Source organism: Neofelis nebulosa, chromosome X (genome assembly GCF_028018385.1).
Source record: "Neofelis nebulosa isolate mNeoNeb1 chromosome X, mNeoNeb1.pri, whole genome shotgun sequence".
Classification (NCBI taxonomy): domain Eukaryota; kingdom Metazoa; phylum Chordata; class Mammalia; order Carnivora; family Felidae; genus Neofelis; species Neofelis nebulosa.
Genome location: NC_080800.1, coordinates 126596572 through 126873299, shown reverse-complemented (window position 1 = coordinate 126873299; position 276728 = coordinate 126596572). Strand labels below are relative to the sequence as shown.

The following is a 276728-nucleotide window of genomic DNA, read 5'->3' as shown; positions in this document are numbered from 1 at the left end:
ATCGGAAAAGTGTCACAAAAAAGACAGACATATGCAGTCCTTGATCCCCATCCCAGCCCTGCTGGATGCCCATCTGGGGAGCCCTGTTTCCCAGTGGTCACTCATGACCTTGCCCACTGGCTTCCCCAGAAAAGAACTCCCAGGGAAGGTGAGGCCAGACCCCGGCCCAGAAACTCTGTCTGGCTTCTCTCCAATGATGTGGTTGCCCTCTCCTTATTTATCACTCAGCTTTTATATTCATCAACCTTCTCGTGCCTTTCTACCAAGTGAGCCTTCCCTGTCACCCTGTCCAGACTTGCAACCCTCCCTCCGTGCATCCTTCTAGGCCCGAGCTAGCAGAGTGAAGAAGTCTGATGAAGCTACTAGTTCCTTCTTGACACTGACAACAAAGGCATTAGGGACGCAAGTGTGTTTGGGGAATGTATCTGTTAGGGCACCTGACATTTGAGCGCTGACTGTGGTCCAGGCACTTTTCTGGTCCCAGAGAGAGCAGAGGACAAGGCGCAGCCCTGTCCTCATGGCGTTCACTTTTCGGTGCAGGGGACGAAAGCTAACACGCGTCCAGACTCTATAACACTGGGGGGGGATAGGTTCCCGGAAGGGAAGGAGAGCCAAGGCATAGTGCGGGCCAGCACTGCCGCTATTTTACGCAGGACGCGTAGTTTGCTACGTAGACAACTAGTGTCACAGATTATAGTGTTAGCCAGTAGGGGCGCCTGGGTGGCCCCGTTGGTTAGGTGACCGACTTCGGCTCAGGTCATGATCTTGCAGTTTGTGAGTCCGAGCCCGCGTTGGGCTCTGTGCTGAAAGCTCAGGGCCTGGAGCCTGTTTCGGATTCTGTGTCTCCCCTTCTCTCCGCCCCCTCCGCTGCCCACAGTCTGTGTCTCTCAATAGTAAATAAACGTTAAAAAAAATTTATAGTGTTAGCCAGCTATATTGGAAAGATTTTTAAATTTTCTGTGTATTATGATGTTTTGACATCCGAAAACAGACAGACAAAAAAACCCCTTTCTGGCCGGGGAGAGACTGCCCTTCCCATGGCCGGCCAGTTCTTCAGCTCGAGCCAGGAGCGTGTCTGTGGTATGCAAACTAGCTGATCCGGGTCAGGTCAGCCTCTAGCTGGCCCCTACAGCACAGCAGGCTCTGTTCCTCTGCCTTAATCATCCCAGGGTCGGGTGTCGGGCAACTAGAGACACCCCCCATAGCCCAGGGCCTACTGAGACTATTCAAATCAGTCAATTCTAGACTCTTAGGCCTGTCCCGCCTTGCCGTCCTCGCGGAAGCCCCGGTAAAGTCTCTGGCCTAAACCGTCCCCTCACTCCTGTCGTCTGCCTCCTGACCACCTGACTCGTCATCCCATAAAAGAATACAAAATGCTAACTTACGTCCTTCTCTTTGTTTTGCCCCAAGAATAGGACTGTCCTACTTCCGCCCATTTCTTTAGGGACTTCCAGTAAATTGTGCAAGCTCTGCTTCAGTGAAATCCTACTCTGTCCGTAAGCATTCATTACAGTGGCTTCTTGATGGCAACGTGCTCCCTTTATTGACATACATGGAGACTGTGTGGGTGCCACTGAATATTCTCTGAATTCCCCTCTGTCAGACGCTAATGTTGCTGTTTCCATTGATTCAAAAAGAGGCAGCTGAGAGCAGACCGGTCTCTGAGGAGTTCAGCCGGTGCACGGGCTGTTCAAATGAGCCGGGACATTTGTCCGTGAAGACCGAGAACCGCGAGACACAGAGCCGCGAGGGTACAGAAATGAGAAGTCAGAGAACAGAAGCAAGCATGGAGGGAGGAGAGGTGAGAGAAAGATTCCCCGATGCCCTGAGCTCTCGACAAAAGTTGCCCTTGTCAGTAGATATCGTTCAATGTTGATCAGTCGCGTAGTAAAGGTTTGACTGGATTATTTAAAGGCATAAATAAAACCACTAGAAAATCTGAAAGCAATACCGTAAACACAAAGTTCGCCAGAGAAGCAGGCAGAGAAGGAGGAGGGAAAAGTGTACTTACTTCCTAGACTTTCATTTATTTATTTATTGAGAGAGAGAGAGAGAGAGAGAGAGAGAGAGAAAGCGTGTGTGTGCGGGGGTGGGTGTAGAGAGAGAGGGAGACAGAATCCCAAGCAGGCTCCATGCTGTCAGTGTAAGTCCGATGCGGGGCTCGAACCCATGAGCCATGAGATCGTGACCTGAGCTGAAACCAAGAGTTGGTTGCCTAACCGGCTGAGCCACCCAGGCGCCCCCACTTCCTAGGCTTTTAAAGTTCACCCATGGGCCTGTTTGTCCTGAGATCCGCTGCTCACCTCTCCCTCACCCTGTGGGGAGGGACCTTGCTGCCGGCCCTTCCCAGGCTTGGGGCTTAGCCGGTTTCTGGCAGGGATTGATCATGGAAGGCATGAGCAAGACTAGAGAGGAGGAGGAAGGGGACGGTCTTCCTCTTTGTCTCAGGGGCGGCAGCTGCAGCTCTCACCAGGAGCCCTCCTTGATTCCACCCTAGGAATGGCAGTGACCTCCTACCCAGGTGGATCTCTAAGCTGCCTGCACATTAACCTCCCAGTAGTCCTAGGTGACCCTTTCCTGGCATTCAATGCCCTCACTTGAAGTGGTTTCTGTTTTCCTGGGAGGACCTTAATGCCTAAAATAGCCAGTTTGAGACCACAATAAGGAAAAGCCCATGCTGGGCATCTTGGCAGAGGGTAGGGAGAGACGAACCACTGACCGCATACTAAGCCAGAAAGGGTCCTGAAGACATTTCAAAAAACAGAAAAGAATATGAACACATTGTTGGAATAGAATGTTAGCAACTAAAATGGAAAACAAAACAGAAGCCTACCTTTAGAATTTAAAGCTCCCTTTAAGGGGTGCCTGAGTGGCTCAGTTGAGCGTCTGACTTCGGCTCAGGTCATGATCTCACGGTTCATGGGTTTGAGCCCCGCGTTGGGCTCTGTGCTGACAGCTCAGAGCCTGGAACCTGCTTCCGATTCTGTGCCCCTCCCCCACCCACGCTTTCTCTATGTCTCTCAAAGAATGAATAAACATTAAAAAAAATTTTTTTAACTCCCTTAAAAAAAAATCTTTCGTTAAAAAAAGTCAAAGAAAACTTGCCAAATGCCTAGAAAACAGGAATGATGAGAACAGAAAGTACTGAGCTGGTACACAGAGAAACCAGAGAACTGATAATCTCAAAACTGGTTCTTTGAGAACCCAAAAACAAGACAAAAAGATAAAACAGTAGCCAACCTACATAAGGGGTAAAAAAAAAAATACAAAAGAAAACAAAATTAGGGGAGCCTGGGTGGCTCAGTCGGTTAAGCCTCCACCTCTGGATTTCGGCTCAGGTCATGATCTCAAGGGTTCGAGAGTTTGGGCCCCACGTCGGGCTCTGTGCTGATAGCTCTGAGCCTGGAGCCCGGAGCCTGCTTCGGATTCTGTGTCTCCCTCTCTCTCTGCCCTCCCCCGCTCGTGCTGTCTGTCTGTCTGTCTCTCTCTCTCTCTCTCTCTCTCTCAAAAATGAATAAATATTAACATTTTTTTAATTAAAAAAAAAGAAAACAAAATTAAAAGCCCAAACTGGGAAATAACAGATACCGAGGAAGTCTCTAATCCCTCCAAGACCTCACAGAAGGGCCATAAGCCCCCCAGGGTCACAAACAACTTGTGATGTAGGCAACAGAACCCTTAACCACAGGGGAACCCTTAACCACAGAGAAAGTTCTCCTAAAGACATCCTTGACGCCTCAGTGAGCTATCGCCACTGCTTCAGAAGTCACCTCCGGACCCAACCCAGCCCAGGAGGAGCAGAGGGGCTGTGGCTTCCCAGAAGGCCCCAGAGGACTTCCCGGAACTTACCACGGGCCGGAGCCAGCTCAGTGGCCACCACAGTTTCCCACAGCAGGGTTTCTTCCCAAGGCACACAAGAGCGGAAGCCAGAATCTAAGCAGGGCTCTACAAACAGGGGGAAAGGGGCATTTGTCCCGAGGGTGTCTGGGTCTCTTCAGGGCAGCTCTCAGTCCCACTGATCACTTGCCTCTTTCAGTAGCAGAGCTGTGCTGTCTCATCAACGCGTTGAGTCACCGTTTCTGTGGCCCATCTTGCAGAGTTACTCCAATGAGCCCTAGAATCGTATCGTCACGTTCCATGACACTCAGGGAAACAATGGGCATCACTTCTCGGACCCCTTCAGAGCCCAATGTTTCTGTTCCCCTTCCCTCCACTCTCTTACTTCTCGGAGATTATCTTTTCACCTGTATCGGGATGACACGTAAATGTTAGCTCCGACAGCGCAAAGGTAAAGCGAAGCTGCTGTCGAGTGGTCAAAGATACATTTCTATTGAAAGTTAACAGCACAGGAGGTTCGAGTGTATTATTTATACTTACAAACAACTAAAGAGAGCAGTATGACTATCAAATCTGATGCGGCAGGGGTTCCCCAAGGCCTCTCTCAGGAGCACACGGGCCTGCTGAGTCAACCCTTCACGCTACACATAAGGAGAAGGGGGCCGTGTCCCATCCTGCCACACAAGCCTGTCGTTCTGCGTTTTGTGCATAGGCTGACTCTACCAGGTGAAAACCAAAGACACAAATGCATGTTATGATGTTTATGTAAATATATATATTTTAATTTAATTTTTTATTTTTTAAAATGTACATCCCAATTAGCATCTAGTGCAACAATGATTTCAGGAGTAGGTTCCTTAGTGCCCCTTCCCCATTTAGCCCATCCCCCCTCCCACACCCCCTCCAGTAACCCTCAGTTTGTTCTCCGTATTTGTGAGTCTCTTCTGTGTTGTCCCCCTCCCTGTTTTTATATGATTTTTGTTTCCCTTCCCTCATGTTCATCTGTTTTGTCTCTTAAAGTCCTCCTATGAGTGAAGTCATATGATACTTGTCTTTCTCTGACTGACTAATTTCACTTAGCATAATAGCCTCCAGTTCCATCCACATAGTTGCAAATGGCAAGATTTCATTCTTTTTGATGGCCGAGTCGTACCCCATTGTCTATATAGACCATATCTTCTTTCTCCATCCATCCATCGAGGGACATTTGGGCTTTTTCCATACTTGGGCTATTGCTGATAGTGATGCATAAACATGGGGGTGCCTGTATCCCTTCGAAACAGCACACCCATATCCCGTGGATAAATGCCTAGTGCCATTGCTGGGTCATAGGGTAGTTCTATTTTTAATTTTTTGAGGAACCTCCATACTGTTTTCCAGAGTGGCTGCACCAGCTGGCATTCCCAGAAATATATTTTGATGCCAGCTGAAGAAGAGACATGCTAGGATTCCATTTCCCTTGTATAAGTCAAATTTGGTGAGCCCTGGGCCATCAGGAAAGACTTGTTTCAGCATCGAGTTATTTGTCTCTTCTTACGCACCATCGGTTGGTAAACTTATAATATGTTTTACTTTCTTTCCTATTTTGATTGTAAATTCCTCATAAGTTCTTTTTTATCCTGTTTCTAGGGCTGTGTCTAGTTGTTTTTCCTTATTTTCTTGTACTAATTACCATCGTCACATTCAATTTTCTTCCAACTCCCAATCGCAACAGCTAATACGTTGAGTTCACATACACACGCTCTTTTTTCAATTCTTGGAGTCCTCTCTCCCAGGGCCTGCCATTCTCCTAGTCCAATCCATGCTGATTGCCAATCAGGCCTTCTGCCCAGTTGGCATCTCCAGTATTTCCTATCACTGTGGTCCTGGATTAGATCCACTGTTTTGTGGATCCCACATTTTCCTTTTTCTTGGCTTCCACCCTTGTGTTGCTGGAGAACATCCTCAAGTAGATTCCTAAGAAAGTATATTTGGGAGGTGAGTTTTCTTAGCCTTCCGTATCTAAAAATATTTTAATTCCATTGTCACACTTGATGGATATTTTGGCTGGAATTTTAAATTATAAATCATTTTCTCTTGGAATTTTGAAAGCATCACCCTATTACCTATTATCTTTTTAAAATGTGTTGCCCTATTGTCTTTTATCATCCAGTGTTGTAATGAAGTCTGATGTGACTTATTCTGATTCCTGTTCTTTTTTTTCTCAGTTTTATCTTACAAGAACTCTTGTTAGTGGCCTGCTGGACTTCCTAGATCATTCTTTGAAGTCCTTATGTTTCCTCTCATATTTTTTTCATCTGTGTTGTTTTGTTCTATTTCCTGGGAGATTTCTTCAGTTTTGCCTTTTGATATTTCTACTGGAACTTGAACTTCAATAATCACATTTAATTTCCAATAATTCTTTCTTGTTCTCCACTCCTTTAAAAAAATTTTTTTTAACGTTTATTCATTTTTGAGAGACAAAGAGAGGCAGAGTGCAAGCGGGGGTGGGGCAGAGAGAAAGGGAGACATAGAACCCGAAGCAGGCTCCGGACTCTGAGTTGTCAACACAGAGCCCGGTGTGGGGCTCAAACCCATGAGCTGTGAGATCATGACCTGAGCCAAAGTCGGACGCTTAACCGACTGAGCTATCCAGGCACCCTTTGTTTTCTGCTCCTTTCACATACTATTCTATTCTTGTTTTGTGGATACAATAGTTTCTTTCAGTTCTCTGAATATGCTAATTAAATTTAAATTTTTCCATATGTTCCCTGCATTTTCTGGGGTTCCTCTGAGCTCATTTTTCCCTACAGATTATACTTGATTTAAAAAAATAATAATTTTATTTATTTTTGAAGAGAGAGAGAGAGAGCGCACAGGGGAGGAGCAGAGATTCCGAAGTGGGCTCCACACTGACAGTCCCCGATGTGGGCCTCGAACTCACAAACTGCGAGATCACGACCTGAGCTGAAGTTGGATGCTCAGCCGACTGGGCCACCCAGGTGCCCTTATACTTGGTTATTTTTAATGTTGAAGACCTTAAAATTTCTGATGATCCTTCATGGTTGATTTAAATTTAATAAAGAAGGGCTGGGTAGCTATTTTGGATTTAATCTGCTTTAGGGCAAATAGGTGTGTTTTTCCTGCTACGACTCTTCTGTGTAGGACGGGGAGCCAAAGAAGCGTGTTCACATTCTGCAAATGCTAGAATGAGGAGAAAATTGCCCAGGAGTTGCCAACATCCATGCTGGCAGCCCTGGCTCTCTACAGACATTTCATTCAAACTCTTTAGAGAACTGTCGGGTATTTTTCCTGCGGGCCTCCGCCTGCTGTCAGCCCGGCTATCCCGTAGAGAGGAGGAGGGGACGTTCCCACTCTCTGGTCCCATTGATTTTGATTTTGCCCTTGTACCACAGGCCCGCCGATTCAGAGCCTACTCTCTGGTCTTACATCGGGCGAACTCGGTCCCACGTCTTCTGTAGCTCCCTTATCACATATGCTAGGCTCGATTTTTTCCCGCCTATTTCTTTCAACTAATTCCTACCTGCTTTCCCAAAAACTTGAAATCTGCCCATTGGGGAGAACCTCCCGTCTTCGCCACACTCTCTTCACTTTGATGGGTTTATTTCTTTCTGTACCTCAATACTGTTCTTATAGCGAGTTTCTTTGGGTCAAGAAGGAAAAACTGCGTGTGGGCACGCACGAGAGTGACCATGATGTATCGAAGTCTATTCATTTCTGGCCTATTTTCCTATTTTCTAGTACAGGTAGTTAAGGTTATTAACTTCTTCTAGATGACCATTTTGGCCACACGGCTTAGGTTTTAATACGTGGAACTGTCACAGTTGGTCGTTTCTGAAGAACTTATCATTTTGGTTTCTGTTTCCCCTTTAACCAGAGAGCTATTTTGAAGTCTGTCTTAACACTTCCAAGCAGAGAGTGGTTTTTCATTTCGTTTTGTTTTGTTTTACTTTTGCCCATTCTTTTGTTTCTAAGTTTTCATTTTATTCTATTGTTGCCAGAGACTGGACTGCACGCTTTCTATAGTTTGAAATTGACTGAGACTTTTGGTTTGAGGAGTCTAATTCATAAGTAACTTTGAGAAATGTCCCATAGTACTTGAAACAAATTTATGTTTTCATTTTTTTGTGGTATCATCTGAGATGCTAGCTCTAAACCTCTGGACCGTCTGTTTTTACCCTTCTTATTTTCCAGTGTCATTTTGCATTTCCTTTTTAAAAAATATATACAGGGGCACCTGGGTGGCGCAGTCGGTTAAGCGTCCGACTTCAGCCAGGTCACGATCTCGCGGTCCGTGAGTTCGAGCCCCGCGTCAGGCTCTGGGCTGATGGCTCGGAGCCTGGAGCCTGTTTCCGATTCTGTGTCTCCCTCTCTCTCTGCCCCTCCCCCGTTCATGCTCTGTCTCTCTCTGTCCCAAAAATAAATAAAAAACGTTGAAAAAAAATACAATCTTATCAGTTCAAGGGATTTTTAGACAGATTGAGTAGAAGTTGGTGCTCTGTCTGTTTTATCGATAAAATCCTTCTGGTTGCTGTTTTTCTGTCAACTGCTATTCATACTGTGTTTTCCTAGTTTTTATCTTGTACAGTCTGAATTTTGAGGGCACCCATTTAAAAAATAGTCTAACCCAATGTTTTAAATGACACATTTTTAGTTCTACCAGTGAATATTTTATTTTTTTTAAGTTTGTTTATTTATTTTGAGAGAGAGAGAGAGAGAGAGAGAGAGCACGCAAGCACACACACACACGTGAGAGATGGGAAGGGGCAGAGAGAGAGGGGGAGAGAATCCCAAGCAGGCTCCGCATTGCCAGCGCAGAGCCCGACACAGGGCTGGAACCCACAAACTGTGAGATCGCGACCTGAGCTGAAATCAGGAGTCGGGCGTGTAGCCAACTGAGCCACCCAGGCGCCACCCCCCCACAAGTGTATACTGAAAACTCTAGTATATTTTTCTACTTTTCAATGGTAAAAGTGCATTTGGATTATTTAAGCCTCATTTATTGAAACTAAGGTATTTAGCAAGACCCTCTTCATTGGTTTTCTCTTTAAAAAATGTCTTGACTTCTAGTCTTGTACACTTACTCTTCCCAATCTTGAGTGAACTTGCTCCAGTCCACAAAAACTCCTTGATTTTGACTTGGGGAAAAAATTTCCAGATTAATTCCTGAAGAATTGACACCTTCTGGCGGCGGCAGCTCCAAAGCAGAGTTCGCGCTGTGGCGGCTGGAGTCAAAGCAGGACAGGCGTTTAGAGAGTTTCTTCCCCTCTTTGACCGGCTTTTGGTTGAAAGGAGTGCAGCCAAAACTATTACTAAAGGAGGCATTGTGCTTCCAGAAAAATCTCAAGGAAAAGTCTTGCAAGCAACGGTCGTTGGCTAGGGCTCTGAAGGAAAGGGCGGAGAGATTCAAGCGGTTGGTATGAAAGTTGGAGATCAAGTTCTCCCAGAATGTGAAGGCACCCAAGTGGTTCTTATTTAGAGATGGAGACAGTCTTGGCAAGAATGGAGACTGAAATACGTAATTATCGAAATGGCATCAAGTGAAGCTGCCCATTCCAGTGAATTTGTGAAATCTTTCATCAGGTAGATAATTTTCATGGCTCTCTTTTATAATAAACTAATGACATCCGGTGTCTCTCAAATTAGGTTTAGGGTACTGTTATAAACATCACCAGATAAAAATGCATAAATGAATGGTTCAACAAAATTGACATCTTTATTATGTCGACCTCCTTCTAGGAGTATGATAGTTTCTTTCTTTTTGTTTTTTTTCAGGTCTTCTTTTATGTTTTTCGGTAAAGTGTTATAGCTTTTAAATATAGGTTTTTGAGAAAACATGAATAGACACTTCTCTAAAGAAGACATCCGGATGACCAACAGGCACATGAAAAGATGTTCAACGTCGCTCCTTATCAGGGAAATACAAATCAAAACCACACTCAGATACCACCTCACGCCAGTCAGAGTGGCCAAAATGAACAAATCAGGAGAGTATAGATGCTGGAGAGGATGTGGAGAGACGGGAACCCTCTTGCACTGTTGGTGGGAATGCAAATTGGTGCAGCCGCTCTGGAAAGCAGTGTGGAGGTTCCTCAGAAAATTAAAAATAGACCTGCCCTATGACCCAGCAATAGCACTGCTAGGAATTTACCCAAGGGATACAGGAGTACTGATGCATAGGGGCACTTGTACCCCAATGTTTATAGCAGCACTCTCAACAATAGCCAAATTATGGAAAGAGCCTAAATGTCCATCAACTGATGAATGGATAAAGAAATTGTGGTTTATACACACAATGGAATACTATGTGGCAATGAGAAAGAACGAAATATGGCCTTTTGTAGCAAGGTGGATGAAACTGGAGAGTGTGATGCTAAGTGAAATAAGCCATACAGAGAAAGACAGATACCATATGGTCTCACTCTTATGTGGATCCTGAGAAACTTTACAGAAACCCATGGTGGGGGGAAGGAAAAAAAAAAGAGGTTAGAGGGGGAGAGAGCCAAAGCATAAGAGACTCTTAAAAACTGAGAACAAACTGAGGGTTGATGGGGGGTGGGAGGGAGGGGAGGGTGGGTGATGGGGATTGAGGAGGGCACCTTTTGGGATGAGCACTGGGTGTTGTATGGAAACCAATTTGACAATAAATTTCATATATTGAAAAAAAATAAATAAATATAGGTTTTTGGCATTTCTTAAGTTCATTCCCAGCTGTTTTATAATTTTTGTAGCCAGAGTGAGTTGAATCTTTAATTACATTTTCCAGCTTTTCCAAAATATTTGTTTTGAGTGAGTGAGAGAGAGAGAGAGAGAGCATGAGTGGGGGGGGGGGGGGGGAGAGAGGGAGAGAGAGAGAATTCCAAGCAGGCTCCGCACTGTCAGAGCAGAGCCTGATGTGGAGCTCGACCTCACGAACCTTGAGGTCATGACATGAGCCAAAATCAAGAGTCGGATACTTAACCAACTGAGCCCCCTGGGCACCCCACATTTTCCAGATTTTTATTACTTGCTGAGGTCTTTCTCTACGAGGTCTAATGGCTCTTTCTCCTCACAGTGAAACACAAAGGATGGGGTTTAAAAGAGAATCAGAGGAGGATACATGTGTTTTATTTTACATGAATGATGTTGCACCATAGCTCCTGTTCTGTTTCTTGCTTTTTTCCCACTTAACACCATTAAATATGATGTTTACGCTAAGTTTTTTAATAGATACCTTTGATCAGATTGAGGAAGCTGCCTTCTATTCAGAGCTGTCTAGGTTGTTGTTGTTTTTCTCGTAAGTAGTCATATTTTACACTTGTACTGAACACTTTTCCTGTATCTATTGAAATAATCATATAATTTGTTCCCCTTAAATCTCTTAAGGTTGATTTTCTAATTTTAAACCATCCTTGCATTCTTAGGATAAATCTCAACTTGGTTATATCATTATATTCCACTGGATTCTGTTTATTTGGCTAGAATTTTTACATGTACTTACACATCCTGTGGCACACTTTCATTGGCTCGTTATAGTAGTTATATTAGTCTCATAAAATAAGTTTCGAGGTTTTTTTCCTTAGTGTATGGTTGGAATTACCCATTCATTAACAATTTGGTAGAATTCATCTGTAAAGCTCTCTGAGCTCATTGTTTTTCTTTTTCTTTTTTTTTGGCAGGGGGTAGATTTTTACAATATGGTATATAGTCAATTTCTTTGTGGTTATAGAGGGTCTATCCAGGTGTTATGTTTCTAGAGTCAGTTTTGGTAATCTGTGCTTTTCCAGGAATTTATTCATTTTGTTTATGCTTTCCAATTTTCCGACATACAGTTGTTCATAATATCCTTTTAAAAATGTATGTTTTATCTATTATCTGTTGTATAAGCTGTTGTATTTGTGGTTACGTCTCTTTTTCATTTCTAATATAATTTGACTTTTCTCTCTTTATACCTAGACTGTTAAAGGGTTGGCTCTTTCCCCCAGCTTTTCAAAGAATCAGCTTCTGGTGTTCTCAATCCTATCATTTCTTTCTGTTTCATGGATTTCTACTCATCCTTATTTTTCTTCCTTCTATTTTCTCCAGGTTTACTCTGTTTCTTTGATAGCTTCTTGAGTTGGATGCTGAACTTGTTATTAACCCAAACGCCTACTCAACATCTCCCCTTGCACATCTAATGGGCGCTCCAAGCTTAACACGGCCAAAACAGGACTCTTGGTCTATACCTCCAAAAATGTGTTTTTCCTACAGTTTTTCCCATCATAGTGAAAGGCACCGGTTCATTCAGTTGCTCAGTGAAAAATTCAGGAATCATCCCTGTTTCCTCTCTTTCTCTATACTCCATATCCAATCTTTTCTGCCCAATTTTAAATATATAGCTTGACTCTCACAACTTTGCAGAACCTCCCCTGCCACCACCCTAGTTACTGCCACGATCACCTGTCCTAGACTGTTGTCAGGGCATCCTGACTGGGCTTTTCCTCCTAGTTTTGTCCCTCCATGGAAGTTCTCCGCACCGCACGTACAACATAGATCTGATGATGTTAACACTCACTTCAAAATCCTCCCAAGGCTTCTCATCTCAGAAGATCCCAGTTCCCATGGTGGCTCTAGCTGCCTCTTCAACTGTGCACCCTACCATTCTCTAGCCACATAAGCTTTCTCCCCAATATTCCAGGCATAGTATCTCCGCAGGGCCTTTCAACTTGCCAAATAGATATCTCTCCTCAGATATCCATATGAGGGAATAAAATGAGGGCAAAAGCCTACAGATATCTAGATAGCTCCTCCTTCACCCTTGTTTTATCTGTCTCAAAGCCCTTATCATTATGTAACATTATATTATATGTACTTATTTATTGTATTATATGTTTAGTATAAATCTTTGCCACAAGAATGTTAGTTTACAGTCTTGTTCAGTACCGTGAGTCCAGAACCTGGCATATAGCAGGTATCTAATAAATGAAGTGGGGGCAGGGGGAAGAAGCAGAACTAGAAGATTCCTTGTTAAGCACAGAACTAGTACAAGGAGCATTGGATTGATTGGATGATGGCTGGAATCCGAGTAAGGTTGCCTTGAGAAATAGTCCTGTCCTGAACACCCCATTAGATAAAACTTTTCTCATAGTCTTAAATATTTTTTTCTGACACAGAATTGCTGGATCTTAGCTCCCAAATCAGCTCCTCTAGGAAGTCTTCCCTCTCCCCTCCTGGCAGAGCTAAGTGCTGCTTCCTTTGTGCTCCCAATGCCCCTTCGCCACACCTCCAGCAAACCATCTGATAAAATGACAGGTCTCGGTGCAGTCCTGGCATGCACCGTCTCCTCCGACCAGAGTTTCAGGAAGGCCAGGGCTGTGATTTGTTATTTATTCCTTGATCCTATGAGAGGCAGGCTCAGATGAAAGAATGCAATGGGTAGGCCCCTGAAACGAAGGTCCCTCGAAGGTCCCTCGTCTGGAACAACGTCAGGCTCCAGGGCAGGCAACTTTGCTGCTTCTACTGAAGGTGACGATATTGAGAAAATGCGGGTGCGGTGAAACTCTTATGGCAGCGCAGTTTGTGCGTTTGTGTACAGAGGGTCAACGGCCCGGAAGGGCCACGCAAAAAGACGTGCGAAGCCTAGGCCTTTACTTGCCCCAGCATCCGCAAGGGCCTATTAATCCTTAATATTCAAATTCCTCCCACTAAACCTGCCCCTCCGCGCCCAAGCCGCCTCTTTTCCCCAAATGACGGTCGATGGCAACCAATCGGGAGCTTGACACGGTTTCCACCCCCTTTTCCCTGGCCGGAATGGACACAAACCCCAACCAATTGGTAGCGTCGTCGCCGAGGCCCCGCCCCACCCTGGCCGCCGCACCCAATGGCGGGCGGGCTCGCGGCGGCGCCGGGGGCGGGGCGCGGGCGCGCAGGTGCAGCAGCGCGCAGGCCGGCCGGGAGGGCGGGGCGCGACGTCGGCCGTGCGGGGTCCCGGCGTCGGCGGCGCGCGCGCTCCCTCCTCTCAGAGAGAGGGCTGTGGTAAAAGCCGTCCGGAAAATGGCCGCCGCCGCCGCTGCCGCGCCGAGCGGAGGAGGAGGAGGAGGCGAGGAGGAGAGACTGTGAGTGGGACCGCCGTGGCCGCGGGCGGGGACCCTTGCCGGGGGGCGGAGGGTAGGGGCGGGACGTGGCGCGGGAGGGGCCCGCGGGGTCGGGCGACACGGCTGGCGGATGGCGTCCCTCCTCTCTACCCTCCCCCTCCCGCCGCCACCGGTGACGGCTCCCCCCTCGGCCCGTCACCCGCACTCGCGGTGACCGTCCTCGGCGCGGTCTCCCAGGGCAGCCTTCGCTTGGCGCCCCCCTCCCTCCCGCCTCCGGCGCGCATCCCGGCCCCCGGGCCCGCGGGCGCCCCTGTCGCCGGGGTTTTGCCTGTCGGGGCTGCGCGCGCGTCGTGCCCTTCTCGGGGCTTCGGGCCCGCGGCGTCGTCGCGCGCCCGCCGCCCCGGCCTCTCCCTGGATCGCGCTCTCCCCTCTCCCTCCCTCGCGCGCCCCCTCTGCCGTTACTCGGCCCCCCCACCGGCGCGCGTGCGCAGTCCGCCTCCCGTCGGGAGAGTGCGCCACAAGGGCTCCTGCGCTCTCACCCCCATCTCCAGGCTTTGCCTCCCCCTCCTTCTCGCCCATTCCATGACTTTCTGCCCCCACTGCGAGCGAGTCGGTCCACCATCTCCTTTTCTTTCTAGCAGGAGCAAGTAGGTGGGAATTATTGCCCACCCACCAAAGGGACTAGACATTGTGTTCCTGGTCCCACAACTCATCATAAAGAGGCGGTTATAGTTCCCATCAGGAGCCGTAGGTAGGGGACTGCGTGTCAGGGAGCACCAGAGGCTCTTCGGTGGGAGTGCGCCCCCAGGGTCTTTGGGGGGTTCCGTGGCCTCAGAATATGAGCGCCCTCCCATCCTCCCCGCCCCCCTTCGCCGGAGATCTTCCAGTTACATAAGTGGAGTGGGACATAGTATGTAACCGGCTCCTATGGTCCTGGAGCGCGCCCTGCTCAAGATCATCATTACGATGGGGGCAAGTTCATCGCATCGCTGTGGTTCCTGTCAATTGCCCCTGAAAGTTTATTTCCTTTTTAGTTTGGTTATAACTGAATCACCCAGACTGAAACTCAGGTGACTTTTACGTGGTGTGGCATTGTTTCTGTGGGTTTTGCCCTTAAGACTTAATGTCATCGTAAAGAGTCTAAAAAAAATTGCTTTCACCGAGAAGACCGTTGATGACCTTGCTAAGTGGACCCGAGCCTGGGAAAGCTTGCTCTGGAATACCTACCTCTGTGGTGGTCGCCTGTGTCGTGAGTGTGTTCGTTGTGGATTGGTCACAGCAGAAATGGGCTCCACCACAAAAGTGATATTCCTGACTCATGGTCAGGCAGATGTGTGCTTTTGGTTTTTTTTCCAGGAACAGGAATGGACTCTGCAGAGCCATTCACACGTTGTGTCTCTGTTGTGTGGGATCAGTACCCCAAATTGTGAGATGGTAGGCTCGAATTCAGGGGGGTGGTTGGTGATGGTGGAAGCAAATCTAGCAGCGCGTGATGCCGAGTGGCTTAGACTTTGGAAGACTCTCACAAGTTTCAGGTGTTTTGTTATACTAGAAAAATGAAGCTTATTGGTGCCATGGTAGTAAAATTCACTGTTGTTAACAGGCAGTTATTGCGGAGAAATTTGGGGTTCGTGGCCAGAATTTTCATTTGGATCTCAGCGATTTCAGTTAACAAGATTAAGCTGACCTCTTGGGTATTTTGAAATATGCTAGATCCTTATGAAAACAAAAACGGTGTCTGGGTTTTTTTTTAGGTCTTTTAGGAATTTCCACCAAGGATTTAGGGAATAGGCTTATTTATGGGTTTTTTTAGAACTTCTATTTCAAACTCCAGTCGAGAAGCCTAGGAAACACTTACTTTTATTTTCTTACCCGGACACAGAAGAACCGTAAGGGGCACAGCCAATCTAGTAGAGTACAGTCGGTTAAATAAGTTGCCACAGACACCGATTTGTGGCATGTCAGCTTCATGGCTGAACACTGAGGGACATTCCTATCCACAGACACACAAAGATTCCAAGGTTTGTGCATCTGAGCCTCTGATGTGACAGGATGAGGACTCTGCTTTGTTTTGCATCATTGGCAATGCGCTTGCCTCCTCGGGTGCCCCTCCAGTTAGCTGTCTGTCATACCCCCAGCCTTCTAAACAGCACAGGCTGCTTCCAGAGTATAGTTTCTTCGAAAAGTGCCTGGTGGCATCTGAACTCTGTATTCCGACAGCTTGACTCTATGGCTTTTTTGCTATTAGGGGCCTATCACACCGTCCTATTTCTTGTTACAAATGTGCCTGGGATGCTTGAAACCTAGAGTAGCAAGTCTTTATTTCACCTGATAGAGCATGATGTGCTCAAACCCTACTCCCCCTTTTGTGCTGTTTCCCTATTGGGAGGGTTAGAATACAATTTTGCATTCTATATGCAATCTCCAGTTAGAGTCATTGTTTCTTCTTTGCTCTGTTTCTATGTAGCCAAATGTAGATGGTGGGGAGGCACCCTGTGGAGTTTGGCTAGATAAGTCCAATATGATGTCACCCCTACCCGAATACTGCTTCTCCCATGTGGACATAGAATGAGAAGAGCAGAGGTAAAATTGTTAGTTCCTTACTCCAGTCCCGTTTCCACTGCTGATGTATCTGCCTGGGACTATTTGCATGATAAATGTGTGTCCTGGAACCTGTAATCTTTTCAAAAGGCAAATATCAGTGGACGTCTTTTAATTGGTTAGGAGCAGTGTGTCCTAGGCCACTTGAGTTATCTATGAGAATACCTACCTCTGTGGTGGTCACCAGGAGAGAATCACAGAAAATGTTTCACGTTTGTAGTAACTACAGTTGACTTTTGAATGATGCAGGGATTAGGGGCCCTGACCCGCACCCCCAATGCAGGTGACAATCCACATATAACTTTTGACTCCCCCCAAATTTAACTACTAATAGCCTACTGTTGACCGGAAGTCTCACCATTAACATAAACAGTTGATTAATGTATTTTGTATGTTATGGGTGTTATATGCTGTATTCTTACGATATAGATAGTAAAGAAGACGTTATTAAGAGAATCATGGGGAGGAGAGAATACATTTACAGGACTGTACTGAAAAAAAATCTGCATATAAGTGGACCCGCATAGTTCAAACCTGTGTTATTCAGGGATCAACTGTAGTGTCTGTAGTGCTTTAAGTGCACAGGATTGGATGGGTGGGGGAAACACAGTCCTAGACTGGTGGTGAGTTCCAGGGAGCACAGCAGGACACCTGCTTGTTTTCACCACCCTCTGCTTTGGTGACGTGCATGCAGACACAACCTGTTTTCTTCCGTAGAGCATTATTGCTGTTCCAACAGAAGGACCTTGTCCTCAATTTTTCTATACCAGCCTTCTCCAGTCAAATTGCCATTGTCACCACTGTGCCTTACCTTGTTTCCAACAGGACAGATGTAAATGGTTTCTTCTTCCTTGGGCTCACTTACACAAAAGTTACGCTCTTATGCCTTTATCTGTTCTCTTCTGCCTTTCTCTTGCAAGGACCTTTTTCCTTTTGAAATCTTGATTCGCATGCCGTTACTAAGTACTTGGCTCTACCATTTTTGATGGTAGGTAATGGTGTTCGGGGGAACTGAATGGGAATTTGGCAGCAGGCAGGGTATCCCCACTCCCATAGCAAAAGAGGGGTGGTCATTCTCATGAACAAAGCCTTGGCCTTTATAATTTCTTCAAGGCACACTTATGTTGGGTCTGCTGGCATATGAAGGTGTCCTCACCGTGGCTGTTTTGCAGTTACTCCAGATGTCTGAACTCTCAGGAGCAAGCCTTAGGAAGGGTTCACTTGTCTTCCTTGCCTAGGAGCTGGGAGCATCATATATAGAGACCTACAAATTACTGCTTTATTGGGTGTTTGTCTACCTGCTTTCATTTGCTGGCTCTTTTTTTCCATGAAATCGTGAGTTAATCAAAGATCTTAAAAATTTCAGAGCTGGAAGGCACCTTAGTCCAGCTCCCTCAGTTTACAAGTAAAAAACAGATTGTGGCTGTGAGAAGTTGTGGCTTTGCCAGGACCTCCCAGCCAGGGTACCAGTTTGATTTTTATGATATAGCTGAGTAGTACTGTTACCTTGACTTCTGGATTTCAAAGCATTCTATGACTTATCTAAGGGAATTGTAAGGCCTCACTGCATCTCAACAGATAATTCTAAGTGGTATCCTGGTAGTTATAGACCAGTGGTAAAGACTTAGTTGGTGTTGCCCTTCCTCTGGGTTTAATTACATGAGTAATTGCTTGTGTGAATAGTCTCGAAGTCGTGTGCTCTAGGCTTTTTTAGTCTAAAGATAAAAGTGCTGCTCTTGGGCCAGTAAGGGTACCAGAGATTAGCTAATGTGGGGCGGTTTAGGTTTTAACAAGGAAATGATGGTTATATTGATGAAAAAAATGTAATGACAAAAGTCTTTTGAACATGTTCAAAAGCAAAACAGAAACTATCGAATTAATAACTTAGTTTGTTGAACATCACGATTTACTGATCTGAGAGGCTTAACAGTGATCGCTCTGAAGCACACGTGCGTATTTTGGAGGAGGGCTTTGGATCTCCCAGGGTGCTTGGTTTCTGTTGGTGCTGCTTTCTCTCTCTCTCTCTCTCTCTCTCTCTCTCTTTCTCTCTCTCTCTCTCTCTCTCTCTCTCTCGGGGTTAAAGCTCCTTTAAGCGATGTTACAGCAGCTCATTTCAAATTCAGCTGCTTGAAGAAAAAAAAAAGGGACACTTTGCCTCTGGATTTTGCATGTTCTTTTTGGGATGACATTTTGATGTTGCATGTTCTGTTGAACATGTGTTCTCTCCCTGAGTATTTCTGCATGACATAGCGCAAGAAATACTTACCAGGGATCATCACTAATGGTCTGCTGTATAAAAGTGTCGAAATGTCCCTCAGAGGTGACAAGGCTTGTGATAGTGTTGATTTTAACACACAAGAATCTTTATTTTAGTAATGTGTGTTATGTTCTAGTAATCGGTTTATCCTTTGTTTCTAGTAGGTAAGCTGGGAAATAGTATAGTACTTTGTCTATATGTTTATCTTCAGAATGTCCCAAATAGCCCTGGGAAAAAGGTCGTGCAGCACAATGGGGGCTTTCAACTTACGATTTTCTTTGTTTTAGGCTCCATAAAAATACAGACTCACCAGTTCCTGCTTTGATGTGACATGTGACTCCCCAGAATACATCTTGCTTCTGTAGACCAGCTCCAACAGGATTCCATGGTAGCTGGAATGTTAGGGCTCAGGTAAGTAACCTTCCTTTTTTTTTTTTTAGTATATGTCCTGGTTTGGCCATCTGTTTTTAAAAAAAAAAAAAAAAAGGAAAAAAAAAACAAGATGTACTACTCTTGGACAGTATAAAAGTACCCCAAAGACTAAAGATATAACTGTGCCAAACTGTGCCATATAATAAAAAAAAGTCACTTCCCTGAGCCCTGAAAGGTCAGTTTGGGTAGGGTTACTTGGTAGCCACAGCGTGATCTGGGGGCGGGCGTCAGATTAGAGCCGGAACTGGTGATCTGCAACTTCAGTTCACCTTGAAGCAGGTCAGCTGAGCTGAGAGCCCTTTGACTGAGCTCTTCACCTGCCACTGCTGCTGTCGCCTAGCGGTCTTCAGCATGGTGCTTTGTGTGCTTTGGTCTTGGGTAAATGACTTCCTGGTCAGTGTTAGTGCTCAGTGGGAAAACATGTTCAGTTATGGGGACTGGTGAGTGGTCCCCTAGAAGGACGGCCTCCTGAAAGCTGTCCCAGAGCAGCAGAGCCCGTGGCTAATAAGGTGTGCACGGGAACTGAAGAGAGCACCCAGACACGGGTCTGGCTCTTGAGACTCTAGAGCAGAATGAATGTCTTTTGAAAAGCTGAGGATCTAAGCCAGACAAGGTCTGACACTCAGGTGCTCTCTCAGCCACACTTTGGGCTACGTTGGTACCATCGTGTGGACTTTAATTTTGTAAAAATTAGTGGTTCCTTAATTTCTCAACTGTCAGGCTCATTATCTCCAGCTTTTTTAAAATCAGTGGTCACTCCCCGTTTGATGTTTTGACACCTGGATTTGAAACATTCCATGTGGTAAGGCAGAACATACTAATTGAATTTTTCCGTTCTTTTCCTTAAGAAAAAATGTGAGTTTACACATATGCTGCCATTATGATTCCAGCTGAGACCCCCCCCAGTAGCACTTTGTTGTGTCTCTCTGGTAGTTTCGGACGCCTCAGTCTAAAGCTTTATGGACATCCGTGACACAGCCTGTTTGGGGACTATGTAAAGGGCTGGGATTTGGGTGGAGGAGAATAGAAGGTGTGAAGGAGTGAAGAGCCTGGCACTGCCTGCAAGTCCCAAATTTGGTTCCACTTCTGATCCTGTGACTCAGATTGTCATTTCTCCTTGATTGCTGCGGGGTGTACTCTGGGCCCTGCTGACAGGACGTTCTTTGTGCACCACGTATTTATGCTGGTGGGAGTTGTGTGGCTGGCGCTTTGTGCATTGTCTCAGAAATTGCGTGGACTAAATGTCATATGGGCAGTGAATGGGTTTCTTCTGGTAGATGTTAGGCCCGGGGGATGGTTTATGTTTTTAATAGTCTTTTTCTCAGATTATGAATGGATTTTATAAAACAGGCAGTGGTCACTCTATCTAGTTCCTTCTAAGAAATGTAAAAAATATCTCTTAGTACTTATGAGTGGGAAAGACACAGCCACTTAAGCTGCAAGAAACTTTGAAAGGAATTCTCCAAGGATAGAACCTGTGTTTAGTAGATAAGTGTTTGATATCTTGTTATTTTCCCTCTTTTCCTTTTTTAAGAAATTATAAAAATAATGCATGCTTTTATGGAAAACAAACCATTTTAAAGCCTACTGTGTAAAAAGATGAAAGCTCCCTGTTAGTCTCTGTGCTCATTACCCAGAGTAACCACTATGTAGATCCTTCTGAGTCTTCTCAGGCTCTACAAATATGCACTCTTGTGTTTTTAACAAAATGAGGATAATATCATACATATTCCGCATCTATCCAAATCCATGTGATACGTTTCTTTCTGCCTCACTTCTGTTAAGTAGCAGTGTGATCTGGTGCTGACTTACTGTCCTGCATTGTCCTCCTGTTGGTTTTCCCACTGGTTTGCTATTAAACATACTACTGGATTGAACTTCCTTGTGTGCCACTCTTTGAAGAACGGCTACCTAGGCTTGGAATTGCTGATGAGTGCCACCACATTGCCTTCCAAAATGGCTGTCTCAGTTCTCCTGACAGTCTGAGAAAGTACTGCTTCCTATACCCTCCCTGAATTGGATGCCCATCTTTTAAATTTGTGCTTCTTGGGTTATTACTGAGGCTGAACCTCAGTAATCATCAGCCATTTGTATTTGGTTTTTGTGAATTGCCTATTCGTGTTCTGCGTTTATTCTTCCATCAGGATGTTTCTTTTTACGTTGATTTGTAAGAACTTGTATTAAGGATAGTCTTTGTCGTCGTGCAGATGTTTTCCTACTTTGTCATATATCTTTTGATTCTCTGCTTGTCATGTTGCCGTATCCAATTTCTGTTATGATTTCTTCTTTTGATTTTGTACTTAGAACGTCCTTTCCCACTTAAAGAACGTGTGAATATTCGTCTATATATTTTTTCTTCCTAAAAAAACGTGATGTACTGTATTGATATATACAAAAGAATCTTCTAGGTAAGTTGTCCTTTGTTTTTCGTATGGTTATAAAAATGCCTGGTTTTGTATTGAACATCGGGTAAGGATGGGATCGAGAGCCCACTTAGCCAGTCGTGTCATAGCCGCATGGGGATTCAGTCAGTCATCTGGTCTTCACCTTTATCATATGTCGACTTCAAGTAAACAAACGTCTCTTACTTTTCTCTTTCTGAAGTTTTTCTTTGTGAGACTTGATGGCAAGCCTGTCAGCAGATAATCATTTATTCATTCACCCAACAAATATTCCAGGCAGGGGCAGTGTTGGGCCCTGCAAGTGCTGCCTTCTCCTTGACTTGGGGCAGGGCTCTAGAGGCTGCAGTGCCAGTGGCCGCAGCGCTCATTCCAGAAGACTCAAGAAAATAGTGGATCTTCACAAAGTAGGTTTTGGATCAACGAGGAGGAATCCAGAGGGTGTGTGCATGTGTGTGTGTTTAAAATTCTGACACAGAAGTTAGAGCTTAGGGTAGACTGAAACATAAGCATAGTTTGTTTTCTGTCTCATGTAATTGCGGGCTGATTTTTGTCTTGAATTATGATGAGTGCTTTTTGCTGTTGAAACAGTTCTATATTCGGCTATCTCGGTTGTGATGGAATAAAAGTTGTGTACTGATAAAAATGGTAATTTTCTTCTATGATTTTGAAGCATTTCTGTAATAGCTGATAAAAATAAAGTCAGGCTTTTGGTGAATATATTCTTAGGGGGAAAAGTGTAATTTTTTGCAGCTTGCATCATTTAAATCTAATAAATAACCTTAAAACTGAAGTGGAATCCTGGTTTGGAATGAGAAGTATTTTTTTACTTAGAGAAGGGATATGAACAACTTATGATTAAGGAAAAAGCTTCTTGTATGAGGCTGCTTTTTTCATGAATTTTAAAAATAAGTATATGATACAGAATGAGAAAGGTTGTATAAAAGGTTATATGGTTAAAGAGCTCCTTGCCACCCTGTCCCCAGATATCCATTTCTCTCCCTGGAGGCAGCCATCGTTACCAGTTGTTTTTTTGTTAATCTCTGTGTGTATGCATGTATGTATGTGTGTGTGTGTGTGTGTGTGTGTGTGTGTGTGTGCAGTTTTTAAATTCTGGTAAAATATACGTAACAGAAGATTTACCATTTTAGCCATTTTTAAGTGGACACTTCTGTGACACGGAGTACGTTCTTGTGCAGCCATCCCCATTATGCATCTCCAGGACCCTTTTCATCTTGCAAAACCAAAACCATCTCCATTAAACTGTAACTCCCTATTCCCCCTTCCCCAGCCCCTGGCAGCTACCCTTCTCCTTTTTGTTTCTATGAGATTGATTATTCTAGGTACCTCATATTATATTATATTTTATAATCACGTTTATATATTTTGTGGGCATATGCACACAAACAAGGGTGTGTATGTGTGTGTTTACACAAACAGTGAAATGCCATGCACATTTCCAAAATTTGCTCTTTTTAGTGAATGTATCTTGGAGATTGTTTGCTATCAGTTTCTATAGAGCTGTATCATTCTTTTTAAGGGTTGCTTTACTAGTATAGAAGAAATTCCTAGAGATGGGGCTTGCTGGGTCAAGGGGTATGTGCATTTTAAACTTGGAGAGATATTGCCAAGTCAAGGGTGACCTTTTAATTGCATAGTTTTAAAGAAAAGACTACATATGAGGAGATGAGCACACGAATTTATGTCTGCAGTGCTATTTGTAGAGACTAGAGAGCTGTTAATTAGGCTAGGAAGAAATAATTTTTAGCAGTTAGCACTAGAAAGCAAAACTTCGGAAGCTTCCATTTCATCAGATGTGACCTCATGTGAGCAGAGCCTGTGAGGCAAGACCCTTTACTTGACAAGGGAAACTTCAGCCAGTTCTCATTTGTGAATATTGAAGAAAATGGAGCATTTTTATTTTGCTACTAAGTTGCAGTGGCTCCTTGGGACTCAGAGTTACAGGGTCTCCTGAAGCTGCTGGACCTTCTGTCTCATTTGTATTGTAATATGCATAAGGAATATACTGGAAGTATTCAGGACCAGAGTGCTGTTGCGTCATTCTCTTTGATACTTTATAGAGCAATACTTCATTAATTTACCCTATACCAATCAAGTGTCTATTCTGTCATTTACTGTACTAGACGGTACAGACTTCCACTATCCTCAGTGATCCTCTGATCTAAAAGAAGATACAGATCGGCAAACAGACGTTATTTACAAGGGGGCAAATGCTACGATGGAGGAGTACTGACCACTGAGGGAACACATCAACGTTAGAGAGGTCCCACCTAGACTTGAAAGTGAGATTGGGGAGGAGACTTCTTTGAAAAGTGACCTCCACGACCTGAACCATAAGCCAACATTAGCTAGTCCAGGAGAAGGTGGAACATAGGAGTGGGGGAGAGACCAGCATGCACAGAGGCTCAGACAAGAGAGAACTGTTGGGCTGGGCCTGAGGAGTTTGGAGAATGGAGATGAGACAGGTGCGGCAAGCCAGGCCTAAGGGCTGGGAGCAGTTTGCAGAGTGTGCTGGTAGGAAATCAGACACACCACACCAGCTGTGCTAAGCAGGCTCTGCTTTCCTTCTAAGTCACACCCCATTCTGAGATGTTCCCACGCCCCAGAAGGCAGTGTAAGGAGCTCTGGCCATCCATCCTGTCCCCTTGCCATCCCCATGGCTCTGGAGGCCATCTGCCCTGAGCTGGCTTGCCACCCACCCATCAGGGCCCCGGGGCTCTCCCTCCAGGTCTCTTTATGGAACCTTCCTTCCCTCCACTTCTGCCCCAGGAGACCCATGAGGAGAGGGCTTCCCATTCTCCAGCACACCTCCTCCTGTGATACTCCATGCCGAGAGGAGGGCGGGAGCTTGTGTGGCGTGACCGTCCACTCTGGTGCCAAACTCACTGCTTAGTTCTTCTGATTTTTATTTATTATTACTTTTTACCAAGACTTTCATGGTGAAGAAAGCAGTGCATAATCAAGCTCACTCTGTCTTGTCAAGGGCCAGGTCCACCCTGATGAGCCACCACGGATGGCACTGCTGCGATTCCCACAAGCCTGGGCTCAGGAGGTTGGATCAGAGCCCTCTTTACCTCTTCTCTGTGTGGCTACTCCTTGGCCCTCCCTTAGGCCATCCTGACCCTCCCGTCTTTGAGGTCTTGCCTTCCTGCAGTCCTCCTGGCCCTCTTCCTCCCCAGCCTCTGCACTCTGCTCAAGCATTAGCTACTCCGGTGCTTTCCACTTGGACCTCAGAAACGTTAGCAGTTTGCCCTGTTCACATCAGCCTCCTTTATGGAGCTCCATGTGACGGCTCCCGTGAAGTCCCGGGCACGGTTACACAGGCCTGAGGTGGCCTGTCCTCTGCAGGTGATGGGGATGCTCTCCATGCAGGCTTTATGCTGCGTTACACGTGAGAATGTATAACGTTCAAAACTGTTTTTACAGGCTTGCGGGAGGGTGTCCTACTGGATGTAACATTCTGCAACTCGCTCTTTTCACTCGGTACTTGGCTTTTGAGTTTGGTCCGTGTTGCTCTGTACAGACCTTCATTCAACATGTCTCCTTGTGCTGTAGAAACATCTTTACAACAGAAGCCCCACCAGAGCCCAGAGGGAGAATGGAATTTAGAGAAATGGGGATTGACATCTGGTTTATGTTTACATCCTTTGGTCCTATTAACCAAGAAGATATTTTTATTTCTTTGTTTGTGAAAGCTTTCCACACAAAAAAAGGCATCCATTTTCTAGATTTATTAATAGGGCAGTCCGAAGGTTTTATTTTTAGATTTGAAAGAAAGCAAAGCAGGCTTCTGAGATACGCACGTTTCCCTTTGTTCCCATCTTTGCAGCATTCCACACTGCTGCTAAAACACAGACGTGAGCACTTTAAAGCATGAGCTGACCTCTACATATGGATTCTTCTTAAATATTAAAGTATTTTGATTTCTTTGGGGCCTCTAGTGGTACTCAAGTTTTGATAGTACTTTGATAAGTTATATTTTAATTTTGTCTATACATATTCAATAATACAGTTTTAAAGTATAAATTTGTGTGTTTCTGGTTTTTGTGTTTTTGTAAACAGCAGAAGGTATCGGTCCATATTAGTGCTAATTTGCTCTAATATTTTCAGCTGTTTTTGGAATTGTACTTGGCAAAAAAACACAAACGTCTGCAGTTGTGACAGTTTGTCTTTTTGTTCCACTTAACTCCAGAATAAATAATTCTAGTGATTTTTTTTCTAGGCTGGTAAGAACATAGGAATGATTAAAGTCGTCATAATACTTAAGGAGTTAGGGAAAGTTGAAAAGTCTTTAAGTGGTCACCCTATAAAAAATGTTAATGTAGCTTGTATGCAGCTGTCTAAAATTGCTTAGCCATTCTTCTAAGTTGTTTAAGACAAAAATGTAGTATTTATTAAGCTCTTTATTTTTTAATTCCACAAGTAATTTTATCATTGTGGAAAACGCATATGGAAATGACTGTGGAAATTCCACCACGCGGAGAAAACTGCCGTTACTATTTGGTCTGTATGTTCTTAGACCAACAGTTCTGACTCATGGTTGAAAATGCACGGGTTCCGTAACCTTGGATGGGAAAAATACTTCATCTTGATTTTCACTAACCTCTCACTGAAAATTCAGTTTTCCTTCAATGACAAACGTAGGCCACAGACCATGGTAGTGTTAGGAGTACCTGTGACTTTGTCACCAGTAGAGGTGAAAGATGCTTTCGTACCACATTACAGTTACAGATATTTTGGAAACATCATTTGTCCTTATCATACTTCAAACTTAGGGTAGTTATTAGACCTAGGTGTTTAATGGCTTCCCAAAGAAGCACATAATACTCCAGCACCATCTCGATGTGCATAATTCATCAGTTTCTATGCATTTAATTTTATGCATTTCAAAACATTCTTCTGAGAAGGGTTGTGGAGAGCCAGAAGGGCCCGCGGCAGAAGAAGGTTAAGAACACCCAGTGTGTATGTTACGCCGTGCGACTGCGGACATCGGAACTGCCAGCCCTTGAGTAGTCAGTATGTGGGGAAAAGAGTAAAGAAAGCCCTAGAGCACAAGTGCCAGGAAGGGAGATAAAATGGCATTTAAAGCTTACTTCAAACTATTCTGTCAAATATTTTTATGAACCCATTTAGTGTTTTTGCAAAATCCATGCAAAGTGTAATGCAACTAAAACTGTTTAAGAATGCTTAATACCACATAAATTTCTTGATAAATAATAGTCTTAAAGTTACCTTTGCTGTTGGCATTTTAAACATTCTTCTTGGGGCCCCTGCGTGGCTCAGTCGGTTAAGCGTCTGACTTCGGCACTCAGGTCACGATCTCACGGTTTGTGAGTTCAAGCCCCACATCAGGCTCTGTGCTGATAGCTCAGAGCCTGGGGCCTGCTTCGGATTCTGTGTCTCCCTCTCTCTCTGCCCCTCCCCCACTTGCACTGTCTCTCCCTCAAAAATAACCATTAAAAATTAAAATTCTTCTAGAGTCTTCCTTATGCACCCTGTGCATACGTACATACTGTTTTAAATAAATGGGATGATATTATAAATGTACTGTTGTAACTTGCCTTTTTTCCTCAGTGATGGGTTGTAGATATCTGTGTCAGTAAAAGTAGATTGATAACACCACCTTTCTCTAAGATGAAAATAACTTGTATTTACTAATTATAAAAATAATATCTGTTCAATGGAAATTTTTTTTAGAAAATAAAGAGGAAAAGTAAGAATTGCCCATAAATCTGGCATCTACAGATAACATCTGGGTAATGTCTTCACACCGTCATTTTTGATGATCACATGACATTTCATTGATGACTATGCCTCGATTTAATTTGGGGCATATCCATTGTTTATGTGTTTCCATTGCTTTGCTGGGTTCAGCTGTGTGCTGATGATTCCACTCTGTGCGTGCATATCTAGCCTCCCTCTTGAACCCCACATTGGATGGCCTCTTCAGTATTTCCACTTGAGTTCCTCAGACATTTCAAACTTAACAAGTCCCAAATAGTTCCCTTGCTTTTTTTTCTCCCCTCAAATCTGCTTTTTCTCCTGTCTTTTCTAATTTTTTTTGATGTTTATTTTTGAGAGAGAGAGACAGAGCATGAGCAGGGGAGGGGCAGAGAGAGAGAAGGAGACCCAGAATCCGGAGCAGGCTCCAAGGCTCTGAGCTGTCAGCACGGAGCCCGACTTGGGGCTCAAACCCATGGACCATGAGATCATGACCTGACCCGAAGTCGGACACTTAACCCACGGAGCCACTCAGGCACCCCTCCTCCTGTCTTTTCTATCCCAGTAAATAGCATCAGTATCCATCCAGTTACCAATGCAGAATTCCAGGAGTTGTCCTTTGCCTTCTGTTCTTTCCCTTACCAGCGACTCATGTGGGGATCCGTGTTCAAAATGGACCTCACAGCCAGCCGCGTCTCACCACCTCTAATGCTAAGGCCTCAGTCCAAGCCCCAAGTCACCTCTGAATGGATGCAGCAGGACTTTGGGTGACATCGAACAGCTTCCTCGCTGACACTCATGAAACACCACACATTTCATAGGACTATTTGTTATACTGACACTCAATTCTGAGTGACAGGACTGTTCCATATTTAGTAACTTTTTCATCTGGCTGATACAGTTCAGTTTAAATACTGAATTCCTTGCTGCTCCATGCTGAAGGATCTGCAGTTCATCAGGCTGTCCTCCAGCCATTCATCCCACGATGGAGTTAGGTGTCTCCAGTACCTCAGGCGCTGTAGTAGGCAGGTGGAGACAGCTTGGTACCTTTCCTTGTGGAACTTAAGTTTGGCGAGAGAAACAGACTTAAATAATTCACAAGTAATTATGTAATTACAGCAGGTGAAGTGCTCTGAAGGCCAAGTTGCGGTGGTGGGGGGAGGGGTGGTTACTCACCATGCTCATGAGTAATGGGGGAACAGTGAAGCCTTGGGAGGGATAAGGAAACCTGTGCTAAGCAGGCAGTGCTGAAGCCAAGACTTGAAGGGTGAACAGAAGTGGGCAGGACACAGAGTGGAGGAGGGCTTTCCCAACTGGAAAGGGCATGTGTGAAGGCCGAGGGCCTGGCAGGAGCTTAGCCCTCTAAGGCACTTACAAAGCCCTGTGTGGCTGGAGCAGAGTTGGGGCGGGGCAGGTGGCGGTGATGCAGGCAGAGAGAGGTTGACAGGCTAGGTGCAGGATTTTTTATGTTAATCTCAGAGCAATAGAAAACTACTGAAGAGTTAGGTTATTTGGCGTTTGAGTTTTTATCAAAATATTACGGCCACTCAATAACAATATAACTCCTCAAAAGAGGTTATGGTGAAAACAACAGCCTACCCCTTCCCCTTCCTGTTCCACAACCCAGATAGGACAGCTTTTAACTGTTTCTACTTTCAGTTTCTTTGATGGTTACCTTCAAAATTAAATCATCTGCTTATCCATCTCTCTTGGTTTACCAGCTTTGCAGAATTAACTCCCTGAAATGGAAGAGGATGGCTTAGCTTCCATCACCTCCCATGTTGAGACTCAAACTCACATTTTCTCTCTGACTCCGGACGGTGCTTCCTCTTCTGTCAGCTTGCGGCCGTGCGGCACTTCCCCTCTGTTAAGATGAGGATACTAGTGACCCTGCTCTTCCCCCCCACCTTGACCTAAAAGCTATACTTGACCTGGGCACCTGGCTGGCTCAGTCGGTGGAGCATGCAACTCTCAATCTCGGGGTTGTGAGTTTGAGCCCCATATTGGTGTAGAGATTATGTAAAAATAAAATATTTAAAAAAATAAAAAATAAAAGCTATACTTGATCATATTCATTCTTACAATTACTAACATTTGTGCTCTGCCCTCCAACTACATCCACATGGCCGTAGGTTAATTCTAAAGTTGAACGAACACCTGTCAACATCCTTGACACCATTACACGTACGTAAATATTGTTACCCTGAGGCCAAGTCACAAGTGCTAGGATTACATTCCCTTCTTTATAGGTCTGGAGTCACAGTCGCTAGACCACTCAAAGGAGAATGACCAAGCAAGGTAAAATGGATTCTCCTTTCTTACACTCCCATCACCTGCTTACAATCTTTGCCAGAATTTAACGTGCTTCATGTTTGGACCTTGGCTTTCTTGTACAGATCTTTGTTTTTCCCACTGTTTCTGATGGCCATTTGCTCTTCCTTAATAGTATTTCCTGGTTTTGTAAAATCTTTCCAGCCGTGCTGTTTCTTTCCTGTAGTTCTGCATCGTCCTCTCTCCTGCCCCCTCCCGGAGGGGGACAGAGAGCTCTCTGCCCCCCTCCTGCAATCTGGATTACTTGCTCTCTGAGGTGGTACACAGCTGCCACCCGGGTCTTCCCTTCGCTGAGCTCTTGGGTTGGAGCCACTGTTTCTCAGAAGCCATGTCTTTTACATGGTTTATTCCTCATTTCCTGGATACTGGGATAGGGTGTGTGGGTAGTAAACTGTAATGGACACGGTTGTTCCTCACCACATCCATTCCCTCTTTCCCCGTTCCTAACAGGGCCTTGGTGTCATCTACCTTTCTACCTTGCTGCCGCCACCAGCAGGGATCCTTAAGACATTCCACACATTGCATTCCCTTGGCAACTGATACTGTGTTTTAATTTTTTTAGAGAGAGAGTGAGTGTGAGCGGGGGAGGGGGCGGAAGGAGGGAGGGAGAGAGAGAGAATCAAGCAGGCCCCGTGCTCAGTGTGGAGCCCAGCACGAGGCCCAATGCAGGGCTCGATCCCACGATCCCTAGAATCATGATTCAAGCCAAAACCAAGAATCGGACACTCAACCAAGTGGGCCACCTGCGTGCCCCTGGCAACTGTTACTGATCCAGGTTAGACCTATGTTCTCAGTCCACTCAGAATGAAGGGAAGGGCTTTGATGGCATGTTCAGGGTAAACCGACCCTCACTGGGTATAAATAAGGAAGATGCTGTTGGCGGCTTTGGTGTAACCTCAGACTGAGGCATCAAGCCTGAGGACAGCACTTCCTCATCAAGGTTCGGGGGGCAGATGGACAGGAGGAGCCTGGGGCCTGCCCCTGCTCTGGGCTTCCAGTTGTAGGAGAGAATACATTTTCTTACTGTGTAAGCCAGTTTGAGTTGGCTTTTCTGTTACTTGCAGCCAAAAGCATTGTAACAGACAAGTCTTCCGAGTCACTGCATGTCTGAAATGCCCTTCTTCTGCTCTTCTCCTCAATTGACTGAGCATAGAATTCCAAGTTGAAAATCATTTTCCCTCCTAATTTTGAAGGCATTGCTTCCATTGTCTTCTAGCATTCAAAGTCACCAATGGAAGAAACACCTGATGTCAGTCTGATTGGGGTTCTTTTGTAGGTGTCTTTCTTTTCTTTTCTTCCTTGGAAAATTTTTAGCATTTTTTTTCTTTTTCTTTAGTGTCTTGGAATTTCATGAGAATGTGTCTGGAGTTGTGTCTTTTTCATTCATTGTGCTGGGGTCATTCAGTCAGAATACTTTTGTCTATTGTCAACTCTTTTCTAAAAAATGTTTCATTTTTCCATTTTCTCTTTTTTATGGAGATTCCTCTTAGCTTAATTTTGGACTTCTTATATTGGTCCTCTGTCTCAATCTTCTCTCATATTTTCCTTTTGTTTTCTTTCACTCTGAATTTTGGAATGTCTCCTAGACTCTATTTCCATCCCTTCTGTTAAATTCTTTATTTCAGCCAAATCTTTTTTTCTACTTACTGTGAAGCCTGTGTGCCTACTGCCTAGATTCAACAATTGTTAACATTTTGACATATTTGCTTGGTCTGTTTAGATGTGTGCATTTTTAGGGGCACCTGGGTGGCTCAGTCGGGTAAGTGTCTGACTCTTGATTTCAGCTCAGGTCATGATCTCACGGTTCGTGGGATCGAGCCCTGTGTTGGGCTCTGCGCTGGCAGTGCGGAGCCTGCTTGGGATTCTCTCTCTCTGCCCCTCACCTGCTCATGTGTAGGTGTGCTCTCATAATAAATTAACTTAAAAAAAATGTGCATTGTTATATCTTTATGCTGACCATATGAAAGGAATTCACAGACATCATGACATTTCCTCCCTAAGTACTTCAGCATACATCTCCTAAAATTAAGGACATTCTCCAATACAACACAATGCCCTGAGCATACCTAAAAACATAAACAGTTCTCTAATGTTATCATCAGACAGCCATTCTAAATTCTGATTTCTCCCAAATGTCTCTTACAGCTGTTTGGGAAGAGGGGAGCTAGAGAGCAATTAAGATTTATTCGTTATATTTGAGTATGTTTCCTTTTTCTCTTTTTTTTTTTTTTTATTTATTTTTGGGACAGAGAGAGACAGAGCATGAACGGGGGAGGGGCAGAGAGAGAGGGAGACACAGAATCGGAAACAGGCTCCAGGCTCCGAGCTGTCAGCACAGAGCCCGACGCGGGGCTTGAACTCACAGAGGGTGAGATCGTGACCTGAGCCGAAGTCGGCTGCTTAACTGACTGAGCCACCCAGGTGCCCCTCCTTTTTCTCTTTTGACAAGAACAGCCTCCCCACCTCCAGTCCACCTGTGACATTAGCTTTATGAAGCAACTAGCCCACTTGCTTTACAGAAGACCCACATTCTAGATGTGTCTCTTTTCCTGTTTATCTTTTATATTAATTGTAAATGAGACGTTAGATTTTAGGGTTTACTTAGGCAAACATTTTGGGCAAGAGTATTTTGTATTAGTATCAAATCAGGAGGCACGTTCTGGTTAGTTCTCTTGTGGCTCCTGATGCTGTGTTTTACCACTTGGTTGAAGAAGCAGATGACTACCAGATCTCTCCATTGCAGATGTACAGTTTTCGCTGTAATTGATAAGTAATATGTGGTATGCTTTGGCACCATACAAAGATCCTGTTGCCCAGCAGTTCACCTAATGACTTAGCATTCATCGATGATCCTTGCCTCAATCGATTACTTCATTGGCAGTTACAAAATGATGGATTTTCTACTTGTTTTTTTTTTTTTTTTTTTTTTAATTTTTGGGACAGAGAGAGACAGAGCATGAACGGGGGAGGGGCAGAGAGAGAGGTAGACACAGAATCGGAAACAGGCTCCAGGCTCCGAGCCATCAGCCCAGAGCCCGACGCGGGGCTCGAACTCACGGACCGCGAGATCGTGACCTGGCTGAAGTCGGACGCTTAACCGACTGCGCCACCCAGGCGCCCCTGGATTTTCTACTTCTGTCCTCTCTTCTATATGTAGTATTGGCATTCTTCTGTAAAGAACTTTCCCTTATCAAGTAAGGAGGAACTATATTTCCTCCTAAAAAGATAGCATAAGCGCTAAATCTTTGCCTTTAATTACTAAATTAATTACTAAATTCCAGAGCAAGGAGTTGGTGTAATAGTCACCTCCAGGTGGTGGCAAACCCTTTGCTGTTGTGTTTTCTCTTCTCTTTTATATCAATATGGACTCATGGATTTTTATTTATTGAATGTTTTGCAATTCAGCTACAGTCACTATCTTTTTAATAAAATTATTCCAAATTTGATCAGTGGGAGTCCCTTCATACTGGCACCTGTGTCCTCTTGGCATACTCTCATTAATTAGTCTTTGAGTGATTCTTTGCTTTCTGGCACAAAACATTCCATGTGTGCTTTTCCTGACCCAGAACTGGTTCCAAGAGCTCTGATTCCTTTTAGTGGAAAATGGTATTTAGGAGCCAAGCTTTGGGTGCTAGATGTGCTCATTCTTACTGGGGTGACATTCTGTCTAGGTTCTCTCAATGGACAAAGCTAAAAACGCTGAAAAGATAATTTTTAGACTCATGAATACATAATGATGTCTTTGGTGGAAATTTAACATTTGAGGGTTTGTCTTTAACTTTTATTTTATCCTTATATATCAACTGAAAATATTGATTCCTAATTAACCTACTTATTTGCTTTATCTAGTAATATATAAAGTAGTTACAAAATTACAATACCAATATTACTACTAACCTGCAGTCTCAAGGGCTGAAGAATCACAGGACAGAGTTCACAGCAACCACACCATCTGAAAACCAAGAGCAGAAACCCCGGAAAGTAGATAGCCACAAGCAGGGGGCCCAAATTCTTCATATAACTCTGCTAAATTCCAGCGAAGGCAAAAGAAATGAACAGAGATTTCAGATGCTGCCCACCATAGGGAACACAGTTTGGAGTTTGAATTCTACTGAGTTGACTTCCTGTTAAATCCGTACTCTTTATTGCAATATAGCCGAATCCAAAGTCTGACAGTGTATCATTCACAATGTCTAGACGTTTGAAAAAATAGGAAAATGTGACCCTTACTCAGGAGCAGGGGTAAGCAGATTATTTTCTGTACATAGTAACTATTTTAGTCTTTGCCAGCCGTATAGTCTCTGTTACAGCTACACAACTCTGCTGTTGTAGTGTGAAAGCAGCCATAGACAGTATATAAATGAATAGGCCTGACTACATTCCAATAAAATTGTGTTTCCAGAGATAGTCAGCGAGTCATATTGGGCCTGCAGGTCATAGTTTGCCCACCCCTGTTCAAGAGAGAGGCAATCAAGGGCACCTGGGTGGCTCAGTCGGTTAAACGTCGACTTCGGTTCAGGTCATGATCTCGTGGTTTGCGAGTTCGAGCCCTGCGTCTGGCTCTGTGCTGACAGCTCAGAGCCTGGAGCCTGCTTCAGATTCTGTGTCTCCCCTGTCTCTGCCCTTCCCATGCTCATGCTCTGTCTCTCAATAATAAATAAACTTTTAAAAAGTTAAAAAAAAAAAAAGAAAGAAAGGCAATCAATGGCAACCTACCCCAAGACGACCCAAATGTTGGAATTAACAGGATTTTATTTTATTTATTTTTGAGAGAGTGAGTGCATGCGATGTGGGGAAGGACAGAGAGAGAGGGAGAGAGAGAATCCCAAGCAGGCTCCTCACTGTCAGTGCAGAGCCTGATGCAAGGCTCTATCTCAACGACCCTTGAGATCAAGATCTGAGCCAAAACCAAGAATTGGATGCTTAACCAGCTGAGCACCCCCCGCCCAGGTACCCCTAGCAGAGAAGGATCTTAAAGCAACTGTTGTAAACTGTGCTCAAGAATGTAAAAGAAAATACACTTGTAATGAAAGGACAAATCAGTAATCTTAAATCCACTCATATCAATAATTACAGTAAATGAAAAGTGGATTAGACATTTTAGTTAAATGGCAGAAACTGTAGGCTGGATTAAAAAGCAAGGCCCAACTTTTGTTGTCTATAAGAGAAGCAGTTTTTTAAAGTTTATTTATTTTGAGAGAGAGCGTGTGTGCACGTGCACATGGGGCGGGGGGGGGGGGAGAGAAAGAGAATGAATATTCTAAGCAGGCTCTGAGCTGTCAGCACAGAGCCCAATGAGGGGCTTGATCCCATGAACCATGAGATCATGCCCTGAGCCAAAATCAAGAGTTGAACACTTAACTGACTGAGTCACCCAGGCATCCCTGTAAGAGAAGCAGTTTTAATGCTAGACACAACTAGATTAAAATAAAAGGATGGAAAAAGGTATACTGTGCAAACAAACAGTAAGCGTAGGAAAACTGGAGTAGCAATACTAATATCAAAAAAAGAGACTTTAAAACAAAGGATATTACCAGAGATAAAGAGACACACACTTCATAATGAGCAAAGGGTCGGCTCATCAGGAATACATTACCAGTCATGAATGTGTATGTGCCTAAATATAAAGCTGCAAAATACATGAAGAAAAATTGGCAAAATTAAAGAGAAAAAGACAAATTTCATAATCATACTTGGCAATTTTAATACTCTTCTTTCAATAATTGTTAGAACTAGACAAAAGAATTAGGATACAGATCTGAACATTACCAGCCTCATTGCCCTAATCGATATTTATAGAGTAACACACTCAACAACTGCAGAACACACAGTCTTTTCAAAAGTACATAATATAGTTCAACAGTGTAACATATACTGGACGATGAACAAGTCTCAAGACATTTCAGAAGTTTGAAATCCTATAGATTATGTTCTTTGATCAGAACAGGATTAAAATATCATAACAATAAGATCTAGAAGAAAAACCCCTACTATTTAAAAATTAATACATTTCTGAATAGAAATAGAAGTCAAAAGAAAAATTAGGAAAAATTTCAAGCAGTAACAAATTATAATGAAAATAAAACATGTTGGGCGCCTGGGTGGCGCAGTCGGTTAAGCGTCCGACTTCAGCCAGGTCACGATCTCGCGGTCCGTGAGTTCGAGCCCCGCGTCAGGCTCTGGGCTGATGGCTCGGAGCCTGGAGCCTGTTTCCGATTCTGTGTCTCCCTCTCTCTCTGCCCCTCCCCCGTTCATGCTCTGTCTCTCTCTGTCCCAAAAATAAAAAATAAAAAATGTTGAAAAAAAAATTAAAAAAAAAAAAAAAAAAGAAAATAAAACATGTTAAGATTTATAGGATTCAGCTAAATGAGTACTTAGAGGGAAATTTATATGAGGTATGAACAGCCAAATTAGAGGTAATTAACAAAGCCAAAAGTTGGTTCTTTGAATATATCAACAGATAATCTGCTGGCCAGACTAATCAAGAAAAAAAGAGAAGTATGTAGGTTACCTACATCAGGCAGAAAAGGGATATTACTGAAGCCTCTTCAGACATTAAAAGGATTATAAGGGAATGTTATAAACAACTAAAGTTGGCAAATTGGATGAAATGGATAAATTCCTTGAAAAACAGGACATATCAAAACTGATATAATATGAAATAGAAAGTATTTAGTAGTCCTTCCTCTAGTGAAAATATTTAATTCATTATCAGGGCACCTGGCTGGCTCAGTCAGTAGAGCATGTGACTCTTGATCTTGGGGTCGTGAGTTCAAGCCCTACATTGGGCGTGGAGCCTACTTAAAAAAACAAAAAAAAAAATTTAATTCATTATTAAAACATTTTCCCAAAAAGAATATTCTAGGCCTAGATGGTTTGGTTTCACTGGTCAATTTTATCAAACATTTAAGAAATAGCACCAATCTTTTTTTTTTTTTTTTTTTTTTTTAATTTTTTTTTTCAACGTTTTTTATTTATTTTTGGGACAGAGAGAGAGACAGAGCATGAACGGGGGAGGGGCAGAGAGAGAGGGAGACACAGAATCGGAACCAGGCTCCAGGCTCCGAGCCGTCAGCCCAGAGCCCGACGCGGGGCTCGAACTCACGGACCGCGAGATCGTGACCTGGCTGAAGTCGGACGCTCAACCGACTGCGCCACCCAGGCGCCCCAAGAAATAGCACCAATCTTAACATAAACATTAGCTTTTAGAAGAGAGAGGAGGAAGAAGAAACACTCCAGCATAACCCTGATACCAAATCTTATGAAGACATTACATGACAAGAAAATTCAGACCAATACCCGTCATGAACATAATGTAAAAATCTTAATAAAATATTAGCAAATCAAATCCATCAGTATATAAAAAGATAATGTGTCACAACCAGGTGAGGTTTATCCCAGGAACACAAATATGATTTAACATTCAAAACCAGTCTATGATTCACCATATTAAGAGAAAAAAGGAGAGGGATGCCTGGCTGACTCAGTCTGAAAAGCATATGACTCTTGATCTTAGGATTGTGAGTTCAAGCCCAGTGTTGGGTATAGAGATTACTTAAATAAATAAAAACTTTTTGAAAAAGAGAATAAAGGAGAAAAATATGGTTATCTCAGTAAACATAGAAAAAATATTGACAAAATTCAGTGCCCATTCATAATAGAAACTCACCAGATTAGAAGGGAACTTCCTCATTTGATACAATGCATTTATGAAAGCTACAGATAAACTATTTAATGATAAAATATTGAACATGTTACCCCTAAAATCAGGAAAAAGGCAAAGATCTCCATCCTTAATACTTATGTTCAATATTGTACTAGAGGTTTAGGCCAGTATAATAAGGCAAGAAAAAGATAAAAAGCATGAATGTTGGGGCGCCTGGATGGCGCAGTCGGTTAAGTGTCCGACTTCAGCCAGGTCACGATCTTGCGGTCCGTGAGTTCGAGCCCCGCGTCGGGCTCTGGGCTGATGGCTCGGAGCCTGGAGCCTGTTTCCGATTCTGTGTCTCCCTCTCTCTCTGCCCCTCCCCCGTTCATGCTCTGTCTCTCTCTGTCCCAAAAATAATAAATAAAAAACGTTGAAAAAAAAAATATTAAAAAAAAAAAAAAAAGCATGAATGTTAACAGGAAATAAAACTGTTTCTTTTTTGGAGGTAATGTAGAAAATTTGAGTCTATAAAAGAAAGAAAGAAAAACCTTTACTAAAATTAAAAAGTGAATTCAACAAGGTCTCAGGACACAAGGTCAATTATACAAAAATTAATTGGAAAGTGAAATTTATAATGCAGTACCTCTAAGAATAATTTAATGAAAAATGTACATGGTCTATACACTGAAACTGAAAAACTTGCTGAGAGAAATTAATGGCCTAAATAAATAGAAAGATATACTGTGTTCACAGATTGAAAGACTGATCGATCTTTGCAGTGTTAGTTCCCCCATATTGATCTGTAGATTAAACATAATTCCAGTCGGGGCGCCTGGGTGGCGTAGTCAGTTAAGCGTCCGACTTTGGCTCAGATCATGATCACACGGTTCATGGCATCGAGCCCTGCGTCAGGCTCTGTGCTGACAGCTCAGAGCCTGGAGCCTGCTTCAGATTCCGTGTCGCCCTCTCTCTGCCCCTCCCCCACTCGTGCTTGGTCTCTTTCTGTTTCTCAAAAATAAATAAAAACATTAAAGGTTTAAAAAATATAATTCTGATCATAACTAAAGGCTTTTTTTGGTAGAAATTGACAAGTCAATTCTAAAATGTATATGGAAATGCAAAGTACCTAGAATTTTCAGAGCAATCTTGAAAGAGAACAAAATTGGAACATTTACAGTACCTGATTTTGACTTACTATAAACCTACAATAATCAAGACTGCTTGGTACTTGCATAGGATAAACACGTAGTTCAGTGGAATAGAATAGAAAGCCCAGAATTGACCAAAGTTCTATGATTATTTCATTTTAACAGAGGCACCAGAGCAGTTCGATGGGAGAAAGGAAAGCCTTTTCACCAGATGGTTCTGAATGATAGCAAATGACATTTATACCAGACAAAAATGAACCTTGACCCTATCCATATTAGTTTCCCGGAACTGCTGTAACAAAATACTACAAACTGGGTGGCTTACAACCCAAGGTGTCAGCAGAGCCATGCTCCCTCTGAAACCTGTAGAGAAATCTTTCCTTGCCTCTTCCTAGCTTCTGGTGGTTTGCTGGCAATCTTGGATGTTCCTTGACCTGCAGCTGGATAACTGCAGTGTCTGTCTTTCTCATCACATGGTGTTTTCCTCATAATATGTGTCTTTGCATAGCTGTCTTCTAATAAGGACACCAGTTATAGTGGATTAGGGGTCCACCCTATTCCAGGATGACCTCGTCTTAAGTGATTGCATCTGCAAGGACCTTATTTCCAAATAAGGTCACATTCTTAGGTACTAGGAAACTTTAACATTAAAATTTAAAACTTTTGTTCTTCAGAGGATACCATTAAGAAAATGAAAAGACAGATCACTGAGAAAATAGTTGAGACAAGTCAGAGAGAAAATAGAAAGTCATATATTTGACAAAGGACTTCTATCTAGAATATGTAAACTACAGTTAAATAATAAAAAGGGGCAAGGTTTTAATAGATACCTCGCAAAGGAAGGCATCTGAATGATGACCACGAGAAAGTGCTTAACAGTACCCATCGGAGAAATGCAAATTATAACCACAATGAAACACTCCTACACACCCCCAGAATAGCCAAAATTGAAAATTGACAATACCAAATGTTGAAGGGGATATTGAGTATGACTGAATGAGAAGTGGGGCCAGGGAACTTTCTGTGGCCATAGTGATGTTTTCTATCTTAATAGAGATTTGGCTTCTACAGATAGATGTACTTGACAGAACTCATTAAATGATTTTGTCACTTTACTGGATGTAAGTTTTACTAAAAAAATGAAAATGAGTTTTCAACTCTAGTTAATGATACACATGCTAAAGTGTTTGGGTGTACTGGTGTGAGAACTTTGAAATGCATCAAAAATAAGATGGATTGATGGATAAATGGCTGATGTCAACAGCAGCAGAATCGAGGTGATGAGTATGTGGGTATTTGTGCAGTTTGTTCAATTTTTCTGTATGTTTGAATATTTTCTTTATAATATGTTGGGGAGAAGTCACTTGGAATAGTTCTTTTCTGTGTGGTTATGTTATTTGATATATAGCTAGGTTTATTTGTTTTCAGTGTTGGTTGCGCTTTTCTCTGTTTTTGGAATATGTCAAGTATTTAATGGTTCAGAAGTCAAGTCTAATTTATTATGGGGATTGCTACTTTACTGAATGAACCTTGTTTAGTTATGATTGTAGAATAACAAAAAGTTAACGGTTGTAATAGTGATTCTTTACGTTAAGGGTTTATATGCACACATTTTATATACATGTAAGCAACATTAAAATGCAAGTTGATGTCTGTTGAATCTAGTACAATAGACTTTAATTTTTTTAAAGCCCCGCCTATGTAAGAAATATACACTCGTAAGTCATATTTCCATTTTATTCCCTTGATCCCCTTTTAATTAAAAATTTTTTTAATGTTTATTTATTTTTGAGACACACACACACACACACACACACACACAATCACACAATCTAAAGCCAGCTTCAGGCTCTGAGCTGTCAGCACAGAGCCCAACGCAGGGCTCAAACCCGAGAACCATGAGATCATGACCTGAGCCAAAGTCAGGACGCTTAACCAACTGATCCACCCAGGAGCCCCTAGGTGATCATTTTATTAGTTCTTTGCTCATCCTACTAATGTTTCCTTTTACGAAGATAAGCTATAGACACGTATTCTTATTTCTTCTTCTTTCTTACACAGAAAGTTAGCACAATGGATATACTGTTTCACATTTTGTTTTCAGTTTGTTTTCATTTGATCTGTCCTGGAGATCAATCCGTATCAGTGTAAATTCCCTCCTTTTTTATGACAGTGTGGTGTTTTCCCTTCCTCATTCTTATGTCCCTGCTGCATGGACTCCGTTGTATAGATGAACTATGCTTTAGTCGAGCAGCTCCCTGTGGATGGACATTTGGAGTCTTTTGAGCCTTTTCCTATTGTAAACAATGCCACACTGTTGTTTTGTATTTGTAGCTAATCCGTTTTTAATCTCTGAACTCTTTTATCGTCTGTTTCTTTGTTGTTTGTGGACACTTCTGCTCTGGTTTTAGGGCTATGTTGTCTTCTAGAATTTCTCCCAGAATATTATATTTCCTCTAGGGACAGAATTGGTCTCTCTTCCATGTCGCTGGATCTCTTCCCCTGGCCCTGGAAAGCTATTCAGGTTGGGGACAAGAGGCCTGGGTAGCTGGCATGCTGCCTCTGCTCTGGTGGAGTCCCCCACTTCCTGTGGGGTCTCTCCCCCAAAGAGGATTTGGAGTAGGAGTTCTATGGAGGGCAGGTAGGGCAGGTTAACCAGCAGTTGGCTTTGCAGGGTAAGCAGATAGGAGTCACCCTCATGCCATGGACTCTCAGAGGCCAGATAGAGGCGGGCTTCACCCGGGCTGCTGCCTGCCATACCAGGAGCCTTGCCGGGAGGAAGGGAAGGTTCAAGCCACAGATTTAGAAAAGACCCTTGGTTTCTTGCCCACGGGAGAAAGGGACACCTTGCTACTCAAAGTGTGCTCCACTGACCGGCCCCAGTATCATTAGCCTCACTGGGAGCTTTCTGGAAGTGCCCTGCCCTAACCTTCTGGATCACAGTCTGATGCTCAACAAGCCCCCTAAGTGGTTCATGTGTATGAGAGTTTGAGGGGCTGCTTGTCCCTGGTCTCCTCTGCTCTGAGAGCCTCTTTGGGCTTCTGACTGGCACCTGGGCTCCCATCTTCTTTGTAGTACATTCTGTTCTGTTCCATTAGTCAATACATTCCTCCTACTTCCAGCATTGAGAAATTTGTGAACCATATCTGTTCAGAAGTCGCCTCCTGCTATCCTCTCTGTTGGAGGTTTTTTCTCTTCATACATCTATACTTTGTTTCTTCAAGGTTTGAAGGGCTAGGTAACAAGTGCATGTATATAGTTGCTTATCCTCTAGGAGCGAAGGATTTTTAAGCAGGGACCTAGCTGTAATATGGTGAACTTCATCAGAGGCGATGGAGACAGAAGCCAGGTTGGAGTGAGTGGGAGGTGAGGCAGTAGAGAGCAGGTATAGACAACTCTTCCTTTTTTTTTTTTTTTTTAATATTTTTATTTATTTTTGAGACAGAGCACGAGCAGGGGAGGGGCAGAGAGAGAGAGGGAGACACAGAATCCGAAGCAGGCTCCAGGCTCTGAGCTGTCAGCACAGAGCCCGATGCGGGGCTCGAACTCACAGACCGTGAGATCATGACCTGAGCTGAAGTTGGACGCTCAACCGACTGAGCCACCCAGGCGCCCCGATATAGACAACTCTTCTTGAGAAGTTGGGCTATGATGAGGACCATAGAAATGGGAGTGGGGTTGAGGGTGATGGGGTTGCAGAGGGTCTTTTTCAGGTGGATGGCTATGAGAGCTTGTTTGCATGAAGAGGAGGAGACAGAGCCCTGGAAGAGCAGAGTCCTTGCACGGAGAGCGGCCATTGGAGGGTGGGCTTTGGGTGGGAACTTACTCTTTGGTAAGAGTGAGGAGAGTATGGGGCGCCTGGGTGGCTCAGTCGGTTAAGTATCTGACTTTGGCTCAGGTCATGATTTCACAGTTTGTGAGTTCGAGCCCCACGTCGGGTTCTGTGCTGACAGCTCAGAGCCTGGAGCCTGCTTTGGATTCTGTGTCTTTCTACCCCTCCCGTGCTCATCCTCTCTCTCTCTCTCTCTCTCTCTCAAAAATAAATAAACATTAAAAAATTAAAGAAAAATGAAAGTGCTGGGACACCTGGCTGGCTCAGTTGGTAGAGCATGTGACTCTTGATCTCAGGGTCATGAGTTTAAGCCCCACAGTGGGTGTAATGCCTCCTTTTAAAAAAAAAAAAAAAAAAAGTGGAAGTGCTTACAATTGTGCTCTTCAAAATGACTTTTTTTTTAAAGTTTCTTTTGAGAGAGAGGAAGAGAGAAAGACTGTGTGTGTGCACGGAGAAGGGGTAGAGAGAGAGGGAAAGAGAGAATCCCAAGCGGGCTCCGCGGTGACATGGGGCTCAATCTCAAACCGTGAGATCATGAGCTGAGCCGAAATCAGGAGTCTGACGCTTAACCTAGGCACCCCTATATGACCTTTTAAAGATGCACGTGCTCTGAAGGATAGCCACACCTTTTTCTTCTTTCTCAAAGTCACACAGCTTTTCCAGTAGCCACTGGTGCCAAAAAATGTAGCCCTAATCATTTCCATCATCTGCAAAAAGAGATCCTTCTATGTGTCCAGCTGACTGCCTCTGTACCCAGCTCCCATAAGCCTTTGTCTTTGCAAGCACTCAGACACCAGTGAAGGCTCCATCTGCTCTCTGGCCCAGGCTTCCCTCGAATCCTCGCTCCTTTCCTTCCCAGTGTGAACGGCATGGGCAGTTGTCTTAATTCTCTGGCATACCACCTCCACAGGCTCACCACTTTCATGCTTTGTTGTAGTCTGTCGTCGAAGCCTGAACCCTGGTGAAATGTAGTCATCGCTTGCCCCACACCTGTTCTGCCACGCAGCTGAATAGAACCCCCTGCCTTCTCCGGCCAGCGTACCGCAGATCCCCAGTCTCTCTCCCTGCCTCTCCCACCCACCCTCATCAGCTGTCTCACCATCTCGAAGCTGATACCTCATTTCCTAGTTCCTGGAGAGCAGGGAAGTGATCCAGAGAGAACATCAGCAGGCCCTGAGGCTCCTCGCCAGCACCTACCCCCACCCCATGCCCTCCTCTCCTGGGCCCTTGCTCCTGCTCCGGGCCATCTCTGCCGCCCTCTCCTGTGCCAGAGATTCTTTCCCCGATGCCGCATCCTTCCCAGCCCCCTTGAAGCTTACTGCTACCTCTCTAACTTGGACCAGAGTGGCCCTTGACCCGGCCATCCTTCCAGGTTTGCTTCCTTTTTACCAGCGGGACTCCACTTTTTCTCTCTACATACTCTCTTGAGCTCTCTCTAGTCGGCCCTTTCCTGACACGAATGATGGCCTTTGTGTTGTTAAATCCAGGAGCCAGTTATTACTTCTCTTTCCTGATGCCCAGTTATCCACATGACTCGGTCCCTTCCCTCCCTTGACGCTTTGCACCAATGTGTGTCTTCCCAGTGGGGCCTACTCTGACCACCCTGGTTTTTTCCCAAACCACAGCTTTGGTCCCTTTCTAACAGAATAGGTGACCGACCGTATTTGTCTGTCATCCCTGCTGGGGCAGAACTCTGCAGGGCAAGATTGCCCACTGTGTTCATTAGTAGTCCTCAAGAGGTCCTTGGTGAGTGTGTGCTGGCTCTTCCCTGCACCCCACGTGATACTGGAGGGCCTCAGGCTCATACTTCTCCACCTTCATTCCTGAGCTGATCCTGTCCACCCTTGGGGTTCTCTATCCATTTGCAAACTTCTGGCTACCAAATTTATATCTCCAGGCTGACCAGATCCCCTGAGCTCCAAACCCATGCTCCCAGTGCCACCTTAATATCTGTTCGTCTTCTAACAGGTTTCTCTGTCTGTCCCTGTTCAAGCCTGGGCTTCGACACCCCCCCCCCCCACGGATGCGTTCTCTTTCCCTGTTCTTTCCCTTCCCAATATACAGCAACTCCCATCTTCTTGTTCCTTAGGCCAGAAACCTGGTGCTAGTTACCCACAGTGCTTTCACATTAGGTCCCCTTCGTTCACAGGCCCTGTTCGTTCTCCCTGACGAGTTCTCCCCATCTTTGCCGGTCCCATCCTGGTTCAGGCTCCCAGCCTTCCTGCTTGCCACCCGCATCTCTGTTCAGTCCTGCAACGTGCAGGCCAGAGTGTGGCCCTCTCCTGTTCAGTACCCTGCCCTGGGCTCCCCTCTCAGAATTAGAGCCAAAGTTCTTACAGTGTGATCACCTCTCCTGTCAGTCATCCACTGTGGCCTTCCTAACCTCCCTGCCTGGACCCTCGGGTTATACCTCTGCCCTTCCCTGTCTTGGAGACAATCTTCCCCCAGGTATCACATGGGTCCCTTTTTGGTCTCCTTCAAGTCTGCTCAAGTGTCGCCTTCCCAGCGTGGCCCTCCCTGAAAGTTGAAGCCTGCCTCTACCCCACCAGTTTTCCCTGCCTAGCCTAGCGCTTGTCACCATCTTCTGTATGCTCTTTTACCCATTGGTTTTATTTGTGTTCGGTCTCTCCCACTAGCATCTAAGCCCCAGGAGGGCAGGAATTTTTTTTTTTTTTTACCTCTTTCCTTGCTGTATCTCCAGTGCCTAGAATGGTGCATACTTCTTGCATGGGTGGATGAATGGATGAATTCTGTAGTGGGACCTTGCCCTAAGATTTTGTCTTCTGCTGAGAGGGACAGAATAGAATGCAGACTGCTCTACTGTTGACTCATTAGCTTCTCTGTGGCCAAGAGGAACGATTTTGTTTATGGGTTAATCAAACCTGCAGTCGAGTCAGAAGGTACACATAAAGGGCAGATATGTGGAGTGATTAGTTTGAGTTACTTTTGGGGGGTTTGCAGTTATCTGAAAACATGGAACAAATTGATGAAAAGTCTACAAAACACCCACACAGTTCCCCCACTTTTTAAACATACATCTTCGAGGAGTGTATAATTTAATAGCATGGTTTTCCAATGCAGCTTTGCAAAAGAGGAGAAATGAAGTTTAAAGGCTGTCAGGTATCTTTGCAACCCGTGGCTTCGTATTTGTGTAACAACATTTGTGTTTTCCCAACAGATGTGCTGCTTAAAGTACCCATGAGAATGGCCTTTATGGTTTTCTGCCTGACCAGATGGAACTCAGGAACTGATTCCTGAGAAGAGGCTGACACCCCCCACCCCAGCTCCCAGGCCTCAGGAGCCTGACCGCTCCCCTCCTTGGGCCCTTAGTGACCCCTACAGACATCCGGTGCAGCCCACATAGCTAAAAGGGACAGTGGTTTTCTGGCACATTGCTCTTTCCCTAGTGGCCTTTCCCTTATGAGCTTCCAGAGCAGAGACCCCATGGGACTCCTCGGGACCCTCCCCTGTGTAGTACAGTGCCTGGCATGAGTAGCTGGCGGGGTCACTTGGAGTCTCCCAGGAGCGGTAAGGGGCAGAGTTTCCGGCTCACCACGCGGCGTCCAGGCACATGTGTGTGTGTGTGTGCCTGCTACCTGGATCTGATGTCCAGGCTCCCTCAGCAGGCTTGGGTTGCTCCTTTTCCTGCTCAGTGGCTACAGTTTGGGAGAGCAGAATGATCTGGCTAATTGAACTTTCGGAGTCTCGTTTTCTTTCCCTTCTGGACAGGTTCTGACACCCATTACTGTGAAGGCAAGGAAAGGAATCTGGTGTTGTAGGTGGTAGTGTGTTTTGTCATTAACTGTTTTACTTTTAGGTTTTTTACATTTTTTGCAATGAAACAGGTTTTTTTGAATAAATAATACTGAGAGCTTATCACATAGAAGACATATGTGTGGTCCTCGGTACATTCTGAATTATCTGGGTTTGTTTTTGTCCCTCGAATTCACTTATAAACAAATCAAAGGCTGCATTTTTAGCCAACAGAAATAGGAAGAATCTCAGAATTTGTCAGTTTTCGGTAGCTTGAATTAATAGTGATTGTGTTAATTTCAGTGAAAAAGCCATGTAATGAGTAAACCTCACATATAGCTTATTTTGAACATGTTGTCATGGGTTTTGTAAGCACCTTGATACCTTTTTTGGTGTTAAATTCCCCTTTTTGTGGATCTTGGGTAGACCTTAGCTTCTACTCAAGAAAGGGATTGTCTTCTCTCCTATGCCCTGCAGTCTGGAGGCAGGTTGCCCAGGGCCCCTGCAGTGGCTCCATAAGTATCTGGGATCCCTCAGTCTCTTTCCTCCATCGCCCTAACCAAGTGACTTCTGTCCTCAGGGCTGCCCGTGCTCACAGCGGGGCAGCTGCGGTTCTAGCCGTTGCGCCGCCCCCCTCTCCGAGCGGGAAGGAAGAGGCATAGAGGAAGGGCGGAAGAGCAGCTGCTGGCTCACCCTCCGGGCCCGCTCAGTAACTTCCGTCTCTAGCTCCACATCTCTCATTTTGCACTGAGGGACAGGCGGTGCCTAGAACAGCAGTCGTTTCTTTCTCACTCACAGGCCCAGGTCAGCTGCCAGCTAGGGTTCAGATCCGTTCCCGGGCCTGTCGTTCCAGGACCCGGGAGGGAGAAACAACTGCCGGGGACAGTCTCTTCTTAAGCAGATGTCATCCCCAAAAGGAAGGAGGAGGGACACAGAAGCCATTTAAAGTCTCTTCCTCCTCAGGCTCATCAGTGGAAGCCAGACCTGTGAGCAAGTGCAGGGCCAGTGCAGGGAGGTATGCTCCGCCCACAGTTCACGGGGCAAGAGCAGGCATGAAGAATAGGACGGGCAGTGCACTCTGCCACTGTCTCGTGGGCCAGTGTGTCATCCCAGCTCTGCTGGGAAGCTGGAAAATGTCTTTTCCGAGCACAGGGTCCTGTGAGGATGGCTGACGGCGAACCTGGGTGTGGACGGGTGGCTGGCAGCGCCTGCTACAGGGGACTGATGTTCCCTCTCCTTGCTCCCTGGAAGCTAGGGGATGGTCGTGAGACGTAGGCTTGGCCAAACCCATACTGTCCTCAGGCACCTCGACTCTTGAGGGACAGTGAGAGAGAAGTCATGGTGGTGGCACATGCATCAGGAAGCCAGCAGTAGGGGCTGATCCAGTGACGAGGTGATGATGGTGGTGGTGCCCAGGGTTGGGTGTCCACCCGGATGACCCCGGTGGTATAACTGTGGCTGTGTTTTCAGTTGAGCAGTTGCTTTTCTGGGCTTGGTTCTCTAGTCTTTTCTCCATTTCCAGATCTGCCGAAGAATTCCTTTGTGATTGAAGTTAACTAGCGTCAGTTTCTGTTGCTTGCAGCACGGGACCTTGATGTAATACATGGGGTCTAGGGAAGGTAAAAACATGCTACTTTCACAATTTTATCTTAAGTATAGTAGACAAGCATAGGTTCTTGAGCCATGTCACCTTAGGATTAAATCCCAGTTCTCACCTACTACCTGTCAGGTCACTTCTCCCTCCTTGAGCCTGTGTTGCCCTTGACAACATTGCTTTGCTGTGTTGCCGAGCATTCAGTGAGATGGTCAAGTGATGATTGTGAGAGTATTGGGGAAACCGTCCTGGTCTGAGCTGTTTGGTTGACTATATATTGTCTGGGTAATGGCCTGGTAACTTAAGAGTACTGACAGCAGGTCAGAGGGCCCTTCTGGAAAGCAGGTGAGGAAGGATAGGAAGCACCACTGGTGCCCGCTTTGAATGACCCTGGCCTCCTTCAGAGCACAGTGCTTGACAAACAGAGGCTATTTGGTGAATGAATGCACGCATGTCTGTATGTTTGGGTGCAATTTTATGGGATTTGGGTGAGTCTGAAGTGTCGGAATAGTTCAGTTGCAGATCACCACCATCCAGTGAATCATTCTAGGCTTAATGCTTCCAGCTGGACACTGGGAACAATGATCTTGGGCTATTCCACAGTTGCTTGTTGTGAGTGCACTTGGGGAGAATTTTAAATTTCCTTTCCAGTCTAGACTTGAATGCAGCAGCTCTTACTGCAAACTTATAACTAGTCAACCGCTAACAAACAAACAGCATGAACAGGAAATTTATAAAAGAAGAGGCACAGGGGGCTTCTGGGTGGCTCAGCGGACTAAGCGTCTTGAGTCCTGATTTCAGCTCAGGTCGTGATCTCACAGGTCGTGGGTTCGAGCCACGCGTCGGGCTTTGCACTGACGGTGCGGAGCCTGCTTGGGACTCTCTCTCTCTCCCTCTCTCTCATGCTCTCTGTCTCTCTCAAAATAAATAAACTTAAAAAAAGAAGTACAGCTTTCCAGTGAAGATAGCAAAAGAATTCTACCTCAATGATAATCAGAGACACAAGTGAAAACAAAGATCCCATTTTTACCTACCAAATTTGTAAAGGTGAGAAGGAGTGAGAACACCTAGTGCCAGCTAATACTGGGGGTTTGCTCCTGCCACACAGCTCACTCCCCATCAGCCTGCACATCCAGCCAGACAAGGCCTTTCCTTGTCTACAGGCGTGTTTGGATCCACTGTTGAGTGGGTGACCTATTCACATTGTTCATAACTCACGAAGTGCACACTCTAGGGTGACCCTTGGTCTGTGAGTGTTCCTGCTGCCACCCTGGCCCCTCTGCAGGGAACAGCCGCTTCCAGGATCTAATAGAGTTCCTGTGAGGTGTTCTGTGCACGTACACACAATTTGAAACCTAATTTTATTTTCCCTGCACCTGCTTGGGTCAGTGTGGCTAAGGTATATTTTTGTCCATTTTTTCTGTTGCTAAGTTTACTAGCATGAAGTTGTGCCTAACTTTTATAAACTTCTGTAGCATCTGTATTTATGTCCCCTTTTTTGTTCTAGTATTGTTTACTTGTTCCTCCTCTGTTTTCCTTGTCTTGTGGAATTTTGTTGGTTTTATTACTTTTTCAAAGAGCAAACTTGGGGCATTTTTGTCCTGTATTGCTGTGTGTGTCTACAGTTCATTACATTCTGCTTTTATCTCTGTATATCTTCTACCTTCTTGGAGTACATTCTCTGGTTTTCTTTTTCTTGCTTCTCAAATTATAGACTTAACCCATTGATTTCCTTCTTTCCAAATATAAACACATAAAGCTGACCTGCAAACTATTTCACATGTATGCATCAAGTTTTGATGTGTACGATCATCACTTAAAGTCAGCTGAAAGGGTTTTGTAATTCCCTTTATGATCCTTTATTTGACTCCCCCAAATTATTTTTAAAAAATTTTAGGGGTGCCTGGGTGGCTCAGTCGCTTCGGCTCTGGTCATGATCTTGCAGTCAGTGAGTTCAAGCCCCACGTCGGGCTCTGTGCTGACACCTCGGAGCCTGGAGCCTGCTTCGGATTCTGTGTCTCCCTCTCTGTCCGTCCCCTGCTCGTGTGCACGTGTGCGCACGCACTCTCCCTGCCTCTCTCAAAAATAAACAGACGTTAAAATTTTTAAATAAAAAAAATTTTTAACGTGCATTTATTTGAGAGAGCGAGCGAGCACACACAAGCAGGGGAGGGGCAGAGAGAGGAAGGGACAGAGAATCCCAAGCAGTTTCCATACTGTCAGCGCAGAGCCAGATGCAGCAGCTCGGTCTCATGAACCTGTGAGATCATGACCTGAGCTGAAATCAAGAGTTGGACGCCTAAGTAACTGAGCCACCCAGGTGCCCCCGGAAAAACTATTTAGAAATGTGGGGGGTTTTTCTTTTTTTCATTTCCAAGCATGTGGTTTTATGGATTGTTTTCTAGTTGCCGTTGTAAAAAACCAAGTTTCTAGCTAAACTGCACCATGGTCTGAGAACATTGTCTGTGGTATCTGCCCTTGCAGTTTGCTGACAAGTACGTGGCTGCCTGAGCGGAATGTCGGGCTCTCAGGTGGGAGTGCGGGGGCCCCTGTGAGCTCACCTCCCCAGTCTCATTCACTGGGTTTATGAAAGTATCCTCTCTTCTTACTGTCATTTTGTCTGCTTGATTTGCCCACTGCTGGGGGACGTGTCTCAGTCTTCTGTGCTGGCAGACACATCAGTGTTTTCATAGGCTTTGTTGATTTGGGCTCTGTTACTTATTTTGAGGGAAATGGTTCTGTCTTCTGGGTGAATTGAACCCTTTGACATTATCAAGTGACTGTCTTTATAATTAAGAGTGCTTCTGGCTTGAATGTGACTTCATCTGGTGGTAGTAGCACTGCATCACCTGTGTTTTCCGTCAGCACTACCACTTTTCATTTTCTTCACTTCTGTGTCTTTGTGGGTTAGATGTAGCACTTAAAGAAATTTTTTTTTAATCTTTATTTACTTTTGAGAGAGAGAGAGTGTGAGCAGGGGAGGAGCAGGGAGAGAGGGAGACACAGAATCCAAAGCAGGCTCCAGGCCCTGAGCTGTCAGCGCAGAGCCCGACGTGGGGCTCGAACTCCCGAGCCGTGAGATCATGACCTGAGCCGAAGTCGGACGCCCAACCGACTGAGCCACCCAGGTGCCCCAGATGTAGTTCTTGAAAGATGGCAGATGGCTGGATTTTTATAAATCTGTTTCATTAGTTAACATCTATTTAATTAGTAATGTAGTTTTGTTTATGCCATTTTGTACATTCCGATTTTTCCACATTTTCTGTTCTTTATTTTTTTCTTTCTTGCCTTCTCTTGGACTGAGGCTTTTTTTTTTATTGTGGTAAGATACATATAATCTTTACCATCTTAACCATTTTTTTAAAATATTAATTTATTTGGAGGAGAGCGCAAGTGGGGGTGGGGGGCAGAGAGAGGGGGAGAGAGGACCCGAAGCGGGCTCTGCACTGACAGGCTGACAGCAGTAAACCCAATGCGAGGCTCGAACTCACAAACCGCGAGATCATGACCTGAGCCGAAGTCAGCTCAACCGACTGAGCCGCCCAGGCTCTCCCTGTCTTAATCATTTTTAAGCGTACAATTCAGTGACATTAAATACATTCGCATTGTTGTACTACCATCTCTCAGATTGAGTTTTAATTGGTGTCACACAGTGTACATAGTGCCATACACTGTCTTTTCATTTTTCATTTAACAGTAGAAAATATCTCCATTGTTATGGACTAAAGTGTTTGTCCCCTCCCCCTAGGATTCATATGTTCCCTCCCTAACTCCTAATGTGATAGTATTTGAAGACGGGTGGCCTTACGGGGGTAATTAGGGTTAGAAGAGGACGTGAGGGCTGGGCCCCATGATGGAATTAATAGCTCACTCCTGCCCTTCTACCATATGAATACGCAGCAAGGGCTGTAGCTCCTTATTTTGTCCCCAGAGCTAAGACTTTTCATTAGGAGTTTGGTTTTTGCATTCCCAGATTTATAAACCTAAACCTAAAGGTGGCACATGAAACACTAGAACCCTGGGGCGCCTGGGTGGCGCAGTCGGTTAAGCGTCCGACTTCAGCCAGGTCACGATCTCGCGGTCCGTGAGTTCGAGCCCCGCGTCAGGCTCTGGGCTGATGGCTCGGAGCCTGGAGCCTGTTTCCGATTCTGTGTCTCCCTCTCTCTCTGCCCCTCCCCCGTTCATGCTCTGTCTCTCTCTGTCCCAAAAATAAATAAAAAAAAAAAAAAGAAACACTAGAACCCAAAACTGAGCTCAGCTAAACTCAAGTGCCCCAGAATTTTTGTCCACCAAGTAAGAGTTTCATGGATGACCACACAGTGGTTTCCTCAGTACACTTCAATTTGATAGTTGGTCCTGGGAGCGCAGAGAAATCAAGGTCAGAGCATGTCTGGAAAACGATCATAGGTTGAAGAAGGTACTTCTAATGAGTGAGTAGCTCTGTGAGCTCCAGGAAGCTCTGATCTTCCAGTCGGGGGTCCCATGGCCCCTAGAGATGGTGTCACACATGTCAAGTTAGCTGGGAAGGCCCTTTTCCACCCAAATGCTGCCCCTTCCCTGGCCCCGCTTCAGGAGCCTCCCACTGCCCACTGGGCAGTCCACAGGTAAGTCTCTGGGTTTCAGCTGACATCCCATTAGGTGGCGACAGAGGGCACTTAAAAAGAAGTTGGAAGGAAATAAAACTTGTTTTGCTTCATGTGAGAAAAGGCACGTGGGGTTATGTGCACATTAGTCAGATTTTACCACCCAAGGCATTTGAAGTTTTTTCGCTCTTTTTTCTCCCTCCTTTTCTCCTCAACCCACTACCTGCCCTACCACCTCCCCCAAAGTAAAGTGGATAGATCTGAAGACCAGACAGCCAAACCCCATATCCTCTGGTCTCTGTCACAGTTGATAGCAGCAGCAGGCATGCAAACTGGGACCCGGCCCCACCCTTCGCTGTCCACATCCGGGGAGCCAGCCCACCCTTGCCTGTTCCTTTATTTCTGCCACCTCTGTCTTCTACATCCCGTCCTCCACCAACCTGGTGCAAGCCCTCGTCTCCCAGGACTCCTGCAGTAACTTGCCAACTCTCCTCCACGACGTCCCCAGAGTCAGCTCTCACTCCCCTGCTTTAAACCCAAGAACAGCACCACTGTCTTCAAATGGCATTGGGGCTCCTGACACGACCCCTGCCTCTTTCTGTCCTCTTTTGTTGCTGTTCTTTTTCTCATACATGTACCCCTCAGCTGCCTGCCCTCATACTCCTGGCTATGTCCATGGTTCCCTTGCCACATTTACCCCTCTTGCTTATTTTTTAAAGCTTATTTGTTTATTTAGAGACAGAGAGAGCAGGGGAGGGGCAGAGGGAGAATCCCAAGCAGGCACCACACTGTCAGCACAGAGCCCGACGCGGGCTCGATCTCACGGACTGTGAGATCATGACCTGAGCCAAAATCAAGAGTCTGACGCTCGACCCATTGAGCCACCCAGGCGCCCCGCCCACTTACTCTTGAAGACTCAGTTCAGGTATCTCTTCCTGAAGAGAGCCCTTACTAAGCCCCCAGGCCTTATTTGGGTTATAGCCTTCTCTTGCAGTCCTGGCTCCCTGCCAGTACCTCATGCCGAGAGAACAGACTGTTGACTGCACATTGGGGTCACGTGGGTCACACAGCCCATAGACCCCAGGGAGAAGGAGAAGCTGTGTCCTCTGTATTCAGGACCCATGCTCATAAAAAGCACACTGTGACACTCATGCCACTCTGCTTTGCAAGCTCACACACTCCCTGTCGGAGGCTTGTTCACTGCCCCAGACGGTCCCCCTCTGCCGAGGATTTGGTGCCAGGCCCACAGTCTTTGTTCCTGTGTCCCAGTCCTTTCCATTCCAGAGGTGACTTAAGTGTGCATATAAGATGGCCCTTAACCTCCTCTGTTGCAGTGACTTCTGCCACCCACTGCCATCATCACAGCCTGGACTTTGTCATCACTGGAAACTGCTCTACCCACAGAGCTCTAATAGCTCCACTGGTGACACAGACTTCCTGTGCTCCTAGCTCACTGATTCCACTCTCCCCGGGACCCTGTCAGTTTCCTCTCTCGTGACTCATGCCCATCGCCATACAAACATGTTGTAGAATCTCCCGTCTTCACTGTGCACTCCCTCCTCAGCTCCCACGCAGTTTTCTGTTAGCCCTTTGGCCAAGCTCTTCAAGACTTGACTCCTCGCCTTCCCCCTCCTCACTTGCCACTCTGCTCAGCCCAGTCCGTGGAAGTTTTCCTTCCCCCACAGTCCACGGAGCAGTCTTGTTAGCCCCCTGTGGATGTCCCCCCATGGGAGTCCATGTTGCCACGGCCAGTGGCGAGTCTTCCTCTTGACGTGGTTGTCCCCTCTTGGAAACCCTTCCTTCCTTGTGTGTCTCTTTGGAGACCCCACCCTTTCTGGTGCAGCATCACTGGCTTAGTTTTATTTTTTAGACACCTCATTTCACATCTGAGCCCCCTTCTTTGTTTGGGGGAACTCTCCCTCCACCTTATGAATTTGATGGGAGGCCAGGTGACCTGACTGTAGTCACTAAAATGCCAGATGCTTTCCTTTTTAGTTTCCCTTTCAGCCAGGGCAGCAGTCGGCAGACTATATCCCAAGGTCAAATCTGGCCCACTGCCTGGTTTTATAAATAAAGTTTTATTGCATCCCAGCCCCACCCTTCCTTAATGCATTGTCTGTAGCTGCTCTCCCAGTATACCAGGCAAGTTGAGTGTTGGTGACAGAGATCATGTGGTCTACGAAACAGAAAGTATTTACTGTCTGGTTCTTTACAGAGAGAATGGCCTGAGCTATGCACAAGCGTATGGGTGTGTGCCCCGTATGCTGGTCAGACCCGTCCTCAGCGGGGATCAGGGCCAGGAGAGGAGCCTTTGCTCAGCGTCTGGGCTGCAGAAAGGACAAGTTCCTGGGCCACGCGTTGGCCGTGGTACCAGTGGTCAGCGCTGCCCCCTGCAGGGTGGCAGAGGCAGCGCTAGCTGCCCTGCACCTGCCTGACAGCAGTGAGATTTGGAATGTTGTTCCTGGCCAGCTAGACTCAAACCTCTGCCTCCAGCCTTCTAAGGATAGTCTGGCCACCAAGGAGCCTTTTCTCTTTAATTTTTGTTATTGTGGTAAAATACACATAACAAAACTTACCATTTGAATCATCTTTAAGCGTACAGTTGTGTGGTATTAAGTACATTCTTGTCATGGAAATGTCACCACCTTCTATCTTCCAGTAGCCTATTGATCAAGTCCTTGTCTGCATGAGTCAGCCAGAGTTGGTCTCTGTCTCTTGCCACCAATAATCTGGGCAGATACACCTAACCGTGCTTCCTCCGCCTTGGTTCTCTTCCTCTACTTCCTTTGCTGACTCCTCATCACAACTACAGATAGTGGGGAGAGGGTTGTCCACATTTGGCGTCCAAGGTGCCCCAACCTGCCTCTTCAGACCTCTGTGCTGAGCACCCCCAGATGTTTGTCTCTAGCCCAGACCTCTCCCGCAAACTGCGGACTCACGTGTCCAGCTGCCCTTTAGATCTTTAGAAGGTGAAATGCCTCAGTGTTGAAAACATCAAATTTGGAGGTCAGAACCCTTGATCTGTGCTCCCCCTGCCCCCAGCGCACACACGCCCTCTACTGCCAGTGCCTACACCCTGCATTGGCCCCTTTGCAGCGCAGAGGTCACTGCAGGGAGTGCGGTCCGCAGGCGGCCTCCAACTCCTTCGGGCTCTGCTGGGCTCCAGCTGCAGAATCCTCCTTGCCGAGGTCATGTCGCCGCTTTCAGGGCAGCACTGAGGTGACTGAGGTGGGGTTACGACGTCCCACCCCGCCATCTCTATCCAAGGTGCTCAGGCACTTTGTTGGGCCTGTGGTACACTTCAGCTTCTTCCTCTTCTCAGGTCCACTTCCTGCCCCCTTTTTTCACAGATGTCCATCCCTAGTAAACATTTACTACCCCAACTGTGAGCTCACCATGTAACATCTTGTGTCTCACTGTCCCTTCACCCCTCTTAACACTCTCTATCTTCCACATCGTTAGAATGATTTTTTAAAACTTTATTCGGTCATGTCACTCCTCTGGGGGCCTCTTATCTCTCAGAATGAAATCCAGGATCCATTGCCTGGAAGCAAAGCCAGCTTCCTGGGCATGTAGCCTCTACAATGTCTGGGGCCTAGAAGAACCAGGCTTGGTTTATTTATATATTTTATTTATTAAAAAAAATTTAACGTTTATTTATTTTTGAGAGACAGAGCACGAGCAGGACAGGGAGACACAGAATCCGAAGCAGGCTCCAGGCCCCGAGCTGTCAGCACAGAGCCCGACGTGGAGCTCAAACCCACAAACTGTGAGATCATGACCTGAGCCGAACTCAGACGTTCAGCCGACTGAGCCACCCAGGTGCCCCTAACCAGGCTTGGTTTAATGTCTTACTGTAGCCATCTCAAAATTCTCCATTTTTTAATTTTTTTTAACGTTTGTTTATTTTTAAGAGAGAGAAAGTTTGAACAGGGGAGGGACTGAGGGAGAGGGAGACCCAGAATCCAAAGCAGGCTCCAGGCTCCGAGCTGTCAGTGCAGGGCCCAACACTGGCCTCGAACTCACGGACAGCGAGATCATGAGCTGAGCCAAAGTCGGACGCTCAACTGAGTGAGCCACCCAGGCGCCCCCTCGTCCATTTTTGAACAAGAGGTCCTGAGTTTTCATTTTGCACTAGGCCCTACAAATTACATGGGCCAGCCTGCCTCATTTTTAGTTCATTTTCTCCTCCTTGTTCACTTGGCTCCAGCCCATTGCTCTTGCTTTTCCTAGAACATGCCAGATTGTTCCTAGGTCGGGGCCTTGGCTCTTTCTGCTCCTTATATCTGGGCCCCACTTTATATGACCCACTCCCTCATCCCTCACTTCCTTCAGGTCTGGGTTCAGACTCCTCTCAGAGAGGCCTCCCCCAGGGATCAGGCCCCTGCCCATCTCCCTGACCTCACCTCTGACCTCTGCTCGGTGTGTGTTGCACACGCATGGACACAGCACAGATGACCGTGCTAGGATTTGAGCTCATTGCAGGCTGGCCCCCAAGCCTGTGCTCCCACCACTGCACTGAGCTGCCTTGGGACCATATAGATGGTTAGAGCTCCTGGTCTGCTGATGTCTGCCCCTTGGAAGTCGCTTGCTTTTTCTTTTTCCCTCAGGATACCAGAAGCATTCTTTCTTTGTTTCTTTTTTAATGTTTATTTAATTTGTTTTTTAAATTTACATGTAAGTTAGTTAGCATAGAGTGCAACAATGATTTCAGGAGTAGATTCCTTAATGCCCCTTACCCATTTAGCCCCCCTCCCCACAGCCCCTCAGGCAACCCTCTGTTTATTCTCCATATTTAAGAGTCTCTTATGTTTTGTCCCCCTCCCTGCTTTTATATTATTTTTGCTTCCCTTCCCTTATGTTCATCTGTTTTGTGCCTTAAAGTCCTCCTATGAGTGAAGTCATATGATATTTGTCTTTCTCCGACTGACTCATTTCACTTAGCGTAATACCCTCCAGTTCCATCCATGTAGTTGCGAATAGCAAAGCAAGATTTCGTTCTTTTTTGATGGCCAAGTAATACTCCATTGTGTATATATACCACATCTTCTTTATCCATTCACCCATAGATGGACATTTGGGCTAAGCATTCTTTCTTTTATCCTTGAAGTGGAGGAGGTCGAGCAGAGTGTGTCTCACTGAAGTGTTCCTTATCACGTTTTCCTAGGAACACATTGTGTTCTTTCAAGATGCAAATGTAGCTCATCTTTGTTTCAGGTCTGTTCTCTTACATTTTTGGTAGCTTCTTCTGTTCCATTTTTTGGGTTCCCTACTATAGGGACACAAATTATCCTTATGTTGGATTGTCTTTGTCTCTCTTCCAGTGCTGTTAGCTTTGCTCTAATTGCTTTAGCTCTTGTTTTTTCCATCTGCATTCACTGTTTGGCTGATTTGATTTTCAGCTATATATGTTCTGTTTCTGGCTGTTTGTGAATGTATTTATTAGCTCTGAAATGGTGTGTTTTATTTTATTTTTTTTTTTTTAAATTTTTTTTTTTTCAACGTTTTTTTTTTTTTTTTTTTTTATTTTTGGGACAGAGAGAGACAGAGCATGAACGGGGGAGGGGCAGAGAGAGAGGGAGACACAGAATCAGAAACAGGCTCCAGGCTCCGAGCCATCAGCCCAGAGCCTGACGCGGGGCTCGAACTCACGGACCGCGAGATCCTGACCTGGCTGAAGTCGGACGCTTAACCGACTGCGCCACCCAGGCGCCCCTGAAATGGTGTGTTTTAGTGTGAAGTTTGTCTAGGTTGCGAATTTGTCCCTTTCATCTTACTGTGTTTTATCATCTCATCTTTGCCTTCTTATTGAGAACATGTTCTTACAAAGTTGTGAGGAATTCCCTTCTCTTCCTTGCAGTGTGTTCTCTTCTTGGTGGGAGACTTGGCCTTTCCTGAGCCATCTCCCTCCCTATTCCTTTTTTTCCCCCCTCTTTTGGCCATAATATGTTTGCAGAGTTACCATGCTATTTTCAGGTATTCTGTTTGCTTTGGTACAGTGGGGGAGTTCCTGGCTTTTTCTTCCTGGTCTCTTGGCATCCTTTCTCACCGCTTTCTCTTCTGGGCTCTCATGGGCCCAATATTGTGTGGTCAGCAAGAAGTTGCACACTGGGAGAGCCGCGCCCTGGGGTAGTCGTTAGCAGTATTCTGGATTCTTCTCTCTTTCCTAAGAATTGTGTTAAATGTCTTATAGCAGGGCACCTGGGTGGCTCAGTCGATTAAGCATACAACTCTTAGTTTCAGCTCAGGTCATGATCTCACAGTTGTGAGATTGAGCCCTGTGTTGGGCTCTGTGCTGACAGTGTGGAGCCTGCTTGGGATTTTCTCTCTGCCTCTCTCTGCCCCCTTTCCCCCCACCTCGCCCGTGCAGATGCACTCTCTGTCTCTGTTTCTCAAAATAGATAAATTTTTAAAAAATGTCTTATACCAAGGTTCATTCCAACTGCTTGAGGGACATCTATACCGTTCCTGTAGGGATGCACGAAGGGTGCACCCTAGGCTCTGGGCAGTTCCCTGGGTCTGTGTTCTACTCCGGAGCAGTCGGGCCCCCACCCACCCACTTTGCTGAGTACCTCCCAGCAGGAGGTTCTGTAGTCCCTGGGTCTAAAAGGAAAAATGACAGACTTCCACCCAGTTGCTTCTCTCCAGCTTATTGGCTGAGGTCTCTGGGTATTTTTGGCTCCCCAGCATGGCTTCTGGGGGTGGGGCAGGAACTCCACTAGGCTGCTGAGCAGGTTTTATGTCCCTTTCCTTTGTTTGACAGAGTCTTCCCCTCACACGTCTTCCCACCTTTGTTTGTTTCTAGGTTTTATTAGAGATTGGGAGGGAGCAAGTCCGTGGGAGGTTGTAACCAGCCATTTGAAGCTAATTCTCTAACCCATGTGGAATTGATCCTATTGTGTGGTATGTGATGCAATGGAAGTGGTCATAGGAAGCAAGTCACAGCCCCGTCCCCCATACTTGCTCTGGCAGTTCACACGTGCTCATTCCAGGTAAATGCCAGGCTCTGAGAAGGGAGTTCCAGTGGGCTCTGGGCTGCAAGAACAGTATTCAATCTTCCCATTGTATTTTCTCCCTGGTTAGTGTTTTGACACAGGGAAGTGACTGAATGTGCTGATTTTTTTTTCTTGTCACCAGGTGTGTTACTTTTTTAGCCAGTCCCCAGAGTTATCTATGGGGTGGAGGTTTTAGTCCCTGCTGCTTGCCCACTGCTTCCCCATGACTTTGAACCCCTGTCATCCAAAGCCAGGGTCAGTGTAGGGCGGGGGTGCAGGCTGCTGCTGGGGAGGTTGCTGGGACAGGTGGAACCTCCATCCGTACCTGTGTGTCTCTTTCTGGGTGTTCCAGCAGTGCAGGCTCCCTGGGGCACTGCGGCCCTTCTCTGCTCTCCCCCTTCTCAGCAGTTCCCCAGGGAAACCCCCCAGCCTATTAACTGGCCTTTCCGTGGAGGGCACTAGTGGTATTCCAGGCCCTTCCATTTGCCACCAGCAAACTGCCCTCGGGCCAGCCTGGCTCCGAGGTCCTGTCGTTGTGCCCTTGAAGATTTCCTAGGGCTGTTGGGGAGTCCTGTGTGCAGACCTCGCTGACGGGTCCCTCCTGCACTCTCGTATCTGAGCAGGGTAGAGCGGTGCGACCAGTACGGGACTCACACGGAGCCTGATGGCGCCGTATCTACAGCAGTCTCTCGGAGTACCTCAGCCGTCGCTGGCACCCTTATTTGCCAGCACCGATAGAGATTTCCCTTCTTTTTTCTATTTTGTTGGCCGTTTCAGCGGGCTCAGACGTCATCACTGGGAAAAAGAAGCTTGTCGGGCGTGCAGATAGGAGGTGACCTACACTATAGGGGGAGACACAGTAAGGAAAACAAAGTGAGCTGGCTCTTCTGCAGAGTTCTCTCATCTGTTACTGGAGATCTCCTTTCTGCCCCTTTTTTCCCCCAAACACATATTGTTTCCATTGAAAATTTATTTTGGCAGATATTCTGTTCTTCAACAAAAGCAGCCAACGTTCTGATAAAAGTCTGTAAAACTTAAAGTATACCAAGGTAAGAAGAAAACAGCACCAACAGAAAAGTGGGGGAAGAGGTAGCTGTGGGAATGTACTGCCAGGGACCAAAAAGGCAAATATGTGAGTGCACGTGGAAACTGGCTGCTGGGATGTTGAAGACTGGATATTTGTCGGGGCACCTGCGTGGCTCAGGCGGTTGAGCATCAGACTTCGGCTCGGGTCCTGATCTCGCGGTTCGTGGGTTCAAGCCCCGCGTCGGTCTCTGTGCTGACGGCTCGGAGCCTGGAGCCCGCTTGGGATTCTGTGTCTCCCTCTCTCTCTCTGCCCCTCCCCTGCTCCCGCTCTGTCAGTCTCTCTCTCAAAAATAAATAAATGGTAAAAAAAAAAAAATGTTTTTTAAAAGACTGGATATTTGTCATGAGGACACTGGAGGCCCAGGGTCCGGGCACTCGCGCAGAGGATCTCCATGAGCACCCTGAGGCATGTAGGAGCAAAGGCACCGGGGAACGTGATGGAAGAGAAGTTGCTGGCTGTGGAAGGTGGAGAATGGAGAGCAAGGTCAAACAACATGGGCTTTCCAGGGGAAGAGACGAAATAGCAGAAACATCAGGAATGAGGATTGGGTTCTTGGTTTCCTCCCGTTCTCCTCTCCTCTGGCCAGCTCCCCGCACAGTTGCCTTCATGGAGACAGCCGCGGGTGAAGCCACCCTGCTTGGGTTGCCGTCGTGATCCACAACCTCACCAGCTCTACCATCTTGGACCCTCCCCTCCTCCCGCTGCCAGCAGCCTCACATCCTCGGGTCACAGTGTTGCCATCTCATCCATATTCTGGAGTTCTTCCCCTCCCTTCCGGGGTCTCCCCTTTCACAACACTCCTCACAACTGCCGATTTCAGTACTGTCTGCTTTAGAAGATGGTCAGCACCAGCAGAAAGAGAAGTGGGTGCTGGTAGAAAGCTTGTCTCTTTGCTGTAGCGCCCCCGGCCCTGGCACAGCTCATCTGCCGTACCTCGAAGGTGCTTGAAGGATGTCAGCTACTGGATGAGTGAGTCGGGGAGATGAAACGTTCCTTCGCGCCACTCCCAGCGGCCTCGCTGTGATCACTTCTGTTTAAAGTTTGCCCCTACCCGCTAAGCACTCCAGAGTGGAAGCAGTTTCTGCTGCCCTCTGTTACTCCTGTCTAGTTCCAGACCATTTTCATCAACTCCAAAGGAAACCCTGTGGACAGCAGCCCGGCAGTTCCTCAGAAGGTTAAACATAGAATTCGCATAGGACCCAGTATTTCCACTCTAGGTACAGACCCGAGAGAATTGAAAACACACACCCATGCAGAAACTCGTACACAGATGTGATAGCATCTAAAAGGGGGAAACAACCCGGGTGTTCATCAGCGGACGTACGGGATAAAAAAGTGTGGTGTCCTCATACAATGGAACGTTGGCCGTAAAAGGGGATTAAGTTCTGATACACACTACAGCATGAATGAACCTAGAAAACATGCTGAGTGGAAGGAGGCAGTCACAAAAGGCCATATATCGTATGATTCCATGTATATGAAATGTCCAGAACAGGTAAAATCCATAGAGACAGAAAGATTAGTAGTTGCCGAGTGCCGGAAGTAGGGGGGCCTGGGGGAATGACTGCTTAATGGGTGTGGGGTTTCCCCGAGGGGTGATGAGATGTTCCGGACTAGATAGTGGTGATGGTTGCACAACGCTGTGAATGTACTAAGTGCCGCTAATGGTAAATTTTATGTGTGTTTTACCACAGTAAAAAAAAAAAAAAAAAAAAAAGATGGATCAAACACCCTCAATATTTAGCCAACAACCTTCAACTCGGCTAAATGCCTAGTCATTGAACTTTTTTTTCTTTTTTTGTCATTAAGCTTCTTGAACTAAATTCTTTCCAGCTGTCATGGTTACCATGTTCTGGGCTTCAGAGATGGCATTCAGGTCAGCTTGGTCCAGTCTACTGGCATGTATCACCCTTGGTTCCACGCTGGCCTCTTTTCCTCAGACAGACGGCATGGCCACTTGCCTGGGCTCCTCCTGCGGCCAGCCAGCCAGGGTTGCTTGGAGACAGCTGCGGGCTCTGAGTCCACTGGGGCATCATAAAACCTACCTTTATGATTTAGGGCAATAGACAAAGTCAGCTGTCATTTTAGCGGGATGTTACAAAAATCGGGATCTAATTCACGTACCGTGAAATTTACCCTTTAACGTGTACAGTTCATCGGCATTTAGTACGTTCACGGTGTTGTGCGGCCATCACCTCTGCCTGGTCCCAGAACATTTTTATCAACCCCTAAAGAACTCTGTACTCGAGAAGTCCCTCCCTGTTTCCCACTATTCCCAGCCCCTGGTAATGACTGATTTACTTTCTGTCTCTGTGGATTTGCCTGTTCTAAACATTTCCTATGCATGGAATCGTATAGTATTTGTCTTTTCATGGCTGGCTTATTTCACTCAGCACAGGGTCCCCAAGGTTCATCCATGTTGTAGCCTGGGTCAGAATGTCCTTCTTTTTTAAGGCCAAACAACATTCCAGTGTATGGTTAGACCACATTTTGCTGGTCCACTCGTCCGTCAGCAGACACAGGCGTTGCTTCTACCTTTTGGCTGCTGTGAATCGTGCTGCTGTGAATACAGGTGTATAAATATCTCTTCGGGTCTCTGTTTTCAGTTCTCTTGGGTCTACACCTAGAGCGGACTTGCTGGGTCATGTGGGAACTCCATGTTGGACCTTTTCAGGAGCTGCCGCCTGCCTGTTCTCCACAGCAGCAGTGTTGGTGGGGCCCTGCTCGTCTTTGCCCACGTGTGACGGCCTCGTGCTGTGAAGAGGAGAGCTAGTGTGTGGCACCAGGGGCCATCACTTGGGGAAGATTCTCCCTTTGACTGTCAAGAGCTGTATTTTATTTAGTTTTTGAAAACATAGGCAGTTTCTCTTGCATCTTCTGAAAACTGGGGTATTAAAAAAATACACTGAATTCAGAGCCACTGAACTTCAGGTTCTACGGCTATAGCCTTTGAGCGGAACCCCATTTGCTCTTTTGCTCCCCAGACACCACTGAGACTCTCTTCCAGTGCCAGTTTGATTTCTCTCAGATCTCTAAAGGGGCTGAAGCTGGCATCTCAGAGTGCTGCTGCCTTTATTGATTCATGCAGAGAAGCCGCCTCGATTCTGAGATTCTGCGGCTCAGACCGAGGGTAGGAAGGATTGGAAGCACCGAGTGAATGACGCTGCAGGGTGGAAGCAGCCCCTGCCAGAAGGCCATTTCTGTCTCCTCTGCTCCCTGGCCTTTCGCCTGAGGAAGTAGCCACCACCTTGCCCTCATGGGTCGCGGCCCCACTGTGATACTTGGGCTCCTTCTGCAACTCAGGGGAATGGGTGACTAGAAATGAAAGGTGCTGAGAAATGCTATATCCTGACATTGGCCCCATGCGAACATGACTGAGATTGGACCGGGATATTGCTGTGCCTCTGGAAGGTTCCCTGGAGCTCACTTTGGAGGGAGCTGGATGCCAATTCAGGTGAAAAACACCTTTCAGCCGCTGCTTTCACCTGGCTTTGTAGCCTTTTTCTTTTGTAATCCGAAAGCCTTGGGGACTGAATAGTCCCTCCTCAGTCTCAGTTGTTGGGCCAGCCGCACCTGCCAACCATTGGTTGCCTGCACCCCTGTAATGTACAGGAGTCTGGGGCCAAACTAGTGCCGGGTGCAGCTTCCCAGAGCGGTCTTCTGCAGGGTTACTGTAGGTTCCTTCCGTTATCAAAGTACAGGCAGTGCTCTCCCATCAAACCCCTTGGGATACAGTGATTTGGCTCGAAAACAAGATTCCTGCAACTCTGATTTTCCTTCACCAGATCAAAGAAAAGATTGGATCTAATGTTTGCGTTCTAGCAGCACAATTACTAGATGATGTTTTATTACTCAAGAGCTTTTCATGCTTTGTAGATACTTAAGGTTAGTGAAGGCCTTTCTGTTCCAATGTGATATGTGCATTTCTGGAAAAAAAAATCCCGTGTTCTACAAATGACACAATAAAAAGAGTTGTTATGGGGAAAAATGGGTGGGGTACACCACGCCAAACCTATGTGATTTGGTAACCAGGGCTAGCTAACGACACCAGAGATGATTCTGGCTAAAATTTTCATTGAAACACAGAACACCAGGGCACACTGAGGTCCCCGCTGGCATTTGTGCCCAGCATTGCCGTCAGCCGACCGTTTTCGCCGTGACCCCCAGATTTGTGCTTCTTTGCACATGAGACACAGATTCTACCGCACAGTTCTTTTGACATTTAAAGTCGGGTCCTAGGCAGGGCTGCCTTCAGCAAGGATTTTTTTTTTTAAAACACCGGAAAATATCTTGACACCTTCCCTTCATTCACGCTCACAGCTTCACCATATAGAGCATAACACTGTGGAAAACATCGTGGGCCTTTGAGCCACTAAACAAAGGCACTTCCACAGGGATTCCAGCTGTCCCTCTTAATGTATTCGTGTAATGTGAAGGTGTTCCCTTTAATTGTTAGAAAGCTTGCCCGAAACTGCTTCAGAATATTGCTGTCAACCAGCACAGCTTCGGTGACATGGATGTCTTCCACACACCCCTTTTCAGCCGTGCTGCCATGTCAGTACCACGCGTTTCCCTGAGTCACGGCCACTGCGTCACACTCCTAAGAGCATCCGGTGCATTTTGGCCCTCAGGAGTTTGGCTCCGTGCTAACATGGGACCATCTTCATGTTCCCCGCATGCCCCATTACTACCCATTTAGTGCCTTCAAACCAGGGGCTGGTACCGGATCGCTTGTTGCCTCGTGCTGTCCTCTTTAATTGGGAGCAGCTCCCGAACTTTTTCTTCCAGGCTGCAGATGGTTTTGAAGGGTCCAGTTCCACAGTTGGGTGGAATGCCCCCCTCTCTTTGGACTCTTCCAGTTGTTTCCTTATGACCTTAGTTACCTCTTCTTGCAGGATGGGACAGTGTTGATGGTCCTCCTGCATGGCACTTCTGCCATGGTCAGTGGTGCTCAGTTTGATCACCTGTTAAGGGGGGCGCCTGCCAGATTTCTCCGTACAACAGGATCCCCTACCTTCCTTCCCTTACTCTTTAAACCGTGTATTCCTTGCTTTTTCACCAGCTTGCAAGTGCAGGTAAAACTTTTTAAAGTGTCTTCTCCAGTGTCTTCTGGAAGACGTTCGGTTTAGCATTTTACGTAGTTTGCACAGGAGGAGCGTCTACAGACCTGATGCTGATCCTTGGAAGCCTAGAGCCCATCCTCCCAGTGTAGCCATCCTCCATACTGCTGCCCCCGTGACCCCACCCTCCCTGTCACCATAGACTGTCACTGCCTGTGCTCCCAGGCCCTCACTGTGACCGCCCCAGCCTCATCCCCTGCCAGCCCCAACCCGCCAGCGCTCGGCAGGCTACAGTAGCACCCAAACTCATCATTTATTCGCTTACTCAGAGCGTGCCTGCTTGGGTGTTAAGCTAGCCCGTGCTCGTCAAAGCTGTTAGTCAAAGGAATACAGCCATCAAAAGAAGCATAGGTAGTAGAGCATCTGGGTTGTGATGGCCACTTGGCACTCCTGTGCCTGGCCCTGTGCATCGAGTGGAGAGATGACGGTTAAGAAGGCACACGCCGTCTAGGGGGCATTGACCTACATAGTGGTGTATTCTAAGTACACTGGGGTGCGTAGGGCGTTCTTGCTCATGGGATTGGGGGGTGGGGCAGGAGCAGGGAAGGCTTCTCAGAAGTGCCATCTTAACTGAACCCAGAAGAAGAGAGAGGGGCCAGTCCAGAGACATTGCTTACACAGGATAGGCGTCGTTAGTCGCTCCTCCTCCTAGGGATGGGGCTGTTGATATCGCTGGCCTGTCCTGAGCCCTTCTTGCCAGCCGGTGGAGCTCCATCAGCCCCAAAACCCAGCTCAGGCCTTCCTCCTCCGGGGAATCCCCATCTCTGGGCTTCCCCTGTGCCTGGAGCAGGGAAGGCTGCCACTGTTTTTTTGTTACTTCGTTGTCCCCCTGACTAAACTGAGGGCTCTTGAAGACCAAAGAATGATGTTAATTCTGCTCTGACGTCCCAGCCCCTGGCAGAGTCCGGCTCAAGGCAAGGGTGGTTGATGAACACATCAACTCAACTGTGACCTCAGATGAGTTGTCTTGTGTGGTTGGACTTCCTTTGCATCTGTAACACTGAAGAGTTGGGTGGGTGGCTTTTCTGAGGGCACTCTCAACTCCAGAATATATGAACTTGGGAACTAGGTGCTCACTCCGTTCTCATCTCAAGATTGTGTGTGTGCATGCATATATAAGTGGTCTGACTCAAGGGATGATAAAGAGGGCTGTTTGGTGTCTGAAAAAGTATGTGTTTCAGCAAACTCCATAAACCCCTGGTGGGGAGGCCTTAGGGAGTTGGGGCACCCTAGGATTGAGCAGGTGGATTACCTGTTTTGCATTTTTACCTCCAGTCCACGCCCAGTGGAATGGCCTCCAGGCTTCTTTGTGGGCTTTTGTCATTTGTTTTTGTAGAGAAGTAGCTGTCAAAGTAGCCAACACCTGTGTGCACCTGAGTGCACAGAATTGAAAATCACCATATTGTCATAGCTGCCTCACAGAATTTTAACTTAAAAGGACTAAAATATGGGCACCTGGGTGGCTCATTCGATTAAGTGTCCGAGTTCGGCTCAGGTCATGATCTCACGGTTTGTGAGTTCGAGCCCTGCTTCGGGTTCTCTGCTGCCAGCACTGATCCTGCTTCAGATCCTGTGTCTCCCTCACTCTCTGCCCCTCCCCTGCTTGCAGGCGCACACGCACTCGCTCTCTCACTCACTCTCTCAAAAATAAACATTTTTTAAAAATAAAAGAACCAAGGGGCACCTGGGTGGCGCAGTCGGTTAAGCGTCCGACTTCAGCCAGGTCACGATCTCGCGGTCCGTGAGTTCGAGCCCCGCGTCAGGCTCTGGGCTGATGGCTCGGAGCCTGGAGCCTGTTTCCGATTCTGTGTCTCCCTCTCTCTCTGCCCCTCCCCCGTTCATGCTCTGTCTCTCTCTGTCCCAAAAATAAATAAAAAACGTTGAAAAAAAAATTAAAAAAAAAAAAAAAATAACCAAAATATCACAGAGTTAAAGGCCCTTTTATTCCTCATCTTTGGTGCTATTAGAAGTTCGTTTATGGGGCACCTCGTGGCTCAGTCAGTTAAGCGTCCAACTCTTGATCTCAACTCAGGTCTTGATCTCAGGGTCATGAGTTCAAGCCCTGCATTGGTGTCCACGCTGGGCGTGAAACCTACTTTAAAAAAAAAAGTTTGTTTATTATGCACTTAGATAGGGTTTAAAGGTAAATTTTATGTTATAACTGTTTTATCACAATAAAAAGCTTTTTTAAAAAACCCGAACAGTTCACTTGGGCCCAAGTCAGAGTCTGGGCACAGCTGGGTCTCCCTTCTGTGACTAGTATCAAAGAGCTATGTTCTCCTCTCCTTGAACCTCTGTCAAGGTGGCTATAACCAGCCCCTGTTCCTGGCCCAGGATTTCCTGTCCTCAGTCAGTGGCACCACCATCCTCCTAGGCATTGGCCATGGTCCTCAGTTCATCCCCTCCCCTCACCCACACCAGCCTGCCTATCAGCTCTGTCGCTCCACCCCTCATCACGTCCCAGACCGTCCGCTGTCCGCACCCTGGGCCACAAGGAGACCACTGCAAGAGCAGGCTTCTCAGGGCGCCTGGGGGGCTCAGTTGGTTGAGCGGCCAACTTCGGCTCAGGTCATGATCACGTAGTTCATGGGTTCGAGCACCATGTTGGGCTCTGCTGACAGCTCAGAGCCTAGAATGTGCTTCGGATTCTGCATCTCCCTCTCTCTGCCCCTCCCCTGCTCGCGCTCTGTCTCTCAAAAATAAATAAACATTTAAAAAGACAGGCTTCTCACAGGTCCTCCCTGCTTTCCTCTCTGGCCTCCCCACAGTCTGCTCTGATCCAAAAGTAGAGTGATCCTTTGAAGATAAGAGCCCTTGTCTCACCCCCCACCCAAGGCGCCCCAGTAGCAACCTGACAAAGTCCTCCACATCTCTCTTGAGGCCTCTCTGCTGCCCAGAACCTTCTGGCACATAACCATATGGCTTGCCCCCTTGCCTCCTGTAGGCTTTTCTCTCTTTTGTGCCTCATTGTGTTCCAGTCAGTGTGTCCTTTTGGATACTCCCCTTGACACAGTGTCATCTAGTGCAAGGAGCCCTTCCAGCCAGCCCCTGTGTCCTTTGACTTTCCCTTTCTCCTTCTAAGCACTCCCCTGCCTTTCCATCCCCACAGGCCACCTCAGAACCACAACCACCCACTTCTTCCAGGGGCTGGCCTGGTTCCCTCCATGGACACGGGGTGCATTCCCTGCCCCTGACGTGTCATACTGGGTCTTAGATATATCCCACCAAGGATGTGCAGAGCACCGTGGTCAGAGATATTGAAATAAATCTTTTCTCTGCGGTATGTTGTCAGTTTGATACACAGTTCAATTCATTTGTTTGTGTTTGTATTCAATATAGTATGGTTTTGTCACCTCTTATCTTCATTTTCATTTTGGTTATGATGTAAGCTCGTACGTGATTCCAAGACACCTTGTGCCTGTACCTTCCCTCATTCGCACCCACCCAGGACTAGGAAGCGCTTCTTACCTCGTTGATCACGCAAAAGGCGAAAGGCGAAAGGCGGCCTATGATCCATTGATCTGTAGGCGATCTGCAGGGGCTCCACCCTCTCCAGCTGCATGGCTCTCCACGCTGTGGCCATGATGTTGCCCATTCCTCACATCCTTGCTGGCAGCTGTCTTGAGTTGTCTGCAGTATCGGGCCACGAAAAATAATGCCGTTACAAATAACCTCCTACACCTATTGTGTTTTGCATTTCTGGGAGTGTCTCTTGAGGATAGAGTTCTAGAAGGGATTGCCATTGATGGCATCGGCACCCTTGATTGTATCTAAGAGGAGTTCCTGGGACGTGTGGTTTGTACTTGACCTTACAGTGGTTAAACTATTTGGGGAATATAAGTGAGCATTTTGAAGAAGCCAGACCTTTCCCACGGGTGCAGTGTTGTTCTCTGACTCCAGGACTGTCCAGCTTCCAGGGAGCAGCCCTGGCCTTCAGCAGCGCCCCTGTAGACTGTGTGAAAGTGACTGTTCCAGTCCATCCACCACTCTGATGCTGACAAGCTCCCTTTCTCCCCTCTGTGATGGTGGGTTGCAGGCCACGCCCAGCTTCCCAGGATCCTTCTTCATTTCCTACTGGGAAGCTAAGACTGTGAAAATGGAAAACTAAGCTCTGTGCTGTAACAGGCTAGGGACCCTCACTTTTCAGCAAGAAAAAGTCTCCTATGGGCCTTGGACTGAATCAGGGTGACCGTGAGAGCCAGGCTCAGAGCCCTGAACTGCTAGAGGAGGACCCAGGATGCGGAGAATCCCAGGGGTGAGCCTGTCTCCCTACCCCTGACTTGAGCTGTTCAAAAAAGGCATGTCCTAATGGTGCCAAGTCCTGATACTAACGTGCCTTTGGCAACTTACCCACATCATTTGAATCGGGTTTGCATTGCACACCACAGTGCCTTCATTGGAGTCTCCCCAGTGTGAACAAGGGGGAAGTTGCTTGGGGCAGACCGGCCGTGAGGCAGTGACCAATGCTGACACAAGCCATATGGGACCGGACAGCTCTAGGGCTAAGATACTGAGGACAGGAATAGTCTGATTCTTTTCTAGAATGAATTGCTGAGAGACCAGCAGACAGCCGATCCCGAGCCCACAATTCCTCCCAAGCTTCCCCGGCCCCGGGTCATGTTCCAGCCCTCTAAGCCCTGCCTGAGAACATCGTGGCCAGGCTCTGATTCCAGGGCCCAGGGCCTCATGGTGATCATTTCTGACATACCCAAGGAAGGGACCCTACCAGGTGGATCCGAAGTATGGGGAAGGAGCTCTGCCAGTTGAGGAGGAGCGGGGAGGGTGCTCCTCTGTGCCTTGGTCTTTGCCCCTCCGTTCCGGTGGTCGTTGGGTGGTCATTGGTCGAGGCCGAGGCGGTCCTGTGTTAGAAGGGAATGTCAACCGTTTCCGATTGCCCGAGTTGGCCAGTCTTTATATAGTGCCTCTGGGATGTTGGTACCTATTGTCGAGATGAGGAAACTGAAGTATGGGATGTTGAGGTCACTTGCTCAGGTCCATGTTTAGAAATTGCCAAGTCAGGATTTGAGCTCAGCTTGGCTGGCTCCAAACCTGCGTGTTCTTACCACAGCACTGTGCTGTGTGCCACCTCCCCGGGGGGTAGCGCTAGGCTGTGTCACCATCAGCGAGTCGTCCTGTGCCCCACAACTGCTTTTGGTCAAGCACGCATGGGAGAAAATCTAAAATACAGAGGCCATAGTAACACCCAAGCCAGGCCTTCATGAAGAGTAGCCCTGCCCACGTTTTGGGTGGGCAGCTCCCTCTCCGGCAGCCAAGGGCCTCTTGTTAGCCAGGAAGCCCAGAGGCCCCTGGGCACGGCTTGTAAATTGGCCTCTTCCAAGGCAGTGTACTAAGAAGCCACATGGTGTTGCTATCCGGAAGAATGCCACCTGTACAAGCTGTTTACTGTCCTGCATGCTAGGGGTGGGCTTGGGGCAGAAGGCCTCACAGTGGTCACAGCAGGGGGGCAAAGCCCAAAGCCCCCAAAGACCTCCTGAAGGGAAAAGGCGTCAAGATCCGATGAGCTTCGGCTGGCGGGGGTGGGGGGCGGCCCTGTCTCTCAGAGCCCCGCCCACGCCGGCGTGCTCCAGGCCTGCCGATGCTGACGTTTTCTACAGACTGCTGTTGTGTTCCCTGTGATGCTTACATACTTATTTAATACTTCAGGGAAGAAAAGTCAGAAGACCAGGATCTCCAGGGCCTCAAGGACAAACCTCTGAAGTTCAAAAAGGTGAAGAAGGATAAGAAAGAAGACAAAGAGGGCAAGCATGAGCCCCTGCAGCCACCCGCCCACCACTCTGCTGAACCAGCAGAGGCAGGCAAAGCGGAGACCTCAGAAGGGTCAGGCACAGCCCCAGCCGTCCCGGAAGCTTCTGCCTCCCCTAAACAGCGGCGCTCCATCATTCGTGACCGGGGACCCATGTATGACGATCCCACTCTGCCTGAAGGCTGGACCCGAAAGCTGAAGCAAAGGAAATCTGGCCGCTCCGCTGGGAAGTATGATGTGTATTTGATCAAGTAAGTAAGGGCAACTCGTGTCGTCTGCAGAGCAGGGAAGGCTGGGTAGGCAGGAGGTGGGGGGCAGGTGCTAAGAAACTAATGGGGATCCCTTAAGAGCGGCAGCTCTTCGTTGCTTGTCCATCAGGAAAATGTGTGTGCATCAACCTATCTTGGGTCCGGTGGGGGACTTCCTTAATGAATACCACTTGCGGGCCCAACCAGGTAGGTTTGGAATGACCGTGTGCAGAGATCACTGCCCTGAGTGAGACATGCACAGGGTAGCAGGGCTTGACTTTACCCCACCAGCCCTTGGGTCTTGTCTGAAGACGGCATGGCAGTAGGGCCTGCCCAGGGCCACAGCGAGGGTTGGAGTTGACGGGGCTTGGTCCACTCTGTGGATCACATTGGGAAAGGTGAGCTCTCTGACAGGGCCTCCGGGGAGAGACACAAGTGAGCACCTTGTGCCTTTCCAGCTGTCCTTTGTGCATTTGTCCAGCTTCGGGCTGGTCGTTGGGCATTTTCTATTGAAACAGAGTAACTTCCAAGCCAGAGCTTCAGAGGAAGACTGAATGAGTAGTGCATTTCAGTTCTGGCCCTTAGACGATCCAGAAAAGGTTAACAGACTTTGAAGGACATTTGCAGACAACCTCGTTTGATTCCAACAACTCTGAGAAGGGTGAGCAAAGCATTATCCTATTGACAGATGAGGAAACTGATCCCAGAGAGGCTAAGCGGCATGTCCAGGTTCAGACAGAGGAGTGCTCTACTTACTGACTGGACCCAGGCACCAGCCAGCAGGGTAGGCCCCAGCCTGGTGGCTCAAGAGGGTCCCTAGGCCTGTCCCCTTTGGGGGGCGGCCAGAGGAGGTGCCTTGGTGGCAGACGGATCCTCAGGGGCATCCAGGCAAGAGCCAGAGAGCAGCCAGCACTGAGCTGTTCCGTCATTGGAGCACGCCCTAAAGGGGCCCGCCACCACCCAGCGCGACCTGACTGTGGCCGCGCCCCTCTGTTTTAGCTCGTTTGGCTCTTCTCTAATGTGACTGGCCTCTCGCTCAATAGCACCATCAGGCAGGTCGTAGCTGCAGAGCATCCTGTCGGAGAGTTCACCACATTCTGCTCTGCCCCATATCTGACATTCCTGTGGAAGCTTCTGATCGTTCTTTGTGTCTCTCCATTTGTTCCCACAGTCCCCAGGGAAAAGCCTTTCGCTCTAAAGTGGAGTTGATTGCGTACTTCGAAAAGGTAGGCGACACCTCCCTGGACCCTAATGATTTTGACTTCACGGTAACTGGGAGAGGGAGCCCCTCCCGGCGAGAGCAGAAACCACCTAAGAAGCCCAAATCTCCCAAAGCTCCAGGAACTGGCAGAGGTCGGGGACGCCCCAAAGGGAGCGGCACTGCGAGACCCAAGGCAGCAGCATCAGAGGGTGTGCAGGTGAAAAGGGTCCTGGAGAAAAGTCCCGGGAAGCTGCTGGTCAAGATGCCTTTTCAAGCTTCGCCGGGGAGCAAGGCCGAAGGGGGTGGGGCCACCACGTCAGCCCAGGTCATGGTTATCAAACGCCCCGGCAGGAAGCGAAAAGCCGAGGCCGACCCCCAGGCCATCCCCAAGAAGCGGGGCCGAAAGCCAGGTAGTGTGGTGGCAGCCGCCGCCGCGGAGGCCAAAAAGAAAGCAGTGAAGGAGTCTTCTATCCGGTCCGTGCAGGAGACCGTGCTCCCCATCAAGAAGCGCAAGACCCGGGAGACCGTCAGCATCGAGGTGAAGGAGGTGGTGAAGCCCCTGCTGGTGTCCACCCTCGGTGAGAAGAGCGGAAAGGGACTGAAGACCTGCAAAAGCCCCGGGCGGAAAAGCAAGGAGAGCAGCCCCAAGGGGCGCGGCGGCAGCGCCTCCTCGCCCCCCAAGAAGGAGCACCACCACCACCACCACCACTCGGAGCCCCCAAAGGCGCCTGCGCCGCTGCTTCCGCCCCCGCCCCCGCCCCCGCCCGAGCCCCAGAGCTCCGAGGACCCCACCAGCCCCCCTGAGCCCCAGGACTTGAGCAGCGGCGTCTGCAAAGAGGAGAAGATGCCGAGAGGAGGCTCGCTGGAGAGCGACGGCTGCCCCAAGGAGCCAGCTAAGACTCAGCCCGCGGTCGCGACCGCTGCCACGGCCGCAGAAAAGTACAAACACCGAGGGGAGGGAGAGCGCAAAGACATTGTCTCGTCCTCCATGCCGAGGCCAAACAGAGAGGAGCCTGTGGACAGCCGGACGCCCGTGACCGAGAGAGTTAGCTGACTTTACACAGAGCGGATTGCAAAGCAAACCAACAAGAATAAAGGCAGCTGTTGTCTCTTCTCCTTATGGGTAGGGCTCTGACAAAGCTTCCCGATTAACTGAAATAAAAAATATTTTTTTTTCTTTCAGTAAACTTAGAGTTTCGTGGCTTCAGGGTGGGAGTAGTTGGAGCATTGGGATGTTTTTCTTACCGACAAGCACAGTCAGGTTGAAGACCTAACCAGGGCCAGAAGTAGCTTTGCACTTTTCTAAACTAGGCTCCTTCAACAAGGCTTGCTGCAGATACTACTGACCAGACAAGCTGTTGACCAGGCTTCTTAGGGTGTGCCTGCACCTCCCCTCCCACCCGGACCTCCCCCCTGTGTGGTCATTAGGGACAGAGAGTGCTTGAGAGGACACGCCCGTTTTTCGGTGCCGGTGCCGTTGGTGCCCCAGTCTGCCCTCTCCTCTCCCCCTCCCCTGCCCCACCCCTATACCCCAGTTCCCCACCCACATTGGGACAAGGAGGTGTGAGGCAGGAGAGACAGTTGGATTCTTTAGAGAAAAAGACAGAGATGGCCAGTGGCTACAGCCTGTGTGATCTCACCCATGGTGGCACAAATCTGGCCCCACGCCAGCCCCAATCCAAAACCAACTAGGACATTTCACAGAACAGGGAAGTAAGCACCTGTTCGCTCCAGTTCCGGCATGGCTAGGAGGGAGTCAGTCCTTGAGCTGCTGGGTGTAGATTGGCCTGAGCCGCAGGAGAGAGGACGGCCGGGGGGGCCGTCCTCCAGTGGGTGGCGCTAGACAGAGGCCGTGGAAGCCGCAGGACAGGGCGCGGGCAGGCTGGCCCCGGCTCCTCCGGGCCGGGTGGCAGAGAGCAGTGGGGCCGATGGAATTCCTAGTCGCTCAGAGCAGTCTGTGACTGGTAGACAGAGGCCTAGTGGACAGGTTGGGGGGCCAGGGGAAAGGAGGGGAAAATGTTCTTCCAAAACTTTCCAATTCTACTCCTTTAGGGACAGCTTAGAACTATTTGCACTATTGAGTCTTCATGTTCCCACTTCAAAACAAACATGCTCTGAGAGCAAACTGGCTTGAACTGGTGACACTTTGTCCCTCAAGCCACCAGACGTGACGGTGTTTAGAACTACCTGGATCTGTATATACCTGCGCTTGTTTTAAAGTGGGCTCAGCACATAGGGTTCCCACGAAGCTCCGAAACTCTAAGTGTTTGCTGCAATTTTATAAGGACTTCCTGATTGGTTTCTTTTCTGTCCTTCCATTTCTGCCTTCTCTCATTCACCCTTTCATTTCTTCCCTCCTTGTTCATCCCTTCTGCGCCAGGTACCCACAGTCTCCAACTTTACCTGAGTTGATGCTGGTCAGCTCAGTCCCCCAGATCTCACCCTGCCCTTGGCCTTCCCACTGCCAGCCCCAGCCCCAGCCGCACCCTGTTCTGAGCCCTGAGGAAGCCCTGGGCTCTGCCGAGTCCACCTGGCCCTAGCACCTTGTCTTCTCTGAAGGGCAAGAGAGCAGCACGATCTTGCTCTCATAGGGAGCTCCCTTCCCTGGTCAGACCCTGCATTCTGGGCCTTCTGAACCTTCTACTTGAGAGAAACAGGCAGGAGAAGTTGGGCGGATTTGGATTTGGGAGCTGAGGGTAGCACAGAGACCCCCTTGGCCTGCCGGAGTCATTGAGTAACCCAGCCCTGACCTTGGCCTCCTCCAGGCCCGGCTAGCACAGTGCAGTGCAACAAGGCAGCAGGTGGGAAGGAATGTAGGTGCCCCAGATCTGGGCTGGGACCAGCGCCTAGCCCCCTGGCCCCTCCGCTCCTCCTCTGAGTTAACCACGAGTTCTCTTCTGATGGAAAATGTGTGGCTTTTGCTTGCCGGAGACTGGGTGGGGCCAGCCCATCCCAGGTTTCCACCTCTGTGCCAGGGCTGTGGTGTGGGGGCTTAGAGGCTTGGCTTTGCTGTGGGTGTTCCTTGATCAGTCTCCATTTAGGACCCCATCCCCTCATTCTCTGTTCAGGAAGTCCTTATCTAGCTGCATATCTTCATCATATTGGTATATCCTTTTCTGTGTTTACAGAGATGTCTCTTATATCTAAATCTGTCCAACTGAGAAGTACCTTATCAAAGTAGCAAATGAGACAGCAGTCTTATGCTTCCAGAAACACCCACAAGCACGTCCCATGCGAGCTGCTGCCATGAACTGTCAAGTGCGTGTTGTCTCGTGTATTTCAGTTATTGTCCCCTGGCTTCCTTACTGCGGTGTAACCATGAAGGAGTGAAACATCCTAAAAACCATCTAGCACTTCCTTGCCAGTCCTTAGTGATCAGGAACCATAGTTGACAGTTCCAATCAGTAGCTTAAGAAAAAATCGCGTTTGTCTCTTCCGGAATGGTTAGAAGCAAGGGAGTTTGCCCCCATTCTGTTTGCAGAATCATAGTTGGCCTTCGTAGTGTTTCTGTACCCATTCCCCTATGCTGCAAAAGCAAGTCCCACAACCAGACCCGCTCTGCTGTCGACCCTCTGGGCTTCACTTCTGACTCCTCCACAGGAAGGGAAGGAGGGGGTGGTTGGAGGAGGAGGCGAGTCCTTCAGGACCCCTCTTCCTTCAAGGACAAAAGGCTCCCGACCCCGAAGTAGCCTCGCACTCCTGGCACCCACAAAGGATGCCTATCAACGCGAGTACAGCGTCCGGCCAGTTTGTCGTGGAGACGCCGTCCGTTCTGGTCGGTTGGGTTTTTATGCATTACACTTAGTCCAGTGGAATGTGACTCCTGGAACCAGTGTCAAGACAAGAGCTGGCCTCCCCATCAGCTCAGTACCATCTGGTCCTGGGAAGACGAGCGTGGGGCCCACCATGCCCCCCCACCGGTTTCACCCAGGACCGTTCAGGGGCTGCCTGGGCGTTGGTGGTTGAGGGCACAGCATTTCAAGTGTCATTTTCCTTCTACCCAGCCTGACCTGCAGCCCCTCACTCCCCGGCTGCTTCTCCTTACAGTTCCAAAGCCGCAGGCAGCACCTGGGGCTCTGTAGGGTTTTCTCTCCTTCTCCCCTTTCCTCCACATTCCCTCTTCTGCACCTAATAAAGGCACCACGAGTAAGTCACCATTAAGCAGGTCGCCGTGGTGGTTTGTTGCCCTGGCAGGCAGGGGCCCTGCAGCTCCCGAGGTTGGAGGGAGAGCCAGGCCATGGGATTCTCACCAGCTGTGTCCAGCCCAGTTTGGGGGTGTGACCTCAATTTTGTGTGTACTCGGCCACCCCGAAGATTGGGGGCATCTTTTAGGGACTGTGTGAAGAGTACAGAAATTAACCAACAGCTTTTAGATACCTGTCTGTGGGGCTAGGTCACAGAGTCCCTTTCAGTCACCCCAGCCCTCGTTCTAGTTGTTAGTTACTACCTCCTCTCCCAACAGAATGCCATAGGCCCTCGAGCTCCTCCCACAATGCCTAGCCCAGCTCTGCCCTGCCCACTGGTGGGCCTGCCCTAACCAGTGGAATTGCTGGCCTTGACACTGTAGTGAAGCAGGGCACTGAGCCACAGCCAGGCTCTAAGACAGCTCCCTTCTGCCGCTGCTGTATTCCCACATCAGAAGGCACAGGAGACACCTAGAAATGCCCCATTCCCCAAGTCCGTCAGTGCCAAACTACCCAAGGACCCCAGCCCCTCAACTTCCTGGAGGGTACAAGCCGTGGTGGTGGCCCGGGGACCCTGGCCACAGCCGGCACCTGGCTTCTACTCCTGAGACCCCGTGCAGGTGTGGGCAATAGTCCGTTCAAGGGCACCGTTCCTGGCTCGAGGCCACCAGTGGTGGCACTAGGACCCGGAGGAGCCCCAACTTGTCACCTGCTCCTCTGCCCAGCTTTTTACTGCTGTGACAGGGGTGTGAAAGAGGGTACTAGTCCGAAACAAACTGCCATGTTTAGAGGGAAAAGGGTTTCTCTAGCTGACAGGACCTCTGCATTTAAGTAACTTTTAATAAAGCAGCCGAAGCGCAGGAAGGAGCAAAAGGTATGAACTGAATTCACCAGGTGGGGCCGACTGGATCTTGCAGGGCCCAGGTAGAGCCCGGCAGCCAAACTCCGTATCCCCTTTCCAGAGCATTCCCACCCGGCTCTCAGGGCTGATGGAGCCAGGGAAGGTCACAGGTGCCGGTTCTTGGAGAAGCCTTTTGCGCACCCTTTCCTAGCCAGTGTCACCCCGAATCGTTTCCTGATCGGAGTTTCACACACAGATTCTAGGACTGATGGGCCAGACCTCAGGAAGCGAGCTATGTCTAGAGCCCTGCGGGCCTTTGCCTAGCCAGTTCCCGGAGTCCTGGCTCGTGGGGGTGGGGGTGGGGGCAAGCATGGCAGCGTCACCCCGCCTGTGGTAGAAGCCCTGCTCCTGTGCCCCTGCGGCCCCACCATGTCACGTTCCTGATCTTACTCTGTTCTCTGTAAGGGCCCCCCCTTTGCTCTCTTCATCAGTAAACTCGTCCACTCTGGAGGGGTTTGTTGAGTCTCCATTTTTGCGTCTTTCTCTTTCAGCTACTGTTACTGATCTTTAGAAAAGGCATAGTCTAATTGTTATCAATCGCTAGGATACTGCCTCCCCCAGGGTCTGAAGTTACATATTAAATGGTTAAAAAAAAAAAAAAAAAAAAAAAAGTGAATACTGAAACCTGTTCTTGACAATTCAGAAGGAAAACCTAGAAAACATTTGGCAGAAAACCACATTTCAATGTTGCTGAATGAATAAGACCAAGCTTTTGCAGAAATGCTGATCTAAAACAACTTGGAGCTTGGCCTGACATGTGGTGAGTGCTGCAGGAAAAGGAGAATCCAGCCTGAAGCTGCTGGGTCTGAGGCTCGGGGCCATCCTGTCCTGTGGGGCCGCCCGCCTGGTCCCAGACCTGTAGGAGCCCAGCGCTTGGTGTGGGAAGCAGAGTTTCACCAGTGACTCCAGAGGCCTGCAACGTTCTCACCACCGAGCACCACCTGTTCTTTGCTCCTTTCTCATCTCGACAGGGCCCTCCCCAAGTGCTGGTTTTTCAGTAAAAAGGGAGTTCTAGGGTCCTAGGGCCCAGGCAACTAGGAAGGTAAGGGTGAGGTATCCCTTTCAGCCTTGGCCTGTGCCCTGAGGACATTCCCCCGCTCTGCTCTCCCTGGGGCCCAGGGCCTAGGTGAAGCGGTGCTCCCTTCTGCGCTCGGAGGGGAAGACAGTGGCCTGAGCACCCACTGTGGTGCGTGTCCCCCTCGCCCCTCACCAGCGAGAGCCCCTGGGCCGGAGGGACGGCAGGCGTAAGAACAGGTGCCGGGTGGAACCGAGACCCTCCGGAAGGGAAGTCCGGCCTTGGAGTTTGAGAGCATCCGGGAAACCTGCAAATTGCCTTTGCTCCCCAGCCCCCTTCCGGCTCCCCTTTTCTCAGGTCCTCAGCAGCAAGAGACAATGAGATGAAAAGGCCAAGAGGTTTGGCTCCTGCCCACTGGTAGTCCCTCTCCCTCAGTGTTTGTGTGTCCAGTGACAGAGCTGTTCCTCCTGGTGACCCTGATTATATCCAGTACCTTATAGACTATACGCATAGGCCTGCTTGGTCTCTATCCTGGGCTTTTGTTTTGCTTTTTAGCTTCGCTTTTAGTTTTTCTGTCCCTTTTATTTAAAATGCACCAACTAGACACACAGAGCAGTTGAATTTTTATATATATATCTGTATATTGCACAATTATAAACTCATTTTGCTTGTGGCTCCACACACACACAAAAAGACCTGTTAAAATTATACCTGTTGCTTAATTACAATATTTCTGATAACCATAGCATAGGACAAGGGAAAATAAAAAACAAAAAAAACAAAAAAAAACAAAAAAAAAAACAAAAAACTACAAATCTGTCTGCTGGTCACTTTTTCTGTCCAAGCAGATCCGTGGTCTTTCCTCGCTTCTTTTAAGGGCTTCCCTGTGCCAAGCTAAGGAGGCTCCAGGCAGCGTCCGGGTTTTGCACTGTTTCTCCCATGCTCGTGAGAGAAGTCCCAGGATGCTGGTGCGAGTCAGTTCACCTCAGCGGGTGGGCGCGAGAGCGCTTCCTTGCCCTGGCAAAGTCTGGAATGTAGCTGGCACCACCTGGCTCCCTTTGCTGTCTGGGTGGGGCAGCTGGAGTCCACGGGGAGGGGGTGGCCTGACCCCCCGCCCCCACCCCTCCCGGTGACGCAGTCAGAGTGATGGCGTCTGGAGGGCCGGCTCAACAGGCCTCCCCACCAGTAGGGCTTCCGCTTTGCCGAGACTGGAGGGGAGCTGGGGGGCCTGTCACCTCTCTGAATGTGTGAGCTGCACCAGGTAGAGCACCAGGGACCCCAGAACCACATATGAGAGTCCACCGGGTCCCCTCTAGGAGGTGGCAAAGACTCCAGAAACATCCCTTTCTCTTCTCCCCCGTCCTACGAGTAACCGCATTTGCTTTTGTAATTCTTAACGAGCAATATCCGCTAGAGTTTAGCCGTAACACTTCTTTTTGATTGTTTTTTTTAAGTAAGTAAAAAACACCAAAAAAAAACAAAAACAAAAACAAAAAAACAAAACCCAGAAACTTGTTCTTCCAAAGCAGAGAGCATTATAATCACCAGGGCCAAAAGCTTCCCTCCCTGCATCAGTACTTCTTCTGAGGCCTGAACCAAAAGAGAAACGCTCATAAGCCCTTTGGGTGGCCAGGCTAGCCGTGGGCCCCTCGGAGGCCCCGGGCCGGGGCAGCCTGTGGGCCCAGCGTGGGGCCGGCTCCAGCCTGCGGTCAGTATTAGCGGTGGGTCACAGCGTCCTTCCCACCCAGCCTGGGGTGGGGGCAGACGAGGCGAGGGGGCCGTTGCCGCCGGTGTTTGCCGCTAACAGGTGGGTGTCCACATGTGTCCACTGAAAGCACGTGCTTTCCGACTGAAATCAGCGCCCGAGTTAGCCTCACGCGGTGACCTCTCGCCCGCCTGGACGGAGCAGGGCCCACCCAGTCGAGTGTTTCTGGGGAGCTGGACGGTGGAGTGCAAAAGGCTTGCAGAACTTGAAGCCTGCTCCTTCCCTTGCTACCAAGGCCTCCTTTTCCGTTTGATTTGTCACTGCTTCAATCAATAACGGCCGCTCCAGAGTCAGTAGTTGATGAATATATGACCAAATATCACCAGGACTGTTACTCAATGTGTGCCGAGCCCTTTCCTCGCGCTGGGCTCCCGTGTACCCGGACACTGTAACGTGTGCTGTGTTTGCTCTCCTCCCCTCCTCCTTCACCCTCCCATTGTTCTGGGGTTTTTCCGTTTGGGTTTGGTTTGGTTTTTCTTTCTCCTTTTGTGTTCCAAACATGAGGTTCTCTCTACTGGTCCTCTTAACTGTGGTGTTGAGGCTTATATTTGTGTAATTTTTGGTGGGTGAAAGGAAATTTGCTAAGTAAATCTCTTCTGTGTTTGAACTGAAGTCTGTATTGTAACCATGTTTAAAGTAATTGTTCCAGAGACAAATGCTTCTAGACACCTTTTCTTTACAAACAAAAGGATTTGGAGGGAGGGGATGGTGACCAAGATGAGGGGGGCTGTCCTTTTTCCCCAGGAGGGGAGTTCCGAAGAGATGATCCCTGCCGAGATCAGCCAGAAGCCACCCAAGGAAGTTAAGCCTAAACCAACGGACCAAATAGCTGATGTGTTGCCATTTTCAAAGAGCAAAACCAGGTTTCATTCCACCCAGTGGATTCTATTGCCTTTTTTCCCCCTGAGATTATTAGCATCATCATTACTTTCAAGGACAGACAAGGTTGGTGTCCCTTTGAAGGGAGACAGGAGGGGTGTGGGCAGAGCCGACCTCGCATCAGCGGGAGGAGGATAGGGCCATCCCGAGCAGCACAGCTCAGACGAAAGGTGGTCACCTCCCTGGGGACCTCCACTGTGGCCACAGAGTCAAGTGTGTGTTCGCAGGGCAGATGGCCACTCTCCACCCGATGCAGCTCTTCCTGGATGGGCCAGGTGATGGGCATTACCATTCGGGACACCTCCATCACATCCCACCCTGTCCCAAAGTCCACAACACTTCATGTGACCTGTAGATTCTTCACCATCCGGGGTGATCTGATGATGGGGGAGGGGTGCACTCTCTTTGCTGTCATCTGATCCCCAGCAAAATTTGGGCATGACAAATTCGTGCTTCCCTTTCCTTGGCAAAACCAGATCCTTCTGAAAAAAGCCGTTACCCACACCATTGTTCTGGGCTCATGGAACAGGGACAGATGTGTGCTCCCTTAGCACCCAGCCCCCCCCCCGCCAAAGGCGAGGACAATGCTGACTGTCAAGACTATTTGCACATGGGAAGAACCAAGCAGGGTGGCTGCCCCCTCCTGATTCGCAGTGACACGGGTCGCCCTAGACAGAGGAGCTCCAGCAGGAAACCCGGCCGAGGGTGGGAGAGAGGTGTGTGCGGGCCGGGGAGCAGCCCAGGACAGACTTGGTTAGAGATGTCTCCAAAAGCCCTCCATCACATTCACCTTTGGTTTTTGTGTTTTGGGACAATTACTTTAGAAAATAAGTAGGTTGTTTTAAAAACAAAAAATATTGATTGCTTTTTTGTAGTGTTCAAAAAAAGGTTCTTTGTGTATAGCCAAATGACTGAAAGCACTGATATATTTAAAAACAAAAGGCAATTTATTAAGGAAATTTGTACCATTTCAGTAAACCTGTCTGAATGTACCTGTATACGTTTCAAAAACACCCCCCCCCACTGAATCCCTGTAACCTATTTATTATATAAAGAGTTTGCCTTATAAATTTACATAAAAATGTCCGTTTGTGTCTTTTGTTGTAAAATCAAGTGATTTTTTCATGAGGTTCTTTTACTATTTGAAAAGATGGGCAGCACGCAGTTTTATTTTATTTTTGTAAGTTTTTTAATACGTGTGAAAGCAAAGAATACTCAGCATGCCTTTCTAAGTGACGCGTTTGCACCTTTTGTTGGGAAGTACTGTATCCTGTGCTGTTAGCATTCTCGATAAATCTCTCTGTGAAAGTGACTCAAGGTCTGGGCTTTCATTATCAGACAGCTCACAGGACAGCATGGTGGTGTCTCCTGATTCCATCTGGCTGCCCCCGAACACGACAGCCAGCCACTGTCAGGACGGCCTTGGGAGGAAAGAGTAGTCTCCTCCATACACCACCTCCCCCTGGCTTCCGAGGCTACGCCTTCCAGGCACACTGCTCCTGCGTGTGATGGGGAGCCCTGGGGTGGCAGGCCGGGAAGGGCCCGGCGCGGCGGCGGCCCGCCGTGCCCCAGGTCCAGAGGCCAGCGGGCCGCAGGCCTTCTGCACAGAAGCACAACTATCCCCGCTCCTGGGGGCCGTGGCGGGGGCGCCTACTCTGTCCAGGTGCTTTGGGAAACACCCAGCCATCCCCCCCCCCCCCCCCCCCCCCCCCCGCTGCGGCTCCTCCTGTGCCTGCCGCCCAGGACCCTCCTGAGGCCTCTGCTGACCTGGCCCCCTGCCCACAGGGGGCGCTGTCATCACCGTGGGTGTGCAGACCTTTTGCAAAGCCCGCATTCAGGAGCTGCGCGCCCTGCCGCAGCAGTTCTCAGCAGGCTGTTGCCGGGCTGGAGGGAACGACGGCTCAGAGCCCGGCTTCGCATGCAAATGTGGACACAGCTGCTAAAAGGTGCACTCCAATATCCTGGCTTTGAATGTTAAAACAAAGGGTTGAAATGCGACCTGTGTATACTGAGCATTTCTCGCGTGCCGGGCCTGTCCTGGGAGCCGCTGTCCAGCAGTGAGCAAGGAGGAGCGCGTTGCTCTTCCCTTAGAGCTCCGTGTGTGCGTGCAGGAGGCTTTCCCGCACCAGAGTCGGTTGTCTTTGTAAAGGCTGTCCCATGAGAAGCCACTGGGGCTCAGGGTGGGGCTGGCAATGGCTGTGGCTTCTGGGAAGAGCCTCCCATTGGAGGCCCATGTCGGGAGAACGGCCTGGAGGGGAGCCCACTACCGGTCGGGACTGGGGGCGGGGGGGGGGGGGGTCAGGGAAGGACACCTGTTGCCTTGCAAGCACGCATCCAACTGGAGAAACAAAAGAGGAAGGCACCGCTGCTGCTTGCTGGGGTCTTCCCCCATCTAGTGGGGGAGGCAAACAAGTGCAGAGGCTCCAAAACGACGCCCCAGGGGCAGCAGGCAGCTCTGCCCAGAGGGAGCTAGGGGCCGAAGGTCCCCCAGGTAGGAGGGAGCAGTGAGAGCAATGGGCCTGTGGGGAAGAAGCGGACTCCCGAGATGTTCAGGGAAATGAGCGGAGGATAGTGGCTGCTGGAATGGAGGAGCGCCAGAGAACCCAAAGAAGTCCATGGCTGCAGAGCACTGTGGGAAGGGGCAAGAGACACTAACGTGGTGAAGACCTCAAGGAGGCTGGGAGCCGAGCTTGGTGCCGGGGAGAGGCTGGAGTCTGCGGTCCTCGCAGGGGGGAACTCCAAGTGAGCCAGAAGCATGGCCACCAGAGGGAGGAGGGACGGCGGAAGCTAAAGACCTGTTTTTAAGAGGCGTAAACACGTTTTATGGGCTAGTGGGAAGAGGCCAGCAAAGAAGGAAGACTTGCAAACACCGCAAAGAGCTAACAGTTGCTGGAGCAGGTTCCTCAAGGAGCGGAAAAGATAGGATGCAGGGCAGAGGAGGTGGGCAACAATGCCCTGAGCTGGGTAGCCTGCCCTGCAAGCTTCCAGACGCTTCTCCCTGCGCCCGGCCTTCCGGCCAGCTGCCGGGACTCGACGGGGGTCCTCTGTGTGGCCCGTATCTGACCTCGCCCTGCCTGGATCTCTGACGACTCTGCACTGCCTCCCACATGAAGCCAGAAGTTCCTGCGGGGACCTCCCGGTGACTCTCCCAAGGCCCGGCTGTAGCCCGGTCTGGCGTGTCCCGGGCCGTGCCTCGCCCTTTGTCCCACGGCTCGGAACCGCGCTCCTCCATCCCTCGGGGCCCCATTCAGGCGGCCCCTCCTCCGGGAAGCCCGCCTGGCCGCCTCACAGGGCGAAGGGGCGCGGCCTCCGCGGGGAGACACCACGCGCGGCGCCCCCGTCTGGCCGAGGGTCGCGGCGGCGGCGGCGGGCAAGATGGCGGCGGGCCCGGACCCCGCCCCTTCCGCCCCGCCGGGCGCCGCACGAGGCCGGCTTAAAGGGGAAGTGAGTCAGTGTCCGCGGACCCGGCCGGCCAAGGCCCGCGCCCGCCGCGGCCCCGAGAGGCCCCAGGAGGCCCTGGCGCGGCGGCGGCGGCGGCGGCGGCGGCGGCGGCCATGGCCGGTGGGCCGGGCCCGGGGGACCCCGCGGCCCCCGGCGCCCAGCACTTCTTGTACGAGGTGCCGCCCTGGGTCATGTGCCGCTTCTACAAAGTGATGGACGCCCTGGAGCCCGCCGACTGGTGCCAGTTCGGTGGGTGGCGGCGGGCTGGGAGAGGCTGGGGCGGGAGGCGCGCGGGCCCCGAGCGCCCGGGCCTGACGCCTCCCGCCCCGCAGCCGCCCTGATCGTGCGCGACCAGACCGAGCTGCGGCTGTGCGAGCGCTCCGGGCAGCGCACGGCCAGTGTCCTGTGGCCCTGGATCAACCGCAACGCCCGCGTGGCCGACCTCGTGCGCATCCTCACGCACCTGCAGCTGCTCCGCGCGCGGGATATCATCACGGCCTGTGAGCGAGCGGCCCCGGGGACCCCGGGATCCCGGGCTGACCCAGGACCTCCCACGGGACTTCTCCCTCCTCCCCCTACCCCGCCTGGGCCTAACCGCCCTTTCCTTCCCTGGCATCCCAGGGCACCCTCCCGCCCCCCTTCTGCCCCCCGGCACCAGCACCCCGAGGCCCAGCAGTCCCCCTGCACCCTCTGAGGCCGAGGCCCCCCGCCCCCGGAAGTTGCAGACGTCAGCCTCCACACTCCCCTCCCCAGGTAAGAGGGGCCCGGTGTGGGGCTTGGTGGTCTTTTGGAAAGGTCCGTCTTGACCATGGCCACTGCCGTAGACCATGCCGCTGGTCTCTCCCTGCCTCTCACTGGTGTCTTTATGAAGTTTTTCCAGGCTCCCAAACCCATTCTGGGGCTGAGCTGGGTCCTGTCCCAAGCCCTGCTGCCCTCCAGCCACCACCACCATATCCAGACCCTTCCTCTACCAAGGTAGGTGGGGCCTGACGGCAGAGAAAGAGTCAAGACGAGGAGCAAAAAAGGTAGCCTTTGGTACACTTGTGAACCCCAGCCAGCCAGGAGGGCCGGCCAGGAGGCAGCTGGGGTAGCAAGAGCTTGTGAGTTTCAGGCGCAGGGGAGGGTTTGGGGCACAGAGGAAGACAGAGGACTTCACCTGATCCGGGGTATCTTCCCACAGCCTAACCCGGAGAGCCCAGTGTCCCTCCTGCAGGGGGCCCACCCCTCTCCATTCTGCTGGCCCCTCACTGAGATTTCCCAAGCCACCCACAACTTCTCAGAGGAGCTGAAGATCGGGGAGGGCGGCTTCGGGTGTGTGTACCGGGCTGTGATGAGGAACACGCTGTATGCTGTGAAGAGGCTGAAGGAGGTGGGTGTAGCACCCCCGCAAAGGCCCTGGCCGGTCGTCAGCAGACCCTCGCTTCTCTGGGCCTTCCCCGGGACACGCTGCCCCGTGTACCTCCTTCAGCCCTCTGATTCCCCGGTTCAAGGTCCCCAGCCCCTCGGTTGTTCTGGGCCCGGGACAGGTGACAGTGAGAGTGGCCGTCAAGCCTTGGCCGCAAGGGCTTCACGCTGCCTCCCGCCCTCGTTTTCCTTGGGGGCTGCAGGGGGCAGACCTGGAGTGGACCACAGTGAGGCAGAGCTTCCTGACCGAAGTGGAGCAGCTGTCTCGGTGAGCCTGGGGTTTCCCTCCCGGGTGGTGGCAGAGGGAGAGCCGCGTCGGGGCCCCATCGGCCTCCAGGACCGCGGATCGCGGTGCCTGGCTCCCTCGAGCCCCCGGGGACTGCCCACCCCCACGACGGCCAGCTGGAGAGCGTGGTGGAGGCTGGAGGCCAGAGCACTCAGGTCCCACTTTTGAAGCAGGTTCCGTCACCCAAACATCGTGGACTTTGCCGGTTACTGCGCCGAGAGTGGCTTCTACTGCCTCGTCTATGGCTTCCTGCCCAGTGGCTCCCTGGAAGACCGCCTCCACTTCCAGGTAGGCCTACTTGGCCACGCACACTTCTCCGGCCCCACAGCGCTGTTGGCACCTGGGCGCTCAGGCTCCGTGAGTGGGTCCCACCAGCAGGCAGGTTCGGGTCCAGGGTTCTGTCCGAGGTGGGTTGCCATATTCCCTGGCACCCTTTCCCGGGGCCTCCCTCTGGCTGCTCCCGCGCGCTGGGAAGCCTGGGTCATGATGCCTCTAAACAGGGGGTTACTGGGGCACCTGGGTGCCTCAGGTTAAGCGTCTGACTCTTGATTTCAGCTCAGGTCACGACCTCACGGTTCGTGGGTTTGAGCCCCGGAGGCGGGCTCTGCACTGACAACATGGAACCTGCTTGGGCTTCTCTCCCCATCTCTCTGCCCCTCCTGTGCTCCTGCTCTCTAAGTGAATAAATAAATAAAGATAAAGAAATAAATAGTTAAGAATCAATCAATGAATCAAGCCAAATCAAATCAAAGGAGGGTTATTGACTCAGTGGCCGGAGTCAAGCTTCTCCCTTTTGTAAGCAGAGTAGCTGAGGGGTCTTGTCAGCATTGCCCCTGGAGAAAGGGGGCGGCGGACCACACCATCTGGACCCACGACTGAGCCCCCTCTCGTGACGTGCCCACAAGATCCAGGGGCTCACGGCGCTCAGGGACTTCAGCTCTGGAGATCAGCACGCTGTGCTGGGGGAGGTGGAGAAAATGCCTCCCTCCCCCGACATCCCGCTCACTCCAGGAGGAAGAGTGCACCCCAGCCATCCTCCCCTCCTTGGAAGAGCTTAGCCTTGACCTTCTTGTGAAGTAGCTCATGGACCTTTGGCTCGTGGTTTTCCAGAAGGGGAGACTGTGGCCCAGGCAGTGAAGTGACTTGTCTAGACCCCGCAGTGACAGGTGGAGGGAGGCTTGGGGTCCAGGAACGGGGGCCCTTCCAGCCTCTTCTGCGCCCCTCTGCTTCCTCTGCCAGGCCTGCCCCCCTCTCTCCTGGCCTCAGCGACTAAACATCCTCCTGGGCACGGCGCGGGCGATTCAGTTTCTACATCAGGACAGCCCCAGCCTCATCCACGGAGACATCAAGAGGTGAGGAGGGGACACGGCCAGGCCCCTGCGGCCTCTGACGGCTGTCAGAGCGGAGTCTGCCGCAAGGGAATGATGCTCCCCAACCTTCTGCCGGCAGGGAGCAGTGGCGCTCGCTCTCCGAGTCCCAAGGAGCCCTGCTCTGGGTGTCCCCCATGAGAATAGGCCTGTCCTCTCCTGCCTGAGGCTGAGGTGAGGGACGGGCTGCAGCCCCGAGGCCCGGGCCATCGGAGCTGAGGGCCCCGGGTCACGGAGAGCCGGGTGCGGGACAGGTGTGGAAGCAGAGGCCGAGGACGGGCCCCACCGAGGAGCAGGGGCTGGCCCGCGTGAGGGAGCCCCCGGGCAGCGGGACCACCGGCCGCCGCCAGCTACTTTCCGTGGGCGAGGCGCGAGCTGGCAGCCCGGAGTCCTCTTCCGTCGGCGCCAGGCAGGTGTTGGGGTGCGGAGCAGGCCGGGGCCGAGCTGACGCCGCCGCTTCCCTCCCCCAGCTCCAACGTCCTTCTGGATGACAGACTGATGCCCAAACTGGGAGACTTTGGCCTGGCGCGTCTCAGCCGCTTCGCAGCGGCCAGTCCCGGCCAGAGCAGCACTGTGGCCCGGACGCGGACCGTGCGTGGCACTCTGGCCTACCTGCCCGAGGAGTACGTCAAGACGGGGCGGCTGGCCGTGGACACCGACACCTTCAGCTTCGGCGTGGTGAGCCGCAGGCCCCTCTGCCACTTTGGGGAGGCGATGGGGGGACGGGAGGCCGGGGCCCAGCGAAGGCACCGGGGCCTGGAGAGCTCCCCGTGGGGCCAGAGGCCGACCTGGCAGGAAGCCAACGGAGCTTCGGCTCTGGGGCCCCTCCCTCCCTGACACGGGCCCTCGCCTCCGCCCTGCACCTCACTCCCCGTGTGTGCTCCCGCCGGAGCTCCGGTCCCATAACGCGCGGCTCCGTCCTTGCCGGCAGCCGGTCCCCATCTGCGCGTCTGAGGGCCAAGCCCCTGTCCGCCCGGATCTGTGCCTCAGCAGCCTCTTTGGGCCGGTCCACCCCACGAGCCCCCCCACCCCCGCGTGTGGCCCTCCCTGCCATCCCAGAAGCCACCGCCACACTCTCCGTCCCTCCCTCTCCAGGTAGTGCTGGAGACCCTGGCTGGCCAGAGGGCCGTGAGGACGCATGGCACCAAGACCAAGTATCTGGTGAGCCTCCTGAGGTGGGGCAGCGAGGGAGGCAGAGGAGAGAGAGAGACAGGCGAGGAGACAGCAGGGAGAGAGGCAGAGAGGGAGGCAGGGAAGCGCTACTCCTGGTAACCAACAGGTGCAGCCCTGGAGGGTGGAATGATCTGGAATGCAGTGCCCCACAGAAGCCAGCCTCTGCTACTGCTGACTCATCGTTGAAAGCAGGCAGGGCTCCAAACAGCTTCCCTTGACCTTGCCGAGGAAAAACCTGTCTGTCTTCTGCAGATGCTATGGCCTCTCTAGCCCCTACCCGGGCTGTGGGCGGGGAAGGGGGTGGCCCAACAGGACAGTCCCAGAGCTCGGGGCCAAGAAGCTGTGGTGGGAAACAGAACCCAGGGCCCCAGGGGAGGCGGTGGTGGGATATCAGGCCAGCTGCTTTCCGTTCGTCTCACCGTGGACTGAGACCTGGCTTCTAGTCCCACCCAGCATGACGGTCTTGGAGCAAATCCCTGCTCGTCACTGGGCCCGTTTCCCCACCTGCAAAGAGACTTTGTTGTTTGTCTGCTTGAGAGAGACAGAGACCGTGCAAGTAGGGGAGGGGCAGAGAAAGGGTGAGAGGGGATCCCAAGCAGTCTCCGCGCCGCCAGCGCAGAGCCCGACGCAGGGCTCGAACCCCCCAAACCGCGCGATCATGACCGGAGCCAAAACCGAGTCGGACGCTTACCCGCCCGAGCCCCCCAGGCGCCCCTCCCCTGAGAACAGACTTAATCCCCGCGCCGTGCTCAGACACTTCCTGGGCCGTTCCATCAGTGTTGGTTCTGTACGTTTGACAACTGGTGTACCTCCTGCTGCCCCTGTTCCCGCCTCGGGGTTGCTTCTGTCTGTTCCCAAGTTTCACCGGGCCTGGGCCGGAACCGGGGAGCCGGACGGGAGCCATGCTTCCCTCGCCGGCCTCATCCATGAGCACGTCCCTCTGTCCTCCAGACTCAGCCAGCTCCCTGCTGCCTGCCCCAGGGCCTTTCTATGAGCCCTTCCTTCTGAAAGACCCCCCACCCCCACCCCAGGTGCTTCCTCCTGGTCCTTCCCGTGTCAGAACTCAAGATGATCTCCAGTCCTATTTGCGCCCCTGGGCACCTTTCTCTGGGCCACTCCCCTCCCTTCTTGGCTCTGACCTCTGGCGAGTTCGTGCCTTCGGATCCTAGGTCGAGTGCTGCTTGCTCAGGCCCTCGTCAGAGGCCCCACGGGCCTGTCCTTTGAAGTGTCCCATTGCTTTATGGGCTTGTTGGTATCTCTCCCACACCAGGAAGTCAGTTCTATGAAGGTGGACCCAGAGCGCTCCGTTTGTCACTGTGTCCCTAGGGTGTGTCCCGGCAGTGCTGGGCACACAGTGGGTGCTTAATAAGTCTGAACAAAGACCACAGGAGTCCGTGATGAGAGCCTGGGGAATGGGACTGAAGGCACGACCTCCCCCGCAGTGGCCATACTCACAGTATCTGTCCCACAGAAAGACCTGGTTGAAGAAGAGGCTGAGGAGGCCGGGGTAGCCCTGAAAAGCACCCAGACCACACTCCAAGCAGGTCTGGCCGCAGACGCCTGGGCTGCCCCAATTGCCGCCCAGATCTGTAAGAAGCATCTGGACCCCCGGCCCGGGCCGTGCCCCCCCGAGCTGGGCCTGGCGCTGGGCCAGCTGGCTTGCTGCTGTCTGCACCGGCGGGCCAAAAGGAGACCCCCCATGACCCAGGTAGCCCTGCACAGCGGCGTAGGGTGGGAAGCACTTGGGACTCTGCTGCCCGTGGGGGACAGCAGCGTGTCGGGAGCCCTGTGTTCCCGGTGCTGCTTCGCAGGGAGCCGGACGTGGCAGCTGCCGGACCTCTTTCTAGAGCCAGGGTCTTCACACGTGTTTCACTTGCCCTTCAATTCCACTTGGGGTGTCCGGAGCCCCACCAAACCCCACCTGCCAGACACAAGCAAAGGGTTTTGCCGCGCCCCCTTCTGGGTACACTGCGCCACTGCATCTGCCTTTCCCTGGCCCCTCCCTGCCCCTCCCCTCTTTCCCTCTGCCCATTTGAGGGCAGGGGGGCAGTGAGGTTTGCTTTCTGGAAGAGAGGGAAAAGCCATTCTTGGTCCTTTATCTTAGGGGCCATGACTTCTCGGCATTCCTTGCGACAGGGACAAAAGGGCAAAGGACAGATGCAGGGCGTGCCGGCTCACTGGTCCCCGCAGCCCCCCAGGAAGCCCGAGCCCCAGGACAGACCACGGGTGGCCCGGAGCAGGGCCCTCTTATGTGAGGGCCGTGACCGGTCCGCGTGGCCAGTCCTGGCCTGCCTGCGGAGAGCCACAGAGACCCCACCCAGGCCACCCCCTGAGAGGGTCTCTCTGTCCTCACAGGTGTATGAGAGCCTGGAGAGGCTGCAGGCGGCCGTGGCGGGGCCAGCACTGGAGCCCGAGGCTGCTGGCCACGGCCCCCCTTCCCCCCAGGAGAACTCCTACATCTCCACGGCCGGCAGCGCCCCGAGCGCTGCAGGCTCGCTGCGGCCCCTGGCGGTTCCCCCAGGAGCCCCAGCCCCGGCTCCAGACTGGCTCCAGAAGGGCCCCAACCAGCCCGTGGAGAGTGACGAGAGCGTGTCCGGCCTGTCTGCTGCCCTGCATTCCTGGCACCTGAGCCCGAGCTGCCCCCCAGGCCTGGCCTTGCCCGGCAGCCCCGGGCAAGGCGCCGCCGTGTGGGCCCCGGCACCCCTCGGGAAGGCCGGCGGTACCGAAGGGGGTGCCACCCAAGCGTCGAGCTGGGGGAGCGGCCCAGGGCCCCGGCTGACAGCTATGGAAGGTAGCTGGGGACCAGTGCCCAAAAGAGAGACCAGGGGCCTCCTTTGCTGACAGTCCCCATACGCCCCACCCCCAGCCCTTTGGCAGGAGAGAACTGGGGGCCTGCTCTTAATCACCCTGTGTCCTTAGCGAGCTCCAGACCCTGACCTCCAGGTGGGTGAGAAGAGGCCAGGAACTCACTCCCTGAAAGCTGGGAACAAGGAGGGCTTTCTGCAGGACGGGGTTCCTGGCCTGGCCAGGAGCTGGGGCAACGGCACGGCCCCTTCCAGGCCCTCCCGTCAGAGACGGCACCGAGGACATGTGTCCCGAGGGGCAGGGAACTAAGCTGGGGCTGGCCAGGAGCGTCCCTGACGAGTTCCCGGGGACGGCGGCCCCTGCAGCTCAGAGGATACTCTCTCCACCCCAGGACCGCTCTTGGGTAGCTCTCTGTCATCACAGCCACCACAGATCGTCATCAACCCCGCCCGGCAGAAGATGGTGCAAAAGCTGGCCTTGTATGAGGACGGGGTCCTGGACAGCCTACAGCTGCTGTCGTCCAGCTCACTCCCAGGTATTCCTGGGCCCGGCCCCCGTGGGGCCAGGGGCTAGAGCACGGGTGCGCCCTGTGGCCGGCCGGCCTCCAGGGCCGCTCGGGCTCGCCTCCTCGCGCAGGCCCCAGACAGCAGAGCGTTTGTTCCGATCGGCATGGACGCGGCGCCTGCTCCCGAGGGGGGTGGGGGGGTGGGGGCAGCTCCGAGGCAGGCCACCCCTTGCGGCGATGGCTGGAGACAGGCCTGCCCCCCACACCTCCCTCTGGAAGTTGCGTATTCGGGGCAAGGCCTCGTCCCAGCTCCCTCACCTTCTCTGCTGAGAAGCCCAGAAGCCGAGACGGGAGCACAGCCCGGCCCTCGAGCCGGGCCTTCTGGCAGCCGGAGCGCCTCCCGCACTTGCTGACTGCCGTTTCCTCCTTCTGCAGGCTTAGGCGTGGAGCGCCAAAGCAGGCAGGGGCCGGAAGAGAGCGACGAATTTCAGAGTTGATGTGTTCACCTGGCGGATTCCCCAAACCTGGAAGTCAAAGTTCTCATAGTTGGAAGTTCTCGTGGCTCTCGAATCCTCAGCAGCCCGTGGGCGGTGGGGGGTGGGGGTCTCCTCCTTGCAGGGGACAGCAGAAGGTGGCCCCAGCTGCTCCAGGCGCGCGGGCACAGGCTGGGCTCAGAGCCGGCTGCTAGCCGTCGACAGGCAGGACACCGCAAAGGCCTGCCTTTGTTCCGGCGTTTGGGGGACGGGCGAGCTGTTCTCATCGGAGGGGTGCAGGGGTGTGGGAGGAATGCGTGTCTGAAGGCTGCCGGCCTCGCAGGCCAGGGGAAAGATGTGAGTGTGGCTGCCGGGTGGAGCAGGGAGCCGGCTCCCCGAAGAACTGGGCAGGGTGGCCCTTAGCCCTTCCCTTGGGACTCAGCTGAAGCCCTGGGGGAAAGGGGCCACCGTGTAGGACAGAGCCAATGAGGCTGCGCCGCTCCCCCCACCCCCCCCACCCCGCCCCGGGCTCTTGTGATTCGGTAAAGTGAGGTGTGGCCGTCCTATGGTTCAGTTCACTAGCTAGAACGAGAGTTCGGAGCCACCCCAGAGAGCCCAGAGGTGTCCCCTCACCGGGCTGGTGTCTGCAGGCTTCACCGGGGACCTGGGAGCCAGCCTAGCGTGATTGCCTGGCACTCTGGCCCACCCCCGGGGGCGCCTCCCGACGGGTGTCGCGCCAGCCCCGGCTCCGGAGGCCACAGGCTCAGCCTCGGGCCCGGGCGCTGATCGTGACAGAGGGGCCACGAACCCAAGGCTGGGCTAAGCCCAAGCCTTGTGTTACCCGGCCAGTGAGGAGCCCCAGGAAGGGGGGGCGTTGGAAGCGAGGCAGAGAGGGAGGAAGAAAACGGGACTCACGTTGTGAAAAGCAAATCAGGTTTCATGTAACTGAGTGTCTTCAAAAGTAGCACAGGCTCACAGTGATTTTGTGTCTGCGGTCACGAATCACACTACGTGCCCCACGAAGCTAGGCGTTGGTGAAGTCCAAGCCCTCCTGGAGGAATAAAAGCTTACGTTTCCATCTCTGCCTGTGCTCGTGCAGTTTTTTTGCCTTGAAAGCCTCGAGTTCTTCCAATGCTTTTTGTCTCGGGGTTCATAACTATTCAACCCAAAACGTTGGACGCGCTCCCCTGCCCCCGAAAATCGTCTGGAGCCTCTGGTTTCTGCTCCCATGCATTTGATGGGTTTTGATGCTACGGTCATTGGTATCGTCCTTTCATTTTTAATTGATCATTGAGAGTTTCTGGAAATGCAGTTGGGTTTTTAAAAATGGCTTTGCATCTTGAGCCTCGCTCAGGCTCACTTATTGGCTCTAGTAGGTCTTTTAATGTATTTACTTATTTTGGTGCCAAAGCCAAGGAATGAACCAACCTCTAGTCGTTTTGGGGGGGGGTGGTAAATACCTTGCAGTAGTCTACTTACACAGTCAGTTCTTCTGGAAATACAGAGACTTACTGCTTCTTTTCCGATCTGTGTGCCTTTCTTCTTTCCTTATTGCACCGGTTAGGGCCTCTAACCAAGTGTTGAATAGAAGTGGCGAAAATGGACGTCCTTGCCTTGTACTCAAACTTGGGTGCAAAATGTTGTCTTTCACCATTGCTAATATCCCTGGGGAGGTTTTGCGTCTATGTTGATGAGGGAAGTTGACATGCAGTTTTCTGGTAATGTGCACCTGGCTTTAGAAAGCGTTCCCTCTCCTCTTATGTTCTTTAAGGGCTCGTGTATGCTTGGTGTTACTTCATTAAGTGACTGATGGGTTTGCTGATGAAGCCGTCTCTACGGGAGTTTTCTTTGTGGGAAGGTTTTTAGTTAGAATTTCAGTTCCTTTAGGGGCACCTGGCCGGCCCAGTTGGTAGCGTGTGTGACTCTTGATCTCAGGATTGTAAGTTCGGACCCCATGTTGGGGTATAGAGGTTACTTTAAAATCTTTAGGGGCACTTGGGTGGCTCAACCGGTTAAGCATCTGACTCTGGATTTCGGCTCAGGTCATGATCTCACGGTTTGTGGGTCTGAGTCCCACGCTGGGCTCCATGCTGACAGCACGGGGCCTGCTTGGGATTCTCTCTCTCCTTCTCCCTCTGCCCCTCTCCCCGCTTATGCTCTCTCTATATAGAAAGAAGAAGAAGGCATGGAGCCTGACGTGGGGCTCGATCTCACCACCCTGGGATCGTGACCCAAGCTGAAATCAGATGCTCAACCAACTGAGCCACCCAGGTGCCCCAATCTTTTCCAGCTTCTTACAGTATAACCTCAGGTCATTTATTTTAAACCTTTCCTGGGGCACGTGGCTGGCTCAGTCAGTGGAGTGTGTGACTCTTGATCTCAGGGTCATGAGTTTAAGCCCCATGTTGGGCACAGAGCCTACTTGAAGAAAACAATTAAAACTTGCCTTGTCTACCTAAGCATTTAAAGCTATAAATTCCCTTTAAGAACATCATCAGCCCTTAGATATGTTCTATTTTCATTATCATTGAGTTAATAGTGTTTTTAAAATTTTTTTAAGGTTTATTATTTTTTGAGAGACAGAGCATGAGCAGGGGAGGGGCAGAGAGCGAGGGAGACACAGAATCGGAAGCAGGCTCCAGGCTCCGTGCTGTCAGCACAGAGACCGACGCGGGGCTCGAACTCATGGACCGCAAGATCATGACCTGAGCCGAGATTGGACGCTAAACCAACTTGGCCACCCAGGCGCCCCTGTTTTTTTGTTTTTAATTAAGTAGGCTCCATGCCCAACATGGGGCTTGAACTCACGACCCTGAGATCAACAGTCACGTGCTCTAGCCGACTGAGCCAGCCAGACGCCTTGTTACGCATTTTTAATTACATTGTAGGACAGAGAATTTACAATGTCTAATTTCATTTCTTTTAAAACGATTGAGACTTGTTGTATGGTTGAGCAGATGGTTTAGCTCGGCGAACATTCTGCGTGTATCTGAAAAGAATGGATATTCCGCAGTTGGTGGCGCGAACTACAAGTGTCATTTGGCTCGAGGTGATTGGTAATGTTGTGTATGTCCTCGGTAGCCGTGCGGATCTTCTCTCCACCGGCAGTCTCTGGCCGACTGAAAGAAAAGTATCACAGTCTCAAAATGCACTTGTGGATTTGTCTTTCTCCTTTCGGTTCTGTCAGATTTTACTGCATCTGATTTGAAGCTCTCTTTGGGTGCGTACGCCTTTAGGACTACGATATGTTCTTGATAAGTTGACCCTTTGGTGACCAGGACACGGCCGTCTTTTTCCCTGGTAATGTTGCTCCTTTCGACATCTGCTCTGTTCGGTGTAGCCACTCCAACTTCCTTATGCTTACTTTATTTCTTGGTGTGACTTTTTCAGTTGTGTTCTTTTAACCTGTCTGTGTCTTCCTTTCAAGTGCACCTGTAGACGGCCTGTGGCTTGGTCTCGCTTTTGTAACCAGTCTCATAATCTCTGCCTTTGAATTGCTCTGTGTAGCGGCGCCTGCGTGGCTCAGTCAGTTGAGCGTCCGACTCTTGATCTCAGCTCGGGCCGTGGTCTCACAGTTTGTGAGTTCAAGCCCCAGGTCAGGCTCTGTCCACGCAGAGCCTGTTTGTGATTCTCTCTCTGCCCCTCCCCCACTTGTGCTCTCTCTCCCTCTGTCTCTTTCTCTCTCTCTCTCTCTCTCTCTCTCAAAATAAATAAAGAAACTGGAAAAAAACAAGAGTCAGACACTCAACTAACTGAGCCACTCAGGTGCCCAATCCATTAACACTGTAATGGTTGGATTTAAGTCCACCGTCTTGCTATTTGTTTTCTATTCAAATGTTTCCGGTCTTCTGTCTTTTCTCCACTCTTGGCTCGTTAGCTGTAATAGCAGAGACCACAAGTCCTACTCAGGACACCCCTTCCTGCACCGTGATCTGAGAAGTGCCTCGAGGCAGAAGTCCAGGCCGCTCATACGGGTCACGGCATCGGGTCTCCTTGTGATCACGGTCCGGCACAGCCTGTTGTCTGCGGGATTTTGCCTAGTTTTCTAGCTGTTTACTACCAGAGGGCTATTCTAGTAGTTGTTATCCCACCATGGCCAGAATCACAAGTTTCTCGTCTGTTCTGAGGAATTCTTCACTCCTGACATCACCCCATCTTTCTCCTGCGTCCTCAGATAGGTCCCAGCAGCATCCACTCTTGAAGAACTTTGAGGCAACACCCCTCTCCAGTCACAACCCCAACTCTTCGCTCCTCTTTACGGCCAAACTTCTCCAGACACTTGTCTGTTTCCTTACTTCTTCCTGTTGCCTCTCCAACAGGAGAGCTTCTAACCAGGCTTCTAACCTGGCTCCTACCCCACCACCCCGCCAAAGTGGCATGTCGAGGTCACCAGGGATCGGGTTGGCTAGTCCCTTTCTGACTTCATCCCATGGGCCCCTCGGACTGCTCTCCTCTCGTGACCTCTGCCACACCGCCCTGTCCCCTCTACAAGGTGGGAGTCCCTGGGGGGGGGGTGGCCGGGGCCCCCTTCGCTACCTCTGCTCACTCCTGTGCTGACCTCGCTCGTTCTCGTGGCCCTAAACACCGTCTGTGGATTGATCGTTCCCAAATGACATCTCCAACGATGAAGTCTCCGCTGAGCCTTTCACCCGCCAGACGAGTCCTGCGTGCCGTCTCACAGATATCACAAGCCGGACGTGGAACTTTGGCCTCCCGGTCACCACCAGCTCCCCGTCTCGGTGTGTGGCACCACCCTCCATCAGCTGTCCAAGCCCGGCGCCCCAGCGGTTACACTTTGTTCACAGACTTCATTACGGAGGCACGACTTGAAGGCAGGCAAGTACTCGGCGTCTACCGTACGGCTCAGTGACTTCACAGGGGTACACAGCCACGTGATGGCCACGGCGTGGGCCAGGAAACGTCTGCTACGTACCAAACCACCCCGAGATTCAGGGGGGAGGCGATGACGTGTATTTCTCCCACAAACCCGCAGTCTGGGCAGGGCTCAGACAGGACAGCCACCTGCTCCGCTCAATATAGCTGGCCGTTGACGCAGGCTGTCAGCGGAGGACCCCCTGGGGCTAAGACACCTGAACATTCCACGGGGCTTTGTCCCGGGGGTGGCTCTGTCACCTCTGGTGGCCTGGCCTGTGCCGCAGTCCCTTCATTGGAAGCAAGTTGCTAAGGGCGGTCCATCGTCAAGGGGAAAGGAATTAGTGTCCCACTTTGGATGGAGGAGGGCCAAAGAATTCGTCGGCGTGTTTAAAACCAGCACAGGGGCACTTCTATCATTCCAGAAGGATCCCCCACACAAAAGAAACACACACATAGATTAGTTTTCCGTGTTCTTAAGCTTCACTTAAAGGGGACCGTGTAGGGGCACGTGGGTGGCTCAGTCGGTTAAGCGTTTGACTTCGGCTCAGGTCATGATCTCATGGTTCATGAGTTCGAGCCCCACATCGGGCTCTGCCCTGACAGAGGGACTCTGCCCCTCCCCCACTCGTGCTCTGTCTCTCTCTCTCAAAAATAAACATGCATTAAAAACATGTTTTTTAATGGACTCACATAGCACAGGCTCTTGCGTCTGGCTGCTTTCACTGGCTACCGTACTGAAACGTAGTGTTGGTTTTGACTTCCACGTAGTGGCCACTGTGTGACGATAGCACGCTGTGTCCCTGCGGCCCTTGACAGACATCCGCGTTGTGTTCAGCGGCGGCCGCCGTAAATAAAGCTGCTGTGAACATTCTAGTGCATGGTGACGCGTGCCCTCGTTTCTTTCAGGTGTTTTATCGGGGCCAGCACAGCGAAGACAAGAATAAATACAGATAGGGTCAGACCCGGCGGGTCCACAGAAGGCTGTGACTTCCGCACCACCTGCGGGCCTGTGGGCCTGCGGGTCGGCGGCACTGGTCCCCGGAAAGCAGACGCGGCCCTCTGCAGGGAGCAGACCAGCCCAGCCCTCATCCAAACGCCGACCGTGCGGGTGGCCTACGGAACCAGCAGGCACCTTCCTCACGGCCTGTGCCCGCCCCGGGCCCGGAATTTGGAATGGCCGGGATCGGTCCTGGCGGCCGCCGCCCGGGCCACATGACACCCGGCCCTACACCGGCCTGTATGGCACAGGAACGCGTGCGACGGAGCTCTTGCTGGCCGAGCCCCACGCGGATTTCTCCTGCGGCCACCCCTGCCCCAGGAGCGCACAGGGGACGGGATCCTGAGGAACAGGGCTTCGGCAGAGCCAGACCGACACGGAGCGAAGGTGGCACGGGCACCCGTTCAGGCAGCAGGGGTGCTGCTCCTCGGGACTGCCTGGTGGGCCCTTCCGGACACTTCTGTGTTCCAGGCGCTCTGCATCTTCCGCAACGCTTGACGGCGTCAGCGTGTCCGACCCGGGGTCGTTCCGACAGGTGCCTCGCTGTGGCCTCTGCGTCTCTGTGATGGCCAGCGTGGCCGCGAGCAGCAGCGCACGTGCTCACGGGCCGTCTGTACACGAAAGGCGCATTCCCGGCTTCCCCACGTTGTCATCCTCCTTGATATGGGCTATAAGGCTCGGACGTCCTCTGTCGCTCCAGAGTTTCACCGTTTCCCTCTCCTAATGCCAACCTTTGATGAATAGCTCTTAATTTTAGGGAAGTCCAACTTATCATTCTTTTCCGTTTTGGATAATGCTTTCTGTTCTGTGCGTAAGAGGCCTTTGCCTATCCCAAGGTCATGAAGATACTCTCCTCTGACTTCTAGATGCTTCCTTGCTTTCCCTTTCATATTTAGGTCCATGCCACATCTCCAATTGATTTTTGTTTCTGCTGGTAGACAGCCATCGAGATGTCCTTCTACCCCCCCCCCCCCCCGGACGTCCACTTCATCCCATCCCAGTCAGTAAAAAGAGCATCTGTCCCCAGGGAACCAAAATGGGGACTTTGTCATCAATCTGCCCGCTGTACCCGCACAGGCCTGTCTGTAGCCTCTGTTCTGTCACACCACTGTATCCAGGTAGCGCTGTCCCAACAGCACACTAGGCTTGTTACTGTAGCTGTAGAGTGAGTCTTGATCTGTTTGGGCCATAAGCCCACCAGTTCGTTCTTCCTTATCGTCTCACGTATGGTAGGCCCTTTGCATTTACATGTGGATCGCAGAGCAGTGGCGACACTCACGCACTGCCGGTGGCGATGTGAAGCGGTTTGGCCACTTTGGGAAACGCTTTGGCAGTGCTTTAAAATGTTACCATCCACCCTAAGATGTTACCATCCACCTAAAAAGGGTACCATCCACCTAAAAATGTTACCATCTACCTGGAGTGCCTGGGTGGCTCAGTTGATTAAGCAGCCGACTTCCACTCAGGTCATGATGTCCCGGTCAATGAGTTCGAGACCCGCATCGGGCTCTGTGCTGACACCTTAGAGCCTAGAGCCTGCTTCGAATTCTGTGTCTCCCTCTCTCTCTGCCCCTTCCCCAGTCACACTCTGTCTCTCTGTGTTTCAAAAATGAATAAATGTTAAAAAAAAATTTTAATGTTACCATCCATCCTAAAATGTTACCATCCACCTATACTATTTGATACAATATTCCACTTGTGGGATGCGTGCCAGAGAACTGAATTCATACATGCACACGAAGACGGGCGTTCACAGCAGCTCCGTCCACAATGAAACAGGCAGACGGTGCAAAGAACCCGGATGGACGTCAGGCGCCTGGAGAGACAAACGGTGTGTCGGTACGACGGAAGACTACTCAGCAGTAAGAAGAGAATTCTGCTCTCACAATAAGTACGCTGAGCGAAAGGAGCAAACCGCAGCATACGCACAACCCGGGTCCATCCGTCCCTGTGCAGTCGTAGGCGGTGCACGCTCACCTCTCGGGACAGAACCCTGGTCAGCGGCGGCCTAGGAGTGGGTGGGGCGGCAGGGGCTGCGGGGCGAGGTTATAGGCTTTCAAGAACCGCGAGACGTGTTGTGTCTCCACTCGACCCCCATAAAGCTGTTTTTCAGAAATACAGCGTGTCTTTCAAGCAGCATTTTGTTGTTTCTTTTTCCCCTTCAACCCGGCCTTGCCATCGGTGTTCCCACCGCCACGTTACCATATTTACCAACTGGGTTGCGCGCGTGTGTTTATTGTGGCAAAACAGACAGGCAATACTTATCGTTGCAACTATTTGCACACGATTCAGCTGCGTTGTGGAACCGTAGCCACCGCCTGTCCGAAATGCTGCAGCTCCAGAGCCACCGCCGCGCACCCCACATCCACCCCTCCCCCTTGCCTTTGACACTGTTGTTTTCCTAGATCCCGAACCCCAAAGGCATGACGGGTGTTGAAAGCTCCACTTTTTCCTTGCGCTTAGTCACGCGTGTGCCCTTTGGAGGGCTCCGCACGCCTTCTTGCCGATGGATTCCTGTGTCAGGGGTCTCTCCCTCCCTCCTTTTCTTTCGCACATTACTTCGTTTCTTGGCAGAAAGTTAGGTCAGGCAACGAAAGGGAGGGTAACGTCAGTACGGGGGACACCGATGAATATTCTGGTGTCGGCGAGTCCTATAAACACCGCCAAAGACCCTGTGTGGGTCCCACAGCGGAGACATGAGGATGTTTCCGGTGGCAGCACACACGACACACACAGTACGGGGGATGCGCGCGTGTCCTCCGGGTGTTTCTTCAGGGCTGGGGCGAACGCTACTGTCCATCCTTCGGACTGCGGCCATTCCGGTAGGCGCGAGGTGCTACCCTACCGCGACTTTCCCTTCCGCCCCGGATGACTGACGGTGTCGGGCGTCTTTTCGGGCGCAGGACCCTCTCCCTCGGCCTGAAGGAGTACCTGCAGTGCTTTTATTTTTATTATTATTTTATGATATTTGTTTCAGAGAGAGAGAGAGGGCACGACAGCGAGCGTGGGAGGGGGCAGAAGGAGACGGAAAAAGAGAGAATCTTAAGCAGGAGCCCGACGTGGGGCTCGATCCCATGATCCTGGGATCACGACCTGAGCCAAGACCGAGAGTCGGAGGCTCAATCGACTGAGCCCCCCGGGGCGCCCCTTGCCTACATGTTCAGAGGTTCCTCTGCCGGGTACAGGACTCCAGGTTGGCCGCCTTTCTGTTTCTGACGCCGAGCTGTCACATTTGGCCGTTCTGGTTGCGGAAGGTTCTGGTCATTCCCTCCCCCTCCCCTCCTCCTCGGTCCTTCTCAGGTCCTACCGTCATCGGCCGGGTCGCTCTAGGTGCTGGGTTGTCCGGCCCCGACTGCCTGGTTCCCCTTGCGGAAGGCGTGGTCTGTGGCCATACGGGTCCTTGTGGGCCACACGTTCCTTCCGCGGTCTTATTTTTAGCCAGGTCTTTAGTGCCTGAGGGGACCCTGAGGGGAGCGGGTGGGGTCTGGTACATTCTCAGGAGGAACCTTAAGGCTGGGGGGGTGGGGGTGGGGGTGGGGGGGGTCTGCCGTGGTCACACGCTCCCAGCCTTGTTCCAAAATCTGTCTTTTCCCGCCAGCGGAGCTCGGGTCCTCACCAACCCTCTCTGCCCCCCCGAACGCCAGCTTTCCCTGTCATAACGTGCCTAGTTGTGATTTTGTTCGTAGCTCTGTTGTTTGATGTTCGCGATGCCCTAACCTCCCGGAATGCGGGGTTCGGGGAGATTCTCGGCCATCCTCAAGGGCCGGAGCGCCTCGAGTCGTGCTCCCGCTGCCCGTTGGCCGGAACATACCTTTTGTCCGGCTCTGGCAACTGCTTTCGGAGACGCTCGGTGTGACGCGCTCTGGCGTGGCCTGGGGACCCTCAGGACGATCCTGTCCTCTCCCATTCGCGCTTGTCTCCCACGCACCTTACGGCCCCTCCGCAACCCCCCGCCCGGGCCCGGGCCGCCACCCTGCGGGTCCTGCCCCTGCAGGCACCCGTGCCCTGCCCGGGGCCGTGCGGCCTCCTCCCCCGCGGGGCTCAGCGCGCTGCACCCTCTTCGGCCCCCCCCCGCTCGTGCCCACAGCGGGGGCGCCTCACGCAAACCACACGTTCGACTGCGCCCGTCGGTGTACCCTCGTGCAGGACAGATCTGTGCCCAGGCTGCTTTACGACCCGCATTCGGCGGGTGGGTTGTCTCAGTTGGCTTTCGGGTTTTTTTTCTAAAACTCGCCGAGGGCCAAGCCCTTGCTCTCGGGCCGCTGTCGCGGCCACCCGCGATGGGGGGGGGGGGGGGGGGGGGGGAGGGGGAGGGGGAGGCGGGGAGGGGGGCGAGCCGTACGCCGTCAGCGGGACCGGCCACAAGGCAGCGCCCGATTCGGGGCCGCCACTCGGCACCGCCAACGGCCGGCGGCGCCCGGGACCGGGGTCCCCCGAGGACGGGCCAGCGCACACACACGATGCCGCCGCTCTTCCCCCGGCATTTCCCATCACCTCACGACACTGCAAATGTGCCACCAGAAGGACTCCCCCGCTGCTGTTTTTCTAGAAGAGCATGGGAGTCGGCGGGCACAACCGGTGAGCGAGGCCTCCCTCTTGGGTGGGGTTTTCTGCTGAGTCACTGGCTCCGTGGCTGCCCGAGGTAACCGACTCCCCCACGTTGAGCTCGTTTCTAAGGCAACCAGCGAGCGGACCGGGAGTGAAGCCAACCTGGGATCACACGAACTCCCGCTCCCGGCCACCATGCCCCCCCCCCTTTCCCTAGCCAGGACATTTTGAGAGACCAGTTTTTGAAGACAAACTTTTCCTTTCAAAAATACCTGCTCGTTACAAACACGCGCAAACGGTACAGACGTGTCCTCACCGTCTCAGCCTGGAGTGTCCTCCCCCAAGAGTGGCTGCGCGAACCTCCAGTCACCTCCCGTGACTCCTACACCCCGGCCCCGCACCTTCCGCCCCCCCTCCCACCGTCCATAAAGGCTGTTCCCTGTGGCACAGAAGGACCGCGCTCCGTTTCTCCGGAGACCCCAGAGCAGACACCGTGTGGGCTGACGACACATGCACTGTGCCAGGACTCTCTGGGAGGTCACCCAGGCTGTTCCCAGATTTTCTGTCTGTCGTGAACAATCCGGAGTCCTTGCGCGTGTGTTTTTGCACACTTAGGCCAGGCTATGTTCAGCGGAGACTTCTAGCAGCCGGATTGCTACATCATTTTGCCAGATGTCACCCAAGCGGCCTGCAAAACACTGGCTTTGGCCAGAAGTTTCACCTTCGCAAATGTCATCAGTGAAAAAGCTGAGCTCGCTTTTCATTCGCAGTTTCTTCATTATGTTCATCAGCCTCTGAACTTCTTTTCTGCGTACCATCTAGTCCTATCTGTGCCAAGAGTTCCACAACGTTTTCTCTTTTTTTAAGTTTATTTTGAGAGACAGAGCACGAACAGGAAGGGGCAGAGAACGGGGAGTGGAAAGAGAGAACCCCAGGCAGGCTCCACACTGTCAGCTCAGAGCCCGACGCCGGGCTTGAACCACGAACCTTGAGATCGTGACCTGAGTGAAAATCGAGAGTCGTGACGCTTAACCGACCGTCTGAGCCACCCATGCGGCCCTCACAACTTTTTCTTGTTGGTTAGGAGAGTTCCTTGCATAGTCGGGATCATAGCTGTGACTTATCCACGCGCGTGTGGCGAATATTCCATCTGGGTTAACAATGCATCTTTGACTTTGTTCGTGGCGGTTTCCATGCAAAAATTTACTAATGTTTTTCTTCATGGCTTCTGGTTTGCACCATCAGGCTTTAAATGGCTTTTCCCACTTCATGATCATTTTGAAAGGTCGCTCATGTTTCCTCTCTTATGACTTTATCTTTTAACGTGTAAATGTTTTATTCAAAAGACCCCACAAACAGGATACGCACTTTTCCAATGTGTACAAAACATTCCCAAAACTACCTGCTAAGCCAAGTGGATATTTTAAAACACGCTTCTAAATAAAGTTCAGGTTGGGGAAGAAATTCAAACAAAAACTAAGTACTAATGATAACTATGCCAATACCTTTTAGATGAACGACTTTCTTTGCAAAAGAGAGATCTCCAAAACTGTCTCCAAAAGAAGTCAAAAACTCAATAGGACAAAAGTGACACATGCAGCCACAGCCTCCAAAGGTCCGGAGGCACAGTCTACGCTCGTGGTAGGTGAACCGTCCTTGCCTTTCAGACAGGCAGTCACGCAAGGTGGCAAGCCCGGGAAGAATGCTCGCAGGCCCTGCGCACAGGTGAGGCGTGCAGGGGATCGGGGCACCCGTCTGGCTTCCGACACTTTTCTGCCTTTTGGGCTGATTCACTCGGGAACCGAACACGTGTGTGGTTTCTTTCTACCTTGTGTGCAGCCGCCAAAGCCACCAAGCCCGTCAGAGGTAACAAAGGGGGTCCCCCCCATTTCCCAGTTGTAGCTATTGGTGATGGGTCCCCCAAAACAACCACCGGAAAACCCCATTGAGCAAACAAAGCTGAGTCTACTGGGGTCAGTGCAGTAGAAACAGAGACGCACAGAGCCTCAGAGCCTGTGGCGATTTCAGGGTAGGAACCGGAGGCCAGGCCGAGGCTATGACATCGTCACCTTGGATTGGTGCACACAGCCTAGGGGCATGACTCGGGAAGAGCCCAGATGAGGCTCCAGGAAGCGTTGGGTCTTACCTTCCAGGAGCAGGTATGTTCTGGAGCCAGAAGTTCATTTACTTTGGTCTTACCCAGTTTGACGGTGGAGGGGGGACAGGAAGTCATGTCTGCCGCCAGTGTGGTTTAACACGGGGCTAGAAAAGGATGTTGGTTTCACATTTCCCAGCCAGGATCCCTACGCCGCCCATGGTGGCTCCCACTCCCCCCAAAGTCAAGCGAAATCAAGCTTCTTGGAAGTGTGAGGTCAACGGTGGGGTGTTTTCAAGTAGGTTTGTCAAGTCTGGTTTAAGGCAGGACTCTCAAGGACAGCATCTGATGGGGGTTGAGTGAAGTTGTTTAAGATCAGTGGCTGCCTCAAAGCACAGGCTTTGGAGGGAAGGTCCGAGAATAAATGACCCCCTGATCAGCGTTCTCAGGTGGGGGCTCTGACCCTGGTGAGGGCTGGCTAATTGGCTGATTTAAATTTCATGTCTGGATAAATGGATTTGGGGGAAGTTCCTGAAATAATCAAGTTATTTGCAACTTCCTCTTCCTAGACAAGAATTTCCGGGCATAGTAAAGGCATGTGAGTGCTGGGACACCAGAAGCCGGGTGACTGTCTTTGGTTTCAGTTCTCTGCTGAGCTGCTCACATTCTGAGGTCAAAACCTGCCGCATGTGGGGGAAACCACTGCTCCGTGGAGCTTGCCGGGAGGCGTAACCGAGCAGAACTGGCCCTCCCGAGACCTCCCGCTGTCACACTCATGCCCTGGCAACAAGGGGCTCCGGCTGGTGTGACATTTGACGGGAAGGCATGGGGGTCTCGTCCCCTGCTTGGGTCACCCTGTCTCATCTAGAAGTGGTGGAGGTCCTGGCGGGCAGGGCTGGCGTGATGAGTAGCCAGGGAGGGCCCAGCCACGGACAGCCCGCTGGCCACCATTTGGCACAGCCAGGAGACGGGGGTTTCCGGTGGCTTGTCTCACTGGCTCTACCCACAAGCATGTCCTACTGAAAGGGCCGCTGGCAGCAAGGACTGCGCGGTAGGTAGGGCTGAGAGGCGACTCGGGAGTCCTCGCGCCGGGGAGCGCTTTGAATCGGGTACAAGGGTCATGCTTGAAGATGGACACCATCGTGAGTAAGAACCAGAATGACAGTACCTACAGGAGTCCTGGAAAACGATGCACTTGGCTTCTGACAGCTTAAGGGGGACTACGTGTGTCTGTTTCCATGGCATTGAGGCCACTCCCGAGACTGGTTCAAGGGGTGAACCCGATGCTCCAACCGGACGAGCCCCAAGAGAAAGGGGGACTGGCCAGGCTGCTCCGGCGGACGGGACCCCAGGACCCTTCCCCGATTGGTAAAGGCATCCGCTGGGCTCGCCGCCACCTCGCTGTCTCCCGCCAGTCAGAGCTGGGGCTGGGGACCAGCCCTCAACAGGGGTGGGGCCTGGTCATCAAGAGAAACGGCGACTGACATCTCGGCAAATGACACTTTTTGCGGGTGGTGGTGTCGCTGCAGGAATTGGGTACCGAACAGGGTTCCCCACCGCATCCTGTAACTTGACTCTGCGTAGAAACCACTCTGTTTGGGGGTTAATTCTGACGGCGTTCGCTTCTTTCCTGGAATTCTTTGGCACTTGATTCTCTTGGAATTCTCGGCCGTACAATCATCTGACTTGCCTTCTGCCCTGTGGCTTGATACATACATGTGTATATATATATATATATATATATATATATATATATATAAACAAAATGTGGCTGGAATAATACTTCCCATTCCACTTGCTCTTCCAGAACATTTCCACTACCCCATCGAGAGGTGGAGTGTCCTTGACCCTGGGTGGCCCTGTCTGTACCTTGACTAGATGGGGTCTGGGAGAAGGGGAACTAGTGACCTCCGAGGCCGGATCCCTCTCGTGGGATGCCCTCCCTTGGAACCGAACACTATGCTTCGCTCCCAGCTGACGTCCGGCACCAACCTTTCTTCTTCTATTTTGCATCGTGGCAAAATAGGCACGTAAAATTTACCATTTCGGCGCGCCTGGGTGGTTCAGTCGGTTAAGCGTCGGACTCTTGGTTTTGGTCGCGATCTCACGGTTGTCAGATGGAGCCGGCGTGGGGCTCTGTGCTGGGTGTAGAGCCTGCTGAAGATTCTTGGTCTCCCTCTGCCCTTCTCCTGCTTGCTCTCAGGCGCGCTCTTTCTCTCAAAAAAATATTTACCATTTCGACTATTTTAACTGTGCTGTTCACAGTTCAGTGGCATTTAAGTTCAGATCGTTCACCCCCACCGTCCATTCCCTGAACGTCGCCATCTTCCCCGACTGAACTCTGTCCCCCCGCAGAGACCCACTCCCCAGCACCCATCCCGTGCCCCCACACCACGCCCGCCACCCTACTCTGTCTCTCTGTTTGCCTACTTCAGAGATCTCATAGAACGGAATCGTACTCTATGCATCCTTTGCTGTCTCGGCTTATATCACTTAGCAGGCTTTCCAGGTTCACCCGTGTTGAAACGTGTATCAGAATTTTATCCCTTTTTGGGGCGCCTGGGTGGCTCAGTCGGTTAAGCGGCCAACTTCGGCTCAGGTCATGATTTCGCACTCCGTGAGTTCGAGCCCCACGTCGGGCTCTGTGCTGACAGCTCAGAGCCTGGAGCCTGTTTCGGATTCTGTGTCTCCCTCTCTCTGACCCTCCCCTGTTCATGCTTTGTCTCTGTCTGTCTCAAAAATAAATAAACATTAAAAAAATTAAAAAAAAAAGAATTTTATCCCTTTTTGGGGTGCCCGGTGGCTCGGTCCGTGGACCATGCGAGTCTTGACCTCGAGATTGTGAGGTTGAGCCCCACGCTGGGTGTAGAGATTACTTGAAAATAAAATCTTTTTTATTTAAATATGAAATTTATTGTCAAATTGGTTTCCATACAACACCCAGTGCTCATCCCAACAGGTGCCCTCCTCGATGCCCGTCACCCACTTTCCCCTCCCTCCCGCCCCCCAGGAAATAAAATCTTAAAAACATAGAATTTTGTTCCTTTTGAAGGCTGAAGAACGTTTCATTGTATGTCTCTTGTCACATTTTGTTTATCCATATGACATTTTGTTTATTCATTCATTATTGGTTGCTTGGGGTACAAATATCTGTTCCAGTCCCGACTTGCGATTCTTTTGAGTTTACGCCCAGAAGTGGAATTGCTTCAAATATCTTTTAGACATCTACTGATGTCATGTTTTTGCCCTCTGATACATTCATATTACTAATTATAGTAACATAATTCCTAATTGAATCATCTGTGCACTCTTGACATGAACTTCACTTGATTCATTCTCCTTCCTTCCTTCCTTTCTCTCTCTCCTTTTTTTCTTGAAACAGTACCCTTTTATTCTTTTTTAATGTTTATGTACTTGAGAGACAGCATGAGTGGGAGAGAAGCAGAGAGAGAGGGAGAGAGAGAATCCCAAGCAGGCTCCTGGCTGTCAGCGCAGAGCCCGACGCGGGGCTCGATCCCACAAACCGTGAGATCATGACCTGAGCCGAAATGAAGAGTCAGACGCTTAACTGACTGAGCCACCCACATGCCCCCCCCCCATTACTCTTGAAATCGTTGTTCTATAGATGATAAATTATATGGGCACAGTTCAATACAGTGAAGCAACAGTTATCATTTCTTTTTTTTTATTTTTTTCAACATTTATTTATTTTTGAGACAGAGAGAGACAGAGCATGAATGGGGGAGGGCCAGAGAGAGGGAGACACAGAATCTGAAACAGGCTCCAGGCTCTGAGCGGTCAGCACAGAGCCCAACGCGGGGCTTGAACTCATGGACCGCGAGATCATGACCTGAGCCAAAGTCGGCCGCTTAACCGACTGAGCCACCCAGGCACCCCAACAGTTATCATTTCTATTGTATAGGTTAAAGGGGGAAGGTTCAGAGAGGTTAGCTGACCTCCTCAAGGTCACACGGCTAGAATTTGTCATTAAAACACAGGTGCAGAGCAAGCCGAGTGCTATTTCTTGTGCCTGGAAATAGTCCTTGTACCCCCACCCCAAATACAAATGTCACACTTTCTGACTACATATTTGGGGGGGGGGGGCTAAATTATTTTTTTATTAAATCCCTCTCCTCGGGGAACCTGGGTGGCTCAGTCAGTGGAGTGGCTGACTCTTGATTTCAGCTTGGGTTGTGATCCCAGGGTCATGAGATCGAGCCCCAGGTCCACACCCAGGGTGAAGCCTGCTTGGGATTCTCTCTCTTTCCCTCTGTCCTTCTCTCCTGCTTGTGCTCTCTCTCTCTCTCTCTCTCTCTAAAATAAAAAAAATAAATAAGTTCATGTCCTCTATTAGATCAGGGGCCCCAGGGGAGCCCAAACCAGACCCGTCTCATTCGTGACTGTACTGCAAAGTATATTTACTTCTTAATCTGCTTTGGAAATTATATCAGCCAATATTTTTATTTTCAAAATGTGCGTTACTATTTATCAGTGATAGTGATCCGCAGTCTTCCTCGTTGTTGTTTTTGTCAAGTCTGGAGACCAGTTGCGTCCATTCGTCAGCCCGGACTCTTGGAACGAACCCACAGACGGGGCATCTGTGGTGCTAATGTTCTCCTGGGAGGAGAGGTCCTTCCACTTTCATAAAACACATTTGGAAGCTTTTCTTTCTTTTCTTCCACACACCAGAACTACTTGCTTCTGAAAGGTCTGAGACTGACGTCTCTCCCCATTTTCTTCTCCGCTCGGCTGTTCTCTTTATTCTGGGGCCCATGTTGGCAATGTCCATTTCCTTGCCTCCCTAGCCGTCCCTTGCGGGAGTGTGCCCTAAAACCCCGAGGCCCCTGCCCCGGCCCACGGGGGCATCGGGGCCCCTCCGTCTGGAGCCAGGAAGCCTGGAGCAAAGGCACAAGGGGCCCCACCCAGAGCCCGGGAGAGAGTGAGGAGCCCGGAGCCTGGCCCCTGGAGGGGGGGGCAGTGCTTCTCTCAGCTGGTCTCTGCCCCTCCCCCGGCCTTCCTGCCCTCTCCTTCCCGAAACCCCTCTTCTCCCGGTCTGTCTGCCGCCCTTGTCTCTGGCTCTGCCCACTCTGGCTGACCGAGAGGAAGAGAAGGTCCACCTCCTGAGTCAAGGGGAAGTGCAAGAGAAAACCAGAAGAGAGTTCACACATACCGACGAATGCCTGACGCTAGAGGGACTGGTCATACCAAGTGTCGGTGAGGATATGGACCCGGGGCGGGGGGGTGGGGGGTGGGCTGTGAGCTGGGACAGCCACTGTGGATACCTTATGAAAGAAGTTCTTACGGACTTGAACTTCACCTACCCTAAGCAATTCCACTGCTAGGTTCTACCAAAAACACATGAATGCGTCTGTCCCCACAAAGACGTGTGGGTGACTGTCTGTAGCAGCTGCAAAGAAACCGAATGCCCCTTAGCAAAATGAACAGATCGACAAAACTGGTGAATCCGCACTGACGCAGGCTGGCTGGGTCCGTGGACTCAGAGGGGGTCCCGCGGGAGCAGGCCAGGCGGTCGTTGGTTTCGCACAGGATAGAAATGAAATGCGAGGCAGAGGAAATGAGAGCGGGGTTGATTGAGAGAGAATGTACATACAGACGGAGCATCGGGGACGCTCAGAAAGGAGAGGGGGAGGCGTCTCATCTTTGCCTGGGGCCTGGCCTTGTTACTGAGGACAGCGGCCCGGTGCACGTCTTTTGCGTAATTCAGGAACAAGGGCGAGGGTCGACGTGTCCTCGAGAAGTCACCGGCGCCCTGGTGCCAGGGGTCTTGATGAGTCCGTGGGCTTGGAAAGCCTTTGTGACAACCCCGCCCGTGACTCCTTAGATGTCACCTGCTGTGCTGGAAGACTCCAAAGAAAGCATTAGCTCTTGAACAGAAGCAGGAAAAGCAGGGGAAAAATAAAGCAGTTTTTCACAGGGTCCCTCTAGTTTCCCTGTGTCAGTATTCTGGGACGCCACTCACTTCTAGAAAGGAATAGATGTCCTGTTATGTGTACAAATGTCACAGGTCATATGCTTCCATTTAGGCGAAGTTGTCAAACATGCAAAAGCAATGTGTAGGGATAGAGGCCACAAGGGTGTTTACCCTTGGGGGTTGGTTTCACGGAGCCTCCGCTGTCCACGCAGGGAAAGGTCAGGTCACAGGCTGGTTCACATTTTCTGCAGCGTCACAGACTGTTTTCTGTTTGACTCCCGATACCTTCCAGGGAAGCCCACAGAAAACTCCACGATGTTAGATTTGTCTATTTCTCCCTGGAGTTCTGTCGATTGTTGCTTTATGTATTTTGAAACTATTTTAACATTATTCCTAAAATGTTGTTTTGTGCCAGAGTCGACTCTGTCCCACAGCTCTCCAGTTCCCTGGGCTAGCAGGTGCCCAACACTATCTTTTTCCTCATCCTTTCACACGTAATCTTCTGCAGTCATATGTTAGGTGTGCCTCTAGTAAGCAGCGCATGCCTGCATGTTGTGGTTTTGATATGCCATGACAATCTCTCACCGCGCCCCCATCTAAAGTCCCCTCAGAGGTGACATCTGTCGGGCCTGCCTTGTCAGCACCTGGCCCACCACGCATCCTGCCACGTGAAAATCAATCACGATCAAAAACTGATAACAAAAGCTGGCGGGGCTGTGGAGAAATTGGACCCTTCTGCCTGGCTGGTGGGCGTGTGAGAAACGGGCTGCCCCCGTGGGAAACGGTGTGGCGGCTTCGACAATCACACGTGGAATTAGCGTATGGCCCGGTCCTGCCACCCCAGCTGTGCTCCCAGGAGAAAGGAAAACATCCGTGCACGCCATGGCGTAACCCACAGGGACCAAAAGGTGGAAGCGGCAGGACGAACGGATAAGTGACGGTTGTGTGTGCGCACGACGGAATACTCTGGGGCCCTTACAAGGAAGAGAGACACCCCCACAAAATGGATGAACTCGGGAAACACGCTGACCGAAAGGAGCCGCACACAAAAGACACATACTGAGTGATTCCATTGCTATGACATGTCCATAACATGCAATCCATGGAGGCAGACGAGTGGGTGTCAGTGGCCGGGTGGGGGACGGGGGGAGAGGGACTGACGAGTGACTGCTCATGGGTCCAGGGGCTCTTTTCAGGATGATGGAAACATTCTGCAATGAGACAGGAGTGATGGTTGCACGACCCTGAGCATATACCAAAACACCACTGATTTGTACCCATTAAAAGAACGAATGGCATGGGGTGTGATGTAGATCTCAGTTTAAAAGTGTATTTTCAGGGCACCTGGGAGGCTCAGTCGGTTGAGTCTCTGACTTCGCCTGAGGTCATGACCTCACAGTTCTTGGGTTCGTCCTCCCTCCCCCCCCCCCCCCATTGGGCACTGTCTGTGCTGACAGCTCAGGGAGCCCGGAGCCTGCTTCGGATTCTGTGTCTCCCTCTCTCTCTGCCCCTGCCCCGCTTGCGCTCTGTCTCTCAAAAAGCAATAAATAAGCATTTGAAAAATAAACACTTAAAAAATTAAAAAAATAAAAGTGTATTTTCAAAATGAGATTTGGATCCCAAGTCACGGTGGTGAGGGCTTCAGTCACAAACAAGAAAGTAACAGCCAACAGCCAAGGGAGGGAAGTCTAAAGCCCCGGGGTAAACCCCACCTTGATTACTTCCTACCTCCTTGAACTTGAAGGTCATTCAACTTCTCTAAACTCACTTTCCTAGATGGTAAGCCCTCGAGAACTGTTAGCATCTGGCAGTGTGATGCGCGTTTCCCCGTCTCCAAGGCCAGCCAGCTGTGGGGAGCCGGGGCCCCCTCCCCACGGACCCCCGCTGAGCTGCTCACCAGCACCCTCCCCTCGGCAGGAGACAGAACTTCCAGAGCACACCCCGCTGGTGAAAGGCAAAGGTCGACACCGAGTGTTTTCTAATATGGTTAAGTGCAGAAATAAAATGTATCATTTGAACCATTTGTAAGTGTTCGGCTCTGTGGCATAAAGAACAACCGTCCCAAAGTGAAAGTCCGTCCCCGGTGGACGCCAACTCCCCCTCCCCCTCCCCCCGCCCCGCCCCACACCCACCCTGCTTCCTGTCTCTCTGAATCCGACTGCTCCGGGCAGCCCATAGGAGCGGAGTCCTCCGGTATCTGTCCTTTCATGTCTGGCCTCTTTCACTCAGCCGTGTGTCCGAGGTTCATCGACGTGGGAGCAGGTGTCTGCCTCCCCTTCCCTTTCTTTCTTTTTTAATGTTTACTTATGTTTAAGAGACAGAGAGTGAGGATAAGCAGGGGAGGGGCAGAGACAGAATCCGAAGCAGGCTCCAGGCTCCGAGCTGTCAGCACAGAGCCTGACACGGAGCTCGAACTCACGGGCTGAGCCGTGAGATCATGACCTGAGCCGCAGTCAGACACTCAACCAACCGAGCCACCCAGGCGCCCCATCTTCTTCCCTTTCAAGACCGTGTTAGGTCAGCGGCTGGGGAATCCTCCGACGGTATCCGGTACCCCCGTGCGCCCCTGCACCTGGCTACAAGTTGCCAAATGGCTCAGGGAAGAGGTTGCTGAAATGGCTGTGGGTTCACAGGTGCAGGGGCGCACATACAAGGTCTGGACCATGTGGCACAGTTACGGAAAGTCACAACGCACGCCCTAGGACTTCTCACCCGTGGGAAAGGTATGACAGCATGTGGGGCAAGGGTGTCCCCATCTCCGCACGGTGCGTTCCTCTGGGGCAGGAAGGCAGGGACGGGGCTCCAATTTAATCCATCGGGTTTCCCGTCTTTCAGCGGAAGAGACCTGAGCCGGCGAGATGGCGGCAGCGTGTACAGCCCAGCAGAGGCCCGGGTGGAAGTGAGGCAGGGCTGAGAAAGAAGACGCAGAAGTAGAACCAGAAGTCAGCGATTCTGAAGAGACACAGAGGGCAAAGATCAAAGCGAAGGGCAGGAAATGGAAAAAAGACTAGAAAAACACGACCACGGTTGGAAGCACCTGCCATGCTCCCGGGGCCCAGGCTGCAGACGGCAAGCGGGCTTGGGCGGCTCGCCAGACCCCCAGGGACCAGGCCCCGGAAATCAGCGAGCCGCAGGCCCAGTGCACGCAGCGCTCGTCTTGGCGATGGGCACGGCGACCACGGAAAGGACCCGGGATACAAGCCTCCACTCAGAAGGGGAAGAGTTGCTCCCTAATCACATGGGTATCTGGGGCCTCAGCGGAGGACATAAATCACCCAGTTCATCCTCATGCAAAGATTTCAAAAGAGGAGACATGGAAACACACCATAAGAGACTCTTAGCAATAAAGAACAAACTGACGGTTGACGGAGGGAGGTGGGTGGGGGACAGGCTAGATGGGTGAGGGGCATTGAGGAGGGCACTTGTGATGAGCACTGGGTCTTGTATGCAAGTGATGAATCACTGAACTCCACTCCTGAGACCAATATTGCCCTGTGTGTTAACTAAATAAAATAATTTTTAAAAAATTTCAACTTACGGAGATCTTCCCAGGTGAGAGGGAGCTGTTGTCCCAGAGCACCGGCTAACTCTGGTTTGGCAAACTGTCATGTTGACAATAACAGCCGCTCTGTTTTATTTCTACACGTAGATTCTAACTGTTTTTACAATTACGGTTTTTACTAATTTTTTAAATCTTTAACACCCAACGTGGGGCTCGAACTCCCGATCCCTAGATAAAGAGTCGCAGGCTCCACCGACTGAGCCAGCCAGGTACCCCTGTTTTGAATAATCTTTGAATAATTTTGAATAATTAAAATTTTATAATGAAAGAGATCTGAAGCAGCCATAGGAGATGTTAAGGTTTGACAAGTATAATCTATGCACCCAGAAAAATGTTTTCAGCAAGACCTGAAACCCAAAAACTATGTAGAAAAAGACAGACATCTAGACACACAGGACTCTGTAAATCTTCAACCGTGTTACTTTAAAATATCCACAAAGTCAAAAGACAAACGATAGATAAAGAAAACGTATTTACCATCTGTATGACAGATGAATGGTTAAGATCTATACTATAAAAAAGAGCGCCTACAAATTAAGAAAAGACAGTTGCATGGGGCGCCTGGGTGGCTCAGTCGGTTGAGCGTCCGACTTCGGCTCAGGTCATGATCTCACAGTTCGTGAGTTCGAGCCCCGCGTCGGGCTCTGTGCTGACAGCTCGGAGCCTGGAGCCTGCTTCGGATTCTGGGTCTCGCTCTCTCTCTGCCCCTCCCCTGCTCACACTCTGTCTCTGTATGACAGATGAGTGATTAATGTCTATAATATAAAAAAGAGCTCCTACAAATTAAGAAAAGACAGTTGCAGAAGGAGGGAAGGATATCAACAAGCAACTGACAGACAAATCCAAACTTGCAACAGACGAGCCCCTGAGCACTAGTTGCACACGTGCATGTGCGCGTGTGTGCCAGTGTACGGAGGGGGTGGCAGGAATTAAAGTCGCGATGAGATCTCGCTTTGCCACCATCAGATTGGCACAAAGTGAAAACGTGCGCTCACACCTCTCTGGTACGGGGCGGCCGGGGGTGGCCTCCATGTCGCTGGTAGAAACGTGAATCATGAGCGTCAGGTGGAAAAGCAGCCCAGGGTTTTCAAACCCACATGCCCTTCGAGGACACTCCTGAGACGGACCCAGATAAAGGCGGCTCGTTCCAGGGCATGGAAGCGGAGGACCCTTGCAGGCAACGAAAGCTGGGAAGGAGTCAGAGCACCAGATGAGGACAGGGTGAAGAAGCCCACGATTAGCCACAGCCACGGGCACGTCACTAAAGTGCAAGGGGCCCTCGGGCAGTGTCTGCACCTGTCACGCAACTGCACACGCCTGCGTGTCCGGTGGCAGGGCCCCCAGAATCCCGCCAGTCCTCTCCATTGACTCGTGGTCCATCCCCCACCCCCACGAGCCTGTATCCCATCCATGGGCAGCAAAGCCAATACAGCTGTTTTCACCGGGGCGGGGTGGGGGGGTGGGGTGGGGTGGTGCGGATTCCCAGGCTGTGGTACAGGAAAGCAAGGAGGAGACCAGGCTGAAACCCCACCATCGCCCTTTCCGGGGACAGGCAGAGCAGCGCCGTGGGTGGGACTTTGGGCACGGAGGTGGGATGCCTGCATTTCTGATGCAACCGTCAGCCAAGTTGGACCTGTAGACTTTCAGTTTCTGTGAAGTGAGGGAGTTGGGGCAGATGGTTTCCGAGATCCCTCCCAGCTTTGGGACCTCTGAACCGTTTAGGCCCAAAGCAGGGAGAGGGCCCCTCTAGTGACCACCAGCTTCTCAGCGGGAAGAGGGACGCCACACTGCAACAGGGCCAAGGAGAAGAGGGAAGGGCGGCAGAGCTCAGTGGGCAGGGGCAGGGGGAGGGCGGGCAGGGGCACAGCCACCTGCCTTCTTCCTCCAGGGGCCCCAACCCAGGGCTTGGGCTGAGGAACAGAAGTTTCCCGCCCTCTGGCTTTGCTTGGATCAGCTGACTTAGCAAATAAAAAGACAAGATACCCAGTTAAATGTGAATTTAGGATAAATAATGAAACAATATTCTTACTACAAGCATGTGGTATTTGGGACAGGCTGGGACTGAAACATCATTTGTGCTGCTGCGTTTTATCAGAGAACCTTGGACAGAGACCAGCAGAATAGAGGGGTTCAGGTTTCTGGAGGTCCCCGCACCCTCCCGTGTCCCCTTGGGTGCAGCCCCCCCCCGCGCCAGGGCCCCCCGAGCCCCCCAGCGGCATGCACAGTTCTCCATGAAACTGTCCTGAATCACCCTAATCTGAGCCTGCCACCTGTTTCCTGTGGGGACCCAGCCTGACACAGACAGGAGTGGAATGAAAACCAGAAGGTTCTCAGGCTTACTTATTAAATAAGTATTGGTAAAAACGAAATGAAACAAAATGAAAAGTTACTGCTCAAAGGTGTGGGATGAACACAGCTATGCAGAACCCTGACACTTCTCAGGGGACCCACCCCGTTGGTGACAGAAACAGCTGCCGAGAGCAACCCACCCCATATGAGACCCTGGTCCCCTCTCCCTCCACCCACCCACCCTCACCTCTCACTGGGCCCCCACAGGACAGGACGCAGGACGCAGGACGCACATCTCCCGGTCCTTCCTCCCTCTGGCCTGAGGGAAGGGTGGCCGTCCTGGTGACCCCCAGAGCGCTGTTCCCCTTCTAAGGCATCCGGAGCCTTTAACACACTGCCATGGAACAAAGCTGTTTCCCCAAGCAAATGCCAGCCTGTTCCTCACGCACTGGCGCGTCCCGCCTCTGGGCCCCAGACCCCGGGCCAGGCCACACCATCTGCCCAGGCCTTGCAGGAGGGGCAGAGCTCGGCTGGCCGCTGCCCAAGCAGAGGCAACGCTCGTGGGCCCCCACCTGTGGGGTTCTTCGGGCGGTGGCCTGGTCAGGACCCCCCACCCACTCGAGGGGTGCCCAGCTGGGACAGAACATCCCAGTGGATGTTCTGTGGAAACGGGGACCCGGTTTCCACAGCAATGGTCCACATGGCAACCCGCAGGCTCCAGGAAGAGGGGCCTGGGGGGACACTGAGTGGGTGCGTGTGGGCAGCCCGTCCCGAGAGGCCATTTGGAAGGAACACAGTGTCCTCTCGAACGCTGTCTTCACCTCTGTTTCTACGGACTGAACGCCTCTCAGACAGCGGGGGATAAAACAGGCGTCTAAAGAGCACATTAAAAAAATGGAAAAAAAAGAGCACATTAACAAGTGGAAGAAAGAACACGAACAGCATGGCCTTCAAGGGTCCGAAGAGGGCAGAAACCCTCAGCCTCTCTTCAGCCACAGTGTCACCCCTGGGCTCGCTGCTTCGGACACCGTTGTCTGCACGAGAAGCATGGGGGGGGGGGGGGGTTTCAAGATGCCCACTCCCGGGCCCTGCCTGACACGCCATCAGGAGACCGTGGTTCCTGAGGGCCTGGGACGGCAGGGGTGCGGGGCTGGCTCATGCCATGCTCTGGGTCTCTCCATGGAAACAGACACGTGACACTTCAGTAACCACTGCCGCGGAGGACATCTGAGCCACACCCTGGCTCTGAGGGCAACGTTGCATTGAGAATTCAACTTTTGACATCTGTGTTTCTTCATCCGGACGGCCCTGTCTTGTTCCGTGAAGGGTCTGCGGTGACGTGGCTCCTTCCGTGTGACCTACTGTCAGCACGGCCGTCACTGATGCCACATCGGTCTGCTCAGCATGGGTTTGTGACTCAGTCTCCCCGTCAGCAGCCCACGGACGTGACCTGAACCGCGAAGCCATTGCAGACAAACGTTCCCCTGCCGCCGTGAGAGTGATGGATTTCTCGGGCTCATTTTACCCCCACGTTTTATTTGGAAAGAATTTCAAAGTACAGAAGAGTTAGAAGAACAGGACAATGAGTCCCTGAACCCCCTGCACTTAGCTATTTGCTTTATCTCTTTGAAAGTAAGTGGCACACAGCATAACATCTCACCCCTAAATACCGAAGCCCGTGGCTTCGGAGGAAGGGACGGCCCTCCGCAGAGGCCTCGCATCTATCACACCCGGGAAGGAAATTTCACACCGGCGACACGGCGGCGATCGGTGGCTGGAAGCGGCTTCTCTCCGCGCTTTAATGCTCCTTCCCGTCCGGAGGAAGTCTCCGGCCGGTGTTTAAACCGGTCAGAAACAAGAAGGCGCAGTGGAACTGGAGCACGTCACACACTTTGGACCAGAAGTGGCCCGTGAGCCGCTGGAAGAGATGCCACCGAGCGAGCTGGTGGTCACACAGCTTGAGGACCACGAAGCCTGCGCAGGACAGCACGCCGAGCGCCAAGCGCCTTCCCGAGGAGGCGCTGCCGTGGCGCCCGTGAGCGTGCAGGGCCTGGCCCACGGCCACTGCGATGTGTGCGCCCAGCGCGGCCTCAAAGCCGCAGGGGTGCAGCCGGGCGAGGCCGTAGCTGCCGAGGGAGAGGCCCTCGATGGCCAGGAACAGGCCGGGCCTCCAGCCCCTGTCCAGGGAGAGGCACCAGGCCACGGGCCACGCGAAGATGGGCAAGGTGAGCCACTGGTCCAGCACGGCAGCGCGGTGCGTCTGCGTGGCGACCCGCAGCCACTGCACCGGGCCGTACACCAGGGCCATGGCGGCGAACACGTCCTTCAGGTAGCGAGCCCTCCGCGCGTGCACGGGGTGCCCCAGGGGAACCGCCTTCCTCCGCAGCCAGTACACCCCCAGGAGCACATAGGCCGCGTTAACGAGTGAGTTGAAGGGCATGGCGAGGAAGACGGGGAGGCCGGCGACCGGGGCTTCAGCGTAGTGTTCGTAGCCCACTTGAATGGAGACGCCGTCGAAAACCCCCGCATAGACGACGGCCAGGCAGAAGCAGCTGGCCACAGCCACGTGGCACAGCGCCCGCGTGGACTCGGGCTGCATGCGGAACCGCAGGTGTGACTGGCAGGTCAGAACTCACACACACACACACGGCTTCCGCCAAGCAACGTGCCCTGGCCCCCCTCGCTGGGCCAGCCGTGGCTCTGCCGACTGGGGAGCAGAAGTGGAAGGGCGTTCTGCCTTTTTCCTCTGTGGTTACAAAAAGAGGGTGGTTAGAAAGAAAACCATCCAGGGGGCACCTGGGGGGCTCAGTGGGTTAAGCCACCGACCCCGGCTCAGGTCATGATCTCGCTGTTCCTGACTTCGAGCCCCAAGTCTGTGCCGACGGTGTAGAGCCTGCTTGGATTCCCTCTCCCTCTCCCCCCCACCCCTCTCTCTCTCTCGCTGCCCCTCCTCTGCTCACCTGCTCTCTCAAAAAATAAAAAAACTTAAAAAATGAGAGAAAGAAAACCAACCAGAAATAAAAGTGAAGCGCTACCCACAGCATGTTCACCTTCTTCCTCATGGCTTCCAGAATCATCTAGATCTCCCCTAGAGGTTTCGTGCCTTTCTCTCCTGACACCCATGTGCTCCGTCCTTCAGTCCTTCATCTGTGTACTGTAACACCCGGCTCACTGCCCTACTTCCCTTAGAGCCGCTGCATTTACACACTTCAACCTCTCCTAGGACTGTTGCTACAATTCAGAATGGGCTTCCCTGCCTCGGTGGTGTCATAAATGTTGAAGTTTCCAGCTGGCCCCAAGCCCTTTTCACCAAATATCCAGTTTAACACCTTTCCCTGTGGTCCAAGTTCTAGAATCCAAGGCAAGGGATGGGGTGATGCGAGAGGAGGAGGAGGGGAGGGGGCAGGAGGAGGGGAAGGGAGGGGGGAGAGGACAGCGGGAGGAGGAAGAGCATCTGCCTGGTCGGCCTTCCTGCCCTGCCCCGAAGCACCACACCATCCCAAATCCCCTGCTTCCCTTGGCCCACAATAAACCTTCCATTTCCTGCAGTTGGAGAAGCAGACAGTTTAAAAAGAACATGCAGTTATCATGACTGTCAACTGCTCTGGGGCCAGCTGCGCTGTGACTTGGCCCAGTAGCCTAGAAGCATGTTGCCATGGAACAGAGAAAAGGATCCGCGCTCTGCAAATGACTCAAAGCCAAAGCGGCAGGCAGGTGGGGAAGAGAGGGACTGCCTGTGTTCAAACTCCGGCTCCCCACACCTGCTAATTGTGTGACCTTGGGCCTTCACCGGTCTGGGCCCCAGTTTGCATACGTGTAGAATGGCGATGCCTCCAGTACCTCTAGGAGCAGTCCTCGTGTGGACTAAGTTCTTACAGGCGGAGACCACTTAGCACCCTTTGTTTTCGAGGCACAGCTCCATTTCCCCCTGCAACGCAGGCCCTGAAAGGGCAGGGCAGGGCAGGGTCTGATTCCCTACTCTCCTTCCCAAGCTCTGTGAATACCTGCTCAATTTGAATTCTCGGCCATTCAAGCACAAAGCCCACACGTCTCTGTCCTTCCTATGCTTTCACTGGCACATTACCATTTCGCTTTTCACGTGGCCCTGGGCAGCCGCCTCTGTTTTCTGGGGAAGGTGCTGCTGGCCTTTCCTGCTCCTGTCCTGCCTCGGGGGTCCGTTGTTAAGGAGGACCACCGGGGCCCAGCATTTCCCCCAGTGAACCAGAGCCCTCATACTGACTCTACAGCTCCTCATTGAGCGTGAGCCTCCGCCTCAGCTTGCGGTCCACACCCACCCCAGCTCTTTCCCTAAGAGCCTCTGGGTCCAGGGGGCTAGGTCTGTCCCGGGGTTCCCGTTCCCAGGCTGCCCACTGCTAATGTGGTCTGCGCACGACAGCCCCCCCCCCCCAGCACGTTCCGCAAGAGCGCCCCTGGAATGGATCGTGCCAGTCCCGCTTAACACCTTTTGGTGGCTGGCTCTCTACTCCACGCGTGATCACGTCCCAGTCTCTCGGCCACACGTCCAAGTGCCCTCCCGCTGGAGTCCTGAAAGCTTCCTAGGCCCGGTCTGTCCTGCCCAGAGTGAGATTCTGCAGGCCGCCTTCCCTCCTGCCTCACGTCTGCTGACACTTTCCACTCGGCTGCCATTCTCTTGCAGCGGCTTCCCCACTCAGCTGCTGACTCCAGCCGGCACAGCTCACCTGCACCTATCTGGGGCCCGGCTCTGTGGCATGAAGTGCCAGGCCTTTGGGACCTGTGCTAGCCTGACCCTCCCATCTGCCAGCAAGCACGGGTAAGAGCTGGGGACAGGAGCAAAACACCATCAGCTTGATAGAGAAGGTCCAGGAAGGGCGTGGAGAGTGACTCCTCTCTCTGGCTGCTGGGCAGAGTCCACCCGAGCCCTTGTGCAAGCTGAAAGTGACATGTCATCCAAACAATTTCCCAAGTCCACCAAGGAGACCAGGCTGGGTACTTTATGGCCTAGCTCCTCCATACACCTGAACTGCCATGACCCTTGTGACATGACCCTCAAAGTTCTTTACAGATTCCCCCAGCACCTGGCACACAAAGGCCAAAGGCACTGGCCCACAGTTGTGGAGTCTCTTGGAGAAGTTCTGCAAAGCAGGACGATATCCTGGCTAAGGGGTTAACACATGTTCCTCACTCTCCCCTGCTTCCCTCGGCTATATGCATTTATGCAGGAGCCACTGTCACCTGTCACAGTGCTGGCTTCTTCCCTGTAGCATTTATGACCACTGCTTGTTGTGTCCCTGACTGTCCCGACCACCCTTGCTGCCTTTCTGCAGATAAGGGGGTGCCAGCTTGAGGGCTGTAATGTGGGACATCCCTTGCAGGTGAGGTCACTCTGGGACACCTGGATACCCAAGAAGTCTCGAACAACTCCAGTGACTCCTGAACTCCAGGGAGAGAACTGCTGAATTCAGTCAGGGTCTTTGGAAACCAGCAGCTCACCTTCCTTATTTTACGGGGAAGGACTCGGGGCCATAGAGGGGAGGTGAATACCCAAGGTCATTTAGGGCAATTGGCAGCACACCCATATACAGGCCAGGGCTCTTGTCCTCTGGCCGCCACAGGTCTCTGTGGCCTTTCCCAAACAAATGCTTCCAAATACATAGAAACAGAGTTACAACATGAACTTAACAGGTCGAGAGATGGTATGAAAATATTTTGGAAAATGTGTGATATGGTAATATATGTGCTTCTTTACTGGTAAGTTAAATTACAGGACGTACGGGCAGGTCTCGTACTTGAGTTCATTTTAAGATGACTACAACAAAAGCTAAGTGATCTGAAATGGTGTCACTTCCATTGGTGACAAAGCCACCAGGCTAACACTCCGTGTGTGCTCCGTGGCCTATATTCGTAGTTGCGGGAAACGCCAAATTTCAACTCGGGGTTGGTGAAAATAAAAATGAAATAAAGCTGAGAGAAAGTGGAAAAATCCTCTGTGGTTGCCTCAAGCTCACAGACACCAGCTCAGGGCCCCTGCACTACAGCCTGAGTCTGCCAGTGCAGATGACCGTGCAGCCACCGGCCGGCCTCCTGCAAGATTTGGCACATGGGGGCGATGCCAGTACCCACCTCTTAAGGTTGCTGCGAGAACTTACAGTATTGGCGCGAAAAGACCAGCGATCACCATCCGGGTATTTGCCTCTCTATCTTGGCTGGGGAAAATTCAAATCTCGGGAAAGGGCGGACCCGAGAAGCGGCCCTGCGCCTGCGCGCGGGGCGGGGCGCCGGGCTCTGGGAAGCAGGCGGAGCGGGGTGACGCGGGGTGACGCGAGGTGACGCGGGGCGACACGGAGCTCTCCCGCGCCCGCCCGCTCGGTTCGGGTACCGCCGGCCTGGCCGCCCGCCCTGCAGCCGGCGGGGCGGGGGACGGGGAGCGGGCCCGGGCGCGCGGCGCGTCTCCTTTCCTTAGAGCGCGGGCGCTGGCGCCGGCGCTCGGGGGCGGGGCCGGCGAGCCTGGGAGCCGGCTGCGTCACCGCCCACTCGCCCCGCCTCCGACTCCCCCCGCGCCGTGTCTTGGGCCGCTTCTCCCGCGGCCCCTGGGTGTGGGGAGCGGAAACATGTCCACTCTCCGGCCCAAGCTGCAGCTCTAATGTTTCCCGTCGGCCGTCCCCAGCAGCCTATGCCCTGTCCCCACTGCTAGTTAAAGACAACTCCTCGGGCGCGTGTTCCTTAAGCGACCCGGGGGAATGTTCCCGGGGGGGCGGGGCCGAGCTCGTTTGAGGCATCCTCATCCGGGCATTCACCAGAGGCCTCAACCGCCATCTTTGTTTTGTGCTGAAAGTCGCTATTGACGCCCGTGGACGGCCGGGCGAAGGGAAGTGGCAAGATGGCGGCTCCCAGGGCGGAGGCGTGAGGGCGCAATGGGGGGGAGAGGGTGGGCCGCGGGGCTGGGCGCGCCTGCGCCTGACCCGAGAGCGGCCTGAGCCCTAGCTAGGCGCGCGGTGGACCTGGGCCCTCGCCCCGGGGCAGCGCGGGGGTCCTTTAAGAGGCCTTGGCTCTGAGAAGCCGTGCGAGGGCGGGGGGTGGGGGGGAAACAGTGACGTAGTCCGACTCCGCCCCCTCGCCCGACCGCCGTTGCCGCCATGTTTAGTTGTTACTTCTTCACACAAGATGGCGGCTCCCAGGGAGGAGGCATGAGCGCCCTGCCGTTACCGCTCCTCCTGCCGTACAGTTGCCACTCCGGGGCCTAACTCTGGCTCTTTGGAGCGGCTCCTGTGGGAAGGAGTCATAAAGAGGGAAGCGAGGATCGGACGCTGCCTTGCGTTTGGTTTGCAGTGGAAGAACTGACCCAGGAGGAAGAGAATAGGGGGGAAGGGGGAGTTAGTCTCAAGATGGCGGCTCCCAGGGCGGCAGGCGCAGCCTGAGCAGCAGAAGCGGACTCAGGGGAGAGGTTCGAGACCTCACAAGCTGTACGGCGCGAGTCTCCGACCAGCCCCCGAGAATTCGAGTTCGTTCCACCGGCCTCCGGCGCGCCTTTGTCCTTTACGAGTGTCGAGGCTGTTTCGGGAGCGGCGGCTGCACTAAGCGCTGGGCGGGGAAGCGGGACGGTCTCAAGATGGCGGCTCCCACAATTGTGGTGTGAGCGCCGGCGGGGCTGGGACAACCGCGGCGCTTGTGGCTCCTTTCCACCCGCCCCGGAAGCCGGCCAGTGCAGGGGACTTGGGGGGTGTGGGAACCGGGCCGGGGCTCCGCCATTTCCGGCGGGGGAGGGCTACGACTGAGGAAGGGAGGAGAGAGGGACGGCTCAAGATGGCGGCTCCCAGGGCCTCCCGCCCGAGCTTGTAAGCGGGAGCGCCCGAGCGAGTTGTCAGGGCGGCGGGACTCGGCGGCCTCCGGCTTCTCGGGGCTAGGCGCTCGAAAGTTTCGGGAGGCTCTTGAAGAGACGGGGTGAGCTAGAAGAAGGGGAAGAGCCGAAGGGAAGGAGGGTAGTTAAGATGGCGGCCTCCATGGAACCGTCCACCGCTGTGTGAGGAACCGCTTCTCCGTGAGAGCTACCTTAGACGAAAGGGGGTGTGTGTGAGAGGAATTGGGGGGGCTCCCTTCCCGCTTGGTGACTTTTCCCCCACCGCGGCCTTTCCCGTAACTATGGCTTCGGCCGTGTCGCCCGCCAACTCTCCAGCGGTGCTCCTGCAGCCCCGCTGGAAGCGAGTGGTGGGCTGGTCGGGTCCAGTGCCCCGGCCCCGCCACGGCCACCGAGCCGTGGCCATCAAGGAACTCATCGTGGTGTTTGGCGGCGGCAACGAGGGGATAGTGGACGAACTGCACGTGTACAACACGGGTGAGTGCAAAGCCCGCTGGGTCCTGGGATCTTTCCCTCCCTCCCTCCATCTCCTCCCTCTCCCTCGTCTTCCCTCCCTCCCCTCCTCCCCCTCTTTCCCTCCTCCCCTCCCTCCTCTCCGCCCTCCCTCCCCTCCTTTCTCTTCCCCTTCCCTTCTGCCTCCTCTCCTTCCCGTTCCTCCCTCTCCCTCCGCACTGATCTGCTCTCTCTCCTCCGAGACCCTTTGGTCGGCCCGGCTTCTGTGCCTTTTCCTGCTCTCTCCCCGTTCTTCCTCTGCCCGCCCCCCCCCCCCCCCCCGCGTTTGAGGGATGCTTTTCATTATCCGACAGAAATCCAGTCCGGTTGGTGAGGGGGCGGGGGCGTCGCCGGCGTTGACTCGAGACAGACACCGTTACCCCGCCGGGCGGGCGGGCTGGCGGATGCGTCCCTTTGGCGCAGGCAAAGTCCCACCCCCTTCTTCCCTCCTTCTGCGCCTGCTCAGCTCTTCTTCCTCTTTGATGCTTTTTCGGGAGAAATGACAGCTTCTAGATGACGGATTAGGGGCAGAGTTGAGCCCCTGATTCCGACCTGGGGGCTTGTGTGCCCCGCTGGGTGACCGTCTCAGGGTTTGTGCACCCACAGATAGGGCGGCGTTGCTGCTGCTCCCCCTTTTGCCATTTAGTTCTGCGGTGTTTGCTCCAAATTCTTTTTTGGATCGGGGGCCCTCCGGTGTAGGAGGTGAATTCCAGTGACCCCATGGTGGGCTAGGTGGACCCTTACCTCTCCTCTTTCTGTGAGGCCGAGGTTGCCGTGCCCCCGTTCATACCTCCCCCAATCCCAGGGCGCTGTTAATTGGGAGGAACGGGATTCCTCGGGACACACAAAGCTGCGGTGCGCGCCCCTTGCCTGGCGTCCTTGCCAGGTCTCGGACTGGGCCGCAGCCTCTTGCCCGTGGCAGCCCCTTGGCCTGGTTTGCACACGGTGCCGTTGCCTGTGGAAGGGACGTTGGCTCGTGGCGCCTCGCCTTGCTCAGAAGGAGGGGCTGGGCACTCTCCCTGAGGCCAGCGGGCCTGTGTGCGCTGTGTTCTGGAGGGGAGAGCGGGAGAGAGCCTAAGATGCCCCCCCCCCCGGAGGGGGGAGAGCAGTCTCACAGCGCGCCCTGCACACCCACACGCCTGTCAGTGGTCTTTCAGGAAGTTCCCCTCTGTGGGGGGGGGGACGCGTTGGGGTCGGTGGCTGGGAGCTGTTTTCCAGCTCTGCCCCCAGGCATCACATCTGGCACGCTCCATTTCTCCAGGTCTGTCCTTTCCCAGGGCTCTGGCAATACCAGCTCCTTGAGTCTGGGCCCCACCTCCCACCTGTGAGGGTGCTCTGGGGTTGGGAGTTGGCACCCAAGGGAGAAAGTGGTTAGAGCAGTGAGGGCTGGGTGCTCCCCTCCCCCTCCCTTGAGGCAGAGTGCAGTTTTCTCCGCACCTTGTAGCTGGCTGCCCCTACCGAGTTGACTTTCAAAGGCTGGTGGGTCGCTGGCGACCCTTTGCATTCCGGCTCTCGACACCTGTTGCCTCCAGCGAGGCCGGGCTGGTTGGCGGTGCTCCCTGCTGGCGTAGACAGCTGCGGTGGCCGCAGTCAGCCGGGGAAGGTGAGGCTGAGGGGCAGGGCTGTTTTTAGAGAGGCCGTCGCCCTGAGCAGAACCTTCTAAACTCCTTGGACTGTCTTTATTCTCACAAGGCCCGGAGCAGGCTCCTTAACAGGGAAATACAATTTTAGAAAGTAGGACAGGGGCCTAATTACCATCAGCTCTGAAGTCCACTGCTTCCAGGGGCTTCTGCATATTCATTAGTTTATGAAAATGAATCGGGCCACTTTGGCATTAATTCATTCCCCATCTGCAAGTGTGGGTCGTGTAGTAGAGGGTAGTCCGCCTTCCGAAGGGCCTCAGCCCCGGATTCCTCCAGTTAGCAATTTGGAAACTGCCCTTATCAACTCCTTAGGCGATTTCTCAGGAGAGTCACCAGCAGACCCAACTCCCGGGTCCTCACCAAGTGTTGCCCATTATCTGAAGGGCGCAGGAACTTGGCCGGCTTTCGCTGTGTGTCCGCGCGTCTGGTAGCTGCAGGGTTCTTGGGCTCCCCTCGGGACAGATGGGGCTTGGTGTTGCCCTCCTGCCGCCACTGGCGGCACGGCTGCCTGGCTGCCTTTCCGCTTGCCGTCGTTTCGGTTTAAGTCAGGGCAGGGCAGATCCTCGCACCTCTTCCCTCTTCTCTCGCCCTCTTCCTTCTGCGGGACGGGAGACCCATTCCTTGTTGTTGAGCTCGGTGGCTCCAGGGGGCGCGTTTGGGGCGCTTGTGAGCACTTTGCCGTCTTGGTTAGCTCTGTGGTCTGGGGGTGACGAGCTGGGAGCCAGCAGGTGTGTGTGAGAAAGTGTGTCCTTCCTCTTCAGCGGTGGTTACCACGGCGGCTGTGGGATACTTGATTGGCCTTTGGCAGTTCTTAGGGTAGCTACTGTCCTTGGCCTTGGGGAGTTGTATTTCAGGGTAGCAAAGCGGATTATGGAGGACCTGGTACCGAGGGGAGACTGTGGCCAGTCACCACATCAGCTGCCCAAGGCTGGTCTGCGTCCGTGGTTCTTTAATGTCCATTGACTGTTAACAGCTGGAAGGAGCTTTGCAAAGCATCTAGTGGAACTTCCTTGTTTTTGCACATGAGGAAATTGGGGTCTGAGAGGGGAAGTGACAGGTCTAGGGTCACCCTGCAAGCCGGTGGTAGGGTCACGCGGGAGTGCCTGGAGTCCAGCTCTTCCTGGACATAGTTGGGCTCTCTTCTTCGGTTAACAGGCACAGGCCACCCCCTTGGAAACACCTCGCTGCTCCTCTGTCCCTGTAGCTCATTGGTCACTAAGTTGAGCTTGTCTCAGATCCGTTCTCCCCTCCATTATGAGACCTCCCCTCTTCTCACTTGGCTTTTGCAGTCACTTCCTGATTGGCCCTGTTAGTTTCATTTGTCAGGAAATCCTGTTCACCCTTCAAGGCCTGGCTCCAAAGTCATCTTTTCTGAGAACCCCCCCTCTGCCAAATTGCCCTGTTCTGTGCTCCCCACACTTGACCTTGGTGCAGACCCCCCCCCCCCCCCCCCGCCCCGGGCTGCTTTTCCCATCATGGGGGGGGAGGGCGTGGCAGCCTTCCTACTACATTGGAAGCTTGAGGATGGGAGCGGTCTACTCCGTGCTTCCCCGCACTTGGTGTTGCGTCTGCCACACAGGAAGCGCCGTGTTATGACCGAGCGAACAGAAGGGCTACCGGTCAGTCGGTCTACCCAACTGTGCCAACTGTGCGGGTGCGGGTCTCTAGGGGAGGGTGCATAGAGGTTGACGGGAGCAACTACAGGTGGGTTTGGCAAGTGTGGAAAGGGGTGGGAGCGGCTGGTGAAACAGCGGGTGTCAGGCTTGCTGAGGAGAGACAAGGTGGAGTCAGGTTTCTGACCAGCCCACGGAGGGTCCTGTGTGCAGGTGGCCTCCTCTCCTCAGGCCACGCCCCCAGCTGCGAGCATTGACCGGCTGGAGCCAATGGAGAACAAGGGACTGGAGGCGGGGTTACGAGACTCCCCGCTGGATGAACTACAGATAACGTGATTAAGGGGCAGCTGAGAGCAGCCGGTGTGTTTGAGGCAGCGGTGCCATCTGGAGGGCAGCACTGGGGCTGTGGCTTCATGCCACCAAGTGCCCGACGGACCGCTCTTGATGGCGGTGTAGGGCCCCTGCCCCGTGTTCTAGAACAAGACCAGCGCCTCTTAAATGAGGGGTGTCACAGGTCACTTCCAGCCTGGCCGGCCGCATCAGCGATGAAAGCAGGATAGGAAAGGGGCGGGTCGGTCCTGTTTGCCGTGTAGCTTTGTCCCAGGCCTGACCGCTGGCCCCATGGTGGCCCCGTAGCTGCGTGCAGCAGCCCAGAGGGCGCTCAGGTGAGTGAGGATAGCCGATTCCTCCCTGTACATGGGGCCGTCGGTGGGCACCTAGCGGTCGCTTTTAAGCTGGTGACAAGGTTCTTGCCTGCGTCTGTCCATTTTGCTCTATAACCTCAGGTAAGTCACTTCCTCTCTTGGGTTCCGTTCCTTTATCAATTGAGGGAGCTTGGCCTAGGCAGTCTCCCAGGTTTCTTTCAGCTTTTTATCCTGGTAAGTTGGATGAAACTCCGTCTCTTCCAATTTGTGCATGGGTGGTTTGCCTCGGCACAGAAAGCTGCTGCTTTTCTTGGTTTGTTTTTGCCCCAGGAATGACAGTGAGGGAGGGAGCCCGGACCTGGGGTCTGGGCGCACGCGTGTGCAGCAGGCAGTGCAGCCTCGCACCTGCACCAGGACGACGGCAGAGAGGGACAGTGGTGCTGGACGTGCTAGAGTCCCAGTGACCCCACCGAACCGTTGAGGGCGGGAGGGGGTCAACAGCCTGTTCCACAGCAAAGCTGGAGAGGTGGGGAGTGACAGGAACGCTTTCACCTCAGGAAAGGCTGTAACTGTCCTGGGGGTTATGGGTGTGCTTTTAGATGAGGACAGGCCTTTGGGCCAATGCGCACATGAGGCCCCGGGGTGACAACAAAGGACTTGTTACCTAGTACGCAGGAAGGATGTATGCATAACCAAGTATGTGCCTGTGTAGAGGCTGAGAAGCAGTCGAGCAGCCGGGGCCCCCCGAGGCCCTCCCCATGGGACTATCCTGACCCTCATTTGGACTCCAGGGCTGCCCCTTTCACGCTCCGGTGCCTCCGTCTCAAGTCACTGACGTTTGACCAATACTGGTTTAGGGGCACCGAATCAGATTTGCATCTGGCGCCCGGTTTGAGGTTTTTGGAGAGTGTGGCGTGCCGTTTAGGGAGAGTCCTTTAAATAATGTGTAATGAGAAGGACCCCTCAAAAAGAGGAGGATGTGTGCCCCGTGACTCTTCTGGGAGGCCCTGGCTTGGCAAGCGTCTGGGGAGCTGAACATAGGACACAAGCCTTAAGTGAGGGGAGGACCGGGGTGCTGGATGGTTCTGGTGGTCTCCCCACCCCAGCCCCGGTTACAGGGGATGGATTTCGGGGGACGCTTCTGCAGCCAGCAGAGGCTGTGGAGGCTGCCTCAGAAGCTGATGCTACTGCCACCGCTTCTGGATTTCAAGAATGTTCTAGATTGGTGTGGGTGTGGCAGGAGGGGAGGGGTGGTGTGGAACATCACCTAGGAAACGCCAGCCGAGATGGAGTCTTGCCCCCCTCCCTGGCTCTCCTCAGCCAGCAGACTGGACTTCCTTGATTGGCCACCCTCACCTGCTCGCCTCCTGCCGCCGGCACCTGCAGGGAGGGAGGGCACTGGCTGGTCATGGTCACTCTGTGAACCACTTGGAGGTGTGGCCCCCGTGCCCCCAGGAAGAGGTGCATGGGGCCACCGAGAGGGTATTTTGGGTGTTAGGCCTTTCTTTCCAATGATCCACTGAGCAGTTGGGGAAGGAAGTCAGAGCCCACGTTCCCAGAAGCTAATGAATTAGTGACTTCCCGCTTATTAAGACGACCTTGATGAGAAGCCAGGTGGTTGCAGGCTGTCGCAAGGTGGCTTCTGAGGCAAGGGACTTAAAAGATGGCTCGGATAGGGTGCTGGGACTGGGTACTGAAATGAGAAGGCCCCACACCCTGGGACAAGGAGGCGCTGTCTTGGCTCCTCCTTTGTCAGGCCATATTTTGTGGGCTGCTGGATTTGGGGAGTGGGAGGAGTGGGGGCTCTGGTTCTTAGGAGTCCCCAAGGTATTCTGACTTCTTCCGCTTCCTTTCGTTCCCCCAGCGACTAACCAGTGGTTCATCCCAGCCGTGAGAGGGGACATCCCCCCTGGGTGTGCCGCGTATGGCTTCGTGTGTGACGGCACTCGCCTGCTGGTGTTTGGTGGGATGGTGGAGTATGGGAAATACAGCAATGACCTCTACGAGCTCCAGGTAACGGCCCCCAGCGTGCTCCCCGTGTGGGGGTGGGGGTGGGGAGGCTGCCCAGGAGGCCTCCCGTGGTCCCGTGCCTCCCTCACCCCTACCGGGTCCTCCCTCCACAACAAATGGCCCAGGCCCCAATGGTGGCCGGCTTGTTCCTGATTAAATCCCTGAGTCTTGATTTTGCAGGCAAGCCGGTGGGAATGGAAGAGACTCAAAGCAAAGACGCCCAAAAATGGACCCCCTCCGTGTCCTCGGCTCGGGCACAGCTTCTCCCTCGTGGGCAACAAGTGCTACCTGTTTGGGGGTCTGGCCAACGATAGCGAGGACCCCAAGAACAACATTCCGAGGTGAGGCCTCGTCCTCTCTATGTGCAAGCCCATGAGGGTGGGTGTGCTTCGCCACATGCCAGCCAATGGCACCGTGCCGGGTTCCTTCCTTCTGTGATGTGAGAGGATGACGCTATATGCCCTCGAAGGAGTTTCTGGCTCCGAGGTCTCTAACCAAGAGGAGGTGGCATGGCAGGAGGGCTGGGCCCGGGGGTCAGCAACCCACCTTGCCTTGGGCCGGTCTCTGCTCCTCAGGCTACCTTGGGGCTGGCGCTCTCCTTCCTAGCCCTTGCTACCTACAGACTTAGTGGTGGTATTTTCCAAGGCTGGTGGCTGAATGCCTTCGTGAAGTCTGAAGGTAGTCCCAAGCCAGCACCCCTCTTCCCCCGGGGGCCCACGTACAGTGCCTGGCTTTGTGTGCGAGGCAGCCTGCCGCTCCCCTCGGACTCACACTTGTCCTTGGGAGCTTCTGACAGCCCCTCCTCCGGGCTGAGGGTAGAGGAACTTGGAGTTCAACGTAGATTTGGCCCCCTCTGTCTCCCAGGGAGTCTGCTGTTCACCCCTAGAAGCTGCCGAGGCCTCTGGTGCGTGGAGTCAGCGCTTGCCAGAACTGACCTTTCTTCTGCAGGTACCTGAATGACTTATACATCCTGGAATTGCGGCCGGGCTCCGGAGTGGTGGCCTGGGACATCCCCATCACTTACGGCGTTCTGCCTCCACCCCGGGAGTCCCACACTGCTGTGGTCTATACTGAGAAAGACAACAAGAAGTCCAAGCTGGTGATCTATGGAGGGATGAGCGGCTGCAGGCTGGGGGACCTTTGGACCTTGGATATCGGTAAGACATGGCTACGGCTGTTCCGGGAGCCTCGGAGCAAAGTTAGCAGACTGGGCTGGGCCACCGGCGTAGGGTGGTGAGACGGGGCTGACGGCCCAGGGAGCGAGTGTACTGCTCTGCCCCTCATCCTCTGGGGCGGGGGGCCCCTGTGTGCGTCAGTCACCTTTGCCCCGAGCTTGTGGCACTGCTCTTAAGAAAGAGTGAGGCTCGGTTGGCTGAGTTGGTCTGCCGTCCTATAGGAGGATAAGGGGAGAGAAGCAAAGATCTTTCTAGGATGGAATTATCTAGATGAGGTAGCGTTCGTCCGTGGTAGACTCTAACAGGAGTAGCATGCCCTGGTGTGTCACGGTCAGGTGGGATGTTGAGAGACCATAAGACCTTGAGGGGCTCCTTGGGCCAGTAAGCAGGGTGGGTGTGAGGAGTGGTAGGAAGCAGCTTGGGTGTTCGACCTGAAGGCAGGCTGAGGGAGAAGCTGGCCGGCGGCACCTGTCTGGTAGGTCAGCGCCGGCACTCAGAGGAAACCGTTGATCGTGAGTGAGATTCCTGGCACCTGGCCTGTGGACGGTGGGGTGGGGGCCGGTGCGCTAGCGGAGGGTGGGGCGTGGAGTGCAGCGCCTGTGGGGGACACGCCCCAGCCCCGAGGGACGCAGCTGCCTCCTAGCAGGTGCTCAGGAAGCGTGGGAGGGGCGCAGCCGCCAGGATGGTGAACGCGGCTTGGGAAATGCTGGCACCTGCCGGCCAGAGGGCCTGTCGCGGGCTGGAGGGAGCGCAGGCACCCACCTTCCAGAGCCTTCCCTGCTTCTGGGCAGCGTCCTCTGGGTTGGAGGGCCCGTGTCTGGCATGGCGTAGGTGACCCTCCCTCCCTCCCTTGCTCTGCACAGAGACTCTGACGTGGAACAAGCCCAGTCTCAGTGGGGTGGCGCCTCTTCCCCGGAGTCTTCACTCAGCCACGACCATAGGAAACAAGTGAGTAGCGGCCACGGCTCTTGTCTTCCCGGCCCGCCCCCACCCCCACAGGGCTCTCGGTTTTGTTCCTGCAATTCCTAAGGCCTGCCGGGGCCCCTTTCCGGCTGGGCTGGCCTTCCGCAGCCCTGTCTTTACATTACGGCCCTGGGAGACCGAGACAGACTCGGGGTAGAGGGGCGCAGACTGTCCTAGATACTCTCCACGAGCAGCCGGGTGTCTTTGTCAGTGCCAAGGTCCCAAAGCGAATATGAGAATGATGGGGACTGAGGTGAGCTTTAGATGAGCTCGAGTAACGGCTCCACGTGGTGGAGGTGACGCAGGTCTTGTGAGGGCTGAGCCACCGAGAAGGACAGGGTGGCATCGAGAGCTTTCATGCGTCCTGGGGGCCTCTCCCAGGGAGAGCTGGAGGACCAAGCGTGTTTAGAACTTTCTGGATGGAAGAGGTGGCCTCTAGCTCGGCACCTCCTCTACAACCCTCTCCTACTCTTCCCTCCTTCGTCCCAGAATGTACGTGTTTGGTGGCTGGGTGCCTCTCGTCATGGATGACGTCAAAGTGGCCACACACGAGAAGGAGTGGAAGTGTACCAACACACTGGCTTGTCTCAACCTGGGTATGGCCTCCTCGGGCTCGGAGTAGCCTGTGGAGGGCTGCGGGAGGCTGGCCCTCCTCGGTCCCGAGAGCTGTGTGGGGTGTGCTTCTAAGGCCCGTGCCCCTCGAGTCCACGAGAGGCAGCCACTGGTGCGAGCACTCTGAGGGCGCTCCCTGCTTTCATTTTTGAGTAGGCTCTTTTCCTACACGTGGCCCGCCGTCGAAAGCACGGACGCTTAACCGTGCGCAGCCTCCCTCCCGCCTCCTATCCTGCAGAGGCAGCCGCGCTGGTGGCTTCTCCTCCCCACTGCAGGGACTTTTCTACATGTCCAAGCGTCGTCTGTAGGTTCCTTTATAAACAAAACACGACGGCAGCCTGCTCTCGGCGCCGCGCCACGCCTGGCTTTTCGCTTTACTCTGTCTCGGAGACCGTCCCGTCCCATCCCCGCACGGCGAGCGGCCTCATTCTTTTGAATTGCTATCGAGGTGTTGAAACTTGCACAGACGCTACTCCGTGAGTATCCTTGCACTGTCCTGACCTCCGTGCAAGTATATTTGAAGGGTAAAAGCCTAGAGGTAGGATCACTGTCGAAGGATGTCACCAAGCCATCCTGCACAGAGGCTGTGCCCGCGTAGATGCCCCCGGCAGTGCCGGCGTGGCGACCGTCAAACAGCTCTTCGCCAAGTTCAATAGGTGATTGACTCTCCCCACGGGCTGGCCCCCCAACACCCCTGGCTCACCTTGAACCCCGGCTACCACAGGCACGGGAATCAAATTGCCAGGCACCTTATGGTTTAAGTTTGCATTTTGCTTATTTTGAGCGAGGGTATGTATTTTCCCCTAGATCCTCCTGTCGCCTTTTCCATAACTTGCGTTCCTCTTTGCCCGTCTCTTTTCTACATAGGCTCTTGTGTTGTTTGATGTGCGAGAAGTGAGACCTCTGGCTGTGCGTTTCAAATAGTTTTCCCAGTTTGTGGTTTATAATTATATCTTTTACGGTCTTTTTGCCATACCGAGTTATCTTTCGTTCGTTCGTTTGTTTGTTTTTAATTTAGTACTCTTTAATGACTTCCTGGTTTGGATTCCCCATCCCTGACAGCGAAAGGCCAGAGGGCCACTGGGGGTTGTGGGTTCACTTGCTGTCCTCACTGACCTCCAACCCCACCGTCCCCAGATACCATGGCCTGGGAGACCATCCTGATGGACACACTGGAGGACAATATTCCCCGGGCCCGAGCCGGCCACTGTGCCGTAGCCATCAACACCCGCCTGTACATTTGGAGTGGGCGCGACGGCTACCGAAAGGCCTGGAACAACCAGGTCTGCTGCAAGGACCTGTGGTACCTGGAGACAGGTGAGGCGGCTGCACGGGGGCCTGCGGGCCTGCCGCGGCGCAGTGGAGCCACAGCGCGGGGCCTCCTGGCGCGACCCCTTCTCACCAGCCGTGCCCTCTTGCAGAAAAGCCACCACCCCCGGCCCGGGTACAGCTGGTACGAGCCAACACCAATTCCCTGGAGGTGAGCTGGGGGGCCGTGGCGACAGCCGACAGTTACCTTCTGCAGCTCCAGAAATATGACATTCCCGCCACGGCCGCTACTGCCGCCTCCCCCACGCCCAATCCGGTCCCGTCTGTGCCCGCCAACCCTCCCAAGAGCCCCGCCCCGGCAGCAGCCGCACCTGCCGTGCAGCCGCTGACCCAGGTAGGCATCACGCTCCTGCCCCAGGCTGCTGCCGCGCCCCCGACTACCACCGCCATCCAGGTCTTGCCGACGGTACCCGGCAGCTCAATCTCCGTGCCCACGGCGGCCAGGACTCAAGGTGAGCGGGGCCTCGCACTTCAGCGGGAAGGGGCTACTCGCCGGGAGGCCGTGTGCCCGAGAGGGCCGCTGAAGATAGCACACCCGGCCGTCGGTGGCACTGGCTTGTGGCCGAGTGCTGGGGCCGGGAGAAAGCTCGGGCCCGCTCGCGGGGACAGTGGCTGAGGGTGTCTGGAAGGACCAGATGTGAAGCGCCAGCAGGTCCCAGAAGCAGTTCGCGTTCGCACCGGGTGCGACGGAGGCCCGGGCCTCTGCTGATGGCCACCTCCTTCCCTCGCCAGGCGTCCCCGCTGTTCTCAAAGTCACCGGTCCTCAGGCTACGACAGGAACCCCGCTGGTCACCATGCGACCTGCCAGCCAGGCTGGGAAAGCCCCCGTCACCGTGACCTCCCTTCCTGCAGGCGTGCGAATGGTTGTGCCGACGCAGAGTGCCCAGGGCACGGTGAGGAGCTGGTGGGTGGGGTGGGATTTCCTGGTGGTTGGTGGCACCCAGCCTTAGTGCCATTCAGCCTGGGCTTTTCTGGGCCAGGAATGTACCGGTGAGGCAAATCGTCCTCACTCAGTTAACACGAGTTAATAAGTTGATGCCTCGGAAGGACCTCCCTGCCGTCTGAATCTGATTCAGACAAGGGCATCTTAAACGTGAACTTCCTTGTTTAGAAGCCTGCAGGGAGGACCTAGGCACCTGGGGTTTGACCCAGGGCCAGGAGGAGAGAGCTGTGTCTAATTCTGTGGTCTTTAGAAAGTATCTAGAGCTTCTGGCAAAATCCTGTTGCTGGGCCACTGCACCCAGTCAGCGGCAGGGGCCAAGGTGGGGCCAACAGGTGCTGCTGGGAGGGACGCCAGGCGGGACAGAGGCTCTCCGGGCAGGGCCGGGCCTCTCGATGGGTTCTGCTGAAGCGTCTGGAGCAGGGGGCGAGGCAGCTTCGGTCCCGGTGCCGAGTGTGGGCTCACGCCCCCTGTGCCCACCACAGGTGATTGGCAGCAGCCCGCAGATGAGCGGCATGGCCGCGCTGGCAGCTGCAGCTGCCGCCACCCAGAAGATCCCACCCTCATCAGCGCCCACGGTGCTGAGTGTCCCAGCAGGCACGACCATCGTCAAAACCGTGGCTGTGACGCCAGGCACCACCACCCTCCCGGCTACTGTAAAGGTGGCCTCCTCGCCGGTCATGGTGAGCATTCCTTGTGCCCGGTTCTGAGCCGGGGGAGCCTCGGGGCCGGGGGCTTCTGAGCGCCGTGTTAAGACAGCAGTCACTCCCTCCGGGCTCTGGACCTGCCCCTGTGGGGCCACTGGCCCGTAATTGCCGCTTGCCACGGGCTCTGGAACGAGTGGGTACTTTTCGGGACGTGGCAGCCTGAGGCTGGCTGCGCTCTCCGTCTGTGCGGGAAAGGCAAAGCCCGGCAAGCTGCTTCGGGCCCCTCTGGGCAGAAGCTGGGCCTCTCCACCCTGCCCCACTCATGGCTCGTCGCCACCCCTTCAAGGTGAGCAACCCGGCCACTCGGATGCTGAAGACTGCGGCCGCTCAGGTGGGGACGTCTGTCTCCTCTGCTGCCAACACATCCACCCGCCCCATCATCACAGTGCATAAGTCGGGAACTGTGACAGTGGCCCAGCAAGCCCAGGTGGTGACCACGGTGGTGGGTGGAGTCACCAAGACCATCACCCTGGTGAAGAGCCCCATCTCTGTCCCAGGAGGCAGTGCTCTGGTGAGTGACGGGTGCCACCCTGCTGCATGGGGCCGCGACCGACCTGTGGCGCTACCCCGGGCCTGGGCCCGGGTCAGGAGAGGCCGGACCCAAGCCGTGCTCGTAATTGGTTTCCGGATCACTCCTTGCTCCGTCCTTTCTGTTTCAGATTTCCAACCTGGGCAAGGTGATGTCAGTGGTTCAGACCAAACCGGTTCAGACTTCAGCGGTCACAGGCCAGGCATCTACGGGCCCGGTGACTCAGATCATCCAGGTGAGCTTGTGGGACCCAGACTCTGACACCCACGAGGGGGCTCCGGGCCACAGGAAGGAGTTGTGTCCCCTCCTGGAGAAGATCCCTCGAGCACGTGTGGTGCAGAAAGTCCTGCTGCTTGGTGCGGTCGCTCTCAGTCTTCCGAACATCCCCTAAGCCGCTCGGGCCACCGGTAGGGAGTAGCCGGAGCAGACTTTCTGCCACCGTTTGCATCGTGGTAGTCGGTGGTGTCCGTTCACCTTGTTCTCCTCCGGCTGTTTTCCTTTTCGAGATGTACTTTTTGTTTGGCCTTTTTTTTTGAAATTTAAGTAAGCTTTGTGCCCAGCACACGAGCACAGAGCCCAGTGCCGGGCTTGAACTCCCAACCCTGAGGTCAAGATCTGAGCTGAGATCAAGAGTCGGACCTTCAGTCGGCTGAGCCACTCTTTGCATCTAGACGTCGTCGTCGACGTTGTTGTTGAGTAGGCTTCCACGTGTTTTTCTGTCGCAGACCAAAGGGCCCCTGCCGGCCGGGACCATCCTGAAGCTGGTAACCTCTGCGGACGGCAAGCCCACCACCATCATCACTACCACGCAGGCCAGCGGGGCCGGGACTAAGCCCACCATCCTGGGCATCAGCAGCGTGTCCCCGAGCACCACCAAGCCGGGCACGACCACCATCATCAAGACCATCCCCATGTCGGCCATCATCACGCAGGCCGGCGCCACAGGTAGGGGCCTCCGCGGTGCGCTGGCGAGGGGCCGCTCCAGGAGGCGGACGCCAGATGGGCAGACGGGGGCTGGGCTGCGGCGTGCTTTTGCTTTTGTTCTCCTTTTTCTCTCTCCTCTCTCTCCTTGCCTCTTGTCGCACGTTCATAGGGAGGTGGCAGGGCTGCGGCTGTACCTGGCACTCTGTTTGCAGTGAGGGGCAGTGGGAGGGACTGCTTGCAAGAGGGCCCGAGGGAAGTGGGGAACGGGCGCCGGAGAAGAGGAGCTCCAGAGGCCAAGCCGCCCTTCTCCCGTCCAGGTGTGACCAGCAGTCCGGGCATCAAGTCCCCCATCACCATTATCACCACCAAGGTGATGACTTCAGGAACCGGAGCGCCTGCCAAAATCATCACAGCTGTCCCTAAAATCGCCACTGGCCACGGGCAGCAAGGAGTGACCCAGGTGAGGCGTGCCGGGCCCTCCCCTCACCCCGGTGTCCAGGCCAGGACCCCAGCAGGCCACACGTGTCCTGAGGGGCCTGGGAGGGGGGCAGCCCAGGCTCTAGGCAAGCTGAGAGTGACGCAGGGGTGATTTCCTCTGGCATTCCAGGTGGTGCTAAAGGGGGCCCCCGGACAGCCGGGCACCATCCTCCGCACCGTGCCCATGGGGGGTGTCCGCCTGGTCACCCCCGTCACCGTCTCTGCCGTCAAGCCAGCAGTCACCACGTTGGTTGTGAAGGGCACCACAGGTGTGTAGCCTGTAGGCTGGGCCCGCTTCCCCATAGGAGGGCTGGCGGGGGGACCTCCCCCCCCCCCCCCCCCCCGTTCCCTTGGGGCGTGCCGGAGGAGAGCTGCCGGAAGGGAGGAGGCGCGGCCACCGGCCTTACCGCCCCCTTCCTGCCCTTAGGCGTCACGACCCTGGGCACAGTGACAGGCACCGTCTCCACCAGCCTTGCCGGAGCTGGGGGCCATAGTACCAGCGCCTCCCTGGCCACGCCCATCACCACGTTGGGTACCATCGCCACTCTCTCGAGCCAAGTGATCAACCCCACCGCCATCACCGTGTCGGCTGCGCAGACCACGTTGACGGCGGCCGGCGGGCTCACCACCCCCACCATCACCATGCAGGTAGGGCGGCCGGAGAGCACGGCGCTGAGGGGCGTGGGGGGGGCACGTGTCTGTGACCCCAGGTGGGCACGTCTGAGCCCCAGCTCAAGGCTTCCGGGCTTTGTCTTGGGGCCCTGTGCCACGTCCTCTTTTCCTCCCCCACGTGGCACCCGGGGCCCGCGTCCCTGTCGCGCCACGTGATTCTCAGTCACTGTCTAACCGTCCGTCGTATTGAGACCTCAGACGCGAGGCCTTTCCAGTGGTTGAACACTGGGCTGTTCGACTCGCGATCTAGAGCACGCGACAGATCCCCTTCACGTGCACATGGCACTTTTCTTCCCTTTGTCCGTCTTCAACTGAGTCCGTAGAAGCGGCAAAGCCTCTGTTGCTGGCCTTTGTGTGGTGCTGGGTTAGCGGGGTTCCCTCCCTGACCCCACAGCCGCTCCCCAGTGCCTGTGGCCTTTGAGGTGGGGATCGTGTCTCTTCCCCGGTCCCTGAGCAAGCCAGCGTCTGGGGGTCAGAGGGCAAGCGGGTTCTGGATTGACCAAGGAGGCTGTTCCTTTAGGAGCCCACCTGGTCCCGGCAGCACGGGTGGCGCTACAGGATGGTGGGAGGGACGGGCAGACGGGAAGTTCCCAAGCTGACTTCCCATCTGGCGTCTCCCGCAGCCTGTCTCCCAGCCTACCCAGGTGACACTCATCACGGCGCCCAGTGGAGTCGAGGCCCAGCCCGTGCATGACCTTCCTGTGTCCATTCTGGCCTCGCCCACCACAGAACAGCCCACGGCCACGGTCACCATCGCCGATTCAGGCCAGGGTGAGGTGCAGCCGGGCACCGTGACGCTGGTCTGCTCCAACCCGCCCTGCGAGACCCACGAGACGGGTACCACCAACACAGCCACCACCACCGTCGTGGCTAACCTCGGGGGGCAGCCGCAGCCCACCCAAGTGCAGTTCGTCTGTGACAGACAGGAAGCGGCCGCTTCTCTCGTGGCCTCGACGGTGGGACAGCAGAACGGCAGCGTGGTTCGCGTCTGCTCCAACCCGCCGTGCGAGACCCACGAGACGGGCACCACCCACACGGCCACCACCGCCACATCCAACATGGCCGGGCAGCACGGCTGCTCCAACCCGCCGTGCGAGACCCACGAGACCGGCACCACCAGCACCGCCACCACCGCCGTGTCGAGCATCGGCGCCGGCCAGCAGCGAGACCTCCGCCGTGCCTGCGTGGCCGGCACCGCTCCTGCTGTGGTCCGGGTCGGCGTGGCCGCCGGGGTGTCGGAGGGAGCCCAGGGCTCCGTCAAGGCCTCGTGCCAAACCCGCCAGACCGGCGTGACCGGTACCGCCATGACTGTGCTGGCCACCGGGGCCCCGTGCTCGGCCGGCCCGCTCCTTGGGCCGGCCCTGGCGGTGGAGGCCGGCGGCCGCGGCGCCACCTTTGTGCAGCTGGCCGCCGTGAGTGGCCAGGTCAGACCCAGCGGCCCCATGGCCGGCTTGAGTCAGCTGGCGTCCGTGGGGCGCCAGCCGGAGGCTCATCACACCCACACGACCAACACCCCCACCACGGTCCGCTCCGCCATGGGTGCCGGAGAGCCCGGCGAGGCACGGGGGACCCCCACACCTGCGTACGAGAGCTCGGCCAGCGGCGCCGTGACTGTGACGGCCCTGGAGGCGCTGCTGTGCCCCTCGGCCACTGCAAGCCAAGTCTGCTCCGACCCGCCGTGCGAGACCCACGACACGGGCACCACCCACACCGCCACTACCTCGAATGCCGGCAGCGCCCAGCGGGTCTGCTCCAACCCGCCCTGCGAGACCCACGAGACGGGCACCACCCACACACCCACCACGGCCACGTCCAACGGGGGTGCGGGCCAGCCTGAGGGTGGGCAGCAGCCCCCCGCCGGCCGCCCCTGCGAGACACACCAGACCACGTCCACCGGTACCACCATGTCGGTCGGCGTGGGCGCCTTGCTCCCCGTGGAATCCGGCTTGGAGGTGGCGGCGCCGCCCTCCATCGCCCCCCAGGCTGCTGCTTCGTTGCTGGCTCCTTTCCCGACGCAGAGGGTGTGCTCCAACCCCCCTTGTGAGACGCACGAGACGGGCACCACGCACACGGCCACCACCGTCACCTCGAACATGAGCTCAAACCAAGGTGAGCGAAGGCCGCCAGCCCGGCGTTAGTCGTCTCCTCGAGCCCGGGGCTCGGGGGCTGAGGGAGGTGGAAACCGAGAGGTCCCCTTAGCCACAGGCCGGTACTTAGATTTCTTGGGGCTCGGTTTCCCAGCAGAGGGTAGAGTTCTCCAGGTGACTGTGTCCCCTGGGGGCAAAGCCAGGTAGAGGCCCTCGGGCTCCTGCTGACCTGCCTCCCCACCCCCACAGGCCCCTACTGGCCTAGTGCTTGTCACCCTTCTCTCTGCTTGCCCCCCTCCTCTGCAGATCCCCCACCAGCCGCCAGTGACCAGGGAGACGTGGAGAGCACCCAGGGCGACAGCGTGAACATCACCAGCTCCAGTGCCGTTACGACAACCGTGTCCTCCACACTGACGCGGGCTGTGACCACTGTGACACAGTCCACCCCGGTCCCGGGCCCCTCGGTACCGGTAAGAGCCCCGGGAGGATCCCCTCGTACCTCCTCTCTGCTGCTCACGGCACCCGTGGCCTGTACCGTTCCCGAGTTGGACACCAGGTGTCGCTCTTGCACCGAGCACGCTGCCGCTCCTCGGCCCTCTTGCTGACCATAAAAGGGCCGCCTGGGGCACCCAGGCCTAGCGTTTTGCAGAAGCTTCTGTTTCCTTCGCTGTTTCCCACGGCTTGTCATTTGGCAGTAACCTGTAAGAGGGACACAGCGGGAGCCTGGGTGCCCCTTTGGCTAGACCAGGAAGCCTCTCTGAGGATGGGTGAAAATCAGCCAGCGGGTCCCAAGGGTCTCTCTCTTCATGCTGCACTCGCTCTCTCTTGGTTGCCTGCTGCCCCTCCCCGTTGAATGGGGTTTTGCTGGCCCACGGAGAGTGAAAGTCGAGGCCTACAGGGAAGGATGAAGGCTGCCTGCTTCTGGCCGCTCCCTCCTCCCCGCTGACGGGGGCTTCTCTCCCTTTCTAGAAGATCTCATCAATGACTGAGGCTGCCCCAGGGGCTCTGACCACCGAAGTCCCCATCCCAGCCACGATAACAGTGACCATAGCCAACACAGAAACTTCTGACATGCCCTTCTCTGCTGTTGACATCCTGCAGCCCCCAGAGGAACTCCAGGCCTCACCAGGGCCCCGCCAGCAGCTTCCGCCACGGCAGCTCCTGCAACCCGCCTCCACGCCCCTGATGGGGGAGTCCGCCGAGGTCCTGTCAGCCTCCCAGACCCCTGAGCTCCAAGCCGCCGTGGATCTGAGCGGTACAGGGGACCCGTCTTCAGGCCAGGAGCCCGCCAGCTCCGCCGTGGTGGCCACTGTGGTGGTCCAGCCGCCCCCGCCTACGCAGTCTGAAGTAGACCAGCTGTCGCTTCCTCAAGAGCTGATGGCCGAGGCCCAGGCAGGCACCACCACCCTCATGGTGACGGGGCTCACCCCCGAGGAGCTGGCGGTCACCGCTGCCGCTGAAGCAGCCGCCCAGGCTGCAGCCACCGAGGAGGCCCAGGCCCTGGCCATCCAGGCGGTGCTCCAGGCTGCACAGCAGGCCGTCATGGGTAGGTGTTGGGTGGGGGGGTAGCTCGCCACTCTGTCTTCGTCGAGGCCATATGGGAGACCCAACAGGGAGATGGGCCCCTTGAGCGGAGCAAAGACACGGGGTTCTGGAGCCTCCCTGCTGACCGCTCTGGCCGGATGGCCGCAGTGATGGGCGGCCTGAGGAGAGGTGGCTCAGTCCACAGCAGGCGGCCTGAGTCAGATGTGACGGCGGCGGGGTGGGGGACCAGCGTGGCGGCTCGGCCGGGCCAGGCACGGCACCCAAAAAGTTAGGCAGGGTCCCTTGGGGGGGGGGGGGGGGGGCCGGAAACAAGGTCTGCGGGCCTGCGGCCGGCGACGGGTTGCCCTGGCCGGCGCTCCTCTTGAGTAGCGTCTCTCTCCCCCCCCGCCCCCCGGAGCAGGCACCGGGGAGCCCATGGACACGTCTGAGGCGGCGGCGGCCGTGACGCAGGCCGAGCTGGGCCACCTGTCCGCCGAGGGCCAGGAGGGCCAGGCCACCACCATCCCCATCGTGCTGACGCAGCAGGAGCTGGCCGCTCTGGTGCAGCAGCAGCAGCAGCTGCAGGAGGCACAGGCCCAGCAGCACCACCACCTGCCCACCGAGGCCCTGGCGCCTGCCGACAGCCTCAACGACCCGGCCATCGAGAGCAACTGCCTCAACGAGCTGGCCGCCGCCGTCCCCAGCACCGTGGCCCTGCTGCCCTCCACGGCCACTGAGAGTAAGCGGGGCCGGCCAGCCGACGCATGTGGTGTGGCCCGAGGGCAGCCGGGTGTCTGGGGCCGTGCCCGCTGACGTCTTCTTTCCTCGCAGGCCTGGCTCCGTCCAACACGTTTGTGGCCCCCCAGCCGGTCGTGGTAGCCAGCCCCGCCAAACTACAGGCCGCGGCGACCCTGACTGAAGTGGCCAATGGCATCGAGTCCCTGGGCGTGGTGAGTCTTGTACGACGGGGCTTCGGGGGGTGCTGCCTTTGCGCCCCAGAGGCTGAGGGTGTGAGCCCTCCTTCTCCTCTTCCAGAAGCCAGACTTACCGCCCCCGCCCAGCAAAGCCCCCGTGAAGAAGGAGAACCAGTGGTTCGACGTGGGCGTCATTAAGGGTACCAACGTAATGGTGACACACTATTTCCTGCCACCAGACGATGCCGTCCCGTCCGACGTAAGTTTTCCTGGGAGCCGATGCCCTTGGCTGGGTGGATCCTGGCCGTGAGGCAGGTATCCAGGCTCGTGGGAACCTCGGAAGCTTCCCAGGGGTGCCTGTCTCGGGGCCGGCCCCGAGCACAGCCAGGCGTAGAGCCTTCTCCACGCGCTTTTCCTGCGCCCCTCGAAGCAGCAGAGGAGCGCAGGCTTGGCCCCCTCCCGCCGCTGCCGGCCCTTTCCCCGTCTCCCTCTCCCACATGGGTCCGCATCTTCCCCGGGACAGGATGCTGCTCTGCTGGCCCCAGAGCCCCACCCCAGAACTGCGGGCTCGGCGGCAGGGTTTACGTGCCTCTCTTCCCTCTCTCCCTGCTCTCCCTGCTCTCCCGGCCTCTTGTGCTAGGATGACTCGGGCGCCGTTCCCGACTACAGCCAGCTGAAGAAACAGGAGCTGCAGCCGGGCACGGCCTACAAGTTCCGTGTCGCTGGGGTCAACGCCTGCGGCCGGGGGCCCTTCAGCGAGATCTCCGCTTTCAAGACGTGTCTGCCCGGCTTCCCGGGGGCTCCCTGTGCCATTAAAATCAGCAAAGTGAGTCTCGCCGCGGGGCGGGCCTATCCCCAGCTCGTCCCCCGCCTGCCCGCGGCAGGGCGGGCCCAGCGTCAGTCCACACACGGGGTGCTCCCTTCTGTGCTGGGCCACGTGGGGGTGACTCAGCAGGGGCCCCAGGACGTGGACGGTCTGCCGGGCATGGAGTGCGGCTTCTGGTCCTGGCTGTCACCGGTTGCTGGAGTGACGGGGGCAGATTCCTTCCGGCTCCCCGTCGTCCTCCTGCTCCCTGACACGGCAGCTCGTGTTCGGTGTGGGTCTGTTACGTGCCGCGTTCCCTGTGGCTCGTTCGGAGGTCTGGGACCTGATGAGGAAACTGAGGCACCGAGAGGCTAAGTGCCAAGTCACACATTAGGTGGCCGAGCAGGTGGATGAAGGTTGTGCCTTCAGTCCCCGCTCGTTTTATTTTGTTGTTACGCCGGGCCGCCTTCCAGGTTGGGGCAGGCGAGGCCACATCCTCCCAGCTCCTCGTGTCTGCTGTGTCTACCGTGAGACAGGGCCGTTGTGTCAGGAAGAGGGGCGGAGTCTGAGCAGCGGGTTCTGGAAGCCGTGACGTGTTCTCACTCCTCTGTCCCTGGGCGGGCAGACGGAGATCGAGGTATAAAGGCCAAAGACGGCATGGCTTGACCTCTGCCCCCTTGCTTCTAGAGTCCAGATGGTGCTCACCTCACCTGGGAGCCGCCGTCCGTGACGTCCGGCAAGATCATCGAGTACTCGGTGTACCTGGCCATCCAGAGCTCACAGGCCGGTGGTGAGCCCAAGAGCTCCGCCCCGGCCCAGCTGGCCTTCATGCGGGTGTACTGCGGGCCCAGCCCCTCCTGCTTGGTGCAGTCGTCCAGCCTCTCCAACGCCCACATTGACTACACCACCAAGCCCGCCATCATCTTCCGCATCGCCGCCCGCAACGAGAAGGGCTACGGCCCTGCCACCCAAGTCAGGTGGCTGCAAGGTGGGTGTCATCCGTCAGGCTCCTTGGCCGAGCTCCGGGTGGGGTGGGCTGACCTGGCCCCAAGTGGGACTTTGGAGCTTTGTTATAGACTCAAGGGAGGTGGCCTCGGGTGCTAGGGAGGAGGAGTCAGAGGGCGGCAGGAGGGGCACCTTGCCTCCTCTGTGGGCTCGGGGAATGCTGTCCAGGGTTGTTTGAGGAGAGATAGGGACGGCGAGAACTTAAAGTAGGAGGCACAGGGTGAGGCCCGAGCCCAGGTGGTGGTGGTGGTGGGGGGGGGGGGGGCGGGTAGTGGAGGCCCCGGGATGCCCTGTCTGGTTTTGTGCCAGTTCCCCTGAGGCTGATGATGGGAGGACAGGGAGGGCCTCGGAGCCTGAGCCCGGGGGCGACCGCGGGAGGTGGCACACGCAGGCTGAGTGGCCGGCTGCCGACTCGGGCCGACGGGCTCCGGAGCGTGCGGGTGGGGGCCACACTGTCCCCACAGTTGCCCTCTCGGCCTGTGTGCTGCCATGTGGCTGAAGCCGTCCTGCCTGCCTGCCTCGCTGAGCTGCTTACCGTGCCGTCTTTCCCTTCAGAAACCAGTAAAGACAGCTCCGGCGCCAAGCCAGCCAGCAAGCGGCCCATGTCCTCTCCGGAAATGTAAGCAGGATGCCCCTTTCGGGAACCTTCTAAGGCTGGGGGTTAGAAGGCTGGGGGCTCAACCACTGGGAAGAAGGAGCAGTGGCGATAGTATGGCTCTTCTCTTCCCTAGAAGGATTGGAGGGTGCTAACTGGGTATGGAACTCCTACCAGGCCCCAACCACGGAGGTTCAAGTCCCTCCCGCGGTTTCCCAGCACTGCCGGGACCCTTGCTGATAGTGTCTTTCCTCTTTTCTTTTCTTCTTCCAAGGAAATCCGCTCCAAAGAAATCTAAGGCAGATGGTCAGTGAGAGGCAGCTCCCTGCTCCTGGATTCTTCGCCACACCCCCTCTGCTTCAGGAACGCCACCTGCCAGGGCCCACCCACCCCACCCACCTGGCGCTCAAACTTCACCCTCAGGAGCCACTGGCCGCCACTCATTCTCTCTCCCTTTCTGTTTTTAAAATAATCTCAAGAAAGCACATTTTATCATTGCCGCGGGTGGGAGCAGAACCCAGATCTGGAAGAGCAGCGAGCACGTCCGGTGGCAGTGAGCCCCTGACCCCAGCCACGCCGGGGCCCTCGACGGGCGCTACACAGAGACTTTGGACAAAGAAGACAGAACGGAGAGCGTGCCTCTTGCAGCTTCTCACCTTGGTTCTCGGGGGGGGGGGGGGGGGGGCGGGCAGCCCGGGGCGGAGGGGGGGGCGGCAAGGAAGCGGAAGGAAGCCAGCCCCGGCCCCTCCCCTGGCCCGAGAAGACCGGCGGGCGCCCGCGCACCACATGTCCCATCTGCTTCCGTTTTACCTGTTACCTTTGCATCTCCGCCACCTGGCGGCCTGTGCTTGAGCTTTGTCCAGCCCCGTCAGCCTGGCAATTTCTCAGCGGCCTTCGTACTCCGACCCTCTCCCCTTCCCTCTTCTTCCCTGGGTAGAGAGCTAGAACGCAAGAAGAAAGCGAAAGGAAGGGGGAAGAACCGGCCCCTGGTGGTGGCCTGAGCAGTGTTCTGTGCAAATCTCCTGACTCCCGGCGGGGCGGAGGGCAGCCCCCAGCGAGCCCGGCTTTGGCCCCTGGGTCGGGGTAGGGGCCACACCACCAACTGCTGCATTTGTTGTATTTTTTTTTTTAAGTTGGAATTGATGAAGTTAACATTTTTATTGTAATTTTAGCCTTAGTGTGTGGGGTTTTGTCCCTTTTTCATTGTTGTTAGTTGTGTACAGAACGTGTATCTTTTTCTTTCTTTTTTTTTTTTTTTTTTAACTTTTACTTTTTTCTCTTTGGCTAAGCCTTGGCAGGGATCTTTCTGGAAGAAAAGCTGGGGGCAGCCCAGGCAGGAGAGCTGTGGACTCTCCCCTGTAGGCGTGATGTTTGCCGCCTGGCCCGATTTCCTCTCGCTGGCCCCTGCCGTCTGCCCCTTTGCCCCTTTGCCCGTCCCCAGGCCTCTGGGACAAAGGAGGAGGGAGCTGGCGAAGCTCGAAGCTCGCTCCCCTCGGGCGATTGCTCCACACTTGTAGGACTGAGCTTGACAGTTGCCGGAGGAGGAGCAGGTCCTGGCCCGCCCCCCCTTGCCCTCCGACCCCGGGCCCCCTCCCTGGCATGACCGGCTCGGCTGTCTGCCGCCCTCGGCTGCCACTTCCCGCAGTGGCCGTCTCCACGCAGAGTGGTGTCCAGAGCGGTGGGGTCGGGGGACGGAGGGGAGCTCAGTCTCCGAGGCGGCCCCGGAGGGCACGTGTGCGGCGTCACCGGGAGGGAGCCCGGGGAAGAGGCGGGCTATCGGCACCAGCGGTTGTATACATTTGCAGGGCCATGGCTGTCCTCCCAGGGCCAAACCCAGGTGGCCCGGGGCTCTGCCCGGTGTGGCTGGCGGTCCAGCTCTCTGCCCCGCACCCAGGCTTTTCAGGCTCGTGAGCAGGCTGTGAGGGACAAGTTCGAGCGAGCAGCCAGTCTCTCCGGACCCCCCCTCCCCATCTCCACCCTGGAGATGCAGCCGCGGTGAGGGGCCTGGCCTGCGCACGGCCCTGCCGCTGGCCTGCACCTTCTAGGGCCTCTGGTTCGTTGTATTATAGTAGATTTCGCTGTGGAAAATGTCACGTTTAGTCCGTCACCTTGGAGCCCACTCGCCTGGTCCTGTCGTTTTCCCTGTCCCCTCTCCTGAGCGCCCTTGGATTTCTCTTGTTTCTGAGAACAGTACACCCGTTCATCTATTGTAGAGTAACCCCTGTGACTCAATATTACCATAGTGCGATGTCGTTTTGTGCTATTTTGAACAATTAAAAGACTTTTTTTGAAATAAGCACCTTCCGTTTTACTGTGTCTGGGCTCATGGGATTTCGAGGCCAGGGGTGTGACCCTCCGCCCGCCCCACCTGGGCGCCTCTCCATCCAAGACTGCTTCCCAAGTTTCAAGGGTCTGCCAAGGCCCCTGGCCCTTGGGACTGAGCTGGGCCAGGGCCTGGTTGCCCGCAGAAGGTCCCACGGTAGCCGGGGTTTAGAACACGGGAGGGGTGCCCTGGGCAGCCGCTCCCGACTCCCTGTCTAGAGAGCGGGTCATCGGCCACGGGCCTCCGTGGATGGCTGGGGAGGACTGAGCCGGGCTCTCTCTGCCAAGAGCTCGGGGCCCCCGCGGTGTCCGCTCCCCAGAACGCACGGGTATCGCCTGCGGGGTGGTTCCCGTGTCCGAGGCCCAGCAGGTGCCGCCGGAGCGGATCCTCTCCTGCCCGAGCTCCGTCCTGCACGTGGGCCAGGCCCCGGAAAGAGAAGGAACGGAACTGTCTCGAAGTAGCTCCTCGCAGCCCCACTGCTGGCGCAATTGCCAGGGTGGATGGTGTGCCGGGGTTAAACGGGCGGGGTTGGTACTTACCGCCAACCAGCCAGGAGGGGCTGTGCCGCATCCCGTCGCTCTTGCCGGGGACCCAAGGGCTGTGGGAGAGGCCGTCCTCATCACCCTCTCATCTAGTCACTCCCTCTCTCCCCTCGCGTGCGTGTACCCACGCGGTGCCAGCTCATGGCCACCTCTCTCGGGAAGCCTCCCAGGGTAATCTCCCCCCGGTGCTCCCTCCACCGGGTTCACGGTGTCTTGTGTTGGGTCCTGTCCCGTCCATCTTGACACCAGGAGCCATGGCTCCGTCTTCCCCACGGCACCAGCTCTGATCTGGTTTGGAGCCCAGGCGTCTCCAGGGGGCAGGGACCCAGGGAGACGGCAGACATGTGTCCCTCAGGTTGGAGCAGCGGGAACGATGCCCCTGTGTGGGAGGATGCACACCAGCTGGTGCAAAGGGTCCACGTGGGGCTGGCCCCAGAAGGGGAGGGCCCGTGCAGACGTGCCAGGCGTGCGACAGACAGCTCTGTGGATGCTTGCACTGGGGACGGCCACCCGGGTTCTTTCCACCCGCCATTCCACCATCCCTCGGCTGGCGAGGCACTCGGGGCCGTGTCACTACAACATCTTTGGTGCCGGCTCACATCTGAGCACAGCACTCTGCAGCCTTCTGGGGAGAGGCCCATGCGTGCGGGGAGGAGTGGGGCCAGTTCTCTGCCTCGGGACTGGCCAAGGCGCCGTCCGTTGGACCCAAGGCCAGGAACCTTGGAACCTCCCACATACCAAGGCTTGCCCTTGGCTAGGCGTGACGGGACGGACAGACTGCAAGGAAGGCAGGGGAGAGGCTGGACGTGAAGGGAAATACCATGAATACTGACAACACGCATCTGTGAGCGGGGCGGGGGGGGGGGGGGTACAAGCCCCGTTGGACCCAAAGCCAGCACCTCCCCTAAGCACGAGCTGGGGCTACCGCTCTGGGCTGCCTAGCCCCTGCCCAGCCCCTCCCCCACTCGCCCCTCATCCCAACTCAGTTGAAGGGTGGTGAGAGGTGGCTGGGAGCCCATGTGAGGGACTCGGCCCCGCGTTCCCCGCCCCAGACTGTCCCGCCAGCTCACCCAGCATTTCTCCCCAGGAGGATCTTGAGCCCAGGGCGCCCAGCAGCGGCCACTGCCCGCCTCCTTTCCGACGCCGGGGGCCGGAGGAGTCTGGGCCAGGCCAGCGTGGGGGCGGTGCCGGAGCACGGGGGGCGGAGTCGTGCGACCGCCAAGCCCCGCCCCCAGGCTCTGCGGCACCTCCCGGAGGAGGGGTCGGGTGGGGCGCCGCTGGGTCAGCTGAACGACAGTCACGGGACAGCGACCAGCTCCGTCTGGCTTCCTGGAGAAGGAGGGATGAGCGGGGGTCTCCGAGTGCGGCAGCCCAGCGGTGGGGCCCGTAGTGGGGACGGCGTTGTCATGAAGGGTTCCCGGGACGGTGGGGTCAGTCCTGGGGCCGGTCCTGGGCCAGAGGGCAGCCTCCGGCACGGGTGCGGGGAGACCCTGAGGTCTGGGTCCCGAGGCCTGGGGGCCTAAGGGGAGCGGGTCAGGTGGTCCTGGGGGCCACAGGAGCCTGGGGTGACTTGGGACACAGAGGAACCTGTCGAGGAGGTTGGGGCCTGGGAAGCTGGGGACGTCTGCTGGGCAGCTGGGTCTCCAAGTCCCGAGTTCCCCTCAGGACATGGAAAAGGAGAAGGAGCGGGAGGCTCTGCAGGCCTGGAAGGAGCGCGTGGGGCAGGAGCTGGACCGCGTGGTGGCTTTCTGGGTGGAGCACTCCCACGACCAGGAGCATGGGTGCGTCTCCCCCTTGTGGTGTCCTCAGCAGGGGTCTTTGCCCCTCCTGAGCCCCCACCTCGCTCTCCGCGGACCCAGATCTGCCGAGCCCCGCAGGGCGGTGGGGCGGGGGGGGGGGGGGGGGGAAGGGGAGTGCAGCCCCTCCCCCGCTTCGCTGATACTGTGCCTCCCACAGGGGGTTCTTCACGTGCCTTGGCCGAGACGGGCAGGTGTATGATGACCTCAAGTATGTGTGGCTGCAGGGGAGGCAGGTAGGGGACGTCAGCTCCGCCTGTCCGTGGTCCACACACACACACACACACACACACACACACACACGAGGCCGGTCCCCTCCACGCTCTTCCTCCCATGACGGCGGCACCTGAGCACTGCTCGTCCCAGCCCTGAGGACCCCGCTGCTCCCCACTGAAGCCAGATTCCCTCTGCTCCCCCACAGGTGTGGATGTATTGTCGCCTGTACCGCAAACTCGAGCGCTTCCGCAGCCCCGAACTTCTGGACGCGGCAAAAGCAGGTGTCCCCTCCCCTCCCGCCATCTCCCCAGAGGCACCTCCAAGTGTACTCTAGTTCCTAGAGAGGTCTAGAAGCAGCGAAGGGCCTGGGGACGCTCACGAGTGGGAAGGAAGGGGAAGGTGGCAGTGTCCTCACCTGAGTTCTAGCAGGCCGACTTCTCAACCACCAGGTGGCGAATTTTTGCTGCGTTATGCCCGAGTGGCACCTCCTGGAAAGAAGTGTGCCTTTGTGCTGACGCGGGACGGCCGCCCGGTCAAGGTGCAGCGAACCATCTTCAGCGAGTGTTTCTACACCATGGCCATGAACGAGCTGTGGAGGGTGACGGGGGAAGCGCGTTACCAGGTGTGTGGGAGGGAGGCTGCACATGGGTCTCCCTGATGCATTCCAGTCCTGGGTACCAGCGTTCCCCGCCCCGGGCTCTGCCTGCAGGCCGGGTCTCTTATCAAAGTCAATCCTCTCTTTGGCCCCCCCACCCCGGGGCCCCGGGGCTGCTGGCTACACCCCCCCCCTCGCGGTGCTGTATTGTCACCGTGGCCCCTCCCAGAAGTCTCTACCTCTGAATCCCTACACTGGGCACCAGGCAGAAAGGGACCAATCCTTGCCCTGCCCTGGCCGGGAGGGAGCTCTCCCTCCTCCCTGGAGCACCCCCCCCCCCCCCCCCCCCCCCGTGCTTTCAGACCTGACCTGGATGCCTGGCAGTGGCCTGCACCCACACGCTGGGAACCCCCGAGGCAGGGTGGGGCAGATCCACCCCGGCCCCCAGCAGCCGACACGACGCTGGGCGCAGAGTCCGCCCTCGGTGAAGGCGTCCCACCAGTGCGTGGAAGGAGAGGGCTCTCACCCCACCCCACATCCCGGTCAGGAACCCACCCCCAGGCAGGACCTCAGGGACCGGGATGCGTCCTCAGCCCGGACCTTCCCCTCGCCTCCCTTCTCCCCACCCAGAGCGAAGCAGTGGAGATGATGGAGCAGATCGTGTACTGGGTCCGGGAGGACCCATCGGGGCTGGGCCGGCCCCGGCTCCCCGGGGCCCCGGCCTCCGAGTCCATGGCGGTGCCCATGATGCTGCTCAACCTCGTGGACCAGCTGGGGGAGGCGGACGAGGAGCTGGCGGGCAACTACGCGGAGCTGGGGGACTGGTGCGCCCAGAGGATCCTGCAGCATGTCCAGGTTGGGGACGCGTCCGGGGGACGGGAGGACGACGCTGGCCTCCAGGACGGGTCCCCCGCTCCCCACCCCCTGCAGCACCTCCTTGGCTCACGCCCCACCACCGCCACCCCAGCTGGGCGCCGATGGTCCCCTTTACGGATGGGGAGACACGGAGGCCGGGGAAGCGCAGGACCCTACACCCTGGGGAAGGAGGAGGGCCCAGGGGAGCTCCGGAGGGAGGGGCCCAGGGCAGGAGGGAGGGTGCCGGAGCCCCTGGCGTGTTAGAGGGAGCAGGAGACCGGGCCAGAGCCAAGTCCTTCCGGGCCTCTGTGGGCAGGCCCAGGCCACCCAGTCTCGGCCCCCATTCAGTGTGTCCCCCTTCCCACCTCTCAGGGCCCAGCCCGAAGCAAGGGTCAGAATGCACCCAGGCCCTTGGGCCTCTTCTCAAATTTCCCCTGCGAGCCCGGCCTGCCCAAGACTGCAGGTGACAGAGGGGAGGGAGGGGGCATCTTTCTGGTTGGATGGCAGGCGCTGAAGGCACGTTTAGCTTCTCTGTTCCTCCTGCGACAGAGGGATGGACAGGCTGTGCTGGAGAATGTGTCAGAGGATGGTGAGGAACTTTCTGGTTGCCTGGGGCGACATCAGAACCCAGGTGAGGAGTAGGGTGGGCTGGGGGTGGCCCAGGAGGAAGGGAACGCTCACTCTTGGGTTCTGGGCTTCAGATGTGGGGAGCGCCTGGGGGCTGCCTTGCGCCCTCTGTGCCCTCCACCTGCTGCTGAGGACCAGGCAGGGAGGCGGGGACAGACCTCCCAGGCTGGGGTGTCAGCAGCAGGAGAGGGAGTCAGGGACAGACCGCGAGGGCAAACTTTCTGCGGGGGGGTGGGGGGGGTGGGGGTGGTGGCCGTTGGGCCCGCTCAGGGCAACTCCTGCTGTTAGCGAAGGAGAAAGGGAGCTGCCTGCGGGCAGCACAGGGGGGTTGAGCTCCCCCACCCCTTCCCCTGCTTGGGGAAGGCTCTTCTGCCTGCCTCACTTGGAACCCTCGTCAGGCCATGCGCTGGAGGCCGGCTGGTTCCTGCTCCGTCACGCCACCAGGAAGGGCGATCCCGAACTTCGAGCCCACGTTATCGACAAGTTCCTGCTGTTGCCTTTCCGCTCTGGGTGGGACGCTGACCACGGAGGCCTCTTCTACTTCCAGGATGCAGACGGCCTCTGCCCCACCCAGGTGGGAATGCGCCCGGGGCCCACGGTACTAGCCTGTTCAAGGCTTTCTTCGCCGGGAGGCGGGTGCTGTCATCACCCGCTTCAGAGGGGGACCTGGGTCCCAGAGTGATGAATTTGCCCCGTGTGACCCTGGTGACAAACTCTTGACTTCTAGGCCGGTGGCCCTCAACCTCACGTACGTCCCCCTCGTCCTTGAAAGGCGCTCTGGGTGATTCTGCGGCCTCAGCAGCTGGGGCAGACTTGCCCCTGCAGAGGGTGACTGAGCCTGCCACCGGCAGGAGCCGAGTGTCCAAGAGGCTTTAGACAGACTGACAAGAAGACGGGGTTTCGATTCTAGGGTTAAAGGAGAGGTCACCCCACCCTGGCCCTTCGGAAGGGGCTACGTGGGGTGCATCCCATCCAGGAAGCTAGTCCCATTCAGAGGGGCCGTTCAGACCCTCGGAGACATCCATCCCACGATGAAGCTCCAAGTGCTTGGGCCGGATGGGTCTGAGCCGTGATCTGGAGAATGGGGGTGACTTTCCTGCTGACAGAAGTGGCAGAGGGTGGGACCCAGGGCCCTCAGACCCCGCCACTGCTCTGTGCTTTCAGCTGGAGTGGGCCATGAAGCTCTGGTGGCCCCACAGCGAAGCCATGATTGCCTTCCTCATGGGCTACGGTGACAGCGGGGACCCTGCCTTACTGCACCTCTTCCGCCAGGTGGCCGACTACACCTTCCGCCAGGTGAGTGGGCTCCCGGTTGGGCATGGGTGTGGAGGAAACAGCGGGCAGCCCTTCCTCCCCGGGCCTTTCTGGCCGTGGGAGGACGCTGGGCTGGGCTGGGGAGGCTGACCCCACACCCCCTTCTTCTCCCCCACACTGGACACAGTCCCTCGGCCGGTCTGGGTTCCTAGAGGTCCGGACTCTCTAGTCAGTCAGCAAAGCGGCCCCTCTGGAGCTGGTGTTTCCACGGGAGGAGGGGCAGAATATAAACAAGGAAATACGGGTCTGGGGCGGGGGGCAGTGCGAGTGGGAGAGAATACAGGCAGGAGTCGTTTTGCACGGAGGAGTTACCTTGCGTGATTCAGGCATTACTGGGTCCGGGGGCTTTGGGAGGGAGACTCCAGACCGCGTGCAAAAGCAGGGAGGTGGGAGACTGTAGCTGTCCATCCTGGCCGGTGAGGACAGGGGCCCAGCCTGGGGTGCGAGCGGCAGTGGGCAGAGGGGTCAGAGTCTGGTCCAGCAGGCAAGGTCTGGGCTGGCCACGATCGCTTGCGTGTCATAAGAATACAGATGATACTGTGAGCCGTGAGGCAAGGTAAGCTTTTGAGACAGGAGAGGAAAGAGGGAATACGAGGGCCCGGCCAAGGTGGCAAGAATGAATCAGCTGTGAGGTAGGAAGGAAGCCAGGGGTCCCTCAGAGGCCAAGCACTGTGAGCAGAGTGACGGACCAGCTGCCGCTCAGGGGACACCTTGGCTGTTGTGCCTGGTGATGAATGAAGATTCCTGATGTGTTTCTCGAGCCACGATGCACTCCACTGGTAAACCCCAGCACAGGAGGAACTCTAGGGGGTCTCGTTCTGGGGTGTGTGGGCTTTGAAACGTGGGAGAAAATGACATCCCCATTTGCGCTGACCTCTGATTGGAATTCAGCACTCGCCTCCACAGTGGTATTAGCAGTGGCCGACTTTGTCACCGGCAGAAATCCCCAATGTGTTCACATCCCACGGCAGGTAGAGAGGCATCTCCAATACTGCACGCACACATCACGGCTTCCAAGCACGGCATCAGGACAACTGAGGCTATTAATGCGGAATGCGTTCATAAACAACATGTGTTAGAGGCCAGCAGTGTTAATTGCATAAAGCGAAGTCTAAAGAATACGTTTTCAAGAGCTTGTGATAGCATTGAGCAATTGCAAAGGTTATCACCAACAGGTAAATCATTACGCGCTATCCAACAGAATACCTAAAGCAAAAATTCAGATATCCATGGAAAACCTGGACAGGAAAACAGGTACATTCTTCCCGTGGCAGATCAAGTAGTGGAAAAATAAAGAAGGACATAAACAAAGTCACTAGAAAAATGACATGAATAGACACAGCTCATAGGCCCGAATTTATTTTTTTAGTGCTTATTTATTTATGTAAAAAAATTTTTTTTAATGTTTATTTATTTTTGAGAGAGACAGAGACAGAATATGAGTGGGTTAGGGGCAGAGAGAGAGGGAGACACAGAATCCGAAGCAGGCTCCGGGCTCTGAGCTGTCAGCACAGAGCCTGATGTGGGGCTTGAACTCACAAACCGTGAGATTGTGACCTGAGCCAAAGTTGGATGCTCAACCAGGGCCCCCCAAGTGTTTATTTATTTTTTAGAGGGAGAGCAGGTGCATGAGCAGGGGGGAGGGACAGAGAGAGGGGGATCTGAAGCTGACAGCAGAGAGCCCAATGCAGGGGCTCAAACTCACAAACCTCGTGATCACAACCTGCCCCGAAGTCAGTCGCTCAACCGACTGAGCCACTCACGTACCCCACAGAGGCATCAGTGTAAAGACATTTTGATAGTGAACTTCAATGTCATTGATTTCGTCTATGATGCTTCCGAGAAGGGGTCCGCCGAAGTGTCTCTGAGGGTAGGAAGCAGAGGGGCCTAGGCCAGGGCTTTGAGGTCCATCCTGGGTAGTCTGGGTGGAACTAACAGGCCCGCGGGGGATAGGTGCCTGATGGTAATGCTGGCAGAGGGAAGGAAGGCACACAGAATAATAGGTCGACGGAGCTGCTGGGCAGGGGCAGGCTTCAGGTAGCTCTGAGGGAGGGGAAGATGTATTTGGGACCCATGGCGAGGCAGCCAAGAGTGGGATCTCGGTGCTGGGTGTCTACAGTGTCATGTACTGGAACACAGGCTCCGAATAAGTAACTTGCTACAAAGTTACTTTTGCTTTCTCGTATCAGTTGTATTGAGGTACAATGTATATACACAGTAAAACATGTCCATCTGAAGTGTTCCAATCATTTATAGAACGCACGCGACTCTGTGACCAGCGCACGCGTCTCTCAGTGACCAGCAGCACTATCACGATATATTACATTTATGTCGTCCCCAAACAGGGTGCTTCTTAGTCCTTCTTGTAGCGTTTCAGATCACAGCCTGGAGCCCCTTCCCCCAGCGGGTTACCTCGCGGCCCACTCCCAGCCCCAGGCAGAAAGGAAAAGCCCCACGTTTTCATTTGTGTGCTGGACACCATCTCACCTTTAAAAGCACTGATTCTGGAGCCACGTTACCTGGGGCCCGCCCCGGCTCTGACCCCCGGGTTGCCGTGCGGTGGGGACAGTGGGCCCCTCTTTCCCTGGCCCCGTGGCACCTGGGAGGCGCCCCCCCCCCCCCCCCGCAGGCGCTGGCTGTCACGGTCTTGTTATTCCAGTTTCGCGATCCTGAGTACGGTGAATGGTTTGGCTACCTGAACCGAGAGGGGAAGGTCGCTCTCACCATCAAGGGGGGTCCTTTCAAAGGTGAGTGGGGGACAGGGCAGGGCCGCAGGGGCTCGGGGCAGTCGGCCACCCCTGCACCTCCCGACCCGCTGTCGTGCCTCGCCGCCGCAGGCTGCTTTCACGTGCCGAGGTGCCTCGCCATGTGCGAGGAGATGCTGGACGCCCTGCTGAGCCGCCTCGCCCTGGCCCCGAGCCCCGGCACGCAGTGCACTCCCGCCGCCCCCAGCCCCGAAGGCGCGAAATAAAACCGAGCGTGCTCCAGTGCCCGTGTGCGCGCGTCTGTGGGGGTCGTGGGAGGAGGGCGGCCTCCGAGCCGGCTGGAGGGCACGGGCTGAGCCGGCCCCGGGGGCGCCGCGCGCGCGGGACCGCCCCACCCCGCCGACCGGCCCGCCCCTCGCCGGGGCTCGCCGGGCCATTGGCGCGCCCCGCCCCGCCCCGCCCCGCCCCGCCCTGCGGGCGCGGCCCACCCCACGCATTGGCCAAGCGGCCACGAGGGCGGGTTCGGCGGCGCGCACTTCCGGCCCGTGGCCGGGGCCCGGCGCGCGCCGCCCCTTCCGCCGCCACCCCCGCGAGCCCGGAGACCCAGCTCCAGCCCCAGCCCCAGCCCCGGCCTGGCCGCCCAGGCGTCGCCTTGGAGCGCGGCGGCAGCTGACTGCGCGTTTCCGATCCGCTGGGAGCCGCGAGCCCCGCCGCCGTTATGAACATCCGCAATGCGAGGGTGAGGGGCCGGGGAGGGAGGCTGTCCGCGCCGCGTGGGTGCGGGCCCGGTGGCCGCGTGCGCATGCTCCCGAGGGGTCCGGCCGAGCCCCGGGCCGGCAGCCCCGCGTGCCTGCGGCCGCAGGGCACGGACAGGTGAAGGCCACCGTCCCGGTGGGGTGGACCTACCGGAACAGGGATGTCGGGGCTCCGTCGGATGGTGTCCCGGAGCCTCCCGGCGCGCAGGGCCATTCCCGGAACAGATGATCTTTGCACAGCGGCCGTGCGCCGCGCCTGTGCAGACAGATAGTCGCGGCGCCCGCCCAGCCCTGCGGGGGTGGGGGTCGGTGAGTAGACAGGGCGCAGGGTTCTAACGTGGCCGAGGCCTCCTGAGTCACCACAGCCCCTGGCCTTCCCGCCCCGCAGCCGGAGGACCTGATGAACATGCAGCACTGCAATCTCTTGTGCCTGCCCGAGAACTACCAGATGAAGTACTACTTCTACCACGGCCTCTCCTGGCCCCAGGTGCGTGTCCCTGCACTTTGCGGCTGGCGGGGGGGGGGGGGGGGGTGCAGAGCCAGGGAAACCCAACAGGGGCAGATTTCGGAGCACCGGCAGTGGGGTGTGCCGAAGGAAACCAAGCCACTGGCGCGGGAGGTCAGGAGCTGTCACTGAACTCGCCACCCGTTCGGTTCCTGTCATGCACACAGCGACAGGCTGGCAGCGGGACCAAGTGTCTGCCGAGGCCTCCTCCAGCTCTGACAGGAGGTCCTTTTCTGACTTCTCTCTCCTCCCTGTCACCTACCTAGCTCTCTTACATCGCAGAGGATGAGAACGGGAAGATTGTGGGGTACGTCCTCGCCAAAATGTGAGTCACGAAGGAAGGAGACAGAAACCCTATGCCAGAGTTGGGGGTGGGGCGTGGATTTGGGGGGTGGGCATCAACATGTGCCTGCTGGGTCTGCGTGGGCTGCTTTTTCTTGTTTTAATTAATCAAGAGACTGTTTTTTAGTTCAGTTTTGGGTTTACAAAAAGTCCGGTGGAAAGCGTAGAGAGTTCCTGTGTACCTCCTGCCATCTGCCCCCTAGTTTTCTGGATTGTTAACATCTTGCAGTACGTTGGTGACAGCTGATGGACCAGTCTTGTTACATTTTTACTACAGTCTATACTTTATATTAGGGTTCACTGTTCGCACGGTAGCCTTCTATGGATTTGGACAAATGTATAACAACCCATATCTACCTGCCTTTACAGAATCAGGAGTTTCACTGCTCTAAAAATCCTGGGTGTTACTGCATTTCTCATCTCTGTCCCCCCTGCTCCATGGCAGCCACTGATACACTTACTTCCTGTCTCTGTAGTTTTGCCTTTTCCAGAAAGTCCTATGACTGGAATCCTACAGTATGGAGTCTTTTCAAACTGGCTTCTTTCACCAAAGTCCTATGCGTTGAAAGTTTCCCCACGTCTCTTCATGGCTCGATAGCTCATTTTTTTCTAGCACGATCAGGATTTCCATTGAACTCCATTGACACTGCGCCTGTCTTTTGGCTGCACGAGGGGTTTTGAGAGTCTCAGCTGTAGCCCACCCTGGGTCTGGGGGAACGGTGGAGCCACCAGAGGACTTGGTGCTCCTGCTCTGGGCACACGCTGGGGCCGTGGGGCGCTGAGCGTATCTGTACCAGGCTCCTCTCTAGCCTCTCCTTTCTTCTTGCTGTAGGGAGGAGGACCCGGATGATGTGCCCCACGGACATATCACCTCACTGGTGCGTGGGGCTCGGCCGGGGTGGCGGCAGGGGTGGAGGTGGGCTTGCCTGGGGCAGCCCTCGAGGTCCCCTGTTCTCTCCCACCAGGCTGTGAAGCGTTCCCACCGGCGCCTCGGCCTGGCACAGAAGCTGATGGACCAGGCCTCCCGAGCCATGATAGAGAACTTCAACGCCAAATACGTCTCCCTGCATGTCAGGAAGAGGTGGAAGCCAGGACCGAAGGAGGGAGGGGGGTGGGGGAGGAGATAATGTCTTGATGGGGGTCCTGGGGTGCCCTGGCATGTGGAGATCTGGGGAGGGGGGTGGAGGGGGAGGCGGAGGACCCAGATGTGCTGTCCCTGTGTGGCCGAGTCTGCTCAGCTTAGCAGTTCCTTGTTCCCCTGCAGTAACCGGGCCGCCCTGCACCTCTATTCCAACACCCTCAACTTTCAGTAAGTAGCTCCAGATTTTTCTAATGGAATGGGGTGGTCCCAGCTCTGGCGCATCCAGACGGCTGAGGTGGGCTGAGCCGCCTTCCAGGCGGGAGGATGGGGGTGGCTGGAGGACAGACCTGGAGTCAGCTGAGGTGGGGAGCAGGTTGCGGACTCCAGTGTCTGTGGTGCCGGCACCGGCCTGCTGGAGTTTGCTCGAGGCGTGTTGTGAGGCGGGAGAGTGGTGTGGCTTGCTGTGTCGCCTGACGCTGGCTGGGGCTAGGTGAAGAGCACACAGGTGTTTGGGTAAAGGTTCAGGAGTAGAGATGAGGGCCCAGGACATGAGGACAAGCCAGGGTGCAGCACTCGTGGTGAGCTGGCACCTAGAAGCATCTAAGCGGGACCAGGAGAAAGGAGAACGTGGCGCTACAGAAACCTAAGCACATCCAGACAGGTAGGGATATCGGCAACAGCAGTGGAGGGATCTAGAGCCCTGGGTGTCCTGGTAGATGATGGCAGGTCCACTCAGGGACGTGGGAGTCTCTGTATGCCTGGCACGGGACAGAGAAAGCCTGGCAGGGAAGTGATGTGTGCAGGACACGGTAGCAAAAGCCACTTGAAAGTGAGGCTGGGCTGGAGGGCCCACTGAGACGGCATTCAGTTTCAGCTTGGTGGCGGATAAAGAGGGACTATTGGGAAGGGCATCCAAGGAGGGATCTTTGACCTGGACATAGATGTCTCTGGTGGCCAGCAATCCCACGGTCTTGGGGCCGGCAGGGCTCTCCTAGGCCGTCAAGTCCAGTGCCCCTTCCAGTGGCAAGGTCCCCGAGTATGCACACACACCTTCCCCCGTGCAGCCTTGGCCCCTGAGCTGCTCAGAGCAGGGGCCGCATGGCCTGGTGGTGGCTGTCAGGACCCGCGGCCGCAGCGCCCCTCCTCCTCAGTTCTAATTGCTAGGCCCGGGAATCAGCCTTGTTCAGTAAGTGACACGGAACCGGGCATGGGGGGGAAGGGATGGCTGAATCTAGGGCTTCAGTTCACAAGAAAGCACAGAAACAGATCCTTGGTAGCCAGATGAGGGACACAGGACAGGGGCAGGCCCCAGAGGGGTAAAGGCGCTGGACGCTGCTTACCGCTTACTGCTGGACGGCGCAAAGGGAAGGCCACGTTGGAAACGGGGCTTGCTGTCTCCGAAAGGGCCCTTTGGGGGAAAACAGATACCCTGCCCCACTAGCATATGATGCCGGAAGGATGAGAATTTGTCCCCTGATTTGGGTCGTCCTTTTCTCCACCTCCTGCCCCCAGGATCAGCGAAGTGGAACCCAAATACTACGCAGATGGGGAAGATGCATACGCGATGAAGCGGGACCTCACCCAGATGGCTGACGAGGTAAGTGTCCTCTGGGGCCAGGGCCACAGTCCTCACAGATGAGGAAAAGCAAGGCAAAGCATAGGAGGCCCTGCTGGAGGTCAGGGGCAGCTCTGGACCGGGGTGCTGAGACGGTAGGAAGCCCTCTGTGGCCAGAGGTGAGATGGATTCGTGCCAGCCTTGGCGGCTGTGTTGCCGGGAGTCACGGCCCCGTTCGCCTCAGTTTCTTCAGCTGACAGGTGGGGAGCTGGGCCCCTATCGCCCCAAGATCGCATGCTCTCCCGAAGCTTGTACCGCCTGAGGCGTGATGCGAGAGGTGAGGGAGGAGGTCCCTCAGTGTACTGAGAACTAGGGTCCCCAAGGCTCAGGAGTAAGACAGCTGGGCTGAGGAGAAGGTCAGGGGCCTGCCCCAGGCTCCTCGGGGGCCAGGGCCGTTCAGCAGGCTTTGCAGCAGACCCCGTGGGGGAGGCACATGCACCCTCACTTTGTGGGACGGGAAACAGGTCCACAGAGGGCAGAGCCAGGACTCCACCCGGGTCTTCTGACTCAGTCCTGCAGGCTGCCCTCACCCCTGGCTTGGGTGGCAGAAGGGGGTCTCTGTGGTCTGGAGACTCAGACCTGTCTCCTTCCTCCTGCCTCTTCCTGGGCTCCTGGCGGCAGCTGAGGCGACACCTGGAGCTGAAGGAGAAGGGCAGGCACGTGGTGCTGGGCTCCATCGAGAACAAGGTGGAGAGCAGGGGCAACTCGCTTCCAAGCTCGGGAGAGGCCTGTCGTGAGGACAAGGGCCTGGCTGCTGAGGATAGTGGTGGTGACAGCAAGGATCTGAGCGAGGTCAGCGAGACCACAGAGAGCACCGATGTCAAGGACAGCTCAGAGGCCTCCGACTCTGCCTCCTAGAGCCTGCGCTTGCTCCTCTCCCCACCCCGACCTGCCCGTCCTGTCCTCACCCCTCAAGGTTTCACAATAAACTTCACCCAGTGGCCTTGGGGAGTTCGTGTGTGCTAGTGTGCACCTTGGGGGCGGGGGCTGCCTCTCCCCGGTCCCTCTGTGTCCCGGGATGTGGACCTCCAAGCCTTTTGGCATGGTGCGTCCTGCCAAGCCCAAGTAGAAGGAAAGAGCTCTGTCGGGGGTTTGGAGGCGGGGCTCCCAAGTCTGATGGCTCTGGGCCCCTATGGGTCCAGGGAAGGGAGACCCCGGACTTCTGGAAGCCAGTCCCTGCCGGGGAGGCAGGCGCTCTGCCTTCTGAGCCCTGCTCTACTGCTCCCTTGCCGGGCTCCTGATGCGTAAAGTCCAGCTGCTCACTGGGCTTCTCTGTTGCTGCCCTACCTGGTAATGCCCTGAGCCCTGGCGACTGTGCTGGATTCCTCCCTCCCCTGCCATCCAGAAGGTTGGCAAGTCCTGTGTGTTCGACCACTGACCACCTACCACCACCATAACTCCTGTGGAATGTACTCCATAACCTAAGCTTTAAAATGCAAGTTAATAGACTATTGTTAGTAGAGTGTTAGGTATACAAAACTGAGCGGGCAGTGCAGTTCCCGTGTCGCCTCTCCCCCCACCCCCCAGTTTCCCCTATTATTAATATTTTGTATTAAATGTTGTTTTTGTTACAGTTGATGAGCCAATATCCAAACGTTATTAACTATAGTCCAGGGTTTATTTCCCTCTTTGTGTTGTGTATTCTATGATTTTTTTAATGTTTATTTATTTTTGAGAGGCAGGGGATAGCGTGAGCACGGGAGGAGCAGAGAGGGAGAGAGTGAATCCTAAGCAGGCTCCATGCTGTCAGTGCAGAACCGACTCAGGGCTGGAACCCATGAACCCTGAGATCATGACCTGAGCTGAAATCAAGAGCCGCTAAATCCACTGAGCCCCCCCAGGCGCCCCTCTGGATTTTCACAAATGGATCATATCATTTCCTGGAGAATATAAGCCCTCTTTTTTTTTTTTTTTTTGTATTGTGGTTGGCAAATGTTACATTAATTTCAGGCGTACAACAGTGACTCCACAAGTGTATACATTACGCTGTGCTCACAAGCACAGCTACCATGTGTCGCCATACAGTGCTGTCACAGTACCACTGTCTGTCTTCCCTAGGCTGTGCCTTTTAGTCCCTGACTTCCTCGCTTCGGAACTAGAAGCCTGGATCTCCCATTCCCTTTCCCCCGTTTGGCCCTTCCCGCCCATCCGCTCCTCTCTGGCAACCAGCAGTTTGTGCTCTGCATTTCTGGGTCTGTTTCCGTGTAAGTCCTCCGTTTTTCATGGCTTTACTCCAACCCTAAGGTTTGCTCCTGTGCCTCTGTCCCTGTCCTTCCCTCTGGCGGCGGCACTATCACTTGCTGCTGTTAGTTCCCTGGCCAGGCCGTGCCCGGGCTGCCCACCTCCCAGCGGAGCCCAACACTCCGGAGCTGTCACCATACTTCACGCGCCTGCCACTGCAGATGGTCCACCGCGCCCCTGCTAGGCTGAGTAATTCGCCAGCGGGCGGCGGGAGCTCGGTTCTCTCTTTGGCCGGCGCCTGGCACGTGACCCGCAGGCCGCCTGAGAAGCGGCGACTAGAGAGGGGGAGGGCGGAACAGTGCGCCTGCGCAAGCCCGCCGGCTCGCCCGCTCGCCGTACGGTCGGGAGGCGGGGCCTCGCCCCGCCCCGAGCGTCTGGCGTCAGTCCCTTCCGCTTCGCAAGCCGCGGCGGGCTTCTTTCCCAGGGCTTCTGACTGGTCGGGCGGCGGCGGGACGGGCATGCGCGCTGCGTCGGCCGCGCCCCGGCGCGGGTGGGAGGGAGCCCGCGGACGCTCCCACGGCGGCGCCGAGCTGCGCTCTCCTCCCTCCCTGGGCCCGCCCCTAGGGACCTGAACCGCCCTCTGCCCTCCGCGCCCTGCGTCCCCGGCGGCGAGTAGACGCTGGGCGGCCCCCAGGCGGTCGGATTTCCTGGGCGGAGGTGGGGGCCGCGGCGGGGGCGGGGAGGGGAGAGGGGAAGCCGCAGGCCCGAGTGGCCTTTGGGGCCCAGCACTTCCCGCGTCTCTGCAGCGCCCGCCTCTGGGAGGGGCCGCCTCCGTGCCGGCTTGCTGAGCCGAGCTGAGGCTGGAAGGCCGAGGGAGGGAAAGCCGGCCCCCCCCCCCCCCCACCCCGCCTTACCTCCTCGCTGTGTGCCTGGGGGTGGGCTCCGGGGACGACTCCCCAAGCGATGAACCTGTACACAGACCGGGTGCACAACCTTGACCCTTGAAGCCCCCAAACTTTTTTTTTTTTTAAGTTTATTTATCTTGAGAGAGAGCTTGAGCAAGCATGAGTTAGGGAAGGGGAAGAGAGGGAGAGAAAGAGAATCCCAAGTAGGCTTCACACCATCAGCTGGAAGCCGAGGCGTGGCTTGAACTCACCAACCCGGAGATCATGACCTGAGCGGAAACCAAAAGTCTGACGTCCAATTGACAGAGCCACCTGGGCACCCCAAAATTATTTTTCTCATTCTTTTAGTAATCTCTACGCCCAACGTGGGGCTTGAACTCACTACCCTGAGATCACGAGTTGCATGCTCTTCCGACTGAGCCAGCCAGGTGCCCCTCTGAAGCCCGCATTCTATTTTTTTTTATTAAAAAAATTTTTTTAATGTTTATTTTTGAGAGAGAGAGAGAGAGAATGTGAACAGGGGAGGGGCAGAGAGAGGGGGAGACGCAGAATCCTAAGCAGGCTCCAGGCTCTGAGTTGCCGGCACAGAGGCTGATGTGGGGCTCCAACTCACAGACCATAAGATCATGACCTAAGCTGAAGTCAGACACTCAGCTGACTGAGCCACCCAGGCACCCTTGTTTTTATTTATTTTTGAGACAGAAAGTACGGGCTGGGGAGGGCCAGAGAGAGAGGGGGAGAGGGAGACAGGAACCGGAGCGCACTCCACACTGATAGCTGAGAGCCCGATGTGGGGCTCGAACTCCCGCGTGGTGAGATCATGACTGTAGCCAAAATCAGACGCTCAGCCGACTGCACCACCCAGGTGCCCCTGAAACCCCCATTCTTACACTTCTGGAAAGCAGGCTTATAGGAAAATAGGGGCCTCACAGCATCTTCATATGGGACCTCCACTGCCTGATTCATGCCCTTGTGTATTCTCGCTCTGACGTGGATAGCTGTAACAGTCTCCCCATTGATCTCATCTCCTTCTGGTCCATCTATTTGAAAGTAGGGGCTGAAGCCAGTTCACAGCAGTTTCCTGTGGGCTTGAGCTCCGTGCATGGCTCTGCTGCGTAGGTGAGGGACATTGAGGGACCAGTCAGGGCTCAGATGGAGCATAGGGGGCGAGGTGTGTTGGGGTTAGCTGATGAGGGCATGGGTCCCTGACACAGGAGCAGGTTTGGGGGTGGGAGTGCCCGTGCATGCCTCTGGACAGGGCTCGCCTGCCTTGTAGGAGGACTCAAACAGTGGTACTGCTGAGACCGGCTGCTGGGAGCCCAGGTCCTGGCCTGCTGGTGTCTGGCCGGCTCCCAGGGCTTCCGACCCCAGACCCCATGGACACGTGGTGTCTTAGAGAAGGGCCTGGGTACTGGGCGGGAGTTGGGGTGGGTGGGCAGGGAGCTCAGGAGGTATGTTTTCCCCTTCTGGGCAAAAGAACTGCTCATAGTTTAAAGGCGGGAAGTACCTGCACAGCCTCCCCTTCCTCCCAGAGCTGTAGGTCGAGGTCATATGTGCCCACGTTTGCACACAGCCTGACTTTGACATCCATGCACGCACATGCGTGCCTGGACTCCTTGCCCTGGTGCCTACAGGCCTGCCTCCCTGGGCACAAGTCTGGAGCCTCACTGCCTCACCCCTCTCCCACCATCTTTACCCCGGGGATTTCCCTCCCTCCCAACTGGAGACCGTTGTCTACTGGGGTTTGTCAACTGCCACCTGCACCCTGCCTTCCCAATTTACTGGAGAAACTCTGTTGCCCTTGGGGTTCCAGTTGGTAGAGAGGGGTAGAGGGAAACTCCAGCACTCCCGGAGAAGGGAGGCCCCAAGATTTGCCCTCAGGCTTGCTAAGGCCTTGCTCTGAGGGGGAAGAGGACGGCTGAACCCCGCCAGCCCCAAGGCTAAAACAGGGCAGGTGCAAGCTGGGGTGGGGGACGCACAAGAGTGTCTTCCGGCAGCAGGAAGTGGTAGGAAGTGGTAACTACCTATGGGGAAATGAGGCTTGTTCCTCCCTATGGGGTTGAGCAGAAGGGGAACCTTCACCAAACCCTGCTCTCCTCAAAACAAGGGGGGGGGGGGCCGAGGGAACAATGGCCGAGGTTCTGTTCTCTGGCGCTGACTTTCCTTCCCCCACCCACCCTGGGAACTTCCCACCAGCCTCTCCGAGCATGCACTTATCTCTCAGGGCTGGCAGTGGAGATGGGTAGGTCCCATCTGATGTCCTGGGAGTCTGGGGGAAGCAGGTGACCCAGGGGCGTCCAGGGCCCGGAGCAGCTACGGTAGCGCTGCCCACCGGCATTGAGGGCCCCGGGGCCGTGCTGTGAAGGGTGTGGTTGGGCCGCGGTGAGCAGACAGCTTCTGGGGGCTGCCAGCTTCCTGGAACGTTGAGGCCCTCACACTGGCCCTGGCTGCCTGGCAGCTGAGCATTGGGCACGGGCAGCCCAGGTGTGTGCCCAGCGCTCAGCACGAGGGGGCAGCAAGGTCCAGCCGTAGCGGGACCCTGCCAGGCAGGAACCCCTCGCGGGTGGCGCCAGGCAGGGGGGGGGGGTGCGCCCCGCCCCGGGAGCCGTGGGGGGGGGGAGGGGCGGGGCGGGGCGGGGCGGAGCCAGAGCAGGGTGCTGGCTGCAGAGCCCCAGGTCCCGGCGCCCGGCCCGCTCGCGGCCGCGTGGGAGCAGCGGGGCTCGACGGCGCGGCCGCCCGGAAGCCATGGCCGCGCATGGGAAGCTGCGCCGGGAGCGGGGGCCGCAGGCCGAGTATGAGGCGCAAGTCAAAGGTGAGAGGGCGCTGGGCGCTGCCGGCCCGGTTCCCTTGCGGAGACCCGGAAAAGTCCCGCCGCTGGCCCAGGGCCCGCTGCTCCGCTCCCCGCCCCCCCCCCCAAGCCCCCCGCGACCTCCGGAGGGGGTTGAGGGAGGGAGCCCGAGCCTCTTGCCCGCCTCTCCGCCTCCCCTTGGCCTCAACCGCGGGCTGTTCCCCCTTCCTTCTTCCCTCCCTTCCTTTGGTCGCTCTGCCCTCCTTGGGTCCCCCCGCACCTCACCCAAGGAGCCCAAGGAGGGAAGGGGGCCCCTTGAAAGTGGCATTCTAGCCACAGTGAAACCGAACACCTCAGTTTTGCTGGGGAGGCCGAGGTAAGGGAGTCTGCGTGCCTAGGTGGCTGGAGTAGTGATGGCTTTGCCTTGAAACCAGTTTTTGGCCCTGTGGTGGGCACCGAGGTGGCTCAGAGTTGAGGGCCGCTGTCTGAGGATGAAACCGGCACTTAGAGATATAGCGGGGCCAGCTTCGAAGCCTTCTGAGGGTGGACTTCCTTGGGTTCTGAGAAACACTTTGTGCGAACCTCATGCAAATCAGCTTTGCAAATTTGCTGTCGGTCTTATACTCAGGGCACCGTGACTCTTGCGAAGGAAAGCAGGTAGCAATCCAGGTTGGGGCCCTAAAATTTCCCCGTGTCTTCAGATGTGTGACCCTCCATATATGACTCTCAATCGCTCTGTTTTCCCGACGAAGGAAACCAAACCTCAGGGAGAAGTGCCTTGCACACGGTCACGGTTCCTCCAAGGGACACGGAGATGACCTTTGAGATTCCTTCCAACCCAGAGATGCAGGTTCCACCACAATTAACCAATGCGAGCAGTTTCCGCCAAAGTGTGCCTGGGTCCTCCCTTCTGGTAGCTCCTGCTGCCCGGAGCCAACTTGAGGTGACTTTGCAGGGCCTGCCAGCTCGGCAGGTGGAGAGAATGACCCACCCACCCGTTTCCCCAAAACGTCAGGAGGCTGAAGGGCTTTGGAAACTCTTCAGTCAGCAAATATGGGTCGGTTAATTCACACTGAAAAATTGGGAATTTGAGCAAGGCCTCCAGTGACTTTAGCTTGTAAACCCATCCTCCCCCCCAAAAAACTTTTTACCATGCTGAAAAAAAAAAAAAACAGGATCACTGTCTTGACACCCTAAATTGTGAAAGGTCAGCACAGTCGTGGTTTCGGTCAGCAGAAGTGAGACCGTATGCCTTGCTCACAGGAAGTGCTGGTGGGGCCTGAGGCTCAGCTCTGCAATTCAGGCCTATGTGGATTCCATCCTTCCTTTCCACAGCTGTTTTGCACGCAGCTTTTCTGTCCCAGGCCCTGGGAATACAGCACTGAGCAAAAGAGAACCAGTCCCTGCCCTCAGACAGCAAACGTCCTCTAACACGATTAGGTTCCAGAATGATGCTGGCCGCTCGAAAAGGGGAGAGCGCAGAGGTGGAGGAAGGGGGTGGGAGGAGGGCCAGAGCTAGACTGGGAGGAGGTCGGGAAAGGGTTGATGATGAGTGCATTTGAGCTGAGATGTGAGAGCTGGAGAGTGCCGGCCGAGGCCGGGGACTGGGCACCAGCTCACTGCGCTCAGGTGATGCTCAGTCCCCGGTCTACTCGACACAGCCAGCGTATCTAACCGAGGCACGGCTGCCCTGAAGAAAAAATGAAGCCGGCTGACGTGCTGTTTTGTTCAGCACTGTTCGGTTGTAATTGGTCTCCAGGGACCCGGTGCTCTGGGAGGGCGGGGCAGACACCAGAGGAAGGTGAGGTGAGTGGGGACATTTCAGATCTTTCTTGGAATGAAATGAGATTCACTTTGATCTCAAAAATGTTGCCCTGATTCGGTGACGAATCCCCAGATTGCAGGTGGCATAGAGCCCGCTCCCCCTGGCGCCTGGAGCGGAGAGCCAGCCGCTGGAGCCCGGCCTCAGAGGGTGTGAGTGGACTGGGTCACTCAGCCCTGCCCTGCTCCGCAGCGGCTTTCCTGTCAGGAAGCACCCCCCACCATCTGACTTCGGCTCAAGTCATGATCTCTTGGTTCGTGGGTTCGAGCCCCGTGTCGGGCTCTGTGCCGACAGCTCGGAGCCTGGAGCCTGCTTCGGACTCTGGGTCTCCCTCTCTCTCTGCTCCTTCCCTGCTCGTTCTCTCTCTCTCTCAAATAAATAAAAATTAAAAAAGAAAGAAAGAAAGAAAGAAAGAAAGAAAGACACCTTCTCTGAAGGGAGAGCAGACAAGGAGATGGGGATGCCGGCAAGCGGTACCCATGGAGGCGGCGCCATGCCCACGGCCCCTGGGAAGTCACTGGCAGGACACAAATGCAAGGAGGACAGGCACTGAGCTGTTTGCAGGGCAGTTTCTTCAGTGGACCTGGGCCCCTGCTGCTTCTCACCTCCTCCCTCACCTGCTCCCTGGTCTGAGGCCTCACTGTCTTCTGCCTAGAGCGGCTCTGGAGCTGCCACCGGAGCTGGGCACTTTCTCTCTGCCACCGGAGAGGTCACCTGACCTCTGCCTGGCCTCCCCATGGCAGCCCAGGGGGAGCTGGACCGTGGTGCTCGGCTGCTGTGTCTCCTCTCTCTCTCGGTGACTGGCTGGAAGTCCTTCCCTGACCACGGGCCCTGTGCCATCTGCGTGTGCCCACGGCTTGCTCCAGCCACCCTGGTTCCAACGGCCCACGCCCCCTGTGTCACCTCCTTCAGCTCCTGGCCCCCTTCTAGAAGGACCCCTCCCTGCCCTCACCTCCAGCTCTGCTCTCACCTTGCTGGGTTTGCCTCCTCAGCACCCCGTGCTCCTGGACATTCTAGTATGTGTGTGGCCCCTTGTGATCTGCACCCCCTTTCCCATCCTGGCTTTGTGAGGGCAAGCACTTGGTCAGCCCTCTGTCACACTGTCTCCGCGTCTGGAACATGCCTGGCACAGACTGGGTATGTAATCAACATTCTGTGGAATGGAGAAATCGATTAATGTCCCTCCCTGGGCACACGGACGGAGATAAATAAGTGGGCGACCCTTTTGCCCGAAGCCCGGGCCGGGACTTGTGACCCGGGAGCCCCCATGCCCACCTGGGTGCCCGGTGGGTGGCAGAAGGTGTTTGTAGCAGGTTAAGTGTGTCATTCAGGCGGATCTTTGCTTTCATGGCGAGAGCAGTGTTGCCAAATCAAGCCCGCGATAAGGTGTCAAAAGCCAGCGGTGTGGGGGCCCTGGGCGTGGCGCCTCTGCCAGGAGGTGGGGGTGGGGTGCCCTGTGGGTGGGTGCCGGGGGTGGAAACCGGGAGACCGAAAGCAGGCCAACTCCCTCAGTCCCTTTCCCCTGTCAGCCCCAGCCAGCTTGCTCTGGCCATTGGCCCCGCCGAGGGGGCTGCCCTTTCCCCGTGAGGGGCCAAGGGCACGCTTCCCGGCCACTGAGGCCACTGGTGGCCACAAGTTCGCCGCAGGTTCGGCAGAGCGCCACGGCAGCCTTGCCCCGGCGCGGCCGCCATCCTGCCTGGGGTCCTGGGCTCCCGAAGGGCAGGAAGTGGCAGGACGCACAGCTCAGGGGCTTTCCAGGAACCACGGAGTGACGAGAAGCCCAGTTGAGAGGCACCTGGCTAGGGACAGGGCCAGATGGCACTGGGGCAGCTGTGGGTTCCCACCGTCACGACAGGTTCCCACCACCCCGGATCGGCCCCGCTGCCCGTCTGCCCGCAACAGCCTTCCTGTTCTTCAACTGCTTGGGCCTGGCCGGTTCCCTTTAGCCTTTTAGCCCAGAGGCCCCTTCCCCCTCCCCACCCCGGACTGCCCTGAGCCCAGCGTGCCCCCCCCCCCAGGGGGCCAGTGTCCTTCCCCTCCTCCGTCTGGGGGGCAGCCACGGTGGGGGGGGGGCGCTCAGGCCGTGGCCGGGCCTGAGCCACGGTCCCTCGCAGAGATGCGCTGGCAGCTGAGCGAGCAGCTGCGCTGCCTGGAGCTGCAGGGCGAGCTGCGGCGGGACCTGCTGCAGGAGCTGGCCGAGTTCATGCGGCGGCGCGCCGAAGTGGAGCTAGAGTATTCCCGGGGCCTGGACAAACTGGCCGAGCGCTTCTCCAGCCGAGGCGGCCGCCTGGGGGGCGGCGGCCGGGAGCACCAAAGCTTCCGGTGGGTACTCGAGGGGTGGGGTGGCCACGGTAGAGCCCGAAGCCCGCCTCCCCCGCTCCCGGTCTGAGTGCCCCTCTGCCCCAGGAAGGAGCCGTCCCTGCTGTCGCCCCTGCACTGCTGGGCCGTGTTGCTGCAGCATACGCGGCAGCAGAGTCGGGAGAGCGCCACCCTCAGTGAGGTGCTGGCCGGGCCCCTGGCCCAGCGCCTGAGTCACATTGCGGAGGATGTGGGGCGCCTAGTCAAGAAGGTAAGGCCTTCGCCCCGGGCGGCACGCAGCAAGGGAGGTGTGGACGGCCTCAGGGTCTAGGCGGGGCGGGGCCGGGTGGGCGCCAGGCCCGGGGAGCCAGATGGAGCCTTGAGTGCCGCTGTCAGCACCACCCCCCCCCCCCCCCCCGCCCCCGGGTCTGCAGCTGCTGTGCTGGGGCAGTGCTGTGGTCACATTCTCGTCCTCAGACCAAGGATCTGGAGCAGCAGCTGCAGGAGGAGCTCCTGGAGGTGGTGTCGGAGCTTCAGACGGTGAGGACAGGGCAGGGCCCGCCCCCGGGCACAGGAAAGCCATCATATCACATCTCCCCAAGCCGGGCTCAAGGATCAGAGGATCGAGAGGCCGGGACAGACCTGGGGTTTGGGGACTGAGAGCACAGCCCTCTCTCTCTGCTCTGGGCACAGGGTGGTTAGGCTGAGCGCTCACGCAGGATTGGCTACCTCCCGGGTCTGAATCCCAGATGGCCCTGGGCGGGGCGGGGCGGGGGGGGGGGAGGACGGGGCGGCCTGGCTGTGGCCGTGGCCTTCAGCAGGGCGGCTTGGCCTCGCTCCTCCCTGCAGGCCAAGAAGACGTACCACGTGTACCACATGGAGAGCGTCAATGCTGAGGCCAAGCTCCGGGAGGCTGAGCGGCAAGAGGAGAAGCGGGCGGGCCGCACCACTGCCACCGCCGCCGCGGCCACCAATGAGGCAGGCCCTGTCCGCAAGAGCTCCCTCAAGAAGGGAGGGCGGCTGGTGGAAAAGGTGGGTCTGGAGGGCGCCCGTCTTCGAAGGCTCCGGTTCTGGCCTTTGTCCCTGCGAGTCCCTGGCCCTCACTGGGGCCTGCCGGGAGGTGGTGTGTGGATGGGAAACGTCGGACTGGGGAGAGGACAGCCACGGAGCTCCGGTCAGCTCTCCTGGCTTTGGACAGCTCCTCAAGCTGGGGTGGTAGACGCGGGGGCAGGAGAACAGTCTGCCCCGTGCTCCCAGCTCTCCCCTACCCAGCTGGAGTCAAGAGAGCTTTGGTGCTCCCGAGGCTGTCCGCCCACCCAGCCACCCGGCCTCGCACGGTGCCAGCAGGTTGCAGAGGGGCAAGAGGACGCGTGGCACGGGTGATTGGCCAACGTGCGGGGAGAGAGCGTTTGAGGTGGCCCCTGAAAGGATGGGGAGGCCCCGAGCCAGGAGGAGCTGAGGCGCACCTGGGGTTGCCGGCCCGAGTTCATGCGTCACAGGGTGGGGCAGGGGAGGACATTGCGACTTCTGGGCCATTCGTTTGAGGGCCCTGTGGGACATCAGGGGCAGAGGTCCGCACGCAGATGGGGTGTGGAGGTGGAGATCCCAGGGAAGGCCTGAGATGGGGGCCGCCTGGCCGAGTAGGTGACCCTGGTGTACTTGTGCGGTCTTGAGCAGCGTCAGGCCAAGTTCTTGGAGCATAAAGTCAAGTGCACAAAGGCTCGCAACGAGTACCTGCTCAGCCTGGCCAGCGTCAATGCTGCCGTCAGCAACTACTACTTGCACGACGTCTTGGATCTCATGGATGTGAGTGCCAGGCGGGCAGGCTGCGCCCGGTGCCCCGTGCCCCGGGGCCCACCCTGAGCCGCGTTCTTGCTTCCTCCCCAGTGCTGTGACACAGGATTCCACTTAGCCCTGGGCCAGGTGCTCCGGAGCTACACGGCTGCCGAGACCCGCACCCAGGCCTCCCAGATGCAGGGTCTCGGCAGCCTGGAAGAGGCGGTGGAGGCCCTAGATCCTCCAGGGGACAAGGCCAAGGTTCTGGAGGTGCACGCAGTGGCCTTCTGTCCCCCGCTGCGTTTCGACTACCAGCCCCACGAGGGAGATGAGGTGAGGGTCACGGCGCCTGCCCCTCATGCGCCAAGCAGCGAGGCAAAGGGCTCTGTGCTCTCTGGTCTCTGTTGTCACAGTGGTCCAGTCAAATGAGTTCCACTTGGCTCGGGAGTCGCAACTCCTGCACGCAGCTGATTGCTCAGCCCTCATTCAATGTCCTCGAGGCAAACGAGGCTCCCCGTAAGTTTGGCCACTTGCGTTTGAAGCGAGCAAACTTGTGCCGCTCACTTCTGCAGTTCAGCCAATGAACGCACACGTCCGCACCAGGACAAACGCAGCAAAAAGATCACCAGGTTGACACAGGTACTAGGTGGGTATATGGCTGTCCATATACTCCTCTTCCAAATGTTCTGCATGCTTTGACATTTCGTAATTCAAGGTTGAGGGGAAATGAACCAAAGCAGCAGTAGAATATAGCTAGCGTCTTTTCCTTGGTCTCTGAGCTATTTTTTCCTCTACCAGTTTATCCTGGAGGGCACTGAACGGCCTGGGGTTACACGGAGCTGTTAGCTTTTTACTCTGTATTTTGACCCGAGTCACAGTTGAAAAAGTCAAATGTTACTCAAGGCTTACGATGCCACATAGCAGTTCTCTGACTCACCCTTTCTGTTCCCGATTCCACTCCCCAGAAACAGCCACCTCCCAGTGTTCTGGCTGTTGCTTCTGGGGCTGCCCTCCCTGTGTTCAACTTCACAGCAGCCTGCTAGTTGCTTTTCTACCGACTTCCTCCCAGGGCCGGCTAGTGCTCAGCCCCGCCACCCTCTCCTCACCCTCTGCCCTCCTCCGCCCCCCCACCCCCCGCCCCCGCGGGCAATCTGTGACTCTGCTTGTCTGAAAATGCCTGGATTCTATCCTTGAAATCGATTGGTAGTTTAGCTGGATATAGAATTCAGAGTTGAAAATAATTTTCCCCTTAGACTGGTAAGGGCATCGCTCTAGGATTTCAGTGCTTAGGTGAGAAACCCAGTGCCATTCTGATTTCTGATACTTGTGTGTGGCCTGCAAGTTTTCTCCCCGAAGCTTTTAGGAGTCTCTTCCCCCCTTGTAAAATTGTACAATGATGTACTTCGGGGATCCTGTTTCCTTCTCCGTGCTGGACAACTGCTGGGTGCTGTCACTGTAAAATCGTGTGTCCTTAGGTTTGGGGCTCATATTATCCCTTCGATCACTTCCTCTTCTTAACTTTTTAACTTAACTTCTTAACTTTTCTCTCACTTTCAGGAATTCTTGTAACTGGTTGCTGGACTCCATGGGTTGGTTCTCCAATTTTCTTATCTTTTCTCTTTCCTATTCCCCAACCTCTATTCCTTTTAATTCTGCTTCCTTAGTGATTTCTTCAACCCCTCGTTGACTTTTTAAAACAATTTACTTTCACAGTTTTTGTTTCTAAGAGTTCTGTTTTGTTGTCCAAATTCCAATTTAAAATAACCCTTTGTTCTTGTTTCACGGATATAATATCATCTCCAATCATTCTGAAATGTTCATTTTTGTTTTCTTGACATTTTTCTCTGCTCCCTGCAATTTCTTTGTTCTTGCAGTTTCTAAAAAAGCTTGCTTTCATCTTTCTCTTTCATTTTAGAGCTTCCCTCACATGGCTGGCAATTCTTGGCCATCAGTTCATATTTAAGAGGAAGCACTGAGGGGTGGATTAGGTAGTTGACATGCTCAGTGGGTTAAGCGTCCACTCTTGGTTTCAGCTCGAGTCATGATCTCACGGTTCGTGAGTTCAAGCCCTGAGGTGCGCTCTGTGCCGACAGCTCGGGGCCTGCTTGGGATTCTGTCTGCCTCTTTCTCTGCCCCTCCCCGACCTGCGCTCTCTCAAAAATAAATAATAAAAAAATTTTTTTTAAAGATATGTGATGTGCACAAACAGAGCTTGTCAACAGAGGGCTTCCCCTCAGAGACTCAGACCATTACTTTGAGGGAGACCTCCATGGTGGGGAGTTGGCAGGTGTCCTGGTAAGAGGGTGCTAGAAAGGGTCAGTAGGACTGGGGCTGAGTTTAGGGGATTTGGGGGAGGGACTCAGCTCTGGCCTAGATACTGTGAGGAAGCAGGGGTAACTCTGATTGGAGGTGTTCATAAATCTTATCTGGGAGGCAAGAGGTGGGGGTGGGGTGGGGGATGAAGGGACGCGAAGGCAGCCGTTACTCGTAGTAGCCCAAACAGAGGGAGGTTTGGCCATTTTTGTGGCTGGGACAGAGTTCTTGTTTTGGTCTGCCCTCACATGTCATTATGGGGTGGTCTTGCTTTGGTCTTCCCCTATCATGGTCACAGAGTGACCTTGTGTGATGTTGATGCTCTGTGACATTCCTTATGTTCAGTAGGATAACACCCAGTCCCATCTGGGCAGCTCCAGATGGCAGTGGCTGCTTTATTCTTTCTCATCACTAGGAAGTTTTGTCCCCTTCTTTGGCAGTGACTACTGTCCCTAAGTCCAGAATCCCTCTGATTTATCCTTTCTAGGGGGCAGATCTCTAGTTTGCTGCTAATTGTATGGGTTTGAGCGAGGGTCTTCTAACGTCAATGTTCCCTAGGGCCTGAATAGACTTTTTAAATTTTATTTTTATGGTAAAATATACATGAAATTTACCACTTTAAATGTGTGTGTGTGTGTGTGTGTGTGTGTATTTTTAAATAATTTCTACACCCAATGTGGGGCTGGAACTCATGTCTCCAGAACTTTTCCATCTTCCCAAACCACACTCTGTCCTGATTAGACACTAACTCCCCCTTCCCCAACCCCCCCTCCGCGCCCACCATCCTACTTCCTGTCTCTGTGAATTTAGGTCTAGATCTAGACTACTCTAGATCACTCACACGAGTGAAATCATACTGTATTTGTCTATTGTGACTTGCTGGTTTCATTCAGCATAGTGTCCTCAAGGTTCATCCATGTTGTAGCCTGTGACAGCAACTCCTTCCTTTTTTTTTGAGAGAGAGCACAAGCGGGGGAGGAGCAGAGAGAGGGGAACAGAGGATCTGAAGTGAACTCTGCATTGTCAGTAGTGAGTCCAATATGGGGCCTGAACTCATGAACCATGAGATCATGACCTGAGCCCAAGTAGGACGCCCAACTGACTGAGCCACTCAGGTGCCCCACCTTTCTTTCTTTCTTTCTTTCTTTCTTTCTTTCTTTCTTTCTTTCTTTCTTTCTTTCTTTCAAATGTTTATTTTGAGAGAGAGAGAAAGAGCTCGAGCTGGGGAGGGACAGAGAGAGAGGCCAAGAATCCCAAGGAGGCTCTGTGTTGTCTCTGCAGAGTACGATTTGGGGCTCGATTCCATGAACTGTGCGATCGTGACCTAAGCCAAAATCAAGAGCCTGGTGCTTAACCAACTGAGCCACCTAGGATCTCCTTTCTTTTTTTTTTTTTCTTTTTCAATTTTTTTTAATCTTTATTTATTTTTGAGAGAGAGAGAGAGAGAGACAGAGTGCGAGCAGGGGAGGAACAGAGAGAGGGAGACACAGAATCTGAAGCAGGCTTCAGGCTCTGAGCTGTCAGCACCGAGCCTGACGTGGGGCTCGAACTCATGAATGGTGAGATCATGACCTGAGCCAAAGTCAGATGCTTAATGGACTGAGCCATCCAGGACTGAGCCCCTCCTTTCTTTTTAAGGCTGAATAATGTTATATTCTGTGGACAGATCACATTTTGCTTATCAATTCATCCGTTGATAGACACTTGGGTTGGTTCCTCCTTTTGGTTGCTGTGAGTCCTCCTGCGGTGAACACAAGTGTGCAAATCTCTTCCAGGGGGTGCCTGGGTGGCTCAGTCGGTTGAGCGTCCGACTTCGGCTCAGGTCACGATCTCATGGCTCATGACTTTGAGCCCCGCATCGGGCTCAGTGCTGACAGTGCAAAGGATTGCCTGACATTCTCTCTGTCTCCCTCTCTCTCTGCTCCCCACTGCCCTGTCTCAAAATAAATAAACTTAAAGAAATAATGAACTGCTTTATTGAGGTATGAGCCACATACCATGTCATCTACCCATTTAAAGTGTGCAATTCAGTGGGTTCTAGGATATATGCAGAGTTATGCAACCATCACCACTATCTCCTTCCAAAACACGTTCACTCTTAAAAAGAGACCTTGGACTCATTAAGCAGTCACTCCCCAGTCCCTGGCACCCACTCATCTCACTGTGTAACTTTCCATTCTCTTTATGATGTGGGTTTTTTTTTTTAACGTTTATTTGTTTTGGGGAGAGAGAGTATGCAAGACAGCAGGGTAGGGGCAGAAAGAGAGGGGGAGAGAGAATCCCAAGCAGGTCTGTACCGCCAGCGCAGAGCCCGACACGGGGCTCGAACTCGCAAACTATGAGATCGTGACCTGAGCTGAAATCAAGAGTCGGACGCTCAACCGACTGAGCCACCCAGGCGCCCCTTGCTCATCTGCTTTCTGTCTCTGTGGATTTGCCTCTTCTGGAATTGTATGTACACGGAAGCATACGACATGTGCCTTTTCTGTCTGGCTTCTTTCACTTAGCAGAATGTCTTCCAGGCTCACCTGCGTCATAGCGTGGGGCAGCCAGGACATCGTTCGTTTTTGTGGCTTGAGTGACATTACACTGTACGGATGTGACACACTTGCTTACTCTTTCATCTGCTGGTACATGCTCGGGCTGCTCCTTTCTGGGGGCTGTTACAAGGAGTGCTGCCCCCAGCATCTTCACACATGTGTGCTCCTGTCTCTTGGGGAGGGGCCCTTAGCGTCTTCCGGAGCGGGTGTATCACGGCGCGTGGATCGGTGGTTCTGGACAGCAGCCGCCGAGGCAGAGGAAACGTGCATGCCTCCCTCGCGCCCACTGCCCAGCCCCACTTCCACGTCTGAGCTTTCTGTCCCCAGGCTCAGCCCTCAGTGCCCTGGACGCTGCCCCACACAGGTGGCTGAGATCCAGGTGGAAATAGAACTGCGGGACGAGATCCTGCCCAGGGCCCAGAATATCCAGAGCCGCCTGGACCGACAGACCATCGAGACGGAGGAGGTATGCGCGCTCCGGTGGGGACTCGGGACTGAAGACGTGGAGCCAGGTGGCCGTGGCCTCCCCTCCCCTTCCCTTCTGACTTGGACTTCCTGTCCCTCGGTTGTGCCCCATTGCTTCCTCCCCTGGTGCCGTCCTCTCCTTAGGTGAGCAAGACTCTGAAGGCCACGCTGCAGGCCTTACTGGAGGTGGTGGCGTCGGAAGATGGGGACGTGCTTGACTCTTTCCAAGCCAGCCCCTCCACCGAGTCCCTCAAGTCCACCAGCTCGGATCCGGGTTCTCGGCAGGCTGGCCGGAGGCGGGGCCAGCAGCAGGAGACTGAGACCTTCTACATCACGGTGCGGCCCCGGGGGCGCAGGGGCAGGGGCAGAGGCAGGGCGCTGGAAGGGCCCGGAGCAGGGATTGCAACTCTGGGCTCTTCTCGGGGCTTCCCAGAAGCTCCAGGAGTACCTGAGTGGACGAAGCATCCTCGCCAAGCTGCAGGCCAAGCATGAGAAACTGCAGGAGGCCATTCAGCGAGGTGGGTCCCCGTCCCGGCCCTTGGCCGCTTCCTCCCCACCCCCAGGGCCAGGAGTGGCACCTGCCCTCAGCCTTCCTGCCTGGGAACCCCAGCCAGCCCACGTTCCTCTCTGCCCGGAGAGGTTGGTCGGCATGCAGGGGCTAGCCGGGCAAGGGTCCCGGTCCCTATCTGGCCACCACCCTTGACCTTCGGGCCATGCCTTTCTCTGTGCGGTGCATTGAGGACCTGCTGGCCCAAGACGCACAGCAATGTTTTCTCCTCCCCAGGTGACAAGGAGGAGTGGGAGGCGTCTCGGTGAGTGCTTCACTCGGGGCTGCTTCGGAGGAGTTGCTGTGCCGCGGGGGCCAGGCTTCAGTGTCCGCACCCCGCCTCCTTGCGGCCCACCTCTGCTGCGCATTGTCCCACGGCTTCAATTTTCCACTTTGCCCATCGGGTTCTGGAATACCTCGCGGGCTCCAGGGCCCCGTTTGCCTCGGCTAGGGGGCGGGACATCCTGTTCTCCATGCCCCCTCCCCTCCGAGCCAGCTTCCGTTGCCCCCCAGGACCCAGTACACACAGAGAAAACTCCAGAAGAGCCGCCAGCCCCGCCCCAGCTCCCAGTATAACCAGAAACTCTTCGGGGGAGACATGGAGAAGTTTATCCAGGTACTGGCCCTGCCTCACAGTGCAGCTGTGCTCAGGCCCTCCCCTGCATGTTGGTTTCTGTCCAGCCCGGGGCTCCCGTGTCCTCCGTTGCCGATGACCGGTCAACTGTCCCTTCTTGGATGGGCCTTGTCCGGCCTCCACTGATGGAAGGGAACATCTTTCACTAGTATCAGCCACCTACAGAAAGCCTCGGGCGGGGATGCGCAACGAGTTGAGCCCACAAGCCCCACTTCTGGCTAGCACGGTACTGGGGACCCTAGAAAGTGAAATGAGGGAGGCGAGAAAGGTCTGAAAAGAAGAAACAGCACTAGCCTTTTTTATGACGTGATGACGCACTTTGTACGTATTGAAAAGAAGCAGGGGGCTACTTAAGTGAACAAATTTGAGTTTTGCAATGTCACCTGATTCCAGGTCAACGTAGAGAATCTGGTTGCACTTTTACCGGCCAACTTTAAGCAGCAAACAGTGTAAGGCCTAGAGTGGCCCCAGGGATATCAGACACGTGGGAGCGACTCTCACAAACGGCGTGCCACACGTCGTTGCCGATAGCCATAATGGATCGTTAAGAGCAAATACAAGTGAGCAGATGACAAGGAGGGACAGTGACGTGAACACCCTCTCTGTTCCCAGAGCTCAGGCCAGCCCGTGCCCCTGGTGGTGGAGAGCTGTGTCCGCTTCATTAACCTGAATGGTAAGCCACCCCCGGGCCCTCCTACTGCCGGCCTGGCGCCCGGCACCCAGCACCGGAGCCTGGTGGGGTGGGGGGCGGGACTCAGCGCCCGTCCGCTCTCATCCTCCCTCAGGCCTGCAGCACGAGGGCATCTTCCGGGTGTCAGGTGCCCAGCTCCGGGTCTCAGAGATCCGCGACGCTTTCGAGAGAGGTAGGGACCGGCAGGATGGGGTGGGCGTGGGGGCTAGCTAGAGCCGCTGCGATCGGCCTTCTGCTCCCTCGGTCACCCTCAGGGGAGGACCCGCTGGTGGAAGGCTGTACGGCCCACGACCTGGACTCCGTGGCTGGGGTGCTGAAGCTCTACTTCCGGAGCCTGGACCCCCCGCTCTTCCCGCCGGACCTGTTCGCGGACCTGCTGGCTTCTGCAGGTGAGGCCGGGGCCTGAGGCCGGCTGGGGGGGTGGGGGGCAGGGGCCGCTCTCCGGTGGCCGTGGTCACACTCACGCGCTCCTCTCCTCGGGCGGTGGCCCGGGCCACAGAGCTGGAGGCCGTGGCGGAGCGGGTGGAGCTCGTGAGCCAACTGCTGGCCCGGCTGCCCAGACCCGTGCTGGTGGTCCTGCGTTACCTTTTCACCTTCCTCAACCAGTGAGTGCTCCTTAGGGGACGAGGAGGGCTGCCCGTGGGCGTGCAGGGGACACCGGGCGGGGAGCTCCCTGCCCGTGACCCGTGTGTGCTCCCCAGCTTGGCTCAGTACAGCGACGAGAACATGATGGACCCCTACAACCTGGCCGTGTGCTTCGGGCCGACACTGCTGCCCGTGCCCGCAGGGCAGGACCCGGTGGCCCTGCAGGGCCGGGTGAACCAGCTGGTGCAGACGCTCATCGTGCAGCCGTCGCGGGTTTTCCCGCCTGTGAGCCTGCTGCCCGGCCCCGTCTATGAGAAGTGCATGGCACCGCCTTCTACCAGCTGCCTGGGGTAGGCTCTTGGCGGGCCCGGCTCGGGGGCTGAGCCCCGGGGAAGCCCCTCACCTACTCAGACGCCTCCCTCTGACCTCAGGGACGCCCACCTGGAGGGCCTGGCGGGGGAGAACGAGCCGGAGCTGGAAGCCGGGACCCCGGCCCAGGAGGACGGTGAGTGAGGGGGCTGCGAGACGAGGAGGGCCCGGCCTCCTGGGCACCTGCCCGCTCCGCCTCCCAGCTCGGACCCCCTTTTCTCCCCAGACCTGGAGGGGGCCGTGGAGGCCGTGGCCTGCTTCGCCTACACGGGCCGCACGGCCCAGGAGCTGAGCTTCCAGCGCGGGGATGTGCTGCGGCTGCTCGAGCGGGCCTCGGGCGACTGGTGGCGGGGCGAGCGCGCGGGCACCCGGGGACTCATCCCGCACAAGTACATCACGCTGCCCGCGGGGTGAGTGGGCTGCCTCTCGCTCAGCCAGCTTTTTGGCTCATCCCCTGCCCCGAGTCCCCGCTTCCCCAGCCCGCCGGCCCCCCCGGGGCCTGCCCCCGGAATGGGCGCTCCCAACAGGCTGTCTCTCTGACCCCAGTGCAGAGAAGCACGCCGCCGGCCAGGGGCCACAGGCTACGGGGGAGCTGCTGAACAGTCCAGGCGTCCTCCCGGCCACAGAATTTGCCCACCGGTGAGCAAGGAAAAGGTGGTTCCTCGGGAGGACTCGCCGTGGTGGCTCCCCTCGCTCACCTCGGCCTGAGCACTGCGGTTGGGGAGCCGAGTGCCGCGCCCGGTCAGAAGGGGCGGGGGTCTGACTGTGGCCGCGTGGACAGGGGCCCGGTGGGGGAGGGCTGTCCGGCTGAGGGACGCCAGAGGAGGGCAGGAGGGACCCACCGGGCCAGCCTCGCTGTTCCCCCTGCCTTGGCCGTGCCCTGGCACGGGAGGAGGTGCCGCCAGGCTCACTGTCCGTCCCCTGCAGGCCAGAGCCATGCACCCCACCTGACGCCCCTCTGGGCACACCCGGGGGTCCCGCTGGGTACAGGCGGCACTGCTTGGTCCCCACCTCCCCGGAGCGATACGTGGAGGTAGACAAGGTGAGAGCGGGGACTGGCTGCGTGCCAGCTGTGGCCCCGTGGCCAGGCCTAGGAGTCTGGGGGCAAGGCAGGGAGCTGGGCCACACAGACGCAAATGCCCGAGGGGCCGGAGCCAAGGGGTAGGGGTGGGGTAGGGCAGCCGGGAGACCCCAGGGGAGGCGTGCGGTGGGCAGGGCCGGGTGGGGTGCGGGTGGGCACCGTCCGGGAGGCCAGGGAGACAGTGGGTATGAGAGGAAGAGGGGAGATCTGGGCCTCAGCCGAAGGGGTCCCCGCTTCAGGGCTGGGCTGAGGAATTGTTGTCCCCAGAAGCAGCTGTGACGGCCACGCCGAAAGTGACAGAAGAGAAACCGGGCAGGGCAGGTGGGGCGGCTCCCAACAGATGCCCTCCCTTTCTCTTCTCTCCTCTAGGCCGTGGCACAGACCATGGACTCCGTGTTCAAGGAACTCTTGGGAAAGACCTCTGCTCGCCAGGGCCTCGGGCCGGCGATCGCCGGCTCCCCCAGCCCCGGACCCGGCAATGTGAAGCCTCCAGCCTGCAGCCGCCTTGGCAAGAACAAAGGCTTCTCCCGCGGCCCCGGGGCCCTGGCGTCACCCGCGTTGTCCCATCCCCAGGGCCTGGACTCACCCCTCAAGCACTGACGCGCTGCTCCCTGGCCTGTCCAGCAAGCGCTGGGCTCCTGCTCTTGTCCCCTCTGCAGAGGAGGGTACAGCCACCCCAACGCCCCCCCCTGCCTGCCCCAGCCCCGGCTCGGGCCCCTTTGGGAGGCAGCTGAGGAAGGAGGCCGAGGCTGAGGGGCTTTTGCCGGGCGGGCTTGTCGGTGACTGTCGGGCGGTGGGCGCCCAGGCTGCTCTCTGCCTCAGCTGAGGGTGCCAGCCTGGTGGAGGTGGGCAGGCGTTGGCCGCTGTTTATAAAGACCTGTGCGCTGACTCCTCCATGTGAGCCCCTTTTCTGTCTCAGGAGGCTGCACAGGCGGTGGCAGGGTCAGATGCCGGGTGCTCAGCACCGAGTTGCCCCTGCCCGGACCGTGTGGTTTGGGGGCCTGCACCCATGTGGGGGGTTCCCGAGCTGTGCACGTGTGTGGAGGGGGGCAGTCTCAGAAGGTCTTTCCACGCTGCCCTACGACCACTGTTACCCCGATCCAAGGAGGCTCACTGGGTGGAAAATGAGCTGGAACTTTTATTCAGGAGAGCGAGAGGGGAGGGCCAGGGGGGCGAGCGTGGCCCTGCCCCCTTTCCTTCCTCCTGGGCTCCTTGGGACCTCCGTCTCCGGGAAGGCACCGGCTGGGGTGGGAGCCCTGTGCCACCGCGCTGCCGCCGCCGGAGCCTGTCCCCACACCCAGCACCAAGGAGCTGATCTCTGGCTCTTAGTCCCACAGCCAGAGGGACCCCTTTTCCCAGGGGCTCCCGGGGCCAGCTCCAGGTAGGTGGCTGAGTGTCGCAGAGCCTCTAGAAGGAAGGCGCCGCCTGGCTCGTCAGGAGGAAGTGTCCTTGGCCAGGAAGGAGCTGCCGGTGGCGCAGGACTCCTCGGGGGGCCCCGGGCTGGGGGGGGCCCGCTTCCGGGCCCAGCAGAGCAGGCTGCGCAGCTCAGAGGAGACGCTGCTGCTGAAGGCGGCGTAGATCCAGGGGTTGGTACAGCTGTTGAGGCTGGCCAGCAACATCAGCAGCACGAAGGGGGGCCCTGTGGGGGTGGAAGGGTCCGGGCTGGGGCCGAGAGTGCCCGTGCAGGGGCGCGGCAGCCCCTCCTGCCCCTAGGGAATGGCAGTCCACGTGAGCACGTGCGTCGGTGGGGGTAAAGGTGCGTGTGCGGCCTGGCGCGAACGGTCCCCCACAGCCCCAGCCCCAGCCACACCCACCTTCCCGGGGCGCCTCGGGGTCCCACGCCGACCACAGCTGCACGAGGAAGAAGGGCGCCCAGCACAGCACGTACACAATCACGATCACCAGCGTCATCCTCACGGTCTTGGCCATGGCTGCTGACACCCGGGCCCCCTCACTGGGACTGCCTGTCCGGCGCCCCCCACGGCAGCCCCCGGCCCTCTCTGCCGGCCCCGGCACCAGGCTGGCGTGAATCTCCCGGAAGATGAGCACCTGGCAGGCGGCGATGCCCAGGGCAGGTGCCACGAACACCATTAAGGCGATCCAGGTGACATAGGCTCGGAGGCCCCAGGGCTCAGCAAAGCGGGCCCAGCAGTCAAGGACCCCAGTACCGTCTCCCACGTCACGCTGGGCGAAGATGAAGAGCTGGGGCAGGCTGAGAATGAGCGAGAAGGCCCAGGCCGCCAGCACCGGCCGGTTCCAGCGGGCCCCGCCTCCGTGGCGGTATGCCAGCATGGGGCGGCAGATGGCGCGGTGGCGATCCAGCGTCATGGCCAGGATCATGTAGGAGGAGGCGTACATGCCCACCATCTGCAGGTACTTGACTGCCCGGCACAGGGCATCGGGCCCACGGAAGCGGTCGGTGGCATCCCATGCCAGCTGGGGCAGTACTTGGAACAGAGCCACGGCCAGGTCGGCCAGGCACAAGTGGCCAATGAAGACGTGCATGGGCGCCCAGCGACCCCGCCGGCCCCGGCGCACTAGGGCGCTCAGCACCAAGCCATTGCTCAGGGCCACGGCCACAAAGACTGTGGAGAGCAGGGCCAATTCCGCCTGGGCCAGCAGTGGGTCCCGGGTGTCCGACAGCTCCTCCTTGGTGCCGTTACCAGGTGGAACAGGTGGAGAGAGGGGCCGGGGCACAGCTGGGCAGGGGTGGAGGAAGAGGGCCAGGTTAGGGTGTGCGCTCTGCAGGGGGACCCGGGCCCGAGGAAGTTCCAATGGGAGAGGCGGAGCCAGTGGCCTGAGCAGCCTGAGTGGCTGGGCCTCCTGCTTCCCTCCGGTGTCCGGCTCCTGGCAGCCGCAGTCTCCCAACCTCCCCCCTCCTCCCCGGGAGCTCGCAGGGCCATCCCCTCCCCTCCCCACGTCGGCAACCTGGAGAGGCAGGTGAAGCAGATGTCTGAAAGAGGGGCTTCTCTGCTTCCTCCAACCCCGCTCGACCTACCTGGCTCATCCCGGCGGGGGGATTGGTGGGGGATGGGTAGGGGCCCAGGGGCTGGAGCCTTACCAGATGTGCTGCTGGATGCCATAAGCATGGTGGAGCTCAGGCAGGTGTCTTGAGCGCCTGGAGGAGACAGGGTGTCGCACTCAGCCTCTCATCCGAGGGGCCGGTCCCACTGCCCCATTTCTACACAGGCCTGTGTGTGTGTGTGTGTGGGCAGCGGGGGGGGGGGGGGGATCCAGCCTGTGTGCAGCTGCGTGTGTGCGTGTGCGCGTTCGTGTGTGTGTGTTCCCGTGATGGGGTTCGGGGGGGTACACCCTTAGCCAGATCAAGGTTGGTGAGGTCTGGTCCCCTGAGCCAGACGTGAACCTCAGGGCCCGCTGTGCCCCTCTCAGTACCGGGCAGGGTAACATAGACACACGAGCCCTAGGACCCACCTCGTCAGCCCACAAGACCTGGAGCAGACATGCAGACCCTCCCCCTCACCGTGTCCTCCCCCTGCGGCCCGACAGAGGCCAGGAGAGGTGGCCATCCGAGGGCTGGGGCTGGCCAGGGAGAGGCCGGCATGTCCCCGGGGCCCCTCGAAGCCCCTTACCTGGCTGGGCTGTCTGGGCTCCGGGCAGCTGGGCAGTGGCAGGCGCAGAAGGTGGCCCGAGAGCTCGGATCTGCTCTCCATCGCCTGCCCCGCCCCAGCCCGGCCTCTGGGAGTGACCTGCCCAGGAGGGGACTTCCTCTCCCTCTCCTCCCCCACGTGCCTCTCCTGGCCTCCTGCCTGTGGCAGCGGGAAGTAGTCCCCTGGCCTCCTGTGCTGCCTTTCCTGTCCCTGCCCTCCCAGGTCTGTCCCCAAGACTCCTACCCCCAGCCCCTGAGGGCCTGGACCCTCCCAGGCGGGTCCTCAGCTTGGCCATCCCCCTCAAACCCTGCTTGCCTCTGCCCCCACAGGGCCCACCTTACTAGGTGGCAGGGCTGTGGGAGATCAGTTAGCTCAGCTCCATTTCATAAGTGGGGAAACTGAGGCCAGAGATAAGCGGGGCTGACTGAAGATCACACAGCTTTTTCGTGGCACAGCTTGACTCCTTTCCCCAGCCACGCTCCTGCTGTCCCTCTTGGGCCAGGGCGAGGAAGGGGTGAGAGTTCGCGTGGAGTCCCCACTACAGAGTGGTGGCTCCTCCCAGGCCTATGAAGGGCCCACCCCTCCTCAATTAGGGCTGCCGGAGATGAGGCACAGGAAGGGAGGGTGTGGGGTGGGTACAAGCCAGGGCTTAATGTGCCCCTGTGAGAGCCAACTTCCTCCCCAGGGTCCTGTGGGGGCCAGGGACACCCCCCTCCTCCTGCCCCACCTGCAGCTACCTGTTGTCAGAGGAGGAGGCTTCAGATCTCTCTCTCTCTCTCTCTCTCTCTCTCTCTCTCTCTCTCACACGAACAGACACAGACACGCCCGAGTGTGTGCAACAGCCATATGCCCGCAAAGGCACACACACACTTGACATAGACACAGATAAACACCCGTGTTCCCACACTGTGTGGATGGCCTGACAGTGGGGCTTCCCTGCCAGGGACTTCGGGCTGGGCTCCCCCTCTCTCCTGTCCTCCGCGCCCCAGCCCAGCCTTTCCCTCCCGTCCCAGGCTCCCTCTTCCCTACCCTCTCCCGCTCTTGTTCTTGCCAGGACCCTGGCCTGGCTCACACAAGGCCTGCACGGCCCGGCCCGAGGCAGTGGCCTGCAGGCCTCCCAGGGACAGGCTCTGGGCCCAGCTGGCCCCGTTTTCCTGTTTGTCTTCTCTGATGACCTACAAGGCTAGAGGCCAGCACAGCTCCGCTCTGACCGGGCCCAAGTCCGGCCGACACTGAGGCCTACTCTTCCTGGCCAGAGGGCCCGGGGGGCAACATGGCCATCATGCACCACCCCCTCCCCCCGCACACTGCACCCCTGCACGCTGCATGTACAGCGCCCATACTACATCCACACGTGCCGTGCATTCGCACAATCTTGCGTGCACGCGCGCGCAGGCACACACACACACACACACACACACACACACACCGGTAGGAGACAGGTTGCAGAATGCTGACAGCCCACGTCTGAACACTTCAGCCACACCTCCTAAGAACAGGAACATCCTCACTCTTTCCCCTGTAACCACACTGCCGTTAATAACATAGAAGCAAAGAAACCACTTTCTACTGCCTTCCAGATCAACAAAAACGGTAGAAGTGGAGTTCTGGGCACAATTATAGAAGAGCGTTTTCGAGGGAGCCCCTGGTAGAGAGTCACAGCACACCTAGCACGTCCTTTTTCGTTCCGTTCCCCCTGGGCGGAGGCCTCACAGGGGGATGGGACCTCCCTCGTCTGCCCCGGGTCGGGGTGGGGGGGGGGAACCCAGGCACCTGCAGAGCAGCGTTTGTCCTGTCTTGCCCCAGCTGTGTGACCTTGGGCAGGCTCTGCCCAGCTCTTGGGGCCTCGGCTTTTCCCTCCTTTAAAGGGGAAGCCAACACCCGAATGCGGACCATGGTGACAAGTTGGGCAAAGACCTGGAACCGGCAGGTGAAGAGCTCACTGCACGTAGGGCAGCGCTGGAGGCCAGGGCCAGAAGCTCCGTACGGGTCCCTCTGCCGGGACCTGAGCGAGGCCACGCAGGGATGGATCCCAGCATAGAAGTGACAGGCAGGGTGGGGCCCCTGAGCCATGAGGCCACTTCCTCGGCCATCTCTGCTCCCTACGCTCCTTGTTTCCTGTTGTTGAGCCCGGGGTAAGAATGTTGGGGAAGCCCCCTCCCTTCCTCACTGGTTTTCTCCCAGAGGCAAGGGAGGGTTTGTGTCCACATGTAGACCAGACATCATGGGGAGTCCGTACGCACAGCTCGCCCCTGCTCAGCCAGAACAAGTGCTGGGACTTTCAGGAGAAGCCACCACAGCCAGAGGGCATCCTGGAGAGAGTCTGGATCCTTAGCTGAGAGCCCCCAAGGCTGGCACGCACGTGCCCCGGGCGCTGTGCCAGGTGACATGCTGGGCCAGGCTGGCCGAGGCCCGTCACCTGCAGGGACTAGCTGATCAGAGGTGACAGGCCTCAGGCAGGCCCCTGCCCCAGCCACCCCCCCACCCCAGCTCATGGGTAGGCTGACTGGCTTACTCACCGTCAGGGCCACATGAGTTAGCAGAGATGGTCCCTGGTTACCCAGAAGCCCCTGTCCTCTGGGCAGAGTGAACTGACAGCCGGGCACTGACCTGGACACCGCTCCTCCCTGAGACAGGCAGATGGGCAGGGGCTCTGGGGAGGAGACAGGAGGGATCCCTGAGAAATGTTTGGGGGGGGTGGCCGAATGGGCCCACATTCTTCCCAGGGAGCACTGAGAAGCAGGTTCTGAAGGACTGGAGAAGGCCCTGACCACGTGGCTGGCCAGTTACCCCAGCAGGCCTCGGGCCGGGGGCAGGACTGAGCAGACACGTCCCCCCCATCCCTGCAGGATTGCATCTGCACAGAGGATTCTGTGGGTGGCCAAAGTGTGGGCTCGTGTGTGCCCCAGCCCGGTGTCTGAGGAGAAGACAGGAGGCCTCGGGGTGGGCAGGTGGTCAGAGCTGGCAGGCCCCAGATCTTTGCTCTATCGCTGGCCCTGCGCCACGGGGGTGTGGGGTGGAAGGCCCCGGGCCCCGCCCCCAGGCCTGTGCTCAGAAGGCTGGGGGCCGGCGGGCCAGGGGAGACTGTTGCCACCACACAGGAGCCAAATGTGGGGACCCCGTTAACGGGTTGACAGAACGGAGAGGAAGGACATTTCTTTTTTTTTCCAACGTTTTTTATTTATTTTTGGGACAGAGAGAGACAGAGCATGAACGGGGGAGGGGCAGAGAGAGAGGGAGACACAGAATCGGAAGCAGGCTCCAGGCTCCGAGCCATCAGCCCAGAGCCCGACGCGGGGCTCGAACTCACGGACCGCGAGATCGTGACCTGGCTGAAGTCGGACGCTTAACCGACTGCGCCACCCAGGCGCCCCATGGACATTTCTGAGGCCTGGAATAAACCCTTGAAGGACACTGTAGGGAGGAAAGAGAAAGACGAGGGAGCCGAGGACATGGAGAGTAAGGGTGATGGAGCTGGGAGAACACCCAGGAGAACATCTGCTCAGAGGCCGGAGGGGACACAGTGCCCCGGTGTCCGGCGAGGGAGCGAGCTGCCCCAGCTGGGCATCCGTCCTGCTGGGGTCCCCCTGCAGATGGCAGATCCTGCAGGGCCGTGGGAGAGTAAGTGCACTGACACCTGCTGAAGTGACAAGCAGAGGCTCCAATGGGGTGAAAGGGCATTGGGTCAGAGGATGGGATCAAAAGGGCCAAAGATACATTTAATAAAACGACGTGCGTGCATGCGTGCGTGTGCACATGTATCGAAATGTGTATGGGTCAACGGTGGTGGCAAGACGGGGCGTCCACTCACCTGAGGCCCGAACGAGAGTGAATAAGTCATTTTGAAAGTTAGACCAAGCCTGCTTGCAAGTTTCTGGACAGAGGAGAGTGGTACTTAGACGAGGAGCCCCGAAGCCTGGGGGGGGTGCAGGGTCCCCCACAGGATGGGGAGCACCCCATGCAGGGGCTGAGGACCAGGGGCGTAGAAGGCAGGTGAGCAGTTGAGGTCTCTGTCCCCGGATGACCACGAGGTCCTCATCCGAAGGGAAGGCAGCCCGGCAGGAGGCGTCTCCTTTTTGGTCCGAGTTACCCAGGCGCGTGGTTTAAAGTGGCCGATTGTTCGGGGGCACCTGATTTCAGCTCCTTCCAGGGGCTCCCTGGGTAATCGCCGCCACCTCGCTCCGTAATGAGTCTCCAGCATCCTTTCCCCGCCACCGCCACTGCCACTGCCACCGCCACTCACCCTTCTTCCTCTGCTCGCCTCCCTTCCACTTATGGCTGCGTCGAGGGTATCATCGCTGTTCGGCGCTCCCACTACTCTGGCTGCCACGATGTACGCAAGGACTTCTCTCCTCGTCCCGCCTCGCTTTTTAAAATCAGACTTTCTGAGGTCTGATTAATAGCCAATCAAATTCACAAATTGCTTAATGAGATCTGACGCACGGACACACATGGTTTAATTTCTCCAGAGTAAATCCTTAGAACTGAGGCTGCTGGGTCAGTTGATGAGGTCCACTACTCTGCCTCTCTGATTTTAACCATTTCAGCACTATTTTATTGGGAACTTATTCTGCATTTTACTTATGACTGATGATGGTGAGAATCTTTTCATATATTTATTTGCCATTTGCATATTATCTTTGATGAATTATCTAGTCAAATCTTTTGTCAATTTTTTAAAGTTTTTCCAGTTGCTGAGTTGTAAGAGTGTTTTCATTTTCAATGTGTTTTGAATTCTTAAAAATGTTTATTTATTTATTTTGAGAGAGAGAGAGAGAGAGAGAGAGAGAGAGAAAGAAAGAGGTCGAGCAGGGGAAGGGCAGAGAGACAGAGAGAAGCACAGAGCCCAGCACAGGGCTCAATGTCACGAACTGTTAGATCATGACCCGAGCGTCAAGAGTCAGATGCTTAACCAAATAAGCCGCCCAGGCACTCCTCACTTTTAATATATTTTGGATACAAATTCTTTAAAAAAATTTTTGATGTTTCTTTATTTTTGAGAGAGAGACACACACACATACACAGTACAAGCAGGGCAGTGACAGAGAGAGGAGGAGACACAGCATCTGAGAGCCCGATGGGGGACTCGAACTCACACACCGCAAGATCATGACCTGAGCCGAAGTCAGATGCTTAACCGACTGAGCCACCCAGGCGCCCCTGGATACAAGTTCTTTAACATATATGTTTTGTTTTGCCAGTGTGCCTTGTCACTGTATTACAGTCTCTTTTAAGTAATTTCTACCCTGCAACGTGGGGCTGGAACTTACAACTTTCAGATCAAGAGTCTTGTGCTCTGTCAACTGAGCCAGCCCCTAACCGTCTCTTTAAAATAAAACAAAAACCTTAGGGGCACCTGGTTGGCTCAGTTGGTAGAGCACATGACTCTTGATCTCAGGGTCGTGAGTTCAGGCTCCATGTTGGGCATGGAGCCTACTTAAAAAAAGAAAAAAAGAAAAAGCCAACTTAAGATGTTTTGAAGATATAGAATTTTATCAGTTTGTTTTTCCTTTACAGTTTGTATTTTGTGTATCCTATCTAAAAAGCCTTCTCCTATGATTTATTCTAGAAGTTCTGTATTTCTAGCTCTTATATTTAGGCCCGTAATTCATCTCGAGTTAAATTTTGTGCGTGGTATGGATTAAAGATCCAGGTTCATTCTTTTGCGTGTGGCTATCCAGTTATCCCCCCACAGCTGGGGGGAATTGCCTGTTGCTAGTGTATAAAAATACCATTGATATTTGCATACTGACTGTTTATCTTGTGACCTTGCTAAACCCACTTAATAGTTCAATTGGTTTTTGTAGATTTCTTGGGATTTTTTTTTACCTAGATAATAATGCCATCTCAAATAAAAACGCTTTTACATTTCTTTCTAATCTATATGCCTTTTATTCCTTTTTCTTGCCTTATCACACTTGCTAGGGTTTTTCATAGATGCCCCTTATCAGGCTGAGGAAGTTTCCCTTTATTTCTACTTTATTGAGAACTTTCATCATGAGTAGGTGTTGAATTATGTCAAATGTTTTTCCTGCATCTATTGAGATGATCATGCAGTTTTTCCTTTTTTGTTGTTGTTCTGGTAATATGATTAATTACCTTGACTGATCTTCAAATGTCAAAGCAAACTGGCGTTCCTGAAAGGAACGTTACTTGGTCATGATGTATTATTTATTATATATTGCTGTATTTGATTTGCTAAAATTTCGGTTAATATTTTTACAGTGTGTGTATTCACAAGGGACACTGGTCTGTAGTTTCCTCTTTGTGTAACATCTTTGATTTTAGTATAAGGATAATGTTTACCTTGTCAGATGAGTTGGGAACTGTTTCCTCTATTTTCTGGAAGATTTTGTGTAGAACTGGTGTTCTTTCTTTCGTAACGTTTGGTAGAATTCTCTGTGGCAACGTTTTTAGCTACAAATTCAACTCCTTTCATAGATACGGGGTTATTCAGGTTATCTATTTTGTCTGGAATGAATTTGATAGTTTGTATCTTTCACATAATTCATCAATTTCATCTAAGTTGTATTGTAATGTATTAGCATATTATTATTATCCTTTTAATGTCTGTAATATCTGTAGTGGTGTCTTCTCTTTCATTTTACTTCTTTCATTTTTGATATTGGTAATTTGTGTATTCTCTCCATTTTTTTCTGATCAGACTAGCTAGAGGTTTATCAATTTCACTAATGTTTTCAAAGACAGCTTTGGGTTTCATATATTTACTATCTTGTTTTTCTGTTTTCTATTTCTTTGACTTCTGCTCTTTATTATTTTCTTCCTTCTATTTATTTTAAATTTAATTCACTCTTCCTTTTCTAGTTTACTTTTTAATTTTTTTTTTATTTGAGAGAGAGAGAGAGAGAGCAGGGGAGAGGGGTAGAGGGTGAGAGAGAGAGAATCTTACACAGGTTCCATGCTCAGCGCAGAGGCTGATGAGTGGAGCTTGATCCCACAACCCTGGGATCATGACCTGAGCTGAAATCAAGAGTCGAAATCTTTTAGTTTCTTAAAGCGGAAGCTCAAATTGATTTGGGACCCTTTTCCTTTTCTAATATGAACAGTGAATGTTATACATTTTCCTCTCATCACTTGTTTAGTTGAATTCCCAAATTTTGATATTTTACGTTTTTAGTTTTATTCAATTCAATATGATTTTTTTGTATTAGAACAGGTTTTAACTTGTGACTTCCCCTTTGATTCATGGCTTATTTGGAAGTGTATTTTTTCATTTCTAAATATTTGGAAATTTCCTACATATCATTTTGCTATTGATTTCTTTCTTTAAAAAAAAAAGATATTTTTAAGTAATCTCTACAGCCAATGTGGGGCTTGAACTTACAACCACGAGATCAAGAGCCGCATGCTCTACTGACCGAGCCAGCCAGGTGCCCCTGTTACTGATTTCTGATTCAGCATCACTGTGGTCAGAAATCCTACTTTGTACGACTGTTATCCTTTGTCATTTCTTGAACTCTGTTCTGTTGTCCAAAACATTGTCTATGTTGGTGAATGTTACATCTATCCTTGAAAAGAATGTGTATATGTGTATTTTCTTGTTGTTGGGTGTGGTATGCTATAAATATCAATTAGGTCACTTTGGTTGACAGTGTTGTTCACATCTATATTCTTACTGACTTTTCCCCCACTTTGTTTTATGAGCTACTGAGAAAAAGATGTTGTAGACTCCAACTACATTTGGAGATTTGTGTATTTCTTGACTGATTGCCCTTTTTCCATTATGAAATATCCCTGCTTATCTCTGATAATATTCTTTGTGTTGAATTCTATTCTGATATTAATATTGTCACACCAGCTTTCTTACGCTGAGCTTGTGCGATATATCTTTTTCCATCCTTTTACTTTCAGCTTGTCTGTGTCTTTATGCTAAAAGTGTGCTTCTTGTAAATAACATATTTTATCTAGCCCGACAGTTTCTGCCTTTTAACTTGTGTGTGTGGCAGACTGTGTTTTTCAGAGGTAGCCCCAACAATATCTCCCATTCTGCTGTTCTGGAACCTTGCCATTTTGCCATCAAGAGGTGGAATTTGGGGCGCCTGGCTGGCTCAGTCGGTGAAGCAACCCACTTCGGCTCGGGTCATGATCTCACAGTTTTTGGGTTCAAGCCCTGTGTCAGGCTCTGTGCTGAGCCCAGTTGGGGTTCTGTGTCTCCCTCTCTCTCTGCCCCTTCCCCGCCCTTCTTGCTCTCTCTCTCTCTCTCTCTCTCTCTCTCTCTCACTGCCTCTCAAAAATAAATAATCCACATAATATGGCATAAGCGATGCCGCTTGATTTCTGAGGCTGGGTCAGAAGAGGCAATGCAGCTTCAGCCCTGTTGGCGGGGATATTCAGTCTTCCGGCCTCTAGCTTCCCTGAGGCTGCCATGCTGTGAGGAAGCCCAAGCTAGCCCCTCATGGACAGACCACATGGAAGGGCTCTGACCCGTGAAGGGAGATGCTCACGCAGCTCTAAGTTGCTCCAACTCCACACTGTTCCAGCCCCAGCTGGACAGCGAGCGCACGAAGGACCCTCGGGCAGGACCACCCAGCTGAGCCCTTCCCAGATGCTTCTTTAAAAAAAGAATTGTGGACTTGTGGGGCACCCAGCTGGCTCAGTCAATGGAGCGCGCGACTCTTGATCTCGTAGTTGGAAGTTCGAGCCCCACGTTGGGTGCGGAGATTGCTTAAAAATAAAATCTTAGGGGCGCCTGGGTGGCTCAGTCGGTTGAGCGTCTGACTTCAGCTCAGGTCATGATCTCACGGTCCGTGGGGTCGAGCCCCACGTCGGGCTCTTTGCTGCCAGCTCGGAGCCTGGAGCCTGCTTCCGATTCTGTGTCTTCCCTCTCTCTCTGCTCCTCCCCCGCATGTGCTCTGTCTCTCTCTGTCTCCAAAATAAATAAAAACATTAAAAAAATTAAAAAAAATAAAAATAAAATCTTAAACAGATAAGTAAAAATAAATAAAATATTGTGGCCTTGTGATCTGAGTGCCTGGAGATTTTTTTTTTTTCAGTTCCACCTCACCCTGCGACGTTAGCAGATCCATGAACAAGTGCCTCAGAAGTGTCTCTCTCAGGTCTCCTGCCTCGACTGCTGCCGTAGCAGGCTTTTGCTTTGTCCTCAGTGTCGGACTCAGGGAGGCTGGAAGGTTTCTGTCAGTCCCCCTCCCCTGCCTTAAGACAGGTCAGGTCTTCTGTCCTTTCCCGGCCACGGCCTGCTGCCGGCAGGAGTGGGGTTGCCCTCAGTTCTCCTGCCCCTGCATTCACACTTCACCTTGTTAGTGCATCGATACCTTCAGGGAAAGCATATCAGCCCAGCTATGCTGCCTCCAGCCTTTGCGGGGAAACCCGTGGAAGAGAGTTGCTGGGCGAACGCAAACTCCTCTGTCTGAGGCTGGGGATTCAAACTGCCCTGCCATGCGACCTTTAAACGTTAGCGAACAGTTCTCTGCTCCCTTCTTCCTCGAGTCTAGGGCCGCCGCCACCAAGGATAAAAGTGCCCCTGCGTCTTTTTCCTGGGAAGGGCCTGTTGTGTTTCACATTTTGGCCCACTTTGTTTTTCCCCCCACTGTGGCAACTTCAGCTCCCTGATGGGCTTACGGGAAAAAACAATCCATGACTTTGGAGGCTACCGTGCTTCCAAAGTCTTGCAACTTTCTGCATCCCAGACAGATGCAAAACATCCACCTACTGACTTGTTCCTTCAGCCTTCCCAGTCTCAGGGGAGGGCACCCGACTGGCAAAAGCCAACCTGCCTCCCGGAGCCCGGCCAGCGCCGTCTGGGAAGTGCCACTCATTCCCCCTGTTCTTGGCTGTCATTTACATGGATTGAATTTGTGTTCTTATCCCTCATGGTCCTGTTTCCCACAAACCGTTTTCTTCTTCAATTTCATCTCCATTGGAAAAAAAAATTCTTTTACTGTTTATTCATTTTTTTGAGAGACGGAGAGAGACAGCACAAGGAGGGGCAGAGAGAGAGAGGGAGACACAGAAGCAGGCTCCAGGCTCTGAGCCATCAGCACAGAGCCCGACGTGGGGCTTGAACCCACGAACTGTGAGATCATGACTTGAGCCGAAGTTGGACGCTCAACCCACTGAGCCACCCAGGTGGCCCTACTCTATTATTTTTTTAAGATGTGAAGGAGGGGAATGTCCAGGATGTGGGTGCTGAGGGCTCAGGCTTGGAGGGCTCATCATCAGGGGTACCCTGGGTCTCGGGCTGCAACGGGGATTGAACTGGAAATCCCGCAAGCCCCTCCAGGTGGTCTGGGGGTAGTGGGTGAAGGCAGTCAGTGACCTCTGACCTCTCCTCGTCCTCAGGCAGTGGTGGCAGTGGTGAACCGAGTGGGCATTCACGCTCTTGCCCTGAGGGGCTGTTGGGCATCCAGGCCTGGCAGAGCGGGTACAGCGATGTGTTCTGGCTGAACTGACCCAAGTCCGTGCTCCGGTCAAACAGCTTGATCACATACCTGTTGGATGGCCGAGGTCCTCGCTCAGCTGGCCCATAACCCACCCCCCTTTCCCCTCCTCCTCTTCCAATGCCTGCAATGGAACAATTCTTTTTTTTTTTTTTTTTTAAAGATTTTATTTGTAAGTAATCTCTACACCCAACATGGGGCTCGAATGTACAACCTTGAGACCAGGAGTCACGTGCTCCACTGAGGGAGCTGGCCAGGTGCCCCTCGCAATGGAGCAATTCTAAGTCGTGGGTGCCCAAGGCGTTGTCGCAGCTTCCTCCTCCAGGTGCTCCCTGTCCATGTGACTCTTCTCCAGCAGACACTACAAAACAGCATCTAGTCGATTCCAGGCCTTGGCCATCTCCAGCTGCGACTTCTCTACTGTCACATCACTGGGAACATGTCCTGGGTCTGAGGTGTCACTCGCTGGGTCGGAGGTGCCCCGAGGAGCCCAGGGTCACGAATAGAGGCCCGAGGCCCACAGGGAGAGGCCAGAGGTAAGGTTCATGTGCGGCCAGTCCTCGGCGCTGAGCAGTATCCGGTGGTGACTGCCACCTCCTGGCTTCAGTTCCTTCCTCTTGGAATGGCCGAAGAGCCCAGAGAAAGATCTCCAGTCCGGTGCCTGGGGCTGGCTGTCTGCACTTGAACTGAGTAGGGCGAGAGGGCCGGAAGGCTCCATGTTCGCTGGGAATGTTCACCTGCCTCGTCCTCCTGTCCCCAGCGTGCTGCCCCTGCAACTGTCCCGGATGGTGCCCAGCGAAGGCACTTTCTGTGTCATCGTCTCCAAAGAAAGAACTTCCTCTTCTGCGGGGATGGGGGGCGGCATGTGGGGGTCTATCTGCCTCTTGCACAGATTCTCACCCCTGTCTGCACGGCTGATTTCTGCGCCACATGTGAGCTCTGCCGTGGGAATTCACCGTTCAGCTGGGGCCGCTGCGGGGGTGACTGCCGGACCCCCACGCTCTCGTTGGGGTTACCTCATCTCCTATTACTTTCATCCTTGGCACCGTTTGCTTTTAAAAACTCACTTGCTGTCATTTTAGTGGGGTTTCATAAGGGAGAGCAAATAAATGGCTGTGCTGAATTTGTCCCTTTAAAAAAATTTTTTTAAATTGATTTATTTTAAGAGAGACAGAGACAGTGTGAGTGGGGGAGGGGCAGAGACACAGAGGGAGACAGAGAGAGAATCCCAGGCAGGCTCTGCGCCATCAGCACGGAGCGTGACGTAGGGCTCGATCTCACGGAACTGCGAGATCTTGACCTGAGCCCGAATCAAGAGTCAGATGCTTACCCGCCCGAGCCACCCAGGTGCCCCGATTTGTCCCTTTTACATCCAAGTCAACAGTATGTGGAGAAAGTCTGGAAGGGGCCGGAGGCTGGCTGGGGGCACGCACCTGCACTGCGTTCCTTACAAGCCAGATGGTCTGGTGTTTGTGAATCCCTAGTGAGACCCATCTACACTTTCTCCTACAGCATCTGCAGCCTCTGAGCGGGACCGCGGGTGTCACCCGGGGCCATTCCGTTCAAAGCCCGGGGGTTTGGAGGAGACACGAGACAACAGGTAACTGAAGTGTGGTCAGCCAGGCCAGGTGCTGTGGAAGTGTCGCTGGCAGCGATGAACACAGAGGTGGGGTCTTCGGCAGCTCGGGCCGCCACAACAGAAGGCCACAGGCCGTGTGGCTTAAACGACAGCCATGTACTTTGTCACCGTTCTGGAGGCAGGATGTCCCAGATCAAGTTCTGCCAAGGTCGGTTTCCTTTTCTTGGCTTCTAGATGGTTGCCTTCTTGCCGTGTTCTCACAGAGCAATGAGAGAGGCTGAGGCAGAGACAGAGACAGAGACAGAGAGACAAGTCTCTGTTGTCTGTCTTCATAAGGACAGGAATCCTCTCCGATCAGCGCCCTGCCCTTATGACCTCATTTTGCCTTACTGACTTTCTCAGAGGCCCCGGCTCCAAATACAGCCACATGGTGGGTGAGGGCTTCAGCCTGTGAAGGGGAGGGGTACACGAAATTCAGTTCCTAACAGATGGCCACGCCGTGTATCACAGAGCCTGCCCCAACCTTGGCCTCCGCTGCACGGAGTCCAGCCAGTATTCAAGAGGAGGAAAGGAGTCACCACCTCTTGAAGGGAGGAACATCAAAGAATTTGTGGCCATAGGTTAAAACCACCAGAACAGAGATATTGATGAACTCTGGGCTTTACTAAGAATGCACATCAAGGGGCGCCTGGGTGGCCCAATCGGGTAAGCGTCCGACTCTTGATTTTGGCTCAGGTCATGATCTCACGGTTCGTGAGTCTGAGTGCTGCGCCGGGCTCTGCGCTGACAGCGCGGAGCCTGCTGGGGATTCTCTCTCCGCTCCTCCCCTGCTCAAGCGCTCTCTCCCTTTCTCTCTCAAAATAGATAAATAAACTTTAAAAAAAAAAAAAAGAACACATGTCAAAATATCTAGAGTCACTATTCAAAGATTCTCGCAGTGCTTCTAAACCGAAAGGAAGATTCCAGAACACAAATTCAATCCATGTAAATGACAACCAACAATAGGGGCAATGAGCGGCACTTCCCAGGCAGTGCGGGCCGGGCTCCGGGAGGCAGGTTGGCTTTTGCCAGTCGGGTGCCCTCCCCTGAGACTGGGAAGGCAGAAGGAAGGCCGCGTTTCTGCCCTGCGGAGCGGTTTTCCTGCTGGATGGCAAGGACGAAGAAGCACGCGGCTTCGGCGGCAGCGCTCCTGTGCTGGGTGGGCCTCCACTCCTTATGGCCGCGGTGACTTCCCGTCCCGGGTTGGTGATCCCTGACTGGTGGCTACGGTGTTGTCTTCTTGAACTCAGCATTTGCTTCGGTGCCCGCGGTGGTGGAGGCCAGGGGCGGCGGCTCCTCGTGGGAGCCGGTTTGGAGGCGGTGGTCTGGGGCCCCTCCAGCGGTCCTGCATGCTTCCCACCCCCTTTCTTAGGCTCACAAAATCTTTTTTTTTTATTTTTTAAAAATGTTTTTATTTTTGAGACAGAGCGCAAGTGGGAGAGGGAGACACAGAATCCGAAGCAGGCTCCAGGCTCCGAGCTGTCAGCACAGAGCCCAATGCGGGGCTCGAACTCACGGACCGCGAGATCATGACCTGAGCCGAAGTCGGACGCTCAACAGACTGAGCCACCCAGGCACCCCTCACAAAACTTTTTCTGCGGAAGATGGCTGGAGTGATTTCTGCTTCCCCCGCCTGAACCTTCACTGATAGAAAATGGGGGCAGAGAAAGAGAAATGTGGAAAGCCGGGCAAATGGGAAGCACTTAACAGGCAGGCAAGAACAAATGTAAGCATTTAGCAAACACCACCGACAGAATCAACTGAACCCTCCAGGTAAAAGACAAAGGTAGAAGAACGTACCCTCTGGCCCAGCAGCCCCGGCTAGGTGATGGTTACAGAAATGAAAGCGGACACAGACCCTGTACGTTAATGCTTCGAGCAGCTCCTCTCAGCATCGCCCAGAGCGGGAAACCACCCAGCGGGCTTGTGGCTAAACAAAGCGGGATATGGCCAAACACTGGCATGCTACTCAGTAATAAACAGGGACGAACCACTGCCGCGTGCGCACGCACACCAACATGGGAGGGTCTCGAAAACCACCCTGAGCGAGGGAAGCCAGCCAAGAGAATACACCCGGCACGATTCAGTCTGAAATTCGAGCGAAGGCAGCAGATCAGGGGAGGGGTGGGGGGGGGGGCAGGGCTAGAGGGAGCGCGTGACTTCAAAAGGTAGGAGAGAATTTGGGGAGGTGATGGAGTTATTCCATATCTTGATTGTGGCGGTGGTTATGGGACGTTTATCGAAAATCGTCGAGCTGTACACCTCCCAGAGGCCAATTTTACTGCATGTAAACGATGCCTCCATAAAGCCGAGTTTTGTTTTTTTGTTTTTTTTTTTTTTTTCAACGTTTTTTATTTATTTTGGGACAGAGAGAGACAGAGCATGAACGGGGGAGGGACAGAGAGAGGGAGACACAGAATCGGAAACAGGCTCCAGGCTCCGAGCCATCGGCCCAGAGCCTGACGCGGGGCTCGAACTCACGGACCGCGAGATCGTGACCTGGCTGAAGTCGGACGCTTAACCGACTGCGCCACCCAGGCGCCCCCATAAAGCCGAGTTTTCAACATTTTTTATTTTTATTATTTTTGGGACAGAGAGAGACAGAGCATGAACGGGGGAGGGGCAGAGAGAGAGAGAGACACAGAATCGGAAACAGGCTCCAGGCTCCGAGCCATCAGCCCAGAGCCTGACGCGGGGCTCGAACTCACGGACCGCAAGATCGTGACCTGGCTGAAGTCGGACGCTTAACCGACTGCGCCACCCAGGCGCCCCTAAAGCCGAGTTTTAAAAAGGCAACGATTGTTAGGCCGGATCAAAGCAAACCAAACCCCGACGACATGCTGCTTGAAGAGATACACCTGGGACAGGAAGACGCAGACAAATGGAAAGGAGAAAACCAGAGAAAGGTGGGTCAGGCTCATCAGTCCGCCCTGTCAACCTGCTGGCACTTTCTTCCTGCTCCCTCATCACGTGGCCTTTGTCTTGCTGTGGGGGAGGGTCCAGCCCGACTCTGGGCGGCTGCCCTCATCCGGTTGCTGTGCCCAAGACGCGTGGGTCACAGGGAGCCGTGAGGAGCTCAGGCCACTGAAGGTGGTGAGTGGGCGAGACCCAGCCGCTGTCTCTGCAGAGCCTCCCGGTCTCCACAGCGAGCGTGTGGCAGTGGAGACCCGGTTCACCGCGTGTTCGAGGCCAATCTTTCCCGCTTCTCTGCCCAGGGACCTCTCTTCTTCCTGTTGTCACTCCCGCTGGCCCCTCTATCTTGGGACGCAGAAGTGGGAGAATGGGCTCTGCAGTCAAACAGAGGCGAGTTCAAACCCCAGCTGTGCCATTCACCTTCCGGGTCATTTTGGTGAAGTCGCGAGACCCGTCTGACTTTCGGTTTCCTCATCTGGGAAATGGGGCCCTAGTGACAGGCGGAGGAGCAGGTGAGCAGAAACTCGGCACGGCGCCTCCCCACCCCGGCTGCATGACCTCCCTTCTGGACCACGGGCTCCTCGCTTGCAGTGAGCATCACAAGAGAACGTTCATCATAGGGGGTGGGAAGCACGCAGGACCACTGGAGGGGCCCGAGACCACCGCCTCCAAACAGGCTCCCACGAGACAGAGAGCACGAGTGGGAGAGGGGCACTGCTGTGCTCTTGGGACTTGAGTTCCCTCGTCTGTACTGGCGTCTAATGATGGACTTCCCCGGGGTGGGTGTGTTAAATAAACGTGCTAACACACGAAACGTGCTTCCGACAAGGGCAGGCCCGTGGCAGGGCTCAATGAATGCTATTTCGTGTCGTGACTGGTGACCGCGGGCACGGTCCGTGGAGACTGAACCCACCATCGTGCACTGAGGGGGGAGCAGACTCACGGGGCTGCGTCCTCTTACCTCCCTCCTGCCAATGCCAGCACGGCCACCAGCCTCAAACCCCACCCTCCTGAAAGGAGCAAAGGCTTCGGGGCTGGAGGAAGAGGCTGGTAACTGTTTGGGGTGAGTGGAGAGGCAGAGGTGGCCAGAGAGGAGAGAGGCTGGGCCTATCAGCGGTGGGATCAGAGCAGGCAGGAAGCAGATAGCAGCTCAGTGCCTCATGGAAAACACCCCCCTCCTGGGCGCCCGCCCCCGCCCTCCTTACGGAGCTCCGGGCCAACTGGCCTGGTGCCCACAGCCTCCTCCCTGCTCCCCGCAAGGGCCGGGCCAGTGGCAGGAGAGCGCCGCCATCACCCCACCCCCCACCCCAGGCTCTGGGTCTACCACCGCCCAACCCTGGGCCCCTGGCGCCCCTGGGGTGGGGTGGGGGGCGGAGCTCCCTTGGCTCCTCCCTCCGAGCAGCCCTCCACCTGCACGCCCCAGACTGACCTCCTCACCGGTCTCCTTCTAAAGACCCCTAGAGGGGCGTCTGCGGGGGCTCAGTCGGTTAAGGGTCAAGCATCCACTCTGGATTTCCGCTCAGGTCACGATCTCACGCTTGGTGGTTTCCAGCCCCGCACTGGGCTCTGCGCTGCCAGCACGGAGCCTGCTTGGGATTCTCTCTCTCCCACTCTTTCTGCCCCTCCCCTGCTCGCTCTCTCTCTCTCTGTGTCTGTCTCTCGCAAAATAAATAAGCTTAAACAAAATAAAAGACCCTTAGAACATGGCATCCAGACAGTCACTGAGGGCAGGGCTCCAAGCCTCCCCTTCCGGGGGACGTGGAAGGGGGATGGGAACTTCAGGCCAGGATGCCCGGCCCCCTCCCACGCGGGCCTCCTGCATGGCTTGGAGGGTCTCGAGAGGCTGAGCTGAAGGCCCCGGAATGCTTCATTGGGCAACAGGCATGCTCATAAAAATACCGTGGCCACCACGGCCGCAATCTGCCATCTGGGCCCTAGGCCTTCCTTGCCCTGAGGCCGGCTCGGCTCACTCCGGAATTGCTGCGCCCTCCGCCTCCCATCTGAGGTCGCGGCCAGGGGGGTCGTGGGGGGGGGGGGCGGCGCGCAGGGGAGGAACTTCTTCCCGGGCTTCCAGTGCAAGGCTGCAGAGAGAGTGGGGCCGCCGGGAAAGGTCGAGATGGGGCCAATCCCCACCACAAAGAAATAAAACACGGGCCTGGGAAAGCTGGCAGGGAGCTGGAGGAAAATCTAGGAAATGAGAGGTGCGGCTCCGGGGGCTCCCTCTCCGCGACCTCCTGGCCCCTGGGCTCCGGGCTGCCTGCGCCCCTGGAGCGTCCTTGGTGGGCTGAAATGGAGGCCCGCGGGCCCCACTGGACCGGATCGGGGGCCTAGGATGGGAAGGATGCGGGAGAGAGCCCAGGGCCTCAGGAATCTTGTCCCTTGGGGTTGGGGAGCGTCCAAACACCCCACGACCAGGGTGCGGCCGGGACCCGTTGCGTGTGGGTGCCCGTCGCTCATCAGCGCCCTCGAGGGCCGGGAAAGGGTTGGGGATGTTTCCCCAGCCGACTCCTCTCTCCACCGCCCAGCCCCGCGCCCCGGGGGCACCCCGGCCCCGCGATCCCTGCCCCGAGCCAACACTGCAGCGCGGGCGCCCGGATGCGGGGCACTCCCGGGCCAGGGACTTCGGGACTGTGGGCGCAGGTCCGGCGGGACCTGGCGGCGGGGGTCTCCCGGAGGTCCCGCGGAGGGCGGGGACCACAGGGGACTCCCAGCCCGCGCCGGGCTCGGCAGCCCGGCTCGGAAGCCGGGGTCCGCGGAGACGAGGGGCGAGGGCGCGGCGGGGCGGAGCGGGCGGCGGGGGAGGTGATCTCACTCCCTCCTCCCCCGCCTCCCCTGCGCTCCCCTCCCCCTCCCCTGCGCGCACGCCCGCCCCGCCCCGCCGCCGCTGCCGCCGCAGCATCGGCATCGCAGACGCGCTCCGGCAGCGGGTCCGAGGCCGGCGTGCGCGGAGGCTGGGCGGGCAGCCCGAGCGGCGGCCGCAGCGCAGGTAAGCCGGGCAGGCCTGCCCTCGCGCCCCGGCTGCGGCTGCGGCGTCCCCGGCCCCCCGTCCCCGGCCCTGACAGGCCGGGGTCGGGGGACGAGAGCTAGGAGCGCCACACGGCCCTGCCCGCAGTTGCGGGCTGGGCGGCTGGAGCCCCACCCAGGCCGGGCACCGGGCTCCGGGCCCCACGGACGGGAGCCGGGCGGGGGAGGGAGGCTGGGAGCCGGAGCCCGACAGGTGAGCGGTACCTGGGCGACGCCCAAGATGCCGATCTGGAGAGGGACACCAAGCGGGGAGTCAGGCAGGGCCCGTGCGGGCAGGTGGGGGGCCCAAGTTGGCACGTCCCTACGGGTGTGTGCGCGTGTGTGAGAAAGGGAGCGCGGTGCGGGCCGAGTGACCCCCCATCGGCCGCCGTGGGGTGTGGCCCTGGGCGTGGCTGCCCCTCTTACCCAGCCGACGGCTCTGTTTGGCTGAAAATCCCGTCGCCTGCGTGGTAGGGGCTGGCCTAGGCTGCCCCTGCCATGGGGGAGGGGTGAGGACGGGGCAGGGCGCTGCCCGGCCCTCCGCCCCGAGGCGGAGGGGTGGGGAAGGGGGGCTTTGTTCTCCTCCCTCTTCTTTCCAAACCTCAGCCTGGACTCCCCGGGGCTCCCCTGCGAAAGCCTGACCCGGGACCGGGGTCTCCTCCTGCGGAGGCACAGGGTGTGTCCGCGGCCTCAGTTTCCGCAGGCTCTTGTGGCTAAGAAAGGGCGCACCGTGTGAGGTCAGCCCAGGCACCAACAGATGGGCGGCTGTGCACAGGGGTGTAGAATGCGGGTCTGTGGGGGACAGGTGAGGGAGGGAGGGTCTCATTGGCTCGCGGCTAGGGATTCTGGAAAGCAAGGTGCCCATGGCGATGTCCCTGCCCACTGCGGGTCTTTTGCCAAGTCTTTCTATCTCGGTTCAGTTATGGGAGGGGCCTGCAATTCCTCCTCCCCCCTCCCTAGGGTCGATTTTGGGGATCTCTTGGTTGGTAGGGGTTGCAAAGAGCACCGTAGTGCAACCTGCCGCCCCCTACAGGGTATCTGGAGCCTGGCTCCTCACTGCCTGTCTGTCTTCGGGAGGCAGGCCCAGGGCCATCTGCCAGCCCCGAGGAGTCGCAGGCCTGACACCCCCTCCAAGTAGGTGCCCTGCTTCCAGTTAACTCCACCCAAAGGGCAGGGGCTTCTGGGCAACCCAGTGCCATCTCTGCTGACTCACGTGGCCCTGACAGTGAATAAGCCAGTCAGCCTTTCTTCCCACAAACTGCTGCCGAGCTTCGTGTTTCTTGTCCCTTACGGGGTGGCTGCGGCAGGGGCCCGTCGGGGCCTCTCTCTCCCGATCAGCTCCTTGCTACGGGCGGCGGGACTCGGTCTGGCCCAGCCTCTCACCTGGCACTGCACCCAATGAAGCACCCACACGCGCACCCCTGGGCTCCCCAGCCTCCAGGGGCTCTTGGCTTTCTACGGCCACAAGGCAAGTTGGCATCGGGGCTGAGACCAGCGGCGCCCTCTGGCTCCTCCGTCGTTTCTGTTTGCTGCTTTCTCGTCCTTCTCTCCCTACTCACTTGTGTCTGTGTGTGCGCGACCCCAGAAGTAATGCATCTTACTGTGGAACGCTTGAAATATACAGAAAAGAACAAAAGAAATTAAGGAGCGCTGGTGATCTGATCACCGCTCAGCACACCCCGGCCTCAGTCTCTTTGCTTTGCTACGGGCCGCTCCCCAGAGGCTCCTCCCCCAGCCCCCCAGCCCCCTGCAGAGCACCGAGTGTGCAAGTGTGTGCACGGCGCGCCCCGAGGCGGCAGGGTCCCCTTCCTGCACAGTGATGAGCTCCTCCCCGGTCGGGAGCTCCGTGGCCGTGGTGTGGACGGTCATTTGCTGGGCAAGTGCCCACTTGGGCCAGGCTCCGTGCCACTGATGGAAAAACCGGTAACAAACCAGCCCAACACCATCTTTGTCCTCAGAGGGTACGAATTGCTTTTCTTTTTTCCTTTGTGACTATCTGAAGGGAAAAGGGAAGCGAGGAGTGACGGAAGGCCTGGTCCAAGGTCTACTCCAGTGGGCAGGGGCATCTGGCTGTTCTCCTGTTAAGCCTCTTTCTGCCGCTGGGGTGGGTGCCTTCCATGGCACCCACTTGGGCAGTGCCTGCGGGGGAGGCTGGAGGGAGCAGCCCTGCGTGCCATACCTGCCACTCTCCAGCCCAGTGACTTGGGACCCTCGGTCCCTTCCCTGCTTTGAGTCTCAGGCCTCTTGGCTATCACATTCATCTCCAAGGTCCCTTTCAAGACCAACGTCTCTGGGGCCACTCTAAATGGCACAGCTGGAAAGCACGTCTCGGGGCCCTCTTCTGAGCAGTGAGGGCCGCATGGCCTCGCGGAGAGGCCCAACCAGGCCGTGCCAGTCACGCATCAGTGCCAGGCCAGCCTCCAGGAGAGCCAGGGCAAAGGTGATGGCAGCTTTTGCCGGACCCCCTTCTTGGGCAAAAGATTGAACAGTTTTGGGATGAGGGGGATGCGTTTCCAGGGCTGTCTGGGGGCCTGGGGAGGGGCATGCGCTGGGGGAGAATGGAGTAGAGATGGGGGTCCGGTGCAGACCTCTGCAGGAGCGAGGGGGGAGGGTGACAGCCCGAGTGCAGTCCCAGGGGCCCTGCCCCACCCTGTGAGTCAGACAATGGGGGAGGCGGCGGGTCTGATCCCCCCTCTAGGGTCACAGGCTGGCAACTGTCTTTGCCCTGCCCGCTCCTGCCGTGATTGGGAAGGCCAGGCTTGGGTCCCTGGGTGGGGCCCGCTGGGATGGGCCCTCAGCAGGCCCTGCCCTCCAGTCTTTCACCCTCCTGCTTGCTCTGACTTGCCCCATTCTGGATGCCTCCCTTCTTCTGCCCTCCCCCCACCCCCCCTTGCGCTCTCCTTGCCAGCCACCCACCTCTCCAGGTCCCCCTCCCTCTCCCCACTCAGTTGAGTTTTGCTGTGGGGAGGGCACTACTCCCCTCCTTCTCTCCCCCTTCCTCTGCCTGCCCCACCCCTCCCCTTCTGCCTATCTTCTCTCTCTGCTTCTCCCCTGCCCCACTCCCCATGGCCCTGAGCTTGGCCCCAGCTCTGAGCCTCAGCACCAGGGTGACTGCTCATGCCTTTGGGTTGGGCCCACACTGCCCGTAGGGGTCTCATCTGACCTGAGGGGTGGACAGGAGGCGCCTGCTGGCCACCAGCCAGAGGACCGGGGGTCAGGCAGTTAGCAAGGCCAGCCTGCCTTCTCCCCAGATATCAACAGGATCTTTGTGGCTTCCTAAAGGCTATGGTCAGATGGTAGGGGGGAGGGGGGTCCCTCTGCAGGGGAAGGCTCTGGGCTGCTGGCCTTTCCAGAAGCTTTTCTTTGTCCAGCTCCCCCCACCCAGGGCCTCGGGAGCCCGCCTGGGCCCTCGTGTTCTCTCTAGGTCTTGAAGCTTCCGAGGGAGCGCCCAGCCACTGTCCTGCCTCTCAGCGGCTCATGCCAGCCTCTGTCCCTAAACCCACCGAGGACGGACGGCTTTGTCAGCCTTGGATTGGGTGGAGCAGGAGGCGGCAGCGTCCTGGGCTTTGTGCACTCAGCCAGGGGGGCCTTCTGAGCCTGTCCATCTTGATGTCGGTCTGATTGAGCTTGAAGGGAGGAGATGAGTTACCGGGAGCCCCTCCCTCAGCTCTCCTGTCTAGAGCCTTCGGAGCTAGGCCCATTGGGAGAGGGCAGCCAGGCTGGATGTTTGCATGGGGGCGATGTTGGGCATGGGCGTGTGCGTAGCTTCCAGTATTCCTCTTTGCATGTGTGGGGATCATCTATCTGGTTGCATGTGTGCATTTGTGTGTGTTCGTGAGAGAGCGTGGGCACACAGATCCTTCTGTGCCCGAATGGGTCCCCTCAGATGCCCCGTGGGCCTGTGTGGGGGAAGGGGCGGGACTGATGGCGGTGGCACAGAGGCTGGCATGCCCGATGCATGACGCGCATGATATGGGGCTTCCCGCTGTGTGTGGGGGGGGTGCCCTCTGACCCCTCCCCTGGCCTCCTGCGTTCATGCCTTAGGAATGCTGAGGCCCTGGGGACAACAGAGGCCCCATTGTCTACCCCAGGCTTCCTGGGCCCCCTCTGTTCTTTAGCCCTTTGGCAGTGGGGAGCCGCGAGGGGGCCGGAGGGGCCTGGCAGTCTCTGAGCCATTTTTAGGCGCCCCCACCCGCCCTTTTGGTCCAGGTGTCCCCGGACTGGCGTATCTGAGCAGCACCTTCCCTGCACCGCCTGCCTGCTCTAGCGACAGGCCCCGTCAGCCCATAGCAATGAGAGATACGCTGTGCCCTCTAGCCTGGCCCCCAAAGCCCCCTCTAGTGCCAGGTTCATTTCTCAGGTGTGTATGGGGGGTATTCTGGTCTTGTTTTCAGCCCGCTTTCCAAAGTTGAAGGGGAGGCTTAGAGGGCATCGAGGGAGGCAGCTTTCGGGCTGTGGGCCTCAGTTTCTCCAACTGTGCATGGGAAACTTGGCTGTAGCACTGGCATTCTATGAGTCTTGGCCTCTGCTCTCCTGGGCCTCAGTTTCCCCTTCTGCACGCTGTCCCCAAGCTTAATAGAGAAAGGAATTTGCCTTCTCTTTGGATGGCGTCCTTGAATGGTGGGTCGAGTAAAGCCCAAGGCCTAGGGATGAGATGGTCCCTGCTCTGTGCTGAGGCGTGATATGGGTCACATCCTACTTCCACGTGGCCTCCTCCCAAGATTTCCATCCCTGCCCCCCCCCCCTCCATTTGCCTGCCATCTGCCTAGCAAATCAGCCCTTCCCTAGGGGACAGGACGGCTTGGAGGCCATCCTTGTCCAGGCCCCTGGCCCTCTGGGAACACACGTACACATGCCTGAGAGGCAAGCTGACCTCCCCCCTGCCAGAGTAGTCTTTGGTGGCTTTGGGAACCTCCACGCCATCTAGAACCTTACTCTTGGTGAACGTTAGTGCCAGCTCTGTGACCTTGGACACTGTGCTCTGGTTCTCTGAACCTCAGTTCCCTAATCTGTAAAATTGGGGTAATGATAGGGCCTCCTTCTCTGGGGTGATTTTAAGGATTCATTGGGTGATGTGTGTAAACGTGCTTGGAAGAACCCTGGCGTGTGGTAAGTGGTATCCATGGATTTATTTAATAAAATGGGGCACCTGACTGAGACACACACGTGAGGGGGTGGAGAAAAGCTGTTCTGGCCGCAGATGGTTAGATGCCCCCTTCCTTTCCCAGTGGAGACGGTCTGTTCTCACTGCTCTCCCATGAAGGGTTAACCTCTGTCCCACCCCTTCCTCATCCTTTAAGGAGAATGGTCCATTACAGGTGAGCTGCTGTTGCCTTGGAGACTGCAGCCTTGAGGGGGCTGTGGGCTCACTCTGGGGAGTGCCTTGGGAGGGGCGAGGCGGTGGGAACCACAGAGGACAAGGTGGCAGTCCTTTAGCACTTCCAGGCCCCAGATACCTGTGGGGGCTCCCACCCAGCAGCCTCCTTTATGTATTATCTAACCCATTAGGCTGCTGCAGGCAGACAGGCAGGCAGGCAGGCAGGCAGGCAGGCTTTCCTCTCCGCTGCCAGTGGAGGGAGTTGGGCTCCATCTCCATGGAAACCCGCCAGCCACAGCCTGGGGGGGGGAGGGCGAGGAGGAGCCTTAAAGGAACACAGTGCGTAGGGTGGAGGTGACACCCATACCCTCATATACGCACCGACGGGCTCAAAGGCCCCCACCAGCCCTTCTGGCAGACAGCCCGGGCATGGATGCCCCCATGCGCTCACTCCCCGAGCCTCAAGGACGTGGACCCAGCACCCACACCCTGACCGTCTCACACACCTGGGGCACTGAGCCCCAGCTGAGCCCCCAGCCCTGCCCCTGGTGGGCCTGCCGGGCCATGGGAAGCTGCCATTCTCAACAGACATTGAGCTGGAGGGCCCTCTGGCTACGTGCCCCTGGAGGGACTCCATTTCTGTCAGATGGGAGGGACACGGAGGACCCTACACAGGACCTGGGCACTCACTCACGCGGGACACCCTTGACGCGGGGCACCCTTGAAGGTTCGTGAGGGGTGTGTGTGTGTGTGTGTGTGTGTGTGTGTGTGTATGGTCAGGGAGTCAGGGAGGAAAGCAGCCACCCCAGATCTCAGCTTCAACCCACGACCTTCCAAGTCCCCCTCAGTAAGAGGACAGGAGGCCAGAGGAGAAGACTCCCCAGGGGACCCAGGGACTGAGGGTGCAGCAAGGGGCGTGGCTCCTCTGCCGCCCTGAGCCCTGAGTGTCTGTGCAGGCTCCAGCGGACGTCAGTCTGCCTCGGTGCCTGCCACGCCCTTTCTTCTTGCCTGTGCAGTGTGGTGTGTCCGGGGGGATGGGTTCCCAGCTAGACCCACTCAGGATCAGCCTGCCTTTGTTGTGCATCGCCCCAGCACAAAGTGCGGGCATGCACACGGACACTCACGGTTGTGCCTGGAGACGTGTGGGCGCCTACCTCCAGCCGGGCGGCTGCTCACTCTGAGTGCTTCTCCCTTCCTGCCGTGGGGGTCCCCACCTCCTCCAGGAGGGCCAGCCAGCAGTGGCTCATTCATCTTGCCTTACAACTGTCTCCTAGCCCCAGTGCCACAAGTGGCCAGGGACCTGCTGCTCTGTCTCTGTTGTTGTGGGCTTTGTCTCTCTGGTCCTGGCTCAACAGCTTCTCTGCTGTTTGTCTCTCTGCCCTGCCTGTCAGTCCAGCCTGACCTCTAAGCCCAAGAAGCCCCCATACTCGGGCCCGCCTCCTTCCTCCCTCCCAGTCCCTTGCCTGGCATGCCCCCCCCCCCCAGGGACAAGGACACTCAAGGAGGCACCACCACGTCTGTGCACATGTGCACGCACACACACCACTCACTCACTCTTCTTGCTCTTTGGACCATTTCCCATCAGGGCTTTCTGCGGCCACCTCTCACCCTTTGTACTCCTTTTCTCTCGCCCTTTCCCCGATGCCGGTCTCTGTTGCTAGATTTCTCCGTCTTGGTTACCGTGGTAGTGGTCCAGCATCCTGTCTTTGTCTCCCATTCCCTGCCCTCCCTCCCCCAGCCCCTCTCCTCAGCCTCTCCTGCTCCCTCCTGCCTCTTTCTCACCCTGTCTGTCACCCTTCAGTCTTCCCCAGCCCATCCCCACCCCTCGCAGACGTGGCCTTGGCTCCATCTGTACACCAGCTTGTGGAACACTCTCGCCTTCTTTGCCCCTGGAGGTGCTGATGGGGGTTGGGGGGCCTGCTGAGCCGACAACCTGAGCTGCTGGCTCTGTAATTGCCTGAGGAATGATGAGAGATCAGAGACCCAGCAGCGGTGGGAGGGGAAGAGGCAGAGCCCCCTCCCAGCTGTCAGGGGCCTCAACCTTCTGGCTCCTGCCTGTCTGAGTTCCCCGGGAAGGTGGCAAGCTGGGTGGCAAATGCCAGGAGACTAAAAGAGGTTGGGTGTGAGACTGTGGGACATCGGGATGGGGCAGAGAATGGGGAGCCAGGGGCTCAGAAGTACTGCATTTTCCCTGCATATACATCCAGGGCATATATGCTGAACCCGATTCTGGGAGCCTAGATTTTGAGGACAAAGACGAGTTCCCATGACCGTGATCATCATTCCAGCAAAGGGAGCTCCCTGGCCTCCTCTGTGCAGGAAGGCCCTTCTTTGAGCTTCCCCTAGCTGGTTTCTCTCCCCTCCCCCCTTCTAAGACTAGAGTGCTCAGAGCTCCCAAGGTTGTCGTTTGATCGCCTGCCCTCTGATCTGAGTCTCCTACTGTTTCCTACAGGCCTTGAAGTGGAGGCCAAAGCCGCCTGGGACCCACCCTGCTTGTCCGGGCTTTGTGGGGGAAGGTGGGGGCAGAACAGGTCTGCTGTTTGCTCCTTCCTTCTGGGCCCCAGCTCAGTTCTTGCAAGTTGGGAACTGGCCTCGCGTTCGCCACTTCCTGCCCTCTGAGTCCTTCTCTTGGCCTTCAGCCCATCCATGTTGACCTGTCCTGGTGCTTCTCCACCTCCCCCTCCAGCTGTTCACCACCATCCATTTCCCCTACTGAGTCCCCAGGCAGTCTATTGAACTCCCCACTCTTGTCGGGTCCCCTTACACTAAACCAATTTATGTCTCCTAGTCCCTTCCTGACAGAGTCTAGATGCCTTAGCATGGCATTCCAGGCCTCCCTCCCCTCCTCTTCAGCATTCTGGATGAGGCCTCGTCCCCCTTTGATAAGGTGTTGGCTGGGCACAATGAAGATGTCCAGTATGGTCTTGGAGAGTGCATCCAGACCCCAGCTCCAGCCTCCAAGCTCTCTGTCAACCAGCAACCTACTCTTACCCCACCTGCACTTTCTCTCCTTGCCTCTTTCTCACACCCCTTCCTGTTTGGAGTCAAAGACAGCTGTCTTCTTGGGAGTGTGTTTCCTCTTGTAGTCATGGCAGAGAATCCCCCCCCCCCCCCGCTTCCCTGGGCCTCTGGTCTTCAGGGCTTCTTGCATGCAGGGAGAAAGTGGGTATGGCTGGTGTCACTTGGGCTGGGGTGAACACATCTAGCAGTTGAGCCCTGAAGACTCAGAAAAAGACCCGGGCCTGCCAGACACATGAGAGGTGACAGAAACACTGTCTCAGAGCTCCTCCTGACCCTGGCTTGGAGCATCTGGAAGGGGAGAGGCCACAGTCATCTCTATTGCCTCCCCCCCCCCGGGGCATGAAGGACAGCAGAGAGGTGTTCTCCTACTTCCCTTCCTCCTGCCACATCTTGAGGTCAGGTTTCCTTCCCCCTTCTTCCATTTCCTCAACCTGTTCTGTGAAATGCCACCTTCCCGGGCCCCTTTCCTCCCTTCCCAGTCCCCACTTCCCAAGACCTCCCTGTCCCCCACCAGCTTTGTAGGCCTGAACACCACCCAGAGATCAGTTGGCTCTGAAACCCACAGCAATGAGACCGACGAGAGTTCTTCTCTACATACACGTGCACTCATGCTTGTGTGCACACACAGAGATAGCAGACACGAGGATTCATCCCCCAGAGGTACAGACACACAAGAAGACACACACATGCTCTCGTGTGCACATGCAGCTATCTAGACCCATGCGTTGATTCTTGCAGACACACACCCCCTTTCCAGAAAAGACATATACAAATGTGCTCCTGCATGCACACGCACAGTCACATAAATACTAATGTGTATATTTGGCTACATGCCCATCCACATCCACACTCATGCACAGAGTGGCCTGTGGCATGCCCAGGGGAGCTGATTGGGGCAACAAGTTGATGCTGAAGAGACAGCTGGTGTGGAAGCACAGACGGAGAGGAGAAAGGGAATGAAAGGCAACCTGGAGGCCTAACCAGTGCTAAGACTTCTAGGTTTCTCCCTCCAAGGTGCGGGGGAGGGAGGGATGGGGGAGCTGGCCCACTGGGGGCGGGGCGGAGGGCGGGGCCAGGAGCCCGGGCTCGCCCAGATGTTAGTCACTAAAGTCGTCCGTTCTCTCCTCTCTCCTCCCCCACCCTTCCTTTCCCTCCTTCCCTCTCCCAGTGCCCCCACCCCTGGCTCCCACCCCAAGCCGCCCACCAGCCCCCTTCCCTCCGGCCGGAGCCTGAGCCGAGCCCGGCCGGCTGTGCCGTGCCGAGCCGCCGGCGCCGCCGGGAAGATGGCCGTGTCGCTGCGGTACTTGTGGCCTCTCCTTCTGTGCAGCCCCTGCCTGCTCATCCAGATCCCCGAGGAATGTGAGTAGCTGGAGGGAGCCTTGACGCCTCCCTTCGCCGCCGCGCTGGGCTCCTCTTTTATCTTCTGCCTCCTCACCTTCTGCCGGCTCGGGACCCTCCCCTCTACTTTCCTGGGTACAGAGTGGACAGGAGGTACCCCGGACCTCTGGAGAGGACAGGGTGGAAGACGCGGGGTGTGTCAGCACCACGGACAGGGGACCGGCGCGGGCGGGGGAGGGCGGTTTCAGGACCACGGACAGCGGGCTCGGCGCCGGAAGGGCCCCCGCGGTGCTCTCCCTTGGCCCGCTCTCCCCCACCCTCCCCCGGTGTTGTGGCGGGCGGGAGAACGGGGCCGGCCCCCAGTCCTGGGCTAGCTTGTGCAAAGGCCTGGACTCAAGTTTTGCCCTGTTTCTGACCTGAGTGATCTCATCTTCGGCCTCTGGTAGCTCTGTGTGTGAACTGCCACAGGACAAGACACTTTACAAAGGCCCAGCAGTTTTGTAAATCCTGACGATTGGGTGGGGCTGAAGGGGTGAGACTGCTGGAGCTTTCCGTCCGTGGAGGGTCGTGGGTAGGTGTGCGGGTGTTAGGGAGTATGACTGGAGGCTTGTGACAAAACATGAGTATTTGTGTATGCTTGTGAGTTGCACAGACAGTATATTTGGTGTGTGTGGATGTGTGTGGTTGTGATCGACTAGGTGTGGCTATTGAGTGTGATTTTGATTTCCCACATGGGTAAGTTTGTGAGTCGCTGTAACTGTTACTTGTTGGTCAGGTCTGTGAAGGTCTGCAGGTGTTTGTTAGCATTTGATTATAGTGGGTCGTGTGTGCATGTGAGCTGGGGCCGTCTGTGAGTACCCATTTGTGTGTGGAGTCTGTGTCACCGTGATGACGTTTTCTCCCCAGTGTGAGCAGGAAGTGTAAACACACTGCTGTGAGTGGCTGTTGGGCTTGTGTGAGGGGCATCTCGCAGGGCAGCAGCATTTGTGTATCTCGAGCCTGCTCCTTGGTGGCTCCAGTCCTTTCTCCCTCACCCTGCCACCTTTGTCTCTGAGCCCGGACCTGGGGGAGGCCAGTGTCACTGAAAGATGGGCCGGGGGCTGGCGCTGGGGAACACTGTCTATGCCAGGAATGGGGCAGGGGCTGAGGGAGGCGGGCTTGGAGGACACCTGGTGCTGGGGGGAGGCAGCCGAGGGTTTGGAGGAGGTGGAGAGGGACGGATGGGACAAAGGGTGGGGATGTCCCCTGGGATATGCACACGGAGGTACGTGCAGTCGTGCCTGTGCCGATTCCCCGTGGCAGATGGACATAGATGCACACGTGGGTAGACACAGACGAGCCACCTGTATCCAACCAGGCACAGATAGACAGACGGGGCAGAGCCCCCGGAGAAGACGCATAGGAGGCACACACACACACACACACACACACACACACAAACGAGGGGTTTAGACACAAAGGAACAGAGTCATCCATACACACAGAGGCAGGTGTATGGTACTGAACGGAGGCACACGCACAGCCTTCAGACATACTCTGCCAAGACACACCCATATGCAAACACACTGACACACAAACGTCCTGTGCGCGGTACACTCCCGAGCATTCACATGTGTGCCTGGACTCACACACATGTGCTCGTCCTCCTTCCCCTCCGTCTCCTCTTGGTCGCTTTTCAGGCCTCACCCTGGGCACCCGCCTGGCCTGCCCTGCTGCCACAGCGACGGGGCCGTCTGGCCGGGTGTGTCCGTCTGTGGAGGGAGGGGCAGGGAGAGTTTGGAGAAAGAGAGAAGTGGGCCGCTCTGGGCACCTGGTGCCGCCCTGTTGGAACCTGCCCTCCAGCTAGAGCTGTCTCTCTCCCTGCCCCTGGGCCCCTTTGTCTCTTTCCCCGTCTTTCTCCGCCCAGGCGATTTTCTCCATCCCGGTCACTGTCTCTTGCTCTAGGCTGCCTGTACTGGCCCCTCCCCAGCCCCGGACTCCCTCTGCAGTGTCCCCCGGGAGCCTCCTCCTCTCTCCAGGGGACCCGCGACTGAGGTCTTCTGCAGAGACAAAGCTTTCAGAGGCTGTGCACTCCTGCCTTCCCCGTCCTGCCTCCCCGCCTCCTCTCCCCTCCTCACAGCCGCCCTGGCTGGTGCTGGGCCGAGTCCTGTGGCAGGGAAGCAGCAGCTCTGGCCTCAGCCCCGGGCAACTTGGTGGCCGTTGCCCGGGAGGAAGGAAGGGGAGAAAGAAAAGACTGGAGTCAGCCCTGCAGGCAATGGAAACTCGGATGCAGCCAGGCCTTTGGGAGGGTTTCGCAGGGCTGGGGGGGGGAGAGCGGGGGCAGCCGGGCTCTGAAGGCTGGGCCTGGGTAATTGAAAACACTGAGCTGTGCTAATTGGATTAGGAGGGAAGTGGGCTGGAGCGGGGGAGGGTGCCCTGGATGCTGGGCTGCCTTCCTCCCCACCTTCTGGGGGGGAGGGGGGTCAGTTCTGCACCTCCGCCCGCAGGATGCAAGCATCTGTCCAGAGGGCATTCCTTGTTAAAGGCACGAATTTCTCCCTGTGTGCTGGGGCCGCAGCCTAGCCCACCCCGAGACGGTCCTGTCCTTCTGGGCCTTGCTCTGCCCCATAACCCCAGCCTGGCCTGTGCCCCCTGTATGACACCACCCGTAGCCCCCTTTCCCTCCATCCCCTTCCCCAGGGGGTCTGCAAGTGTCAGCATTTCTCTCTGCTCTCTCCCTTGCTGCCCTTGCTGCCCGGACTTCTTAGATGAAGGATACCGTGGTAAGTCGGGGGAGGGGGGGGGGAGTGTTTCCCAGGCCCGGGGCGGGAGAGGCGGGGAAGAGGGGTGCCAGCGAGTCCCCCTGCCGCACATGCTCCACTTCTGTGAGCCCTGTGCCCCGTGCGGGTCGCTGCGTTTTTGGGCTCTTGGGTCCTCGTCCCGCTGTCTCACCCGTGGGCCATCTTTGTTCTGTCTCTGCCCTGGCCTGGGTTTTCTTGTACCCTCTCCTGCTTCTTGTCGCCACTGCGTCCTCTCTGCTCCCTCTGTCCCTGTGACCTCCTGGTTTCTGTCTCTGGCTTCATCTCTCCCTCAGATGTCTTTCTTTGTACTTTTTGTGGCTGTCCTCTCTGTTCTGTCCCTTTCTACCTTTGTGCCGTGTCCCTTTCTCTCCCTCTTTTCATGGCCCACCCGCCTGTGGCCCAGCCGGGTTGTTTCCAGCTCGTTCTTCCTTGCCCCCCACCTCCGCGGCCTTGGGGCCTCTGAGGGTTTCAGACCGTGCCTTCCCTCCCAGTGGGACGGGGGTCGAGGCCGTGAAGCCAGCCAGACCCCATCCTCACCACCTCTTCCCTATCCTGTCCCCAGTGATGGAACCACCTGTCATCACCGAACAGTCTCCACGGCGCCTGGTTGTCTTCCCCACAGACGACATCAGCCTCAAGTGTGAGGCCAGCGGCAGACCTGAAGTGCAGTGAGTGACCATCACCTTCTAAGTCCCGTTGTTCACTGCTGACCTCAGCTTCTAGTCCTCTTGCCTCCCGGGGCCGCCCAGCTTCTGCGCCCAGATGCCCCAGATCTCTCTCGTGTCCCCTGGTCCTTGCCCTGCACGGCCCGTCCCCGGGGCCCCTGGCTGCTCGCACCGTGGCCTCCAGCCTGTGCCAGCCCCTGTCCTGGGTTCCAGGGCCTTCGGCCTCTGAGCCCTTTTCTGCCCACAGGTTCCGCTGGACTCGGGACGGCGTCCACTTCAAACCCAAGGAGGAAGCGGGTGTGACCGTGCACCAGGCGCCCCATTCCGGCTCCTTCACCATCGCGGGCAACAACAGCAACTTCGCCCAGAGGTTCCAGGGCACCTACCGCTGCTTTGCCAGCAATAAGCTGGGCACCGCCATGTCTCACGAGATCCAGCTCATGGCTGAGGGTGCGAGGCACCGCGGGGGCCTGGGAGGGCCTGGGGGTACACGAGAGGGTCCCCAAACAGGTCTCAGGGAGCGTGTGTGGGGGTCCGGGCCGGGGGTGGCCACGCGCCCCCAGCTGCCGGTTTAGCGGGTGGAAGACACCGGCTGCTCCGCCGGCCGCCCGCCGCCTTCCCCCTTCACTCCCCGGCAGGGTCCTCCTGCTTCTTTGCTTTGTCCCTTTCCGCGCTGCCTTCCTGGTCCCCTCCGTCTCCCCTTCCCTGGCTTCTGCCTCTGGGCCTTGCCCCACCTCGGCCTTGCTGACCTGCTTCACTCTCCCTGGGGTCTGCTCTGCCTCCGTGTGACCCACTGCCCCCTCCGTGCCTCCGCGGCCCCATCTCCTGCCCCACCCTGGGCCGTCTCTCTCCACTGCGCCCGTCACTCTGTGGCCTCTCTCCTCTGCTCTCCCCTCCTCCCTCCACCTCCGACCCGGCCCCTCCGTCTCCCTCCTTTCTGCCCGCCAGCCAGCTCCGTCGTTATCTGTGTGGCCCTGTCCCTGGGGTTTTCCCTCTGCATTCCGTCCTCCCTGAGCTTTCTGCCTCCTGAGCATGCTCCTCTCTCCTCTCCACCCCGCGGGTTACCTTGGGAACTGTTGCCATGGTTCCTGTGTCAGGATGATGGAAGGGTCTGTGACTCCCACATCCTTCCGCAGCTCCCCTCCCCCACCGCTGCACCGCAGCCTCCCCCCCCCCCCCCGCCCGCCCCCCCAACCATCTTAGGCCTCTGGGTGGGAGCTAAGCATTGTGAAGGGTTGGCCCCTCACAGCCATCCGGTCCTCTGCGTGCGGCGTGGGGAGCCCGGAAAGGACCCCAAGTCTCTGCCTCCCACCGTGTGAACTTCCTCGCCACCTGGCCCTCTCACCCTCTTGGCCGTCCCTCCTCCTTTCCCCTGCCCTGCCCTGCCTTGACTGGGAGGAGAGTTGGGCCCCACAGTGCCAGCCTCTCTCTGTCCCTTCTAGGTGCCCCCAAGTGGCCGAAGGAGACGGTGAAACCTGTGGAGGTGGAGGAAGGGGAATCGGTGATTTTGCCATGCCACCCGCCACCCAGCGCAGAGCCGCTCCGGATCTACTGGATGAATAGTAGTGGGTGCCCACGAGCGGCTGCCGCCTGGGGTGGAGGTGTCAGTGGGTACAGCTTCCCAGACGGGGGCCTGACCTTCACCTCCTTGCCCCCCACCCGCCCCCACAGAGATCTTGCACATCAAACAGGATGAGCGGGTGACGATGGGCCAGAATGGCAATCTCTACTTTGCCAACGTGCTCACGTCGGACAACCACTCGGACTACATCTGCCACGCCCACTTCCCTGGCACCCGGACCATCATCCAGAAGGAGCCCATTGACCTCCGGGTCAAGGCCAGTGAGTCCCTAAGACTCTGATACACCCTCCTCCTCACCTGCTGTCTCACGCTCTGGCACGGCCCATCCCAAAGATCAGGCGACCTTGGTCTTCCTCCAGGATGGCTTGGCTCCCGCTTCGCCTCTGTTCGGACCCCTTCCCAGGAGGCGAGAACAGAGAAGGGGCCCTCCCTTTAACAGAGGAGGAAACAGAGGCCCTAAGGCCTCACAGGGGCATCCACCTGGCCTGGTAACTCCGTGGGTGGAGGGTGGGGTTGGCCGTGCCACCCACCCCTTTTCTTCTCCCAGCCAACAGCATGATCGACAGGAAGCCACGCCTACTCTTCCCCACCAACTCCAGCAGCCACCTGGTGGCCTTGCAGGGGCAGCCGTTGGTCCTGGAGTGCATCGCTGAGGGCTTGTGAGTCTGGGTGCCCCGGGTGGGGGTGGGCAGGCACGAGCGGACCCCTGTCACAGGCCGGGGCTGAGCAGGCTTGCGCTCTCTCTTCCACTGTGCTCCCCTCCCTCGGCCTCCCCCCACTGTGGCCCTGGACAGCCCCACACCCACCATCAAGTGGCTGCGCCCAAGTGGCCCCATGCCGGCCGACCGAGTCACCTACCAGAACCACAACAAGACCCTGCAGCTGCTGAACGTGGTGGAGGAGGACGACGGCGAGTATCGGTGCCTGGCCGAGAACTCGCTGGGCAGCGACCGGCACACCTACTACGTCACTGTGGAGGGTACGGTGCCTCTCCTGGGTCGCGCGGCCTCCCGGGAGTGACCTCCAGGGACGGCAGTGTGCAGTGCCCACTGCCACAGGGGGCGGGCTGGGGCTGGGGCTGGGGCCAGAGCTGGCCGCCGGCCGCCCCTGCTCAGGGCAGCTCGCCACCTCTCGCAGCTGCCCCCTACTGGCTACACAAGCCCCAGAGCCATTTGTATGGGCCTGGAGAGACTGCCCGCCTGGATTGCCAAGTGCAAGGGAGGCCCCAGCCCGAGGTCACCTGGAGAATCAATGGCATTCCCGTGGAGGGTGAGCGGGGCCTCGAACAGGGGCAGGGAGCTTGGGGGGCCCCGGGGAGGAAGGGGAGGATGACGAGGAGCCTCGCTGTGCCTCACTGCTCCGCCCTGGGCCTCGGGGCCTGCCTGCTGCTCACGCAGAGCTGGCCAAGGACCAGAAGTACCGCATCCAGCGTGGAGCATTGATCCTGAGCAACATGCAGCCCAGCGACACGATGGTGACCCAGTGTGAGGCCCGAAACCGGCACGGGCTGCTGCTGGCCAATGCCTACATCTATGTCGTTCGTGAGTAACCCACCTGTCCCCGCAGCCCACCGGGCAAGGCCACCAGACTGACTCGGCCAGCAGCTGCTTTTCTCCTCGCTGGGGCCCTCCACCCCATGTCTTGCCCACCCCCATCAATAGCGGTGGCTTGGGGTGGCCGGGGGCTGGGGCGGGGTGGGTGGGGGGGTGAGTGTTGTGGAGGAAGGGCGGGGTCTCGCCACCATTTACAGATGAAAAAGCAGTTTTAGAGAGTGCTCTGGCCCACCGCATGTCACTGAGCGGAGGCTCACCCTGGCCAGGATGTGCCCAAGGCCAGCCTGGTGGCTCCTCTCCCGGAGCCTCAGGGAAGACAGAGGTGGGCCAGGAAGGCTTTCAGGAAGAGGTCGACTGTCAGTGGGGCTCAAGTAATTGGTAAAACTTGGATGCCTGGGATGGGAGGCACCTCTGAGGCACGCTGGAAGGCAGAGACTCAGTCCGGCAGGGGTGGGAGTAGGGTGCAGGGAAGTACCCAAGGGCCCTCTTGGGAGAGGTTGCCCTGCTGAACCCCGCGCCTGCCCTGGGTGCTCACGGGCCCTCGCCCCACCCTGAGTCCTGCCCCCTCCCCTGTAACTACTTCTCCCCCAGAGCTTCCGGCCAAGATCCTGACCCCAGACAACGAGACATACATGGCGGTGGAGGGCAGCACCGCCTATCTCCTGTGCAAGGCCTTTGGAGCCCCTGTGCCCAGCGTCCAGTGGTGAGTGACCCTCCCGGAAGGGGGCGCCTCTAAGCCATATTCTGGCCCAGGGAGCTGGGGAGGGCGGGGAGCCCAGCCCGGTGGGGTCTGAGCCAGGCCTGCTCTGCTCACACTAGGCTAGACAAGGAAGGGAAGACCGTGCTACAGGATGAACGCTTCTTCCCCTACACCAACGGGACCCTGGGCATCCGGGACCTCCAGACCAACGACACTGGCCACTACTTCTGCCAGGCTGCCAATGATCAAAACAATGTGACCATTGTGGCTAACCTGCAGGTCAAAGGTCAGATGATACCCCCTCCCCCCCTTGCCCCCGACTGACGTGATCGACAGCTCCTCCAGGAGGGAGGGTTATGGTCTCTGGAGGACACCAGACTGACCCTCCCTTTCCACCATTGCCCCCAGATGCCACTCAGATCACACAGGGGCCACAGAGTGCCATCGAGAAGAAAGGCTCAAAAGTGACATTCACATGCCAAGCCTCCTTTGACCCCTCCCTGCAGCACAGCATCACCTGGCGAGGGGACGGTCGAAACCTGCAGGAGTCTGGGGACGATGACAAGTGCGGGCCCAGCCCCAACCCGGGCCTGGTGGAAGGGGGCAGAGTGGGGAGGGCAGGATGTCCAGACCTCTTGGCCTCATCCGTTGGGAAGCACCCCTGCTTTGAGCAGGAAGGTTCTGGCAAAAGGGGGAGGGGGGCAGCAGAACAAAAGGACAAGCGCGCGCCCTCTCCCCACCAGGTACTTCATAGAGGATGGGCTCCTGGTCATCCACAGCCTGGACTACAGTGACCAGGGCAACTATAGCTGCGTGGCTGGCACCGAGCTGGACATAGTGGAGAGCAGGGCTGAGCTCCTGGTGGTGGGTGAGTCCTAGGATAGTGTCGGGCTCCCGACCTACAGGTGTGGGGGGCACGGGCCTCTGGGCACAAGAGCCCGGGGTCACGTTGCAGGGCCTTCTCAAGCTGGGGAGGGGGGTGGCCAGCTGGTGTATGGGCCAGAGAACCCACCCTCCGTGGCCCTCAGGGAGCCCCGGGCCGGTGCCTCAGCTGGAGCTGTCTGACCGCCACCTGCTGAAGCAGAGCCAGGTGCGCCTGTCTTGGAGACCCGCCGAGGACCACAACGCCCCCATCGAGAGTAAGAGGCCTGAGCGTGGCGCCACCCACCTCCCCACAGCCACCCCGGGTAGCCTGCCCTCCTTGCGGGACCTCCGTCCTCCCGGGCCCAAGGCTCCAGGACCGCCCATCCCACAGGGCAAGCACCTGGGTTTGGGGCTCACAGTTCCTCCTGGAACTCTGAGAATGCCTGTTGCCTTGGGCGCTCCCTCCCCCTCCTCAGGGAGACCCGGACTTACAGCCCCATGTAGCCCTCCCCTCTATGCCACACGCCTAATTGCCGGCTCGCTTCTTGGCAGAGTATGACATTGAATTTGAGGACAAGGAGATGGCGCCTGAGAAATGGTATAGTCTGGGCAAGGTGCCCGGGAACCAGACCTCCACCACCCTCAAGCTGTCGCCCTACGTCCGCTACACCTTTAGAGTTACTGCCATCAACAAGTATGGCTCTGGAGAGCCCAGCCCGGCCTCTGAGACTGTGGTCACGCCTGAGGCAGGTGAGCCACCTGGGAGGGGCGCCTCCAACTCCAGGGCCCCTGGGCTCCTGCAAGGAAGGCCTAGAGAGGTGACTGTGCCCAAGCCCCTGTGCTTCTAGGTTTCCAGTGCAAGGTGGGAGGCAGGGTTCCCCCAGAGCTGCTGGCTCCCGGCTCCCAGGGCCAGAAAGGGGAGCCAGCAAGTGCCGTTCCTTCCTTGGTCCTTGGCCTTCACAGCCTCGGCAGGAGCCCATGGCTTTGATGTGTTAACACATTACTTTCCAGCCCCAGAGAAGAACCCTGTGGACGTGAAGGGGGAAGGGAATGAGACCAGCAACATGGTCATCACTTGGAAGGTGAGGGCGCCCCCCCTCCCCCTTGGGCTGAGCGTGCCCTGGGGCATCAGGCCAGGACCAGGTGTTGGCCGCGACCCCTGGCTGTGCTGAGGACCAGAGGATGACGGGACATGAGGCTGGGCTCGGGAGGGGGTCAAAGGAGGTGAGTGCTCTTGGCTCACCAGCTTCTCTGGTGCTCCTCCTCCTCCAGCCGCTTAGGTGGATGGACTGGAACGCCCCCCAGGTTCAGTACCGCGTCCAGTGGCGCCCCCAGGGGACGCGGGGTGCCTGGCAGGAGCAGATTGTGAGCGACCCCTTCCTGGTTGTGTCCAACACGTCCACCTTTGTGCCTTATGAGATCAAAGTCCAGGCTGTCAACAGCCAGGGCAAAGGCCCTGAGCCCCAGATTACCATTGGCTACTCTGGGGAAGACTGTGAGTATTGGGCTGGCCCCGCCAATGGGGGGGTGGGTGGGTATTGGGCTGGCCCCGCCCATGGGGGGGTGGGTATTGGGCTGGCCCCGCCCATGGGGGGGTGGAGCCCAAATGCGCACAGATGGCCCACACTCCTCCCTCCACGCCGGGGCTCTGCATAGAGCATATCCTAGGAGTAAGGACGTTTTTTTCCATAACCAAAGTGCCATCTTGACAGCACATTTACTGTTGATTTACCACTGTATTTACCTAGTTGGCAGCCGATATTCCAATTGTATCAATTAGTGCTGTCTTTTCCCCTGGTCCGGGGTCCAGTCCCAGATCCCCCATCAAGTCTGGTTGTCCTGCTTCTTTCTTTTCCCTGCATCTGGAGCATTACGAGATGTTAGTTTTGATCACCTGGTCAAGATCTTTCCTGATTACTCCTTTGTGTACTATTTTTGCCCTTGCGACCGACAAACAGTATGCAAGGAGAGACCCCGCACTGTGCACACACCGTGCTCATCAAACGGCCCGCCCCCCACGTAGCATCCAAATCTATCTCCCTTCTGCGGGAGGGTTCTGGGCTGGCCTCCGGAGGCCACAGGCCCTCATCCATGCCACCGGCTGTTTCCAGACCCCGAGGCAAGCCCCGAGCTGGAAGGCATCAAGATCCTTAACTCGAGTGCCGTGCTGGTCAGATGGTGGCCCGTGGACCCAGCCCAGGTCAAGGGCCACCTTCGGGGATACAATGTAAGGGTTCAAGGCGTGGGGGCAAGGGGATTCCCAGGGTGAGGTGCGAGGCCAACGGGAGTGGCAGGCTTTGGGGCGGGCCTCTGCCACCTGCTGTCCTAGAGTCATCAGGGTAGGAGGAAAGGTTCTCCATTCAGGGCAGTGGGAAGCCTGCGCCGGAGCGGGGAGGGGGTCTGCCCTGCTGGACACCTGCCGTCCCTGCGGGGCCTCCCGTCCACCTGCAGGTGACGTACTGGTGGGAGGGCAGTCAGAGGAAGCACAGCAAGAGGCATGTCCACAAAGGGCACGTGGTGGTGCCCGCCAACACCACCAGCGCCGTCCTGGGAGGCCTGCGGCCCTACAGCTCCTACCATCTGGAGGTGCAGGCCTTTAATGGCCGAGGACTGGGGCCTGCCAGCGAGATGACCTTCAGCACCCCAGAAGGAGGTGAGCTTTGCAGCCCACGGCCCTGTCCCCACCACCCCCCCAGGGCTGGCTAGGCAAGGACCTGCCACCATGTCTGTGCTCCGCAGTGCCCGGCCACCCTGAGGCATTGCACGTGGAGTGCCAGTCGGACACCAGCCTGCTGCTGCACTGGCAGCCCCCGCTCAGCCACAACGGCGTGCTCACTGGCTACGTGCTCTCTTACCACCCGTGTACGTGTGTCGTCCCGGCCGGGCTCGGCCGACAAGTAGAGGGCGGCTGAGGGGTGGGTGGAGCTGGAGGTCACGGCCAACTCCCCGTCTGTCCTCGCAGTGGATGATGGGGACAAGGAGCAGCTGTCCTTTGACCTTCCGGACCCTGAGCTGCGGATGCACAACCTGACCAACCTTAGCCCGCACCTGCGGTACCGTTTCCAGCTGCAAGCCACCACGAAAGAGGGCCCTGGAGAGGCCATCGTGCGGGAAGGAGGCACCATGGCCTTATCTGGTGAGCTGGAGGGGGCTGAGAAGGCCCCGCCGGACAGCCAGGCCCAGGATGGCCAGTCTTGGGCTGCCTCGAGGTCCCCCAACGCCCTCTTGCTCCCCAGGGACCCCGGATTTTGGCAACATCTCGGCCATGGCCGGCGAGAATTACAGCGTGGTCTCCTGGGTCCCCAAGGAGGGCCAGTGCAACTTTGGGTTCCAGATCTGGTTCAAAGCCCTGGGAGGTGAGCACAAAAGGCCCCCCGGGGGCGGTGTGGAACCAGGGCACCGCACGGCACTCCTGCTCACCTCTGCTGCCCTATCGCCCCTGCAGACGAGAAGACGGGCCCTCATCTGCCACCGCAGTACGTCAGCTACAACCAGAGCTCCTACACGCAGTGGGACCTGCAGCCTGACACAGATTATGAGATCCACCTGCTCAAGGAGAGGGTGCTCCTAAAGATGGCTGTGAAGACCAATGGCACCGGTGACGCGTCCCTCCGCCCCGGCCCCGCGCCGCGCCCCCACTCCTCCTCCCGGAATCTCCGTGCCCCCTGTCCTCCCTCCCCCCCGAGGGCCTCCCCAACCAGCCAGCTTCAAGCATGCTTCGGTCCCCTCCCGCCCCTGTGGTGTTTGCCGGCCTGGTCCTCCCGCAGCCCCGGCCAGTTCCCGGCGCAGAGGGGCTGGGAGTGGGTGTCTCACCTGGGGCCGGGTTCCGTGTCTTCCCGATCTGCCCGCAGGCCGCGTGAGACTCCCTCCCGCTGGCTTCGCCACTGAGGGCTGGTTCATCGGCTTCATCAGCGCCATCATCCTCTTGGTCCTCGTCTTGCTCATCCTCTGCTTCATCAAGCGCAGCAAGGGTGGCAAATACTCAGGTAGGCCCTGGCCTGGGGCTCAGGTGAGGGCGATAGAGCGGGTACATGCCCCCCACCCCCGGTCCCCAAGCCTCCGGCAGGACGGCATGGGCATGTCGGGGGCAGGCGGGGGGCCCAGAGGGAGCTTCTGCGCAGACCAGCAGCAAACGGCAGCCAGGCCCACGTGGGGTGAGTGGTCCACGTTGAAGACTTCCTGGCTTCTGAGCGCTGCCGAGAGAGTCCCCGGGGCCCTCGGAGCACAGGGGGCAAGCCTCGCCCGCGTCCCCAAGCCGGGGATGGGGCCCGATGTCCGGGGTCCGGCGGGGGTGGGAGGGATAGCCGGGCCTTCTCTGTGTCTCCAGTGAAGGATAAGGAGGACACCCAGGTGGACTCCGAGGCCCGGCCGATGAAGGACGAGACCTTCGGCGAGTACAGGTGAGCTGGGGGTAAGAGCAGGTGCTGGCCAGCCGCCCAGCACTGCTCTCGCCCTTATATCTGACCCTGTCTCTCTCTCTTCTCTGTGCCGCTGGGTGATGTCAGGTCCCTGGAGAGGTAAGACAGGGGCGGTGGGAAGACACTGTCAGAGCCTGATGGCAGGGGCCCTCCTGCGGACTGTGTGCCTGGGAGTGCCATCGGCCCCCGCTTGCTGGGGCTCCGCACGCCCCCAGCCCTCTGGCCCCGCAGCTCCCTATTTTTGGGAGAAGCCAACACGCCCCAGTTCGTCCCCATGCCGACGCTCAGTTTCTGGGCCTACCTGTCACCTCCCTGGCTTCCCCCCTCTGGGCTGTGGAAGGGCTACCAGCTGGACTGGCGCCCCCGTCCGGCTCACCTACAGGCCGAGCGCCCACTTGTTTCCTCGCGTCCCCCAGCACCCTGGGCAGGCCTGGGCCTTGCCCCTCTGGCGCTGTGCATGTCACCTGCCCCCCCCACCCCCACCCCCACCCCTGGTATGTGTCAGGGATGAGGACCCTTGCCCCAGTGCATTCAGAGCGCATGGAAGGCAGGTGGACCCTGGGCCAGGCCTCCTCCCTCGGGCTAGCACCTGCCGGCTCCTGCCGGGCTCTAGCGGGCAGCCTCCCACTCCTGCCTGCCCTCTGCCCCCACAGTGACAATGAGGAGAAGGCTTTTGGCAGCAGCCAGCCATCCCTCAATGGAGACATCAAGCCCCTGGGCAGTGATGACAGCTTGGCCGACTACGGGGGCAGCGTGGACGTCCAGTTCAATGAGGACGGCTCCTTCATCGGCCAGTACAGCGGCAAGAAGGAGAAGGAAGCGGCGGGAGGCAATGACAGCTCAGGGGCCGCCTCCCCCATCAACCCTGCCGGGACCCTAGAGTAGCAGGTTCCAGCCAGGCAAGGCCAGGCAAGGCCTGGCAGGGCGGAGCCTGGGGCTGGGCCACACGGGAGTCAGAGGCCAAGGCTCCCAAGCCCGACACCTGTGCTGACCTTGGGACGGAGGCTCCTTCCACTCTCTACCAGGCCTCGGCCCCCTGCTCTGGCCTTGGGCCTGTGGGAGGCTTGAAGTTGGGGGCAGAGGAGAGGAACTCACTGCCTCTGATCCCCCTCTGACTACCCGGTCCCCACTTTATTGCCAAAACCCAGCCACACCCCTTCTTGGGCACACACCGCTTTGTTCCAGCCCAGGGGCCAGTCACCCACACATCGGGAGCCTTCAGGTGCTGCCTCATCAGCCTTTGGGCAGAGAGAGGCCGTGGCTGGACAGAGAGGAAGTAGGGCTGGCCGCTCTTCACACAGCCTGGCTGGGACCGGGGACAGAACTCGACGTCCCCACCATCTGCTCCAACCAGGATGGGAGCTGGGCAAGCTGGCCACGGGTGCAGAGGAGGCCATCTGGAGAGCCCAGAGTCCCCACCTGCCAGTGTCACTCTTATCGGCACCTTCCTCCCACCGCCCACCCCGCCCCACAGCCGGCTTCCAGGAGTTCTATACACACGCTGCCTTCGGTGCCCACCAGACAGCATCCAAGTGGCCTCTGTCACTGCCAGGGTGTGGGGCAGGCACACCCCCCCCCCACTGCCCTTGCCACCGCCTGCAGCCCAGAACCCTTTAGCCAACCCGCCCAGCCCCTGTCTGAGTAGTTCCCGTGCTCAGCTTCCCCCGCCCCTCAACCTTGGGAATGTAAATACACCGTGACTTTGAAAGTTTGTGCCCTTGCCTTCCCCCATATGCCACTAGTGTGTAGGCAGATGTCTGAGTCTCTAGGTGGTTTCTAGGTTTATAGCAATTAGCTTTGATGATCCCATCCTAGGAAAAATAAAAACAGACAAAAAAAAAAAAAAAGGAAAAAGGAAAGATTGGTTCTCCCAGCTCTGCTGTGCTCCTGCCTGGCAGGCAAGGTGTCCCTCTATGCCTTTGCTTGGTCTGTTGATGAGCCCTTTACAAAAAACAAAAGAAATATATATATGTACATAAATATCAGAATTATGACAGGCAAATAAAAACCTGCACATGAAGATAAACAGTTGTCCTTTTACTGAGCACGATGCCCTCTGGCCGTGTCCCACACCGACCAGTAGGTGCCAGAGCCAAGCAGGGCAGCCGGAACCACCTGCCGGCCCATTCCTGGCCTCTACCCCGCTGGGCCCTGCCCCGCACCCCTGTGAGCACCCGCCCGGCTCCCTGCCGCAGCGCCAGCGCCCAGTAAAACACGCTTTATTTATGTTTTTAATGTTTATTAATTTTTGAGAGACAGAGCATGCGTGGGGGAGGGGCAGCGAGAGAGGGAGACCGAATCCGAAGCAGGTTCCGGGCTGTGAGCTGTCGGCACAGAGCGCCGATGCAGGGCTCGAACCTGCGAACGGTGAGATCATGACCTGAGCCAAAGCCGAGGCTTAACCGACTGAGCCCCCCCCCCTCCCCAGGCGCCCCTAGTAAAACACACTTTAAATGAAGGAGAGCCGTCAGTGGGCCCGCGGGCGTGGCCAGCCTGCTTCGGGAATTTCTGAGTCAGTCTGCCCTTCACCGCCACCCCCCACCCCCACCCCGGGCTCTCCACGGTGAACTCTTGCCTGCCCCACATCTCAGTAGCAGGCTTTGTTTCATGTGTAACTGAGCACAGAAAGCATCAGAATTTCTCCCCCAAATTCCCGGCTTTCCACGGCCGAGTCAGTCCCCCAAGGCCTGGACCCAAACCCTTTGCTCTCCCGGCCCCATGGGTGAGGTGCAGTTTGCCAAGGTCAGTCCCTGTGCCTGGGCACCGGGTCCCACCCCCCGTGACCCGCTCAGGGATTGCTCTCTTTTCTGCATCTCTGATTTTTCTGTCTCTGTTGACCAGTCCCGGGAGCAGACCAATGGTGCCGTAATACTTTCCGTCAGTAACGACACCCTGCGCCTACCAGCACAGCCCCTCCGGTTCTTGCCCCGTTTCTCCGCTTCTCTTGACTCTACACTCATCGTCCCGCCTAATCTCCAAGGGTAGCAATGGGATCTGTTTCTCAGCCCCAGTGTCTGTGCTTATTTTTACATAACGATAGAATTGTGCTCAGCTCAAGGTACACCCTCCCCCTTTTGTGAGTAGGTGGGGCAGTGGAATGTGGGTGCGTGGGTAACCTCGAGGCTGGGCCCCCTGCCCCACTCCAGCTCCTCGCTGGGACACGAACGCCACAGTGGCCTGGGGGGGGGCATGCTACACCGATGAAGGGAAGCTATCGGGCTCTGGGGGATAAAAGGAGCCTCGGGTCCTGACGATGTGGACCTACTGCATCTGCCCGGGGCTGCCTTCCTGAGTGTTAAAAAAAGTTAATGGACTTGGCAGACGGCCCCTCCTCTGCTGTCCTCTCGCCACCCCCCTTGCGGTGTATTCAATAACCGAATATCTCCTTTAAAAAATCAATACACTTTTGGGTTTTTTTTTTAAGTTTATTTTTATTTTGAGAGACAGAGGCAGTGCAAGCAGGGGAGAGACAGAAAGAGAGGGAGAATTCCAAGCAGGCTGTGCGCTGTCCGCGTGCGGGGCTCAAACCCACAAACCTTGAGATCACGGCCTGAGCTGAAATCGAGAGGCGGACACTTGACCAACTGAGCCACCCAGGCGCCCCGGTGGACTTTGGGTTTCAAAGCAAGTTTAGGTTTGCAGAGAAATGGAGCCGAGGGCAGGGTTCCTAGAGAGAGTGCCTCACTCTGCTCCCCAGCTGCATCCACTTCTAACGTCCCGCAGGGATGTGCGTCACTTGTTACCCCTGATGAGCCAATACCGGTGTGTTATCATTAACCAGGGCCCACGGCTGGCATCAGGGTTCACTCTCTGTGGTGGGTGTCGTGTGGATTTGGACAAACGTATAAGCACAGGGATCCACCTTCACAGGATCGCACAGAATAGTTTCTCGGCCCTGAAAATTCCTGCAAAATGGCTCTATTGAGAGCTTGCACGAAATGAAGTGGACACCCGCCTTCTTTGCCTGCGAATCTGCCACTCAGATCGAACTGCAGAACATTTACATCACTGTGAAAAGCCCCCTCGTGCCTCCACCCATCCAATATCCCGCTCCAGAGACAATGTGGCCGGTGACATCACCCACGTGGCTGTCTGTGTCAGCTGTTCCCTCCTCATCACTGCTGACAAATATCCATTGTATGCATACACCACAATTTATCCGTGTCCCTGTTGGTGGTCATGCGGGTGGTTTCCAGTTCTGGCTATCGTGAATCAAGTACGTGCGGTCCTTCCTCAGAGGTACTTGCCCGGGAGGAGAGGCGCTGAGCCAGACAGTGGGTGTGCCACTTCTTAAGCTATTGTCTTTGGGGTCCCAGCCCCACAAGGGCCCTCTTCTGAGCTCAGGGACCCCGGCACTAGGTGAGCCCTGCCCCCGTCTCTAAGTTGCTAAGTTTGAGGAGTTGCACCTCCACCCCCACCCCTGTGGTTCCAGTCATAAGGGCTTCGTGAGTCTGCAGGGGCTGCTGTGAGGAAGGACCACAAACCAGAAGCCTTACACAACCAAAATGTATCGTCTCCCACTTCGGAAGGCCAGGAGGCCAGGATCAAGGTGTCATGGGCAGAGTTGTGCTCTCTCTGAAAGGAACCAGGGAAGGATCTGCCATTGTTTTGACTTCCTCACAGGATCCAGACTGATGGAGAAAGTGGTAACAGGCATGGTGTCAGGAATCCTATCCCCCAAAAGGGGCTTTGTGTATTGGTTTGTTTGCATCTTCAGGCTTGAAAGCACCACCACTTTGAGCAACCCCCCCACTCCTTCCCGTCACCCTGCCTTTCACCTGAGAAACGCGGAGAGGCTGGGAACTCAACTGACTTGGGGATTCTGAATCTGCATAATTCAATTGACCTGATTTTTCAGTACTGGGAGCCCTATGGCTACAAAAAGTAAGAGAATATTTAGGGCTTTCATACAAACGAGTACCCACTCTCCTCAAGAACCCCCACAACCATCCCCTGGTGACATTGAACCCATAACTAGGGTCTCTCAGCGAGTTCCAGGGGAACAGGCACACACCAAGACCCAAGAGATAATAGTTTATACACCAAAAGTATAACAGGATTTTTGTTAGTAAATACTGGCAGAAAGCTGGGAGAATATGTGTGGGAGTGAATTCTAGAGATGTTACACCAAGGAGGATGGATAGTAACATTGAGTTGGACACAATTTATTGAGCTGGGTGCATTTACAGGAGATTCTACTTAATGTTCACCCATGCAGCTGGAAGAGACTTAAACTTGAACTCAATCCTGGCCTAAATTAGGTGATATCAAGATGTCAGAACAATAGAAAATTTGGACAGACCGATTACCAGCAAGGAGATTGAATCAATAGTCAAAAGATTCCCAACAAATGGGCCACCTGGCTGGCTCAGTCAGTGGAGATTGTAACTCTTGATCTCAGGGTTGTGAGTTCGAGGCCCACAGTGGGTGTAGAGATCACTTAAAAATAAAATCTTTTAAAAAACAAATTCCCAACAAACCAAAGTCCAGGACCAGTCGTCTTCAGAGGCAAATTCTACCAAACATTTAAAGAAGAGTTAATACCAGGGCGCCTGGGTGGCTCAGTCGGGTAAGCGTCTGACTTTGGCTGTCATGATCTTGCGGTCCGTGAGTTTGAGCCCCGCGTCGGGCTCTGTGCTGACAGCTCAGAGCCTGGAGCCTGTTTCAGATTCTGTGTCTCCCTCTCTCTCTGACCCTCCCCTATTCATGCTGTCTCTCTCTGTCTCAAAAATAAATAAATGTTAAAAAAAACATTTAAAGAAAAGTTAATACCTATTCCTCTCAAACTATTCCAAAAATAGAAGAAGGAAAACTTCCAAATTCATTCTATGAGGCCAGCATGACTCTGATACCAAAGCCAGATAAAGAAACCGCAAAAAAAAAAAAAAAAAAAAAAAAAAAAGAGAACTACAGGCCAATATTTCTGATTAACATAGATGCAAGAATCCTCAACAAAATACTGGCAAACTGAATCCAACAACACATTAAATCCAACCCATTCACTAGGGGCACCTGGGTGGCTCAGTCGGTTAAGCATCCCACTCTTGATTTTGGCTCAGGTCATGATCTCACAGTTTGTGGGTTGGAGCCCTGCATCAGGTTCTATGCTGACAGCCAGAGTCTGCTTGGGATTCTCTCTCTCCCCTTCTCTCTCTGCTCCTTCCCTGCTCTCACTCTCTCTAAAAATAAACATTAAAAAAAATATCATTCACCACGATCAGGTGGAATTTATTCCTGGGATGCAAGAGTGGTTCAATATTCACAAATCAATCAACATGATGCATCACATCAATAAGAGAAAGGACAAAAACCATATGATCTTTTTGATACATGGAGAAAAAGTATTTGACAAAGTACATCCATTCATGATAAAAACCTCAAGAAAGTCGGTTTAGAGGGAACATAGCTCAACATAATAAAGGCCTTCTATATGAAAATCTCACAGCAAACATCCTCCTCAATGGGGAAAAACTGAGACCTTTTCCCTGAAGGCCAGGAACAAGACAAGAATGTCACTCTCACCACTTTTGTTCAACATAGCCCTGGAAGTCCTAGCCACAGAAATCAGACAAGAAAAAGAAATAAAAGGCATCCAAGTGGGTAAGGAGGAAGTAAAACTTTCACTGTTTGCATATGACATACCATATATAGAAAACCCAAAAGACTCCACCAAAAAAAAAAAAAACCTGCTAGAACTGATAAGGGAATTCAGTAAAGTTGAAGGATACAAAATTAATGTGCAGAAATTGCTTGTATTTCTAGACACCAAAAATGAAGCAGCAGAAAGAATAAGTTAAGAAAACAATCTTGGGCTCCTGGGTGGCTCAGTCAGTTAAGTGTCTGACTTCGACTCAGGTCATGATCTCACGGCTCCTGAGTTCGAGACCTGAGTTGGGCTCTGTGCTGACAGCTCGGAGCCTGGAGCCTGCTTCGAATTCTGTGTCTCCCTCTTTCTCTGCCCCTCCCCTGCTCGTGCTCTCTCAAAAATAAATAAGCATTAAAAATTTTTTTTAGGGGCGCCTGGGTGGCGCAGTCGGTTAAGCGTCCGACTTCAGCCAGGTCACGATCTCGCGGTCCGTGAGTTCGAGCCACGCGTCAGGCTCTGGGCTGATGGCTCAGAGCCTGGAGCCTGTTTCCGATTCTGTGTCTCCCTCTCTCTCTGCCCCTCCCCCGTTCGTGCTCTGTCTCTGTCTGTCCCAAAAATAAATAAAAAACGTTGAAAAAAAAATTTAAAAAAAAAATTTTTTTTAAAAAGAAAACAATCTCATTTACAATTGCACTAAGAATAATAAGATACCTAGGAATAAACTTAATGAAAGAGGTGAAAGACCTGTACCCTGAAAACTATAAAACACTGATGAAAGAAAATGAAGATGACACAAAAAAAATGGAAAGACAGTCCATGCTCATGGATAGGAAGTACAAATATTGTTAAAATGTCTATACTACCCAAAGCAATCTACAGATTTCATGTAATCCCTATCAAAATACCAACAGATTTTTTCACAGGACAATAACAAACAATCCTAAAATATGGAGCCACAAAAGACCCTGATAGCCAAAGCAATTTTGAAAAAGAAAAACAAAGCTGGAGGCATCACAATCAATTCCTGACTTCAAGTTATATTACAAAGCCATAGTGATCAAAACAGTATGGTACTGCACAAAAATAGACACATAGATCAATAGAACAGAATAGAAAACCTGGAAATAAGCCTACAACTATATGGTCAATTAATCTTCAACAAAGCGGGAAAGAATGGGAATCCAATGGGAAAAAGGCAGTCTCTTCAACAAATGGTGTTGGAAAAACTGATCAGCTACATGCAAAAGAATGAAAGTGGACTGCTTTCCTACACCATACACAAAGATAAACCTCAAATGCATTTAAAGATCTAAATGTGAAACCTGAAACCATAAAAATCGTAGAAGAGACCACAGGCAATTATTTCTCTGACATCAACTGTAGCAACATTTTTCTAGATATGTCTCCTGAAGCAAGGGAAATAAAAGCAAAAATTAAAATTATTGGGACTACATCAAACTTAAAAGCTTTTGCACAGTGAAGGAAACAACCAACAAAACTAAAAGACAGCCTATTGAATAGGAGAAAATATTTGCAAGTGACATATCTGATAAAGGATTAGTATCCCAAATATATAAAGAACTTATAAAACTCAACACCCAGAACACAAATAATCCAATTAAAAAATGGACAGAAGACATGAACAGACATGTCTCCAAAGAAGACATCCAGATGGCCAACAAACACATGAAAAGATGCTCAACATCACTCGTCATCAGGGAAATGCAAATCAAAACCACAATGAGATATCACCTCACACCTGTCAGAATGGTTAAAATCAACAACACAAGAAACAACAAGTGTTGGCAAAGATTGGAGAAAAAGGAACCCTCTTGCTTTGTTGGTGGGAATGCAAGTTGGTGTAGCCACAGTGGAAAACAGTATGGAAGTTCCTCAACAAGTTAAAAATGGGGGGGGGGGCCTGCACGCCTGAGTGGCTCAGTTAGTTAAGCATCCAACTCTTGGTTTCAGCTCAGGTCATGATCTCATGTTTTCGAGAGTTCGAGCCCCACATTGAGCTCTGCGCTGACAGTGCAGAGCCTGCTTGGGATTCTCTATCTCCCTCTTTCGCTGCCCCTCCCTCGCCCACTCTATCTTTCTTGAAATAAATAAATAAACTTAAAAAAATTAAAAATAGGGGCACTTGGCAGACTCAGTCAGTAGGACATGTGACTCTTGATCTTGGTATCATGAGTTTGAGCCCCACCTTGGGTATAGAGATTACTTAAAAACAAAAAAATATTTTTTAAAAAAGTTAAAAATAGAACTGTCCTATGATCCGGTAATCGCACCACTGGATATTTACACCCAAAATACAAAAACACTAATTCAAAGAGGTACATGAACCCCTATGTTTATAACAATATTATTTACAATAGCCAAATTATGGAAGCAACCTAGTGTCTGTCAATGAATGAATGGATAAAGAAGATGTGGTGTATATACACAATGGAACATTATTCAGCCACAGAAAGAATGAAACCTCGCCATTTGCAAAGACATGGATAGAGCTAGAGAGCAAAAGTGAAAGACAAATACCATATGATTTCATCATATGTGGAATTTAAGAAACAAAACAAATAAGCAAAGGGAAAAAAAGAGTGAGAGAGAAACCAAGAAACAAATTCTCAATTATAGAGAACAAACTGATGGTTACCAGAGGGAAGGTGGGTGGGGAGATGGGGAAACAGGTGATGGGGGTCAAGGAGAGCACCTGTGATGAGCACTGGGTGATGTATGGAAGTGTTGAATCACTATATTGCACACAGAACTAATATAATACTGTATGTTAACTATACTGGAATTAAAAAACAAACAAAAACCAAGGGGTTGATGCAAAAAACCAAACCAAAACAAAACAAAACAAATGAAGATGTCAGAACATCCCTGGCTTGATATTGAGGAAGGACCCCAAAGGTGTAACTCCTAGAAGGATTTGCAGAGATTAGTGCCTTGAACTTGAAAGTTGCAGTTGTGGGGCTCCTAGGTGACTCAGTTAATTAAGCATCTGACTTTTCATCTCATCTCAGGTCTTGATTTCAGGGTTATGAGGTCAAGCCCCATATTGGGCTCCATGGTGGGCATAGAGCCCACTTAAAAAAAAAAAAGAGGGGCACCTGGATGCCTCAGTCAATTAAGCATCCAACTCTTGATTTCGGCTCAGGTCATGGTCTCATGGTTTGTGAATTCCACATCTGGCTCTGTCCTGACAGTGTAGAGCCTGCCTGGTATCTTCTCTTTCTCCCTGTCTCTGCCGTTTCCCCGCTTGCGCACGTGTGCGCTCTCTCTCGCTCTCTCTCTCTCTCTCTTATTCTCAAAAATAAATAAACTAAAAAAAAAGAGAGAGATAAAGTTGCATTTGTGATTGCACCCCCATTTGTCTATTTGACCCTGTGCAGAAGGTGGAGGCATCTTGGAGGATGACTGTGGATGAGGGCGAACTTAATCAGGCAGTGACTCCCATCGCAAATGCTGCCCCAGAGGCAGTCTCTCTACCAAAGCAGAGCGTCACAGCCCTTGGCCCCTGCTCCTGAGCTGTCGTCCTATCAGATAAGTTGCCCCATGCCAACTCACTAAGTCCACCAGAAGCACTTCGATGTCCAACAGTTCACCTTCACAGTCTTGCCTAAGGGCCACGTCACGTCTCCTCCTCTCTGACATAGTACTTAGAGACTTGGTCTTACCATCCCTCACAGCATCCACCGGTCCAGTGCGTGGATGACATCATCCTGATTGAATCTGATGAGCAAGAAGCAGAAAGTACCATGGATGCCCCAGTAGGATATAAGCAAACCAGAAGGTGGGAGTTACACCCCATGAAAATACGGGGAAGTAAAACCTCAGTGGAGCTTCCGGAAGTTCAGTGCTCCAAAGCATGTACAAATCCCCTCTTCAAGGTGAAAGACAGGAGGCTGCACTTTGCACCAGCTACCTCTAAAAGTAATGTCTGGTGGACCCTTTTAGATTGGGGAATATATGTCACATATGACGGTGACACGTTGACCTGTTTCTGTGTCACTCGAGGCGACCACTTCTGTGTGGGGAGACAAGAGATAACTCTGAAGTAAGTCCAGGCTTCAGTGCAAGCTACTCTTCCGACTGGACCTTGTGACCCAGCAGATCTAACCCTACTCAAAATGCCTGTGGAAAGTAGTGATATTGTGAGGAGCCTCTGGCCTTCTTCTGAAAACCACTGTCCTTTGGAAAAACAGATCCGGCTTGCTATTGGACCCCGGTAGACAATGAACTCTTACGACTATGGGTGACCATGTGACCCGAGTTTGCCATCAGGAGCTAGGTGTTGGCCTTCCCCATCAAACCTTCACATATCGTGATGATGGCAAGTGGAATTTTAGAGACAGAAACTCACGTGGCTTCAGCCCACTCCTGCAGCATGGCCTCCCCTCCCTCAGCCTCGTCTGCACTTCCGGAAGTGCTTCATGTGACCAGCTGACTAAGGAGCAGTGGGTGCGAGAGGGTGAGGACGGCCCTGCTTAATCTCCCGGAAGTACATGGCTGCAGCGTGACAGCACCACTTCCGGGCGACCCTAAGGACCGTGGCAAAGTACAGTTCTCCAAGTGGACAGGCCCTTGAGCGGTACAGCAGATTGTCCATTCGTTTTTATTTTATTTATTTATTTTAATATGAAATTTATTGTCACATTGGTTTCCATACAACACCCAGTGCTCCTCCCAACAGGTGCCCTCCTCAATGCCCATCACCCACCCTCCCCTCCCTCCCACCCCCCATCAACCCTCAGTTTATTCTCAGTTTTTAAGAGTCTCTTATGGTTTGCCTCCCTTCCTCTCTGTAACTTTTTTCCCCTTCCCCTCCCCCATGGTCTTCTGTTAAGTTTCTTTTTTTTTTAATTGTTTTTAATGTTTATTTATTTTTGAGACAGGGAGACAGAGCGCAAGTGGGGGAGGGGCAGAGAGAGAGAGGCACACAGAATCCGAAGCAGAATCCCAGCTTCGAGCTATAAGCACAGAGCCCGATGTGGGGCTTGAACTCACGAGCTGTGAGATCATGACCTGAGCCGAAGTTGGACGCTTAACCGACTGAGCCACCCAGGCACCCCTATGTTAAGTTTCTCAGGATCCACATAAGAGTGAAAACATATGGCATCTGTCTTTCTCTGCCTGACTTATTTCACTTAGGATAATACCCTTCAGTTCCATCCACGTTGCTCCAAAAGGCCAGATTTCATTCTTTTTCATTGCCACGTAGTATTCCATTGTGTATATAAACCACAATTTCCTTATCCATTCATCAGTTGATGGACATTTAGGCTCTTTCCATAATTTGGCTATTGTTGAAAGTGCTGCTATAAACATTGGGGTACAGGTGCCCCTCTGCATCAGCACTCCTGTATCCCTTGGGTAAATTCCTAGCAGTGCTATTGCTGGGTCATAGGGTAGGTCTATTTTTAATTTTTTGAGGAACCTCCACACTGTTTTCCAGAGAGGCTGCACCAGTTTGCATTCCCACCAACAGTGCAACAGGGTTCCCGCTTCTCCCCATCCTCGCCAGCATCTGTAGTCTCCTGATTTGTTCATTTTGTCCGTTCTTTTTTAACAGTTGTTTTTCAGGGGGCGGAAGCAGCAAAAACAAGCAAAAACAAACAAACAAATACATAAATAAAATTCTTTTTCCGGCTTTACTGACGTAAAATTGATATACACCATTGGTTTGGTACGTGTATACATTGCGAAATGTTTACCGCAATAAGGTTAGTTAATGTATCCTTTACCTCATAGAATTACCATTTTGTTGTGATGAAAACATTTAAATTCTACTCTCATAGTAACTTTGAGGGATACAACACCGTGTTATGTATCTTATAACTGAAGTTTGTACCCTGTGACCAACATCTCGTCATTACCCGCCCCCCAGCCCCTGACAACCATCCTTCTACTCTCTGCCTCTAGGAGTTCAGGTTTTTTCTTTTTTCTTATTTTTTTTTTAAGTTTATTTATTTATTTTGAGAGAAAGAGCGCATGAGTGTGAGCGGGAGAGGTGCAGAGAGAGAGAGAGAGAGAGAGAGAAAGAGAGAGAATCCCAAGCAGACTCCCCACCATCAGCACAGAACCTGATGCAGGGCTTGATCTCACGAACTGTGAGATCATAACCTGAGCCAAAATCAAGAGTCAGACACTTAACTGATAGAGCCACCCAGGTGCCCCATGAATTCAACTTTCTTAGCTTCCACATGTAAATGAGGTCATATGGTATTTGTCTTTCTCTGACTTATTTCACTGAACATCATGCCCTCAAGGTCCATCCACGTTGTCCCAAATGACAGGAGTCCCTTCTTTTTTACAGCTGGAAAATATATTCATATATGTATGCCACATCATCTTTTCTTTATCCACCCATTAATAAACAGGTGGTTTCCATGTCTTGGCTATTGTGAATGGTGCTGCTGAACACAAGAGGGCAGATGTCTCTTTGACATAGTGATTTCATTTCCTTTGGATATATACCCAGAGTTGGGAGAGCTGGATCATCTGGCATTTCTTGTTTTCATTTTTTTGAGGACCCTCCATCTTATTTTCCACAGGGGCTGCACCAATTTACATTCCTATCAAGTGTGCACAAGGGCTCCCTTTTCTCCACATCCTTTCCAACACTCGTTATCTCTTGTCTTTTTGATGATACCTATTCTTTTTTTTTTTTTTTTGAGTTTATTTATTTATTCTTTCAGTAATCTCTACACCCAATATGGTACTGGAATTCACAACCCCGAGATCAAGACTCACATGCTCTTCCGACGGAGAGTACCTTCCACATGGTACCTCATTGTGATTTTGATTTGCGTTTCCCTGATGATTGGTGATGTTGAGCACATTTTCATGAACCTGTTGGTCATTTGTATGTCTTATTTTTTCTTTAAAAATTTTTTTAAAAGTTTATTTATTTTGAGAGAGAGAGAGAGAGAGAGAGAGAGAGAGAGCATGAAGAGGGGAGGGGCAGAGAGAGAAGGAGAGAGAGAGAGAATCCCAACCAGACTCTGCACTGCAGAGCCTGATGTGGGGATCAGACTCACGAACTAGATCACAACCTGAGCCGAAACCAAGAGTCGGCTGAGCCACCCAGGCACCCCTTCTTGTATGTCTTCTTTACAAATGTGTATTCAGGTCTTCTGCCGGTTTTTAAATTGAGCTATTTGGGGTTTTTGCTATTGAGTCGTAGGAGTTTGTTTTTTTTTTTTTTAAACACACATTTTGGATATTAGCCATTTATCTTATTTATGATTTGCAAATATTCTCTTCCATTTTGCAGGCTGCTTTTTCAGTTGTGTTGATTGTTTCCTTTGCTGTGCTGTAGCCACGTGGGGCTTGAACTCACAACCCTGAGACCAAGAGTTGCATTCTCTACCAACGGAGCCAGCCAGGCACCCCATGTAGTGGCTATTTAACTTGATGTAGTTGATTGGTCATTCTGACTGGCCTGGGAGATGGCTAGAAGTATGGATCAACATTGATTCATAGGAAACTGCTAATGATTTGGCTGAAAGGTCGTGACCTGGCAAGAACAGGATTGGAAGTTGGGGGACAGGTTTGGGGAAGAGGAATGTGGATGTGCCTCTCAGAAGGGCATTCACTGTAGGGGAGACTCTCAATAGCCAGATGGACGCCACTCCAGTGTTGTCTCAACGGGCCCTTGAACTAAGTGGCTATGGTGACAGGAGGGCTTATGTATGACTTCAACATTATAGACTGTCCCTTGCCAAGGCCAACCTGGCCCTCGCTGCAGCTGCGGGCCTAATCCACTCACAGCAGAGACTCACTGCCCCATGAATTGCAGCCAATTTATGGCTCCAGAGTGGAGACAGCACTCTGAAAAGTGTTCAGGAGCACCTGGGTGGCTCGGACGGCTGAGCGTCCGACTTCGGCTCAGGTCATGATCACAGTCCGTGAGTTCGAGCCCCATGTTGGGCTCTGTGCTGACGGCTCAGAACCTGGAGCTTGTTTCCGATTCTGTGTCTCCCTCTCTCTCTCTGCCCCTTCCCTGCTCAGGCTCTGTCTCTTTCTGTCTCTCAAAAATGAATACACGTTAAAGAAAAAATTTGAAAGGTGTTCAGACCCTTCAGGAATGAAAGTTTGAGAAACTCCACCAGCTATAGATCCTCAAGCGGCCAAAGTGCTAGCTGCTGGTAAGAGAAATATGGAAAAGACAGAAGAAGAAGGAAGGTATAAAAATCAATTTGGGACAAAGATCTACTCATCTTGCAGCTGCCTAAGTTTATTTATTCTGTGTGTGCTAATTCCTCCGCATAAATCATTTCTCATCAAACTGGTCTTACAGCCCCTTTGGCCTTTGGAGACCATTTTGCATATACCTCCCTTTCACAGAATATATATATATGTGTGTGTGAATTTTGTCTTTGTTCAAAAATTATGTTGTTTATTTTGGTAGGCAGGTAAATCACTTGCCAATCAACTTGATCCTTTTAGGTTAGTTTTTTTTAAATGTTTATTGTATTTTTGAGAGAGAGAGAGAGAGAGAGAGAGAACGTGAGTGGGGGAGGAGCAGAGAGAGAGGGAGACACAGAATCCGAAGCGGGCTCCAGGCTCCAAGCTGTGAGCCCAGAGCCTGATGTGGGGATTGAATTCATGAGCCATGAGATCATGACGTGAGCCGAAGTCAGACGCTTAACCGACTGAGCCACCCAGGTGCCCCTTAAGTTAGTTTTAGTCTTTGTTAGAAAAGTTTTATTGTGGGAGGTGGATGGGCTAAATGGGTAAGGGGCATTAAGGAATCTACTTCTGAAATCATTGCTTCACTATATGCTAATTTGGATGTAACTTTTAAAAAATAAAAGAGAAAGTTAAAAAAAAAAGAAAAAGTTTTGAATATCTTTTTATCTGGGACTAGTGTAGCATTACTATTAAGGTCTGACTCTCTGGGGTCTCTGATAAAATACCCTGAATTTTTATTGAGAATTCTACTGTCTGGCTAGTTAGAAGATGAATATCTTCTACCCCTGTGTGAGCTCAGGAATTGTGTAGTTAACCATTTTGTTTGGTTTTTGCTTGATATCATGGAACTTCACTTCATGCATATACAACTTGGTCATTAGCAACATGCCCAAGTAGACGTCTACCTAGATTTTTGAGGTACTTCCTCTGTGTAACTCATTCCAGGTCCCTGGCCTGAAAATTCTTCTTGCCTTGACTTTCTCACAGTTAAATCTCTATCTCCTCAATGCAACAAGACTACCTTGATCTGTTTCAGTCCCTCTTCCCAGAACTTCGTTCTTAGAAGAGTCTGCTGAAGTGAAGCCAGGGAAATTATAGGGCTTACCTCATTTGTGCCCCCTTTGTGAGAGTCCCTTGGCTCTTATTTTCCAATGCTTGATCACAGTTTCATGTGTTTTTGTTATTTTCCTCTTTTTCTTGTGAAAAACAATGTAATTCTTCTTGAAATTTCGAGTTAAGAAAATTATATATGGTGCCAATAGAAAAAGATACTGAAAATTTGCATATTTGGTTCATGATTAAAATTTTTATTTGGCTTTATTTTTTTTAATGTTTCTTTATTTTTGAGAGAGACCGAGTGTGAGCAGAGGAGGGGCAGAGAGAGAGGGAGACACGGAATCCGAAGCAGGCTCCAGGCTCCGAGCTGTCAGCACAGAGCCCGATGCGGGGCTCGAACCCACGAACTGCGAGATCATGACCTGAGCTGAAGTTGGGTGCTCAACCAAATGAGCCACCCAGGCGCCCCTTTATTTGGCTTTATGAATTTAGTAGTACAACATTTTAATATAATAAAACAATCAGTGAAATGGTAGAAATTACGGACACAAATGAATTACAAAGTTTATGCAATATTACTTTTAAAATCCTTTTAACTTTTAAATCTAGTGTTAGAACTGAGTCCCTAAATCATTGATCCTCAAGTTTTATAGTGTACAGGAATCAGCTGGAATCTTTGCCAAGCAGCAGATTCCTGAGTCCCAACTCTAGTATTTTAATTGACTCAATTTTGAGTGGGGCTAAGATATCACCATTTTTCAGTAATACTCCTATTGATTCTGATGTAGGAGGTCCAAGAGAAAATGCAAATGAAATGTCCTTGTGCTGTTGATATTTTCCTTAGGAGTGACTGTTTAATGACAAAGGACCATATTGGTTCTGCTGGATGAAAACATAATTTAAGTGTTACAACGTCTGGAGGCTACGCGGGTTCTTATGCGCAATCATTCCAAATAAGAGAACGCAGAAACTAAAAATTTTCTTTTCTGATTTGAACTTTTTGCCTCTCAACTCAGGAGAGAAAAGACGAAAAGATGATATTTAAATTGGGCATGGGTTAAAACATCTTCCAAGCCACCTTTGCGAGAATATTTAAGTGCCTTATGATCACAATGAAGATGTATCGTATTTGAAATGTTTGACAGAGCTCAGGGGGAAGCTGAAACCGCCTAACGTCTAGAAGAATGGGGAAAAAAGAAAATGCCATTTGTGACAAGATTTCATAGCACCTGAGCTCTGGTTTTAATCTGCTCCAAAAGGCAGTTGGGGGGCGCCTGGGTGGCGCAGTCGGCTAAGCGTCCGATTTCAGCCAGGTCACGATCTCACGCACGGTCCGTGAGTTCGAGCCCCGCGGCAGGCTCTGGGCTGACGGCTCAGAGCCTGGAGCCTGTTTCCGATTCTGTGTCTCCCTCTCTCTCTGTCCCTCCCCCGTTCATGCTCTATCTCTCTCTGTCCCAAAAAATAAAATAAACGTTGAAAAAAAAATTAAAAAAAAAAACAAACAAAAAACAAAAGGCAGTTGGCATCAGGTGCTATGCCATGTGCTAGTATTACTTGACTCTGAAGTGAGTCTCTGAAGCTCATGTCCGGGGAGGTCTGGGAGACTGAGGACATTCTCCTTATACTGAGTTTTCCTCTACACTGTGTCCAAATTAGGGCTTTTGCAGGGTTTGGGAGGAGAGGTCACTGTGTCCCAGAAAACCCTAAAGAATAAAAGCTCCTGTACGATGTTCCCTTGACCCCTCCAAAGGTTCAGATTAAAATCATAACAGGCTTGGGAGATTCATTTTCTGAACTTCAACCGGAATCCACAGGCTGGGTTCTGATTTGCTGGAGGCTCTCCATCTATCCTGGAAATTGCTTTTAGCAAAATTTGCAAAGTCCACGAGTGCTGGCTCTTGGCAAAATAGAAAAGAAAATGTAAAAATGGGCTTTGTGCTCCTGGATCTGTGCTTTGAGAAATCTAAATATATTTTAACAAACACCGATGTAGGAAGTGCTAAACCCATATCCCTACCAGTCTCTTTTCCTACTTGAAGTCTTTCCTTTCTTGAAAAGTTACTGGATAGCCAGACATAAAGCACTCTGCATATTTCCTTCATTAAGTTTCTTATGAGGCAATCTTATGAGGTAGGGGCTATTTTTATGCCCATTTTTGTAGGAAAGCTAATTGAAGATAAACACTATATATTAAATAACTTGCTTATGAGTAAAAGCTAAATGGGGTAGAACAATGGGGGAAGAGTCAACATTTAAATCCAGGCTATCTGACTCTGAGGTTCATGATTTTAGTGATTACACTGTATTGTAATAACTCAGCCTCTCAACCTATCCTTCCTGGCTATATCCATAAAACACCTATGCCTATAAGGTCCACTATTTCCCGACCATCTTCCCTGACTTGGGATAATATATCATCAACCTCCTTGAGTTTTGAAGCTCAGACTTTCTTGTAGGCTTAGAAGTCAGTATTCCAATCACATCTGACAGGTCCCTTGTTGGACTGCCTTTGGAGATCCAAGTCTCTTTTTCAGCAGCCAGATTGGGAATCCGGTACTGCAGACATAAAATGCTCATACTTTCTCATGACACATGAATTCCAATGACTCTTCCTCTTCCAGTGCTGACCTGCTCTGGAGTAGTGCCTGGATTTTTCCTTCTGTCTTCTTTCCCATTTCACAAAGTTCTGCTTGGCTTTTGTATTTCTACTTTCTAGGACTAGACTCTGTTCTCAGGTTGTCATCTTTTGAGCCAGACATCTTCCACATACAGACACAGTGTCCAATGGTGACGCCACCTGGACTCCTTATTGGTACGGTTAGATTGGATTCCCTATTACCACCTGAGTGGATACACTTGAACAAACATTTAGGGAACATTTTCTGAGTGCAGGCTCTGTGTTAGGGCCCCAAACACACGACAAGGTATGTTCTCTGTCATTGTCATGTTCACAGTCCAATGACTGCCCTATATTAAGGAGCCATTTCCTTTCATTTCCTCTCATCAGTTAGCCTTGTTCACGGAGTTTTTCCTATGCAACTGCCTTCCTCCAGTTTCACCTTAGTAGGAATATCTCTGCTTGATCTGTTACAGTTCAATCTTCGAACCCAGATTCGTTAGAGGCCCACCATGGCACGTGCTTGATAATCTGAGCAAGGGCACCTCCTGTCTCTTCCACGCCACTACTGAGACATGACCCGAGGCTGACCAACTGCTTGCCTTCCTCCTCTTCAGACACACGCTCTAGTGGTGTGGACTTTCTTGCTCTATAAACCATTCGAGATTCAGCAACGTTGAAGTTCCTAGCGAGTCTCAAGCACTCACTGGGAGTGAAAGTTGTAGTCTCGAGAAGAGTGGTTGAACTCTTCTGAGACAAGCACTGGCAGACAATATCCCACAAGCCCCAATCTGGCCCATCCCCTGTTGCTGCAAATAAAGCTTTATTGAAACACAGCCAAGCTTTTTCATTTCAGTGTCGCCTATGGCTACTTAAAGTATGTACAGTCTGATCGTTTAAGAACAGTCTACACGTCCTTGTTCTAAGACATTATTAAACTCTTTAGGGAGCATATTAAATAATAATACATGGTTATCTTAAGCACGCTAATGGTTAAGAGAGTAAACTTAAGATGGATATATAACAAAAAGGATACACTCTAATAGTCTTTGTATTTTTTGGCCAAGTCTCTGGCCGTATCAGTGACCCTCGGTCCCACGTTGTTCTTGCACTTCTTCCAAAGGGGACGCCACTAGTCCTTTCGTACTTTTTATGAGATGGTACAAGGTATTTGGAGTCTTAGGGTCTTGGTTGATGTCTTCTTGCCATGTTGCCAAACAGCATTTAAGTTCCATTTGTCCAACCTTCTTCAAATTCATGTTCTACCACCATTTCGGTCCCAAGCAGAAGAAACCTTCCTTCTAAGCTCAGTGCTTTTATATTTGACTTTGGTTGATTAGTTTTCTGAATATAAACAGTTTTGTGGTCCTTGAAAAGGTGAATTTGCTCCTCTAACAAGTTCTCCGGAGACTAAACCAACTTTTTAATAATAATATTACTAATAATGATAAAAACAATAGCTGTGAATAATTATTACATATTATAATTATAGTGATAGTGAGCATTATAATAATAACCTATACTAGCTTTGAATGCTTATTATATATGTGGGAAATGGTTCCAAGTTCTGCACATAAATTAAGTCATACAATCCCCATATTTCAGTCAGTCTCGCACCAGAGCCCATGTTTTCAATCACCATGCAAAAGCCATATTACTAGGGAGTTTTTGTTGGTTCTTCAACCTGGGCAGAACATAAGTGGTATTACTAGTTGAATGTCTCTGAGGGTGTTCCCTAAAAAAATAGAATACACACATATACATACATACAGATAAACATATTTCATATACATATATGTATACATACTATGCGTTAAGTACACCATAAATGTTTGTTGAAAGATGCATAGAAAATTTGCTTATCAAAAATATTGTCAGAAAGTATATGGAAGGCATCGTTGTGGTTTAGAAGGAATGCTTTGATTACTTACTAGACATAAGCATACTCTCCTAGCAATCGTTTTGCTGAGAGTAACACAGTTGTGTAAATTGGATTAAAACACAGAAGCAAACAAAAATCAATTTTGGACTCCTGACCAGTGATAGAAATAAGTATTACAGCTATGTACAATTTCTTCCTATATTATATTATATTATATTATATTATTATAATTTATTTTCTGCTTCCTCTCCTTTCCCCTTAGTACTTTATATAGCAATTCGTTTGATAGGTAATTTTACAATTTAGTCACTGTGTCACTTAATGTTCAAATGGGACTACGACTTATTTAGAGGAGAAATTAACATCATCAATACTGTGGCTGTGATTTGGAGATGATTACAAAGGCTGTTGGGGCTTTGTGTCTCTCTTCCTGGGGGACAGGGTGGGAGCATGTTGTTGTTGTTGTTGTTGTTGTTGTTGTTGTTGATTTTATTATTTTTTTAGAGAGATGGGGTCAGAGCGAGTGATGGGGAGGGGCAGAAAAAGAGAGAGAATCTTAAGCAGGCTCCATGCCTGACACGGGGCTCGATCCCACGACTGTGGGATCATGACCTGAGCTGATATCAAGTGTCAGATGTTCAACTGACTGAGACACCCAGGCGCCCCGGGTGGGGTCATATTTTTATCAATAATGCTGCCATTTTGTCAGGCAGAGACAAAAAGTTGTCACCATTGCCGATTGAAGTTCAAATACATGTAGAAGTGTTTGTACTGATGCTGAGAAGCCAAGGGGGGCACGGCGGGTGGGGGGGAGGGGGGTAAATACAGCTTTGTGATGCTCGCGCTGGGACTCCACAACCACATTTCTTCCTTGTCTCCTGGCTCTCTGTTAGGCTCCAGCAGCAGGGACACTAGAGGAAGACTGCAAGCCCAGAGAAGGGGACAAAGATCCTGTTCCTTCCTGTTTGCTTTCTGTTCCTACTGCTGTCACCCAGCCTTGGCCCGCAGCCTGGGAGCATCAGTTGATTTCCAGCTAATTTCAGCGTTCTCAGAACTCATCAGGGGTCACCCCTCCTCAGAGGTCGAAGTCCCAGACCTGTGTGGCCCTTCCTCTAGGCCTTGGCAGTATGGGCAGCAGGCACTCAGCACCCTCTCCTCAGAGTCTGATTTCCAGCTCTGCAGAGCCCCTCCTCTGAGCTTCGAGGTCCATAACCCAGCACCTTCCTTTTCTTCTCCCAGTCTTGAAGGTGGGAGTGGCTTCCCGCCCTCATTGCCTCTGTGCTCAGTTCCTCTAGTACCCAGGCGTCTGTTGCTTGGTTAATCAAGTCTCTATATTAAATCTGCTCTGTGGAAATACTTTGCGTAGCTTTTGTTTTCCTGGCTGGATCCTGACTTATAGTGCACTTTAAAGGTTATATGCCAATTACATTCTCAATATACCTAGCAAAAGAAGAAAAATGGGCAAAGTAGAGGAAGAAGGGGTTTACAGAAGAAAACCCCCAAAATGTTAAGAGGCATGTAGAGAAGAGGCTCAAAAAGATATTAAGATGCTCAAACCCATTGGTTATCACAAAAATCCAAATGAAAGCAACAATGAGCTATCACTTTCTATTCATTAGCTGGCAAATACACATACACATCTAGAAACAAACATAATACCAAATGCTGGCAGAAGTGTAGGGATATAGGGGCACCTGTGTACTGCCACTGGGAATATAGACAGACACAGCCATTCTGGACAACAACATATGAGTATTAAGTAGATGCCTAGCCTCCACATCTAGTAATTCTGCTTTTTGGTATATGCCACAAAGTAGTTCTTACACAAGGTGTAAGGTGGCATGTGTAAAAGAAGCTCATTGCAGCTTTGTTTGTGGTGCCCGGGAAGCACAGGCAATGTGGACATCCATCACTGAGGAAGAAGTAATTTGAAGTACAGTTCTCACCGAGAACAAGCAGACAAGCTCAACAAACTATGGAAAACATTTGCTTGAAAATACCCGAGTGACAGGGGTACCTTGCTAGCTTAGTTGGTGGAGCATGTGACTTTTGATCTCGGGGTTGTCAGTTCAAGCCCCATGTTGGGAGTAGAGATGACTTTAAAAATCTTTAAGGGGGCACCCGGGTGACTCAGTCGGTTAAGCATCCAACACTTGGATTCAGCTCAGGTCATGATCTCACAGTTTGTGAGTTCGAGCCCCACGCTGTGTTCCGTGCTGTCAGCCAGCTTGGAGCCGGCTTGGAATCTGCTCCTCCTCCTCCTCTGCTCACTCTCTCTGTCTCTCTCTCAAGAATAAACAAACATCTGCCCCTCCCCCGTTCATGCTCTGTCTCTCTCTGTCCCAAAAATAAATAAACGTTAAAAAAAAAAATTAAAAAAAAAAAAGGGGCGTCTGGGTGGCTCAGTCGGTTAAGCGTCTGACTTCAGCTCAGGTCACGATCTCGCGGTCCGTGAGTTCGAGCCCCGCGTCAGGCTCTGGGCTGATGGCTCAGAGCCTGGAGTTTGCTTCCAATTCTGTGTCTCCCTCTCTCTCTGCCCCTCCCCCGTTCATGCTCTGTCTCTCTCTGTCCCAAAAATAAATAAACGTTAAAAAAAAATTAAAAAAAAGAATAAACAAACTTAAAACATTTTTTTAATAAAAATCTTTAAAAAGAAAAAAAGGAAGAAAATATCCAAGAAGAGATAACAGGTAGTGAAGCATTATGGGGCCAAGATATGGGAGAAAGGGGAAACAGAAAGAAGTGATCTCAGTTGCTGATTCCAGAAGAGTCAGCTGGGAGTATGAGAAGCTGGGCACAGCTGTGGACAGACTTATGAGGCAAGGGATCCAGACTTGGGGTTCAGGGCCCACCAAAGAGGTGGCATCTTTGAGTTGAAAACCCAAAGGTCTAGGAGTAAACATAAACTATATATAGAATAGCCCTATAAATGGACTGTAGCCCTGTCCCATAAGGGACTGTAGTCAAGACCCGAGCTGTTGCAATACCTGGAAACTGGATTAAGGAAATCCAAGATTTCTAGTGTCTTAGCTGCCTGCCAGAAGCAGATATAAATCTTTTCTGGAGGAAGATAGCATCATCCTTTGCCTCATTTTAGTTATGCACTTTTCTATATACAATGTCCAACATTCAATTAAAAACAGCCAGGTGATAGGGAGGGAAGAAAGTGTAATAAAAAATAAAGTTACAAAAGCAGCAGATAACAATAACAGAAGGGCCCTTCACTGGCTCAGTCAGTAGAGCAGGCAATTCTTGAGCTCGGGGTTGTGAATTCAAGCCCCACATTGAGTGTAGATCTCATTAAAAAACAAGCAAAGAAACAAACAAAACACAGTAACAGAGCTCCAGGGACTCCAGCAAGGGAATTAATGCCAGACTTTATTTTGTTTATTTATATATATTTATTTATTTTGAGAGAGATGGAGAGAGCGTGACTGGGGGAGGGGCTGAGAGAGAGGGAGAGATTGAGAATCCCAAGCAGGTCAGCGTGCAGAAACTGTGAGATCACAACGTGAGCCAAAATCAAGAGTTGGATGCTTAAACTGACTGAGCCACCCGGCACCCCCATAGACTTTAAAATAATTCTAGTTAATACATTTAAGGAAATAAAAGACAAAACCGAGAAATTGTCAGACATTTTGAAACTACAAAAAGAATAAAATAAAAAGTCTAGAAATGTGAAATACAGCAACCAAAATTAAGAGTTCCGTGGGTTGGTTAAACAGGGGCTGAAGAGAAAATCAGTGAGCTGGAAGTTAGGTCAGAAGAAAATAGCCAGGGGCGCACAGGTGGCTCAGTGGGTCAAGTGACCGACTCTTGATTTCAGCTGAGGTCATGATCTCACAGTTGGTGGGATCAAGCTTCCGTCTGGCTCTGTGCTGACAGCATGGAGCCTCCTTGGGATTCTCTCGCTCTGCCCCTTCCTCGCTCATGTGCACACACACACACACACACACACACTCTCTCTCTCAAAATAAATAAGCTTAAAAAAAAAAAGAAGAAAATAGCCAGAATAAAGTCTGGAGAGGTAAAAGGATAGTACAAGTGTAGAATACTTGCATCCAATGAAAATATCTATGATAGACCACAAAAGTGGCAATAAATTCTTCCTATTGCTGTATTCACATCCTTTTACAACTTGACTTTGCAGCTCCTCCCTTCAGGAGACGGGATCCATTTCTGCATGGTCAAATATGGCCTTGGCCATGTGATTTGCTTTGGTCAATGGGACATTACTGAGTGTGAAGCTTAAAAAGCGTTTGTACGTCAGGACTTCCTCCCTTGCTGCTCTCTGGAATACTACGACCACTACCATGTGAATCCACCTGGGCTTGTCCGCTGGAGACACAGGCCCCAGTGACCCCAGCGATCCTGTCAGGTGACAGTAAACACATGAGTGAGCCCAGGCAAGACCAAAATAAGAACCATGCAGCTGAGCATGGCCTAAATCGCTGACACACGTAATTGTGAGTGAATGAATTATTGTTTGGTTGAGGTTCACTGCATACCAAAGCTAACTGATAAACTTTGAGGAGGAAGTAAAATAAAAACACGTTCAGAAAGAAAAAAACCAGAGTGAACTCCTTATTAGTAGAGCTTCACCAAAGAAAGTCGCAAGCTTTTGAAACATGGACCGTAATTGAACAATGCTGAGACATCTAAAGAGCATAATTAGTGGCCTTGCCTTGTTGAGTATGATATAGGTCAGTTGTGCTGTCCAACTTGGTGGTGAATCATATGTGGAACAAGGTGTATGTTAGGTATGCACAGTAGGACCAAGTTACAAGGTGTGTCTTAACACCCTTTGTCGACTGTAAACCCTAAAGTGTCTAAAATATGAGGTCCATTTCTCTCATCAAAAGATCATTTAGGGGCTCAGTTGGTCAAGCATCCAACTCTTGATTTTGGCTCAGGTCGTGATCTTGCGGTTTGTGAGATTGAGCCCCGTGTTAGGCCCTGTGCTGTCAGCACAGAGCCTGCTTGGGATTCTCTCTCTTCCTCTCTCTGCCCCTCCCCCACTCATGCTCACTCTCTCAAAAATAAATACATGAACATTAAAAAATGGTAGAAAAAGATTATTCAAATTTGACTATAATTTCACAGTATACTTTGTTGGAACTGGCTCTTGGTGAAGGATTGAAGTTGAATTTTGAAAATATACTATCACTTGCTTCATTTTAGGTAAAAGTTTAAAATGAACATCCTGAGTTTATGAAAATTACTTTAAAAATTTTTTTTCCGGGGCACCGGGTGGCTCAGTCAGTTAAGCATCCGACTTTGACTCAGGTCATGATCTCACGTTTCTTGAGTGCGAGCCTCACCTTGGGCTCTGTGCTGACAGTGCGGGGCCTGCTTGGGCTTCTCTCTCTCCCTCTCTCTCTACCCCTCCCCCCCTCAAAAAATGAATAAACTAAAAAAAATTTTTTAAACCTCTTTTTCCATTCCTGAAAATATATTATTGTTCCTCTACCATGAGATTTATCAAAATAAAATATTAAATAGTTGAGATATATATTATCTTTTGCAAGTAAATTCTCATCAGTCTGGCCTTAATTCAATAAGATAACAAGCAAGAAGCTAGATAATATACCAAATTTAAAAACTTTAAATATTAGTATACATGGTATGCATTCCATCATTGATGGACAGTGTTTTTCTTTACTGGAACACACATTTACTCAAATCCATGGATTTGCCTTCCCTGCACACAACGTTTCTGTTAAAACCACCGTGTGTGGACATACAGAGTGCCTTATCCACCCTCATGGCATTCCACACAGCATTGCTTCTGATAAAGGAACTCACTTCACAGCAAAAGAAGTGTGTCCAAAAAAAAAAAAAATGTGTCAATGGGCCCATGCTCATAGAATTCACTGGTCTCACCATGTTCCCCACCATCCTGAAGCAACTGGCTTGATAGAACAGTGGAATGGCCTTTGGAAGACTCGGTTACAGTGCTGGCTAGGTGGCAATACCTTGCAGGGCTAGAGCAAAGTTTTCCAGAAAGCTATATATACTCTGAATCAACATCTAGTAAATGGTGCTCTTTCTCCCATAGCCAGGATTCATGGGTCCAGGAATCAAGGGGTGGAAATGACACTAACTCCCTACAACTCCTAGTGACCTGCCAGCAAAATTTTTGCTTCCTGTTCCTGTGATGTTATGCTCTGCTGTCCTAGAGGTCTTAATTCCAAAGGGAGGTCTGAGAAGGGAAATGATTCATTCTCAGAAATACCAAATAAAAGCTGTGCTGTCTAGTTAATAGTAGGTTTACAACCTATTGGAAATATGTACACCCCCCCACCCCTTAATGGAGTCCCAAACCCTTGGACATTTCACTTCCTGGTTCTTCTTCCCTTCTCCGATTCATTGGCTTATTTTCTCAGGCTTTGCAATGAGCATGCTCCAAAGAACAAAGGGAGGAGGGACTAAAAGTCTCTCCATCACCTCAGGGAATGTACATTTGTTCCAATCAGACTGCTTTTAGTCTTCCCTGGGCATAGGGAACGTCCGGGTCAGGCTGTGACCTCTGCAGTACTCAGCCAATGAGGAACCGGGGAGGGGGGGACTTGCATGCTAGGAGATAAACTGTCTGCTGTAACTGCCCCTAGGGAAGAGCCCAAAGCGGCGGGGCAGCAGTCTTAACTTCCAGTTCAATGGAATCAGTGTTGTGCTTCCGTTGGAGATAAGACTTTCCTCCCGTTAGAAATAAGCCCATCGACACAATCAAAGGAGGGACGCAGGGACTTGGAGCACAGTGAAGCGAGGCTTTAATCCACGTTCTCGCACGAGTGGGCGTGTGATGGACAGGCACACTGGGGCAGCTACAGAAGACAATTTATCATGTTCTTTATATGTTCAAGATACCTGTCCTTTCTCAGGTATGTGGCTTCTTAGTATTTTCTACCAGACTGTAGCTTGCGTTTTTATCCCCTTACTTAACACAGTTTTTCAGAAAGCAAAAGCTTTTAATTCTAATGAAGTCTGATTTATCAATGTTTCCTTGTATGGATCATGTTTTTGTGTCATATGTATGAGCTTTTTTGCCTGGCCCTAGGTCCTGAGAGATTTGTCTTCTATTTTTTTTTTCTAAGAGTTTTACATTTATGCCTATGATCCATTGTGAGTTAATTTTTGTATAAGGTGTGAGACTTTGGCCAAGGTTCATTTTTTGGCCTATGGATGTCCAGTTGCTCCAGTGGTTCCTTGGAAGTCTGTCCTTACTCCATGGAATTACTTCTGCGTCTTGGTCAAAAATCAGTTTGGGTATATTTGTGAGGGTCTATTTCTGGGTTCTCTATTCTGTTTCATTGATTTGTGTGCCTTTCCTCTACCAATAACCACACCATCTCAGTTACTATAACCATATAATAAGTCTTAAAGTTGGGAAAAGTGATTCTTCCCACTTTACTCTTTCTTTTTTTTCAATTTAATTAATTAATTAATTTATAAATTTACATCCAAGTTAGCATATAGTGCAACAATGATTTCAGGAGTAGATTCCTTAATGCCCCTTACCCATTTAGCCCATCCCCCCTCCCACAACCCCTCCAGCAACCCTCTGCTTGTTCTCCATATTTAAGAGTCTCTTATGTTTTGTCCCCCTCCTTGTTTTCATATTATTTTTGCTTCCCTTCCCTTATGTTCATGTTTTATATGAGTGAAGTCCTCATATGAGTGAAGTCATATGATACTTGTCTTTCTCTGACTAATTTTGCTTAGCACAATACCCTCCAGTTCCATCCACGTAGTTGCAAATGGCAAGATTTCATTCTTTTTGATTGCCGAGAAATACTCCATTATATATCTATCTAAATATCTATATATACACACACACCCCATTTTCTTTCTCCATTCATCCATCGATGGACATTTGGGCTCTTTCCATACTTTGGCTATTGTCGATAGTGCTGCTATAAACATTGGGGTGAATGTGTCCTTTTGAAACAGCACACCTGTATCCCTTGAATAAATACCTAGTAGTGCAATTGCTGGGTCGTAGGGTAGTTCTACTTTTAACTTTTTGAGGAACCTCCATACTGTTTCCCAGGGTGGCTGCACCAGCTTGCATTCCCACCAACAATGCAAAAGAGATCCTCTTTCTCCACATCCTTGCCAACATCTGTTGTTGCCTGAGTTGTTAATGTTAGCCATTCTGACAGGTGTCAGGTGGTATCTCATTGTGGTTTTGATTTGTATTTCCCTGAAGAGGAGTGACGTTGAGCATTTTTTCATGTGTTGGTTGGCCACCTGGATGTCTTCTTTGGAGAAGTGTCTATTCATGTCTTTGCCCATTTCTTCACTGGATTCTTTGTTTTTTGGGGTGTTGTTTGACAAGTTCTTTGTACATTTTGGATACTAACCCTTTATCTGATATGTCATTTGCAAATATCATCTCCCATTCTGTCAGTTGCCTTTTAGTTTTGCTGATTGTTTCCTTTGTTGTGCTGAAATTTCTTATTTTGATGAGGTCCCAGTAGTTCATTTTTGCTTTGGTTTCCCTTGCCTCTGGAGACGTGTTGAGTAAGAAGTTGCTGAGGCCCAGGTCAAAGAGGTTCTTGCCTGCTTTCTCCTCGAGGATTTTGATGGCTTCTTGTCTTACATTTAGGCCTTTCATCCATTTTGAGTTTATTTTTGTGTCTGGTGTAAGAAAGTGGTCCAGGTTCATTCTTCTGCACGTCGCTGTCCAGTTTTCCCAGCACCACTTGCTGAAGAGACTGTCTTTATTCCATTGGATATTCGTTCCTGCTTTGTCAAAGATGAGTTGGCCATACATTTGTGGGTCCATTTCTGGGTTCTCTATTCTGTTCCATTGATCTATCTGTTTTTGTGCCAATACCATACTGTCTTGATTATCACAGCTTTGTAATACAGCTTGAAGTCTGGCCCACTTTATTCTTTCTTAAAGATCTCTTGTTATTCTAATTTCTTTGCCTTTCAACATAGATTTTAGGATAATATTGTCTATATCTACAAGAAATTTTTCTGGGATTTTTATAGGAATTGCATTAAATCTGCATGTTAATTTGGGGACAATTGACATCTCTTCTATGTTGAGTCTTGTTTAGATCTTTCATGAGGTTTTATAATTTTCAGCATACAAGTCTTATACATATTTTGTTAGATTTATACCTAAGTATTCTTTTGAGCTCTTGTAACTGATATTGTATTTTAATTTTGGTGTTCATATGTTCATTTGTAGTATACTGATTTTTGCACACTGATCTTGTAGACTGTAGCCTTGCTGAATTCCCGTATTAGTCCCAGGAGTTTTTTTGTACACTCCTTGGGATTCTCCACATAAACAATCATGTCATCTACAGATAAAGACAGTTTTATTTCTTCCTTTCCTTTAAAAAATTTTGTACAATGTTTATTCATTTTTGAGAGACAGAGAGAGACAGAGAGTGAACATGGGAGGGGCAGAGATAGAGGGAGACAAAGAATCCGAAGCAGGCTCCAGGCTCTGAGCTGTCTGCACAGGGTCCAACACAGGGCTCGAACCCACGAGCTGTGAGGTCATGACCTGAGCCAAAGTTGGGACGCTTAATCGACTGAGCCACCCAGGTGCCCCTATTTATTCCTTTCTGACCTGTATGCCTTTTATTTTCTTTTCTTGCCCTAAGTCTTGCAAGCCTTACATTGCAAGCCAATGCATTGGCTAGAACTTCTAGCACTATTTGAATAAGAGTAGTGAGAGCAGACATCCTTGCCTGGTCCCCTCTAGATCTTAAGGGGAAAACAGTCTTTCACTTTTTTTTTTTTTTAAATTTTTTTTTTTTTTCAACGTTTTTTATTTATTTTTGGACAGAGAGAGACAGAGCATGAACGGGGGAGGGGCAGAGAGAGAGGGAGACACAGAATCGGAAACAGGCTCCAGGCTCGGAGCCATCAGCCCAGAGCCTGACGCGGGGCTCGAACTCACGGACCGCGAGATCGTGACCTGGCTGAAGTCGGACGCTTAACCGACTGCGCCACCCAGGCGCCCCCAGTCTTTCACTTTTAAGTATAATATAAACTGTAGAGCATTTGTAGCCGCTTGTAATCAAGTTAGGGAGCTTCCCCCTCTCTTCCTATTTTTCTTAGAGTTTTTAATCGTGAACAGGTGTTGCATTTTGTATCAATTTTTTTGTATCAATTAATACCAGGATGTATTTTTTCTTCTTTTTTTAAGCTGTTAATATGGTGGATTGCATTGATTAATTTTCAAATATTGAACCAGCCTGTATCCCTGGAATAGACCCTCCTTGGTCTTGGTGTATAATTCTCTATCCTGCTGAATTCCATTCACTAATATTTTATTGAGAATTTCTAGGGGCACCTGTGTGGTTCGGTCAGTTAAGCATCAGACTTTGGCTCAAGTCACGATCTCACGGTTTATGACTTCATGCTCCACATTGGTCTTTCCATTCTAAGCACCGAGCCCACTTCGGACCCTCTGTCTCCCTCTCTCTCTGCCCCTCTACACTCATCTCTCTCTCTCAGAAATAAATAAACGTTAGGAAATTAAAGAAAAAGGAATTTCTATGTTCAGGGGCATCTGGGGGACTCAGTCAGTTGAGTGTCTGCCTCTTGATTTGTGCTCAGGTCATGACCTCATGGTTCAAAGGATCAAGCCCCGAGTCAGGCTCTGCACTGAGAGCTTGGAGCCTGCTTGGGATTCTCTCTCTCTCTCTCTCTCTCTCTCACTCTCACTCTCTCTGCTCCTCCCTCACTCATGCTCTCTTTTTCTCCCCAAAACAAATAAAAACTTTAAAAAACTGTGTAAAAAAAGAATTCCTGTTTATATTCATTGTATTCAGGGATACTGGTTTGTAGTTTGCCTTAATTTTTATCTGTCTTTGTCTGGTTTTTGCACCAGAATAATACCAGCTTCATAAAATGAATTGATGAGTGCTCCTTCCTCTTCTATTTTCTGGAAAAGATTGTATAGAATGGACAGTTATCTTCTGTTAACATTTGGCAGAATTCTCCAGTGAAACCATCTGAGACTGGAAGTGTTTTTTTTTGGTGGGGGGAGATTTTAAATCAATTCTATTTCCTTAATAGTTATGGGGTGATTCAAACGATCTATTTTATATTGGATGAGTTGTGGTGGTTTGTGTTTTCGAGGAATTGGTCCGTTTCCATTTCTGTTTTTGTCACACGTATGTGTGTGAGTTATTGGTTAAATTCCTTATTATCCCTTTGATGCCTGGAGGGTCTGTGTTGACATCCCTTATTTCATTCTTGATATCAGGCATTTGTGTTTCCTCTCTTTTTTCTTTGTCAGTTTTCTAGAGGTTGGTCAATTTTATTGATCTTTTCAAGCAACCAGCTCTTTGTTTCATTGATTCTCTCTTGTTTTTCTGCTTTTGATGTCCTCTTTTTCATTTTTTATTTTATTTTTTAAGCTCTACACCCAGTGTGGGGCTGGAACTTGCAACCCTGAGATCAACAGTCACATGCTCTACTAACTGAGCCAGCTGGGTGACCCCGGTGTCCTTTTATCTTTATTGTTTCCTTCTGCTCTAGGTTCATTCTACTCTTATTTTTCTAATTCCTCGAGGTAGGAGCTCAGGTTGCTGATTTGAGACTTATCCTTTTTTTTCTAATGTATGCATTTAGTGTATAAATTTCCCTCTCAGTGCTGCTTTAGCTGTGTCCCACACACTTGGCGAAGCTATATTTTCATTTTCTTTTTTTTAACGTTTACTCATTTTTGAGAGAGACAGAGAGAGCACGCAAGAGTGGGGAGTTGGGCAGAGAGAGAAGGTGACAGAGAATCCCAAGCAAGCTCTGCACTGACAGCAGCAAGCCCGATGTGGGGCTTGAACTCACAAATGGTGAGATCATGACTTGAGCTGAAGTCGGATGCTTAACCGACTGAGCTACCCAGGGGCCACTATACTTTCATTGTCATTCGGTTCAGTGTATTTTTTAAAATTTCCTTGGACATTTCTTTGATTGTTAGGAAGTATATCATTTCATTTCTAAGTGTTTGGAGATTTTCCTGTTGTCTTTCTGTTATTATTAAGGTGTTTGGCCGATGGGTGTCAATATGGGAAAGGAGACCAAAAATGACATGTAATTTTAACTTTTTTCTTGTCTCAATGCAAGGAAAGGCAGTCTTTCCTATTTGGGTGGCCAGAAAGCTGCTGCCATTGAGAAGCTACTTGGGCCTCTGAGGTCATCCACCCGCCTTTTCTGTCATCTGATACTACCCGTTTAAAGCCTTCTTCGTCCTGTGCCCCAGACGTTTGCAAAAGCATTTGTCAGTGTGTTTTCCGTTTCGAGCCTTGCTCGTGGAATTCTACAACCAGATTTTGCTTGTTTGGTGGAGGAAGCATGCTGGGGTCCGGACACCACCACCCTCCATGAGTCTGGAAAAACTGAAGGCATGGGAGACCCACTGGGAGGGGTTACTGACGGCCGTACACAAAGCCTTTGGGGACAGGTGACCTGAGAGAAGCTGCAGCGGTGTACTCAGGAGAGAGTGAGTCCCTCACATGTCTCACCCTCGGTTTTATTGGGGATTTTTGTCTCTGAAAATATATGGCCATGGATCCAAGGGTATATCAAAATCGCTCCCTGTCCCTGACCACCTTTGTCTTGACTCTCAAAACTCAAATGAAGAGAAGGTGGGAAGCTGGCGGGGACTGACGATTACCCAAGCTCAGCAGCAGATACCCTATTCGGGGAACTCCAGAGGAAGACGGACAAAAGAAACCAAAAACTGCTGTGTTAGTTGCTCAGTTGGAACTTTTTTCCTAAAGAGAGTGAACTCTACTCTGGCCAATCTGTAAGGGGGAGAAAGGAAGAAAGAGACTGTATGTCCTTGTCTGAAGAAACTAGGATAGTGGAAGAGGGATTGTACAAAAAGACTGGAGGAGGAAGAAGCTCCAGGAACAGGAGAATCAGGAGCCTAGAGGGACAAGAACCTCAGCTAGGAAACACTCAACGAAAGGCTCAAAACTCTGGGTGCTTGGCTAGCTCAGTTGATGGAGTGTGCGACTCTCGATCTCAGCGTTGTAAATTTGAGCCCCATGTTGGGTGTGGAGGTTACTTAAAAATAAAGTCTAAAAAAAAAGGCTCAAAACTCAAAGGCTGAGGGAATCTCAGAGGTGGGGACCGGGGACTCTGTATGTCAACAGTGTTTCCTAAGGCTAACCCATCCTTACCTTTTTGGGAAGGTACAGGTGGCTGGTATCTTGGATTACCTTTCTACTGTTCCTCTTCCTTCGTGGTCTCCACACAAATAGGTTCTCTGGGGATATGTGTTCTTACTTGCTTGCCCAGAAAACTGCTGGGGAGAGGTTGCCATGTTCTCCTTCTGGAGGGGATGTCTGTAGAGCTCCTGGGGGAAGACACTTGATTTGGTTACTCTGTGCCTTCTTCTTCTTCTTGTTTTTTAAAGGATTCTTTAAAAATATTTTTTTAAATGTTTATTTTTGAGAGAGAGAGACAGAGACAGAAACAGAGCACAAGCAGGGGAGGGGCAGAGAGAGGGGGAGACATGGAATCTGAAGCAGGCTCCAGGCTCCGAGCTGTCAGCACACAGCCCAATGCGGGGCTTGAACCGCGAGCTGTGAGATAATGGCCTGAGCCAAAATCAAGAGTTAGATGCTTAACTGACTGAGCCACCCCGGCACCCTGGTGGTTCAATTTGAGATATAGAACCAAAAAAAAAAAAATTTACTGAAAGGATAAGCCATAATCATGTGTAAAACAATATCCTTTGTGAAAAGCTGCAGTAGAAAAAATAAAACCCATTATAAAAGAATTAGAAAAACAAGAGAAAATTTTGAAAAGGCACTCACCCCCTAATACTTCCACATTCCCAATAAAAAAGAATGATGCTGGGGGTGCCTTGGTGGCTCGGTCCGTGAAGTGTCTGACTTCGGCTCAGGTCATGATCTCATGGTTTGTGAGTTCGAATCCTGCGTTGGGCTCTGTGCCGATGGCTCGGAGCCTGGAGCCTGCTTCGGATTCTGTGTCTCCCTCTCTCTCTGCCCTTCCCCTGCTCATGCTCTGTCTCTCTCTTTCAAAAATAAATAAACATTAAAAAAAGTTTAAAAAAGAACGGTGCTGGGTGTCTGGGTGGCTCACTCAGTTGAGCGTCTGACTTTGGCTCAGGTCATAGTCTCACGGTCCGTGAGTTCGAGCCCTGCATCGGGCTCTGCGCTGGTAGTGTGGAGACTGCTTGGGATTCTCTCTCTCCCTCTCTCTCTGCCCCCATCCCCCTTGTGCTCTCTCTTTTTCAAAATAAATTTTAAAAAATCAAAAAATAAACTTAATTACCTCCCAACATCCCCCCACCTCCAAATATCATTCCAGTGGGGATCAGGGCTTCAACAAGTTGTTAAAGAAGAAAATTCAACTGTGTAAATTCAAAGTGATTCATGATTCGGGCAGCATCCTGTCTAGCAAGTGGAAGATTGCTCTAAGGAATTGTACAAAGTGGAAGGTTTTTAAGGGAAGGAAGGTAGGCCCCAAAAGTTATTAGCAAAATACGAAAAAAAGCATTATTCCAGGCAAGGTCACATTCCCTTAGGGGGAAGGACAAGGAGTCCTTTTTTATTTTTTGAGTTTATTTATTTCGAGAGAGAGAGAGCACAAGCAGGGGAGGGCAGAGAGAAGGAGAGACAGAATCCCAAGCAGGTTCCACACCATCAGCACAGAGCCTTGAAGCAGGTCTCGAACTCACGAACCTTGAGATCATGACCTGAGCTGAGATCAAGAGTTGGATGCTCAACCAACAGAGCCACCCAGGTGCCCCAGGACACAAGGAGTCTTATTAGGTGGATGACCTCATCTTCCTTTGGGGGATGGAGAAGGCCCATGGGACAGATTTCTTCATTGGCGCTGATGAGAAAATTCCTGACTGACCATTACGACTTACATTTCTAGGGTAACTTGACAATGCGATTAGCTTGGGTACTAAGCCCTGGTTGGGTGACTTGGCCTATGTCATGCTATTTGGGGCCTGCGGTTTTCTTTTGAACAATTCCCCCCTTTTGATTAGCCTCTCAGCGTAACAGAGAGATGTGATTGAAACCTAAGGCGTTAGCACGTCTTTGCGCCACGGCTCTGCTCTGTGGTGCTCATGGCTCTTAGCGAGCCTCAGTGTGATACTCACGGGTCACGTTGTTGCAGAATCCCTGTGATCTTCACAGGCTACAATTCCAGGTCCACAACCCTCAAGTCAGCCATTCTTTTCACTTTTCCTCTGAAGTTCCAGTCGCAGGGACATCGCTTGCTTGGTAGTCAGTAGCTGTGAACAGGCATTTACAGCTTTTGAGAGGACACTATCCACCAGGGGGATTTTGGTAACTATAACCAGGACAGTTCATGACGTTTGGAGTGCGCTTCAGAGCCATGGCCCACAAGATGCAAACCAATCCAAGAAAGACCTCAGTGAAGGAGTCACCCTTTGAAGCCAAGTGGCTTGCTCCGTGATCTTATGGGAGGGAATTTCAGCATCCCCGGAAGTGTGAATCCAGATATGACAGGTGATGTCAGCTACAGTACAGACACTTCCTTGCTCAGCTAAAAAATAATCCAAGGCTATCCTATTTTCAACAACTATCTGGGCTAGAGAACCTAAGGATCTTTAGCAGAAGATTCTATAATAATTCCAACTGAGGAAAAATTTCGGATCACAGACTTATTTACATTTATCCCTAACCAAGTCAGGACAGGCCAGAGGAATGAGTCTTGTTCATGAACGCTTGCTGGTAAGGCCTTTCCAACTCGACAATTTCAATGCAGGGAGTCAACCGATGAAATCTCTTGCTTTGCTTGTGAGAAATTGGGGCATAATTACATTTCTTCCTGGGCTGAAATAAAAGGTTGGTCTAATTTCCAGAAGTGACTTCCCCACTTTGCAATGGCCTGGGAGATACAGGAAAGGAAAAGGAGAAAGGGTTTCATGTTTAACGCTTTTTTAGTTTTTTTAAAAATTTATTTGTATTTGAGAGAGAGAGACAGCGGGAGCAGGAGAGGGGCAGAGAGAGAGGGAGAGGGAGAATCCCAAGGAGGCTCCACGCTGTTGCCACAGAGCACAGAGCCTGATGCGGGGCACGAACCCACGAAACCGTGAGATCACGACCTGACCCAAAACCAAGAGTTGGACAGTCAATAGCACTAGAAGCAATACCCGAGGCCAGGGAAGTCCAGCGGTTCTGACAAGTCTATAAGTTTGAAGTTTGAGGATCATCAGTTCTCTCGACCTTACCTGATGATTGCGGATGACAGGGGCAGTGATAATTCCAAGAAGTCTGCGGGTTTTTGTCATAGCTCACGTGATTTGCCCAGTGAAGGGGGTTCCTTGATCACTGGAGACTGGAGAAGGTAGAGCAAGTGAGAAACACGTTCTGACAGCTTCCTCGCCATCATGAGGACCTTGGCCTTGCAGCAGGAGAAAGCTTCAACCTATCTGGAAGACACATACATAATAACAAGAACACATTAACAACCCATGCTAAGTGGCAGTTGAATAAAGTCCAGCCACAGGCGTTTAAAGGGTCCAGAAGGAGGGGTGCCTGGGTGGTTCAGTTGGTGATCCTTTCAGCTCGGGTCAGGATCTCACAGCTCAAGAGTTTGAGCCCCACGTCGGGCTCTGCGCTGACAGTGCAGAGCCTGCTGGGACTCTCTCTCTCCCCCTCTCTCTGCCCATCCCCTGCTAAGGCTCACTCTCTCTCAAAATGAATAAATAAACATTAAAAAAATAATAAAATAAAGGGTCCAGAAGGAGATCCAAAGCCTCGGAGAACAAAACCAGTTTTTCCAGGATGATGAACCTAACAGGTCAGACATTGCCAGAAGATTGTTTTCATAACTTTATAGAAGTCTTTTCGCCAACATCTATTCATAATTTAAGTCACCTTAAATGTTTACGGTGGGTGAAAAAATGCAAAACCCAAAACACAGGGCTTACCAGCAGGCCAGGAAGAACCAAGTGGCCATCTTAATTTCTGATTCAGGCGCAGACCCTTGCCACGTTACAAGGATGGCAAAAGTCTGGCAATGAAGAACCAATTTTTCAAAAAACAAGTATATCTTTATGTAACCAAACCAACAAGGGTCCGCTCCCGGGGGAGTCACAGATACACCAGGTGGAGTGGTAGCACAAAGTAAACTTTACTTGCAGAAAATAAGGAGATCTTGTGGGTCACTGGGGCGGGGGGGGGGGTCCATCTGCACAGGCGTGAATAGGGGTTGAGATCAAACTGACCTGGGTGGTCTGGGCCGCTGGGGCTCTTCCTTACACCAGTTTATCTACTCTTGTCTTTTTATTGCAGAGAAACTAAAAGATATCTGCCTGTGTGACTGCCTTAACTGCTCTTTAAATTACAGCCATTCCAAAGGCATATGCTTCCAGAATTTATAAAATGTCCTCATAAATCGGCAAATCGAAAGAATCTTGGTATATTTCACAATACTGTCTAGTTTTCACTAGAGATTAAGGTTTCTAAGGGTTAGGAATTCTAAGTAATAGCTACTAGACTAAGAGAAACAGCTTTGTATGCCAGGAAAGTAAGATGTGTTTTTGGTTACAGAAGGCATGAGAAATGGAGGTGGGTTTTTTTTTTTTATTTTTTTAAATGTTTATTTATTCTTGAGAGAGAGAGAGAGTGAGCACGAGCAGGGGAGGGGCAGAGAGAGAGGGGGACACAGAATCCGAAGCAGGTTCCAGGCTCTGAGCTGTCAGCACAGAGCCCGACGCGGGGCTCGAACCCATGGACCATGAGGTCATGATCTGAGCTGAAGTCGGATACTTAACTGACTGAGCCACCCGGGGGGCCCCTGGAGATGGGTTTTTTTTAATTGAGGGAAAAGAAAGTAATTTTGTCCTAAAGTGAGGTTGATTGTTTAAAGAAGAAAAACAGGGGCATCTGGCTGGCTCATAGGAGAGCATGTGACTCTTCATTTCGGGGTTGTAAGTTTGAGTCCTACATTGGGTGTAGAGATTACTTAAAAAAAAAAAAAATCTAGGGCACCCGGGTGGCTCAGTCATTAAGCATCTGACTTTGACTCAGGTCAAGATCTCACGGTTTGTGAGTTCAAGCCCCACTTGGGGTGAGCCCCGCTTCTCTCTCTCTGCCTCTGTCTCTCTTTCTCTCTCCCTCTGCCCCTCCTGGGATTCTCTCTCTCTCTGCCCCTTGCTCACTTGTGCCTTCTCTTTCTCTCTCTCTCAAAAAAAAATAATAAAAGAAAAGAAAAATAAAAAATCTTTAAAAATAAAATAAAGAAGAAAAACATAGGGTAAAATCAGAATGTGGAAAGGAATCTTTGAAAGGGACTTTTAATGTGTGGCCAAGCTGGCTAAGAGTAAAATAAGTTTATTTAAAAATGAGTGTTAATATCAAAAGTATGTGAGGCACGGGGGACCGAGAAATCTGTACAAACAGACCTCGTTAAACTCACCTTTATCCTCTGTCTTGCCAATTCTTCAGATTCATCACTTCTTTGTATAAAAGGTAGAAAGGTTGCCTGCTTTGGTCACTTCTTCAGGTTTTCAGGCTTTGAGAAGGTTCCCGTGTACCTGCAAAAATTCAACAAAATCTGTGCTTTTTTCTTGTTCAGCTGTGTTATGTCAGTTTTATTCTTAGATGCAGCTAGAGACCCAAAGATAGTAGAAGACACCTCCCTTCCCCCCCACACACACACACCCGATTTGGGTCACCACCCCTTCCCAAGGACACAGATGCATTTGCAAAAGCCCTCTCCAGGAGCCACAGAAAGATGGGTGACGGGTAGAAACCAAACAGGGAGAGTGGTTCGGAGGCCACAGGCAAGTCTGTGCAGAGATCGTGGGGTCTGAGGCAGAGAGAGGAAGGGTCCCTCTGAGAATTGACAGCGTGATCCATTCACAGTATCCCCCCCCTCAGGAATTCACAGGATGGGTATGTTTCAGGAAGCAACTGTGATCTGGCCTTGAGAATTTCCAATGGCCTCCTTACAATTTAAAAGTAGCCCAGACCTGATATGGATAAGCAAATGTCTCTGCCCTCAAAGGGACTTGCATTTCAATGAACTTCAGTTTTTAAAGAGTGGAGAGTTGCAAAAAAAGAAAGAAAGAAAGAAAGAAAGAAAGAAAGAAAGAAAGAAAGAAAGAAAGAAAGAAAGAAAGAAAGAAAGAAAGAAAGAAAGAAAAGAAAGGACAATATCCACTCCCCAGGAACCCCTAGTTTGCATTTACTCCAGGAGGCAATTGTGATCTGACCCTAAGAATTTCCAAGGGCTTCCCTTAAAATTTAAAAATGCCTAAGACTCCTCTGTATAAGCAAAGGCCCCCAGGCCCCCAAAGAGACTCAAATCTCAATGCAAGGTCCTTTTAAAGGAAAGGAGTACTTTGGCTGGTTTCCTGGCATTGTTAAAACAATCAAAACAACCACCCTAGACCTGCTGATAAGACCCTATAGAGCCCTCCAGAGCATCTTCAGCCTAGAAAAGTCTTTTCCTCTCCTCTCTCCTCCTCTCCTCTCCTCTCCACTCCCCCTCCTCCTCTTCTCCTCTCCTCTCTTCTCCTCTCTCCTCCCTTCCCCTCCCCTCCTCTCCTTTCCTTTCTTAGAAAAAACCTTGGCTACTGCCTGACACTATACATAAAATCAATTCCAATTGTACTGAAAATCTAAAAATAAAAGACAGAACAGCAAAGCTTGGAGAAGACAACGAGAGAACATCCTCACGATCATGGGGTTGGGGAAAATTTCTTACGACACAGAAAGCACTAACCATAGGGAAAGTGTTGGTACATTAACATTTTCTGAGCTCTGCCAGCACTAGGCCAATGTGGTATTCACATGTTGCCAATGTACCTCCCACGCATGCCACAGTGTGGATTCTACTGGATGGATTCTACGATCTCCATTCTCTTTGCCCCAGTTCTCCAAGCTCCGGTACTGTGCACATACATATACAGAAACGAAGTACCACTCAGCCTTGCTGCACATACATATACAGAAACGAAGTACCACTCAGCCTTGCGTAATACAGGGCCTATCTCCTCCCCCTGTTCCTGAGGTCCTATAGCTCTGGCCGTTTGCAACGGATATTGGTTTACCTCTTCACAGTAAGCCCCGGACTTAGACAAAGTGCACTGGTCTTATCTGGGATATGTTATCACCGGACAGGCCCGCTATTTACTCTGGCTGCCTGTCCCCTGTGGCTTCCATGCAAATTCTTAATATTTTAAAATATTCTTTTAAGTTTATTCATTTATTTTGAGAGAGAGAGAAGACAGGCAGAGACAGAGCGCTCGCAGAGCCCAGTGCAGGGCTTGAACTCAGGGACCATGAGATCATGACCTGAGGGGAAATCAAGAGTCCTACGTTTAAGCGACCGAGCAACCCAAGTGCCCCCATGCGAATTCTAACTACTTTGGGAAACCCTTAAACTTTGCTTGGGGCTGAGGATACGTGTCTCCCAGTTTTGCTGAAAATGGAGTTGGTAGGGGGTCTCCATGCACCTCCCTGCTTTTGTGAGATCACCAGCAGAGTTGAAGCACTGTCTCTCACCACCATGTTCGTGTTTGTACTCGGTTTTAAGAGAGTGAATGTTGGATTTTATCAAATGCCTTATTAACACCTACTGATGTGATCAGGTAGTTTCCTCTGATTTGCCGAGTAATGACTTCTGTGAAAGGACTTCCTGATGTTGAACTGTCCTTGTAGTTATGGACTAGACCTTATTTGGTCATATATAATATCTTACTCTTTTGCTGTATTGCCCAAATCCAATTGCTTGTTTTTTCTTTAGAATGTTTGCACTTGTATTCAAAAGTGAGAGCTGTCCATAGGTTTTGTTCTAGACTCTTTTTAGTAGGTTTAGATATTAAGTTCGTTGTTGGCTTTGTGGGAGTGAACGTCAAGACTAAGTAATACAAGGGCACCTGGGTGGCTCAGATGGCTAAGCATCCGACTCTCGATTTCACTTCAGGTCATGATCTCGTGGTTTCGTGGGATCAAGCCCCGAGTCAGGCTCTGTGCTGACCACTCGGAGCCTAGAGTCTGCTTTGGATTCTGTGTCTCCGGCTCTCTCTCTGCCCCTCCCCTTCTTGTGCTCTGTCTCTGCCTCTCTCAAAAATAAACATTAAAAAAGAGAGAGAGAGAGTCTGTTTCTTGGTTTGCCCCTCTCTCTCTTAAAAAAAAAAAAGCATCTGACTTCAGCTCAGGTCATCATCTCACCATTTGTGAGTTTGAGTCTCCCACTGAGCGAGTTCAAGCTCACCTCGGTGAGACCCGCTTCTCTACCCCTAGTGAGATTCTCTCTCTCTCTTTCTGTCCCTCGCTCACTTGTGCCCTCTCTCTCTTTAAAAAAATACAAAAAAGGAAAGAATGCAGTCGAGTATCTTGCTGACTTTGAGGTGAGGAAGATTCCTGAAACCAGACATAAAAATTATTAATTCCCCCAAACAGAAATTGGTAGATTTAACTATATTAGAAGTGAGAACTTCTGTTTACCAAAGATTTAAAGAAAATGAAAAGGCAAGCCACAGACTGCGAGAAACATTTGTAATACATGTAACTGGCAAGGGATTAGTATTCAGAATATGTAAATAATTCCTACAAATAAATAAGCAAAAGGAAAAAAATACAACTAGCAAAAGCCAAAGCCAGGCATAACACCGAACAGAAAATGCATATGGCCAAGAAACCACTGAAGAAAAGACTGACCTCAGCAGTAACCAGGGAAATGGAAGAGTAGTGAGAGACCATTTCCACCCACCCGCCTGGTGGAAACAGTTTGAAAATGCCAGGAGTTGACGAAGATATCGATTCCAAGGGATCTTTTATACCCCACTAGGAAGATAAATTGGTAGGGCCACTTTGGGAAACGATGAGCCCCCCCCCCCACCAGTCAAATTGAACACATGCATACACACTCGTGCACACGTGTGCGCTATTCCACTCGTGGGCACAGACAGGAGAAAACCTGGCTTATGTTGCCCTATGAGACGTGCACACAAATGTTCACACAACCCTTCAGGAAACGGGGAAATGAATTATGGGATATTACATGCCAGTAAAAACCTGAATGGACTACAGCTACAAACAACATCTTTTTAAAAAATTTTTGTTTAATGTTTATTTATTTTTGAGACACACACACACACACACACAGTGCGAGCAGGGAAGGAGCAGAGAGAGAGAGAGGGAGACACAGAATCCGAAGCAGGCTCTAGGCTCTGAGCTGACCGCACAGAGCCCAACATGGGGCTCAAATTCACAAGCCGTGAGATCATGACCTGAGTCAAAGTCAGATGTTTAACCAACTGAGCCACCCAGACGCCCCTAAAAAATTTCTTAAGGGGATACCTGGCTGGCGTAGTCAGTGGAGCAGGTGACCCTTGATCTCGGGGTTGTGAGTTCGAACCCCACATTGGGCATGGTGCCTAGTTTAAAAGAATAAATAAATAAATAAATAAATAAATAATTGAAAAAATTTCTTTAAAAAAATAAAAACTAAGGATGGACAAAATGGGTGATACAGGCTTCCCATTATGAAATAAAGAAGGTCACAGGAATAAAAGGCACAGCATAGGGAATCAGTGGTATTGTAACAGCATTGTACGGTGACAGAAGGTAGTCACAATGGTGGTGGACACAGCGTGACATCTAGACCTGTTGTACACCTGAAACTAACGTAACATTGTGTGTCAACTATGGTCAAAAAAATTTAAAAAACATGTAAACAAGGGGGAAGCAACTCAAATGCCCATTGACAGATAAATGGAAAGGCACATGTGGTCCATTCAGCCTTAAAATGACATAAAATTCTCAGGACACCTGGGTGGCTCTGTTGGTTAAGCGTCCAACTCTTGATCTCAGGGTTGTGAGTTCAAGTGACTGATGGGACATTTGCTTCTCGAGAAATAGTCTTTACCTGAGAGTGCGGCCTGAGGGCCTCCCACTGCAGAGAAGGGCATGGATTTGCAGAAATGAGAGGGAATTTTTCATTTTTTGATATGGGAGGAAATTTAAAAAAAAAGATATGAAGTTCTGATACATGTTACAACATGGGTGAGTCTTGAAAACATTATACTAATTAAAAGAAATCAGTTATAAACTGACAAGTATTATACAATTCCACCTAAATGAAATATCTAGAATGGGCAAATTCACAGAAACAGAAAATAGGTAAAAAAATTACCAGGGTCTGGAGGAGGGGAATGGGGAGCCAGTGCCTAACGGAGATACAGTTTCTTTTTGGGGTGATTAAAATGTTTTGGAAATAATGGTTAGAGTTGCGCATTGGGAATGTAGTTAATGTGTCTGAATTATACTTAAAAATGGTAAAAATGGCAAATTTTGTGTTATATATATTCTATTGTAATTTTCCAAAGCAAGAGAATGATGAAATCTTTTTTTCAGTAGGTTCCACACCTAGCATGGAGCCCAATGTGGGGCCTGAGACCCTGAGGTGAAGACCTGAACTGAGATCAAGAGTTGGATGCTTAACCCACTGAGCCACCAAGACGCCCTGAGAATGATAAGTCTTAACGCAGGCTATTGGCCACTATAGGGTCATGATGGTACATGTAAGTTACTGGTAGTGGTCCTGTGCCAGGGTCAGGTGGTAGCTTCGTGGGTGTTAATGAGTTTATTTTTAAAATAAAATGTGGGGTGTTTGCTGGCTCTGTCGGTGGAGTGCGTGACTCTTGATCTCAGGGTTGTAAGTTCGAGACCCACGTTGGATACAGAGATTTTTTTTTTAATGTTTTATTTTATTTTTGAGAGACAGAGACAGCATGAGTGGGGGAGGAGCAGAGAGAGAGGGAGACAAAGAATCCAAAGCAGGTTCCAGGCCCCGAGCTGTCAGCACAGAGCCCGATGCGGGGCTCGAACCTACAAACTGTGAGATCATGACCTGAGCCGAAGTTGGATGTGTAACCGACTGAGCCACCTAGGTGCCCCGAGATTAGTTTTAAATGATCTCTCAAAAGGGGGGCTCCTGGGTGGCTCAGTCAATTAAGTGCCTGATTCTTGATTTTGGCTCAGGTCATGATCTCATGGTTTGTGAGATCAAGCCCTGTGTGGGGCTCTGTGCTGACTGTGCAGAGTCTGCTTGGGATTCTCTCTCTCCTTCTTTCTCTACCCTGTCCCTGCTCACACTCTCTCTCAAAATAAATAAAATACACTTTAAAAAAAGTTAAAAATCTTAGGCAAACCATAAGAGACTCTTAAATACAGAGAACAAACTGAGGGTTGATGGGGGGCAGGGGGGAGAGGGGAAAGTGGGTGATGGGCATTAAGGAGGGCACTTGTTGGGATGAGCAGTGGGTGTTGTATGGAAGCCAATTTGACAATAAATTATATACAAAATTTTTAAACCTTAAATCTTTTTTTTATTTATTTATTTTGAGAGAGTGAGCACAAGCACGTGAGGAGCAGAGAGAAGAGAAACAGAATCCCAATCAAGCTCTGCACCATCATTGTAGAGCCCGATGCAGGGCTTGAACACACGAATCATGAGATCATGACCTGTGCCAAGGTTAAGAGTCAGACGCTTAACTGACTGAGCCACCCAGGCACCCCTTAAAAAAAATCTTAAAAAAAAATAAACAAAATGAAAGTGGGTCTTAAGTGGACAAATTTTATGGATAGTGAGTAATCAGATTCTGTGCATCTGGATAAAAAAAAAACTAGAAAGGAGCAGCGACTGGATGGCTCAGTCGGTTGAGTCTGACTCTTGATTTCAGCTCAGGTCATGATCCCAGGATCGTGGGATCTGCGTTGGGCTCCACACTGAGCCAGGAGCCTGCTTAGGATTCTCAGTCGGTTGAGCGTCTGACTTTGGCTGAGGTCGTGGTCTCTCAGTTCCTGAGTTCGAGCCCTGTGTCGGGCTCTGTGCTAACAGCTTAGAGCCTGAATCCTGCTTCAGATTGTGTGTCTCCCTCTCTCTGTCCCTTCCCCACTCATGCTCTGTCTCTCTCTGTCTCTCAAGGATGAATAAACGTTAAAAAAAAAAAACTGAAGAGAAGCTGGACAGAGTTTCTGGGCTGGGGTCTGGCCTCAGCTTCCCTGGGAGTTCCTTTCTGGGGAAGCCAGTGGGCAAGGTCATGAGTGACTACTGGGAAACAGGGTTCCCCAGATGGGCATCTGGCAGGGCTGGGCTGGGGACCAGGAACCATATCCAGTGAAAAAATAAAAGAGTAAGCTCCTGACCTCTTTGCAACTACCAAGGGTGGCTTGAAGTGGAACCCTTCTACAAGGTGATATGGTGTCTTCAGGAGATCCAAGCTTCAGGGCATGGAGGGATAGCAGCAGAGTCATGACAGGACCAGTCCAGATAAAAGCTTGGGTGAAGCTCGCCCTGGCATTTGGTCTTCAGGCTAAAGAATGTTACAACAGCCATGACAATCATGGTGGAGACAGCCCTCCTGCTATGCGGGGGTGTCCTTCTACTCTAGCTATCCCTGAATCAATTGACTGTGTCTGATCTTTCTTCCCCCACACTCTCAGAGGGCTTTGTATTTGTTAGGATCTCTTTCTTTTCTTTCTTTCTTTCTTTCTTTCTTTCTTTCTTTCTTTCTTTCTTTCTTTCTTTCTTTCTTCTCTCTCTCTCTCTCTCTCTCTCTCTCTCTCTTTCTTTCTTTCTTTCTTTCTGGGAGAGGGTGCAAGTGAGCAAGGGGGGGAGAGAGAGAGAGAGAGAGAGAGAGAGAGAGAGAGAGAGAGAGAGAGATTTGGGGCTTATCTGAAGCGGGGCTTGTGTTCATCCGATGCAGGGCTCAAGCTCACCCCATGCGGGACTCAAACTCACAAACCGTGAGATCATGACCTGAGCCAAAGTCAGATGCTTAACTGACTGAGTCACCCAGGAGTCCTCATTGAAGTGGTTTTATTTTATTTTATGTACAATGAGATAGCAGTAAGGTAGGCATCTTGGATCTGTGCAGTTAAGGTAGGTCTCTTGGATGACCCATTCAAGGAAGTTCACTAAATCCAACTTAATGAAGCCTGGGTCTTTCAAGCACTGATGGAAACACCGGCGGCACACATTAAGGCCGGGTTTCCGGATCAGACTGTGGTGGTTTAAGCAGATTCAGCAAGAACTGAGAACCCTGGCCAAATTTCCTCCAGTGGCTCCAGTAGAGCTGCTGGTGACCCATTTTGTTCTCTCGGACTCAACGAGGCAAAAGGCTGTTAGGGTTTTCTGATGGCAAAAGGAAACAGCCACTAACTCCAACAAGGAAAGGGATGTATTTGGCATGATGCTGAGTAGATCACTGAATTGGTGGAATGTCTGCTCAAGCAGGTCTTGGGACACACAGGCATGACCTGTTTTGAGTGGGGCGCAGAGCAAACTGCTGTGCCATTACAGCCATAAGACACAGCCAACCTAAAGGCTCGAGAGGATCTGTCCGTGGTAGATAATAATGATGCTGTGAAGAGTCTGGGAAACCTCAGTGGAAGGATCCCAGCACAGACCCATAAAGGTCTGGAGCAAGGCCCTATCTTCTGTGGCAGAGGTACTTACTCTTCAAAAAGCAGCTATTGGGCGCCTGGGTGGCTCAGTCCGTTAAGCGTCAGACTTCTGCTCGGGTCATGATCTCGAGGTTCGTGAGCTCAAGCCCCGCACTGGGCTCTGCGCTGTCAGCCCAATCTGGTTTGGATCTTCTGTCTCCCTCTCTCTCTGCCCCTCTCCTGCTTGTTCTGTCTCAAAAGTAAATCAACCTTAACAATAAAGCAGCTGCCATCATGTTACTGGGCCACGATACAGACTTAGAAGCTGACTGTGGGGGAGGGGTGTTGGTGCCTGGGTGGCTCAGTGGGTTAAGTGTCTGAGTGTTGATTTCAACTCAGGTCATGATCTCACAATTGGTGAGATGGAGGCTCACGTCGGGCTCTGTGCTGACTTGGGATTCTCTCTCTCTCTCTCTCTGTGCGTGCTCTGTCTCAAAACAAATCAATAAGCGCTAAAAAAAAAAAAAGAAACTGGCCATGGGCCATCAAGTACCTATGTGACTGAGGCCATCCATCATGAGCTAAGTAAGTACTGGCAGACCCACTGCCACTGCAGAGGTTTCCAAGACCCTCTCCATGGGCCGGATTAATTTGGTGGAGCAGCTCACAGGACTCAGAGAAACTTACTAGATCACCAGTTTATTATAAACGTATATAACTCAGGAGTAGCCCGATTGAAGAGATATGTAAGGCAAGGTATGAGGGCAAGGCACAGAGCTTCTGTGTTCTCTCGAAGCATGTCACTCTCCCATACCTCCAACCCAGGTCTCCGAACCCTGTTCCTTTTTTCTTCCTTTTGGGTTTCAAAGGAGGCTTCATTACAAAGACGTGATTGATTAAATCATTGGCCAGTGGCCACTGATTCAATCTCCAGCCCCTCTTCCCTCTGTGGAGGTTGGGGAAGGAGGAAGGAAAGTTCCAACCCTCTAATTATTCAGTTGGGTCTCCTGGCAACCAGCCCCATCCTTAGGTGCCGTACAAAAGTCACTGCTTTCACAAAACAAAAGACACCTTTATGACTCTCATCACAGGAAATTCCAAGAGTTTTAGGAGCTCTGAGCCAAAAATAGGGACAAAGACCAAACATATATAATTTTCATCATAAATCACAATGTTACAGTAAGAGGCCAGAAGCTTTGGAGAAGAGGTGGAGATACCTAATGTACCTAGGGGAGTGCACGGGAAGGGTACGTGGATTCCTGTGTCTCTGCCAATGACCCCTGGCAGAGCAGGAAACTCAAACTGAGCCACCAGGTGGATAGAAGGAACCCTGTGGTGGTCAGCCAGCTTCTCTCCATGGTGCAATGGATCCATGAAGGCAATGGCTGTGGTGGAAGGGCTGGAGGTTCTGCGTGGGCCTAGAAGGAAGGGTTCTCTCTCAGCAAGGTTGATCTCAATACTGCCATCATTGAATGCCCAACCCACCGGCAAGCAGAGATCAATGTGGAGCTCTTGGTGCGATGCCATTTCTTAAGGGGACCAGCCAGCCGTTTGGTAGCAGAAAGGTTGTATTGGATCCCTCTCACCTTGATGGGGGGGGGGAGTAATTAGTCCAACTTTGGATTTGGATTTGCCTTCCCTATGCACAGCGTCTCTGCTAGCCCCTCTGAGGGCTTACACACGCCTGATCTATTGACATGGTATGCCACAGAACAATACTTCAGAGCAAGGGTGTCTTTTTCCAAGAAACGAGGTGTGGCAAGAAGCAGACATGCATGGGAGCCACTGCCCTGCCTCACACTGCATCACCCAGAAACACTCAGAGCCCATTGAAGGTGCAGCAAAGATGCTGGCTCAGGGCAAACATCCTGTGGTGCTGGGGAACCTTACTCCATAATGTGACAAATGCAATGAGTCAATAGTCAATACAAGGTGCTGCGAACCAAGGAATGGGAATAGGATTGCTGCTCTCCCCATCATCATTCCCAGTGACCCAGTCTATGCAGGCACTTGGGTGGCTCAGTCGTTTAAGCATCGGACTTTGGCTCAGGTCGTGATCTCATGGTTTGTTAGTTTGAGCCCTACATGGGGCTCTCTGCTGTCAGCGGAGAGCCTACTTGGGCTCTGTTTCCCTCTCTCTGCCCTTCCCCTTCCCCTGGTCGTGTCCTCAGGTGTGCGCGCTCTTTCTCTCAAAAAGAAATAAACACATTAAAAAGAAGGAGCAGTCTATGCTGTCCTTGAATCTGGACTTCGCTATGTGTGGTGGGTAGAATTCTGTCCTCCAAAAAGTTCAAGTCCCCCTCCCTGGTACCTGTGAATATGACCTTATTTGGAATTCAGGCCCTTGTAAATGTAATCAAGCTAATAAGAGGTCATGCTGCAGTAGGGTGAGCCCTAAATCCAATGACCAGTGTCCTTATAAGAAAAGAGAAGGTTGGACACAGATACAGAGGAGACACAAGATGCAAAACTCTGGAGCAGACCCACCGTTCGATTCCTATCCTCTTGCCCAGGAGTCAGGGAGGAAGAAGGGGCCTTCCCCAACCGCCGCCGTCTAATTAAACCGCCCAGTGTGGTTAATGATTCCGTCACTTGCCAACGCCTGGAAATGAAGCGTGCAGCAATTTAATCAAGTGATCTTCTGCAGCGGGGGGGAGAGGGGGGGCTTGGGCTCAGCAACTCTCCCGGGCACCCCATGGGAACCCAGCCCTCAATCCGACGCTGCTTTCCAGGCAAAGGCCTTCTCTCTCCAGGCTTGTCCAAGAAGAGAGACGGCAGGTTGTGGGAGAGAGAGAAACAGATGGAGGGAACGTCGAAGCGGTGTGCCCGAGCTCGGGCTGGGGCTGAGAGACACAGGTAGGCAGGGGACTCAGGTGGGCCAGTTCCGTGCGCGCGCGCGCGCGCGAGGGACCCAGGGCATCCGGAGCCCTGGTGGGCTCTCCCCCCACCTCTTTTTTCCTTGTTTTTAGCTTATTTTAACAAAGGTGTCCATTTAAACGACAGCGGGGGAACGCCTCACTTGAAGGCTAGAAGCAGTCATTAAACGGAAGTCGGAGGGAGGGGTGGAGACGCCGGGAACTGGGCTGAAATCGCGCCCCCCTCCCGAGGCCCCGAGCTCTCTGGGGGATCCCGGGAGGCGCTCTTCCGAACAGGACGCCTGTCCCCCGGGCCCGCACCGCGTCGGCCGCACGTCCAGCGCGGAGAGCCCGGGGACCCGACGCCGGCGGTAGCGGGGAGCCGGGACCCCCCGACCACCCAAGCCAAGGCCCCGCCCCCGCCTTTCCGCGCCCGCTCCCGCGGCCCCCGCCGCTCCCGCT

At 53.4% G+C, this 276728-nt stretch overlaps 10 protein-coding genes, 2 long non-coding RNA genes and 1 pseudogene across 26 annotated transcripts; 10 read left to right on the top strand and 3 right to left on the bottom strand.

The window, feature by feature from the left end:
- The first annotated feature begins 1786 nt into the window (after positions 1-1786).
- LOC131502169 (10 kDa heat shock protein, mitochondrial-like) lies at positions 1787-9484 on the top strand (annotated as a pseudogene).
- A 4273-nt stretch (positions 9485-13757) lies between these two features.
- Positions 13758-73811, top strand: MECP2 (methyl-CpG binding protein 2). Of its 2 annotated transcripts, none has more exons than XM_058714071.1 (3): positions 13758-13910; positions 71076-71426; positions 72595-73811. In XM_058714071.1, exons 1-3 carry the CDS (start codon positions 13849-13851, stop codon positions 73676-73678), a joined length of 1497 nt encoding a protein of 498 aa, XP_058570054.1. In that variant the 5' UTR covers positions 13758-13848; the 3' UTR covers positions 73679-73811. The 2 variants fall into 2 exon arrangements, with proteins under 2 accessions (XP_058570054.1, XP_058570055.1); XM_058714072.1 differs by lacking the exon at positions 13758-13910 and having other exon boundaries at positions 71350-71426; positions 72595-72649; positions 72759-73811.
- Positions 19050-62008, top strand: LOC131502895 (uncharacterized). The gene is made up of 2 exons (XR_009257237.1): positions 19050-19158; positions 59015-62008. It is a non-coding gene; the product is annotated as an uncharacterized LOC131502895 (long non-coding RNA).
- Positions 73812-84808: 10997 nt separating the features above from the next.
- On the top strand, positions 84809-93335 carry IRAK1 (interleukin 1 receptor associated kinase 1). 2 transcript variants are annotated; one of them, XM_058712404.1, is made up of 14 exons: positions 84809-85058; positions 85142-85309; positions 85431-85562; positions 85681-85784; positions 85990-86178; positions 86417-86481; positions 86673-86787; positions 87739-87851; positions 88337-88544; positions 88962-89027; positions 90511-90747; positions 91395-91830; positions 92236-92379; positions 92785-93335. In XM_058712404.1, exons 1-14 carry the CDS (start codon positions 84923-84925, stop codon positions 92844-92846), a joined length of 2175 nt encoding a protein of 724 aa, XP_058568387.1. In that variant the 5' UTR covers positions 84809-84922; the 3' UTR covers positions 92847-93335. The 2 variants fall into 2 exon arrangements, with proteins under 2 accessions (XP_058568387.1, XP_058568388.1); XM_058712405.1 differs by lacking the exon at positions 90511-90747.
- A 14775-nt stretch (positions 93336-108110) lies between these two features.
- LOC131502537 (uncharacterized) lies at positions 108111-109647 on the top strand. Its single transcript, XR_009257073.1, has 2 exons — positions 108111-108993; positions 109228-109647. It is a non-coding gene; the product is annotated as an uncharacterized LOC131502537 (long non-coding RNA).
- An 8989-nt stretch (positions 109648-118636) lies between these two features.
- TMEM187 (transmembrane protein 187) lies at positions 118637-124049 on the bottom strand. 3 transcript variants are annotated; one of them, XM_058714225.1, is made up of 2 exons: positions 123223-124049; positions 118637-119866 (listed from the first exon to the last, which is right to left on the bottom strand). In XM_058714225.1, the coding sequence occupies exon 2, from the start codon at positions 119717-119719 to the stop codon at positions 118919-118921; it is 801 nt and encodes a 266-aa protein (XP_058570208.1). In that variant the 5' UTR covers positions 119720-119866; positions 123223-124049; the 3' UTR covers positions 118637-118918. The 3 variants fall into 3 exon arrangements, with proteins under 3 accessions (XP_058570208.1, XP_058570209.1, XP_058570211.1); XM_058714226.1 differs by having other exon boundaries at positions 123249-124049; XM_058714228.1 differs by lacking the exon at positions 123223-124049 and adding an exon at positions 121821-123216.
- Positions 124050-124854: 805 nt separating this feature from the next.
- HCFC1 (host cell factor C1) lies at positions 124855-148910 on the top strand. Of its 6 annotated transcripts, XM_058714222.1 has the most exons (27): positions 124855-125431; positions 131211-131359; positions 131537-131697; positions 132305-132513; positions 133395-133479; positions 133984-134090; positions 135244-135423; positions 135528-135586; positions 135794-135887; positions 136168-136328; positions 136861-137058; positions 137369-137593; positions 137742-137846; positions 138337-138556; positions 138853-138995; positions 139143-139281; positions 139440-139660; positions 140308-141793; positions 142078-142241; positions 142741-143317; positions 143714-144034; positions 144127-144245; positions 144331-144468; positions 144850-145035; positions 145702-146002; positions 146575-146638; positions 146889-148910. In XM_058714222.1, exons 1-27 carry the CDS (start codon positions 125239-125241, stop codon positions 146926-146928), a joined length of 6045 nt encoding a protein of 2014 aa, XP_058570205.1. In that variant the 5' UTR covers positions 124855-125238; the 3' UTR covers positions 146929-148910. The 6 variants fall into 6 exon arrangements, with proteins under 6 accessions (XP_058570205.1, XP_058570202.1, XP_058570201.1 ...); XM_058714219.1 differs by having other exon boundaries at positions 135528-135887; positions 143717-144034; XM_058714218.1 differs by having other exon boundaries at positions 135528-135887.
- A 1831-nt stretch (positions 148911-150741) lies between these two features.
- Positions 150742-157869, top strand: RENBP (renin binding protein). The gene is made up of 11 exons (XM_058714224.1): positions 150742-150909; positions 151145-151260; positions 151436-151511; positions 151697-151772; positions 151941-152113; positions 152717-152941; positions 153491-153572; positions 153967-154142; positions 154733-154864; positions 157542-157629; positions 157720-157869. The coding sequence occupies exons 1-11, from the start codon at positions 150823-150825 to the stop codon at positions 157851-157853; spliced, it is 1365 nt and encodes a 454-aa protein (XP_058570207.1). The 5' UTR covers positions 150742-150822; the 3' UTR covers positions 157854-157869.
- Positions 157870-158147: 278 nt separating this feature from the next.
- On the top strand, positions 158148-162828 carry NAA10 (N-alpha-acetyltransferase 10, NatA catalytic subunit). Of its 2 annotated transcripts, none has more exons than XM_058714230.1 (8): positions 158148-158326; positions 158731-158829; positions 159114-159172; positions 160022-160067; positions 160155-160270; positions 160454-160498; positions 161783-161867; positions 162507-162828. In XM_058714230.1, the coding sequence occupies exons 1-8, from the start codon at positions 158306-158308 to the stop codon at positions 162741-162743; spliced, it is 708 nt and encodes a 235-aa protein (XP_058570213.1). In that variant the 5' UTR covers positions 158148-158305; the 3' UTR covers positions 162744-162828. The 2 variants fall into 2 exon arrangements, with proteins under 2 accessions (XP_058570213.1, XP_058570212.1); XM_058714229.1 differs by lacking the exon at positions 158148-158326 and adding an exon at positions 158404-158651.
- A 4794-nt stretch (positions 162829-167622) lies between these two features.
- ARHGAP4 (Rho GTPase activating protein 4) lies at positions 167623-183768 on the top strand. 2 transcript variants are annotated; one of them, XM_058714845.1, is made up of 22 exons: positions 167623-167783; positions 171696-171903; positions 171988-172150; positions 172357-172419; positions 172729-172911; positions 173557-173685; positions 173767-173988; positions 178873-178974; positions 179118-179309; positions 179407-179491; positions 179758-179785; positions 180034-180136; positions 180767-180827; positions 180940-181017; positions 181100-181234; positions 181345-181450; positions 181547-181780; positions 181862-181935; positions 182026-182209; positions 182346-182438; positions 182727-182841; positions 183250-183768. In XM_058714845.1, the coding sequence occupies exons 1-22, from the start codon at positions 167717-167719 to the stop codon at positions 183478-183480; spliced, it is 2856 nt and encodes a 951-aa protein (XP_058570828.1). In that variant the 5' UTR covers positions 167623-167716; the 3' UTR covers positions 183481-183768. The 2 variants fall into 2 exon arrangements, with proteins under 2 accessions (XP_058570828.1, XP_058570829.1); XM_058714846.1 differs by lacking the exon at positions 182727-182841.
- Positions 183769-183998: 230 nt separating this feature from the next.
- On the bottom strand, positions 183999-187015 carry AVPR2 (arginine vasopressin receptor 2). 2 transcript variants are annotated; one of them, XM_058714848.1, is made up of 4 exons: positions 186825-187015; positions 185942-185998; positions 184695-185579; positions 183999-184519 (listed from the first exon to the last, which is right to left on the bottom strand). In XM_058714848.1, exons 2-4 carry the CDS (start codon positions 185967-185969, stop codon positions 184314-184316), a joined length of 1119 nt encoding a protein of 372 aa, XP_058570831.1. In that variant the 5' UTR covers positions 185970-185998; positions 186825-187015; the 3' UTR covers positions 183999-184313. The 2 variants fall into 2 exon arrangements, with proteins under 2 accessions (XP_058570831.1, XP_058570830.1); XM_058714847.1 differs by lacking the exon at positions 186825-187015 and adding an exon at positions 186471-186685.
- Positions 187016-204017: 17002 nt separating this feature from the next.
- L1CAM (L1 cell adhesion molecule) lies at positions 204018-228704 on the top strand. 3 transcript variants are annotated; one of them, XM_058712596.1, is made up of 28 exons: positions 204297-204423; positions 213947-214137; positions 216864-216878; positions 217459-217564; positions 217809-218011; positions 219004-219126; positions 219233-219403; positions 219691-219802; positions 219938-220122; positions 220281-220412; positions 220541-220684; positions 221288-221399; positions 221516-221682; positions 221805-221961; positions 222140-222264; positions 222425-222535; positions 222813-223010; positions 223272-223342; positions 223533-223755; positions 224372-224487; positions 224712-224913; positions 225000-225122; positions 225223-225396; positions 225497-225616; positions 225706-225858; positions 226112-226246; positions 226588-226660; positions 227332-228704. In XM_058712596.1, exons 2-28 carry the CDS (start codon positions 214062-214064, stop codon positions 227561-227563), a joined length of 3759 nt encoding a protein of 1252 aa, XP_058568579.1. In that variant the 5' UTR covers positions 204297-204423; positions 213947-214061; the 3' UTR covers positions 227564-228704. The 3 variants fall into 3 exon arrangements, with proteins under 3 accessions (XP_058568581.1, XP_058568579.1, XP_058568580.1); XM_058712598.1 differs by lacking the exon at positions 213947-214137 and having other exon boundaries at positions 204018-204423; XM_058712597.1 differs by lacking the exon at positions 216864-216878.
- Positions 228705-272845: 44141 nt separating this feature from the next.
- On the bottom strand, positions 272846-273116 carry LOC131502168 (small ribosomal subunit protein uS14-like). Its single transcript, XM_058712747.1, is given in 2 exon segments — positions 272846-273058; positions 273060-273116. Coding segments are annotated over 2 exon segments (270 nt in total).
- Between the last annotated feature and the right edge of the window lie 3612 nt (positions 273117-276728).

Bases quoted from the DNA above. Each gene is read 5' to 3' on its own strand.
- TMEM187 (XM_058714225.1), bottom strand. From the start codon at position 119,719: ATGCAGCCCGAGTCCACGCGGGCGCTGTGCCACGTGGCTGTGGCCAGC.
- MECP2 (XM_058714071.1), top strand. From the start codon at position 13,849: ATGGCCGCCGCCGCCGCTGCCGCGCCGAGCGGAGGAGGAGGAGGAGGC. The intron at 13,911-71,075 runs GTGAGTGGGACC...TTAATACTTCAG, and splicing joins GGAGGCGAGGAGGAGAGACT to GGAAGAAAAGTCAGAAGACC. The intron at 71,427-72,594 runs GTAAGTAAGGGC...TTGTTCCCACAG, and splicing joins TATGATGTGTATTTGATCAA to TCCCCAGGGAAAAGCCTTTC.
- ARHGAP4 (XM_058714845.1), top strand. From the start codon at position 167,717: ATGGCCGCGCATGGGAAGCTGCGCCGGGAGCGGGGGCCGCAGGCCGAG. The intron at 173,989-178,872 runs GTGAGGGTCACG...TGCCCCACACAG, and splicing joins AGCCCCACGAGGGAGATGAG to GTGGCTGAGATCCAGGTGGA. The intron at 179,786-180,033 runs GTGAGTGCTTCA...GTTGCCCCCCAG, and splicing joins GAGGAGTGGGAGGCGTCTCG to GACCCAGTACACACAGAGAA.
- HCFC1 (XM_058714218.1), top strand. From the start codon at position 125,239: ATGGCTTCGGCCGTGTCGCCCGCCAACTCTCCAGCGGTGCTCCTGCAG. The intron at 131,698-132,304 runs GTGAGGCCTCGT...TTTCTTCTGCAG, and splicing joins CCCAAGAACAACATTCCGAG to GTACCTGAATGACTTATACA. The intron at 137,847-138,336 runs GTGAGCTTGTGG...TTTCTGTCGCAG, and splicing joins CGGTGACTCAGATCATCCAG to ACCAAAGGGCCCCTGCCGGC.
- RENBP (XM_058714224.1), top strand. From the start codon at position 150,823: ATGAGCGGGGGTCTCCGAGTGCGGCAGCCCAGCGGTGGGGCCCGTAGT. The intron at 151,512-151,696 runs GTAGGGGACGTC...GCTCCCCCACAG, and splicing joins TGTGGCTGCAGGGGAGGCAG to GTGTGGATGTATTGTCGCCT. The intron at 151,773-151,940 runs GTGTCCCCTCCC...CTCAACCACCAG, and splicing joins TCTGGACGCGGCAAAAGCAG to GTGGCGAATTTTTGCTGCGT.
- AVPR2 (XM_058714848.1), bottom strand. From the start codon at position 185,969: ATGCTTATGGCATCCAGCAGCACATCTG. The intron at 185,580-185,941 runs GTAAGGCTCCAG...ACCCCTGCCCAG, and splicing joins GGCATCCAGCAGCACATCTG to CTGTGCCCCGGCCCCTCTCT. The intron at 184,520-184,694 runs GTGGGTGTGGCT...CCACCCCCACAG, and splicing joins CCCCGAGGCGCCCCGGGAAG to GGCCCCCCTTCGTGCTGCTG.
- IRAK1 (XM_058712404.1), top strand. From the start codon at position 84,923: ATGGCCGGTGGGCCGGGCCCGGGGGACCCCGCGGCCCCCGGCGCCCAG. The intron at 85,563-85,680 runs GTAAGAGGGGCC...GTCTTTATGAAG, and splicing joins CTCCACACTCCCCTCCCCAG to TTTTTCCAGGCTCCCAAACC. The intron at 86,788-87,738 runs GTAGGCCTACTT...TTCCTCTGCCAG, and splicing joins AAGACCGCCTCCACTTCCAG to GCCTGCCCCCCTCTCTCCTG.
- NAA10 (XM_058714229.1), top strand. From the start codon at position 158,568: ATGATCTTTGCACAGCGGCCGTGCGCCGCGCCTGTGCAGACAGATAGT. The intron at 160,068-160,154 runs GTGCGTGGGGCT...CTCTCCCACCAG, and splicing joins ACGGACATATCACCTCACTG to GCTGTGAAGCGTTCCCACCG. The intron at 161,868-162,506 runs GTAAGTGTCCTC...TCCTGGCGGCAG, and splicing joins TCACCCAGATGGCTGACGAG to CTGAGGCGACACCTGGAGCT.
- L1CAM (XM_058712598.1), top strand. From the start codon at position 204,033: ATGCGGGGCACTCCCGGGCCAGGGACTTCGGGACTGTGGGCGCAGGTC. The intron at 217,565-217,808 runs GTGAGTGACCAT...TTCTGCCCACAG, and splicing joins AGCGGCAGACCTGAAGTGCA to GTTCCGCTGGACTCGGGACG. The intron at 225,123-225,222 runs GTACGTGTGTCG...CTGTCCTCGCAG, and splicing joins CGTGCTCTCTTACCACCCGT to TGGATGATGGGGACAAGGAG.